Genomic DNA, 288,358 nt, shown 5'->3' with positions numbered 1-288,358 from the left:
TTGGGGGTGAGGGGCAGGGGTGGTGGGGAGAATTCCCACCACCCCTGCCCCTCACCCCCAATGAAACATGAGTGCATAGCCTTAACTTAAACCTAACCCATCCAGCAAGAACAAGCCACGTTCAGCTGGGACAATTTTCATCTGAACCAAGTTTGCCCCATTCTTGCTGACGGTGTTTGGTTAAAATTGAGGCTTATATTTCACTAATTAAGCACCATCTCTTGAGTCACAGTCTCACTGTTCCCAAATGTGGAATCGCGAATCATTCCCGCAGAATGCAAAAGGATAGTAATTTTTTTTTGTTTTCAAGTTTGCCAAGTGAGCTTTTGAAATCATATTTTCACGATCTACTTTATGCAGAGAACGTAGGGCAGGTTGGGTGCATCATAAACTATGGTGATGTTTTAATTTTTGAGGGGCATAAGAAAATACAAAAGCTGTACCGTCAATTATGATTTCATAAAGTAGCCATAATCCTTATAGTTCACAGTGCCTCAGCTAAATGGGAAAAAAAAGCACATAAAAAATTCTTTAATAACACTTTAACAAGCAAATCCGTGCATTTATGTGCCTGTAATTTAGCTTTCAGGAATTTAACCTACCTTACTAAATCTTGTATGAGAATAATTTGTGGCCTAGGGTTGCCTTATTGACAGTCAGCGTAAAGCACTGACATCCCTGAACTGTTTAATTATTGAAATGAACTGTAACAGTACACTTGATTGTTGCTGAGGTCACTTAATAGCGGTGGAAGTAGAGAGGCATGCGGCTGCTCTGAGTGCCCCTGCACTGCCTCAGGCATTGTCTCAAACCCACACACTTTTTCTCAGCCGACTGCAGCAGATAGGTAGCCTGATATGGGCATCAATTTACTGTACTTTTAAGAGGCCTGACAGTGCTGTCTCGGTTTAAGCTCAGCCAAGATTGTTCTGGTGACCACCGTGACACTGTGATTCCCATGCCCCTTTGCATTCCATTCAAAGATCCCAAGCAGTTTTTTTTTTCTTTCCCTACGTGCTGTCCAGGATGTAGACAAATGAATTCCACTGACCTATGCGGAGGCGTAGCTTTGGAATAAAGATCTCTCCTGTCCGCACTCTTTCATTAGCTCCTTCCCTGGAGCCATTTGCATGTAGTAATACATACAGTAGACGCTAAGACTAATTATCAAATTACATTCTGCAAGAATAGAACGCCACCCCATTATACACTTCAACGACATTTCAGCCTTTTAGTGCCTAGCACTTTACATCCTGGCATATCTAAGTTCTGATTCCAAGCTATTTTGCTGTACTCCTGATTGCAAACAAAAAGTGCACAAAGTTCCATTCTTTAAATAGAAAGTTGACCTTTGGCCTCTCAGAAGTCTGCTGTTTCATTATTTTTTTTTCTGTGTTTTTTTGGCTCAGCGCAGAGACCTGTTCACCAAAGCCTGTGGATTACAGGAAATAATGACCTATATGTGCACAGTTGTTCAAAGGAAATTAGTCCAGGCTGATTTTTATTATTCTCCGTAGCCCCACATTCTCCAGTGTAATCACTCACGCTGCAGTATAATTTACTTTTACATCATAGGAAATGTGTAACTTTCTGCCTATATTCTCCCATGACCAATCATGTCCTGCTCCTTGGCTAAACTAACCCTGATGTGGAATGCAAAGCCTTGCTAATACGAGCCAGCCTAGAAACAGAGCAACTAATCTGTTTGCAAATTAGGACCAGCAATTTTGGCAGTTTTTCCCAGGTATTCCTTGTTTACAATTTAGTCTTAGTTGTAATCATCTGTGAGTTACTGCAGAGACCATTAACCCTTTCACCACTAAACATGAATTGTGGCTTCTAAGCACCACCAGCATATGTAATAACAATTGATCCTGTTTAGCAAAAGTCCTGTTTGATACGTGGGAGCTATGGTATTCCTTGCACAATAGAATGAATCTTAACGTTGCAGTTTGTCAAATTTGTGTGCAACTGTCATATTAAAATGCTATTTCAACTCCTCTGTTTTATTGCCTTCTAATACCTCAAACATTATCTTACCTGAGTCTGTGTGAAAACTATACTAGCCATATTTGCAGCTTGTTCTAATATTTGTAAATTTATTATTTTTCCAAAACAGCACTACTGTTTTAACATTTTTGTATTTATTCTGTGGCTAATAAGACTAACACTTCAGAACTAACATAGGCTTGGTGTCCCGCCCAGGAGTGCAGCGGAATGGCAACTTAGCCTACTGAGTGATGACAGTGTTGGCCCTACCTTAAATAATTCAGCATCATTCTGTATATGCTATAGAGAAGTGTCCACCCAGAGCGTCCAGCAGAACACTGGGGAGACGCCTTGGCAGAAGCAGTGTCAGCACTGGATATATTGAGCCACGTTTTGAGCTAGAAAACTGACCTTTGGTCTCTAAAATTCTTTGTTACTCTACAAATCCTGCTACCTGCATCGTACCTTCACGGGCCTGCAAATGCACTAGAGACAATTTGCTATTTTCAGCCTTTCGCAAAGCACCGCTAAAGTGACTGGGGTTCACTTACAACATTATTTTTTTAATGCTCAGCATGCATGTGATGCTATGGACTGCATTTTTTCATTCCTAATTGCCCAGACAACTGAATAGTTTGCTCTGCCAAGGGCATTTAAGAGTGAACTACATCAGTGTGAAAATGTGTAGGCCAGGCCAGGTTCTCTTCCCTGAATGACATTAATAAATCAGCTGCCTTTCTAACCACAATTCAGTTTTCATAATCATTTTACCTGCGACTAGCCCACAAAGTGCCAGGATTATTGAATTCCGTTGCACAGTTTGCCAGGTTGTGATTTACTTGCTATTCCAACAAAACCAGTCCATGACCTCCACGGGAAAATTTGCCAGCCGGCAATATGATGTCAGGTTGTATTAGCATAGAGTTAGTGATGCTACAGCACATGACTATCAAAAGCTCCTCTCTGCTGAAGCCGCAAGGCTGTGGTAGCTTCAGTATTACGGAACTCCCGCTGCCCTTTGGGCCATTCCTGGTGGAGGAAGTTGAGTCTGACTCAATCTCAACCAAGATCAGATCCTTGACGTCGGTCTGAAGGCATTATTAGTTCCTGGTGACACGGAGAGCTACAAGCTCATGAACTCACGAACTGAAGCAGAAATAACTTAACCATTTCACCGCCAAAATTATATTTCCTGGGCGTTATCCTTTAGTTGCATGTTATCCTTTCCTTTTGTGTGCTATTAACGAAGTATCTCTTCAGCACAGCATCTTATGCATATCTCGTCTTCTGTGTATATTTTACACGCTCCCTTTCACCATCTAGAATAAGAGTATTAGCATGAGCACGATGGCCTAATGAGTGTGCACAGTGGCACAATTGACAGGAAAGAACATTAAAGAAAGGTATTCTGAATTGACATAGGAAGAACGTTAAAAATGATCGCAAATAAAGGGGCAAATTTTTCCATTCCGCCTGCCACAAGATCTGTAATGGGCAAAGGGGGCAGACCATGGAAAGGTCCGTTGACATCGGGGGCCCCGGAGAGATGGATTTTCCAGTTTCAGGGCGAGAAAATCCTGCCCAAAATCTTTTTTTTTAAAATATCCATAGCATTTCTGAAGCTTAGCCGTTTTACATTTAGAAATCAGTAAAACGTAAATGTTAAGTGTGGCATTTGGTGACCAAGGAAACAAATGGAGCATGAAGGCCGACAATATTTAAGTCTTCGCTCCGAATGTTTTACCATCATCTACTTTAGTGTGTCAATTTCATTGACCGTCACTTCCAACTTCTCAGCATATTGATATCCATGATGTTTCGCGGCTGCCTATTTCAGTTTTGTTGAACAAATATTGATTTTCTCCAAAATTGATAATTGAATGTCAGATTAATTTAATATTATCAATGCTTGATACCTTTTCTGGGGGGAGGGGGCGTTTGATTTAATTGGATTTGGAACTGCTGTAAATCTGGAAAGTAAAATGATGACAGTGATGCACAAGACTGCCAGACTGGAGGGTAGGGGGTAGGGGTATTGAGGGGCAGATTGAGGGGAGGGGGGGTTGGGTGGTGCTCCTTGGACCACCAGAGAAATGGAAAGCTCTCATTGATACATCTCAGAACAGTGGGGAATTAGGTTCCATGGATAGATATTCCACTCAGGCCACCACGTAAGTAAACGTCTCGTTTACTTATACTAAATAAGATACTAAATAACAAAGTGTGATTCAAGCAAAAACCTTGAAGAAACTAAAAACTGCTTATTGCTCCTTCCTAGCTGCTACTTCACAGTATGGAGGTATCAAATTTTATCTTGCCTCCAGATAAGAGGAGCACTTGGGGAAAAATATTTAAAAAAGGAACAGTAAAGTGATCCCTCCACATGAAGCACTGTTTTGTGTTCTTAAAAGGAATCTGCACATGCGTGCATACATTGTCTGGATTTTGACAAATAAATCCAAATTAGAATGACTAGGATACGAAAAGTCACCTGGAGTCCTCAATCTCTCACATGAGATTTACGATTGAGCATAGTTCGCAATCCGAGTTCATCAGTTTTTATTTGATATGGTGGGGGAGCTGGATTAAGATTGAGAGACTAGGAAACACCAGCATTCAGAGGGACCTGGGTGTCCTAGTACATGAATTACAGAGAGTGAACATGCAAGTAATTTCAAAGGCAAATGATATATTTGCTCTTGATACAAAACATTTGGAATATAAATGTAAAAACGCCTTTTTGCGGTTATGCAGAGAATTGGTGAGACAACGCTTAGAGTGGCCTGTGTGGTCTCGGTCTCCTCCTCAAGGAAATATGGGGTGGGGGGGGGTGGATTTTACAGTCCCTATTACTGTCAGGACCCTCCAAAGTCAATGGAGTTTTGAACTGCTCACTGCATTTTCTGCACTCGCCACCACCCCCACCCAGCCGCAACATGGCCATAAAATTTCACTTATTATTCCCCTGGAGGAAACACAATGAAGTTTCCATTCAGGACTTTGAGCAAAGGGAGAGTGGGTAGCTTTTTAGACAAGTTTTATCTTTTTCCAACTCCCCATTGGAAAGACTGAAGACTTTGCCTTCAATTCCAGCCACATACCATTCCCTTACCACTGAATTTTGTGTCTTCTGAGATGAGTATTTCTTCATAATGTTCTTCACAGTCATTGCATCCCTGAGCTGAATTTGAGATTTTCTCATTCTTTCCATCGTAAAGCTACATTCTATCTTTGCAAATCACTCTCTCTGATGACTATTTCAGATTTACTGCCTATTACGCCCTCACCTTCTTTAAAAACCTCCTGGAAAATGCCACTTCAAACAAAATTTTGGCACCATTCCAAATCTCTTTTTCTCATACCCTGGCATTTGTTTTCCGCACACCCACACAGCCAGAGGTTGTGCTTGCCAATGTTCAACCACAATAAGCAGCGCCACCAAGCACAGATTGTCATTTATTTGAGGTTTGTAAGTTCTTGCTGTGCCCATATTGGCTGCTGCGATTGATTGCAAAGTGTTTTTGGGTCATCCTAAGTGGGTGACACCCACTACATTGAAGGAAAAAAAGTTGAATCAAACACAATTCGTATATCAGTCCCAACATGATAATTCGTATTTCAACAATGGCAAACATCGTAAGATTGTAAAATTAATCATATAAATCATATAATCCCCACAATGCAGAAGGAAGCCATAGAGCCTGCACCACCTACAATCCCACTCAAGCTCTACCCCATAACCTCATGTATTTATATTCTTAATCCCCTTGACACAAATTCTGCATTTCCAATCAACCTAACCTGCACACCTGAGGAACGTGGGAGGAAACCAGGACATCTGGAAGAAACCCACGCAGACACAGGGAGAATGTGCAAACTCCGCACAGAAAATGATCCACGGCTGGAATTGAACCCAGGTCTCTGTCGCAACAGTGCTAACCACTGTGTAAAATCCTGGGCATTATGGATAGTGTTCATTTGAATACTGGCAACGTGAGGAAGCAGAATTGTGTTGGGGGTGATCCAAGCATCCTAATTTTGATCAGTTTGCTCAACGGAAGGTAAATCCTGGAGAATTACTTCCACTAACATCTCTATTGTATATTTATCTCCACTATTATGCATCTGATAATGTTTTGTTTGCCGGATGATAAATATTTTAAACACAACTCCACAGGAATCATAGGTTAGTGCCATAATGAGGACATTAGTGTAGGCACAGTGAGCTGATGAACTTTAGAATGTCAAATACCATATGGAACAATGTTGATTTAGTGAATCAGGTCTTGGATTTGTTTTGCATACTTAATTTTGACACATATGAAATTAGCCTATATGATTTGACAGAATTGATACTCAGCTTTTGAAGAAAATTTCATTTACCTTGCAATCAATTTTGACTAACACATATTCTATTGTACAACGTGTAACCATGGTATCACTACCATCAGCAATTGATTGCAATCTTTGTTTCAAAATAAAAATTCAGCTCCAACTGGAGTTCCGGTTGAATAGAAAAAAAAATGACAGCGCAGACATAAAGAGATATTTAGTAAAAATGTAGCTTTTAAAACAAAATGCATCAATTGATTGACAGCACAATTCAGTATATGTTTGCATTAGCAACACATAGATGTCTTGAATAACATTGGGAGCAGATCAGGGGCAGACTGCTTCCCCAGAAACCTGGCACTACTGCTTCCTGAACTAATATTTAGGCACTGCTAAAGAAACAAGATGGTATTGTCAAGCAAGTTATTTGTTTCTGATGTTTCTGAATGAAATTATTTTACTGAGTCAGTGTTTGTTGCAGATTACAGTTAGTTTTTTCATCGTTTCAGGGAGGTTGTGTTCAATGCCGTGCCACTGTCCTTCGCAGTGCTGGAGAGCAGAAATAATCACCTTGACCTTGACAGTCACCGGGGCTAACTTCTGAAGCACTGCTCACTCTTTTCCTGCCACAGAATAGGAATTCCCCACTTTTTCTTTGACCAAACAACGCAACCAGTCCACCTCGACGAAAACAAAATGTCTCACCGTCATAAAGGCACTCTCCAGCTATTCTCGTACCACCATTCTTCACACACACTCTTGTTTTCCTTACTCCTTCATCTATTCTTGGCAGCATAATTCTGCCTTTTTTGCCAGCATCCTCTTAGGAAAGCTCTCAGGAAGATTGTGACATAAGGGCAATGTCACAGAGCTAGTAATCCACAAGGCCCAGGCTGTTTAAGCTCCCAGTTGCAGTTCAGTAAAGGAAACACAAGTCCTGCAAGTTCATGAACAATCTTTATTTTCAGATTCAACTCCATATACACATCTCCAACACCCAGTACCACCTCTAACCCCTTTATATATCCCAGTGAGTCTATTAAACAATCAACATGCAAATTAGGTTTAAAGCGGGAGGTGGATGTTAACCCATTCCTAACACAGGCTAATACCCTGGGGACATGGTTTCGAATCCCACAATGCCAATTGGATCAATAAAGGGGTTGATTCACTGACCTCCTCAGAGAGCCAGTGGGAATCCCGATGCCTCGCTGAATGGGACATCAGCCAAAAGTTGGAACTCCTGATGGGTTTAAGAGCTGTCGGTCTTCACCTGACCCGCTCCACTGTCCCCGAACGGGTTTCGGCCCAGAGCGGGCAGCAACCTGATAATTATGCAGATCAATGTGTGAGCCAGACTGATGGGGTTCTGCAATATAGCCCTGAGATGTGAATGTGCGGAGTGCCTGGAAGACTTTTAATCTGTTCCCACTTGTTGCTGATTGAGGGAATTCCCATCAAATCAGCCACCGCTGGAGATGGATAATCCACATGACATGGGGGCCGGGCTAGCCTATTGGAATAGGCAGGGCGCCTTGTGAGCACCGCTGCCAGCTGCAGCACGATTCTCTCCTGTTTTCCCAGTGGCGGGAACACTTTGGCCGGAATGTTATGGCCGTTTACACCCGAGGGGTTTTCTGGTCCTGCTGCAGTGAATGCAGGTTTGGCTGGAGGCCAAATTCTGCATCCTTGCTTGCAGTGGCCGCGGAGAGTGAACAGCCGGTAAGATCACGCCCTGAATCTCAGAATCCTGACAAAGGATTTTTACAGAGAGGCACATGATTCTATCCTTTGAGAAAATAACATTTTTACTCTGCCATCCTGCCTTCCCTCTCTCCCCCACGTGACAGGTCAAAATGAACATCAAAACAACATCAGAAGAGAACTTTTATTTGTGTAAGATTTTTGTTTAAAAGGTGACGCTATTTTGTCTACAAATTAACTCCAGAATCTTGGCTTTTTCTCAAGAAAATATGCAAGAATATATGTAAATTATATGTACCCATGGTGGGTTCATTTGAAAAAAACAGAGCCAACTGCCACTATGTTAAATATGTTATATACTGGTATTTAGTTGCAGCTTTTATTACCTGTAGCTGAAAGTTTGAAAGTTTTAAAAGCTTAAGCATACTATAAAACTGTTACATCTATCAAATAGCACTCTCTTGTGTTCTTTCCATTTTATTAATAACACAGTAGCTCAAGTCAGTAACTCCTGTCCTCTATGTAATCCAGCATATAGCAAGAGTTCTCTCATTATAACCATAATTCTGCCACTACATGAGGTACTAGTAAAATCGAGGTTATAAATTACCAGCATTTGATTAAACACTCCACCCTCATTATAAATATTTCCGGTAGATGCAGAATAACAGACATCTGAAAGTCTGTTACAAGTTTGTAACACTTTTGGGGGGAATTCAGATTATGTCAAGTTCCAAACAGGTGAAGGAATAGATAATGGACCAATTGTTTTGCTCAATGCCAGAACTTAATGTGCAAGAAAGTGGACGAAACCGAAATGTGGGGTGTGCCAATGCAGAAACCGCAACATCCACATCAGGGTGAAGCCCAAGTCAAATTTGGAACTGGGGCCTATCTCCACATATAATCACGAGCCACAAGTTGCAGTCAGATATCTGAAAGCAGAGCCAATGACAGCAACCTCTAGGCAAGGTGGCACAGTGGTTAGCACTGCTGCCTCACAGCGCCTGGGACCCACGTTTGATTCCCGGCTTGGGTCACTGTCCATGTGGAATTTGCATATTCTCCCTGTGTCTATTTGGGTTTCCTTTGAGTGCTCTGGCTTCCTCCCACAGTCCAAAGATGCGCTGCTTAGGTGGATTGGCCATGTTAAATTGCCTCTTTGTGTCAGGGGGACTAGCTAGGGTAAATGCATGGGGTTATGGGGATAGGGCCTGGGTGGGATTGTGATTGATGCAGACTCAATGGGCCGAATGGCCTCCTTCTGTATTGTAAGCTTCTATGATCTTCATCTGGCTTGTGACACCAAAACCCACTATAAGTTTGTCTGATTGACAAAAGAGGAACAAAAATGTACTATGAATTTGGACCTTTATTTAAGGAAACCTCCAATGACCCATTTTGGGACTGCAGGTTAAATAAATCACAGGATTCATGAGAATCATAGAATCCCTATGGTGCAGAAGGGTCCATCTGACAGTGCATCTCATCCATGCCTTTTCCCTCACACATTTACCATGGCTAATCCAGCTAACCAACTCATCTTGGGACACCAAGGGGCAATTTAGCATGGCCAATCCATCTAAACTGCACATCTTGGGACACCAAGGGGCAATTTAGCATGGCCAATCCATCTAAACTGCACATCTTGGGACACCAAGGGGCAATTTAGCATGGTAAAAAGTCTGACAACACCAGGTTTTAGTCCAACCGATTTATTTGATTCCATCTAAGCGGCACATCTTTGGACAGTGGGAGGAAACCGAAGCATCCAGAGGAAATCCACGCAGGCATGGGGAGAACATGCAAACTCCATGCAGATAGTCACCCAAGGCCAGAATTGATCCTGGGCCTCTGACCCTGTGGGGCAGCAGTGCTAATCTCTGTGCTTCAGAGTTTGTACAGTCCCAGCAATGCTTGGTTGCTGGATCCTGTTTTGCATCAGGCAGACAGCCTGGGGGTAATTCTCCCATTATACTTTTTTAGCGCGGTGGGACAGAAGGCTCTCGTGGAGGTCTTTTCACAGGATCCCTGCTGGACGCCACGGCCTCCATGCGTCTCTAAGCACTGGATTTCCACCGCAATCATCTTCACACCTGAAATCAGCGTGTAACTGCCTAATATATGCAGACCCTAATTTCCATATATTTTGAAATCTCATTAGCAAGCCCAGGACGGAAATCTCCGGGCCTGCTAGCCTCCCCCCACCCAGCACCCCCCACCCCCACCACCCCACCAGGAGTGGTTCACTCCAGTGGGGTTTACTATAGTTCCCCACTTGTGGGGGGAGCTGGGGGCCCGACCTTGCTGGGGCGCCCATAGAAGGTCGGGTGCCGTGGGGGGGTGCTTCCTGGGCATTACCACCTTGGCAGTGCCAGCCTGTGTCCCCGGTACTGCCCAAGGGGCAAAGTGCCAATGCCCAATGCAGAAGGCATCTTGGTACTGCCTATCGAGCATCGGACAGTATCAAGGGGGTGAGGCCCAACGGGCGGTGAGGCCAGATGGGAGTGGGGTCTCAGGGGAGGGGGTGGGATGGGTGTGTGATCTATGGGGATGGGAGAGACCCACTGCCTCTCTGCACTTTGGGCTGAGTGACAGAGAGGGAGGCCTTCGGGGTTAGGGTGCAGCCTGCTTTGAGGGGGAGGGGGTTCAGAGCTGCGCAGGGGGGTGGTCAAGACTGCGGGTGGGGGCTTCATGGCTGCGGGCGGGGAGGGATATTCAGTGATCGAGGGCAGGTGGTTGTGGTAGTGGGTGGGTGGGGGGTGTAGGGGGGCGGTTTGAGGCTGGCCCGGGATTGTTTGGGAGGCCAGCGATCGGGCCATGAGGGAGTCACAGGGCCAGCATTGCGGGGTCACGAGCCTGGCCATCAATCGAAATGGCCAATGATCCAGAGACCGACAGACAGGGGCCAATGCACATGTGCCCTCTTGGCACTGACAGATCGGCGCATGCGCATTGGCCCGCTCAGCGATATGCTGCTGGCTTCTTGGGCGGGAATGGGCCCCGCACTCTTGTTTCTGGAGTGATTCACACTCATACACTCAGCAGTGCAGAGTGCGGGAGATTCATTTGGAAACTCCTGCTGAAAAAACCAGCGTGATTTACTCCAGATTTTATGTGAATTCAACACTAAGAATTTTTCTGGGAGAATTGCACCCCCCCTCCGCCCCTCTGAATTCAATTTTAGATGAGGGTCAGGAAATAATATCCAACTTTGGGCTCTGTTTCACTTACTTCGTGCCTGAAAAATGTGCACGTTGATGGCCATTTTTTTCTCCGACTCACTCCAGGCACCAATTGTCTGCGGCATAAGACTTAGATTTCACTGCAACCAAGTCTCAAGTTCCAATCAATATTGGATCGACTCCATCGGCATGACATTTCCCAGCAGCCACGCTTTCAGCATTGCCAAATAATGGTGATACTTTAGCCACCAAGTTCAGCCAAATTGGGAGCAGTTGCATGCCGTAGAAACACCAGTGCAGGGCCTGGATTCAAAGAAAACACCATTGGTTTACAAGGGGCAAGCAAAGGCAATGCTCAACTCATCTGTCAGGGCTGGATAAAGGCCTCAGAGACCAAACCATCATGTTCCATCCCTCTTCATCACTCTAGACTATGAAATCATCTATTGTTTAGCAGATCATTAGCGTGCTCTCAACCTTCTATTGATTTGTGCTATTTGCAATAGTGCTGGTTCAACAGGTTTCACATGAATTTCAGAACAATTGGTGCTGTATTTTCATTCTATTTTGAAAATAAGTGGTAATTGCTCTTAGCGTTCATCCAGAAGTATGATATTACGATGGAAGCTAATCAGGGAGAGCACTGTAGCAATGTGTTGCCATTTTATTATGCGTAAGGACGGTAAGACTACATATAAGTGACAGGTGAAGTGGTGATAAATTTTAGACTTTTGGGTAATGTCGCTGCTTTAGGACAATCCTGTATTTATGAAGGAAAAATGTTTAGCAAATATTTTTATCGTATAGGTAACTGGGTTGGGGTGCAGGGCTGAGGAGGATGGAAGTTACAGAATGACAGTAGATCACAAAAGTTGCAGATATGGATCCCTGTGACATGAATAAGATTTCCAAAGAAGTCATATTGACTCGAAACATGAACTCTGTTTCTCTCTCCACAGATACTGGCAGATCTTCTGGGCTTTTCCAGAACATTTTGTTTTCCCTTTAGATTTCCAGCATCTGCAGTATTTAGTTTTCATATTAAGATAAGATTTCAAACTGTTGCTTGAAAAGATCCCTTCCCAAAACCCAAAGATGGGATCATTATCATAGTCAACATTATTAGCCCATGGCTGGAAAGGGGCAACAGAGGCAACCATCTGAATAAATTGTTGAAGAATTTGAAAAACATCTTACTGACGGTGAGATCCAGAAGCCTGTAATGGCCAAATATGCAAATGAAAACCATTCTGAAGTGTTTGCCTTGGGTGTATTTATCTTTGCTTTTAACACTCTCATGGTGTTTAGAAGGTCCAAAACAGATATGTCGGATGGAATTCCCAAGGTGTAATGAGGGAAGTAGAGAGGGTTTTAAACTCAAGAGTGGGACAAGGGATCACTTTTTAAAAATTCATTGGACGTGGGTGACACTGGCTGGGCCAGCATTTATTGCTCTCCTGAATTGCCCTTCAGGGGGCAGTTAAGAGTCAACCACATTGCTGTGGATCTGGGGTCACATATAGAGCAGGTCAGATAAAGATTGCAGATTTCCTTCCCTAAAGGACATTAGTGAACCAGATGGGTTTTTACAATAATTGACAAAGGTTTCATGGTCATCATCTGGCTTTTACTTCCAGATTTTTATTGACTTAATCATCTGCAGTAGTGAGGTTTGAACCCAGTCCCATGAGCATCACTCTAGGTCTTTGGATTACTAGCACAGTGACAATACCACTATGCAACTGCCTCTCCCAAAAATTTGGGAAGATGTTATAAACCAAGGAGTATAGCCAAGGCAAGAGAGTAAGATACTAATATGGGAAATGATAAACAGGCTGTGTCAGGAAGAAACAAAGAGTACAAATCTAAGAATAAATCAGCTGATAGGGCTAGACATTACAAAAATAATAAAAAGACAAAACTAAAGGCTCTGTATCTGAAAGCATGTAGTATCCAAAATAAAACAGATTAACTGAGAGCGTAAATAAAAATAAATAAATATGATCTGATAGCGATTATAAAGACATGGCTACAGGATGACATAGATTGGAACCTGAATATTGCCGGGGGACATGACATTTAGGAAGGAAAGTTAGGAAAAGATGGAGGGATGGTTCTGTTAATTAATGATGATATTAGCACACTAGAGGAGGATGACCCAAGTCAGGAGATCAGCAAGTAGAAGCAGATTCAGTTGAGGTGAGAAATGATAAAGGCAAGAAGTCACTTGTGGGAATGGTGTACAGGCTCTTAATTATAACTCCAGGGTAGGACAGAGTATAAAGAAAGAGGTAATGAGATCTTGCCGGAAAGATAAGGTGAAAATCATGGGGCATGAAATTCCCGCTCACTCTGACCACAGGGGCAGGCAAGGCTTTAGGCAAGAAGCCAACCTTTTCCCCAATTGAGTCCCACAAGTGTTCAATTATTGGCAACTGAATGGCCATTTCCTGCCCAGCTTTAATATTTAGGAAGGCAAAAAGATTGACCTTGAGCAGGCGAAGGCCAAAAATTCACAAACCTTGATCTACGACGGGAAGTTGGTGGTGGAGAAAACAAGACTCTAAACAAACAAATATTCAGAATATATCCTTTGTGTTGAATAAAATTCAACTAATCTTGGAATTTACAAAACAACTTCTCAACCCTACTTTCATTTCTTTCACCATTTTGTATGGTGCACATTCCCAGATTCCAGCTTATGTGTCACAGCACTCTGAGACAGCCGTTAACTCTTGTGTTTCTAACAAGCTCACCTGGCTATTACTGCAAGGGTCAAATCACTCCCAAACTCCACCCAAGCTGAGTTCCTGCATGCCTAGTACTCAAGCATAAAACAAAGCACTTAAATCTTGCAAGGAAAGCAATTCTGAATATTTATTTTAGCTCTGCCATTTCTGCTGATGCAGCCCAAACTTGCGACAGTCAGATGCTGCAAGTTAACCTCACAGAGTTATGAACACAAGGTTGCCTCTGCAGGGAAGGTGGGGTGACAGCATGATTCTGATAACTGCTTAGATTAAACTAAAATCCACGTATTGTAATTTATACAAAGGAGTTCAGATAAAGTTTAAAATTAGACAGCCACTGTGAAAAGTTCAGAACTTCAACATGTTGAACCGTGTTGTGAACTTAGAAGCTAAATCTCTGAAGTGGTTTCTCAAACTTACGTTCCACGGTTATTCTGCTCTACACATCTCTTTATAAGCTACAACATTAAAAACGGCAAAATCATTTCCAATTGAATCATATTGCAGAGAGCCTTGTTACCCCTAACCCTGCGCCATCTCTGCTCCCTGCATACATACTCTCTCTTCACAAGGCTTTCTGACCATTCAGCCAGGGGAGAGATGAGGAACATAAACGTGTTCCAAACCTTTAGACAAGATAGGATTTAATGATACAACAGTTGGTGTGGACGTTAAAGGGTTAATCCAAATTGTATGTGCGGACTGGACAGCTGCACTGTAAAACTGAAACTTCTGTATCGACATACATACACGGATATACACATGCAGTGTTCCAGGTTTAGAATCCTTTTGTGGCTTTAAAATGGCAGATTTTCTCATAGTTTACCTAATAGCAGAACTTGGCAGCAGACACAGCCTTGTAATCCTCAGCAAGGGAGCTAGTGGGTGGATTTCAGCTGTAAACCCTACTATAAACCGAGCTGCTTTCCAATGTTATTTATTTTCCGGAACGCTGGGAATCATACGCCGACAAAGCGGACAATTTTCAACAAAAACTTTTGCAACTTTCTGAAGATCTTCAAAAAAAAATCTAGAGCTGCAAAGTACTCTTGGTGCCTCTGTGACTGACAGAGAGACTGCAAAGCACTGCCCCCCTTCCCCCCCACCCCCGACACATGCGCCCCACACCCCCCGCACACAAAACCTTCTCAAAACAATGGTCCCACATAATCTTTATTTTGCCAAGCAAAATCATGTGTAGCAGCTTCTAAAATGAAAAAAAGTCATTTGAAATCCACTGTGGTCCAAACTTTCCCAGCGACCATTCCTGAAGTGGTCACCTGCCAATCATTCACAGTTGGCTCTGATCTTTTGGTGGAGTGTCCAGCTGACTTGCCAAGACCAGAAATGCTGATTTCTGGACAAAACGGAGCGGAGACTCTGGGAAATGGGGCACATGTTTTAGCAGCTGGAGGGATAGGACAAATTGGTAACGTAAGATTAAAAAGCCCCCCTGCTCCTTGATGATCCATGTGTGTGTATGCGCGAGTGTGGGTGGGAGGGTTGAACTGTGGATAAGCTCCAAGTTTGATTTTCTTCAACATGCCAAGTTTTGAATGAACCTAGATTAGGGTAATAAATATGGAAGGGGTTAGTGGAGCTAAAGCTTCCATTCTCATCAAATTTTTTAAAAATTTTATTTTGCTGATGATGTTGTGTGTTTCGAGAAAAATTGTCCATGGAGGATAACGGTAATTACAGCCAAGACTCATGCCTGGGTCAGGGCATGTGATGCATGAACATTTGAAGGCTTGGAACCCTTCCACTTTTTTTAAAACACAGCTATTCAGACTGAAGTATATTCTGAAAAATTGATTATTTCAAGCACCGTTGTCTTTATAAGAAAATGTGTTTGAAAATCTGTTCTTGTTAGGATCAGAAGAGCCTCATGTCATTCTTGTGATAGTCAGGTGACACGCCAGGGTTGTCTTGGTAGGTTACAACACCACTTCCATCGTAATTGTTGCGAAACCTAATGGAAAGTTTGCCAAGCACTTTCTCATGAAATGTGCCTTTTTGATCCAAACCCTTAAATACACATAGGCCAGGAATTTCCCTAGAAACTGTTCCCTTTCTGCTTCACTTTAATTTAATCAGAAGTGCGGTGTAAAAGGGTCCCTTCTGCACTTACGATGAAATTACGGTGTAGGGTGGGAGCAGATCCAGGGAAATTCCACTGCTCATTAATGCAAATACGTGAAATCCATGGGGTGGAATTTTCCAACCTCACTGTGCCCAAGACAGACCACGTCAATCCTGGAAAGTAGCGTGTAGGCCTGAACATCGGTTTCGCACCCCACACCAGGTTTGCAATCATCCGGTCCCTTTCTGTTGTCCCAAACTGGATTGTACCTGGAACGGGCAGCAGAGTGGTACAGTGGTTAGCACTGCTCTCTCACAGTGCCAGGGACCCTGGTTTCGATTCCCAGCTGGGGTCAGTGTCTGTGTGGAGTCCACACATTCTCCCCATGTCTGTGTGGGTTTCCTCCTGGTGCTCCATTTCCTTCCACAGTCGGAAAAACATGCTGATTAGGTGCATTGGCCATGCTAAATTCTCCCAGGCACTGGAGTGTGGCGACTAGGGGATTTTCACAATAACTTCACTGCAGTGTTAACGAAAGCCTACTTGTGACACTAATAAATAACTTTAAACTTTTAAGGTTGATTGGCATGAAATTGACTGGATCTCATTAGCAAGTTTGACAGACCGTCATCCCCACTCCCAGAATGTTACCACTTCTCAGGCGAGAAGTCATGTCGGCGTAAATCACTACTAGTCCCTTGAAGTGTAGTTCATGTGTCTTGGATTGCGAGGGCGAGCGAGGAGGTGAGTACCCAGGATGTAAAAGGGTAAGTCAGGCACAGCCACGGTGCAAGCGGGGTGAGGGGCTTCAAGAGTACAGTGGCTTTCAGTGGGGGGGCCTTGGCTGGGCTGGTGGTCCTCATGTTGGTGGTTGTCACTGGGCTGGAGTTCATGTGGTGAGTATTCTGTCTGCCTGCCGAAACAACTTTGAGGGATGAGATCGAGTTCAAGTCCCACTAATGTCGCACTGGGGATAGGAAAACATGCCACCCATGATGGGGAGTGGGGGGGGGGCGATGTCCTTGGGGGTGGGTGTCAGGGGGAACCCATTGGGAGGTCCCCATTGCCCCGGTGTTGACAATCCATGTTGGGGATGGGGATGGGGAAACATACCGCCATCAATGGGAGGCGGCAGGGCGTTCCCAATGTCCTTGGGGAGAGGGCAGGGATCTTGCTTGTGAGATTGAAGCCCCTTTTCAAGGAGGTGCCCGATCGCTTTGCAGCTGAGCTCACCAACGTGTTTAGGCCCTGCCCCTCCTAGAAGTGGCACAAAATTCACAACTCTCCCAAAAAGTGTGGGGTAATTATGATCGGGACTACGCCAAAAAGACCAGCACAGGTTGCTCCAGTTTTCTTGCCATTATGACAGCCATTTTTTGGGAACATTCCACCCATGGTCTCTTTATTATATTCAAACTTGATATCTGAGTCCCAAAACTGAAATTTGTAATTTCAATTCAATTATAGTCCTCAGGTTTGGTTAAATTAGCTGCATAAGGTTGACCCAAAGATAAGGCTTGAACTCAATATCCACACTGGCTGTCCTTGTTTAGTATGGTGGGAGTCCCACATTAACCGACAAATATGAATAAAGCGTCTGACTGCCTGCTCTGCTAATTCCAGACAGAAGGATCTTAAAGACTGAGGACTATCAAAATTATAGAGTGAAGACACAGGTTGTCCTGTCTCAGGAGAGTGAAGGGTGGAAGATGAAGTGATAGAGGTTTCAGAGAAAGGACAAAGCTAAGTTTTTACGTTTATTCCAAAGTGGGAAAAAATGTACATTTGAATATGCAACTGAATACACTTCTAATCCAATCAAACTGGTATGCACCTTGGGATTGTAATGTACTTTTGAACATATACATTTATGATATGTATTTAGTGATCGATGAATAATTCCAGGTTTTCATTTCTCGTCACATTTTGCATCCCTTTTGGAATGCTCAGCCTTGCAATCCTCCATCAGTCAGCAGGACGTCAACCTGGTCCATTGACCTTCATTACAAATATCAATGCTACTTCATGACTGGTGGACAGTGGCTTTGATCCAAGATATACCATCAGTTGTCTGCCATCTCATCAAAACCTCTGGAAGCCATCCCATCCATACGTAACCCAGCCCTGGGCATTTTGTTTCGCCATCAGTTGAGGCACAGTGGTCATAAGAATGTAAGAACATAAGAACTAGGAGCAGGAGTAGGCCATCTGGCCCCTCGAGCTTGCTCTGTCATTCAATAAGATCATGGCTGATCTTTTCATGGACTTACCTGCCCGCTCACCATAACCCTTAATTTCCTTTACTATTCAAAAATGTATCTATCTTTGCCTTAAAAACATTCAATGAGGTAGCCTCAACTGCTTCACTGGGCAGGGAATTTCACAGATTCACAACCCTTTGTATGAAGAAGTTCCTCCTCAACTCAGTTCTAAATCTGCTTCCCCTTATTTTGAGGCCATGCCCCCTAGTTCTAGTTTCACCAAAACAACTTCCCTGCTTCTATCTTATCTACTCCCTTCATAATGTTATATGTTTCTCTAAGATTTCTTCTCATTCTTCTGAATGCCAGTGAATACAGCCCCAGTCTACTCAGTCTCTCCTCATAAGCCAACCCTCTCAACTCCAGAATCAACCTAGTGAATCTCCTCTGCACCCCCTCCAGTGCCAGTATATCCTTTCTCGGGTAAGGAGACCAAAACTGTACACAGTACTCCAGGTGTGGCCTCACCAACATCTTCTCACGTTTACCTCCAAATCAGACGGTTGTGGGCCCAAGTCCCTCTCCAATCACTTGGGACTGGGATTCTGCTTCGGGGACACAACTGATTGTGAGGCCCTGAACTGCCACCTCGGTGGGAAATAATCATCCACTGATAGTTTGACTGGGGTGAAAACAAGTTCTGTGCACAATTAATGGCAGCTGGTGGGTGAGTCTCAAAGTTATCTTTCAGGGAGTACTTAGTAGCAGTGAAAGGTAAGAATTAAGGCGACCTCTCAGCCACTCACTTTTAACAAAAATAATGAAAAAGCACAAAAAGCAGCCACACTGTGGGGTGGTGGGAGAAGGATGGAGGGAGTGGAATGGAAAAGTTGGAGAAACTTGATTTGTTCTCATTGGAATGACGGATGTTGAGGGGGTGACCTGAAAGAAGTCTACAAGATTATGAGGGGTATGCACAGAGTGGATAGTCAGAAGCTTTTTCCTCGGGTGGAAGAGTCAATTAATAGGGAGCATAGGTTTAAAATGTGAGGGGCAAGGTTTAAAGGAGGTGTATGAGGCAAGTGTTTTGCACAGGGAGTGTGGATATCTGGAACTCGCTGCTGGGGGAGGTAATGGAAGCAGATACAATAGTGACTTTTAAGGGGTGTCCTGACAAATATAGAAATAGGATGGTAATAGAGGGATAGGGTTCCCAGAAGGGTAGGAGGTTTTAGTTCAGATGGGCAGCATGGTCGATGCAGACTTGGAGGGTCGAAGGGCTTGTTCCTGTGCTGTAATTTTCTTTGTTCTTTGTTGTTCTTTATGGGGCTGCATCCTGCCCTAGGCAGGCAGGAAGGGCCTGTCGGCTTGCTTGAATAGTTGATACTTTTATATGCTGCTGTGGGCCTGGCTCGAGGCAGTTGATCTGTCGTCACATGGCTGCCACATTAGGAATCCAGAGGTGATTGGAAAACTTCAGTCAGCCTCCTTAACTTACCTCCAATTAGATTCTTAACAGGTCTAATTGGCCTCTTGTCTGTGAGGCAGGCAGCCCAGCCAGTCCCAAACCTGCCTGGATCAAAATGGCTGATGACGGGAATGCAGTTGGGGAATGGGTAAGGCAGCCTGTTCCGGTATTTTTGGGCCCTGCCCACCTCCATATCAAGATGGTCAGAAAATCTTGACCTTGAACTCAGAATCTGGGCTAACAGCACTAAGGGAGTTCAGCACTGTTGGAGATACCACCTTCTGGGTGTGACATCAAACTGATGCCGTGTTTGTTCTCTGAGGTAGATGTAAAAGCTCTCATGGCAGTGGTTTTAACAGTGGGAGATTTAGACTCAGTGTGCTGGTCAGAAGATACACCTCAACTACATCAGTAAACAGATCAAAGAACAAAGAAAATTACAGCATAGGAACAGGTCCTTCAGCCCTCCAATCCTGCACGGCTCATGCTGCCTACCTGAACTAAAACCCCCCTACCTTTCCAGGGATCATATCTCTCTATTCCCATCCTATTTGTCAAGATGCCCCTTAAAAGTCACCATCATATCTGCTTCCATGACTCCCTCAGCAGCGAGTTCCGGGCACCTACCCACCTCCCCCACCCCCACCCCATACAAAAAACTTGCCTCCCTCCATCCTTCTGAAGACCATTGAGGCCTCTCAGGGAGGCCTAAGACAACATAGGTCAAAGAAAATTACAAGATAACAGGGAAAGACACAAATGGAGGGTGCCTGTGAGGCCTGGATGTGAGAAGTCAATAAGATGAGGGTGAGAGTGAGTGTTGACCATTCAGATTGGGGAAGTAAGCTTCCTTGTGTAGAATGAGTGGAGCCCCAAAGCGTGTTGCTCTGAGGTGTGCTGCTCTACTGGGGCTCGGTAAAGGAAAGCATTTTTACAACTCACCTTTGCCATCCTCCTGAGGCCTTGGATCCTTTGGCGGCCCTCTCCCAGGTTAGAGGGAGCACATGCCTGTTGCTCCCTTAATAAATTAAAAGCAAAATATTGCAGATGCTAGAGATCTGAAATTAAAAACAGGAAGTGCTGGAAAAACTCAGCCAGATTGACAGAATTAGCAGAGAGAGAAAAAAAGTGGCCAGGATTTCACCAACACGTTGCACCCATTTTTGGGCATGATGCGATTGTAAAGTGGGGCGTAAAGCGATTAGTGCAATAGGCGCCAGTTTTCACGACGGGCGCCATTTTACAAGCGTTGGATTCCTGATGCAGTCAGCCTCAGGCTGGAAATGGGAGTGAGGCAGGTTAATGTATTTAAATTTATTTTAATGCTGTTTTACACCTGCTTAGCGAGCCCAGTGCTGCACTGGGCTGCACCCCCACAGTTCCCCCCCCTTCTTTTTTTGATCTTGCCAGGAAATGTTCACACCGACAGGGAATAGACATGCTCCCCATGAACGGAGAGCAATCAACTTGGCCTCGCCGATGGAACTGAAGACCATTGAGGCCTCCCGGGGAGGCCTAGGACAAGGAGAGGAGTGTTCCTTGGGCAGTGCCAGACTGGCAGTGCCATCCTGGCAGCAGGGCAATGCCAGTCTGGCAAGTGGGCAATGCCTACCAGGCAGTGCCGGGGGCGGGACTAATGGGGGATAGAGTGGAGGCAGGGCCAGTGGGGTAGAAGCCAATGGAGGGAGATGGGGCTAATAGAGGGATGGACCAGCGGGGGAAGGGCCAGTGGGGGCCTGATGGGGTGAAGGAGCCCACTTCCACTCTGCAGCGATTTGTGGAGAGGGGTGGCAGCGGGGCCACAATTGGTGGAATGGCAGCGGGGTGGAGGGGGGGAGCTATATCTCAGGCTGTGGGCCTCCACAATTGCAAAGGTGGTGAGCTGCTTCAGACTGCCTGCACGACCAGGACCTGACAGCTCTCTCTTTGTCTGTCAGACCCCTATTGGGTTTAGCTAATGCGCATGTGCAGCGCCAGGATCCTGCACATGCGCACTACCTCCCTCTGTAAGTTTTCAGGTGCATTAAGTCCCACCCACAGGCTTCTGCAGCGAGCAAGAGGCTTGCTCAGAATTTTGCAGCCAGAGTGCGTATGGAGGGGCCTAAATATGCACCCAAAAGACGGATCTGAAACTCTCCCAGTTTCAAATCTGCCCAGCATTTAGACAAAATATGGTAAAAAGTTAACATTTTGAGCCCAATGTAACTCTTCTTTGGAACTGCTGCCAACTTCCTCAGAGACCCACTAATTCATTCTGCTGAATTGGAGAGTTAGTCCTCTTCCTTGGAAAACATTACCTCACCGCAGTTCCCCAGATCCCACAACAAGATTTCCTGGAAAGAGAAAGCAACCTGGGGAACAGCCTTCTCATCTCTGTTCCTATATCAGAAGATCAAGTGTGAGGTGAACCTTTGTAACCCATAGGGTCCCTTTAATTACAAGCCCTCTCTTTGACAGAATAGAACATGCCTTCTCACCCACACTCCCTAATTGGTCAGGGAACCCAGAAGTGGGATGCTAATGTTATGGCTCAGTTAATGGGCCTTGTTCCATTCACCATACCATTTTAGAATCATAGATCATACAGCGTAGAAGAGGCCCTTCAGCTCATTGAATCTTCATCAACACCTGAACTCCCACCAAGTCCCATCTGCCAGCACTTGGCCCAAAGCCCTGAATGTTATGATGTGCCAAGTGCTCATCCAGATACCTTTAAAAGGATGTGAGGCAACCAGCCTCCACCACCATCCCAGGCAGTGCATTCCAGACATCACCACCCTCCGGGTAAAAAAGTCTATCTTCACATCCCCCCGCTAAATCTCTTGCCGCTCACCTTGAACCTATGTCCCCTTGTGACTGACCCTTCAGCTAAGGGGAACAGCTGCTCCTTATCCACTCTCTCCATATCTCTCATAATCTTGTGCAGCTCGATCAATAGGTTTCTGACCTGCAATTGTTCCCACATTTTGGCCAGGGGCTGAGGTTGGAAATGTAACAAACTATGGGCGAAATTCTACCATCCTGCCTACCATAGAAATCATAGCGGGAGGGACACGGACCATGCAAAGGTCCGTTGATCTCGGTCGAGATTTTCCGGTCTTGGGGCAAGTGCCAAACCATATTTCACAACCATTTCATCATCTATAAAGTGATTTGCGCACACTGAGATTTTGATAGGTACTATATAATTGCAAGTGTTTGCTTTCATATGAGGCTCATCATCGACCAGCATTGCTTAAAAATTAAACATTTATTTATTAGTCACAAATAAGGTTTACATTAACACTGCAATGAAGATACTGTAGTCCCTAGTCCCTAGTCGCCACAGTCTGGCGTCTGCTCGGGTCAATGCACCTAACCAACACGTCTTCCAGAGTGCCACGAATGGATAAAATGCCACACTTACTGTGAGACATCTGACTTTGAGTCAGGGGCAGGCTTGAAACTTAAGGCTCAATAATCTTCTGTTTGTGAGTTCAGTAATTTCTCAAATGTTTCAGCAATTGGGCTGCTTCCCAAATCCTGTTTAATGTTGTATGTAATCATCATTATGATGAAGATCAAATCTATGCCTTTTCACTCACACCATCTTTAATCCAGAATGGAGCACTAGTTGTATATGACAGATGGTTAAGTGGATGTGGCACATAACTGTTAAAAGGATGATTGTCATGCACAGTGTGAGACAGTTAGTATGTATGGCAGGGATGTTGTCTATGGGGCTTTCAGATTGTTGAATGGTATTGAACCTTACAAAGGTTTGGAACGAGACGTATGCAGGTTTGCGCTCTGCATAAGCAAATCCAGAGAGCTATTTCAGGCACATCGAAAGACGCCTGGAGAACATTGAATATATATTTAAATACCTATTACAGCTCTGTCAAAATTGATTTTTTTTTTCATCATCTGGCCATCCATAAAATATAGATTATAAATATAATGTAGATATAATCTGAGTGCTGAATGAAAATTTATCTCTGCCTGCATTTGTTATGAGTTCATTTCAACGCACCTTGCCACTGGATGGCTGTTGAAATGTATAATCATGGTGATGCTTATTGAGGTGCAATACATATTCAAAGAGTGTAAGCTCCTTATAGTAAAATATCCCTTCAAGAGCTGCAGAGGTGATTGATAGTGATAACATTTCCAAAAATAAAGGTCAGGAGCACCATTGCACACTAAGTGTGTTTGTGTAGCACCATTACAATTATATTTGCTTGCTCTTATCTACACTTTCACTGCTAATATAAACCAAATAACTATTTTTTAACTATTAATCCTGCTTTAACCATTGATGCAGGCAATCATTGTGACTTCTGTGTATTTAAATATTCTCTGCCCCTCCTCTCATTTTGCCAATATATATACATATATATATTTTGCTCCTGTCTACACCCCTGAGCTCCATGTCATTTTACCAGAGAGTCTTGTTAGTGCTCTGCCAACATTGTTCAACAATCAGCCTGACTGATTCTACCTCCACAATATTCAACAGCGCCTCTCTAAATCCCTGGCTATGATTGGGACATTGCCGCGTGGTACATTGATAAATCTCTTCTGCAACCCCACCTGAAATGCTATTGCTTAACAAAAGGAAACAGGGCAAATTCAAGCCTACTGCCTGCACCCTAGTCCTGAACTCCAATTCCCTTCTCTCAGCTGTGTAGGGACTGCTGCTGGTTAACTCTTTCCTGTCTGAGGCAATACATGTCATGGAGACCTAGAGTCCAGATTCCCATGCTATTTCCCTCCTTTTGGGCACTCCTTCAACCACAGTCCTGGACCAGCTGGTGAAAGTGCCAGTGGGCCTAGGGTAGCCCCGGACAGAACCCAAATTTTGTCCGTGGAAAGATGGTGCCAAGAAGCAGGCACTTTCTCCTTCTAATCCATCACTTACACAATTATTTGAGCAATGTGTCTTACAAAGCTATTCACCATTGGAATTCTTCTACCTCTTAATTTCATCTCCCTGCAATACCATTTAATTTGGTTGGATTGCAGTGGGGTATCCTTTAGCAGGAATCCTTTTGTGAGCCCATCAGTGATGCTTGACCTGGGAAAACAAATAGGGTTATGGCAAGTTCAGGTTGGGGTGGATGCAATAATGTTCTGCTGGTACCCCACTGCAAAGAACTAATTTCAACCAGTTCAGTCACTTGCTCATTCGTCTCCTGGACTTCAAGTTTCGAACACTTGACCTAAAACCTCCTACAATATACAGGCTTTCAAAAGTCCATGCGCTGCATTTTAATTCTAGTTTCCCTGCTGCTTTCATACAGGACATTGTGCACACTGAGCCTGATTTTACACCTTGTGTTTTAAAACAGCAGACAAAATATAAAATTAAACTGGACTATAGTTGTTTTTGGTGGTAATGTTGACTTTTAACCATCTAATTTGGGTGTAATGCCTGCTGACTTGGTCATCAACAATTTAATTAACTCCAAAAAAATCTTTTTTGAAACTTTGAAAAACGTTGAAAATATATGTGCGTGTGACACTGAATGCTGTCATACCCTATCTAGTCAACTATATTATTGCAGTAAAGACACCTTTTCCCATTTTCTGTACTGTTGTGGAGGTCTAATTTCCATCTCATCATAATACAAAGGCAGTCAATTTCAAGCTCGCACAGAGAGAACAAATGGTATTTCCCTTTGGTGAAAATAAATGCAGTGTCACAAGTTGACTTTCTCTTCACTTTTAAAGCATGCAGCTTGGAACACATGGTTTTCTTTTCAGAAAATTAGTAAAAATTACCATTTTTAAGCTGGCAGAATTTCCCCATTTAACACTGAAACATCCAGCCCTGACAAATTTCCTCGCATTTCCCCAATCCGCACAGCCATTTGTTCTACCCTACATGCTGAAGCAATTGTGTGTTGCATTTGTAAAACACAGAGGAATATGTCATACGTACAACACATGGCGATGAGTTTAGAAATTAGGGCTTCAAGAAACAGGAAGGTGGGAACTAGAAAGGAAGTCAAGCAGATTTTTTACATCGAATAGGCAATAATGCTGTGAAGTCAATTACAAGAGGAAGCCATTGAAACAGACCTATTTGGTTGCAATTAGATGCATTTTGAGGGAGAAGAATTTGGTGCAGAGTGAGGAAAAAATCTGCTCTATCGAATGGGCTTGTTGAGCCCTGATATGGTGGTATGGTGGCACAGTGGTTAGCACTGTTGCCTCACAGCACCAGGGACCCGGGCTCAATTCCTGACTTGGGTCACTGTATTTTTGGAGTTCACATATTGTCTGCATGGATTTCCTGGAATGTTCTGTTCCCTCCCACAGTCAGAAAGACATGCTGGTTAGGTGCATTGACCACGCTAAATTCTCCCCCAGTGTATCCGAACAGGCGCCAGAGTAAGTTCATTGCCGTGTTAATGTAAGGCTACTTGTGACAATATAAATAAATTGGTCGCATTCTGCCTCTTAAACAAAACCCTGACTTGTGCTGATCTTTATTGCACTTAATATAAGTTATGAAATTAGGATTTCTCATCTTCTCCAATCTACTTGCAAATAATTCTTGTTCCAAGAGTAAAACAACCTGCAGGAAAAGTGTTAAAAGAAACAAAGTCTTTCTCCAAAGAGAGAACATTGTGAGGGTTAAGTTAGAGCTGAGTCGTAGTTTGTTAGCATCAGGAATTTGCCCACATCAAGTTTCCACGATCATTGTATTATTTGAAAGGTTTGGGCTATATGTCTCAATTGCTTTAATTACCATATATTACTATGGTTGGAGACTAGAATTATTCCCTTCCTAGTTGGATAGAGATGATGATAAACATTTGTACGTGAACTAGAAAGAGCCTTTGATTCTTTGATTGAATTAGTTATAACATGCAGCGCAACCTTGTTATTACAAACACTGTTATTTCAGACCTTTTATTATAGCAAAGTATTTCCCTCCTCAATGCACAGGACCTGATTAGGGTAGCCAACCCTCCAGGATTGTTCCAGAGCCTCCAGGAGTTAAAGATTAATGTCATGGATCCTGCTGCAGACAAACCAGGAGAAAATCATATGGTCATTTGGAAGAATTGTGTCTGTGTGTTTTTTTTAATATTTTCTTTGAACACTGTTCATAATTAGTTATAAAATAGTACAGATTAGTGCAAAAAAGGCTGGTATGGAGGAGAGTGCTCATGTGGTATGGGCGGCACGGTGGCACATTGGCAAGCACTGCTGCCTCACAGTGCCAGAGACCCGGGTTCATTCCTGGCCTTGGCTGACTGTATGGAGTTTACATGTTCTTCCCCTGTCTGTGTGAGCTTCCTTCAGATGCTCCAGTTTCCTTCCATTGTGCAAGGATGTGCAGGTTAGGTGGATTGGCCATGCTAAATTGCCCCTTAATGTCCCAAGATGTACCCCAAGGTTAAGGGGATTAGTGGGGTAAATATGTGGGTTTGCAGGGATAGTCTGCAGACACATTGGGTCGAATGGCCTTTTCTGCAATTCTAGGCCACAGTATAACCTCACAGTCTACCAATGTTGACAACCCTAGACCTGATGCAGCCAGAATGAGGAGCTCAAACATAGATCATTTGAAACCCTTGGTAAAACAAATTGCATGCGCATGTCCATCAAACAATAGTGATTAAATCTTTTCATTTTGGAATTTGACATACCCACTCCAGGGGCAGAATTTAACCCAGTTGGCAAAAGCTCCATGTCATCTCCAGTTCGGCAGTTAAGTGGCCCGAGGTGAGCTTTCCCTGGGATCAAAGGGCCTGGGCACAGAATTCCTCTGAGAGTTGCCAGCAAATCAGAAACCAGCAATATCTCATTGTTGCCAAGGCCCAGGATGAGCAATGTCATCTGCCAGCTAAGCACCCACCCTGTGCCCGGGGTCAATGAGTGACCCAGGTCACAGATGAGTGAGGGTAAAGTAGGTGTCATGGCTGGGTGATTGCTGGACAGGGTATTTCAGGGTGGTCGGAAGAAAGGAGATGGCTTTCACTGGAAGCTTCCTCCATGAAGGTATGTTGGCCTTTATAGACCATAGAACATAGAACATTACAGCACAGAACAGGCCCTTCGGCCCACGATGTTGCGCCGACCAGTTAAAAAACAATGACCCTCTAACCTAAACCAAACCCTTTCCATCCATAAACCTATCCACGGATCTCTTAAACGCCCCCAAACTAGGTGCATTTACAACTGCAGCAGGCAAGGCATTCCAATCCCTCACCACCCTCTGGGTAAAGAACCTACCCCTGACATCCGTCCTATAACTACCACCCCTTAATTTAAAGCTATGCCCCCTCGTGCTAGCTTTCTCCATCCGAGGAAAAAGGCTATCACTGTCCACCCTATCTAAACCTCTAATCATCTTATATGTTTCAATAAAGTCCCCTTGTAGCCGCCTTCTTTCTAACGAAAACAACCTCAAATCCCTCAGTGTCTCCTCATAGGACCTCCCCTCCATATCAGGCAACATCCTGGTAAACCTCCTCTGCACCCTCTCCAAAGCCTCCACATCCTTCCTATAATGTGGGGACCAGAACTGCACACAATACTCCAACTGCGGCCGCACCAGAGTTTTGTACAGTTGCAACATGACGCTGCGGCTCCTAAATTCAACCCCCCTACCAATAAATGCCAAGACACCGTATGCCTTCCTAACAACCCTATCTACTTGATTCCCAACTTTCAGGGATCTATGTACACATACACCTAGATCCCTCTGTTCATCCGCACTATTCAGAGTCCTACCGTTAGCCCTATACTCTACACATCCGTTATTCCTGCCAAAGTGAATTACCTCACACTTTTCCGCATTAAACTCCATCCTCCACCTCTCGGCCCAGCTCTGCAACTTGTCCAAGTCTCCCTGTAGACTAAGACACCCTTCCTCACTATCTACCACACCTCCGACTTTGGTGTCATCAGCACATTTACTAATCCACCCAACTATATCCTCATCCAGATCATTTATAAAAATTACAAACAGCAGTGGCCCCAAAAACAGATCCCTGAGGCACACCACTCGTAACTGAACTCCATGTCGAGTACTTACCATCAACCACCACCCTCTGTCTCCTATCCGCCAGCCAATTCCTAATCCAATTTCCTAAATCACCCTCAATCCCATACATCTGCAATTTCTGCAGAAGCCTTCCATGGTGAACCTTATCAAACGCCTTACTAAAGTCCATATATACCACGTCAACTGCCTTACCCCCATCCACCTCTTTAGTCACTTTCTCAAAAAACTCAATAAGGCTAGTATGGCACGACCTACCCTCCACAAAACCATGCTGACTATCTCTAATCAATTCATTACTCTCCAAATAACTATAAATCCTATCCCTAATAATTTTTTCTAAAACCTTGCCCACAACAGAAGTAAGACTCACCGGTCTATAATTCCCGGGGAAGTCTCTGTTCCCCTTCTTAAATAATGGGACAACATTCGCTAACCTCCAATCTTCTGTCACTATACCGGTGACCAACGACGACCTGAAGATCAGAGCCAGAGGCTCTGCAATCGCCTCCCTTGCCTCCCAGAGAATCCTAGGGTAAATCCCGTCCGGCCCAGGGGACTTATCTATTTTCAAACCCTCAAGAATATCTATCACATCCTCCTTATCAACTGCAATACTGTCCAGTTTACAACCCTGTAACCCAGTGTTCTCCACAGCTACATTTATGTCCCCCTGAGTGAACACCGAAGAAAAATATTGGTTCAATGCCTCTCCAATCTCTTCCGGTTCCACACATAAATTCCCACTGCTGCCTCTAACTGGCCCTAATCTTGCCCTAACCAACCTTTTGTTCTTAACACATCTATAGAACGCCTTAGGATTCTCCTTAATCCTAATAGCCAAAGTCTTCTCATGTCCTCTTTTAGCCCTTCTTAACTCTCTCTTTAACTCCCTCCTAGCCAATCTAAAGCTTTATAGTGAGAGGATTTAAGTATAGGGATAGGAATATTTTATCACAACTGCATAGGTTGTTGGTGAAGCTGGAGTATTGTGTGCAGTTTTGATGTCCTTATCTGAGGAAGGATATCTTCACTATGGAGGGAGTACAGTGAAGGTTTACCAGGCTGATTTCTGGGATGGCAGGTCTATCATATGAGGATCGTTTAGAATTACATGCACTGGAGTTTAGAAGAGTGAGACGGGATCTCATAGAAAAATAAAATTCTAACAGGGTTAGACAGGGTAGATTCAGAAAGAATGTTCCCAATGGTGGGGTAATCGAGAACTAGGGGTTATAGTCTGAGGATAAGGGGTAAACCCAGAGGGTGATGAATGTGTGGAATTTATTACCACAGAATGTAGTTGAGGCCTAAACATTGCCTGGTTTCAAGAAGAAATTAGTTCCTGGGTCTAAAGGCATCAAGGGATATGGGAGGAAGGGGGATCAGTATATTGAATTCGATGATTAGCCATGCTCAAGATGAATGGCAGAGTAGGCTCAAAGGGCTGAATGGCCTCCTGCTGCTTCTGGTTTCCATGTTTCTATGAAATTGGGTCCCTTGATCAAGTACTGAGCATCCCCCTGGGGCCTGCAGCAAACTCAGTAGTGTTTGCTTCTCAGACTTCCCAAGCACTGAATGCCCCATCCACAGCTGGGTGAAAATCACTGATAGCAGAGTAGAGTTCTGAAGTAGATATTAATTGTCTCGTTAAGGACAATCCTTTAAGAATCCCCTTTAAGGACCTCAATTGGAGTTGGGGCAGGAAGGCCATCCATGAATCTTTCCACCCTGGATTTAGTAGGGGAAAAGGTGGGAAGGAAGTGGATGCCCCACCCAGCATTCTCTAGCCTGATTAAATGCCTCTCTGTCTGCAAATGCACCTTAGGAAAGAGCATTAAATTCTCTCTCTCCACCAAAAACTTGTGTCATTCCAGAGGCTGGCCCCACAAACACCGGAAATGTCTGAGTAGCTCACACAAGCCAACATTTTCAATACTAGGGAGAAGAGGTACCCATAGGGGCAGGAATCGGCCATTCAGCCTATCAAGCCTGCTCTGCCATTCAATACAACCATAGCTAGCCATCAATGTCTTTTTGCCATACTATCGCCATGGCCTTTTAAGTCATTGGTATTTAGTAATCTGTCAATCTGCTTTAAACATGCTCAGTGACTAAGCTTCCACAGCTCTCTGGGGTACAGAATTCTGATGATTCAAAACCCTCTGGGTTTATAAAACTTTCACATTTTGGTCCTAAGTGGCTTTTCCCTTGTTTAGAAATTGTGTCCGCTGTTCTTGACCTCCCCCCCGCCCTCCAACCCCGCCTCAGCCAGCTGAAACATCTTATCTGTCTATCCCTTTAAGTATATTGTTGGTTTAATTAAGATTACCTCTCATGTTTCAAAATTCTAGAGAATACAGGCCCTGTTTCAACTATCTCTCTTCACAGCACAGTCCTGGGAATAAGTCTGGTAAACTTTCATTGCACTCCCTCCAATGGGAATATTTTCTTAAAGGAGAATCTCGAGAGTAAAGGCTGGATTTTTTTTTGCAGTCACGCCTGAAATCAAGTGGGATTGTGGGCAGTGAGGCCTCCCATTGTCTCATGTCCCTTTCCCCTGCCACAGTCGCTGCTCATCTTCCCACTGACCTAAGGAATCAGTGATAAAGCCCCATCATTGATAGTTTGGAGAAGGAGGTCCAGAAGGTTCTTCCTCCTCTATTTTAACCTGAACACCTACCTGTGTGAAGTTTTGTCTTGGTCAAAGTCTGAAGAAGATTCATTCAAACTTCTTTGATGTGCTGCTTCTGCCTCTTGCACCCATTGTGCTGGCACTTCTGGTCTTGCTTTCACTGGAGCACTGCCAGTCAGCCTCATTGCACCAGTATTGCCTGCCATGTATCTGGCAATAGGGAATGTTGGGGTCAGAGTCAAAGAGGTGGGGAAAAGTTCAGTCTGACCACTGTGCCACCTTAAAGAGAATCTAGCTTGTGTGGCTGCAGGCGATTGATTATAACATTGGAGCATCACAGCTGATTCCTGTCCTTTCACTTGCTGCCAAGTCACACAAAGATTACTGCACAATTTACTGAACAGTGATCAAGCTATCCTCCCATCTTCATCTAAAGGTCTGCCATCCATATCCTAACTTTCACTTAGTCTCATTCTTTCATTATTCCTGTACTTGCAGACTGATAATGACTCCTGATGCAGCAAGGTTTATTTTTAATTTCCCATCTTTGTTTTCAAATCATTTTATCATACACGGAACATTACAGCACAGTGCAGGCCCTTCGGCCCTCGATGTTGCCCCGACCTGTGAAAACTAACCTAAAGCCCATCTAATCTACACTATTCCATTTATAGTTTTTCCTTTACCTCTGCAGCTTCTTCCTGACCCACAGCCCTCCTAGATCACCGTGTTTCCCTAATTCTAACCTCTCGCACATCTCCCATTTTCATCCCTCCACAATTGGGAGTCACGCTTTTAATTTCTTAGGCCCTTAGGTTCAGGAATTCCCTCTCAAAATCTTTCTCCTCTCTCTCTTTCTTTCTTTAAGACAGTCCTTGAAATGTTCTGTTTTGAGCTAGCTTTTGTCCACCCGTCCTAACATCTCTGTAAGCGGCTCAGTGTCAAATTCTGTTTGATAACACTTCTGTCAAATGCCATGGGACATTTTATACTATTTAAGGCACTATATAAATGCAAGTTGGTGTTGTTGGCAATGTTTCAGCCTGTATGATTAATTTCCATCCTGGGCATTATCATTGCCAAGTGAACCACTGGGGAAAACACTCGAGTTTAACCATTTACTGTGGATGGTATTTCCCTGTATTCTAATGATATACCTAAGGGAATGTCCACGGCAGTGCATGAATGCTTCTGCAAATGCTGTTTGCTTCTGAGATAGTGGAAACTATCTCTGGAGCTCTGGAACTTTCACAAGAAGTTAACATTAAAAGGCACATTCACATTTTGATGGGGCGGCACAGTGGTTAGCACTGCTGCCTCACAGTGCCAGAGGGCCAGGTTTGATTCCTGGCTTGGGTCACTGTCTGCATGGGTTTCCTCCGGGCGCTCTGGTTTCCTCGCACTGTCCGAAAGATGCGCTGGTTAGGTGCATTGGCCATACTAAGTTCTCCCGCAGTGTACCTAAACAGACATCAGAGTGTGGCGACCGGAGGATTTTCACAATAACTTCATTGCAGTATTAATATAAGTCTACTTGTGAGACTAATAAATAAACTTAAACTGTGCCTTAAATCATTCACCAGTAACTAGCGATTAACAATATTAAATTCATTGAAAAGTCCACACAGCAAGCAAGCAATGTGTTGCCTACAGCAGATCAAAAAATGGCACCGCAGGTCATTCTATGAACTGAAGTTGCCTGAAAATCTTTGATTTGTTTTATTATTGTCACATGAATTAGTATACAGTGAAAAGTATTGTTTCTTGCATGCTATACAGACAAAGTACACCATTCATTGAGAAGAAAAGGAGAGAATGCAGAATGTAGTGCTACAGTCATAGCTAGGATATAGAGAAAGATCAACTTAGTGCGAGGTAGATCCATTCAAAAGTCTGATGGCAGCAGAGAAGAATCTGTTCTTGAGTGGGTTGATACATGATATCAGACTTTTGTATCTTTTTCCCAGCAGAAGAAGGTGGAAGAGAGAAGTGCGAGGTGATTCATTTGGGCAGGACAAATTTGAGTGCAGATTACAGGGTCATCGGCAGGGTTCTGAGGAATGTGGAAGAACAGTGAGATCTTGGGGTTCATATCCACAGATCTCTGAAGGTTGCCACTCAAGTGGATAAAGCTGTGAAGAAGGCCTATAGTGTGATAGCATTTATTATCCGAGGGTTTGAGTTTAAGAGGGTGGGGTTATGCTACAACTGTACAGAATCTTGGTGAGACTGCATTTGGAATATTGTGTGCAGTTCTGGTCACCTCACTATAAGCAGGATGTAGAAGCATTAGCGAGAGTACAGAGGAGATTTACCAGAATGTTGCCTGGTTTGAAGGGTAGGTCTTATGAGGAAAGTTTGAGGGAGCTATGGGTTTTCTCTTTAGAGTGGAGGACGATGAGAAGCGACTTAATAGAGGTTTATAAGATGATGAGGGAGATAGATATAGTTCAGAGACTATTTCCTCAGGTGGATGTAGCTGTTACTAGAGGCATAACTATAAAATTCATGATAGGAGACATAGGAGGGATGTCCAAGGTAGGTTCTTTACTCAGAGAGTGGTTGGGGTATGGAATGGATTGCCTGGTGTGATAATGGAGTCGGACACTTGAAAGTTCTTAAAGTGGTTATTGGATGGGCACATGGAGCACAGCAGAATGATAGGGCGTGGGATAGCTTGATTTTGGTTTCGGACTGTACTGTGTTGTACTGTACTATGTTCTAGAGAATGCCTGGGGTGCTTGGGGTCCTTAATTATGTTGGCTGCTTTTCCGAGGCAGTGTAGACAGGGTCAACGGATGGGAGGCTGGTTTGCGAGATGAACTAGGCTTCATTCACGGCCCTTTGTAGTTTCTTGCGCTCTTGGGCAGAACAGGAGCTCTCAGTGTTGAAACCCCTTTAAGTTCAAACTGTTGACATTAAAAATAACACAAAAGACAGTTCAAAATATTTAACCATGAGTTCAGATGGAATTGATAGATCCTGCGCAGTTCACTTTGGTGGTTTATTGCAATACCCAAATCCCTTGATTGTAGCCTTGCAGCTCACTCAGAAGTATGTCTTATCCTCCAACTACCCAGCAGAGTCACCCAGTCCTGCACACGTCTTTGTCACAGGGTGACCGTTTAACAAAAATGATCGGTGACAGGTTTAAAACCTTTCTGCTAACTGCAGTGTTCTCCCGTCAAAAATGAAATGTAAATATCAATTTTTTTAAAATGCAAATATTTACTTAACAGAGGATAAGTGCAGGGTTTGTATTCAAAATGCTAATGTGCAGAATGAAAAAAAAGAGTCGTCACTTCTTTCGCAGTGTGTCATGCACTCTGTGGTTTTTTTTTAAATTACATGTTGTCTTGGACAATGTTTGTTCTCCCGTTTTTCCTGCTCTCCACACAACAGTTACTATGTAATTTGAAGTCATATACTTGCTGAAAAATATAGGGATAAATGGAGTGCTCTGCCGGCTGAATATATACTGTGTATAATTGTGTTGCGGGAAAATGATTATCAAAAGGATATTGCACAGTTCAGTGAAGTTCACTCGAATAAATTGGTAGTGTGCTAGAATGAGGGGGAGCGGATGAAAGTTATACCCTTCTTTGTTTACAATGGACGGCGATACAACAAATCTTGATAGATTAACTTTGATTACGCACAGATTTTCAGAATTTAAGCCCAATCCTTTCCAAATTGTTCTTTAGTTCCACAGACCCATTGCCGCAAACTTAATTTGCCTCTTCCTATTAACTAAGAATATCAACATTGGAGCCCAAACATCACCTTAAACCTCAATATTTTGCTAAATTAATGATGGTGCTCTGTGATTCCTTGACTGATAAGCAATAGGAGAAAATAAGAAAATTATAAGCAGATTTGAATGGCTCGATAAATTCATAATTAAGCTGTGGACTGAAAAACGGTATCGAGGATTCTTGAATCATAAATCTTATGCTACTATCACCCATTTGAGCCTAAATATCAAACACGCTTTATAGTATCAACTGCAACAATAGAAGGTATTGGTTTCAAAATTATTCATCATCTAAAGGGTGACTGTCTTTGTGGAAAAACTACAGAGCGCAAACTGCAATGTTATAAATCACACTGAAGCCTATAATCAGACTACAAAAATACCACAACACATGATATCATTGCACTGAATAGTCTCCTGCTCTTCTTCCTTACAATGAAGATCATCCCCCTTAAGGCTAGATTTGTGGACTGGAACTACCCGTTGTCATTTAAGATCAAGTCCTGTCTCATAAGGGACCCAATTAGGTAAAAACAATTATGAAACCGTAGTATTAAAAAGCTAAATACAGCAGGTGGTGGAAATCTGCAATAAAAACAGAAAATGTGGGGAATACCCACCAGGTCTGACAGTATCTGTGGAGAGAATAGAGCCAGTTGAGGGGATTGAGCTATGAGGAGAGGCTGAATAAACTAGGCTTGTACTCGTTAGAGTTTAGAAGAATGAGGGGAGATCTCATTGAGACGTATAAGATGATGAATGGGATGGATAGGATAGAGGTGGAGAGACTCTTCCCGCTCAAAAAAGACAGTAGGACTAGGGGGCACAGCCTCAAGATAAAGGGGAGGCGGTTTAGAACGGAGTTGAGGAGGAACTTCTTCACTCAAAGGGTGGTGAATCTCTGGAATTCTCTGCCCGTTGAAGTGGTGGAGGCTGCCTCGCTAAATATTTTTAAGAAGCGGGTTGATGGGTTTTTGATAAGAGAAGGGATTAAGGGTTATGGGGAGAGGGCGGGAAAGTGGAACTGAGCCACGACAGATCAGCCATGATCTTATTGAATGGCGGGGCAGGCTCGAAGGGCTAGATGGCCTACTCCTGCTCCTATTTCTTATGTTCTTATGTTCTTATGTTCAACGTTTCGAGGCAGACTCGAAGGCCAGGATTTTACGACCTTGCCTTGGGCAAGACTCATAAAATCCCACCCGAGGTCAATGGAGAATTCTGTTCTGCAAGCCTTGCCCGTCCCAATTCTGGAGCAGGCGTGTCAGCAAAATTCCGGCCGAAATGTTGGCTGACCTGCTGAGATTCTCCAATATTTTCTGTTTTTGTTTCAGATTGCAGCATTCGCAGTATTTTGCCTTTAAATACCCACCAAGTCTGACAGCAGTTGTGGTGAATGAAACAACATTAACATTTCAGGTTGATGACCATGATGTTTTGGAGCTAATGTTTTTGTCTCTCTCTTTTGTTTGAACGATGTTGCTTTTTTTTTAAAGATCTATTGGCATATGTTTTAAATATGACAGCACTAAGCTTTCTTCTGTGACAAATTTTACCTAAAATCAGTGTGATTGCAAAATACCCACTTTGTGTTCCACCTAATTAAAATTTATAAACAGAAGGAATTGCTCTACCCAAATACCTTGTCGCAAGTGACCGATTCATTCTGCCCTAAATCGTTCCATTGCTGCCAGACACACTTTTCTTCCTAAACAGCAGGATAATCATGATCAACTTTTTGCTTAGTCACAATCAGTGATGCTAGACAATGAACCCCAAGATCATAGAATCCCTATAGTGCAGAAGGAAGCCATTGGGCCATCGAGTCTGCACCAATCACAAGCCCTTTTCCCCTAACCCTGCATATTTATCCTGCTAATCCCCTGACACTTGGGTCAATTTAGCATGGCCAATCAACCTAACTTGCACATCTTTGGACTGTGGGAGGGAACTGGAGCACCCGGAGGAAACCTCCCGCAGACAAGGGGAGAACGTGCAAACTCCATACAGACAGTCATCCAAGCCAGGAATTGAACCCAGGTCCCTGGTGCTGTGAGGCAGCAGTGCTAATCAATGTGCACCTATGCTACCCCTGCATGGTGTCAGTGCACAGGTGTCAGGATTGTGCAGTGACACGAATTTAATTCGCCCCCAGAATGCTTTGTGCCATTATCATCCAAAGCTCCATCTAACTGCGAACAGCAAAAACCCATCCAGTGAAGGTGGGCTGTCATGTGAGGTTATCGTTGAAACTTAGGCCATCTGATTGACCCATTGTTGTTCGACAATTAGGGATACCGCATTTATATTTGAGGTGAATTTGAGGTAGCATTCATCAATCGAGGAATTGAGTTTAGGAGTTGGGAGATAATGCTGCAGCTGTATAAGACCCTGGTCAGACCCCACTTGGAGTACTGTGCTTAGTTCTGGTCACCTCATTACAGAAAGGGTGTGAAAGCCATTGAAAGGGTGCAGGGGAGATTTACAAGGATGTTGCCTGGACTGGGTGGCATGCCTTATGAGGATAGGTTGAGAGAGCTTGGTCTATTCTCCTTGGAGAGACGAAGGATGAGGGGTGACCTGATAGAGGTGTGTAAGATGATGAGAGGTATTGATCGAGTGGATTCTCAGAGGCTTTTTCCCAGGGCTGAAAGAGGACACAGGTTTAGGGTGCTGGGGAGTAGGTACAGAGGAGAAATCAGTGGTAAGTTTTTCACTCAGAGGGTGATGGGTACGTGGAATTGGCTGCCAGCAGTGAAGGCGGATTCAATAGGGTCTTTTAAGAGACTTTTGGCTAAGTACATGGAACTTAGTGAGTCAGAGGGTTATAGGTATGTCTGGTAGGTAGGGACATGTTCGGCGCAACTTGTGGGCTGAAGGGCCTGTTTATGCTGTAGTTTTTCTATGTTTCTATGTGAGTTGTAATGCAATCAGTAGTAAGGATTTCACTCCAACTGATAATGAAGATGAAATTTAAATTATATTATTTTTATTAGGCACAAAACTTAATTGGCATCAACAATGTAGGTTTTATGTTGTGTAACTTTCCTATTGTTGCTAGGCTCTGCGATTGGCGGCTATTATAGTTTTCTCGAGGTTTTGTTCTGGGAAAGATTGCATTATAGTGAGTTGACTAAACTGTTGAACTAAATATAATCTGGTTTCACTTCTACTCTGGTGTTTTTTTTTCACCCCCCACCCCCTGCCGCTCCTCACCATTACCATCCCATGCCTAACTCTTAACACAGTTGCCTTCAAAGTTTTTTGTGATACATAATGAAACTTTGTTGAAATGTTTGCTTGTGGAACTAACATAAAGTGTCTGCTTGTGCAAAGTGTCCAGTCGTTGTGTCCAGGTGACGAATACTGAAAGTTTATACTTTGCAACCACCCTGCCCACACTGCAATGTAAGGCCGTGACCGTGGTTAATATTTCCAGCTCTAGATTTTGAGCAAAATCACGGTGAATACAGTTGACAAAAACCATATAATTTTTGAGAGGATTATTGGGGGGGGGGGGGGATTCAGGAGAATCCCCACTGCCTGGTGGGTGTGGGTGAAGCGGGGGATTCATTCATGCCAGTGCGACTGACTGGTGTAAATGTCCTGTCATGATCAGCTGGAAATTGAATTGCTCTTTGTACGCAGGGTAGGTGCGTGAATACTGTTGTGATTCACTCCAGGGCAGCCCTCTGTATTAACCCAAAGGGATCTCATTCTGGTCAGAGCATCCTGACTCAAATCGAATGTGATTTCTACGGGGGACTAACTCACATTCCAATCATTATTCTGTAAATTGAGCTTGTGTCTTTATATGCCCTGTTTGTGACTAGAACTCCCACTCACCTGACAAAGGGGCAGCCAGCGCACTGAAAGCTAGTAGCTTTTGCTACCAAATAAACCTTTTGGACTTTAACCTGGTGTTGTGAGACTTCTTACTGTGTTTACCCCAGTCTAATGCCAGCATCTCTACATCATGACTAACAACATAAACAGAGTTCGCAAGGCATCAAACTCTGTGCATTTACATGCATCCCAAACATACCATTTTTCCGACTGACTACAGTAGGTACTGTGATGAAAGCCGAACCAAATAAAAATTGATCCTAATTGGGAACAAATCACATCCATTCAGAATAACTGAAACGGGTTGAAATGGTCGCTACGAGAGGACACAGATTTAAGGTGCGGGGAGGAAAGTACAGAAGTGATGTTAGGGGTAAGTTTTTCACTCAGATGGTGGTGAGTGAGTGGAATCGGCTGCCGTCAGTGGTGGTGGAGGCGAACTCGCTGGGGTCTTTTAAAAGACTTCTGGATGAGTATAAGGGGTTTTATGGGATTGGGGGTTATAGATAGGTGTTGATGTGATCGGTGCAACTCGTGGGCCGAAGGGCCTGTTTGTGCTGTAGTGTTCTATGTTCTATGTTCTAATTGATTTTCCCTCCCCCAGAATTTCTAACTAAAATATGAAAAATATTAATTCTCAGGTATGCAACATAATTAGAAATAAAATACAACTCTATTTCTCAACATAAGAGCTTTCAAAGCCATTCCCATGGGCTGGATGTCATTCTGTGATGTCAGAAGACAGTGAGGTGGTTCACATCTCCAAGATGAGAAAAGATATTCCATTGTGAGTTTGTGCTATTCCAGTTCCTATCAGTTGTCTGTTTTGGACATGGAAGTAAGGCCCTATGACAAATTAATTTGCCACAGTTTGCCTCAAAGGTTCCCACTTCCTACAGCTAGACACTGGGGGGTTTCCTTTGAGTGTATTTTTATGTGATGTCCTACATGGTTATTACTTTTTAGATAAAGATTTGGGCCATTTCGAAAATGACAACCTGCATTCAAATCAGAACTTTTGACCCAAACAATCAGACTTCACAATCAGAAAAAATTATCAGACCAAGACAAGCAAGGAAGTATTAGGCCAGCAGAGCTCATTTTACAGAGGAAGGGGAATTTAAGGAGGAAATTCCAGACCTCAGGACAGAGTCAATGGAAGGTTTGGGTAACAGTGAAGAGAAAGAAATCAAGAATAAATAAGAGGCTATAATTTGAGGAACACAGAACTCTTGGAGGATTGTAGGCCTGGAGGAGGTTAACTCCGAAAGTCTAAATCTTGGCCATGAGATATCTACTTAATTCAGGAATTAGATGTCTGCAGAAGGGATGTAACTTTAAAGGGCTTCTTGAAAATTGAAGGACTTATCCTATCATTAAATGCATTATCTATCCAGAGACCAAAAGCCGGATTCTCCAACCTCACCCACAGTTGGAATTCTTCGGTCCTGCTACAGTGAACAGGGATTTGGCAGAGCACCAAAATTTTCCATTCCCACTGGCAGTGGCCAAGAGCAGGTCATGGACTGTTGAAGAATTCCAGCCCAAATATCTGCCCAAATGACGAGGAAGCTTGTATGTAAAAATTATAATGTTGAAACACTTCAGGGACACTTAAATTGCCTAGCTGTTCAGAACATGGCAGTGAAGAATTAACACCAGCAAAGTTTCGCTGTTAGAGAAATTAGGGAACACAACCTTTAGAGTTTACTCATCACTCTCTGCACCATTAGAGGGAAGCAGTTTCTATGTTAAAGCCTGACAGAATATGGAAGCAGCGCTTATTGAATAGAAATGGTGCAACACCATAGGTTTCAAGGTTTATTTATCAAGCAATGATCAATCACATTCATGGCAGGAAATGCAAATGTTATTAAAAAATAGGCAACACCATCAATTAATGGAATTACAATATGAGATTTGACTTTATTGACAGAACAATTCTGCCACCAATTTTCACATCTTTTGCCCACATATTCCCCCCAACACTGACACAGGTCACAAAAGCTGACATCAAGGTGTAACTTAAACGTCGAGTCATAGGTATATCTTCAGTGGATATGTCATTGCCACTATTTGATATTGGATAGGCTGATCAGATAGTTATTCCATACCTCCACCAGTTATCCCTTCAGTTTACATGTGTGCAATACAGCAATTGATGCAATGGACTCTGAAGTCAAACATCAGCCTGGGCCACAATCGTTAATACGGGCACAAATTGTGCCGAGAACAGTACATGTTTTGAGAAATGTTTCCATCCACTTCCCCCAGATTTTCCACTCAAACTCCCTTGTGTGTTGCCAAATGCAGAATCTGTAAGAACCAGCTTATCCAGGCAGTGGGTGGGATTTTCCGTCCGCCCCTGTGGTACGTTTTGAGGCAGTGGAGGTAGTCCGCCATTGGTTGATGACGGGATCTTCCAGTCCTGCTGCTGTCAACGGGTCTTCCCATTGTTTGCACCCTCCTCCGCCAGGGAGCTCACGGTGTGGGGTCATCGTTGGTGGGACTGGAAGATTTTCCCAGGAATTACCAGAAAATTTCAGTCAATGCTTTCAAAAGTGGTCCATATTTTCTTAAAAAAATGGTTTTAAAATATATTTTAGAGTGCTAATGTGGTAATGTCTAATAATACAGCAAAGAAAATCACCAAAGCTCCATAGACAGCACCTTGCATACCCAGAACCACTACTCTCTAGAAGGACGAGGGCTGCAGACACATTGAAACACCAACAGCTAGGCAGTCCCCTCTGTAGTATCTTGCAAAGATACTATATAGATACTATAATGAATGAATGGTTTATGAGGATAACCACTATTTACAGAGAGTGATATAACAGCTACTTCCACGACTTCAGACTCCCAACTAACAAGGCAAACCCACAGTCAGCTCAAGGCTTTGTATGCTTGAGAGTGATTGGATGAATGGGTCACATGAGTCTCCGAGAGCTTACCTCTTAAAGGAGCACGCTACCAGAATTACCAAGCCACACTCCATTCTGATTTGGAAAGATGTGCAAAGGTGTGCGGGTTAGGTTGATTGGCCATGCTAAATTGACCCGGGTATCAGGGGGATTATCACGGTAAATGTTGGTTACGGGAATAGGGCCTGGATGGGCTCAATGGGCCGAATGGCCTGTAGGGATCTGTGATTCTATGATTCTATATTGCCATTCCTTCACTGTCACTGGATCAAAATCCTGGAACTGCCTCCTTAACAGCACTGTGGATGCACCAACACCACACAGACTGTAGCAGTTCAAGAAGGCAGCTCACCATTGCCCTAGAGGCGGGTGATAAAAGCTGGCTTAGCCAGTGACAGCCACATCCCATGGATTAATTTTGTAAAAAAAGATCACTAACAATAGTGTTTAAAATCAGATCTCCATATGAGTAACCTGGTTTTAAATAACTGAATGCAATTTTAAGAGATGTAGGAGATTATTTCCCACTTCGACTGAGGTAAGATTGAAGTGGGAAATAATCTTGGTAAATTTCTAAAAAAAAATCATTCAACATCTTTCAGAACATACTTATTAGCCTCCTTGCACTCAAAGGTTTCCAGAACTTCCAAAAGTTCTTTAGTTTATTTTATTGTTGGCACAAGTGGGCTTACGTGAACTCTGCAATGAAGTTACCGTGAAAATCCCTTAGTTGTCACACTCTGGTGTCTGTTTAGGTACATTGAGGGAGGATTTAGCATGGTCAGTGCAACTAACCAGCACATCTTTCGGTCTGTGGGAGGAAATACACGCAGTTGCAGGGAGAACTTGCAGGCTCCACGCAGATAATGACCCAAGTTGGAAATTGAACCTGAGTCCTTGGCGCTGTGAGGCAGCAGTGTTAACCATCATGCCATCATGCTGCCCCTAGTTCTGCAAATGAGCACAGAATCAGCGGAAATGGTGACTCAAAGTGTGGCAAGTTTTGTGGGCAGGGCCTGACTGTAACTGGATATCTTTGAAAGCTGAGCAGAAGATTATGGAAACTTGGGTTGTGTTAAATGGAATTTGCATTTAACAATCTGTGGTCTTTTATGCTGGTTGTGCTGAGACTGGAGGCTGGGGGAGGCAGGTTGGAGAGGTGTATAGGGGGGTGTGGGGTGGGGGCTGGAGGGGGTGTGGAGGGGGATGTGGAGGGTGATGTGGTGGTGGAAGAGGAGGATGGTTTCAATCAAGGGAAACTGAAACAATTATGTAGAAATCCCAGACCTGCGCATTTATTACTGCAAAAGTTAACTTGGTTACATCCAACGCAATCAATATTTGCATTTCTCTGTGTTAAGATGCAACTTTACAGTCAGAAATAAACAGGCAAGTGAAAGTGTATATTTCTAAGAATAAAGTTCTATATTAAATAAAAATGAGGCTGAACACTAAAAGTGAATCTGTACCTCTAAGTACCTCTGTTCCTTTACCCAACACATTTTTATCTAGGCCTCCTCATTCTTCCCACCAAAATGTACAGAATGTACCCATCTCTCACTTATCAATATTGAATTTCATTTGCCCACTGATCATGCATTTTACATGTTTAATGATGTCTTCCCGCATTTTATTGCAGTCCTCTGCTTTTGATTATTACATCTCCCCCACCTGCCCCCTCACAAGTTGGTGTCACGTGGAAATCTTGAAATGGCATTTCCAATTCCCTAGTCCAAGTGGTTTACATAAATGGTGAACAATAGTGGTCCTAGTACCAATCCTTACAGAACACAATTCCCACTATTTGTCAATCCAAGTACCTTTAAGCCAAGGCCCAGAATATATCAGGGAAGAATAAACAGGAGAATTCTTGGCTCTGCAAACCTGATCTTTAAAAATGGCAGCTATCAGTTCTAATTTTTGTCCCGGGAAGTGTTCCCCCTAGAACAAGTGTGGAGGCTGCCGGGTGCACAGGTGATGTGGGCCAAAGGCCTTTAACTCCATGCTCTGGCATTTTGGTGAAATTCATTGATTTAAATCATTAAAACAAAAAGCAGCCCTCCAGTTCTGATTCCTCACCTCCCACACTCCCCATGGCCTATCCATGCTAACATATGCCATCATATGCCATCCCCATGGCCCCTCATACCCCCATGATAAGCCGTGCCTCTCCAAATGATGCTCACACCCCCCATGTCAACCCATGCTCTTCTACCTGTTCCTCATGATGCCTCATGCATGCATGCCAAGCCATGCCCCTCTTCCCTCTATATGGCCACTCATAAACCCTATGGCACCCTTTTCCCCTACACAAAATAAATGCAAGGTGATGCATTTTGGTAGATTGAACCAGGGCAGGACTTATTTGTTTAATGATAGGGCGTTGGGGAGAGTTACAGAACAAAGAGACCTAGGGGTATATATTCATAGCTCCTTGAAAGTGGAGTCACCAGTGGACAGAGTGGTGAAGAAGACATTCGACATGTTTTGTTTCATTGGTCAGAACATTGAATACAGGAGTTGGGACGCCTTGTTGAAGTTTACAAGACATTGGTAAGGCCACACTTGGAAAGCTGTGTACAGTTCTGGTCACCTTATTATAGAAAGGATATTATTAAACTAGAAAGAGTGCAGGAAAGATTTACTAGGATGCTACCAGGAATTGATGGTTTGAGTTATAAGGAGAGGCTGGATAGACTGAGACTTTTTTTCTCTGGAGCGTAGAAGCCTGAGGAGTGATCTTATAGAGGTCTATAAAATAAAGAGTGGCACAGGTCAGCTAGATAGTCAATATCTTTTCCCAAGGTAGGGGAATATAAAACTAGAGGACATAGGTTTAAAGTGAGAGGGGAGAGATACAAAAGGGTCCAGAGGGGTAATTCTTTCACACAACATGGTGGTGAATATCTAGAACAAGCTGCCAGGGGTAATAGAGGTCGTAGAGGTAGCTGCCAGAGGTAGAGGTGGTTACAATTTTGTCTTTTAAAAAGCATTTAGACAGTTACAGGGGTAAGATGGGTATAGAGGGATATGGGCAACTGGGATTAGCTTAGGGGTTTAAAAAAAAGTGTGGCATGGACAAGTTGGGCCAAACGGCCTGTTTCCGTGCTGTAGGATTCTATGACTATGATTCCATGACATTCCCATGGCCCTTTATAACCTCTATGCTAATTCAGTGCCAACACTCTTTTCCCTTACCCCTTCCACGCCAACTGATCCAGTATCCATTATAGGCAAACCTTAGACCCATGCTGTCATAAATTATGATGTCACTAATTTAAGCAAAAAGCCACAATAATTAAGGAAATTTTCCTTCAATACATGGAAATTTCTTTAACTGATCTCTTGTGAAAACCAACATTTTTATTCTACAACCACTTGGAGCTGTCAATGAAACTGTTCATTTCGTAGGCGCCCAACTGTAATGTTAATTTGTAAATTCAGTCTTTGCAGCACAAATCCTAGAATGATAAATCCTCAGGCTTATATCAACAGGCACAGTAAAATAAGAGGTGCTGATTCCTTTTTAACTTCACACATTAAAAAAAAGCACAAAAGATGGCAGAGTGGCACTTTAGTTGGAATGTTGTCTCACAGTGCCAGGGACCCGGTTCAACTCTGGCCTTGGGTCATTGTCTGTGTGAAGCTTGCACATTCTCTCCATGTCTGTGTGGATTTCCTTCAGCTGCTCTGGTTTCCTCCTACAGTCCAAAGATGTACAGATTCGATGGATCGGTCATACGAAATTACCCTTTAATGCCCCAAGGTGTGTAGGTTAGGCGGATTAGCGGGGTAAATACACGTGGTTATATGGACAGGACAGGTGGGTGGGCCTGGTTAAGATGCTCTGTTGGAGAGTCGGTGGAGACTTGATGGCCCGAATGGCCTCCTTCTGCACTGTAGGGATTCTATGACTCCCATGAATGGTAGTTTTAGGTGTTTAGAATTTGCAGGGTTGCCTTTAAAGAACTTACCAGTTCACTGTTGGGAGTCTCTTAAAAAATGTGCTGTATTTCTAGGGATCTTTCAAAAAGAGTAAACCAAATTCATCCTGACTGAATATATAAATACAATGGCTGGGATTTTACCAAAAAAAAGATGAAGTACCCAACGGGTGTGAGAACAGGAGTATTCCACCCTAGGTTTTTTGAGCATACTCACCAGAGCGGTTCTCTGACACTGAGCATTGCAGAGTGCATCAGGGTTATTCACCCTGGTAAGCAGGGGCAGGGCCTATTCCCACCCTGAGAGGCTAACAGCGTAGCATTGAGTAGGCCACTGGGTATGAGCGGAGATCAGTGCATGTGTGCTGGCCTTGCTCCCACCCCGGATAGACCCTCCCACCATCCCGATGACCAAGTTCGATTACCCTCCCCAACCCCAATGGCCAATCCCAATCGCCCTCATTCCCTCCCACCCCACCGATCCTGATTGCAAAGTGGTAGCGGGTTTCTTGTTCCCACCCCACAACAATCACCCCCTCCCCAATAGGCCCCTGCCTATTGCATCCTGCAGAAGAAACAGAATGGGACAATGTTGTGTGGAACTTGGCTGCATTTCTTACATAATAGCAGTAACTATGACATTTCAAAAGTACATCATTGACCATAAAGTGCCTTAGAACACCCTGAGGTGAAATGCATGATGCAAAATTATTGCCTTTCAAGTCGTTCCTCTTTATTTTCCAGCCAGAAGTTGTGACAAATCCATTAGGAACAACAACCTTCGCTTATTTCTTTTCCCCTTCCCTGTTACAGGGTGTCGAGTCCGGTTTTAGCAGCATCACAAGTACTGCTGCTGATGACCTCCCGAGACTTGTTCTCAACGAGAGCTTAGACAGGTATAAGTTTGCACGCAAACCTTGAGCCAGCCCCGGCCTGCTTTAAAGCAAGCAGATTGGCGCTGCCAAAAGAATGATCTGTGCTGCTATTTACATTGAATCCACAGTCGGGAAGCTCAGATAAAAACTAAAATAGAGAGAAAAGTCACAGCCCAAGCTGCACACAAGACCAGATGCAGAACATATGCCAATGTAGCAGCGTCAGTAGATACAGATGTGGCTGGGCTGGCATTTGCATTGTGTGGAAATAGCAAAAACAGCTGCGAGATACTGAAGCATTTTGTTTTACATTGCCTCTACTCCAGTGTAAAGCTAGTAATGAACCCAGGACTCCAGGGAGAATGCACTGTATCAGATTTACAGCAGAATAGCTGATTTGTTAGGGTTTCCACTGGAAATTTTAGAATCTATTCCATTTCTGGGTTTAACCCAGAACAAAGTCTCCTCTGTGGGCTGAGGTGCTCATAAATAATGCAAAGCATTCAGCAGTATCCCTGGCTTAATGAGTGAGGGCACGTACCCAGAGAGGGACACCTCTGGCCAAAAAGGGCCAAGAAGATGGAATCTCATCAGGTAACAATGACCAATAAAAGTTTTTTTCAAACTTTCTGCCCATCGAGAGGAAAACGCCTGCGCTTAAAAAAAAAGTTCAAAGACCAAAAGCATTTCGTGCAGAAGTGTGGTAATCGTAGCTGGAATGTTGCTCAAGAACATAACTGACCCCAAGGTGTTGCCAGATTTCCACACTTTAAATAAAAAATATGAGAATGACCACGATATGTGAGGGGCCTGACAGAGGCTGCAGATTACATTACTTCCTCCCACATCACTTCTCTGGAGCCAGCAGCGAACAGATGTGTCACATGAACGAGACCACGAGGTCAGCAGCACCCTGCCATGGACTACACCAAATTTACAAATGAGCCGTGCGTATTATATAGAACAAACTATCCCATTCCAAAAATAACCGAAGTTAAGTGGAATGGCGCAGGGGCGCTAATTGGATATGACAGAAAAATATCCCCCAAATTCCTTTTTTGAGTTAGGTGCCAAATCCAATAAGTGTGGAAGAAAGCTCTCACAGAGAGAGAGAGAGAGAGCACTTAAAAAAAATTGAACACACATTCTGTTCCAAACCACAACTTCCACTTGGATAAATGATGCTCATGTGGGGCCTGAATGACTCGGTTGTGCTGGAACCCAGGACTACACCCATATACTTCCCAACAGCTGGTCATAGCAACGAGTTGAGGTCAGCCCACACTACGGGCACAGAACAAGCCTCCTCCTCTTTTTAAAACCGCCATCTCCTATTACATTGTCCCCGTACAGGCAGTCTAAAAATTATTAAATAAAAAACACTTTCACATTTCCTCAAACATACCTCAAGCTTGTCATCAGCTTTAGCCTTTTTGCAGTTGTGCTTTAAATCAACATTTTAAGAAGTTTTTAATCCCCTGAGTACGAAATTTCCTTTGCAAGCGTATGATATGCATTCTATCACACAACATCTGCAAAAATTATATACTTTGTCACATTTGACTGCTGAGCTAGAATTAACTGAAGAGAACCATGGTATAGCTTGATATCTTCAAGTTATTGATGGAAGTATTTTACTGAAACCTTGTCTTAGGTGTTCTAACTGAATGAAAAAAAAGACTTCACTCTTTTTCAGTGTACACATAATAGGGAATGATCAAAACTTTGTTTGAACCTTTTTAGAGACATGTTACACTTATTATAAATTCTCTGTAAATCACACCTACATGGATATTTTAGACCTGTTCTAAATAGACAGCAGTGTCCAAATTGCCTCCTCCTGTGCTGTAACCCTTCTATTATTCTATTCCACAATCCCATAAGCTAGTGAAATGTTATGTTCATTTTATCTAACTAAATGCTAACTAGAAAATATGGTATGATCTGCTATTGCATATTCTTCACAGCACCAGCCATTAGTGAGCCCCCTGCCTTCAGTGGCAGTACTCTGAAGGCAAATGAGGGCATTTCTCAGCCCTGGCAGCAGTATGCCCAAAGCAGTAATAGAAACGCTACCATCAACAACACCAAATGCAATTTTCCTCATTGTGAGAGGGCTGAGTAAAGCCCACCCATCCATAGCAGTTCTCTCATTGCTGACCCATGGGGATCTTATCTACCTTTTGGGAAGCTGTGTCAAATAGGAAATGGGATTGCAAATATCCATTGCTCTGGTGCTGCAGAATATTACCAAGAAGGATTCTGTGGCATCGCAGCCTAGGAGATTGCTTCCTGTGGTTGCTGTGTAACAGTTTAAATATAACAATGCAGATTGAATTTTAAGATGCCTCTGATGCACTTTGAAGACAATTAAAGCACTTGAAGTTCAGTACAATGGATGTTATATGCATACACTTCAATGTTCAGCACTTCATTTTCTCTTTATCTACAGGTAGCAACAACAGCACATCTTCAGTCAGATGTTTCATGTACAAGAACAGGTCAGAAGGCTGGAAATTCTGTGCTGAGTACCTGAATCCCCAAAGTCTGCTTGACATCTAGAAAGTATGAGTCAGGAGTGTGATGGAGCACTCTCCGCTTGCCTGGATGAATGCAATTCCAGCAACACTCAAGAAGCTCAGCACCCTGCAGGATGTAACAGCCTACTTGATCGGTACAGTCCCACCCTCCAGCATCGGCACATGGTGGCAGCAGTGTGTACCAAATGCAGGACGCACTGCAGGAGCTCACTGAGCCGCTTTCCAAACCCACAACCCATGCAAACCAGAAGGACAAGGAGAGCAGACTCTTGGGAACACCACCGACCTGCACGTTCCCCTCATGCCCTCTTGCCTTAGTGCTGTATCACTATTTCTTCACTGTTATTGGGAACTCTCTTCTTATCAGCACTGTGGGTGTACCTACACCCATATGGACTACAGCAGCTCAAGAAAGCTGGCTAAGCATCAGCTTCTGGCTTTTTCCAGAGATGCTCACAAAACATCACACTGTGTGGCTAGAGCGAGGCATGGACTGTTACTGTGAAAGGGTGATGCCCCCAGTGAAGGAGGACTGACTAACTACATTGATTGAAGGCTACATATAAAATGATCAAGTAGAATTCAGGTGCCACATCTGTACAGGTTGTCATAAGAACTCAGATTAAAGAAGGTTAATTAGAGACTGGGGAGTTGGGGAGTGGTGACACATTGAAGACCTTTGGAGAAAAAAGTGATAGAATAAGTAAGTGGGAAAGATGCACCAATCATAACAAGGATTTCTGGAGGAAGAAGAAACAAGACAAGATGCAAGGTCTGGGTCTTGGGCCAAGGAGACCCAGTCATTTTAGGAGCTGTATTTGGAATGGAGAAGCACATAGAGGAGATGAATCCGATGACTGACAGAACGAGGGTAGAAACTGCAGAATATTGTGTGCCCATGGATAAAATAGAAATAAGCTTGAGGCGATAGGGGAAGAGAGAGGGAGTGTGGCAGAAGGGTGGGGTACTGAGTACGTAATCACATGTGCAGGCGGAGAAATCAAATAGCTTCTCACAAACCAAGAATAGACTTTAATACACCTAGAGGCAGGTGTGGCAGTCATTGTGCTGTGCAGGAGGATGCAAGGTGGGGATTGCCTCTCTCCCTGATTAAGCCAAGCACAGGAAGACTTGCAGATGCCAATTGGATTACATAATAGGGAGACCAACAAGCAAACCCTAATGGATTGTTTGTTGCCTTTTGGTGGGATATAGGTATCTTGTTCAAAATCACTCAGTGCCTAATTAATGGAGCCAGCAACAAGAAGCAGGCACCTCTATGAGCCAGTCTCCCTGTTCTTTCTTCCAACCTCACCTCCAACTGCCCTCTACCTCCCTCACTGGCGACTCTCTTTCCACAGGACTTCCATCCTGCTGGCACTTGCCTTTCTTCAGGGGCACCAGGATGAGCCGTGACAAAAGCCCGATTGTATTACCAGCAGCAGCCACTGCACCCGGTGGCACTGTTGGGGGTGGGCTGTCCATCCCTCTAGGAAAGTGCAGCATTTAAATGCCCCCTGTGGAGCTGGCAGAGATCCTGCTGCCAATTAGGGACTCAATTCCTTCAGTGTTCCTGGATCGGCAGGAGGGTGCTACCTGCTTTGTTGTCACGTGTTGCCCACTAAAACCCCTCCCCCAAACCTGTCACCCTCCTTAAGTTCTGCCCCTAGTGTTAGAGGTGAAGAAAGAGTATCAGTGGCAAGAGGGAGGTTGAACAAGGTGGTTTGGGATACTGAAGAGAGGTTTGGAGTTGTCAAGGCCCTTGAATAGTTGGAGGATTTCACTCGCGAGCACAAGTCAGTGGACAGCCAGGTTGCTTACACCTGTGTTCTGGGAAAATCAACAATGAGAATTTAGAAATTTTCCAATAAGATCACCTTAAAACAGAGCACTATTGGGCTGTTGGCACAGCCTATAGAGCATATTTGGGGACAATTTACATGCGGTCCTTTTTATTCATTCTCTAACAAATGCCCAGAACCTTATTTGCCTTGCCGTTGTGACATCTCTCCAACTTACCCCATTGGAAATCATTCACCCCTTTCCACTGTGTGAAACAACTGAAAATGAAACTAAATTCAAATCACAAATCACATCAGAGTAGAATCGGAGAGGGTTGGAATTTTACATGCTGGATATGCATTTGACTTAATTTTTTTGCCCATAGACCAGAGCGGTTAGCCACCCGTACAGAATCAAACTGTATCAAACGTTCTTAAGTAAACAGGCAGGAAGTGAATAAAATATCTGTGAAAAATAGTTCCGCTATTTTCCATAGCTACAATGCAAAAATCTGCAAACAAGTTTTTTTTCTCTCTCTCAAAGCAAAATAATTAGGAAAGGAGAGTCTTGCATTCTTTCTGTGTTTGTCATGAGCTGTGAAAGCAGAATTTTTACAGCTGTCAAGCCAAACCAAACTGATTTCATGTTCCTCATGTTGACTAAGCAGATGGACAGTTCCTTTTATAGGTTTTTACTTACCTTTTACTGACACTCTGTTGCTCAGTTTATGAATAATCCTCAGGAGTTGTGACTGATGAAATAAAATATGATGCTTGGCAAAGCAAAGAGCCAACACTGGGAAACATAGCCTGATTTGTCATGAAGCCTTAACTCTCCCATTAGAATTACATCACCAAATGGGATTGGTCAGGGGTGGAAAAAAAACACATTTCTCCAGTTTTTGGAATACTTTGAGCAGGGGAATGTAAGGGAGCAGAAATTCATTTGGTTTGGTCTTGTGTAATGGCGAAGGAAGTTGTGCTTCCTGTAAGTGACGTGACATGGAATATTTAAGTTATTGTCATCTTCAGCCAAGACATAGTTACCGTTTTGCAGAATTGACTCAAAAGTTGAGTGGCACTGATGCGGTCAGAAGCTTAAATCTTCTGTTTAACTGAAAATGTGTCACCGCAGGAATAATGCCACATTTAATTCACCTTAGATGTGTGAAAAGTGGCTTGGAGAAGTTCCTAAGAGTATATTGTTGAAAAGTAGTGCAGTGACTGATTCTGCAGAGACTCTGAACCGTTTATAAAATGGAGGTTAAAGTTTATTTATTAGTCACAAATAGGCTTACATTAACACTGTAGTGAAGTTACTATGGAAATCCGCCACACTGCAGCGCCTGTTCAGGTACACTGAGGGAGAATTTAGCATGGCCAATGCACCTAATCAGCATATCTTTCGAGCTGTGGGAAGAAACTGGAGTATCTAGAGGAAACGCGGCAGACACGAGGAGAACATACAGACTCCACACAGACAATGACACAAGCTGGGAATCGAACCCAGATCCCTGGCATTGTGAGACAGTGGTGCTAACCACTGTGCCACCAAATATATTTCACATTGATTTTTCTCTTCCTGCGTCACAAGTTGTTCTTCATCCCACAGAGCAGTCTGACAACATCCTCTCAGCCCCCACCAATGTTGCTAGGAGACACACTGGAGAGTGGCCCAGCTTAACTATCACTGGACCAGTCTTCCTCCATTTCTCTGTTCCCTTTCCCCATCTTGGGTAAGCATCTTCTGTTCCGTGTCAGAGTTGGGTTGGTGCTGTAATTTCTTCTTCCCTTCCACCAGGTCCTCACATTTTAATGTCTCATGACAAAACTGAACCTTCATTAGTGGATTCCTCCCACCATTATACCCGCCTGTCAATATTAGGGAGGGCTTGAACTCTCAGCTTTCTGATCCAAAAGCAGAAGTGCTGCTAATTGAGCCAAACATCTGTTTAAATTTTTCTTGGATTATCCACCCATTTATGTAACCCTTTACAAAACATTCTGTTTAAACCTTCTGCTCATGATGAAAGCTTACTGGCTTTTGCATTTATTCTTGATAGCTTTTTTTTTACAAACTAAAGCATTATCAAGAGTAGACAAAGGGAATACTGGACAATATTCTTCCACACTTATAGTAATATTTGATCATAGATCTGAGGTGTTGCAGTTTGTAATTTAAGGACTCATGTTGTCTCCCAACTGGTGTAAAGTTCACATTAACGTCAGGCTTGTGGGAATCTCGCTTTGAGATGTGATTGTGTTTGATGGTTCAAGGTCAATCCATGAATGTTAACAGGAATAAGGGCTGGGATTTTCCACTCCCACGAGGTGGAGGGGGTGGGGGGAATAAATACTGTGGGGAGCTATGATGCCAGTTTTCTGTTGACGGGAAATCGTCCACTCCAGCCTTCAATGGTGGGTCGCATTTCCCACTGAGCTGAGACAGAAAGGCCATTTGAATGCATTAGAATATCATAAACACTCATTAACAAGGAAGCTGATTGGATTAATTCCCCAACACTGGATCAAAAAGGTCACATCAGCGACTATTTAGACGGCGTGCATCATTGCTGGATATAAGTGACATGCGCCTGTCAAACTGCTCGTGACCTCAAGGTAAGTTACATTGCGCTGCGCCCACACTTCCATAGACACCATGCCAGGCTTCAGCCCATTTCGGCGCAGCACGGTGGCACAGTGGTTAGCACTGCTGCTTCATGGCATCAGGGACCCTGGTTCGATTCCAGCTTCAGGTGACTCTCTGTGTGGCGTGTACACATTCTCCCCGTGTCTGCGTGGGTTTCCTCCCGGTGCTCCGGTTTCCTCCCACAGTCCAAAGATATGCAGGTTAGGTGGATTGGCCATGCTAAATTTCCCCTTAGTGTCCTAAAGTGTGTCGGTTAGATGGATTAGTCATGGTGACTGCATGGAATTATGGGGATAGGGCAAGAAGGAGAACCTGTGTAAAATACTCTGTCAGAAAGTCAGTGCAGACTTGATGGGCCTAATAGCCTCCTTCTGCACTGTAGGGATTAATCAAACATGGGTTGCTATCAGAGGCAAGGCTCCATAAATCAGACTAGCAGGAAGACTGGGCTTGTATCTAATGTGCTACAGGTCAAAGATTTGACTGGGGGTGGGGAGGGGGAGACAAGATAGAGCTGAGGGAAGGAGCTGGAGGGCCAAAGAGAGATTGAGCAGGGTGGGGAGGGGCAGAAGCAAAACGAGGGAAGGATCCTGAGAACAAAGGTTTGGCTGGAGGGGGTGAAGACAAGATAGAGATAAAAGAAAGGGTTGTAAGACAAAGGTTTGATGTGGGGAGGAAAGACTGGGGAATATTAAACACAGACATGAGGCAGGGGCTGCTGGAGCACTAGAGTTGTGATGGGGAGATGGTGGTGTAGACAGTTGGCAAAGGACTCTTGTGTCATATAGTCACGGGAATCAAGGACAGCAATCCCAAGGGAGCACCAGGCATAATGGCAAGACAGCTGACTAAAGAAACACTTAAGTAGTGATTTGAGCTTGAAAAGACTGTCCTTGTTCCAGTCTAGAGAGAGGAGGGCATGTCGGTCAACTGTCAGTGGTGTCTAATATGCTGTGTAGAGGGTGTGGCCAATACCTCACACACGGCAGTCTGAGAAGTTTCTGACGTAGTACTTGGCTGCACATAGCACAACCACAGTCACAGATACATCTGCAGCTTGTAGATTTGGAACAGTTGATAGATGGATACTTTATGGTCTCATAGGGAGGGTCTTTATAGGTCACTGTTCAACAGTAGTGTGAAAGGGTTATGGCTACATGGAGCATAGGAATATGCACTCAAATGATACAGGAAAATCAACGGCTATAAAATTAGGATCCAGAATTACGGGGGGAGTACTGAGAGTAATACGAGGGAGGGAATGTTATGCTCTTCCAGGACACTGGGAGGGATTTCTACAATCAATCAGGAAAGGTCAAAGCTGGTCCGGTAATAAAACCTGAGGACCACCATCTTGAAAGCTGAAGCAATGGAGAGCAGTGGAAAAGAAAACTGAAAACAATGCTTCTGGGGAGGGCTATTCCAATTACAGAGAGGAGTGCCTCACAGTACTGGGGAGCTGATTAAACAGGCACCAATCTGAGTTCTGTCTTCCCAACTGTACAGCTGAGACATGATACGAGCATTACTCACAGCAGAGGCAATGTTAAGCCGTGAGTGTAGAAACGCAATCACGCGAGATTAATTCAGTTAGTTCCAATTATTGATCTCTGTGCACTAAACCCTTGCAATGATCAAGGCTACTTCCCCCTATGTGATATTGACTCCAAAAACAAGTGGGCACCTGGGAATGCAGGAGAAACCTTTTGGAAACTACCTCAGAACCTCATAGTTGCCAGGATCAGAGAAGGGAATCCCAGGCCTCCCAATTGAATCTCCTGCCTTCACTGAACTTCTGCTCTCATGTATATTGCAAATGATCTAGTCGCTGAGTCCACTGAATGAATAAAGTGCAAACTGGAATACATGCAGGCCATCCAATCTCCTGGCCAAGTCCATCTCACAGCAGGGAGGTCTGCTGAGATGAGGCAAGATGATGGGTGGAGTGAGGGGACCACACCTTGGGGTGCTAAGGTGGCATAGTGGTCAGCACTGCTGTCTCACAGCACCAGGGACCCAGGTTCGATTCCCAGCTTGAGTCACTGATTATGTGGAGATGGCATGTTCTCCCCGTGTCTGCGTGGATTTCCTCTGGGTACTCCGATTTCCTCCCATAGACCAAAGATGTGCAGGTTAGGTGGATTGGACAAGTTAAATTGCCTCTTAGTATTGGGGGCCTAGCTAGGGTAAATGCCTGGGGTTATGGGGATAGGGCCTGGGTGGGATTGTGGTTGGTGTAAACTCAATAGGCAGAATGGCCTCCTTCTGCACTGTAGGATTCTATGATTCTATAAGCCTCCATCTTACACAGTCAAGAATGAATATCATTTGTAGCCGCAATGCATGTCAACAAGATGAGTCATACGAGCACTTTTTATGGCGAGGACAACACATCACTGATATTGGGGAAGAGCTGAGGAGGGACACACATTGTAATGAGATGGCTTCATACAACATGGACTGTTGGCACTTGATGTGAGATCAGCGATAAGTGGGAGGAGGAAACATGATGTGTACCTTGATTGGCCACAACACAATTCCGCATACAGAGGGAGCAGAATGCACGAGAAGATTTAGAATGGATGCAACGGTACTTATGTAAGTGGAAAGTATATTCATGCGGCACATACCCTGTCATCATTCTGCTCCTGCTAGTTCTGTATCTTCCTCATTCTGCTGCTGTGTCTCGGTGCCACTCCGACATCCACATCCGCAGGTGGAGGCAGCCTGCTAACATCTACTCCCTGTTGTCTGCAGTGACTTTAGCTGGCATTCTCCGAGGGTCAAGACTTGGAAACTCCAAGATGGCTTTGGGTCTCCTGCCGTGCTGTGCTTACCAGATTGTGATCCTAAGCCTGCTCTAGATCTAGATCCCACGGAGTCTGTTCAATGATGAAGGGTGTGGGTGACGGCATCTTCATTTGTCACATCCTCAGGATCCTCATCCAAGTTGTGAAGGGGGCTGGAGACGAGGGGCTGGCTCTTGATGTCCCTCGAGCACTTTGTGGAAGTGCATATGATAGAGGGTAGAGGTAATTAGACCATGGCATTAAAATACAAGACATCACATTGTGCTTACGGTCTTGACGAACGATGAACTGAAGGATGCACAGTCGTCACTTTGGTGCACCAATGATTTCACTGATGCTATTGGCATAGTCCCTGTCCTCTCCAGCCAGATGAAGAGTATGCTCCCCATACTGGGTGAGGGCCCTGATCTCTGCCATGTCCCCAATGCTCTGAAACCTTTCTCTTTGGTTATGGATGAGCTTGGCCTATGTGAAGAGAGATGGATAGAGTTTGAGCACGAGGCATATCAAGGCAGATGATGAAGATGGTTGTGTGTGTGCATGCTGAGGGGAACTATGTTCAGAATGAGTATGCATGCTACACAGGATTTGAGGTGAGATGGAGGTGCCAAGGTGTGCGCTGGAGTTAGTGATTTTATCCCTTGCTATGGCAGTTTGTGAGATCTCTGTGGAACTTAATCCTGTGAATGTGTGAGGTGCTTGTGAGAGTGTGAGCTGAGAATCATGAGAAGGTTGACTTATCCTGGCTATGCAAATGAGATCATTCATGCGTTTTCTGCACTGTGTTGCTGTTCTCCTCTGGGTGGATTTGATGTTCACTACAACAAACTTCTCCTCTCAAGACTGGTTGGTACTTTTGTGGACCTTCTTGGGCCATGACAATAATACCCCTGTCAATATCAGTAAAACAGATAGTCATCAACTTCAGGAAATGTAGTAGAGGGCATGCTACTGTCTATATCAATGATGATGAATTGGAAATGGTCAAGAACTTCAGATTTCTATGTGCCCAGAACACTAACAATCTGTCCTAGACCCTCCGCTGATTCTAGTTAAGAAAGCCCACCAATGCCTCTACTTTCTCAGGAGGCTAAGGAAATTTGGCATGTCGGCATCAATTTTTACAAATGCACCATAGAAAGCATCCTTTCCAGATATATCACAGCTTGGTGTGGCTCCTGCTCTGACCAAGACCGCAAGAAACTACAAAGGGTGGTGAATGAAGTCCAGTCTATCAAACAAACCAACCTCCCATCCGTTGACTCCATCTCCACTTCCCACTGCCCCGGAATGCAGCCAGCATAATCAAGGACCCCATGCACCCGGACATACTCTCTTCCATCTTCTTCCATCAAGAGAAAGAGACAAAAGTTTGAGATCATGTACCAGACGACTAACGAATAGTTACTTTCCTGCTACCATCACTCTCTTGAATGAGCCTACCTTATATTAAGTTGATCTTCCTCTGCACCATAGCTATGATTGTATGACTATATTCTGCATCCTCCCCTTTCCTTCTCCCCCATGTGCTCTATGCTTTGTCTGTACGCAGGAAACAATACTTTTTACTATATTCCAATACATGTAGCAAAAACAATCAAATCAAAGCAAATCATGACATGGATACAGAACTTCTCCACAAGCCTCAACTGCACCAAGCAGGCTGATGTTCCAGCAAAGCATTGGTGAACTTGTAGCTGCATGCTTCTCTTCGTGGGTCATTTCTGTCTTGCAGTAGTCTTGTGCTTCAGCCATTGAAAGATGTATGTGTGGGCACAGTTTAAATATGGCAACAGGTGTGATAACACATTCATGTCACAGTGGGGAACATGAATAAAAAACTGCCCACCATCTCTATCGCATGTTGATGAATATGTAATCAGATGGGAGGCGGACAGTCGGGTGCACAATCCTCTGACTGCAGCCAACAGAGATAAGGCTGCCATCCCTACGCACCACTGCATTTAGTCTGCGAAGAGAAAAATTCCATCCACATACATCACAATGAGTTTGTTGGTCTTTGGTCTGCTGTAACTTGACTCTGGCTCTACTCATGATTGGCAACCATAACCAGTCATGCAACATGAGTGCAGATAGAGTTTACCACGTGGACCTTGTTAGCGGCACCAAACTGCACTCCTATTGCCATTGGCCATTCTGATATGCCAGCTAATGGCCAGTTGCTGTTTCTGATAGGCGTTCCTCCAATTCTTAAAAAACAAATCACTGGTACACGCAAAATACGTGCACAGCTGGCAACAACTACAGTCATAGACATATCTAGCAAAAAATGGGGAAACGTTATTCAAGAACAGAATTTCTCTGCGAGACTTTGAAGAATCTTTGAAGTGGAGGCTGAGGGGAGACCAGATAGAAGTCTACAAAATTATGAGAGGCATAGACAGGGTGGATAATCACAGGCTTTTCCCAGGGTGGAAGTGTCAATTACAAGGGGGCACAGGTTCAAGGTGAGAGGAGAAAAGCTTAAGGGAGATTGGCGGAGGAGGTTTCTCACACAGAGGGTGACGGGTGCCTGGAATGCGCTGCCAGAGGAGGTGGTGGAAGCAGGCACATTACCAACATTTAAGAAGCATTTGAATGAGTACATAAATAGGGAGGGAATAGAGGGATATGGACCGAGTATGGGCAGAACGTTTTTTTTAGTTTAGTCAGGGTATCATGATCGACTTAGGCTTGGAGGGCTAAATGGCTTGTTCCTGTGCTGTACTTTTCTTTAATCTTATAAATGAGCCAGCACTCTGACAGAATCGAGACCCATACAGCTTTTACCCCATAGTTATGGTTTCTGATCCACTGTCTAACCAGAGGAACTGGTTTTGATGCTGATATGAAGTTTGCTGTCAGGCTCGATCCACACACACGGTGTGAGATTAATTCCAGGTCATGGAAATTTGTATTATAATTAAATTAGTTTGGACCTTGCATGGAGAATCCAATAAGAAAGAGTTGTGATAAAGCAGTGGGGAGTGTGTATTTTTAAAATAGATTACACTACTTGCTTAACTAAAGTAATCTCATATAATGATTTACTCTGTTTACACAAAGAACGATTTATTTTCCCAACACTTTAGCTTGAGAGCTCCCGTGTAAGTAGGGGCACACCTAGGAGGAGGATGTAAAAAGCTTATTTGAAGCTAATCTCAAGCTTGCTTATAAATATTTATTTACTAAATAAATGTGGTTGTGGTTCCCATGTTCATGCATGCTTAGGCTTTGTAAACTTCCATGGCCCTTTTTAGTTAATCTAACAATTTATAGTTAATCTAACAATTATTGCCAAGAGAGAGGAAGAGCCATTTACTTTCTGTAGGGGTAAAAAGAAGCCACACCTATACACTAATAAAACCCAACTTGATTACTTAATTTATTTTACTTTACTCACAAGCATAGCTCGCAATTACACATATGCCCCTTTTTTTGTTAATGGATTCTGCAAATTGATATGATGTTTAATGTATATAATGGATTCAGCTGATGTAAATGTGCACTTAAAAATTATATATTTTTTACTGTTCACTAATATTATTTACATTACAAACATTCTCCTCTCCAACACTGCATTCTGGGTTAAGTCAGAGTCTCTTGTTCAATAGGACAGTATTGATAATCATTATTCACTTGCCTGGCGTCCTTTCTCCTTCTGAAAAACTTCTAGTAGACGGTGAGAAGATTGGGCTCGTCTGATGAAGACAATGGTGAGTGACATTAATGTCGCCAGTGTATGGTTGTGTGAGTGTTGGAAGTTATAACAAATATAATTCCACTAAGATTCACATTCCTTTGCAGTGCCATATGATTTTAAAAAGTTCTACCCACAGCATGAAAGTCAGCATAGTGACACCCTTAAATATTCAATACTCTGGTAAAGACTGTATAATTATCTCCTTGCCTATATCTGTACCAATGTGCTTTTTGTCACAAACTCTCTTAAAAAGCTGTTAAAACAACTCCTGATATAACACACATTATTTGTGGCTCCCTGATGCAGCGAATCTGACTAAACCTGGGCAAAATTCTCATCATGTATGATTGAGGTCCAGGGAACCATCCTGCGCGAAAGGCACCCCAACATGCTTGTATTTTCCCTGTTATCTATGAAGAGGACCATGGAGTGTAAGAAGAAAAATTTAAGCAGGAATTGGTTCAGTTTTGCTCCCGGATTTTTTTTTCTTTAAAACAGTTCAGGAAACAGAACTGCTTTAAGCAGCCTTGTTTAAAAATTGGAAGGAATCTTTGAGATGGAAACATGCTCGCTTCCTTCATGGGTCGGGGAAAACAAAACAACAAAGCTAATTACAAAATGATCATAGGCTCACTAATAAGTCATCAACATGCATCCCTTGCTGGGAGTGTGAATGCAGCTTGATAGTAGGAAAGGCAAAGTTAATGAAAATTTTCATCGAACATGCATAATCTGGGCAAGATTTGCACCTGTGCAGCTGTTAGAGATAAAATGAGCTGCACGCTGTACCCTTGCTTGAATCTCTGCAGCAGTTCAGACAGTTGTAAATGCCTTGAGTAGAAACACTGAGTACTGTTAATGGATAGGTTTATTTTAAACCATGCCATCTGCTATCAATCACAGAGAAGTATGGGAACAAGTTGGCTGTGCTCCCTTCTGTGAAGCTGATAGAGATAGGGCTCCAGCACACTGGAACATTTAATCCCCAGGAGAATAAAACATCAAACTTACTCACCAGCCTCACTAACAATAATAAAAAATGCCTTCTCCTAAAGGTGACATTCCTAATTTACGATTATTTGTGTCTATAAAGTGTATTCTTTGGCACTTGGCTCGTTCATACTGTCTCACTATAAGAACATTACTTCAGTGCTGCTTTCAGCAAATTGAAATTCTTTTTTGTCTCTCCTGTTTCCTACACTCTCCAGCACTCAATAAGTTAATTAATTAGCCATGGGAAGCTACTTTTCTACAGTATACATGGTAAATTGAGTTGTGTTTATGCAATGACTTTCAGAAACTGTATTTATTGGGAAATATCCATGAAAGCTATCTGAGTTGAGCCTAAAAACCTCTTTAATATGGGCTTCTGTTCAAAGGCAGCGAACAGGCACAGCAATATAGGAAACACAGGTACACTGCTAGTCAGGGACATTAGCTCTTAGAAACAGCTTATTGCTTCTTTTGCTGCTTATTCCCTTTTGTAATAACAGTAATCATTGAAGTGACCATATGCTTATGGATCATTTTTAACCAATTGGCTACATAAAACAATAGGAAAAGATTTCTTCAAAGAGGATGACTCTTTGGTTGGAAAAAAAAATTCTGCTGGTGAGGGGATGAATTAATTTATTAATGATCTAAACCATGCAATTTTGCACCAGTTTAACAGGAACAACACTTGCTAGGGCAAGGATACTTTCACAACCTGTTAAGTGAAATCTAAAGTATTCCCTTTGAAACTAAGAATAGATACATCCTTGGGAAAAATTCATTTATGGAAATGAAAGGCTCTAATATGTTATAGAAGCCAATACAGTCACCCTGCAAAAAATGTTCGGTTACCTCAGATGATCCTATACAAGTATGCAGACAACATTGGTATCTTATTTTCTTTCTTGCACTCTCAATGGTAACTGGCAAGTAAAAAAATATTTTAGCAGCAGGGAAGAAGCAGTTCTTGAGTCAGTTGTACGTGACCTCTGACTACATGGTTTTGTGACTTGTTGCTATCATCATTTGTATAAATGAAATGGAAAATCAGTAGAAGTAGATCATTTCACCCATACCTGTCCTTTCTCACTGTCAATAACTGAAGCAAATATGGTTTCCTTGTTATTTCTTTATATCGGTAGATACTGGCACGACATGCAAATGTGGCGGAATAGCTATCACATTTCTACTTTTATCATGTTTTAAAATTTTGTCCTAATAGCTCTCTCCAGGGCCTGCAAGTGTCAGTTGGGACTGTCAGAGAGTTGTGTGTTCAAGACCACTCATGGACTGAATACATACTCTGAGCTGATACATCAGTACAGTACTGCAGAGAGTGCTGTGTTGTCAGTGTGTCCACATTTCAACAAGATGTTAGGCCCATCTTTCAGCCCAGGTCAACACAAAACCTCCCGTGGCAGGAATTTAAGAAACAAGCAGAATGCTTCTCTTTGTGTCCTGGCCAACACTCATCCCTCATCGATAGCGCCCAAACCGATTAAATGAACACTCATGTCACTGTTGTTTGTAGAATCTTGCCAGATGCAAATCAGTTGTCATTTTTGCCATCATATCAATGATGGAAAGTTACTTCGGAAAATCTGAATTTACCCTCTCTAACTCTGTTAGAATTGTGTAAGTTTCTACGAGATCCCCTCGCACACTTATAAACTCCAGTGAATATAATCCTAACCTACGTTGTCTCTCCTCATATGACAGACCTACCATCCCAAGAGTAAACCTCAAACTGCACTCCCTCTATAGCAAGGACATTCTTCCTTAGATAAGGATACCAAAACTGCACACAATGGGCCCGATTTTACCAGTACATCCTGCCCGTTTTCAGGCGGAAAACTTGGCAAAGTCCGGAGTGAAACATCTCTGCATCTTCCTCACAGCTCACTTTCCCACCCAACTTTGTATCATCTGTAAATTTGGAGATAATAATCCAATTTCCTCTTCCAAATCATTAACATAAAATGCAAACAGTTTCTTCAATTATGGTTCCAGAATAGGAGAAATTTCAGAGTGCCTATTATGAGATTGATATATATATATAAAATTTCATCCCTCCCTTCGTTGATCATGTGATGAAATTGGTGTCATGGCAGCCAGGAGCCATTCTCTCCATGTATGTCTGCGGACAACACAAAGGTTGGTGGATTTGCGGATAGCAATGAGGACCATCAGAGGATACAACAGGATACTGATCAGATGGAGACTTGGGCAGAGAGATGGCAGATGGAGTTTAAGCCGGACAAATGTGAGGTAATGCATTTTGGAAAGTCTAATACAGATAGGAAATATACAGTAAATGGCAGAACCCTTAGGATTATTGATAGGCAAAGGAATCTGGGTGTACAGATACACAGGTCACTGAAAGTGGCAGTGCAGGTGGAGAAGGTAGTCAAAAGGGCATATGGCATGCTTGCCTTCATCGGCTGGGGTATTGAGTTTAAAAATTGGCAAATCATGTTGCCGCTTTATAGAACCTTAGTTAGGTCGCACTTGGAATATTGTGTTCAATTCTGGTCGCCACACTACCAGAAGGATGTGGAGGCTTTGGAGAATGTACAGAAAAGATTTACCAGGATATTGCCTGGTATGGAGGGCATCAGTTATGAAGAAAGGTTGAAGAAACGTAGTTTGTTCTCATTGAAGCCACGGAGGTTGAGGAGAGATCTGATAGAAGTCTACAAGATTATGAGAGGCATGGACAACGTGGATAGTCAGAAGCTTTTTCTCAAGGTAGAAGAGTTAATTACTAGGGGGCATAGGTTTAAGGTGCGAGGGGCAAGGTTTAAAAAAGATGTACGAGGCAGATTTTTTACACAGAGAGCGGTGGGTGCCTAGAACTCTTTGCCAGGGGAGGTAGTGGAAGCGGAAATGGTAGTGACTTCTAAGGGGCATCTTGACAAGTACATGAATGAGATGGGAATAGAGGGATATGATCCCTGAAAGCATAGGGGGTTTTAGTTAAGTCAGGCAGCATGGTTGGTGCAGGCTTGGGGGGCCGTAGGGCTGTAATTTTCTTTGTTCTTTTTATGTTTCTAACAATAAAATTTATCATTGGATTCCAAAGCCTCAAATTACTGTCTAAGTTCCCGAACATTAATCCTAGTGCTCTTTCTATATGTCACCCATTATTATTATTATTCATTTTGCATCTGAAACTGTTAGCTGATGTGTAAATTAAAAACAATAATTCACATATCTTGAGTACCGTATTAATGGAGTTAATTAAAAGAAAGTCCTAAGGCTTTACAGGGAACCACGTGAACTAAACACCTCACCACTGACTTTGGCTGGAATTCTCTGGTCATTCACGCACCACCTCTACTGCAAGTGAGGACAGAGAATTTGGCGCTCAGCCAAATCTCCATTTAGTGCAGCAGGACTGGAGAATCCAGGCCGCAGGTGAGATCAGAGAATCCAGTCCACTGACTTCCAGAGGTTTTCTCACTCATGTGAAATGCTCATCAACATTTGCTCACGTTTATGTTACCTCTGAGCTTTGGATCGTTCACAAACCAAACCATAAGCTACAATTTGCTGCCAAAAATGAATCTATCGCAATATTTGCATTTAGAAAGGAGCCTGATCATTTAAAGTTTCTTTCTCCAACACAAGACTTTACTTGGCAAAAGACTGAATACTCTTTGTGATGTGGTGCACTCGAGGGAATGGTGCTGGACATCAACAAGAAAAATACTGACACAGTCACGCTAACATTATTGCTCAGTGCCTTCACTGCTAGCCAACTAGCAATTCTCACCCTTCTTTTAAATTGCTTTTATTTCCTCTTCCTCCTTGTGATTCAGTTTGTGCTGAATCTCAATGAACATTTAACAGTCTCCAAGCAAATAGTATCTGAGCGTTCTATCAGCCTGAGCAGTTTGGAGAGTCAGTTGGAACAAAAAAACTATACAGTACAGTAACTCTCATTAAAATCTGCAGAGTCCAGGAGAACATGTGGTTATGGAGAAGGTTGTACAATTGACACTTGCCGAGGCATGTCGGCACGTCCTCATTTCCAAGAAGTAAAACTAACAGCAGTGACCACTGACCATCTATTGGTTGCTGTGTTCTGATGTGGAAAGAGGTTACAGTAGCTTGCCCAGCTTGGTGGTTCTTGGTGTTTTCCTGGTTCTAAGAACAGCATGCTGGGATTTCAGCAAATGTGTGCCCAGCAAAAACTATGATTACTTTGAGCCATTTTCTGAATTTTGCTTTTATTCTTGCTCAAATATCAGAATGCTGCATCAGACCTTTGACTGGAAATCAATTGTCCATCTGTCAATCTATCTATCAGAAGTTACCTTAGTTGTGCTAGTTTAAGTATAGCATAAAGGGCTGGATCGAGCAGGGCACCTCATGGCACGGCCATTTAATTTGAATTTGTTCAGCATCATTCAGCTCCAAAATGCTTTTTTTTCCTTTAATGGAATATTAGAGGAGGCAGTGGCTTAGTGAAATTGTTGCTAGAGAAGTCATCCAGAGACCCGGGTTCAAATCCCATCACAGCAGATAGTGAAATTTGAAGTCAATAAAAATCTGAAATTAAAAGGTTAATAATGACTACAAAACCTTTGTTGATCATCTTAAAAACCCACCTGGTTCACTAATGTCCTTTAGGGAAAGGAAACCTGTCGTCTTTACCTTGTCTGGCCTATATGTGACTCCAGAGCCAAAGCAATGTGGTTGACTCTTAAATGTCTTCGGCAATGGGCAATAAATGCTGGCCCAGCCAGTGACGCCCACATCCCATGAATGAATAAAAATAAAGGTAGTGTTATTGGCAAGGCCCACATTCATTAGCCCTCCCTATTTGCTTTTGTACTGATTGCCTTGCTTGGCCATTTCAGAGGGTGGTTAAGAGTCAACTACATGACTGTGTAGCTGGAATCACATGTACGCCAGACCAGACCAGGTAAAGATTTCCTTCCCTAAAAGAGATTAGTGAACCAGATTGGTTTTAGGACAATCACAGTTTTATGATCACCTTTACACTTTTGAGTATTAAACAAACTAACAGTCCCTTAAAGGGTGAAAATAGTTTCAGAGCTCTGATGAAGGATCATCCAGACTCGAAAGATTGGCTTTACTCTCTCTCACAGGCGCTGCCAGACCTGCTGAGAATTACCAGCATTTTCTGTTCTTGTTGTGGCTTAAACGGTTACATTTCTGTCCCAGGGAGATCGATTGGTATGGTATTAACAATTATCACAATAAAAAGGTACTTGTGCTGTCAATTGCCTGACTTATCATTCTCCAGCAAGGGTAATGGATAATTAATGTGTGAATCAACATGTTCTTAAAAATAACCAGGAGGTTTAGGGAGAGGTGCTGTTTGCAGAGAGCAAACAGCAGGGTGGCATAAATCCAAACAAGTTTTGGAGACTTGCAACTTGCTCTTAATCTCCTGAACTTGCAGGCCAATTAGTACATTAATAAGTGTATGCGTCATCAACATGTTGTTATTTTTCTAGCAAGATCTGGTCCAGTGCTTTACAGAACAATGTTTTGGAGGGGGTTTGGTGAGGTTGGTGGGTCGTGATGAGCACTCAAAGTGTGATGATACAAGAAATTAGCTGAGTTGGGATTGTAATGAACTTAAACTGTCCTCGGGTTCTTTTCCCATCAATCCTCACTGCCAAGTATAGTGTAGCTCATGTCAGAGTGATTCATCTTTCCACTGTTCTGCTTATTCTGACAGTATCAGATAAACTTGGTCATGCATCTCTGTTCGTATGGGCTGCATCTAAATTTAAACCGTTCCAATTATTGGCGTGGTTTTAGAGCTTTAGGTTTATTTATTTTTGCCATGACCAGTTTGGAAACATTAAACTCTTCAAAATAAAAACAAATTATTTGAAGCTTTCTGTTGCCTGCCTTTCAGAGGGAAGACCAAATCAACTTATTTATAAATTAGCTATTGGTCTTGTTTTGTATTAGCCCCTTCTGTACAAACAGAATCATGGGGAGAGTTGTGTCAGCTCACATGAGGCAGGGGACAGGGACAAGTCATGGTAGATGGGCTCCTTGACCACTCATGCATTTTGGAGATTTTACCAACGGGAAGGGCCAGCCAGCTTCAGTCAGATTTCCTGTCACAAAGAAGTGGGAAGAAAATTTAAACGTTCTAACAATACCCTAGCAATGGCCATTGTACAAGGTCTTTGACATTCTGCCAATGGTGGATACCCCCCTCCACCCCATCAGGTGGGGAGACCACCAGGCTGAATACAGCCAGATTCTCAGCAACAAGCCGGGGAAGTTCTTTGTTGTTCCAAGATGAGTCTGCAAGCAAGGAGCACCAAGTGGTTTCCCTTCCATCAATGTAATTTTTAGGCTTTGTTTTCATTATCTTTGTCCTCCAGTAAGCTGCTGCCTTTCCCGGCAGTGATCATGGCTCCTGGTTGTGCTGCTTAGGCTCCGGAGCTGGGCAGCTTTCTGAGTGAGAGGTGGACGTCTTGGACAGCAAGGTGGCACTCTGCTGCCTCACAGCTCCATGGACCTGGGTTTGCTTCCAGCCTTGGGTCATTGTCTCTGTGTCTGCGTGTGTTTACTCCGAGTGTTCCGGTTCCCTCACACAGTCCAAAGATGTGCAGGTTAGGTGGATTGGCCATGATATATGTGTTGGGTTACAGGGATAGGATAGGACAGGGTTGGGGGAAGCGTTGCATTGTGGTTCTGGATCAGATGCTCTTTCAGTGAGTCGGTGCAGATTTGATGGGCTGAATGGTCTCCTTCTGCACTCTACGGTTCGACGTAAGTTGATTTAATATTCCTTGTTGTAACTGGGCTACTATTACAGTGGAGATGCATTCTCTGCTGATGTTTCATTGCCAGGAGAAAAAAAAACACACCATCCAAAAACCTCTGCTCTGTGTCACGCGAATGTCACCAGTTTATTTTCTCTGAAGAGTTTCTTGAGGTCAATGGAACAGGAATCTATAAATCGGTTTTATAGGGCTTTAGATAAGAATATTTCTTACAGTTAAAAACAGTGAATGTTTTGGCACTGGGAATGGAAAGGGCTGTGAAGGAGCCAGTCTTACTATTTCACTTCTTCATCACAGTTAGGGAGGGAAGGTGGGGGAATGATGAAAACAGTTTTCCAGCTGTACCGTACTGTACTGAAGCAGACAATCGTGTGAAGGTTATCATGAAACACTGAAAAAAAAATCAGAAAATAAACTTTGCATCAAAGGATCCTTGAAGAATAAAAGTGGTATTAGGATTGTTAATGTAATTCATAAACTTGGCATTATGTACACTATTGTCTCCCTATCGTGTAACAGAATTTTAACATTTTGTACCATTTGAAGTAGTCTGAATTCATCCATTGTTTCCATCATTAGTGATTAATTGAGGAATATAAAATGAGAAAAACAATATTAATAAACTGTCATTATTTCACAATTTTTAACAATTGCAATTAAGTGCTTATTGAATTTGAGACACAAACAGATCAACCATCAACATATTAAATGGTGGAGCAGACTCGGAGGCCTGAATGGCCTACTTCTGCTCCTATTTCATACGTTCATATGAAGGATCTTCATGCCCTCTGGGCAATAAATTCCCCACTGCTGTCCATCAATCCTGACCTGTGTTGGAATTATTGACCCCAAATATCTTTTGAAATGCAAAGCCTCTGGTTATCTGCCTTTCACTGGGTTTTCATGCCTCGATTCGTTTCCCCCCCCCCCCCCCCCCCCGAGTCTCCTGCCAGTTCTGCCACCTCCCCAACCATTAGAGACATCCTCCTTTAAGATTAGATCCCTTACATGATTATTGGAAAGGCACAATCAAGTCCTTACTGGCATCCTGCTAGATTTATGGCTACAAACCAAAGGAACGCCCATGCATTTTCAATCACGAAACTGTGCTGGATTACATTATAGTCACAATATGTGCTGCCCAGCTTCACAACAGGAGATAACAGGGAGAGCAGAATCACAGGCCTGATCCAATGCTGATGACTACCCACAATAACTAGTGTAATTGTGTGTATTTTCTTGAGAAACAACTACCTGTCCCCAGTAGCAATGCTATGTGTGCATCTGAAGCGAAGCACAGTTATCAACATATTGCAGAGATTGAAGCCCACACTATGTTAACAGCTCATAATTTCTATGCCACTGAAACTTTTCTCCGTGGTCACAAGCAAGAGACTTCCAGGCCAAATTAAGTTGAGCCCTTGGTCAGGACACGGTGGTCTTCACTGGAACCCTTACCACCCCATTCTAGTTCTGATTCTGCCTGCTGGCATTTGTCTCCCTGATCCTGCTGAGGCCCTCATTAAAAATGCTAATTAGGATCTGTTGTGGTGTTTGAGTTCAAGTTGTGAGTAGAAGTTGTCAAGGCATACCCCCATTTGTGCCAGGTTTAACCGCTGGCAGTTGTTAACAAAATGGCCCAGGAAAATATACTTTTCTTTGATGAGTCTGTTAAATGGAATTATCCTCCTCAACGCAAAAAGTAAATTTGGATTGCCGTTGACCAAGGCTCCCACAGGAGCACTTCTCCACTATTGATCAAATAAGCATTTAGGATATTCAAATAGTGCCTCAGGTTACCTGAACCATGCTGCCAGTTATCATGGGCCAGATTTTCAATTGCTGATGGGAGTCAGGAAAGGGTGTGGGCACAACTTGAACCTCTCTTTCCCAGTGGGCACCTCTGAATCCCGATGCCCCTTAGACACACTCTAATTTTCTATATGATGCCCGGATGGGGGTATTGCTGCGAACGCACTTACTTCCAATTAAATGCCTGTTAAACTCCTTGCAGAACATTTAAATGAGCTAGGGAGGGTGTGAATTCAATTTTTAATGCAGAAAGTGGCCATCTCAAACCCTCTGGTGCACGTGAGCACATGGCTTATACAAGCAGCTCCTAACAAAGTTCAGCCCCACTAGTTGGGCAGCCTCCAGCCTAATTGAGGCATTTCCATTTCAAGAACACATCACATTGCAGATGCGACACAGATTCAGGATCTCAAACTTATCAATCCCAACCCTGAAATGAAAATCAAGAACCATGTGTTTCCCTTATGTTTATAAACGTACGATAATTAGTCATTGACAGTGGATCATCAAGATAAGAATTGTAAGGAGAAATAACATCACCTCTGTTGAAAAGAAGTACCCTAAACAGTGCAGAAACAGGGATATAATTTAGTTAGTTATAGAATCCTTCCAGTGCATAAGGAGGCCATTCAGCCCATTGAGTCTGCACCGAACACAATCCCACTCAGGTCCTATTTCGGTAACTCCACATATTATCTTGCTAATGCCCAGGACACAAGGGTCAATTTAGCTTGACCAATCAACCTGACCTGTACATTTTTGGACTGTGGGAGGAAACCTACGCAGACACATGGAGAATGTGCAAGCTCCATACAGACAGTCGCTCGAGGCCAGAATTGAACCCGGGTCCCCGTTTCTGTGAGGCAGCAGTGCTAACCATTGATCCACAGTGCCGCCCGTTAGTTCTTAACCTGAGCTGTTGAACATTTGTCTTGTATTGATTTCAGCGAGGTGCTCGTGGGAGTGGGGGAAGGTAAGCAGCACTTGGTGGATGCACATCAATGGTACACACGTTGCTGTAGTGGATTGTGAAAAAAGTATCAGGTGAGTAGTTTAACTTGCAGCTGACGGATGTGAATACGCCAGGCTGCTTTGCATCGACACAAGCTTAGGATCATGTATGCCAGCCCATTCTGACAACTGTTCTCCCAAAATGTTGTTGATGAGGTATCCTCACACGTGATGTTAGTTATGAAGGCATCAATGTAAATCATTGCATGCTCGGCAGTCTGTGTTGTGATGTTGTAGCTTGTAGGAATTTGTAATGGTCAGCTTACCCACTTTTGAGGAAAATGGATTAGGGGACATCTGATTTTAGGTCTTCTGCATCTTTGATGACACTTTACTTGATGTGGCTAAGCCGTCTGGTTCTGATATCCTTGCTTGCACTGAACTGGTACCCAGGAATATGGGCTCAATGGCTGGAATCGTTCTCAAGGTGGATTTCTTGCAGGGTGATTATGTCCACATTCCTGTCAGAGAGTTATTTTGTGATTGGCTTATGTTTTTCTTTTCTCCAGCATAGACCTTTAATGTTGAGCTGTTGTGGTTGGTCCTGTTTCTTGTCTTCATTGGCTCTGAGAGAATCCATTTTCAAATTTTTTTTTTAATTTCTTGGACTAGGGCAATAACTGCTGGCCTTGCCACATGCTGTGAAAGAATGAATAAAGAAAAAGGGCCGTAATCCACTGGAGATCAAAGTTATGCATCTACAAGGAATTGTTGCAAGTGCCTCTTGACAGGGCTGTCCACAATGTCGTTCACCATTTTCACTATTTCGTATCCCATGGATCCCATATTGCTGAAGGATAAATATCCATGTGAATTGTACACAAGTTGGGATCAAATTCAGGGAGGCTGCTGCAGCAACATTAGTTGACACTTACTGTACTTCAGACCTCTGACTTCCTCTACTCCTTCATGTAATCCATGCTGCTTAAATGTTGGACACAGATTAATTTAGAGCAAATGGACTTTCTCACACTAGTTTCCCATGAAACCAAATGAAAAAATGCACCATACACACGGTTCAGCCTTCTGTGTTCAAACAGGTCCACTGAACAGTCCACTTTCTCACACTTCAAGCACAGGATGTGAATGACAGTGGGTGTACATACCTCTTGCCAGTATAATGTTTTCCTCCCTATTTCCAAAGAGTCATTTGTCTTTCTTTACAAATATGAATTACAACAGCAGTCAGATGACAGAAACCATACTAGGTAGACAAATAATGGAAATAACTTAACTGAAAAATTGTGTCAGATGTAAGTGTGACAAATGTAAGTATTATAAGAAGTCCATTTTACTTACAGCAACTGTGCACATATGCAAAATGTTTAACGTATTGCCAACATATTTCCTATGATGTTGCTCATTCTAAGTTGGATGATAAGCTGAAATGTGAAGTTGTTAAATGGGTGGGAACTAGGTTGCATTAGATGTAATGTAAGAGTGGTTTAGGGTCTGGAATGCACCCCCTGAGAGTGTGGTGGAGTCAGGTTCAATTGAGGCATTCAAGAGGGAATTAAATGATTATTTGAAAAGAAACAATTTGCAGGGATATGGGAGGAGATCAGGAGAGTAGCACGAGGTGAAATGTTCATTCAGAAACATGGTGCAGACACGGGGATCAAACAGCCTTCTTCTATACCGTAACAGTTCTCTGGTTCTGTGGATTTATTATTACTGATACCTCAAACATGGACTCAATAGTTTTCTTCTATATGACAGTGTACTGTTATGTGCCCTCAGTTAAGAACTCAGTTGCATGACGTTGAACTGCCCATTCGGTCTTTGCCACGTAGTGGAATCCTAGAATCACAGAATCTTACAGTGCAGAAGGAGGCCATTCAACCCATCAAGTCTGCACTGACTACACTCCCATTCAGGCCCTATTCCCATAACCCCATGTATTTGTCCTAGCTAGACCCACTGACACTAAGGGGCAATTTAGCATGGCCAATAAACCTAGCCCACACATCTTTGGACTGTGGGACGAAATCAGAGCACTCGGAGGAAACCCACGCAGATATGGGAAGAATGTGTAAACTGCACACAGACAGCCACCCAAGGCAGGAATTGAATCCAGGTCCCTGTGCTAACCACTGTGCCACTGTGCCACCCCTCGGCATGAATAAAGAACTGATTCATCTACCCGCTTTCCAGTATCAAACAAAATGCAACTTAAGAGTTTCCAAGGTTACAACTGTCTTACTGTTCTAAACATAATGAGGAGTTCAACACTCATTCAGTGCGAGAAAATATATGTGGGCGGACACTCGTGAGAAAACAATGGGACTTACCTGTGATGACTATGGACACTCATTGTTTAGGCTTCTGCCTGAAGATTGACCAGCTAGATGAGGCAGGGAGGCCACCTATGACTATGGAACTAAATCCCATTGTTCATACCTTCAGTAGCAGACAGGTGAATATTTGGCATCAAAGATCCTTCTCAACAATATATCCATGGAGCTTTTGCTGCAGTTTGGATTGAATCACACTTCAGTTAAGAGGCCAAAAAGGCATCTTCTTCTGAGAGTTTTGCAACTGCAGTCTTGACCCAGCAGCTGTAAGTTAGCTGTGTTGCAGGTAACTGGCTTCTGATTGATGCCTCTCCTTTAATGTCACGACCAACTCTGAAAGATCTCCGTCTTGAAAAAAAAACTACAGAGACCAACCTGTGAAGTGCGCCAGCTTGTTCTGTCACCATGATCCCCTGCATCTAATTAAAATCAACAAACTTAACAGATTCATACACTCAAGATTCAGAAAATAAAATCAGGAGGGCCATCCAGTTAAGTAGATAAGCTGCTTTTCACATGTTGTGTTATATTCAGCTTATTCGTATAGTATTGGTGTGCCGCAAACCCTGGTCTCTGTTTCCATTCCGTAATGGGATTCTGCATTAGGCTTTGTTTTAAATAGCCTTCTCACACATGTTAGATGATGAAAAGCAGGTTCTTGCTCTGCAAAGTCCTATGGGAAATTTCAGCCTCAAAAGGTTAAATCACACTGAAGTTGAATTAGCATTGTCCGTTTGAATTGTGTTCAAGAACATACAAAGCTCAGTGAAAATGGTTGTTTTGGCTGACAGAACCTGACTGCGGCCTGTTTGAGGTCGAAAAATCTTAACCCTTCAGTGAACTGAACCTATAGACCATTTGTTAGAATCTCCTATTGTAGTAAAGGACAGCCCATTGTTGTGTGCTGTCGTCTGAATTGAAAACACTTCCATTGTGCATTGAACCTCTCAGACTGGATCTGATTTCACCCTGGGAAATGCAGAATTTCCTGAAAATTGTTTCTAATACTGGCAAAAAATTGAAACATTTGTCACAAAATGAATTAAGACAATTTAATTCTTTGCAATTATTTTTGCTCGCCATTTGTCACTTTCAGGATGGGATCTCTTTAAGAGGATGTCTATTTGCCAAAATACATAGGTAATTCAAGTTGGGAAGTTGGATATCTAAACATTTACCCAAGAACTGGATGAGGTGCTAATTATCAATGCTTCTTTATAATTCTCACAATTTTTGTCAATTTATCCCAAGGTGACAAAAATTGGTCCTACATTCTCTTCCCACTTGGCATCACCATGTGTAGCACACGTGTTGGGAAGGAATGTGCCGTAGTGGATGAGAATAGGTGCTTATTCCGCATCCACCTCAGAGTGAAAGCTTATGCACAAGACAGGACAAGTGCACATTGTCAGGAAGGGAAAGAATATAAAATTTCACTTTATGCTCCTTCTCTGGGTTCCCCTTTGTCCTTGTGACTCTACCACACACGTATTTCAAGCTGACAGATGATACATTCCAGTTTTCTCTGAACAGTACGTTCCAATTGATTTTAGGCAGAATGCTGTTTCATTTGAGCAGGTATTAATCTAATAGTCTTTTCAAATAGACCCGAACAAAACTTTGTCTGTGCATCCTGCCTTGTAAGAACTTGAAATGTCTCCTTGGTCATGCTTATACTTGTGAGTGCTTTTTTTTTGTACTTGTATTATAATAGAATCATAGAATCCTTACAGTGCAGTAGGAGACCATCCAGCCCATTAAACCTGCATTGATAGCAATCCCACCCAGGCCCTATCCTCAGACCCCACCCCGCCCCCCCAAGACTAAGGATACTTTTAGCATAGCTGATCAACCTAACCTGCACATCTTTGAAGTGTGGGAGGAAACCAGAGCAGATACCCAGAGGAAACCTGTGCAGACTTGGGGAAAATATGCAAACTCCACACAATCACCCGAGATTGGAATTGAACCCGGGACCCTGGTGCTGTGAGGCAGCAGTGCCAACCACTGTGCCACCATGTCATCCTATTAGGCTGATATGTAAGTATTTGGATTGATTTCACCCCATAATCAATTCAGTTTCAAATAATTTTGATTTCCATTGTCACTTCCATAAATTTCAAATCACAGCATTATAAAGGTTAACACAGATAAGGAGGATATTACAGTTTTTTGATGAAGTAACAGAGAGGGGCAATGAGGGTAATACAATTAACGTGGGTACATTGACTTCCAAGGGAGAGGCATTTGATAAAATGTCACATGACAAACCGACTTCACCCCCCCCCGAGTGAATCTGAAGCCATTGAATTAAAATATGAATACATATTTAACTCAATGCCTGGAAGCAAAGTAGTGATGAATAGTTGTTACTCAGACAGGAGGAGGCATAAAATAGGGTACCCCAGTTGTCAGTGCTGTCTTATTTTAATGACCTGCACTTGGATGCACAAAGCACGATTTCAAATTTGCAGATGGTACAAATCTCAAAATTGTGAATGGTGAAGAGGATGATGATAGACTTCAAGAGAGCATAGATAGACCAGTGGAATGGGCAGATGAGATAAAATGTCATGCAGCCCCATGAATGAATGAATAAAATTTTGCCATCGTCTAACATGAGATATGCTTCTCATAGGAATGAAAAATGGTTACAGCACAGAAGATGATCATTTCCCTGTCACTTCTGGCTCTCTGCAAGACTAACTTATCGAATTTCACCCTCCTAGAATATCCCCATGAGCCTGCAAAGTTTCTCCCTTCAGATATATATCCAATTCTCTTTTGTAGGTCTTGATTGAATCTATCTCCACCATATCCTCCAGCAGAACATATCAGAGCCAAGCATTAACTTCTTTAAAATGTTTTCCCAGTGTCGTCGTTCCTTTGTCTGCCACCAACTTAAGTTGGTGTCCTCTGATTTGTAGCCCTTCCACCAACAGGAACAGTTTCTCCCTGTTCACGCTGTCTCGACCCTTCATAATTTTGAATACTTCTATCAAATCTCCTCTCTACCATCATTTTTCTAAGGTGAGCAGCCCCAGCTTTTCAAATCTCTCCATGTGAATCAAGACCCTCAATCTCTGGAACCATTTTAATAAACCTTGATTGCACCCTCTCTAAATCCTGCATATCCTTCCTAATGCACATGCCCACAATTGGATGCAATGAAGCTGAGTCACCACGTTAAAGGAGCCCATTGTCACCTATTTTCTTTTGTACTCTGCACATCTTTTAGGAAACCCATTATCCCATATGGTCTTCTCAATCTTTTTGCAGAATCATGGAATCTCTACAGTGGAGAAGGAAACCATTCAGTCCATCGAGTCTGCACTGACACTCTGAGGAGCATCGTACCCAGGTCTACTCCCTCACCCTACTCCCATAACCCCATGCATTTTACCATCACTAATCCAACTAACCTACGTCACTTTAGACACTAAGAGGCGATTTATCATGGCCAATCCATCTAACCTGCACATCTTTTGGACTGTGGGAGGAAACCAGAGCACCCAAAAGAAATCCACACAGAGAATGTGCAAACTCCACACAGTTACCCAAGGCTGGAATTGAACCTTGCTCCTTGGTGCCATTAACAGTGATGCTAACCACTGTGCCACCTTCAAAGATTTTTGTGCATTTAACCGATCTCTCAGTTCCTGCACCATGTTTAAAACTGCACACTTTATTTTATATTGCCTTTCCTCATTCTTCCTACCAAAATGAATCACTTCACACTTCTCTGCATTAGATTTGCAATGTGCAGCTCATCGATTTCCTGGAAATCAGGCAGGACAGTCAGAAATGAAAGGCCTGCAGCAGCACTTTAGCCGTGAAGGATATTATCATCAGGCTTTACAGCATTTGGCAACATGTGTGCAGAGCCTAACAGTAGAAAGAGCATTAAACCTGAGAGCCTTTTAAGGTTCAAAACCCACAAGCAACTGCCATAAAATTATCTTTCAAGCCAGCTTTCCCTGATTGCCAGCCATGGAACCTTTTCTGTTGTCACTTCCTGACATGTTAGTAGATGAGGGGATGAACTGATTGTGCTCTGACAGACTGAGACAAAAATGGCTACACGAACCTTCATTGTTTCATCAGCCCCAGTTTGCATAAAAATATCTGAGCTTCCCGCCTGTTTCTGATTGCAGCCTTAACCACCACGCTGAAAATCCACCCAAAAATCCAGATATACAGCAACCCTGCAGCAAGTCTCTTTCATTCTATCATCCTATATGAATTCTATCATTTATATATTTTTATTTCCAGTTACCAAGTGCAAGTGGAGTGGTAGCACAACAAAGGTCATCCCCAGCATATTCCTAATTTTAGCACTGCATCAGTGATGGAAGACAAACCAGAGGGGAAGTCACGGCTGGCTTACCTTGTGAACTTACTTTGTGACTAGCAGTATTACAGAGTGCAAGGAACAGGTCAGTGACTGGACTCATAGCTGAAAGGGCAGCACAGTGGTTAGCACTGCTGCTTCACAGCTGCAGTGACATGAGTTCGAATCCCAGTTTGGATCACTCTCTGTGCAGAGTCTGCACCTTCTCTGTGTGTCTGCATGGGTTTCCTCCTGGTGCCCCAGTTTCCTCCCACCATCTGAAAGATGTTCTGTTTAATTGCATTGACCATGCTAAATTCTCCACCAGTGTAACCAAACAGGTGCCAGAGTGTGGCGACGAGGGGATTGTCACAGTAACTTCATTGCCGTGTTAATGTAAGCATACATGTGATACTAATAAATAAAAGACATGCTTTTTGTTGCAGAGTTAGGAAATGGATGGAGAACAAATAAAAATCTTACAAACATTGTGTCTGAATTTGAAATTAAAATTCCAGCTCCTCCTTGGATCTTTTCCGCTGCCAAGTGGGGGTAACTAACACTTCTCTGCGTTCAGTTTCATTCTGAGGACTTTTGTTGAGAAATTGCATTATAAACTGAGGTACAACAGAATGGACAGATATGTGCAGATTGAACTTAATATAGAGAAGTGTGAGGTGATGCATTTTGTCAGAAAGGACAGAGAGGGGCAATAATGGCTTAATGGTACAGCTCTAAAGAGTGTACAGGGACAAAGGGACCTGGGGGTTTATGAGCATTGATCCTTGAAGATGACAGGACATATCAAAAGAATTTTTAGCAAAGAATTCCTAATCTTGGGGTTCATAAAACAGAAGTGGGGAAATTATGCTGAATATAATCTGATTAGGCCACTGAGAGGGTATTGCATCCAGCTCTGGTCACCGTACTTCAGGAAGGACGAGGTTACAGGGGAGATTCACCAGAATAGTTCCAGGGATTATATTTGCAAGGTTAGGTTGGAGAAGTTGGGCTTCTTCTCCTTGCATCAAAGAAGGTTGAGGATAGATTTGATTGAGGTCTGCAAGACTCTGATAGGCTTAGATAGTAGAAACCATAAAATCCCTACAGTGCGGAAGGGGCTGCAGAAGAGAATCACCAGGATGCTGCTGGAATGGCACATTTTAAGTTGTGAAGAACGGTTAGGTAAGCTTGGGTTGTTTTCATTGGAGCAGAGAAGACTGAGGGGTGACCTGATCAAGGTAGACAAGATTGAGGGACATGGACCGAGTGGATAAGAAGCTGCTGTTCCCTTTAGTTGAAAGTTCTGTCACAAGGGGGAGGGGATGTGAGGAAAACCTTTTTTTTTAACTCAGAGGATGGTAGAGCCGGATTGCCTCAATCCTTTAAAAAGTATCTGGATGAGCACTTGACACATTAGAACATTCAAAGTGTTGGCAGATGGGATCAGCTGGGAGTTCAGGTGTTCTAATGTGTTGGTATGGGCTCAATTGGATGAAGGGCCTCTTCTGCACTGCATGATTTTATGATGTGGTAATAACAGAACTGGCTCAAAGGAGGAGAAAATTAAGTACTAAATATTGTTCCACACAAGGTGTTCTGGAAAGTTCAAGAAAGAAAGGAGTGGTAGCAGTATTGATTAAGGGCAACATTGTAAGGAAAACATTACAATGCTGAGTAGTAACATGTCCCTGAGGGATAGGTACCATTAAACTGTTTGGTGTGTTCTATAGGCCACCCACTCGTGGGAAATCTGTAGAGGAATAAATCTGCAAAGGTCCATTGATCTTGGGCAGAATTGGGCCAAGTATGGCCGGAAAATCCCTCCTGACACTTGTTGGCCCAAACCTGGTTAAAAGGGAACCAGAAGATGCAGTATACCTGGTTTTCTGAAAATCATTCAAAAGGATGTTGCACAAAAAGTTAATAGGCAAGATAAGGTCACTTGGGGTTGGAGGTAATATATTAGCATGGATAGAGGATTGGTTAACAGATAGAAACAGAGAATATGCATAAATGGGGCTTTGTCCAATTTATAGTCAGTTACTAGTGGATTGCTGCAGGATCAGTGCTGGAGCCTCAGTTACTTACTATCTATATCAATGGCTTAAATGGAGAGACAGAGGGTAAGGTTTATAGGTTTGCTGATGATACCAAGCTATATGGAAAGGTAAACTGTGCAGAGAAGCTGCAAAGAGATATAGACAGGTTAACCGAGCGGGCGTCACAATGGCAGACTGAGTGTAATATAGAAAAGTGTGAAGTTATTCACTTTGGTTGGAACAATAAAAAAAACAGGTTATTTTTCAAAAGGTGAGAAGCTTGTAGGTGTTGCTGTTCAAAGAGACATGGGTGCGTTCGTGCAAAGAACACAAAAAGTTAGCATACAGCTGCAGCAAACAATTAAGAAGGTAAATGGCATATTGGCCTTTATTGCAAGCGGGGGGGGATGCAGAGTACAAGAATAAAGAAGGTTTGCTACAGTTGTACAGGATGTTACTGAGAAGTCATCCAGCGTACAGTGTGCAATATTGGTCTCCATTTTTAAGAAAGGATGTACTTGCATTGGATTTAATACAATGTTCATTGAATTGGTCCCTGAGATGGACAGATTGTCCTTTGAAAAGGGGCTGAGTAAATTGGGCTTACACTGTCTGGAGTTTAGAAGAGTGAGAGACAATAAATTCTGAAGGGACTTGATAGGGTGGATGCTGAGAGATTGTTTTGACTGAATGGGAAATCTAAAACTTGGGGCCACAGTGCCAGGATAGGAGGCAGGTCATTTAAGTCTGAGGCAAAAAGAAGTTACTTTGCTCAAAGGGTTGTGAATCTTTGGAACACTTTGCCCCAGGGAATTGTGAATGCTGCTTTGATGACTACGTTCAAGGCTGGGATAGACAGACACTTGATCCTTTAGTAAATTAAGGGACATGGGGAGTGGCAGGAAAATGGAATTGAAGTGCTAGCTCAGTCATAATCATACTGAATGACAGAGCAGGCTCAGTAGGCCACGTGATCCACTCCTGCTCCCATTTCTTGTGCCCTTGTGTTCTTGTCTGCCTTCACATCTTCCCTGTCCAGAATTCTTAAAGCATAATGCTGGTATGAACCAAGGATGGAGGTTTTGGCGAGGAGCCACGTGTCATAGGGGTTGCGTGCTTTGTGGTGTTCTGACATTAAAGTACAGTCAACAAGTCATGTTATCATCAGCTCACGATTAGATTCCACATCAAGTTTTCAACAAAGTGAACATGTGAAACAACCCAATGAGGTCTGGGAGTGCAACCGGATTAATAATAAGCAATCAGAGTACTTTAACACACCATGAAGGGAGATCAATATAAGTGGTCAGCATATTTCCTATAGTGCATGCTGATCCCCCCTGCTTTGCCTGATTTCATTGAACTTCCTCTAGAGTTGGCTTTGAGTGGGATGTTGTTTCTTGCACTGATCTCCTTCTACTGTCCTTGGGAAATTCTCATTGGGATTTTCATTTCCATCTGCTGTCTAACGTGGATGGCTCTGTGGCAGTGGTTAGCACTGCTGTCTCACAGTGCTAGGGACCTGGGTTCAATTCCCAGCTTTGTTCACTGTCAGTGCAGAGTCTGCGCGTTCTCCCCGTGTCTACATGGGTTTCCATCAGGTGCTCCAGTTTCTTCCCACAGTCCAAAGATGTATGGGTTTGGTTGACTGGCATGCTACATTTCGCCTTAGTATCAGAGGAACTAGCAGGGTAAATATGTGGTGTTACGGGGATAGGGCCTGGGTGGGACTGCTGTCGGTGCAGACTTGATGGATGAATGGCCTCCTTCTGCAGTATAGGGATTCTATGATTTGATAATTCTAGCATGTCCAACAGCACTTGTACTGCTGCCTTTAAAGAAAATGGGGACTATTAGTCCTTGTGAAGGATTAAGCAGACTCATTATGAGGAAACTTCGATTTCTGATCTGAGTTCATTTGTTTTCATTTATTATTGTCACATGCATTAGCATACAGTGAAAAATATTGTTTCTTGCAGCTATCCAGGCAAAGCATACCATTCATAGAGAAGGAAAGGAGAGGGTGCAGAAGGTAGTGTTATAATCATAGTCAGGATGTAGAGAAAAATCAACTTAATGCGAGGTAGGTCCATTCAAAGGTTTGATGGCAGTAGGAAAGAAACTGTTTTTGAGTTGTTTGGTACATGATGTCAGACTTTTGTATCATTTTCCTGATGAAAGAAGGTGGAAAAGAGTATGTCCAGTGTGCATGGGGTTCTTAATTATGCTGGCTGCTTTTCCAAGGCAGCTGGAATGTAGACAGAGGCAATGGGTGGAAGGCTGTTTGAGTGATGGATTGGGCTTCAGTCACGACCCTTCGTAGTTTCTTGTGGTCTTGGACAAAGCAAGAGTCATACAAGCTGTGATACTACCAGAAAGAATGCTTTCTATGGTGCATTTGTGAAAGTTGGTGAGAGTTGTAGCGAACATGCATAATTTCTTAGTCTCCTGAGAAAGTAAAGACATTAGTGGGCTTTCTTAACTATAGCGTCCACATGGAAGGCCCAGGGCAGGTAGTTGGTGATCTGGACATCTAAAAGCCTGAAGCTCATTTACACTTCATCCCCATTGATGTAGACAAGGGCATGCCCTCCACTGTGCTTCCTGAAGTCAATGACTATCTTCTTTGTTTTGTTGACATTGAGGGAGAGATTATTGTCTTCGCAGCAGTTCACCAGATTCTCTCTATTTCTTCCCTGCACTGTGTCTCATCATTATTTGAGACCCGACCCACAGTGGTGCTGTCATCAGCAAAATTGAAAATCGAGTTGGACGGGAATTTGGCCACACAATCAAAGGTGTATAATGAGTAGAGTAAGAGGCTGAGGACACAGGGCACCGTTGAGGAGGAGGTGCTGTTATCTATACTTATTGACTGTGGTCTGCGGGTTAGGAAGTCTAGGATCCAGTTGCAGAGGCAGGAACTGTGCCACAAGCTACAAAATTTGGAGATGAGTCTCATAGGAATAATGTTGTTAAAGGCTGAGCTTCAGTTTATTCATAGGAGTCTGACACAGGTTTCTTTGTTATCTAGGTGTTCCAGGGTTGCATGCAGGGCCAGGGAGATGGCGTCTGCTGTGGATCTTTTGCGACAATGGGTGAACTGTAGTGAATCCTGGCTGGAACTGATTTGTGTCATGACTAACGTTTTGAAGCACTTCAGTTTTGAATTATTTCTGCCTCTTGATGCTGCTGCAAGCCTTTAAATCTCAGTTGCATGCTTGCTCTATATCTAAGCTGAATTTTCATGAAAGATTTTGCTCAAACCTGGAATTCTTCTGCACTATTCAAATTAGATGGCTGTTGGAAACCATGCCAGGAACAACACATTGCATATCATCATACCAAATTCTGGTCAGAATTGCACACCCCAAGCTGAAAATCATGCCCAATGGGTGGAAAATCTCAGACTTTGGGCTGATTTTTCTTATTTTTCTGCAGATTGTTTCAACAGGAAGGGAAGAATGGGGTGGGATCTGTGGCCCCAAGGATGATTTCCCTCACTGTATTTTTGGTCACATGGGTAAAAAAAGAGTTCAGGGCTGAGTCCCGCCCCAACAATTTGGGTTTTCAGATGATCAGGGAACATTTCTAAGGGGCGCTCCAATTTTTAAAAGTAAAAATGGATCAACAGCCCGCCCACCTCAGAATTTTCTTCACTCCAGTACCACAGACACATCCCCCTTCACCCCCATTGACAAGGAACTCTTGTCCTTAAGGGAGGTGATGAGCTAGTGATATTATTGCTAGACTATTAATCCAGAAACTCAGCTCATATTCTGGGGACCCAGGTTTGAATTCTGCCACTGCAGATGTTGGAATTTGAATTCAATGAAAAATATCTGGAATTAAGAATCTAATGATGGCCATGAAACCATTGTGAATTGTCGGAAAAAAAACATCTGGTTCATTAATGTCCTTTAGGGAAGCAAGACTTCCATCATTACCTGGTCTGGCCTACATATGGCTCCAAAGCCACGCCAATGTGTTTGACTCTCAACTGTTCTCTGAACAAGGGCAGCTAGGGATGGGCAATAAGTTCTGGCCTTGCCAGTGGAAAGCCACGGAAGTATCCCCCTCAACCCATGGAACAAACCTCTGGCACTGCAGTGTGAGAGGGCAGTGCCCAGGCAGTGCCAAGAGGCACTGCATAGATACTGCCCAACTTCTCTCTCCTGGGAGCTGTACTCAGCTGTGTGCCTCTGGTGGGTTCAGTTGATGAGGTGTACATTGTCTTGATTCATATCGGAGTGTGGACACGCTGATGCAAATAGACATTTTAACATGGGGAGACTATCAGGTGTGAAGGCCTGATAATGTTAGGTAAATATACACAAATGAGGATCGCAACGTTAAAGGTCGGGATTCCCGTTATACAATTGGCGGTGGACCGGGACAATCGATAGGCAAATCTCGTCGGCGTAAAAGTGATTTGTTTTAACTCCTGCTGGATTTTCCAGCAGCACACCAGTTCCCAACCCCTGAGAACATGAGCAGAACCACACACCCCCACCCCCTCCACCCCCTCCACCCTCCCCCATATAATTTTGCTGATGCCCACCTATTTAATGTCAGCAGCTGCGATGAACCTGGCACTTTCCAAATGAATGGGCCTTGTACTTGTGTTCAAATCCTTCTGAAATCCTGCCCCTTACTTTCTCTCTAGCTTAGCCAAACCCCACGAACCTCAGAGATTTCTGCACTCTTCCAATTCTGGCCCCTTGTGCACCTTAGGTTTTCATTGCTCCACCATTGATCAGCTGTGCCTTCAGTTTCTTGGGAACTCTCCCCCTAAACCTCTCCATTCCTCTACCTCCCCCTCCTTCTTTAAAATGCTCCTTAAAAGCAACCTCTTTGACCAAGCTACTGGTCACCTATCCTGATATTTCTAAGCAGTGCAGTGTCAAATTCCATTGGATGATGCTCCTGTGAAATGCCTTGGAAAACTTCTGCAGCATTAAGGGTGCTACATGAATGCAAGTTGTTGTTTTGCACTTTGCTGGTCCTGATTGATAAGGCAGAGTTGGCACATGGGGCTTTTGCCATAAAGGTGACCTAAAGGTTCGCCTATTCGCCTTGTATGTCATATTCTGTTAGAATTGCTGTATCTAGGTTAACCTCTCAGCGAAACATTGCACGATACCTGAGTTTTCAGCAGTGCTGCGAAATTAAATGATTTTTAATAAACGGCATTGAAAATTCTGCTAACGAGGCAGTGCCACATCCTCATGCCATGTGTCATTCTCTGACCGTAACCCGCAATGTCCCACCCAGAGTCAGCAAGTCATTTCCTGCACTATCAGAATAAGATTTGTTTCATGTTATTTTTCTTTGAAAAGGAGGAAGGTGACAAAAAGCTTCCTGCTTGTCATCTTGCTTCTTGCTGATAAGTGTGACACTTGAAGACATTACAATGAAGCAGAGTTAGTTAATCTTTCTGCAGTTAGGAATATTTTAACCTTCAGAACAAACTCCATTTTCCACCATGGTAAATAAGTCCGGAGTATATTTCACTGTGCAACGTCCAGTTACCTAACAACCGAACCAAAGGTTTATTCAATTGTAAATGCAAACAAATCTGGAACTGAAAGAAAGAACTTCCATTTATATCGCGTCTTTCGCAACCTCGGGATGTCCCAAAAATGGTTTAACTCAATTAAGTGCTTTCTGATGTGCAGTCCTTGTTGTATTGTAGGCAAAATGACAGCCAATTTGTACACGGTAAGGTCCCAGAAACAACAATGTGACAATGACCAGATAATCTGATTTTTTTGGTGATGTTGCTTGAGGGATAAATATTGAGCAGAACAGTAGGAGGCTGCTTTTCTTCAAAAATAGTGCCATGGAATCCTTTGTTTCCACGTGAGTGAACAGGCTGGCCCTTGGGTTCAAAGTTTCATCCAAAAGGTGACATCTCCTTCAGCACTGCACTGAAATGTCAGCCTAGATTATATGCTTAAGTCTCTGTAGTGAGGCTCAAGCCCATGACCTTCTGACTCAGAGGCGATAGTGCTACAATTAAGCAACAACAGACAAAAATTGGTATCTGTAAAAGTAGCCATGATGCTGTTGAATTCTCATGAAAACACCACTTGTTGAGTAGTTTCCACCTAAGGCAAGGAAATCTGCTATACTAACCCTTATGAGGCCTTGTGATTCCAATCCCACACCATCCTGGTTGACTTCTAACTGCCCTCTGAAGAAGTTTCACATTCCGCTTGGTTATACTGAGGATGAAAGATCAATGTATGGTCGTAACAAAGTCCACATTCCGAACATTAGTATTTTTCATAGTTATTCCCTTTCCCCTTCTTTTAGCATGTCTAATGGAAGGATACATTGATTGTATTTTGATTGACAATAAACTACCTTTGCTTACATTAGAGACAAAGTATATGTAATATCCCACAAAGTCCCATTTTTTCTCCATCTCTGCTTTATCATATTCCAGAATTGTGAAAAAATAACATCCTGAATAAACTGTTCCAGGTTTACTGGAGGTGATGTGTTGCATTATTGCAGCAATGCTTTATTACGAACTTCACCAAAGTTTATGAAATCCTGTGTGAAGTTCAGTTCTGAAAAGGGCAGTTTGTATTCTGTTGCTAGGAAATATTAATACCTTTGAAATTCTGCCAAGATGCATCCGGGAAGAGTTGCTAACTTCATTGCTTTGTTTTTGAGGCTATTACAATTGTCTTCAATTTGCACTTTAAAAATGAAATGGAGGTTTATATTTAAAAAAAATGTTACTCATTTTCCTTCAATAGTACCTTTAGTGAATAGCTCAGGACACTCTGCAATCTCAGATATTCTTTGCAGTTGGATTTTTCAAAGCGTTGCCTTGTTCTGGTAAGTTGTTCTTTGGTGGCATTTTCTCAGGTTTGTAGATGGGAAGATGTTCCATGTATTTTAATTGTGCTTAATGGGATGCAGGTGGTGGACATTAATTTGGGATTCATTTGGGTTCCTGTAATTAGGAACAGGCTGGAACTGGGGTTTGGGTTTAGGAGGTCAATGCTTGTAATGTGAATAAATGCTTATAAAAGTGTGTAAAGATTGGCTCCAGTCCTATCCTTCACCACCGGGATTTCTGGAAAGTAACAGCAGAGACAGAGAGAGAACTTTGCTCTGGGGCATCCTATGCATTGGGCTATAAAGTAAGCAGTACTGAATTCAGGGCCAAAACCCTACGAAAGAACAAGAACAAGGAAAGAAGGTCACCTTGATTGACTCCTAACCACCTTCTGAAGAGGTTTCACATGCCATTTGGTTATACTGAGGATGAAAAATCAATGTATGATAGCAACAAATCTCCCGATGGCTGTCAATACAATTAGCCAATGCACAGGAACAGGTCCCTGACTCCTTTTCTATGTATAGTGTTGCATAAGATGATCAAGAAAAGGATTGTCAAGGTAAAAAGTATTGATTATAGTTACAAAGCAATCATATCAACTGTAACATTTTCATTTTTACTTGGAGCTGCAATTGAAAACGGTTTTTGAAAAATCTTGCAAAGGCTCGCAATGCTCTACGCCACTGCCCATCACGGGATATATTTGACACTAGCCAACAGGGCTGTTGTGCAGCAGAGTTTTTTGAAGGAGGTTGTACTGTACTTCGATCTTCCAGGAACTGAGCTTGCCTGGAGCTTCACTTTGGAAAAAAACATTTTAGAATCTACATCAATCTGCAGCAAGGAATCGTGATTAAACAGGACTTACTGGCTTCCTGCATTATAGTCTAAATCTCACAATCTATTCTTTTGAGATTCTGGCTGTTTGTACTTATACTGTTCAAAACCTGGGAGAATTTTTATTGCAATTGACTGAACTGCTAGACATTTCAGGAACTGGAGCAAAAATCAATGCTGAAAGGTTATTTATTTATGTGGCAAATAGTAATTGATCCAGAGACCAGGTAATATTTTAATATATTGACTCTGTAGTAAGCAGCTATTTACTGTTTAAAAATAAACATACTTAGACTGAATGGGAGATAATGCATGGCTGGCAGTCATTTGCTTGGCAATAATTTAATTCTGTATTTCTGAAGGCATCATAAACTTTGAGGGCGAAGCTTGAACAATTTGTAAATGACAACAATGCCGTGATTGACTTTAAAAGAGAAAATGCTGGAAGCATTCAGCAGGTCAGACGGCATCAGTGCAGAGAGAGAGAGAGGTAGAGAGAGACAGGTTTCAGAGCAGGAAAAGCAGTGCAATAATTGTGTTGATGGAGGAACGACAGAAATATGGCACTATGTGGGCAGGGTAAGAAGTCTCACAACACCAGGTTAGAGTCCAACCAGTTTATTTGATAGTAACCTCACAGCTATTGCAGAAAGCTTTTTGATTACTATCAAATAAACTGGTTGGACTCTAACCTGGTGTTATGAGACTTCTTACTGTGTTTATCCCAGTGCAACGCCAGCATCTCCACAACATGACTATGTGGGCAGCACAGTGGTTAACACTGTTGCCTCACAGTGCCAGGGTTCCGGTTTCAATTGCAGCCTTGAGTGACTGTGTGGAGTTTGCACATTCTCCCCATGTCCTTGTGGGTTTCTTCCGGGTGCTCCGGTTTCCTCCCTCAGTCCAGAGATGTGTGAGTTAGGTGGATTGGCCAGATTAAATTGTCCTTTAGTGTCTCGAGATGTGTAGGTTAAAGGGATTAGTGAGGTAAATACTTGGGGTTAGGAGGATAGGGCCTGGGCGGGATGATCTGTTGGAGAGTGAGTGCAGACTCAGTGGGCCAAATGGCCTCTTTCTGCACCGTAGGGATTCTTTGATCCTTCAAATGAACTTTACTGGAGTATGCAGGTTTGCTGAGAAAATAACATAAAAATAACTATATTAGATTTTATGTCAATGTTAGACAGTAATATTATGGCTCTCAAGGAAAAATGGAATTTTTTTTCAGATGTAGTTCTCCCAGTATTTGTGCCTTTCAGTGGGTAATAGGATATTCTTTGAGAGCACTGGTTGAACAATGGATTAGAGCACTGTCCTGTTGGTTATGTGATTTTTCTGCTTTTCAGGAGCTGTCGGGGCCCTGGGTGAAATGTATTTTAGTCTCTCAACCAAGTTCCCTTCAGATGAAAATCTCCAGCACAGAAGGGTAAATTGCTATTCTTTTGCAGAAAGATCACAATTATGCTTGTTTGGGAAAGTTCTGCTGCCACCAGGGTGCTGTTCTAGTTGACACTGAAGCACTCTAATAGAACTGTGTGGAAGAACCGTTGCCCTACATGTAAAAGCCCAATAAAGTAGCAATGTCTTTGTCACCATGAAACCTGGCTCCACTTTTCATCAATAAATCAAGCCTATGTACTCTGACTCAACATCAACATGAATCAAACACAAAGCAGGGCCATTTCTTATCTCAGTCAATTAAAAATAGGAACCCTTCTGGCTCAAACTGCTCCTGATCCTTTTCCTCTAAAGCATGAGTTTGTGTGTGGAATTCCCCTCCCTCCACCACTGCCGCAAGAGAAAAACTTATTGGAACAGGTCACCTGGCCAAATGACAATGTTCCAGTTTTCCAATGTGAATTTGATTGCCGAATCGAGATTACAGCACTTGCTCTTAACCTAAATGACGCATAAACTATCCTGTGCTGACCTGACTGTGCTTGCTGCTGGCATTCAGTGCAAACTCTTTCACTGCAGTTCAAAAAGGCCACAGTGGAAAGAAAACCTAAGGATCTGCTCAAAATCTCTGTCAACAGAAAGGAGCAGAACGAAAAAAAGGTCCAAAAGCGAAATTCTAAATCGTCAGCAGAAAAAAAAGCAGAACACAAGTGCCTTACCTAAAATAAATGTAAGAATGATTCGCCCTGAGTCAACTGTTATTGGCTGCGGTGAATGATCCTGCCTGTTCTTTCAATCTGTGTTTTAATTAGTGCTTTGGGCCTTGTTTCAGCGCAGCCCTGGATCATTCACTATACACCGATTAGAATTCTGAACACAGAAGGCTCATCACAAACACAGAAGGAGGAATTTTATGGAAGCTGCAAGAGTGGGAAAGGTGGTATGTGGGGTGGCTAAATGAGGTGGGGTGCAAAATTTTGAATTCCCGATGGTTTGTGATGCATCAGGTTTGTTAAAAATCACGCAGGTCCCTATTTGTAATATATTTACATGCCATGAATACTCATTGGGTGGTATTTTCTATCATCCCCCGGCATGTTTTGCAGCTGGGAAAGGAGCTCAATATTACCTAGAGGGCTCTTTCGTTCTGCCGCTGTCAGTGGGATTTCCTGTTGTTTGCACCCGACGCTATAGGAGAATTCATAGTTGGGGGGTTGGGGGGAGGTGGTGCTCACCATCAACAGGATCAGAAGATCCGGCCAGTGGCAATGACTGGAAATTCCCGCCCATCAACCTGGAAGGGTTTTCAATAAAGCCTTACCCTCTGGATAAAGTCAGGGGAGAAAGAGAAGCTTGTGGTACTCAGTTCACGATTGTTTAAAGATGGCGTGTTTCCAGAGGTACAGTGAAGGGGAAGGAAAGTGGAAGGGGATGGAGTTTGGACGCATGGAGATGTGGTGTTCCAATGAGGAATTGGGCTCCGGGATGGTTCAACTCAGGGATTGAAAGATGGAAGAAGGGCTTAAAGCATTGTTTATATCCCTGGGAGAGTCTTGATAATCAGCGTGAGGGTACTGGGTGGCAGAGGGAGAAGTGATCACAAAGAGGGACAAAAACAGAGAATGCTAGAAAATCTCAGCAGGTCTAACAGCATCTGTGGGGAGAGGATAGGGCCGATATTTTGACTGTAGATGACCCTTCATCAGAGCAGAACAGTCAAAGGGGGAATTGTATTTAGCCAGAGGTAGATCCCAATTCAGAGTCAGATGTTAGATGGTCTTATTGGTTGGCACAGCAAACAAAGCATGGAGGAGGATAATAAGGGTCAGGGTCAGCGTGAGCATTGGGGATGGTCACAGGTGTAGAGAGGAATGTGCAGTGAAATTGTAATTGGGCCCACAGTAACATTACAGAGGGCAGGGAAATGGTTATGTTGCGTGGATTAAGGGTGATGGGTGCAAGCATGAAGGTGACAGGTAGGGACAGAGTAGAAGGTATTGAGTCAGGTGTGAAATGAACATTGTCTCTGGCTCACTGAAAATGCACTCTTAGTTGCAAGAAACAAATCAAAGTGACGGGAGGGTATTTCTGTGTAGATGGAGCTCATGCTGTACATACTGGCTAATTAAAGGGACTCTCTAATCATTAGTTAAATGGATGAGAACCATGGATAAATGTGCACCGATGTCTGCCCTCTTCACATAGTGTAATTACTGCCATGACCATCAGTCTCATTCACCCAACGTTCCTGAAGCCGCGGGAACAGGAGGAGAGAATGCAAAGGAGAACTGTTGCTGTTGAACAACGGAGGTTGCAAGGCCAACAGCAGACAACACCGGAGGGGATGATGTATCCTCTGGAGCACTGGCTGCTTCATTCCCAGAGATCTCTGGGCTCTTCCCATGACTATGGCTTGTAATGACCTACAAGGGAGAGCTAAAAGAATCATATTAAGAATGATCACAGTTTGAGCACTTCACATTTTATCACTACCATCCCATGTGCCCATGCAGAATTGTTGTTGCTTCCTCTTTACACCTGGCCGGTCCAGACTTACCATCTACAACTGACCAGACTCCCTCTTTCCTAAAGACCTCCATGCGAGGAGCCTCAGGTCTAGAATTCTCCCTCCTCTGGTGTGTCACCCCTTGAGAGAATCATGATCTGTTTAACTAACATGACAAAGTGCAGAATATGTCAATTGACACTGAACCCTCTTGTCTGCGTGCATCCCAATCATGCACATGGGCCTGTCATTCACACATTGCATCAAAGCATACTACCGGAATCTTTGGCCTCAATTGCCATGTGACATTAAGCCAAGGCATTTATTCTTCTGACATAGCTAACCACTCGCACATTTTTAAAAATTCATTTAATGGATGTGGGTGTTTCTCGCTAGCATTTATTGCCCATTCCTAGTTGCTGTTTTTGAACCACTGCAGTCCTTGAGGTATAGGTACAGTGCTGTTAGGGAGGGGATTCTAAGATTTTGACTCAGTACTAGTGAAGGAATAGCAATGAATGGGATGCTCCCCAAAAAATTCTAATGGTCGAAAAAACTGGAGTAAATCCTGCTGGTTTTTTGAGCAGGACTTTCAAAATGTATCTCCCACACTCTGTGCACTGCAGAGTGCACTAACATGAATATCATTAAAAATGTGGGGGGGCTTCCTATTCTCGCTGGAGAAGCCTACAGCATAACACTGAATGAGCTACTGCGCATGCACCAAGCTGTCATAGCAGTGATCAGCACATGTGCAGTAGCCGGCCTCCCAATCACTGGCCAGCTTGATTTGATTGCTGGCCAGCACAACAGCCCTGCATCGCAGCCCCACCGGTACCGCCCCACAGCCTGATCGTTGTCCCCCAGATGTGTCCGAGTCAGCCTCAATCCACCCACACCCCAGCCCGCCTTGATCTCCAGCAGCCCCCCCCCCCACCCTGGCAGCCTCAATCTGCCCCCCTACTCCCACCCTAGTCCCAACACTCCCCGCCGCAGCCCTGACCACCCCGGCAGGCTGCCCCCATCCCTTCACTACCCCAATATACAGCCTGATTGCTGGCCTCCCTTCCTCTGTCACCTATGAGTGCAGAGTGGCAGCGGGATCCCCCCACCCCCAAAAGCCCTTGTCCATATAGCCCCTGCATCCTATCAGGCCCTGCCCCTTTGGCACTGCCCAATGCTGGGTGGGTAGTGTCAAGATGCCCTCTTGTGCATTGTCACTTTGCCCCTTTGGCAGTGCCAGGGGGCCAGGTTGGCACTGCTAAGCTGGCAGTGCCAAGAGGCAGCTCTCTACTTTACCCCTGACCTCTTGAGGAGCCTCCATGGAATCCCTTCACTCCAGAGGTGTTGGGCTGCCAGCTCCCCACAAGTGGGGAGCTAGTGTAAACACTGCTGAAGTGAACCACTCCTGGAGGGGTGGCGGGTGGGAGAGACTCTAGCTGGCCTGGAGACTACAATCCCAAGCCCGCTGATAGGATGAAAACCTTCATTTTAATCATTTATTTAGTTCCACGTCAATTTCTGGTGAGGTGCAGACGATGTCAGAAATATGGCGACTGGAGACTCGCAGAGGGTGTGGCGCCCAGCGGGGAGCCTGCTAAATGGCCTCAACTTGAATCTCCCAGCCTACTGCACTGCTAAAGCTGGGAGAGCCACCCTCAATACATTTCCAAGTCAGTATGGTGAGTGACTTGGAGGGGAGTCTCCAGGTGATGGTGTTCCCAAGCATCTGCTACTCGTCCTAGATAGTAATAGTCATGGGTTTAAAAGGTGCTGCCTAAGGAAACTTGGTGAGTTCCTGCAATGAATCTTGTACCTGGTACACATCCTGTCTCTATCTGTTGATGGTGAAGGATTTCAGTATTTGTGGAAGGTGTATCAATCAAGCAAGCTGCTTTGTTGTGGATGGTGTTGAACTTCTTGAGAGTTGTTTGGGCTGCACTCAATCCAGGCGAGCGGAGAGTTTTCCATAACACTCCTGACTTGTGCCTTGGGGAATCAGGCTTTGTGGAGTCAGGAGGAGAGTTACTTACTGCAGGATTCCTAGCTTTTGACCTGTATTGCTAGCCACAGTATTTATATGGTTAGTCCAGTTCAGTTATACACTGTCATTATGCATTGTCACTGGCCACACAAAATGCAACACTAGCACTGACCCTTGCAGATTGGAACAGTCCATTGACCCATTTGTTGCACTGGACCCCGATTCGGTGGGAAATCCCACAGTTGCTCATGTCCTGTGCCACCTCTGTCTCAGCTACCTTGGGTCTGGCAAAAAGGTTTTCTAACATCATCTTCAAGAAGGAGCACCTTCTGTCTTTCCCTGTAGGAGAAGGAGCAGGGAAGCATCACTGAATCGTGGAGCTGGCCTGAATCAGTGGTCACACGCCTCTCCAAAGAATGTGGCACTCTCAAGCAGGAGCGCTTCCTGATTGTAATGCACAGCCCCCCTTGTTTGAAGAGGTATCTCCTTAATAGGTCACATGCAGAAGCAGCATTGTCAGTTGACAATGGGTTTCGATGTAAAGTCTCCCTTTCCACCAAACTGCATGTGTTTCACATGTACGCTACTGACATTTTCAATTTTAATTATCATCTCATTTGAAATGGCAATAAGAGAGGAAGCACAAGAGGCGCACAAGTTCCAGCAATACTGTTGACAATATCCAAGCCAGAATGTCTAAAACACTTGAATGGGAAATGTGGAGATTTTATATCTGTATAGAACCAATCTTTTCCAATCTGTGAGATTAAACACGCCCTGTTCGGTTTGTGTGTGTCGCACAACAGTTGTATTTATGTTCCCCTCAAATTTAATAAATAAAGGTTATTTTATTTTACACACTCTGACTCTTGTCGTGACCCACTTTGTTCTTTGCTGACCTTCCTGTGTTCTGACTTTAGTTCTGAAGAGTGGGACAGTGAACCATGGGTTTGACCTGTGATTTAAATAAATGCACAAGTGTTTCGCTGTGCTGAATGAATGGGAGGTGAGTTTGATCGAAGATGAGGTGGCCTTTTATAATCCCCAAAGCGTGCGAGGCAAAGCTTGGCTCTACCATTTGAGTTGAGGTATATGAAATGAGTGACGTTTTCTGTCAAAGGGCACGTTGGTTTGGCACGTTGCTGATGTGATGATGTAACAACTAAACAGATAAGTGCTGGGCAGCTGCAAGGATACCACTTGGTTCAATGGACCATCTTTCCATTGTGCCTAATAAAAGATGACAAATCTAATTCAATTGTTTTTTTTAAAAAGTTATTTCCTTTGATGCTCCTGTGAATTTCTGTCACTTCTTGTATTTGTAAACCATGAATGAAGCACTCTAAAACGGTGGCATTTTCCCAATTGACATACAGTGTGAAATTCTATTATTTTGGTTCTGTGTCAATGCATCCAGGTCATCTGACACATTCCTACACTGTACATGAAAATGAGATTGAAATATACATTGATGACAGATGCAGTTTTAACAGGAAGTAGTCAACTCTGCCGTCCTGAAAATAACATCAACTTGCATTCGTATAATGCCTTTTAGTGTAAAAATGTTCCCAAGGTGTTTTACAGATAGTCTTTGGAAAACAGATGCTAGGAAAGATCACTGGTAAGATGGGAGCTGAGAGGCGACCTGATAGAAATCTACAAAATTATGAGCGGCATCAAAGGATAGGTAATCAGAGGCTTTTTGCCAGGATGGAAGGCTCGACTATAAGAGGGCACAGGTTTAAGGTGAGAGGTGGTAAGTTCAGGGGAGACATGCGGGGAAAGTTTTTCACACAGAGGGTGGTGGAACGCACCGCTAGTGGAGGTGATGGAAGCAGGCACATCAGCAAAGCTCGCAATGTATTTTGATAGACGAGTGAATAGGAGGCAAACAGAGGGATAGAAACCACATAACGGTGCAGGCTTGGTGAGCGGAAGGGCCGGCTACTGTGCTGTATTGTCTTTAATTCTTCCTTTTAGAAGAAAAAGGTGAGCAAAAATCTTAGTTAAGGTGATGGATTTTGAGGAGGTTTTAAAAATTGAAAGAGAAAGAGTCAGGTGGCTGATTGGTTTTGCCCCCCATACAGAAAGATTTGAATCTAATTGTGTCTTTCGTCTAATGTCATGGTGATTTTGGAATCAAGGGCATTGGTGGAGAGATAGAACTGAGTGGCCAGGACCTCCTGACACGAGGTGAGCTTTGACATCAGGATCATACAGTTGTGGTCAACAGGACTGTTGCAATGATCATCCCAGCAACAGCCAAGTAAGAGGCTGTCCCCTGGGGTCTCCACACTGATGTCCCACTCAGGATGTTGGCACCTGTACAGCATTGGCAATGCCACTGGGAGAGGTGACCAATGCTGGGGAAATAGGGGCTTCCTTGCTGGGAATTAGCATTGTTTTTTTCTCTTCCGTGGTCAGCTAAGCAGGTCACAGTGTTCAGAAGGAAAAATATCTCTCGCGGCAACATCTGGACTGTAGGAGTGGCCAGTGCTGCTGGGGGTCTTATTTCCTTGTCCATGATGCCACTCAATGCATGCTTCCTGCCTGAGCCTCCTCCCCACCCCTGACACCCCCTCATCCCCTCTGCCACCATGCCCTCCCAGAACCACTGAGAGGCCACTTTCATTCATTTGATGGCCTGCCCTAAATGGGATGGTGGGGTTGTTGGTTTTGTGGGGGGATGTAGGAGGTGGCAGGGTGAAGGGGGTGGAGGCAGTATGGGGGATAGGGAGAGAGATAGCATGGAGGTCAATCTATCAAGAACAAAATGCTGGGGGTCAATTAGTTTTTGATTATTTAAGTTTGCTGCTTGTTTCCAATAAAATCTCATCCAGTGTCAAGAAGCAAGCCAATTGTTTTACTAATAATGGTTTCCTGATTATATCGAGTAAGGTACATTTGTTCAATAGGAACTGCTATTCACAGCACACAATATTTATCTGTGTAAATCTACTCTAAAAAGCTGTAAAGTGCACCAAATAAAACATCATGATGCAACAATTTCTGGGAAGGCAGCCCCGCTCCCCCCAGAATAATTACAGTCTAGAATAATAAATTATATTGTATAAATGATATCCAATTTTAAAACTGCAACCAGATAAAATGCAAGAAGGTTAGGGAAAGGCTATTGGAAGGAATGAAAAAGAAGGCTACATCAAAACAACATGAGTTGCTAAAATAAGAAGTGGCTAACAAATTGGCATCATGACAATTGCTAGTTGAGCCACCTCATTAGGAAGTTCTGTTGGGATGGAGCGTTCACCATCTAGGAGGTCATTTTAAACCCCCAGGATGAGCAAGAGAAGGGTGATGGGAGGGGTGTTAACAATTTGAAATGGGAAACAAAAAGGCCTCAACCTGCCTCCAAGGAGCACCTTTAATGGAGAAGGTGACTAACCCCGTCTCCAAAAGTGGGGCCTTAATTTTAGTGAGGTTATGTGGCTGAAAGCATTATTTTTCAGCTGTGGGACTGATTTGCCAGAAATACCCAGCGGCCTCTGGCAAGCAGGAAAGACTGGATGCAACAGATAAGTGCCTTTGCAACACTGCTTGTGGATATCTAAGTGTGCTTCCCTGACTGCCGCACATTACATTCCCCAACCTAACTGTCTCCAGGCAATTGTAGGACTGCAATCAGAATCCTACAATCTATCTCTGACACCATGGTCCCCCACCACTTCAATCTCTCTGCAGCCTAATATTCACTCCACAACCCCAATCTATCCTATGCCATTCCCTCCCTACCCCGATTGCTGAGGCCTCCCCACTCTAGTCTATTCAGATTTTCTATCCAGGGGTATCACATGCCAAAGAACATCCCTTACCTTGCCCACTATCCCCCAATGTCTTCTCACTTCCTCTCTGTTCTCCTCCTTCCCACATGATTTGGCACGTCCATGCCCACTACAACTCTCATCAACTTATACACTTACAGCATAGAGAGAATTGTTTCTGGTTGTATTTTCACTTGGTATGGTTCCTGCACTGTCCAATACCAGAAGAAATTACAAAGAGTCATTAATGAAGCCTAGTCCATCAAGCAAACCAGCCTTCCATCCAATGTAGACTCAGCCTACACTTCCTGCTGCCTTGAAAAATCCAGCATAATCAAGGACCCCATGCACCCCGCACATTCTCTCTTCCACCTTCTCCATTGGGAAAAGGGTACAAAAGTCTGAAATCATGTACCAACTGATGCAAAAACAGCTTCTTCCCTGCTGCCATCAGATATTTGAATGGATCCACCTTGCACTTAGTTGATCTTTGTTTACACTCTAGCTGTGTCTGTAACACTACACTGCACTCTCTTGTTTCCTTCTCTATGAACAGAATGCTTTATCTGTATTGTGCACAAGAAACAATACTTTTCACTCTATACAAATAAATGTGACAATAATAAATCAAATCAAATTAATGACCAGCAGCCTGCCTTTCCATTCAGCCTGCTGCCAAATGCGAGCCAGCATCTGAAAATTTAAAACATATCCTGCCAGTAAATTGAGCGAGACCTCCAGCAAGTAGGTTTTCCAACTGCAGCATTTCTGTCTCTCCCAATCTCCCCATTAACATCGGAGCTTTTGAGTCTCAGTTTTGAAAAGTAATCACTTTTTATATGTATAACAAGTAGTTGAATTTATATGGTAAAGCTGATATTCTACAGGTTTTGTTCCTGATACTAGTTCCTACTCATTCTAGTTCCCAGTTATTAGCTCCTAGTTTCTAATACACTAAAATTATGTTCTCCAATGTTGATCCAACATGCAAGCACTTCTTTGAGTGTACTGTCATTGTTGTCTGTCTATGTTGCCTGGAAGGCTAGAACCTCCACTGCCTAATATCTATTGAGTATTGTGGAATGCCTCAGCTTCTGTGTCTGTCTCTTTCCAATTATCACCACTGTTCTCTGTGTAAATCTTTAAAATTTCTGAGAAGAAAAGGGAGCTATCTTATCCTGAGATCAGGACCATTTACCTGATCCAGAAGGATTTGGTCTGAAGTCTACCTTTGATCTCCTAATCTACTTCTTCCTTAGGAGACACAGATTAGACATGAAACATTGGCCGAAATTTTACCGGCACACTCCAATGTTAGGGCTGGCGAGGCTCGCAGAACGGCATTCTCTGTTGGCCTTGGGGAGATCTTAAAAGCCTTGGGAGGGTGAGGCAGTAAAATCCCAGTAATTCACTCTTGTTTCTCTCGCCAAGGATACAGCCAAACCAGTTGAGCTTTCCCAGCACATTTGGATCTTCTGAAGACCAATATGGCTCAACTTGCTCAATATTCTTTCCTTCACTGGGTGCCAAGTGAACTGAAAAGAATGACCATTCCCTGCATTGGGTCTCCTTGTCCTTCTCTGTCCTTTCCCTATCAGGGACAGATGGAGGTGCATACAAGATGGATAGGCAACTGACAAAAACAGCAAAGTTGTGCATTAAGAATATGGGGTAGAAATTCCATGTGGGGTAAAATCGGCAACAAGAACACAAATTGCACAACAGAATTTTTGCCAGTTCCAAGAAATTTGTTTCTCAGGTTTCTGCTCACACTGCTTTACATATTGCTGAATGTAAAAGCTGCCATGAACGAGTAGGATAGCATTTAGAAGCATATTAAAAAAGTTCCTCGATATATTTAAAAGTATGCTCTTAATCCACTTCAAAATGGATTTGTCACAAATAACAAACATTGGATGCAACTTGGGCTTAAAATTCAATGATATTTTGTATTAGTTCCTTTGCTTTTGGGTAAACTGTGTTAGAAAAAAACAGTGCAACCTAATGGAAACTCCAGCATAATTTGTTCAATGTGCATAAAAATATACACATCCTATTTAGAGATTTATTCTAGGCTGACAGCACAGTAATCTACTATAAGAGGTGCAGTATTTCAAATGAGCCCCATGGCAACATCAAAGAGAAGGAGAGTTCCGCTCGGTGCCCTGGTCAACACTTATCCTCAGCCAGTATCGCTAAAACAGATAACCACATCATAATCTCACTACCCTTTGTACGATCTTGCTGCGTGCAAATTGAATCCAGCATTTCTCTTCAATACAACTGTGAGCAAATGTTTGCAAAGCATGTGCGATGTCCTGGTGCTGTGATAAGTGCTATATGAATACAAGTTCTGATTTCTGATATAAGGTGGAAAATTCAATTCCTGTTCATGTTGTGGACGTCATATTAAATATGAGAAACAGAGTCTTTTTCAAAAGAAAATTTCAAGATCGGAATAGGTGTCTTGGACCGATCAAAGCTTGTGTTCTTCGCTTATCCATTCACACAATCCAAGTGTGTTTTGAATGCTTTCATTTTTTTTCAAATTTTTAATACCCTGCCCGTTGGATTAGTCTTAACATTTATTGCCATTCAAGTGAAGTATTTGCTTCTGATATGTTTTAAATCATTTTTCATTCATTTCCACTTATACAGTCTCGTTGAACTCCTCTTGCTTACTTTGAAGTAGCAATTACCTTATCTGTGCCATTAAAATGCTATGTACTTCAATGAGATTCCCCTCCCCCGCGAGTGCCTTCTTATTGACTGTAAAGCTTAAGCTTCTCTAATCTTTCTTCTAGTTTGTCCTCCTTACACTTGGGATAAGTCTTGTTGTCCCTCTCTGTGTCATGTTCAATGCTCGCATAGCTTTTAGTGATGTGGTGATCAAAACTGAATACAGTAATCTTAGTGTGATCTGATTAGTGTGTATGAAGGCTTTAATATAGATTTGTATTCTCCTTTCACACTACCCGAGTCTCCTATTTTCTTTTCTAGTTCCTTCACTGGAATGTCAGGACATTAAAAATGGCATAGCTATTATTACTCCAATATTCCCTTTGAAATCTCCTAACTTTAAATTTTATTCAATACAATATTATAATGAATTTTCAGTTTGACCAATGTGCTATAATATTTAAATTTATCAGTTTTAAATATAATACACTAATTGTCTGCCTAATTGCATACTAAATCTAAATCCTCCATTGCAACCAATCTCCTTTTTCTACTCTTGATATAAAGTTGACTTTCCTCATTGATAGTTGAATGCTTCAGGATGAGAAGCTGGTCGCATAGTAATTGTGCCACAACCTGCTGCAACATTAGAAAATGTTCACAGCCTTCTTACTTGATATGATGCAGCAGTTACATCTGAAATGTCTACTGTGTCAGCCGATGAGTAATGTTATGACCGCAGCTGATGTTAACGCTGAACTAGTCAGATCTGAGGCTGAAGAGAAGAATTCTTCACCGTTCACGCCGGCGGGATTCTCTGGTCCCGCTGGCAATGCACCCTTTCCATGGGTTTTGTGGCAATGTGGGGTGACATCGATGGGAAATCCCATTAAGAGTTGTGAGACCCCCACCAGCCAGCAAATAGCGCACCACCCCCTGTTGCCAAGAAACACGTGGCTGAGAAGCCAGAAAATTTTCCCCTCTGAAATCCATCTCTTCTGATCATAATTTTCTTTCTGTGTCTTGTCAAACCAAGAGGGAAAAGCTACTGAACAGAAAAGCACAAGACTCCAGTGATAACATTTAAAATTTAAAGTATTAAAGTGTTTATTATCAGAGGGAAAAAAAGATAAACCTAAACACAAGATAAAAGGTATACAGTTAGAAAAATCTTACAAAATAAACCCCCAAATCAAAAGTACATAATAAAACTATGCATTCAGGAAATATTATCCAAACTGAGAAATAGATTTCATTTTACATAAAAATAAAATCCACGACTTTGCATAACTAATCTACGCTGATGTGATTTTTCCAAAGGGAGATTCAACACACATTGTTTCTCAGAAGAAATATCCTCCAGGTCACTAAGTTGCTTTTCTTCAATTTAAAGAGGTTCACTGGTTTTCAGCACATTCCAAAACAGAAGTTTCCAAATATTAAAACCCTTTTGTGTCCATATTTTATCCCTATTTTGGCTCAATAACATTTGAAAATGCCTGCTCTGGGTTATTCATGCATATCCTGTAAAATATAAATGTTTTTTGATAACTTCGAGGCACCTTTGAAATGCAACAATTAAACATCAATTTTAATACATCCACAAACGCAAATTTCAAATCTACTCTGTTGACTTATACATTAAAATTATAAGGTCTCATTACAGAATGCAAGAAGATAATACCTTTAATCTTTCATCCCTTAGCAATCCAACAACCTCTCCTTTGACTAATGCTGAACACACACACACACACACACACACACACACACACACACACACACACACACACACACACACACACACACACACACACACACACACACACACACACACACACACACACACACACACTACAGCTTTATCTTTACCTACACAGAATATATACTCAAACACCAAAGTATGAAAATATACACATTTCATTACAGTTGAAAATGGAGCATGCCTGCCATTAGGACTGACTAAACTAGAAAATAGCCATGTAATCCCAATGACTTTGCTGTTTAATAGATCACCATCCTATTATAGAAATGTATCACTGCTCCTTCACCATCTTGAGATCAAAATCCTGACACGTTCTATATAACTGACTGCACCGGTTCAAGGAAGTGAGTCATCTTCACCTTCTCAAGGACCATTAGGGATGGGAAATAAATGTTAGCCTTACCACTGATCCCAAGATTGCATATGAAAGATGAACGTTGTGCAAATAACAGCAACCAACAAAATATGAACTAATCTGCTTGGTGATGCACTAGGATACATTATCTATGATTTTAATCTTTGATAATGTTACGTTTGTTGGGAGGTAATAAAAAAAAGGGCAGAATTGATGTTGCTTTGGGTTAGGCATTTAACTTTTACCTTTTGGACGTGGCCTGGTCTGTTTCTTTGTTGATTAGCTGGAAGTGAAATGTCAATCCAGTTGATTACAGACATGGGAAACATTACAGCACAAAATTCAGATCATTTTTCTGCTAATTGATCCTAAATTGGTGAAGTCACTTGAAGCTTAAGGATAATTATTGAGCTGGAGGAGGTGTTTGTGCAAAGTTAGGCTTACGCGCATTGTCAGTCCACAAGATAGTGGGGCTTCAGTCTGTATCTATTCACATATAACTGTCTAGGATTACTCAATATCGGTACACTGTGTGAGTGCCTGAATGGAAGGAGTTTCCTTCCCCATTCTAAAACATAGAACATAGAATACTACAGCACAAACAGGCCCTTCGGCCAACAGTTTGCGCTGATCATATCCCTACCTACTAGGCCTATCTATAACCCTCAATCCCATTAAATCCCATGTACTCATCCAGAAGTCTCTTAAAAGGCCCCAACGAGTTCGCCTCCACCACCACCGATGGCAGCCAATTCCACTCACCCACCACCCTCTGAGTGAAAAACTTACCCCTGACATCTCCTCTGTAGCTACTCCCCAGCACCTTAAACCTGTGTCCTCTTGTAGCAACCATTTCAGCCCTGGGAAAATTCTGCATGAAGAGAATAACAAAACTCAAACAAAAACATTTATTTTAATCCCCAACTATTTATCAGATGTAATTTGAGCTCTGTTATACCTTTGTGGTCAAAGTTGGAACTGGAATCCTGAAACATTGGCCCCTTTTAGCTTACTTTTGCCAAATAGAAGCTGGCCTTAATAAAGAAATAAGTATGGACAGAAAAAAGAACATTCATAAATCAATGCATAACTCACTGTCTTATAGGAATTTATAGAATAAAAGTTCTGCAAACACTAACAGTCAATGGTGACCATAATGTTGAATAAAATGGAGAAATGGAGCTTAAAGATGTCACCTATATCTTAGGATTTCTGTACATATATATTACTCGTTTGTCTGTTACTCTGCTGAACATATTCAACAGTTTAAAATTAAATCTTATAAATGCACAAGAGAAATTTAGATATCCAAAGACGCAGAAGCAGATATTTGATTGATTTAATGGTCATTGTATCACATTGAAAGATGTATATAAAACAACGGGCATACAACTCAGTCTGAAACAATGATACCAAATAATCTAGAATGAAGTGGTTTGCAATAATAATAGATTTAAGGTACACTATTTTCCTGTAACATCCTGTTATATATGTTTACTTCAATTCTGAAACTGATACAATAATCAGATCCACCTCCATTCACCTTGATACCCATCAACAAATAAAAACATCCCACGTCCACCATTCAAATGGTCTTTCTTTCCTAATTCCTCCTTTGTTCTTCCTGCTCTTTTCCTTCTTGCAACTTACCCCTTCTCTGGGAATTAAGTAGGACTGTTAAAATGTAAGTAAGTGATTTTAAAATTTCATATCAACAGGAACCCCAGTGGCTATAATGCTAAGTGACATTTCAGCACCCCCACGGTCATAATTGAGGTTTAGCTGCTCTTTAACTTGATAATTACTGCCTATTAATGTTCATGTGCTTTCTTATGCCTAGGGTCTTGTGGTTCACTGCAACTCTTTTAAGTTCGTTGCCCTCCTCTCCTAAAAAGATCCTTTTAAATGTCTCAGTTTATATTTTTAGCTGTGTTCAGGTCCTCTATAAGACCCGTAAAATGACAATCAAATAAGTGTGTACTAAATTTGTAGTGTTGTTAGCATTAATTTCTCGAGCTTGAAAGAATCAAGAATAGGGCAAAAATCAGTCTAACAATTTCCCTTGGCGAAAATATGACATAAATTATACCCAACATCGTAACTAATTAGACTTTGCCTCCAAACAGAGCCAAAACAGACATTGACCCTTGTAAGACAAGTTATTGAGAGATACAAGTCTCAGTGTGACAACTATCTTCTCACTGGACTAAGGACATTGCAATGGATCCTAATTGACAGAATGCTAACCTATATCTGAGTATTTCTAATTCAGAATTCTTCCCTTTGATTTTTTTCCTTCCTTCAAAAAATACTTTATTTCTTCCCAGCGGACTTTATTTTCAGGCTTATATCTCTGCTGTTATTTGCTTAATCACAGAGCAACAATTACAGCAATGACTTTTCTCATTATACCTCTTTTAAAGGAATATTTTTTACAAGATACCATTATATTAATGCAGTTACACTGCATTTAAGATGGCTGCAATGTAAGTTAGCACATTCTTCTTATAGAGAGCGACTTTGTCTGTCCAGCATCCAGATGCAATGTGCTATCCAGCAGTTACTTCTCAACATTTAGTGAGATTGATGCGATTAAATGCTTTCTCCTAATATTAAATGCATGTCAATGTTTTAAAAGTAACCTAGACATAGAAATTCAAAATGAAATAGAGAAATGCCAGATGACACATGCAAACATAATTCCTATCTTAAAAATAAACAATCCAGGGAACTATATACCAGTTAGCGTAATGTCCAAAGATGTGCAGGTTAGGTGGATTGGCCATGCTAAATTGCCCCTGAGTGTCAGGGGGACTAGCTAGGATAAATGCATGGGGTTATGGGTATATGGCTTGGGTGGGATTGTGGTCGGTGCAGACTCAATGGGCTGAATGGGTCTCTTTCTGCACTGTAGGATTCTATGATTCTATGAATTCCAACGGCAGGAAAAATACTTTGTGAAAGTTCAGACTACAAAACACCTAGAGCCAGAGAATATAATGAGGAGGAGTCAATGTGGATTTCTGAAAGGAAGGTGGTGTTTGACTGACTTCCTGAATTCTTTAAAGAGGCAACACAGCAGACAGGGCAGTGCAGTGGATGTGATAAAGATGGGCTTTCTTTTCAAACTTAGGTGCCATGGATGAGACACATGCCAAAGCTCAGGGTATCAAGTGTCAGGTAGCAGACAAAGGGACGGAGTGGAGAAACATTTTTCATATTGTTGAAAAAGGAAGGACTATTACTTACGGGGCGAAAAACTGCAGCAGGCGACGGTGCAGAGGGACCTCGGGGTCCTTGTGCATGAGTCGCAAAAACCCAGCTTGCAGGTGCAGCAGGTGGTCAGGAAGGCGAATGGGATGCTGGCCTTCATAGCGAGGGGGATTGAATATAAAAGTAGGGAGGTCTTGCTGCAGCTGTATAGGGCATTGGTGAGGCCGCAGCTGGAGTACTGTGTGCAGTTTTGGGCGCCGCACCTGCGCAAAGATATTTTGGCCTTGGAGGGAGTGCAGAGGAGGTTTACTAGGCTGATACCGGAGTTGAGGGGGTTGAGCTATGAGGAGAGGCTGAATAAACTGGGCTTGTACTCATTAGAGTTTAGAAGAATGAGGGGAGATCTCATTGAGACGCATAAGATGATGAATGGGATGGATAGGATAGAGGTGGAGAGACTCTTCCCGCTCAAAAAAGACAGTAGGACTAGGGGGCACAGCCTCAAGATAAAAGGAGGGCGGTTTAGAACGGAGTTGAGGAGGAACTTCTTCACTCAAAGGGTGGTGAATCTCTGGAATTCTCTGCCCGTTGAAGTGGTGGAGGCTGCCTCGCTAAATATTTTTAAGACGCGGGTTGATGGGTTTTTGATAAGAGAGGGGATTAAGGGTTATGGGGAGAAAGCGGGAAAGTGGAACTGAGCAGCGACAGATCAGCCATGATCTTATTGAATGGCGGGGCAGGCTCGAAGGGCTAGATGGCCTACTCCTGCTCCTATTTCTTATGTTCTCATGTTATGTAAAAGCAGCTAATGGTGTGCTATTGTTCACCAGTTTTTTTTTAATAAATGATTTCGACTTTAGGAATTAGAAATTTTCAGATGATAACCATTGAGGGGTTAAGAATACAGGACTTTAAAAGTGGAAAGATAAATGGTAAAAGCAATTCAATATGTCAAAATAACTGTAATGCCTTTTGATTGGAAGAATAAGAAGATCACAATTCCTTATAAGGCAAAAAAACCCAGAATGGAGTAGAAGAACAAAAGTATCACTAAAAGTGGCAAAGCAAGGTGATAAGGTCATAAGAGTGCAAGCAGTACTAGCTTTCATTTCCATATTAATAGAATATAAAAGAAGGAAGGGCAACTGCATTTTTATAGGGCCTTGGTTAGATTACATTCGAACTAATGATGCTGATGATGCTTTTAATGTAGTGCACATGGATTTCCAAAGGACATTTAATTTAGCACTACACAACAGGCTTTGTAAGTAAAGTTAGAGCTCATAGAATGAAAGGACAATAGCAATCTGGACATGAAATTGACTGAAGGACAGGAAACAGAATAGTGGTGATTCAATTTTTTTTCAGACAGGAGAAAGGTTTGTAGTGGAGTTCCCCAAAGGTCGGGGGGGGGGGGCCTGCTCTTCCTGATACATATTAATGATCTAGGCTGGTGTACAAGGAACAACATCAAAGTTTGCAGATGATACAAAACTTAGAAGCAATGTGATCTGTGAGGAGGATAATGCAGAATTTCAAAAGGACATAGAGAAGTTGGTGGAACGGACGGACAAGTGCAGATGAAAGTTTAATGCAGAGAAATGTGAAGTGATTCATTTTGGTAGGAAGAAATTGTAGACATAATGCGAAATAAAGGGGACAACACTATGGTCAGAATTTTACACTTCCCCGCCACTCTCATCCCAAGCAGTTGCTGAAACTGAGAGAGAGCATAAAATTGCAAGGATGAGATTCTTCACCCCCCCCGCGCCCCTGCCAACCCTGGTATCCCACCAGTCCTGGCCTGGTGATTATTTTACTCTGGGGCAGACAGGCTCTCAAAGAGGAAACGCGCCCTTGTCCTAACCAAGACTCTTAATTGGCCACTTAGTGACCACAAGGCCTTTTCCCACCCAAGCTCAATCTTTGGGCTGGTGGACAGATGTGGGGGGGAGACCAAAACTGAACTAAGTTCAATCTTGGGCAGGAAGGGAGCTGGGAGCGTCCCCATCAGAAGCCCCCCTTCTGACTGGGACTACCTTCCCGTTTGGGCCTAGTGACCTCTGGACACCTCTGACCATCCAACATATCCTCTGAGACCCTGATTGCACCCCTCTTGTGACCATCCCTGCAGGCCTTGGCTTTGCCTAGCACACCTCCCCCTACCTTGACTGCTGCTACATGTACCTACCTTTTCTCTGGGCTTCAGCACTGAGCACCAGGAAGCCAGGTACATTGTCTCTTCTAGCCACTTCAACACCGTTCCTGGAATCTGATTGGCCAGCAGTTCTGCAAGGCGGGAATTCCTCTCAGTGATGGACAGATGTTGCACCTTCTGCCAGTCAGCTCAACCACCCCCCTTCCCCCAACACCCTGAAAATTCTGACCTAAAGTGGATGTAAGAGCAGAGAATTATTGAAGGCCATGATACATGGTGAGAGAGTGCCAAATAAAGCATTCAAGGTTTTATTCATAGGGGCATCGCGTACAAGAGCAAGGAAGTTATTATCGGAAGGATGTGGAAGCATTGGAGAGGTTGCAGAGGAGATTTACCAGGATGTTGCCTGGTATGGTGGAAAGTCTTATGAGGAAAGGCTGAGGGACTTGAGGCTGTTTTCGCTAGAGAGAAGAAGGTTAAGAGGTCACTTAATCGGGGCATATAAGATTACCAGAGGATTAGATAGGATGGACAGTGAGAGCCTTTTTCCTAGGATGGAGATGGCTAGCATGAGGGGACATAGCTTTAGAAATCATCATAGAAATCATAGAAACCCTACAGTACAGAAAGAGCCTATTCGGCCTCTCAAGTTCATACCGACCAAAAATTGAAAGGTGATAGATATAGGACAGATGTCAGAGGTAGGCTCTTTACTCAGAGAGTAGTGAGGGCGTGGAATGCCCTGCCTGCAACAGTAGTGGATTCGCCAACATTATGGGCATTTAAATGGTCGTATGGATGATATTGGAATAGTGCAGGTTAGATGAGTTTTAGATTGGTTTCACAGGTCAGCACAACATCGAGGGCTGAAGGCCCTGTACTGCACTGCAATGTTCTACGTTACGTTGAACTTGTAAAGGACACTAGTTTGATCTCAAATGTGTCCAGTTCTGTGAGCTGCACTTGAAGAAAAATGTGAAGGTATTGGAGAGAATGAAGAAAAGATTTACAAGAATGGTTCCAGGGGTGAGGAATTCCAGTTATGAAGATAGATTGGAGAAGTATGGATTGCTTTCCTTGGAGGAGAAAAGGGTGAGAGGAAACTCTTTCAAGATATTCAAAATCATGAGGGGCCTGGACAGAGTAGAGAGGAAGAAAATGTTCCCACTGCTGCAGGAATCGGGAATGAGAGGGCACCGATTCAATTGAAACATTCAAAAAGGAATTAGGCTATCACTTGAAAAAAGAAGATTCAGAGTTATGGGGACAAAACAGGAGAATTGCACCAATTGCTCACTCAGAGATTTGGTGCAGCCACAGTGGGCTGAGTGGCCACCTTCTGTATTGTAACAATTCTGTGATGGTACATTCAGTTATGTTCTCCAGACTACAGAAGTACTTTGGAGCAGCGAGAAAGAATTACTGAGGCTGTTACCATTACTGAGGATTTCAATTCAGGATGAATGAGCAGGTTGTGAAGGGAACAGATTCAGAGGAGACATGATGGAAATTTTTAATATGAAGAAGAGATTCAAAGGGATGTGTAAAAGTCCTTGTCCACCAGTTTAGGTAAAAAACAACATGTTTATTAACAGGTTAAAAACTATACTGAGGCTTGCAGTCTCAAGGCTACAGTTAGTTCCTGAGAAGGTTCTGGAACAGAAACCCTCTCCAGGGTGAACCCCCATCCTGCTCCCTGATTGGTTTCCTGGGTCATATGACCCCTACTCTGCTGATGGAACCTTAAAGAGACAATCACCACAGTATGATGTGTATAAACTGTTAACATTTGTGAAGGGCAAATCTCACACTAGGGGAATAATGATAGTTACTCAAGTAAAGAATTTGGGAAGAATATCTTTATGCAAAAAGTGGTGAAATTGTTGAACTCAATGCCACAGGGAGTAGCTCAGACAGCATGAAAAGTTGAAGGCAAGGTTTGGCGCTTATCTAAGGGAGAAGGGAATAGAAGGGTATGAGGGCCGGGAGGGGATTAGTTCTTTGAGCAGAGGGAGACACATATGGCAGAGCCCATCTGGGAAGAATGGTCATTTTCTTTTCCTACATTCTAGATAACTTTAATACAGGAACTTGTGCAATGTATATTATTCAGTATCCCATCAGTCATTGGTGTTTCCTTGTGCATCAGTCACTGAAAAGTAAGAGTGCAGGCAGTAAAGAAGGCAAATGCTATGTTGGCCTTCGTGGCGAGAGGATTTGAGTATAGGGATAAGGATGTTTTGCTGCAATTGCATAGAGCATCAGTAAGGCCACACCTGGAGTATTGTGTGCAGTTTTAGTGCCTTACTACAGTTACCAGGCTAACAGATTTATCGTTCACCCTTTTCTTTCTCCTTTCTTTCTTAGTGATGTTACTTTTGCTATCTTCCAATCTGCAGGAACCATTCCAGAACATATAGATTTTTTGGAAGATGACTGCACGCCTCGCTCTACAGCCATCTTTTTCAACACTCTGGGATGGTGATCATCAAATCCTTATCACCCTTATCAACTTATCACCTTTCAGTCCTTTTAATTTCTCCAGTGTTTCTTTACTGACACTAATTTCTTTCATTTCCTCATTCTTGCTCATTTCCAGTATTTCTGGGAGGTTTTTTTTGTAACTTTGTCCATGAAGGCAGACACAGTGGCTGGAATTCTCTGGCTGTGCACATCCCCCATGAATTAAAACAGATCTGCTTTAATGTCTTAAATGCTTGCCCCTGCCTGTCTAGTATAGCTTCGCAGTCTACCACAGCCAACTTGCCACTCATAACTTTGTAGTTTAGTTTTAGACTAAACTGCACCCCTTTCAAACTTAATGTAAAGCTCTATCATAAAATTGCTTGTTTTTGGGTGCTTACGGTTCAGATTTTTATCTTTGATCACCAAATTTACTTAAGTAGTGGCAGATTTGTTTGACCTGAAAGAACAGGTGTTCCATTGTGAAGAGTTATGTTTGACTCAGTGGTGTGAAGTGTTTACATCATCCTGGTTGTTCACAACTTATTCGTCACATCTGTATTCCAGTGTTCAATGATACACTGTATGAAATATCATTGAATTTGTTTGGGAATCCTCCACATCAAAGGATTAACAAAAAGTGTTGATTTAAAACATGGGGGGTTTCAAAATAGGACTCTTGTTATTTTTAATGCTGTTAGATCAGAATGCGGGTATAAATGCCATTCCCTCCTTGAGCAACAACATCGAGGAGGCTTGTGCAAGAACAACATAAGGTATTTTGCAGAATCATAACTGGAACTTTTTCGTGATTCATCTGAGGTTCAAGTTCAATCGGAAGCGTGTTTTTGCAAGAAGTGATTGTCCCTTTATGGACTTTGTGATGTTCTGCAAAATATACATAATATGCTAATCACCATTTTTCTAATTATTACTCTTCATATTACTGCTATTCATTTTGAAAGAATTATCAGTTGCCGTAGTCCATAAATCTCTTAGCTGTACAGCCATATCTGTCTTTTTGGAAAGCATGTTGCGACAACATGAGACTATAAATGCAGTAAATAGATTATTAAAATGTGTTAATTTTTAGCCTCTTAGATACGCATCTCTATTGGGACAGTGTTCAAAGGTCCTGATTCAAATTACAGACAGCAAGGTCTCCTCTCACAGAAGTCTCTACGAAAGAATTGAGAGAGGCAGCTTTAAAGGAGTAATTCTCTGATCTATAGCTTCAGGTCGGGAATGTCTATTCAAAGGAAATACTGGTTGGAGTCGGGAGCACAATATTGTTGTCTTGAATCTCAAACCAAACTTTCTGTGAGCCAGGCTTCCTACTGGGAACACACTTGAAATTAATTCTAAAAAAAAACCCCCAAAACTGTAAAATTCTTCTAGCCTGCTTCAACCATGTGATTAAGTTCTCATTTGCCAAAAGCGTGTATAGGCAGCTATGTGAATTTGACTGAAGCCTGTTAGAAATAGATAAACATTGTCTAAATACATTTCATATAAGATCTTCAACAGACATTGGATACATTCTCATCCGTTCAAGCTGCATTTGAACTGAAAGCTTTGAGATAAAGCAGTTTTGCTCTAAATCTGCTGAAGTGCCCTCAGTGATATTCCGGATGCTCATGTATTTTCAATAGATATCCATAGTCCATATATACAGCGCTTTCCAAATAGTGTTCTGGAAATGCTTCTCTTGACCCAGGATATCAGACATGCCAGTGTTAAAGCCTTTAAAGGCAGGCAGGCACAAGTTTAATAAATTAACTGGAAGGAAGTACATCAACGTGTTAAAATATAATAAGACTACACTTAAATAATTTATCCAAAGAAAATTATTGCAAAATAAATGTCAGCAAAAGGCCTGGCTGATCACCTAACATCAGGAAGCACAAAAGACAATATCAGATATTGCATGGTACAAATGCAGCGTAACGCAATACAGGACATGGCATCAAAGTAACATGTACCAAAAAGCGTCGACTGGGTTTTACAGGCACTGTTCACCATTTAAGCCAGTTTATGTACAGGCATTTAAGTATTGAAGTCATTCATCTTCAAAAGCTACATATAGCATAAGCAGTATTCAAAGGGTTACCTAAAAGTACAGAATCCTGAGGGATTCCTTACAGTTTTTGAGCAAACCATATGGGAAGCTGAAGACAAATTGGAAATTTGGCAGGATTTGCTCCTGTCTCATTGGATCTAACAGCATTCTATAGGGCAATCTCTGAATCCTATAGCAGCGTAGCAAAAGGTTTTTTTTTCATCTGTTCGGGCCAAAACATTTACCCTTTCGGAGAAGTTAATTATATCTAAGAATAAGGGAAGATAATTAATAATAGATTACGGTTTATGATTAAATATTTGTAAAGGTCTTCAGTCCTATCATCAGCACTTGTAAGTACGTTCTGGCAGCAGCTGCACTATAGCAGTCAGTAGGAAGATCAAGTTTAAGTCTCGTTGATTCCCTGGGGCTTTACAGGCTTATCAGAGGCTTTATTCCTATTTGTCATTGATCTGAATCTTGAAATTTTGATGCGACCTTCACAGCCCGTTATTTTAGAATGAGTGCAACTTGAGGAAGCAAACTTATCCGATAATTTCTAGAAAACGATGGAATCTTTAATTTTTTTTAACATTTCAAATTAGAACAGATATGGTCTGTTTTGTGTTTATAAACAATTGGTGCCAGTTCAAAATACATGTGTATACATTTGGGGTAGCTGCAAAATTACTCACGTCCCTGGAATTTTGCATGACAAATTGAGTCTATGCTTCATCTATGATAAGTGTAGCTATAACCTACTTTCTGAGCATTCTTAACATACTCTTCTATAATTACTTTATTTTGGCATTCCCCCTTTCCTGGTTAGACAATGAAAACAGTGTGAGATTTTTTAAATGGTGCAAAGTCTCGGTTGAACAGGAACACTTCACAATGACTGATGAGTGTTTAATGTGATTTGAAGGATATTATTTTGTGTCCCATGATGGGAGGGGGGGAAGGAGGGAGAGCGGGGAAGAATATGTGTTTTTGTAAAGGTATACAATTGATTAGCTTCATGCAAATACCAAATCTATTCAAATTGTTTGCATTCAATGGATGAGGGAATAGGATTTTTTTTCATCATTTGTGGCGCCTTCTTCCATTTCCAAAGTTAATGTCAAACAGGTGTAAGTATTCTGTTTCCTTCTAGTCGTTCTTTGGTGATTCCAGTTATTTGAATGTGATAGTTTAGGTATCCATTCTAGAAGTTAAATGCTTGTTTTAAATTGGAACCGTAGGTGGGATTTTCCGGCTGCGGTCACCCCCAAAACTGGAAAATCCCACCTCAAGTCAGGGGATCTTTGCATGGTCTGTGTCCTGCCCGCTCTGATTCCCACGGTAGGCAGGACAGGAAGATTCCACACCACGTCTTTTGATGGGCCTTGCCTGGGATTCTCCGGTCTCGTTCATCCTATCCCGGCTGCCATTAAGGATGGCAAATTTGGCGCTCAGCCAAAACTCCACTCACTGCAGCGGGACTGAAGAATTCCAGCCGCAGGTGAGGTCAGAGAATTCTAGCCCTTTTAAAATTTCATAATTCAGACAAAAAGGACAACCTTTTCTTTTACAAAGCTACTGTAATTATGTAAATATGATACAAAATGGCCAACAGTGTTTTGCCACATACTAAGTTAGCTCTCTACACCCCTGAGACCTATAGCCCAGACTGACAGTGTGAAAGTCTCTATTTGCTCTCTCTGTCAGGCCTATAAAAGTTCCAAAAGAAATGCATGTTTGGAATAGACTCAACTTAGCGAGTGTTGGGCACAGTATGAATGCACAGTAAAAAGATACCCACATTTAGCACTGATCTCTCCTAAATTAGCACAGGGACACCCTGTGTAGGAGGTATTCTCCTGAGATTGGTTTAGGATTTGCCACTGAGCAAAGTAAAAGAGAAATGAGAAAATCTAACTTAAACCTAGCCTACACATTCTTAATATCAAAACGGAGTGCCAAAAGCAGGAAAATTATTGCCTCACATCGCGTGATTAACAAAACAAATTGTGCAAGCCAATTAAATCTAGGAGGAATATAATTATTTTACGGTCCTTGAATTCAACTGTCGATTTAACTTGGGGGGAATGAGCATCAAACTGAAAGTATATCAGGATCCACATACAATATTCTGTATATTATTCTGTTTCTGGGTAATATTCTAGTCAGTTTGCAGCTTGTTTATTTAAGCAATTAGGTTCTGACTGTTCAGTCTGATTATGAAAGGTAGGGCAACATTGAAAACCAGCTGACTAAACTCCAGCTTTCTGAGAAAGTTCAAAGGTTGTAACATATCAGTCTTCTTGGTAAGCACTGCTGCCTCACAGCACCAAGGACCCAGGTTTGATTCCCGACTTGTAACACTGTCTGTGTAGCATTTGCACATTCACCCCGTCTCTACGTGGATTTCCTCCGAGTGCTCCAGTTTCCTTCCACAGTCTAAAAGACGTGCTGGTTAGGTATGTTGGCCATGCTCAATTATCCCTCAGTGTACCCAAACAGGTGCAGGGGTGTGATGACTGGGGTATTTTCACAGTAACTTAATTGCAGTGTAATGTAAGCCTACTTGTGACAATAATAAATGAACTTTAAACTTTTCAAAATTCCACCAGTGACAAATCATTATCATCTTGGCAACCTTTTTCTCATCTTCGTCTTTTCATTTCCATTGAACAATATTGTATCTTCTCAGTAATCTCACTATCTAGAACAAGGGCAGCAGATACCTGGGAACACCACCCACCAAGAAGTTCTCCTCTGAGTCACTCACCATCCTGATTTGGAAATACATTGATGTTTCTGCACTGTGGCTGGGTCAAAATCTTGGAACTCCCTCTGTAACAGCACTGGGGGTATGCCTGCACCTCAGGGACTGCAGCTTACCACCACCTTCTCAAGGGAAACTGAGAGTGGGCAAAAAATGCTGGCCTAGACAGAGATGCCTACATCTCATAAATGAATTTAAAAAAACAGATGAATCTAGAAAGATTCTACATCTGATCCTTTTCCATCTGTGTTGAGTTAGTCTCAATGAAGGCATGCACAGCATCCCATCCAAGTTCAACAACTTCAGTCAGCACCATTGGAGAAATTCAACAGGTTTGCATCTATCAAGAGTATAAGAGTGAGATAGAGTACAGAAAGAGTACAGGAATGAGATAGAGAATCTGGTGAACTGGTGCAACAACAATAATCTCTCCCTCAATGTCAACAAAACGAAGGAGATTGTCATCAACTTCAGGATGAACATGCCCCTGTCTACATTAATGGGCATGAGATAGAAAGGGTTGAGAACTTCAAGTTTTTAGACGTCCAGATCACCGACAACCTGTCCTGCTCCCCTCCATGGCAACTCTGTAAAGAAAGCTCACCAATGCCTCTACTTTCTCAGAAATTTGGCATGTCAGCTATGATTCTCACCAACTTTTACAGATGCACCAGACAAAGCATTCTTTCTGATTGTATCACTGCTTGGTATGGCTCCTGCTCTGCCCAAGAGTGCAAGGAAATACAAAAGGTCATGAATGTAGTCCAATGCATCACGCAAGCCAGCCTCCCATCCTTGACTCTGTCAACACTTCCCGCTGACTTGGCAAAGCAGCCAGTATAATTAAGGACCCCACGCATCCCGGACATTCTCTCTTCCACCTTCTTCTTTCAGGAAAAAGATACAAAAGTCTGAGGTCACGTACCAGCCGACTCAAGAACAGCTTCTTCCCTGCTGTTGTCAATCTTTTGAATGGACTTACCTTGCATTAAGTTGATCTTTCTCTACATCGTAGCTATGACTGTGATACTACATTCTGCACTCTCTCATTTCCTTCTCTATAAACGGTTTTGTCTGCAGAGCGCGCAAGAAACAATGCTTTGCACTATGTTAATACATGTGACAATAACAAATCAAATCAAATCAAAATCTGATGTCCCTGTGGAGGGTGGATACATGTGGCAGCAGGTGAGAATAAGATTGGGTTCGGCTGTGATAACTTTCAAAGCCAGATGGTCCCCTGTCCCTTATTATCACACATGTAACAGTAAGCTACGAGATGGCCAGTAGCATCTAATAGAGCCATATCTAAGAAGTGAGACTGAAACAATTTGTGTTAATGGACACTGTTGATGTCATCATCACAGGGAACTGGCTTGGAGCAGTTTGAGGAGAGCTTAATTAACATCAGTGGAGATATGGTCATTATCCCAAGGTGTTCCGGCAATCTTTTGGTTTCAGATATGTATGTTAATTCAGCTCAGTCACACTGTCAGGATCACTATCTCTTCAAGCTTGTTCCCTGATGGTGTCATCGACAGTCCCCATTTAAAGAGAAAAAAATCTTAAGTCAAGCAAAATACCAAGAGCAACATTCTCTCACTACGTTTTAAAGGGTTACTTATGTCCTGATTCTATGTCTCAGTTTTAACTGCGGCTCAAATCCTATTGATAGGGGAGGTCTGGAGCTTGCGAGCCATTGGGTTCCTGTGATTCACATGAGACATCAAGGCAGAGAAGAGAAGAGCTCATTAGCTGTCATTGCCTTTCCTATTAATGACAGATCAATGGACAATTGCTAGCACAAAAATATTATTTATGATTATTAATAATGCACTTAGCCTGATTTCATATTCCCCATCCAGCTATCAACATTAATAGAATATTAACAGGCCTACATTGCTAACCTTTTATTTTCAATTTATTTTCAAATTCCTGCTTCGCTTCAGCTTGTAGCAACTTTCAACAGCAAAATCTTTTCATAATTTGACCATCAGTAAATCACTGCATCGTTGCTGTGATTTCTCCACACACTATCTACCCACAGAGCAAAATGTCCCAGGCGTTGGTACCTTGTATCTTACCACTCTTCAGTAGAGAATAAAGGATGATGAGGAGTGCTGACCACGTACAAGTTTTAACTTGACTCTGTCATTTAAAAAGAAATGCATACAAGCCAATAAATCATAATGCAATGTTAATAGTAGAATGACTTCTTCACATTGAGCACAGTCCTTCTCTCGCACTTTGGCATCTACTTTTTTATACCTGTCATTCTTCCTTCAAAACAGTGATGTGAAAAAAAGCAATAAATTCACTTCCAAGAGGATGCTGAGGTACTAAAGCTGCAGTTCCAGCACTACACCATGGCTGTTGTAGAATTTCTGATAGCTATCTGTTAATACTTATTGTAGCCTAAACATTTCATTCACTAAGGGCTTTGACAGGAGATGCATTTCCATTGTCAGTGTCAATCCATTCCAAGTTCCATTACGGAATCATGGGATTGAACATAACTGACAGCACAGGATGCTACCAATTATGGATCAAGGGATAGCATCTATCTATGCTTTTTGATGTGATTTATCAACAGAGGACTGACTGTGCTTTTGTATTTAGACTGTGTTGGATCAGTACTGCCTATAAAGTGGCATGTAGCTTCGAGTGACATTGACAGACTCACGTAATCAATTCGGCGTGACTGCAAAGTGCTTGCAAGCGGCTGTCACTGCTGACTGACAGCACAATCAAGAAATGCAAACTCTCACTACAAGAAAACTGATAGAAATCAAGGAAATACTCAAAATCTGAATATTTATAACTGCCGATCTGACATTAACCATATCTACATGTTATTTTTTTTAATTCCTCCGATCCTACACACTGTCCCCATTTCCCTCATTCGTGAATTACCCCCTGGTTGCTCTGAGGGTTAGTGAGTTGTGTTTTTCTGCATGACTTAAAGGCCACTACTGCCATGTGTGCACTGGGAGCAGGTGCAGCTCCCACAGGGCAAATGGCCTATGACCAGAATTTCCTCCCTGAGAAGGCAAGATGCTTTCACTGCTACATGGGAGCCCACCTAGCATTCTGGTTTAGGATTGCTGAAAACATTTCCAGTGTAGCAGGATAGCTCAAGCACTGGGGTTGCACCAAAATGTATACTGATGACCACAGAGTACTTCAATTTTATTACGTTCAAAACAGTCTATCAAAATTCCTCCTTGATAATTAAATAGCCAACATGCAATGTACCCAGGATTGCTCAGACATTTCAAAATACCTGTGTGTTGACAGGTAAATTTTAATTTAAATTGAAACATTGATGCCAACTGACCAATCACTAATCTGTTAGCCCCATCATCTAGATTCGAACGCAGAAGTCCAATGCATCAATTAAATTCTCAACTAAAAATCTCAGCGTAGAATGTAAACGCACAATTATGATCCAAGGTTTATTTCCTCCTGTATTTTCCCTCGGCAGCATTCTGTTCCACAGGATGTCTTTCAGGTAAATATTTAGACATTGATGTCTATAGCTGCGGTTTAATAATGTATGCATCGCAGCAGTAGAAACATTACAGGCAATACTAACAAAATTCTCCATAAAAGTTTTATTAAAAAAAAAGCATGTGTTCGACTGCATTCCTCAATGTTTAAGGAAGTTCAGATCATCTGAGAATAAATGCCGCAATTTAAAACCTAACCTTGTCACTTCTCAGGCACAGCAGAATCTGAGGGGGCTGGAAGTGCACTAAGACAGTCTGAAATACATCCGAATTCCAACTTGGTGTTCAGTAACATATGTGAAGACACAAGTCATTCCCAAACAAATGCCTTTCTGAAGATCTGTTTGAATATTTGAATAATTGAAAAGAGCTTCCTAATATATGATTGTTTTAGACATTGTTAGGTAGCCGTTGCAAATTCCTCTCATTCTTACAGATAGATATAGATAATTCTGTATGCTTGTGTCCTTTAAATGTAGGGACATAATTTATAAACCAGTGCAATTTGTTGAAACTGTGATGATTACACACACACACACACACACACACACACACACACACACACACACACACACACACACACACACACACACACACACACACACACACACACACACGTGAATGTTAGTTGCAGTTAGCATGTAAATTTATTACCAAAATTTTAATTTATATAACTCACAGAGGCCAGTTAACTATCAATATTCATGAGCCTATCCACCATATGCAAGACAAAACTCAGGAGTATAATGCTATATTCTCTGCTGATCTAAATGTCTGCAGCTCCAACAACATTCAAGAAGCTTGACAAAGGACAAAGCAGCCCACTTGATTGGCATTCCATCCACCAATGTTGAACATTCACTGACTCCGCCACAGATACATAGTGGCAACAATGTGAACAATCTACAAAATGCACCATAGCAACACACCAAGGCTCCTTCGAAAGGACCTTCCTAAGCTGCAACCTCTACTACCATAATAGATATGATGCATGGGAACACCATCACTTGCCAGATCCCCTCCAAGGCACTCATCATTCTGACTTGGAACTATATTGCTGTTCTTCTCTGTCTCTGGGTCAAAAACCTGGACTATGCCTCCCTAAGAGCACTGTGAGGGTACCTACATCACATGGGCTACAGTGGTTCAAGAAGGCAGCTCAGCACCACTTCTCAAAGGCAATTAGGGGTGAACAAAAATGATGTCCTCACCAATGATGCCCACATCCTTTGAAAGAATAAAAAAAACTTTTGAAAGAAATAAAAACAACGGAAGATAGTGCCACTTTCACAGAGATAAACCCAGTTTGATTAGGCAACATTGCTGATAAAGAAATATTAACTGCATATATAATCACAAGTTTTGTAAGGTTTTTCCAGGTGTTGAAAACTTACCAATTGCACAGTTGCCTTGTTAAATAATACATTAATGGCGCAAAGATCAGAACTGAACTTTTCAAAACCTAGCTTTTTTATCTGTCCTTCATTAGGTGCTATAAATGTTTAATTTATGTTAATGTTTAAAGCAGACCAGTTATTTTGATATCTATTAAAAAGGTGACTGGAGCCTTAGCAAGGAATCTTCAGCATGCTCTGAGAGAACCTCAAATTTCATGCATTGGTTTCAGTGGAAGTTTACACAACAAAAGATGTCACATCTGCTGCATTATAATCATAGAATCCCTACAGTACAGAAAGAGGCCATTCAGCCTATTGACTCTGCACTGGCCACAATCCCATCCAGGCCCTACCCCCATACCCCACCACTAATCCCTCTAACCTACACATCTCAGGACACTAAGGGCAATTTTAGCATGGTCAATCAACCTAACCCACACATCTTTGGACTGTGGGAGGAAACCAGAGTACCCAAAGGAAACCCATGCAGACAAAAGGAGAATGTGCAAACTTTACACAGACAGTGACCCAAGCCGGGAATTGAACCCAGGTCCCTGGAGTTATGAAGCAGCAGTGCTAACCACTGTGCTACCATGCCGCCCTGGATGAACTGTTCCAGTACAGTTGATGTGCTATATTTCATTCACCTTTTGTTTCTTTTTAGTGTAGATATAATAACTGATATGATGGTAACACCGTGTCGTGACATTTCTTTATTTACAGTATCATGGTAAAATGTGGCTAAAATTGTTAGGCTATTGTGTTCAATGAGAGGGGGGGAATGAGGTGACTGATGTAGTTGGTGACATGTGAGCCAGCAATGATCTTTGACACTGCAGTGGAGCTGAAAGGGACATTGCTTAACTTCCCAGCTCCACATTCATCTAAAGGTTTTCCAATAACTTATCTTCAGAACCATTGGTTAGGCCACATAGCGACCATGATTTCCTGAAGCAACTGACTCAGTCCTAGCTGCATTCAGGGTAGCTAATATTGCAAAGCCACCCTCAAATAGGCATTAGGCCATCTATTTGCATATTCAAAGAGTCTAATGCCTATTTCAAGTGCCAACCCTGAAGGCCACTTTTTCTCCTTTTATTGTTATGGCAAGTGGTTTGTGTCTAATGTGGAATGCTCATGTGCTCTCTGCCACCAATATTGGATGTGTTGGTGTCTGTTTTACACCTGTTAAGTTGGGTTGGCACTGAGAACTTTCAAGGCCCGAGTTACAAAAAGTATGTCATATCACATCTGCTGCAGGATGAATCTTTTGGCAACCAAAATAGCAACATTAAAGATAAGTTGTCTGAGTAAGTTGATTTTATTCCTTCCAAAAATTGAGGATTCCCTGAAAAAGTGCGGGTGCCTATTTTGAATCAGAAATTTGAACTTTTTCAACTGTATGTGTTAATTTCTCTTTCTTCTATTGGAAGGCCCAATAATTACTCAAAACCAGTTTCTCAAATGATGCTATCCCGTTCAAGCAAAATTCTTTAAAACAACTCAAATAAATAGTAGGTTACAGTTGGTGTTAATTTGTTATAATGGATTAGTTCTGATGCAACAAGTGATACAAGAAGTTCATGTAATAAGCTATAAACAGCCGTGGTCTAAAATTCACTAAGTTTTTCAGTTTCAATGCAACTCAAAGGGGAACATAATCCTTCTAGAGTGAAGATCTGATATTGTCATTTCCTGCTTGCCCTTCCTATTTGAAAAACAAATCAAACCTGACAATAACAGGTCTCCACTATAATGTATTAGCCTTCCAAAAGCATTACAGTTAAATTCTCTATATTTTATCGGCAACTAACATGCTTTTTAAAATGCATTCTCTCACAGACAGAGATGAAAGAGAACAGAGACATCTGTTTCCTTCAATTGCTGCCCATAATCAGTACTTTTTTTGAAAAGGAACATGCCTTGTTTCTTATTCCCTAAGTATATGGTCAATTTGAATCATCAGCAGCAAGCTTTTGTGGGTTTAAATAAAGAAGGTTGTTTATTAATGTGTTCATTCCAAACATTGTAGGTTATGTCACTCACTCAGTACATACACAAACATGCAGAATAAAAAAAAGTGAAAGAAGATAATGCACTTTTACAAGTTATAAACAAAAGGGATAGTTTATACATCATGTGATTGACTTGTATTAGTTGAAGCCTGGTGAAGAAGAGATTATCTTCTACATTTGAATTGTAGCAAGGTGAATTCAATAGCTGAAGCCATAAGTCAAAGTTTGTCGGAGAAGTCTCTTGAAGAGGTGGACTTTCAACAGGTCATCAAATTAGTTGCTTACAGTCTTATTACCTGGAGGTTGTTTTTCTGGACTGGTTGTCTTTTAAAGTAGAGTAGGCTTGGGAACTTATGATGTTACTGTCTCCAGTTTTAAGGCACCAATGTTGCCAACTTTGCTGCTACTGCTGTTTCTTACAGTGTTGTTTGCAGACTGACTAGTTTCTCCCTGTTACCTCAAGTAAATAAGATTGGTTATCTGAAGACAGTTTTGATCAGGTGACCACATGATCAATATCTCACTCTCAGAATGATTTGAAGTTCAAAGCCATTGATACACAAGGAATGGGACAATTCACATCTTCTTGTGATGAATTGGTTTCCCCATAGCGCTCTGTGTTAAGTCTCAAGCAAAGAGACAATGCATCTGTAAATTCATTCATTTTGAGCTCTGGTGAGTCCACAAGCAATGGGAGGTGTGAATGCCACAAGTGCTTTTGCAAATGTATTCATTTGGTAGTGCAGAACTGGAGCATCGTTGAGAAAAAAACGCATGCCATTGAAGCTTTATGTCTTTCATTCATTGGGAAAAATTCTCAAGAATACCAAATGTAAAGGGAGTAATAATTTATAGCTTGTGAGAAGAGAGTTTTGATTGGTTGACAAGATGGTGCTGATTGTTGAAGTGTTGCCAAGGAGAATTCACCAGTTGACTCATGAATGACAGTTAACTGCCAAGATTTGTTTGAATTCAAACCAGGTAAATTGATGTTGATCGACCTGGTCCACTCTTCATGATAATACATCTACCAATCAGAGTCCACTTGCCAACTAATCAGCATTTTCTTCTCAAACATGCAGTATCAATTGTTGTTCTCTTTACATTTGGTATTCTTGTGAATTCTCCTGATCAGTACAAGACAAAAATCTTCAACATCATGACTTTTTTCAGTAATACTGACACATTTTGTCTTAATACATCCATTCAAGAGGTGCACCCCATCCATAGTCATTTAATTGGGAACTTTCTGGAGATTTTAAACTTAAGTTATTAAGTTTATTGATTAGTGTAACAAGTAAGCTTACATTAACACTACGCTGAAGTTACTGTGAAAATCCCTTAGTCGCTATACTCCGGCGTCTGTTCGAGTACACTGAGGGAGAGTTTAGCATGGCCAGTGCACCTAACAAGCACGTCTTTCAGACTGTGGGAGGAAACCAGAGAGCCTGGAGGAAACCATACAGACATAGGAAGAATGTGCAGTCTCCACATAGATAGTGACCCAAGCTGGGATTCGAACCTGGGTCCCTGGTGCTGTGAGGCAGCAATACTAACCATTGTGCCACCGTGCCGCCCCATTTGAGGTAGTTCTGAGTCTATGCAGAAATTAAATTTGGTAGCCTTTTAATGTCTATATTTAAGGTAAAGACAGTACCAAACAATTTTGTAGCAGATACAGTCCATGTTTAAAGATATGGGTAGGACAAGATTAATGGGGCATGTCAATACCATTCATAATAAAATGTGCAGAATTTTGGATTGGTGCTATTATAGCATTGGAATTAAGATAACAATTCAAAAAAATAAGGTTTGGGAGGCTTGTAAATCAGGAATGAGTTATTGAATTCATTGGCATGCTTTGCCTGTTAAATAATAAGAAACAACTCGTATTTAAATTAACTCCATTGCATAACTTATCAGTGCTGATGGTAGGATCGCAACTGATGCAATGATCTGCCAAGTAAAACTAAGGAATTAAAAATAAAATGAATTTAAAATTAAGAGTGTTGCATGTTAGCATAAAAGAATGGCATTTGCAAATTCCTACCAAGTTGCAGGCTAAGCGTCTTTCTCAGCTCACTCACAGTGTGTTGAAAAACATGACAGGCTCACTGTGACTTTGGTTGTCGGTCCCCTAAGTGAAGAAATAGAGTTGGGCCATAATAAACCGGGCACTGCAGCCGCCCGGTATTGGCCAGGATTTTGTGGTCAGTGGCAAAGTTAAAAATAGCGGGCGTGACCAGACTGGCCATTCTCACCACACTCCCACTGCAGTGAGGTTGGAGAATTTCACTGCTGCGGGATGGGAAAATCCCCAATGGCGTGAACAGTCGTAATATTCTGGTCAACGTACCTGCCTTTGTCATTGGTTGCAACATGGGCCTCTGGCAATGTGAGTGAGGAGGCCTAATATCGAGGTGCAATCCTGGCATAGTCACACCCTCTTTGACATCATGAGCTGAAGACACACTTCATGACGTCTATCTTCAGTTCAGGTTAATGTTTGCAATGAATTCCATTTGTTTCTTTGATCTACTTTTTAACCGCAGCTTCCCCCAACTGGACACGACCCAAAACCCAGCTCACTCCCCTGCCCCCAATGGACATTGGACATTCCTGTCACTGGGATATTCTTAGATCACAGATCATAGATCATAGAACCCGACAGTGCAGAAAGAGGCCCTTTGGCCCATCGACTCTGCACCGAACACAATCCCACCCAGGCCCCACGCCCATATCCCTACATATTATACCCACTAATCCCGGCTACCCTGGACACTAAGGGGCAATTTCTTAGCATGGCCAATCAACCTAACCCACACATCTTTGGACTGTGGGAGGAAACCGGATCACCCGGAGGAAACCCACGCAGACACGAGCAGAACATGCAAACTCCACACAGACAGTGACCCGAGCCAAGAATCAAACCCAGGACCCTGGAGCTGTGAAGCAGCAGTGCTAACCACTGTGCTGCCATGCCGCCCTGCTTCTCTGCTTCCCATTCCTCCCACCCCAGAGCATCCAATGTCCTCACCTATCCTGGCACCTCCAGCACCTTTCAAGACAAATAACAAATAATATATATTAATTATATCCTGTTATTCAAATCACAACAAAATGAAGAAACTGCACTGCTTTAAAAGTAGGGAAATGTTTTGTAGTAATTGAGTACAATTTGCAACACCCACAAAAGCCCAGGGATTATTGTTGGTGATATTAGCAAGTGAACTCTCAAAATCACAATAGCAAGTTTTGGATCTGGTACCTTGAACATCCTAAGGCATTTCACAGCGGAATAGTCAGAAATAAGGAACGTTGACCTGATGTGAAGGTGAAGCTGAAGGGATGAAAGAGGTGTTTTCTGAAAGATTCCAAAGGAGGAGTCGGAAGGCAAAGGGGTGAAGCAGTTTAGAAAGTGAATCCCAGAACATCCTGGGGTTTGGACAGCTGAATGCACGGCCAGGGAGTCAACGGACAGTCTGAGGGAAAGGTGAAACTGACAGAGGTAGGGAACTGAGGCCCACAATGGGATTTAAATCTGGGGGGTGGAGTTAATAGTTTGTCATAGTGGGGCACCAGGGACCAATGTAGGTCAGCAAAGTAATATAGATCAGTGGAACTTGGCGTAGGATAGATGGGATTTTCAACACATTGAAGTTTACAGATGGGGTGGAGACTGGTAAGGATAGTATTTGAATAGTTGGAGGTGACTGAGGATTTTTGCAGCAGATGGGCCAAGGCAGACTCATGTTGTTGTAACATTCCTCTATCTGCTATTCTAACACCAGTGTTAACCTGTTTATTTCAAATTAGCTGACAGACGAACGCCATGCAAATGTGTTAAGTGTGTTAAGTCTATGTAATATCTCTAATAATAATTTTTAGGCTGTTGTTTTTAATAAGTTGCTTGAAAAAAAAATGTTATTTTGTAATTATAATTTGGTAAGATTGATCAATTTGAATAATTATGAAATAGACTTTGTTCTTTCAAGGCACACCTCTTAGAATTCAGGGAAAAGTTTTAGTAGCCAGTAAGTGGTTCGAATGTGGGGCTTGTTAAAGATTAGTTGAGGTGAATGATATAAAGATATTTTTGGGAAAGCTAGATAATGACGAGGAAAAAGATTGAAAGCTTATACTGATAGAGTCCGAGTAAGAAGATTGGGAGGAATTTGTATGAAGCATAAACACTGGCATAGACCAGTTGGGCTGCATGGTCTGTCACTATGCTCTGCAATCTCCGTAATGTATGTAAGTATGGGGTCATGATGATCATACTTTTTTGTAAAGACTATTCTGCCTGGGGTTGCTTGACAGTGACACAGCTGACTCTCATGACTGTGTCATGAAAACACTGATCAACACTGAAGTATTAAACTTTAAACAGTCTGAAGCAGGGGTAAATTGCTAATACACCGGCATATATTGAGATTTCCGCAGCGCGCACTTTGACAGAAGGTGGGCTTACAAAGCAGGCTGTGGTGTCTGTCGCAGTGTAGTGAACCGGTAGTCACTGCTTGTTTAAAATGTGCTGTTTGACACCACTTTCTGATCCTGCTGGAACAATGATTTGGGTACAATAAATAGATTCCAATGATAGTCTTCCAGTGATTTTTCTTTGATAAGGTAGATTATTGAATGAGCCATTTCATGCTTTTGTTTTACAGCTGAAATTCATAAGAATGTTTGAGAGTGAGGATATGTCATTAGCTCCTAAAAATCTTTTTGGTCGACCTCAACACCACCAAAACTTGTTCTATCCGTCACCCATCACCCTTTCCCCATTATCCAAAGGTATGCAGGTTAGCTGGATTGTCTATGTTAAATTGTCACTTAGTTTCCCAAGATTTGTAGGTTGCGGGGGGGAACTAGTGGAGTAAATGCATGGGGATACAGAGATAGGGTCTGAGTAAGATGCTCCGTCAGAGAGTCGGTGCAGACTCGATGGACCAAATGGCCTTCATCTGCACTGTAGGGATTCTATGATTACCCTATGTTTGCTGACCTACACTGGCTGCATGTTAAGAAACACCACAATTTTACAATTCTCATGTTTTATTTTCAAACGTCTGCATGACCACAGCCTCTTTATCTCAGTCATCTCCATCAACCCTCTGAGAGATTTGTCCTCCCTAGGCTTCTTAGCAGCCTAATTTTAATAGTTCCACTATCGATGGCTCTGTCCTCAAATGCATAAGGCCTCCTGTTTGCTGCGTGTGATCTCCTCCTGTCTCCAGAATTAAGGATGGCATGACCGGTTCTGCTTCACTAACAGTTGGTAACAGCGAACTTTGTCAGGTTCAACAGAATTGTATCTCCTGTCTGCTTTTGGACGCTCCCATTGACTCCGATTAATTATTTGATTGAAGAAATAAATACGACCTGACTTGCGGCTCATCTGCTTCTCCCAGCAAGATGTTAAGGGCTCCTTCTCGGCCTTGTTGAGTTCCCTCCCTATACTTCTCCATCTCTCGATCTCACTTTCCCCCTTTAAGACACTCCTTGAAACTTAGCTCATAGAATCCATAGAATCCTTATGGTCCAGAAGGAAGTCATTTGGCCCATCAAATCTGCACCAGCCACAATCCCACCCAGGCCCTAACCCCACAATCCAATACACTTAGCCAAGCTAGTCCCACTGACTCTAAGGGTCAAATAAGTTACACGATCTGTAGCCCCTACCACTTGCCTGGGCTTGCAAAATCTCACTAACTGCCCTGGCTTGAGATAATTCATATCACTTGTATCCGTACTTAACCCTCTCTCACCTCGCATTGTCTGTACCTTTAAAGAATTGATTATCTATTAAGACTTGCATTCCAACATGCCCTGATTGTGAGTCCAATCGTCCACTCACCTGATGAAGGAGCAGTGCTCCAAAAGCTCGTGTTACCAAATTAAATCTGTTGGACTTTAATCTGGTGTTGTTAGACTTCATACTGTGTTTACCCTAGTCCAACAGCAGCATCTCCACATCTAAGGGTCAATTTAGCATGGCCAACCAACCTACCCCCCACTCTTTGGATTGTGGGATGAAACCAGAGCAGCCAGAGGAAACCCACACAGACATGAGGAAAATGTACAAGCTCCACACAGACAATGCCCCAAGCCAGGAATCAAACTCAGGTTCCTGGCGCTGTGCGGCAACAGTGCTAAGCACTGTGCCACTGTGTTACCCATAACATTCATAGAATCCCTACAGCACAATGGAGGCTATTCAGCCCATCGAGGCTGTACCAACAATAATCCTACCAGGCCCTCTTCCCCTAACCCTCATTTACCCTGTTAATTCCCCTGAATCTAGGATCAATTTAGCATGGCCACACAACATAATTTGCACATCTTTCAACTGTGGGAGGAAACCGGAGCACCCAGAGGAAACCCACACAGACACTGGGAATAAGTGCAAAGTCCACACAGATAGTGACCTGAGGCTGGAATTGAATATGGGTCCCTGCTGCTGTGAGGCAACAGTACGCCACCGTGCCAAACTTACCTCTTTGACCAAGCTCTTGGTCACCTGCTTTAATGTTTCCTCATGTGGCTTAATGTCATATTTTGTTTTATGTTGCTCCTGTGAAGTGTCTTGTGATGTTTTATTACATTAAAGACACTGCGTAAAGACAGGTCATTGCTGATGTTATATCCCTCAGTTGTTTTACACATCAAAATTACATCTAATTGCTTCTTGCCTGTTGTGTAGCCTTTTCAATCGGTTTCTCTTGTAATTTATTTTGCAAGCCTACTGCTCTTTGAGTAAAAACAGTTTAATCCTTCTTCTCTTCTTCTAACTTCTTACTTTTAATTTAGTCATTTTGTATTTGAAACTTTTCCTGGGTCAGTTCTGTCAATTCCTTTCATAATATTCAAAACTTCATCCAGTTCAACTCCAAGTCTTTTCCTCTCCAAAGAAAACAAGTCCAATTTCTTTAACCATCCCGAATAATTTGCATTCCCAACATTAAAAACCATCTTTATTATTTGCATCCATACCTTCACTAAACTTCAACTGCTTCACAAAAACCGGGGAAATAAAATGCATTGGAAAAACAGGTGAGAAGCACCTTTAGTGTCTGAACGTCATTCACAATTACAAGCTGTAAAATCTTTATAAAGTATAGTATGTATTTCCATGGTAGGAATAAGAACTGTATTTAACACAGGTGTCATAAGTTATTTTTATTCATCTTTTATTTGTTTTTGTAAGGCAAAAAAAACATTGCCATTGGATGACGCCACTTAGTTGTTGTAACATAACAATGTGTGGGCATATGGAAAAGATTTTCATAGTTACCTGTCCTCAGGAGGGTGACAGCAAGTTGCTCAGTACTTGGGAATATATCATAATGCATTAACACTCCCATATAGTAGTGTCATGGTCTAGATCTGCAACAAATTATGTAAGAAACATCTTGATGTCCAAGTACAAAATTGGTCTAAACTTAGAGAAAAAAAAGGAAAAAACTACATCTGACGTAAAAACAAAATAAAAACTGAAGATGCTAAAAATGTTCCAAAGATCAGTCGGCATTTGAAGTGAAGCTTTACATTTGGAATGACACCCTTCAACAGAACATAACAGTCAGGCTAGACAAGGTTGCTGGTTGAAAAATTCAAAAGAGAGGTAGTGTTAAAAACAGGTAGAGACTGAGCCCTAAAATATTTGCTACTTATCTAGTCAAAAATCAAGCTTCCTAATCATCAATATTTAACCGATATATCTCACACTTTAGACACGAGTATTTTCTGATTTCCATTTTAGAAATAATAACAATGAAGCTTTTAAAAACAGAGGCATCATTTGCAAAGTATTGTCTCTGCAAAGTCAAAACACAGTTCCTGTTCATGAGAATTGATATATTTACTTTTTATTTAGAAAAATCTATTGCTTGGTAAAATCTTAGAAAGCCTGAAGGTTAGATTGCTGTGTAAAGACATTGCCAGCTCAGGGCACTGCAGAATGTTCTGCATGAGGGCTTTGCCCTTTTATTATTTTGCTATGGAACTGCCAAGTGGGTGTTGTCATAATTGGCTTCACTGAGGGTTTTGGTTACATTAAACCAGAAATACTCAACAGTTGTTGACTTTACAAAATAAACCATTCAAATAAAGTGTACACAAGTTTATTTACATAGATGTTTCCAGTCATTAATACGAGAGAGACTCCTATGTTTGCAGAACGCCACCAACCCAAGCCAAGAACCATTCAGCCTATCCTTGTATTATTCAAATTTATTAAACAATATTTCACATGTGTTTGAAATAATGTCAAGTTCAGGACTCCTGTGGAATTGCCTTAGCTCTGGAACTGTTATGCTACTTCAGCGTTAATCATTCTTGGCTAAGGTCCACTTCCTGTAAGAAACTGAAACAGCTTTGGAATGTCATCTCCTCGAAAGAAAACAGTGAGCATCCAAGAGGAAGCTCTCCTCCGCTCTTGAATCCCAGATACTAAAACATATGGATAGCTGGAATATGTCAAACATGAGTGAAGGAAAAGGACACACTTTTCCCACATACAAATAAACATAAAATTCTGGCTTTTTAAATGGATTCCATGAACTTTAACACTTAATTTGCTTTTTATTTTTACTGTGTGTTAAACCCATGATGCAGGGTAGTAGGAATGCAGTAAATGTGATATATAGTAAGAAGGCTGCGAAAAGCATGCAGCATCGGACCTTATTCCCTGGATCGTCCCCAGATTGGCCATGGTGGACTATTGGTCTGTGGTATGTGGACAATATGATTGCATATGGATACATGGATGTATCTCACACGGACAACATATTGCCATTTACAATGACGTGCTTGCAGTTTGTTTAATCTTGGAACAAAACACTTCATTGCTGCCCTGGAGCTCACTTGTTTGAATGCTGGTCTGCATTTTATTGGATGTTCTGTTTCTCACTATCTGAGTATGCATTTACATCAGTGCAAAGCTTTCAAAATCTGCCTTTGCATCAGTGTGCTGGTAGTGTGACTATGTGTGTGTGACTGTCCATCTTTGTAGTCTTCCCTGTACTCAGTAACATAACATTTTACTGACTTCCATGAAGTGTTAGATTAATAAGAATGAAAAAGTCCAGTGGACAATTAAGGACTTGATCACCATGGTAACCATGAAAATAAACCTGATGATTCCAATTGTCACATAACAAACTTCATTATAAAACAAAGACAGAAAATGCTGGAAATCAGCGCATTTAAAGTTTATTTATTGGTGTCACAGGAAGGCTTACGTTAACACTGCAATGAAGTTACCCTGAAAATCCTCTAGTCACCACACTCCAGCACCTGTTTGGGTACACTGAGGGAGAATTTAGCACGGCCAATGGACCTAACCAGCACGTCTTTCGGACAGTGGGAGGAAACCAGAGCAAACCCACACAGACGTGGGGAGGACATACAGATTCTACACAGACAGTGACCTAAGCTGGGAATTGAACCTGGGTCCTTGGTGCTGTGAGGCAACAGTGCTAACCACTGTGTCACCATGTCACCCCATTTGACAGCAGCTGTATTTTTCTCTCCACAGAAGCTATCTGTCCTGCTGAATGTTTCCAGCATTTTCTGTTTTTATTTCCCACTTCCAGCATCCATTTTTCTTCTGTACTGTTGGAAGATGGGTGTGTCTTCAAACAATAGAGGGTTTATTTGTAGTTCCCTCTTCACCAATCTCCTGACCCTCACCTGACAAATAAGGCGTTCCCCCCTATCCTGTTCTCAACCCAACATATCTTCAGGGTCAGATTGCTTCCCTAGGCCCTTTTCCCATCAGGGGTAAGCCAAGACAACTAGGGAGGCAATAGCGCAGTGGTTTTATTGCTAGACTGTCAATCCAGAAACTCAGCTAATGTTCCCAAAGGACCCTGGTTCGAAACCCACCACGGTAGATGGTGGAATTTGCATTCAGTTAAAAATTATCTGGAACTAAGAATCTACTGATAACCACTGTGAACTCTTCGGCAAAAAACCCATCTGGTTCACTAATGCCTTTGGCGAAGGAAATCTGCCGTCCTTACCTAGTCTGGTCTACATGTGACTCCAGAGCTTTGGTGATGTGGTTGATTCTCAACTGTTCTTGGGCAAGTAGGGATGGGCATAGAACATAGAACATAGAACATAGAACACTACAGCACAAACAGGCCCTTCGGCCCACAAGTTGCGCCGACCACATCACCTACCAACCTACAGACCTATCTATAACCCTCAATCTCATTAAACCCCATATACTCATCCAGAAGTCTTTTAAAAGACCCCAGCGAGTTCGCCTCCACCACCACTGACGGCAGCCGATTCCATTCACTCACCACCCTCTGAGTGAAAAACTTACCCCTAACATCACTTCTGAACCTCCCTCCCCGCACCTTAAATCTGTGTCCTCTCGTAGCGACCATTTCAAACCGGGGAAATAGCCTCTGAGAGTCCACCCTATCTATTCCTCTCAACATTTTGTAAACTTCTATCAGGTCGCCTCTCAACCTTCGTCTCTCCAGGGAAAAGAGTCCCAGCTCCCTCAACCTAACTTCATAAGGCATGCCTCCCAGTCCAGGCAACATCCTTGTAAATCTCCTCTGCACCCTTTCAATAGCTTCTACATCTTTCCTATAGTGAGGCGACCAGAACTGCGCACAATACTCCAAATGAGGCCTGACAAGGGTCTTATAAAGTTCCAGCATTACCTCCCGACTCCTAAACTCAATCCCTCGATTAATGAAGGCCAGTACACCATACGCCTTCTTGACCACCTCCTCCACCTGCGAGACCGATTTAAGAGTCCTGTGGACCCGGACCCCAAGATCCTTCTGCTCCTCAACACTACTCAGACTTCTGCCCTTAATAGTGTACTCGTTCATCCCGTTGGTTCTGCCAAAATGGACGACAACACATTTATCCGCGTTGAAGTCCATCTGCCACTTCTCCGCCCAGTCCTGCATCCTATCTATGTCCTGCTGCAACTTTTGCCATCCTTCCAGATCATCCACAACACCACCGACCTTCGTGTCATCAGCGAACTTACTTACCCATCCCTCCACTTCCTCATCCAGGTCATTTATGAAAATGACAAACAACAAGGGTCCCAGAACAGATCCTTGAGGCACTCCGCTGGTGACTGACCTCCATTCAGAAAAAGCCCCATCCACAACCACTCTCTGCCTTCTGCAGGCAAGCCAGTTCTGGATCCACAAGGCCAAAGGCCCTTGGATCCCATGCCCTCTCACCTTCTCAAGAAGTCTTGCATGGGGGACCTTATCAAACGCCTTGCTGAAGTCCATGTACACTACGTCCACGGCACTTCCTTCGTCAATGTGTTCAGTCACATTATCGAAGAACTCAACTAGGCTTGTAATAAATGCTGGCCAGCCAGCAATGCCCACGTCCCACAAATTAATAAAAAAAAAGCCTTGACATGACCTTAATAAAGCAGAAATTTGATCATCATAGAAACAACGCTTGTTAACCAAAAACTCAATTCAGAAACAACAGCCTGAAGGCCACCAGCTGTGAAGAGTCTGACATGACCTAGCCTGTGCCCCCAGTTCTCTTACACTTATCCTACCCCTCGCAGCCCCACTTTGACGTGAGGCAGCCAAGTGAAAGCTCTAAACTCTGCATGCATTAAGTGTCCTTCCTATATAACTGCATTCAACAGAAGAAGAAAATAAGGCAGGAGATGCACTTTTTTTTTGGTTTATTTATTAATGTCATAAGTAGGCTTACATTAACACTGTCATGAAGTTTCAGTGAAAACCCCCTCGTTGCCACACTCTGGCACCTGTTCAGATGCATTGAGGGAGAATTTAGCATGTCCACCTAACCAGCACATCTTTCCAACTGTGCGGGGAAACCAGAGCACCTGGAGGAAACCCACTCAGACACGAGGAGAATGTGCAGACTCTGCACAGACAGTGACCCAAGCCAGGAATCGAACCCGGGTCCCTAGTACCGTGAGGCAGCAGTGCTAACCACCGTGCCCGCTTCATTACATTTAAATCCAATTTGTAGGTGTGAATTTACAAAATGTTTGTGTTCTTCTGCTGTGAACGCCACAGCCCACCTTTGCCCAGAAGGGGGTTTATGGTTCGTAAATTTGTAATTTAGAATTTGTAAATTTACACCAGAGGAATGGAAATCTTGATTCCTGAGTCTCTGTCACTTTTGCCCACACTGTTCTCAGGAACTGAATGGTCCCTGAGTACTGCGCTGTAATGTTCTATGTTTTATTATTGGAATAGTTTAGGATAGAGGGTCAATAGATTGGTTCCACTGGTCGGTGCAACATCGAGGGCCGAAGGGCCTGTACTGCGCTGTAATGTTCTATGTTCTATGTACAGGGCAGGCAAAAATATTCCTTAATGTTTCCAGTTTGAATCTCTTGAATAAGCATTCTAGCTGCTGAAGTAAAGGGCAAAATAAATTTGAAAATGTAAATGAAATTAGATGAGCAATGGTGTTTAGCTTCACAGAAAGAAAGACTTGCATTTACATTGCATCTTTCAGACCTCATCTCAAAGCATGTCACAGTTATCAAAATACTTTTAAAGGGTAGCCACTGTTGTAATGTAGGAGCTGCCAATTTGCTCACAGCAAGATCCCACGAACAGCAATGTGATAATGAGCATTTAACCAGTTGTGGTAATATTGGCTGAATGAAAAATCTTGGTCGGGGCATCAGACGAAACATCTGGACTCTTTGAACTGATGCCATGGGATCCGTTACATTCTCCTGAGAGATCAGATGGACCTTGGTTTAACATCACATCAGAAAGACAGCACAGCAGACAGTGCGGCAGTCATTCAGTGCTGTACTCCAGTGTCAATCTAGATTTCCTGCTCAAAGGACAGATTTAGGCTGAAGCTGGTAGTTCAAGTCAGGAAATTCCCTGAAATTCTCTGAAATTTCCTGAAATTCCCTGACTTGTCAGACAAATCTTGGTCTGAATCTGGCAAAAATAGAATCTGTCAGAAATGGGGCAGAGACTTTTGCATCTGGGTCCCACCAGAGATGTCCGGACTCCACGAAAATCTAGCCCTAAGTCTCTGGATTGGGACTTGAGCCCAAAACTTTGTGACTCAGAATAGCACTGAACCACAGTGGGGTCAGCCAGAAGAAAATTCTCCTTTCTCCCATTTACTACAATTTTCTCAATTTTGTTCTAAATTTCGAAACCTTGACAAGTGATGTGAACAATTGGCTGAGGCTCCCCATTCCAACATTGCATCTGTTCGCGTTCCCATGGCACAGGACCAGTTTCTGAAGAAAATTCACTTCTAAGGAGAAAATGAACAGCGTTTGATGGCTCTATTAGCAAAGTAAAGAGCAACAAGACATTGGACTCTGCAGAATTCAATGCACTCCCCTTTAGTGGTGGGAGACATTTGTTCAAATAGGAGGGAGACCCTGCAATCTTCCCACCTCCCCCCGATTAAACCTGCCTCCAATTGAGACCCTTAAGAAAGCAATTAAAGACCAAGTAAGGGCTTAATCCTGTGGTTGCAGTCATTAACCTGGCAGTGGATGGGGGCTTTCCATGTGGAGTGTATGTTGAGCAAAATCATGCAAGCTGTGGTGACCAGGGAATCTAAAACAATTATTTTGTCTTCAGAAATGACAACCCTTCCCCTGCAACACTGCCCCCATCCCCCATCCCTCTCACTGGAGATGTCCGAACTCCGTTTTTAAAGTTTAAAGTTTATTCATTAATGTCCACAACTAGGCTTATATTAACACTGCAGTGAAGTTATTGTGAAAATCCCCTAGTTGCTGCACTCTGGTTTGGGTACACTAAGGGCGAATTTTTAGCATGGCCAATGCATCTTACTGGCACGTCTTTTCGAATGTGGGGGGAACTGGAGCACCTGGAGAAAACCCATGCAGACATGGGGAGAACATGCAAACTCCACACAGACAGTGACCAAGCCAGGAATTGAACCCAGGTCCCTGGCGCTGTGAGGCAGCAGTGTCAACCACTGTGCTGGCTGTGCCACCCATCACTCACCTGTGGCCTGGGAATCCGGCAATGATCTTAGGCCTTCGGTGGGTGTCATACCGGCAGCAATGACTGCCTTGATTCCCTGTGTTGCCTCTGATTGGTTGGTACCTCTTGGCAGGCACAGCATCCTCCCTTGGGCTTTTTGATCCCTGCGGAAGGCCCATTGCTGCCTAGTAAAGTGCCTGAGTGGTACTTATTGCAGTGGTAAGCCAGGGTTCTCACTGGCTCTCCAGCTGGCATACAAGACCAATGTTACTTCCATCATTCCCAGTGTGATATCTTGACCCAATATTCTTCACAATGTCCCTTTCCAGCACAGTGGCATCGTGGTGAGCACTGCTGTTCCATAGCGCCAGGACCTGGGTTCAATTCCCGACTTGGGTCATTGTCTGTAAGGAGTTTGCACATTCTCTGTGTCTGCGTGGGTTTCCTCCGGGTGCTCCGGTTTCCTCCCACATTCTGAAAGGTGTGCTGGTGAGGTGCATTGACCCGAACAGGCACCAGAGTGTGGTGACTATGGAAATTTCACAGTAACTTCATTGCAGTGTTAATATAAATCTTACTTGTGAATAATAAATAAATTTTAATTTTTCCCCACAACTGAAGCCTTAATTAATTTTCCTTTTTTACAATAGTGGCTTAACTATATTGCCACCTTAGAGGTTCATGAGGCTCAGAAAGGGAGGTAGTGGCATTGCAGTAATGTCACTGGACATGCCAGTTAGATGCATTGGCCATGCTAAAAATTCTCCCTTAGTGTACCCAAACCAGAGTGCGGCAACTAGGGAATTTTCACAATAACTTCATTGCAGTGTTAATATAAGCCTAGTTGTGACATTAATGAATAAACTTTAAACTTTATTCGGACATCTCCGGTGAGAGGGGTGGGGGACGGGGGGCGGTGTTGCAGGGGAAGGGTTGTCATTTCTAAAGACAAAATAATTTTCTTAGTTGACTAGATTCCCTGGTCACCACAGCTTGTATGATTTTGCGCAACATACATCAGAGACCCCAGGCAAATGTTCTGGGAACTCAAGTTCAAATCCCACCACAGCAGATAGTGAAATTTGAATTCAATGTGTATCTGGAATTAAAAGTCGAATGATGACCGTTGTTGATCACTTAAAACCCCTTCTGGTTCACTAATGTCCTTTAGGGAAGGAAATCCGTCATCCTTACCTGACCTAAATGTGACTCCAGAGCCATGCAATGTGGTTGACTCTTAAATATTTGATTTCTTATTGTCACATGTGAAAGGTATTGTTTCTTGTGCACTATACAGGCAAAACATACCGTTCATAGAGAAGGAAACAAGAGAATGCAGAATGTAGTGTTACCGTCACAGCGAGGGTGTAGCGTTTATAAGAATTAGAATGAAGTTTGAGGAGCATAGAACGAGAGTAAAAGATAAAATTTGAAGGTATGCTGGGCACAGCTTGCAAGAAGTCACCTCGCTCAGGTGCCATCTCGGGAATCCCTCAAGAACTACCCTAAAGGATGGGAAATAAATGCCAGCCCACTCATCAACGCCCATGTCCCATGAATTGAAATCTTCAGAGTGTTTCTTTCCACATGACTCAGGCCTGAATTCATCTTCAGTGATTTCACTTCTTGGGAATTTGGAGGTTCATGAGGCTATGAAGGTGTTTTTAAGCACAAGTCATTTTAGTGGCGAGCTAATTTAAACAGAGAAAAGCTATTGGGAATTTTGTCCCTGAAATCTTTGACCATGTTCTACATTGACTTTCTTTTTTCCAGTCAGGAACGCAGTCTTTGTCCAAATACATCATTAATCTGGATGCAGATATTCTGTATCAACACACAATCCATATTGTTCTAGCTAGTATAGAGAGCTAGGGATAAATCTGGATGTGGACGTACAGACAGATGGTAACAAGCTCTTCGCTGTGCAGAGAGTACAAAACAAGCTCCCCAATCCCTTTGATAGCTTCAAAAGGCAGACGGATTAATTTATAAATATATTGTAGCCAGAAGCTGAAAAATTAAATTGTTACATGGGTGAAGTAGAGGCAGCACTGCAAAATTATGTTAACTTGCTTTTGGTTATTAAGTACATGATTTTTCCTATTCAGCAGGACATTGGCTCACACTTCAACTTTTGTACATCTCACATTGAACACTGAGATCCGCATATCTTTCCAAGGTTTATCTGACTGGTTCTGGCATGCTGGTGAGATGGCGACTTCAGGATATTGAGTTCATGTTCCAGACAGTGGGAGTTCTATGAAGGCACCATTATGGTTACATCCATCGTCATTATCAATTAAGGCTAAAAGCGTATTTCATTTTATTCCTTGTTATATTTACTCACATGTGCCAATTATGCGTTCTGGGGAGAATTATGCTCCATGGATTCATGGCAACTAGTTTCAGGCTGTCCAAAATTAATTTCAGTTCAATGATTTAAGACATAGCAAAGAGAATTTGCATCCAGCCATCAGAGCTGGAATCCAACATTAGCTCCCTAAGGTGCAAAATACAATTCTCATGACTTACTATATAATCCAGTCCTGTGCAACATGCCAATTGATCAGTTTCAAGATACCTGAAAAAAAATCTGTCTTTTGTCTTCCATGAATGTTGCTTAGTCAGGACCAACCTGGGAAGCTTGCAGGATAAACACAAAAGCAGCCTGAGATGATTTGTTCTCCATCTTTGTGAGGAAACATTGGCAGCTGTCCTGAATCATTGAGCTAGGATTGAGAATGTATGTGAAGGCTTATCAGGTTAGACCCTGCGTCAACACAACAGAAAGTCACCCTTTGTATACTATCTTGCAGCTAACAGCAAAGATATCTACTTACTGTTTCCACCATTTATTCTGGAGCTACAAGGGCATTATCAACAACATCTTCATGCTTAAAGTTCAGCATGCCGTATCAATAGAGATTGGAATGTAACTACCTCCACAATTACTGATCAATCACAGTATGCCAATGGTACTGATCACTGCAGATTGAAACCTGTCTCTGTCATATAAGGGTCTGGCACATAAAAGGTTGGGGGACTGAATGTAGCACCATCCACACACTGGTGTAAGAGACATGTGACTGGCACCCAGAAGTCTATTGAGTCTTGGACAGAGTTGTGTGCATTGCCGAGACAACCCCCAGCTTGCATCCTTAACTGTATATTCACAAATAGTTCTAAGAATCAATAAAGATTTACAATTAACCTACCTATGATTGTGAAATCTTCTTCACACCTATCAAACTGTAACCAACACCCATCTACAATCTCCGGATGATGTTATCCAAAGGAAGGTTTAACATCTGTGTAAAAATAATTCAACGTATCATCGGTGTTTTTTTTCCCACTGGTATGATGGTTGCAGAATCAGTCATCATTCACTTCACTCCCTAACTAATACCCTCAACTGTAAGGTTACTTCAGTATTAGCTAATATTTCATGGTCCCATTTTAAATCTGTGTTCTCCCTCACTCTCTTTCTTTCGTGTCTCTGCTTTACAGTTTTCAGGTTACTGATATTTTATCCACCTTCTGGTGCCTATTTTCATTTCTCCACTCTACACGTGAAGGGGGAACAAATTATTAACTGGACACCATCCATTATCTTTCTGAAATTGTGACCCTACTTTGACCAGAGACCAGGCGTAAAGTATGTTTATCACCCGATGAAGGAGCAACACTCTGAAAGTTTGTGATTCCAAATAAAGCTGTTGGACTTTAACCTGGTGTTGGGAGACTTCTTACTGTGCCCTCCCCAGTCCTTCGCCAGCATTTCCATACTAAGTTTATCATGTGGACAGACTTCTAGATGTTTAATACCATGAGAGCTCAGGTTTAGACTTACCTGAATTTATTCCATCCAGAATGGTTAATTCAAAACCCTTTGCCCTTATCCTTGACACTGAAAACATGCTGCTTTATGGGGCGGTACAGTCGCACAGTGGTTAGCACCGCTGCCTCACAGCACTGGAGACCAAGGTTCAATTCGATTTCAGGATGTGGGTGGAAACTCACAGTCCAAAAGACGCGCTGGTTAGGTGTATTAGCCATGCTAAATTCTCCCTCAGTGTACCTGAACTGGTGCTGGAGTGTGGCGACTAGGGGAATTTCACAGTAACTTCATTGCAGTGTCAATGTAAGCCTCCTTGTGACAAATAAATAAACTTTAACCTTACCTTGCAGGACATTGTGAAACCATGCATAAAAATGGGAAGGTAGCATGGTAAGATAGGCACAATGGGAAAGAATAGAGACACACAAAAGAAAAAACTCTCAACTGACAAAGTATTTGCAAACAAGTAAACAAACTCTGAGTGTCCCCATCTTGATATGGGTTCCCTATACTTTCAACAGAAATATGCCCTATTCTGTCCCTTGAATCACTTGGCTTTTCATGTGTAGTTGAAGTCCTTTCACTGAGGTTTGCAGACAGTTTGTTATCTAATATCACAAGCTTTTGGCCAGATGAAGATGTTTGGAACAAAGAATATTGCAGAAATGAAAATCCATTTTATGCAACTGACATAACTCACCAAGAGCATGCATTTCTCGAAATGATAAGATATGTCAGAAGCAAGAAATAAACGGCATTGGCCATGGTATGTCAAACTTCAACAGAAATTCAGTGAATAAGACCAGCCTGTAGCTAGATTTTAAGATGCACCCTTGTTTTGAATGGCAATAGAAGTTCTGTCAAGAGTCAGAAAAAGTTCCATCTGTTTCTTTGCTAGGGTATTAAATATATAAATTTAACTTTTTACTTTCTTCAGTCTCTTCACGACTCACTCAGTTTAGAGCATACCTTATGGCCGGCAACTGAGATATAAACCAAATCAAATTCAGAAGCTAGGATTGTAAAAAAAGGGTTTTTTAAAAATTGTTAGTTCGTTAATAGTAGTTAGTTGTCAACAGTGCTGTCCAATTTGAAGTATTAAAATAATATTTCTCCAGCCTAGGTCAGGAGTGGCATGTATGCAGAAAGATATAGGAAGGGGGAACAGAAAGAATATCAAATGTTGTGAAAATTAATTCGTATTATTGTGCCATTGGTGGCTTATAGCATTATGTCTGGCATAAGGATCTAGATAGGCTGGGCGAATGGGCCAGGAAATGGCAGATGGAATTTAATGTTGGCAAGTGCGAGGTGGTCCACTTTGGTAGGAATAATGGTAGGAAGGATTATTACTTACGTGGAGAAAAACTGCAGCAGGCGACAGTGCAGAGGGACCTCGGGGTCCTTGCGCATGAGTCGCAAAAACCCAGCTTGCAGGTGCAGCAGGTGGTCAGGAAGGCGAATGGGATGCTGGCCTTCATCGTGAGGGGGATTGAATATAAAAGTAGGGAGGTCTTGCTGCAGCTGTATAGGGCATTGGTGAGGCCGCAGCTGGAGTACTGTGTGCAGTTTTGGGCGCCGTACTTACGCAAGGATATTTTGGCCTTGGAGGGAGTGCAGAGGAGGTTTACTAGGCTGATGCCGGAGTTGAGGGGGTTGAGCTATGAGGAGAGGCTGAATAAACTAGGCTTGTACTCGTTAGAGTTTAGAAGAATGAGGGGAGATCTCATTGAGACGTATAAGATGATGAATGGGATGGATAGGATAGAGGTGGAGAGACTCTTCCCGCTCAGAAAGGATAGCAGGACTAGGGGGCACAGCCTCAAGATAAAGGGGGGGCGGATTAGAACAGAGTTGAGGAGGAACTTCTTCACTCAAAGGATGGTGAATCTCTGGAATTCTCTGCCCGTTGAAGTGGTGGAGGCTGCCTCACTAAATATTTTTAAGATGCGGGTTGATGGGTTTTTGATAAGAGAAGGGATTAAGGGTTATGGGGAGAGGGCGGGAATGTGGAACTGAGCCACGACAGATCAGCCATGATCTTATTGAATGGCGGGGCAGGCTCGAAGGGCTAGATGGCCTACTCCTGTTCCTATTTCTTATGTTCTTATGTTCTTATTGTCTGATCCTGCCGTGGTGAGAACGGTGGGGAAATCTTGGCTACCCAGCCAAAAGTCAATTGACTTTGGGGGGACTGGATGGTCCTGGTGGAGGGTGGGGCTGGAAAATCCTGCCCTATCTTTTTAGTGCATGTTATGGCCCATCAGACAGTCATTGTGCATCAGTTGACAATATGCGCTATGCCCTTGTGACGCTTAGTGATATTTTTGAAAGAGTGTTATTGCCCTGCAGTGTCACCTGGGTAGAACATGCTGGCCCTTATTTTACAAGAAAAGGCAGAGTCTTCTCTCTGTGTATCATTTGGAATTTATTTTACCAACATAAACCCATATTTATGGTTGAGGAAAAAAATAATCGTTTGGATGCCAGCAAATTTTATATTTTTGCCTACCGTTGGGATAGCCCAGAAAATCTCACAGTTGTGTTAGATTTTGGGAGTTAACTGCAAATCAAGCAGAGTCCCAGTGGGAATTTTAACAATCTTGCAGTTATCATTGAATTGGTAAGGAAAACCAACCTTGAAAAATGAACAAAATTGGGTCTTGTACAAGAGGCTGCTGTGAAATTACTACCAGAGAATGAAGAGTTTAATGCAATCCCTATCTTTTTGAACAGGGTGCAGCCTGTTACAAAAAAAAACCTTCTGAGAGTAGCATGAGGACAAGGGCATAAATTATCTTCAATCTCAATCCATTTTAGAATGAAGTTAAAAACTTAACGCATGTCTTTGATCAAATATCGAAGCAGCCTGCTGTTGCTGAGAGTTGAAAACTGCAGTTTACAGGTCATATTAATCATAATTAAATCAGTTAAACAAACTAATTGGTCATCATTGTCTCACCCTTGAGTTCCAGCTAAGAGAAAGCCACATGCTGACAAGGCAACTCCCCCAGAAAATGTAATTTTATAAAAATAGCTCGCACTGTATCTAGCCTGCATATTCACTGGTGCATTTAACTGTGCAGTAACAGCACCAGATGAATGATCAGGAGTATGCTGCCCTTATGCAATCAGTTTTTGCAGGTCAGTGCCATTTACCCACTAGGAGAGCTTGTAGCATCCGCGTACAGTCTGAACTACTGACTGTTAGAGCGTGACAACGAGGGTTGGGATTAGGTCATATTGTCTCAGGGAGAGGGACAAAATTCACTCCCAGGTCCTGCAAAATACCATCCATTCAAATCGCCCAACCGCAAACATTGAGCTGTCCAGGCACAGCACACACTAAAATGGTACATCATTTTCTTAATTACCGAAGATGTACTGGCAAAAGACTTTGGGCTGAATTTAATACAGACCGTGTGGTGGGAAACATGATGGGAAAGGTTAATCATGGGAGAGGCCTTCTGTCATTTTCTCAGTGGGGACGACCCACCCCCACCCCCATTCCCACGTTCGGTGGGAGAACAGAAAGGACTAATGCGGAATTATTAGTGCCTATCAACGGAATGTCAATTAGATTCATTAATGAACTAATTGACACCCATCATCCTTGAGCCCACTGCAATTTAGTGGTGCCTCGGGGATTAAATGGGTGTGACATGTCTTTTCTATACTCTCGGAAGGTCTATCCTGGCAGCCTATATTGAGATGGAGAAGGTGGGTGTGGGGGCTCTCTCTCTCTCCCCCAAGTACTCAGTGCCTGCTCATAGGACCCAGCACCAGGCAGTACGATTGCCACAGAGGTTTCCAATTCCCCTTACCACGGACCTCCTCCGACCCTGCGTGCACCCCTTACGATCCCTATCCCACCCTGACTTACCATCAGCCCAGGGTTTCCAAAATGCTCCTGTGCCTTCTGATGGCACAGCAGCCACTACTGTCACTAGCGCTATTCAATGAGAAGATGTCCATCTCATAATGGCTGGCAGCTCTCAATGGGCAAGACTTCTGCCGCCAAGAACCTCAGTCATGAAGAAGGCCTGGCAATGCCCACCCAAGTGCCTTAAAAAGACTTGGAACTGAGGTTGGGGAGGGGTGGTGCTCCCCACCGGTTCTCCAACACAGTCTTGGTCTTTCTAACTGAGTCAAAGAACCCTTTTACGGAAGGACATCAAATCTTTCTTTTATATACAAACCCTGTGAATAGAATCCAACCACTCAGAAAGGTAAACAGTTGGCATAGTGAATGGAAATAAAATCATCAAAGTGCAATCGTTAAAAAAAGTTCACATTCAAACTCAGTTATTTGTCCAGTTTCTGCCAGAACACATACTATCCATCGAACAATGTAACCTGCACCGCATCTGGATTGCATTTTCAGATGTAAGCCCCATGGGTCATTTTTTGCAAATAGCTTATGCTCTGTTTACAAAGTGGGCACGGACTCTACACGCTGCTTTGTTTACATGGACGCCGATCGGCACTCAAATCTTAACAAAAATTGATAGGAGTAGAATTGTCGTTTTCTTCTTATTTGCTGCAAATGAGCTCAATTGTCTGCCATCTGTTCCCCTCAAAGGTTCATCTTCACAGTGCCCAGTGAGACTTTCTACAATGAACATTTGGCAGAGTCTGTGTCAGTCTCCACGTTTCAAAACTTATTTTCTGTTGGCCCGAACAGTTTTTAATTATTTCTTTTTCCCTGGCAAGCTATATATACCTGCTACTAATTGTCCAGTTGTTAGCAATCATATCCTGCTATCAATGAGCAAAAATGTGATGTGGCCTCTGTCTTCCACCGTTCCAAATACAAAGAGCACTGACATGGTTAACAATAGATCAGCCCACTTGGCAGCATTCATAGGCTGCAGGTCAGTACTGTTAATCTCCAGAGCAAGGGAAATACAGTCACTTGGATACCAGCTAATAACTTGAATAATGCAGAAGACATTTGTTCAAGCAAATTGAAGATTCGATTCAGCGTATCTGAGCAGTTTTCCAGGATTTGTACATAACAGGGGAATTTTCCTGTCCCGCCTGCTACGATTCCCAGAGAGGGGGAGGCAGGTGGGCCATGCAAAAATCCGTGATCTCGGGTGTGATTTTCTTGTTTTGGGGTGAGCAAGGCTGGAAAATTCAGCCCAATGTTTTAGGAACCTTCCAAATACCTGACTAGAACATTTGGAAAGTAAAATTTGATTTTGATTTGACTTAACTTATTATCGTCACATGTATGACTATGCAGTGAAAAGTATTGTTCTTGCACTCTATACAGACAAGGCATACAGTTCATACAGAAGGAAAGCAGTCATAGCCAGGGTGTAGAGAAAGATCAACTTAATGTGAGGTATGACTATTCAAAAGTCTGATGGCAGCAGGGAAGAAACTGTTCTTGAGTCCATTTGTACGTGACCTCAGACTCCTGTAATGTGCAACTAGGGAAGACTAATAAAACTGGGTTTGATTTATTGCTTTACCATCCTCATCCTTGACTTCACTCCAACTCTCTCTCATAATTTTGAAAGTTGCTTATTATATAAACAGGTCGAGTGCCAATCTACCTATTCCCCAGACCTTTCCTGGTGCTGGGTGTTCATCCAGTTCCAGGAGACAGGCAAATTGCAGCATAAGAAACAGGGCAGTGCAAAATGAACAGCACATCCCATTAAACCAATTCCTTCCGTAGCCTGTGTACAATCTGTCCTGACCAAGGCCTCTCACATAATGAATTCCTAATTTCAGATAAATTATTCCAAAGATAAATGGCTGAATTGCAACCAAGTGCAATCCAGAGAGAAGTGGAAAACTTAATGAAACACTCATCATGGACAATTCTTGTTCAGCTCTTAACAGCTGACTAGAGACAATATTGTTGCAGGGCTGAAACGTGAACCCTCTCGGCCAAAGTAGGATAAGGGAAACTCTTTAAAGGGAAAAAAAATGATAAATTAAATGTTACATGTCCCTAAAAAAAATGGAAACATATGAACTGGAATTGAATGAATTAAGAACAGGCTGTTCTTCACTGTTCTGGAAAATGGTTTGGCTTCAAATCTCTCTTAGATTGCAATCTCCTTTTCACCTTCTGGCACTTTCCATTCCCCAGGACGCCTTTCCCGGTACCTAGAATATACGGCATAGGTCAGCTCTCTTCCAGTTGCTTGCCATTTTAACACATGATCCTGCTCCCATGCCCACATGTCTGTCCTTGGCTTGCTGCAATGTTCCAGTGAAGCTCAATGCAAACTGGAGGAACAGCATCTCATCTTCTGGCTTAGCATTTTACAGCCTCCTGGTCTCAACATTGAATTCAACAACCTCAGGTGAATTCCTCTATCCCACCTCGACACCTTTGTTTTCATTCCATCTTATTTAATTTTTACTGTTCTCTACCTTTTTTTTCTTTATCGTCTTTCTTCATTTTACTTTCCCCCAAATTTTTCCCCCTACTTTATCCCCCTTCCCTTACCTTTTCTCCTCCTTTGCTTCCTCTTTTCTAAATCTTACCTCTGTCTCACCCATTTTCCTCCCTCCCCACCCCCTCCCCAACATCTTCATTTTAGTTTCTCTGCCGTTTGACCATTCACACACTTTATTCTCTCTGTGGACAGCTATTAGCAGTATTTTCCCCTGGTTCCTGTAGCTATGACTCATCTTTCATTCCCTCGCCCTGCAGTACAAATATCTACTTTCTATGCCTATTAGCTTTGACAAAGAGTCATCTGGACTTGAAACATCAGCTCTTTTCTCTCCTTACAGATGCTGCCAGACCTGCTGGGATTTTGCAGCATCTTCTCTTTTGGTTTCAGATTCCAGTTTCGCAGTAATTTGCTTTTACCCAGGGCATAGGTCAGCATTTTGTTGCATATTTCCAACATCAAGGAAGTTTCTTAAAAAAACTCTCAAAATGTCCAATCAAACATATCAAAGCTGCCATGGGCAATGATGTGAAGGTGAAATGGCTATGTAACTGGTTATATAACTAGAAAAATGAAAATTGGTGTAACCTAGCACCCAGACTGCAATATACTTTGAGACTAGAGTAGAGTGCCTTGCTACTATGTGCTTTGACCTGTTGTGGGATAGAGCTGAGGTGCGGAACAAGCACTGTCCTTTCAGTGAGATCTGCATCTTCTCTTGACAACAGATCTTTTTTCTTGTCATTTTTGCTTTCAATTCACCATCCCTCAAAACAAACACAAAATCACAAACAAGTATGAGATGACAATACTAGAGTTCCCATTTCATTCTGATACAGTTTTCCTTGGAGAGCAATTCAGCATGAAGTAGCTTGCAATAAAGACACTATAAAAGAACATAGAACATAGAACATTACAGCGCAGAACAGGCCCACGATGTTGCGCCGACCAGTTACAAAACAATGACCCACTAACCTAAACCAATCCCTTTTCGTCCATAAACCTATCCACGGATCTCTTAAACGCCCCCAAACTAGGCGCATTTACAACTGCAGCAGGCAGGGCATTCCAATCCCTCACCACCCTCTGGGTAAAGAACCTACCCCTGACATCCGTCCTATAACTACCCCCTCTTAATTTAAAGCCATGAAGGCATAGTTTCTGCAGTAAATGCTATTGTGATTCTCCAGAAGTATAATTGCTTTGTTCATTTAGACCGAGTTAGTAATAATAGAAACTCCACAGTGCAGAAGGAGGCCATTGGGCCCAGCGAGTCTGCACCGATAACTATCCCACCCAAGCCCTATCTCCGTAACCCCACATATTTACACTGCTAATCCCTCTAACCTACACATCGCGAGACATCGAGGGGTAATTTAACATGGCTAATGCACCTAACCCACACATCTTTGGAGGAAATCGGAACACCTGGAGGAAACGCATACAGACATGGGGAGAATGCGCAAACTCCACTCAGACGGTGACCCAAGCCAGGAATTTAACTCAATCCCTGGAGTTGTGAGACAGCAGTGCTAACCACTATGCCACCATGCCGCCCTTAGTGACATGCCCTTAGAAACACTTGCTTCTGACTGCGTATTAGTGATGGGGAAATGCTAATTTGTCGGATATTGCCAGGCAGACTTTTCCACAATTGAAGCAACTGGTTAAAAACTGACAATAAGAAGTGAATTACATAATAGAACAGATGAGAAGGCACTCAGTAGAGTGCATACCTCTGCTATGCTGTATTAACTCAACATTATTACCATTAAGCAGTTCTTCCTTAAGGCTTTTCACAGCCTGGTTGATGCTCTGTAACTGCAAAGCTGATTTAAAAATATTTTTATTAAGAGCTTTCATCTCACTGAGGATGCTTCAGGCCAAGCCACATCCAATGACCTGCCCTGAAAAGCCTTCTCACGCTTTAACAGGTATTACAAATTGCACCACAGCAACCGAGACAATCCACAACATTCAAAAACAATCAACAACGTTCTAAATAAAACAACCCACAACTTTCTAAATATTAGTCAAGTTGCTCTATCTCCAAATGTTAAAACATCTGATTTTCAAGGTGTGTGGGAAAGGTTGGAGACATTCTTTTTGGATTTAGAATTGTTGCTAGGCAATATATCAATGAACATCAAAGCAAGCTTTTGATATTTACATACCTGTTCCCTTATGCAAACTCCTACCATTGGATAACTTGGAGACAATCCAAGAAAAATTAAGTTGTTTAAGCATTCCAGTGAGTGCAAACAAAAGATTAAATTAATTCTGAAATATTGCATTCCATACATTTATAAGTTATTCCTCTATTTTATGTTTGGGTTTTGGTAAAACCTGCTACTTATGCTAGCCTATGAGTGACTCCACTACCTTTAGTTGATATAAAGACTTGCATAAAGGTGGAAATTATATACTAAGGATGGGATTGACCAAGCAACCTGCACGCCACCACGATACCCAAGGAAGAGGCACGCCATCAGCAGGACCAGAAGATCCCACTGGCATGAATGGCCAGAAAGTTCCAGCCCAAAAGGGTGGCATGGCAGCACAGTAGTTAGCATTGTTGCTTCACAGCACCAGGGACCCAGGTTCAATTCTGGCCTTGGATCATTGTCTGTGTGAATTTAGCACATTCTCCCCATGTCTACATGGGTTTCCTTCAGGTGCTCTGGTTTCTTCCCGCAGTGCAAAGATGTGCGGGTGAGATAGATTGGCCATGTAAATTGTCCCTTAGTGTCAGGGGGATTAGCAGAGTAAATACATGAGGTTAAGGAGATATGGCCTACGTGGGATTATGCAGGGTCATTGGGCCAGATTTATTATAGAATGATAGGAATTCTATGATTCTATAATAAATGTTACAAAACATTAATGTTTAGATTCAGCATTGCTAGTATCACATTTGTAGGCCTTTAAAAAGTTTCATTCATCAGCAGTTCTTACTGAGAATTGGTAAATTAACTGATTCCCTTTCCCAACATAAATGAGTCTTTTTGACATAAATGGGTATTTTTCTGATTGGCAGTCAGTGACTAGTGGGGTTCCGCAGGGGTCTGTGCTAGGACCCCAACTGTTCACATTGTATATTAATGATTTGGAAGAGGGAACTGAATGTGTTATCTCCAAATTTGCAGATGATACAAAGTTAAATGGGAGGATGAGCTGTGAGGAGGATGCAGAGATGCTTCGGAGTGATTTGGACAGGCTGTGTGTGGGCATGTGCATGGCAGATGCAGTATAATGTGGATGAATGTGAGGTTATCCACTTTGGTAACAACAATAATAAGACGGATTAATATTTGAACGGGTGTAAATTGAGAGAGGTGGATACTCAACAAGACCTTGGAGTCCTCGTGCATCAGTTGCTGAAAGTAAGTGTGCAGATACAGCAGGCAGTAAAGAAGCCAAATGCCCTGCATAGGGAGACAATTTAAGTATAGGGATAGGGATGTTTTGCTGCAATTGTACTGGGCATTGGTGAGGCCACATCTGGAGCATTGTGTGCAGTTTTGATGTCCTTATCTGAGGAAGGATGTCCTTGCTATAGAGGGAGTACAGCGAAGATTTACCAGGCTGATCCCTGGGATGGCAGATTTGTCACATGAGGAGAGATAATGTTGGTTAGGATTATCTTCATTGGAGTTTAGAAGAATGAGAGGGATCTCATAGAAACTTATAAAATTTTAACAGGGTTAGACAGGGTAGATCCAGAAGAAGTGTTCCCAATGGTGGGGGAGTCCAGAATTAGGGTCATAGTTTGAGGATAAGGGGTAAGCCTTTTAGAACTGAAATGAGGAGAAATTTCTTCACCAAAGGGTGGTGAATGTGTGGAATTCACTACCATAGAATGTAGTTGAGGCCGAAATGTTGTCTGATTTCAAGAAGAAATTATATATAGCTCTTGGGATCAATGGAGATGAAGAGAAGGGGGGATCAGGATATTGAATTTGATAATCAGCCATGATAAAAATGAATGGCATAGTTGGTTCAAAGGGCCAAATGGCCTTTCCTGCTTCTAGTTTCTGTGTTTCCATCTGAGAGAAATATCTTGCATTGATCTTTTTGTTAGTTCATGGGTGTGGACGTCACCAACAAGGCAGGCATTCATTGTCCATCTCTAATTCACCTCTTATAGGAATACGTTGGTGAGCCACTTCCTTCAATCACTGCAGTCCATGTAACGTGGGTACAACTGCAGGGCTGCTAAGTAGGGAATTCTTGAACTGCCATTCAGTATAATGGCATTATCAAAATCCATTCTCATCATACTACTTGATTCAAAGCAATTTTTTTGCTCATGTAGCTAGAGTTATGCACACTTCTTTTGCACTGTTTCTCTTAATTTAATCCCTGAAATGTTCCTGACCATGGAAGAACATTGAACCAAGGATTATCTCCTCCATTGGTTTGTGTGTTATGGAAGCAATGTCAGTTTGGCTCAGTTGATACCAGTCGAGCCTCAAAACTGCAGGTTGTCAGTTCAAGTCCCAGAACAAGATCAGAGTGCATCATCTTGGTAAAGGTTTCAGTGGAGAATTGCATAGGAAGAAGTTCCATCTTTTCACTCAACGGTTAAACCAAGGCCCTGTCTTTGTTTTGAATGTTGTCACAGCATCTGTTACGGACACCTGAACAAGAACAGGGAGTTCTGTGTCTATTGTAGCCAACATTTCTCTTTCAGCCAAAACTACTAAAAACAGATTAACTGGTCTTCATCTCGTCTTTTGTTTGTGGGATCTTCCTTCACCATGTGGAATTGGCTGCTGTGTTTGCCCAAATAGCAATGACTGCATCTCAAAACTTTGTCATTGGAAATGATAGTTTCTATTGTATAATCATTTTTCAGATCCTCTCCGCAGGGCTGTGTTCAGATCCTTGCCATAGGTAAAAATTATCTCACGAAAGGTATATTGACCTCGAAAAGACTAAAGGGCACATTCATCTGGGCTTTAAGCAATAAACTTGATTTACCTCAACTTGTTTTCTGTTACAATCGTAGTCCCCGGCACAGTGGCATAGTGGTTACCACTGATGCTTCACAGAGCCAAGAATCCGGGTTCAATTTCAGCCTTGGGTCACTGTCTGTGTGAAGTTTGCACATTCTCCCCATGTCCATGTGGGTTTCCTCCAGGTGCTCTGGTTTCCTCCCACAGTCCAAAGATGTATGGGTTAAGTTGATTGGTAATGTTAAATTGACCCTAGTGTCAACTTAGGGTCAATTGACACTAGAGTCAATTGACACTAAAAGAGAAAAGGTTGGAAAATCTCAGCAGGTCTGGCAGCATCTGTAAGGCGAGAAAAGAGCTGACATTTTGAGTTCAGATGGTCACCTGCCAGATGGTCACCATTATAATAATGGTTTCAGATTCCAGCATCCGCAGTCATTTGCGGACAATCCATGGATTAGCAGGGTAAATACGTGGGGTTATAGGGGCCTGGGTGGCATTGCGGTCAGTGCAGACCCAATGGGCCGAATAGCCTCCTTCTGCACTGTAGAGATTCTATGATTTTTTTAGGGCTATTCAGATAAATCCCCACAACTTCAGCCAGAATTAATCAGGCTGAAGGACACATTATTGGATCAACTGATTCTAAACAGCCTTCGTCCAAAGGAAAGGAATTAGTCAAGATTATTACCTTCTTCTTGATAGCATTATTCCCAACTAGTTTCTAACTAGATTGTAATTTTCCCAAATATTACAAAAGTCTGGGGGTGATACTTCTCAGCAAGTATTTCCCACCATCAAGGAATGGGAGTCATGTTCATGAATCATTGATACAGAAGGCTGAGACAATTTAAGTTTTAAGTACTCACAATTTTTTTATAATAAGAATGTATGCAATTTGATGCTTATACAAAAAGCATAATTTGCAGCACTAGATAAACCCCGCAAAGGAAAGATAAGCAGTTCTAATTTCTATAAGAGAACCCAAGCTTCAGACTTTACTTGTTACAGTTATAAGATTTTTTAAAGTATGGATATTCATTAGATAGTAAAGCATGATTATTTTGATCCCTGAGTGTGTGGCGCTCGTTAGGTTCAGAATGGATCTGAAGCTAATCTAAACAGTCTAACGAATATGACATTGTTCGAGATTGGGTTAAATATTTTAAATTAATTTTGTGGCTGTATAATTACTAGTTATGTAGAAGATGTTAATTTCATCAATTACAGACCACTCATAATTAATATCCCATATTTGGTAACAGGATCACCTATTATAATATGGGAGACCATTCTATTTTGAAATTATTCCTGAAAACTAAATCATATGTGGCAGTCACATTGGCCAATTTTGTTTAGTCAAGTTCCAGCAAGATAATAGAACTTGAGGATTAGTTCTGACGAAGGGTCATCCTGACTCAAAACGTCAGCACTATTCTCTCTCCACAGATGCTGTCAGACCTGTTGAGTTTCTCCAGCATTTTCTGTTTTTATTTCAGTTTTCCAGCATCCTCAGTATTTTGCCTTATTTTAGTATTATATTATCAGATTGCAGTTTTAATTACCAGGGCAAGTATTATATGCTTACGTGTTTGTGTAACAAAATACAATTTTCTAGGTTTGAGTATCACTTATCAGTGAATTCACATTGTTGCGAAGAGAATTTAACTTGCAGTTTTGCAAGCTAGTTTTGACTTCAGCCAAAATATGTTTTATCGTGAGATTGCCCACCTTTTAACCTAACATTCCTGTGTCAGTTCCATATCATTTATTATTATATGACCCTTACTCCTTCACATGTATTCCCTTGAGTTTGGAAAATTAAAGTGTTTAAATGATAATGACACTTAATAGGGTATAACTACAGAAAAACATACTTAATCTGCAGAGGGGAAACTCAGATCAAAGACAGAATATTAAAATTAGAGCTAGGACTGTTACAAATGAAATCAGGGAACATTATTTTTCTTTCAGATAAAGATGAGTGGGAATCTTTAACTCAAGTGTTTTTGGATGTTAAGCCAATATAACATTTTCATGACTGGGATCAATAGGTAAGACTGTAAAGTGATATGCCATAAAGGCGGTGAAATCATGTTGCGTGATCTAATAGAATGGTCAAACAGACGTAAGGGGCTTAGTGGCCTACTGCTGTTTCTATTCTTTACGGCAGAGTGGTTAGCACTACTGCTTCATAGCGCCAGGACCCTGGGGTCAATTCCAGCCTTGGGTCACTGTTTGTGTGGAGTTTCCACATTCTCCCTGTGTCTGCCTGGGCTTCTTCCGGGTGCTCTGGTTTCCTCCCTCAGTCCAAAGATGTGTGGGTTAGATTGATTGACCATGCCAAATTGCCCCTTAGTGCCAGGGAGATTAGTAGGATAAATATGTGGGATTATGCAAATAGGGCCTGGGTGGAATTGTGATTGGGGCAGAATTGGTGGGCCAAGGGGCCTCCTTCTGCACTGTAGATATTCTACGTCCTGGCATGCAATTTAAATTATTTCTCTAAACAATATTAGAGTTCAACTGATTAAATGAAAACAAGTAAAATAAACAATTATATCAACCACATCACAGCTTGCAAGATGGGGAAAACAATGTGGGGGGGGGGGGGGGGTGGAAATTAAGGCAGTGACTTTGTAACTTAGTAAAAGAAAAATACCTGATTCTAGAACGTATACTGTGCCTTATGATCAGAAAACACTAATGTTCATGTCAGATAGATTAGCTATTGTTTCTGTTAAAATAGCAGGTGGAGGAAATTGGGGCAAATAGTTTATCATCTGTGTCACAATGAAGTATGGCACAGTGTCTAAAATCTAGCATTGCGTTAGGATCAGACATGTTAGCCTTGCCCATCACAAGTCTGAGCAAAAACAAAGATTACCACTTATTAGATCATTATTAATGATGTGGAGTTGCCAGTGTTGGACTGGGAGACAGTAAGTAGTCTCACAACACCAGGTTAAAGTCCAATAGGTTTATTTGGTAGCACAAGCCTTTGGAGCGCTGCCCCTTCATCAGGTAATGAAGGTCATTACTAGATCATTATTAAAGATTACATTGCTTACCATTGTCAATCCTTTACTTATGGTATAACTGTAGCTCAATGCTACCAGAATTGTCATCTTCGTTTTTCAATTTCCTAAATATATTACTCTTATATGTGCCTTTAAATGCACAATCTGAGTAGAACAGCTACGATGTGATAATACATGTTCCTTCATAGAAAAATGTCGAAGATCATTAAATTTCTATTACATACTGCATACTTTTGGTTGAAGAAATCATGAGAGAAGTTTGCACACGAGGTCATATCCTCGCTATGCACACACAAAGGCTTTCAAATTAGCATGATCTGCAGCCAATTAAAGTGGTTGGCTTTACAGTATGCATTTTATATTGTTTAGTTAATCTCTGAGATTCCTTCTAGTGTACTTTTTTCGCTCATAAAGGCCTCCTGTGAAATATACTGATCCACTTGTAAGATTCCCAGTTGAGGCACTGCCGAGTTAAGCTAGTCATGGCTCTGCTGACTTCATGAATGGGCACTGCCATTCACAACCCACGCTTTCCAGAGAGAATCTGACTTTTCATCCACAATGTCACTCAAATGGAACGCAAATGATGATCATTGAAGGGAATGTTCAGCATAAATTTTTCATTCACCAGCAACTACAGTCTCAAAACAAAAATCAAATGAACCAGACCAAGGTCAGTGTATAAATGTTGTAATCAGTTTTAAATGTTGTCCAATAGAAGTACTGCAAAGTATCTTAGGATGCCTTCCTACGTTAAAAGTGCTTTTTAACTGCAAGTAGATTTTTGTTACACTTAAGCTTGAGTTAATTAAATTAAGTACATGAAGGAAAGTTGTGAATCATAGTGGACAATGTTATGTCAAAGTGTTTTCTGTGCACATAATGGGTAAGTTACCTTATACCACATTAAGTAAGCTGACTGGATATCCCAGTTTAAATAGAATATCCTTTTTGCTCACCATGTGTTCTAGTATCAGGGTGCCTCTGCATCCTGCTGTGCAGATGGAGAGTTTGTGTATCCTTAGATTTTACTGTCCTGATGTTATTATGTCCATACGCGTTGATAATGTGGTGTCCGGGCATCTTGGCAGTCCAATCAGCAGATGTTCTAATGTCATCATGGGTAAATATTTTAATTTTTTTGGCCCAAAGTTTTGCAGAGTATTCTCAATTCCACATACCTCCAGAAATGGTAGGTGCAATGTGGATGTGGGAGATGAGCCTGATTTCCAATTTTTGCCACTAGGAGAAAGGAGGCGGGATGTGGTTCACACATGAGGGAAACCTGAACACAGCAGGATGATTAGAATACAATGCTAAGTTCAAATACAGCCCATTCTGGCTGATGCAAGGACAATTGCAAAGGCTTTCTCTTGTGGCATTTGCCACCACCATTTCTGTTTTTTATTTAGCAGGATATGGAGGAGTGTCAGCAGTGTCACTATGTTCCATATGAATTTCCCGAAGTAATTTATGAGGCCTCGGAAAGACTTCAAATCTGTTGTGTTCCTTGGATTTGGAGCCCCTTTTATGACCTGCACCTTCTGGTTGGCAGGGTGTATTCTATCCTTGTCGACTGTGTACCCAAGATACATTACTTCAATTACCTGGATCACACATTTTTCCCTCTTTAGCCTGACACCAGCCTCAGAGAAACACTGTAACACTTCCCCACAGTCTCCAAATGTCCCTTTACAGTAGCTCTTGAGATTAAAATGTCATCCAAATAGACTGCACTCCTTGAAGGATATTCTCCGTCACCCTTTGAAAAATGGCACAAGCCAGAGACACTCATACAGTCCTTTCTGAATATTTATAGTGATGGAATTCCTGGATGACACTTCAAACTCCAGTTGGAGTTAGGCATAGTTCATTTCCAATTTGGAAAATATGTGATCCCTCAGCCAGTTTTGCATACAAGTCTTCTGTGCACTTCATAGGATATCTCTCTAACCAAGAGGCTCTGTTGACTGTTAGCTTATAACCCCAGAGACAGACTGAGTTGTCAGGTTTTACAGGCTCAGCCCATTCGTCAAATTTTATTGGACATACAATGCCAAGTTCCTCTAGACATTCCAATCCAGCCTCTATTTTGGCACACAGGGCATAGGGGACCAGTCGTGCCTTGATGTATTTAGGTTGGGCCTCTGGGTCGACATAGATCTCGGCTCTGGCACGTTTAACCTTGATTGTCAGACTTTTTACTACGTTTAACCTTCCCAAGGCCTTCTTGAAACACTTCAGGGTATTTCCAAATGACTTAGTATAGATTGCTGGTACTCATTTTAAAGACCTGTTGCCTATCCAGTCCCTTACCAAAAGGCTGGTCCTGGTTCTTGCACCACTATTAGTGGGAGTCAAACTGTCTGTTGCCCATGTGTAACTGGGGTTACAGTGGCCCAAATAATACATGAGAACTTCCCGATGTATATGGCCAATTTAGCCTTGATATCTCGCAGACTTACAGGCAAGCTGCCCACTCTGAGTTTTCTAATGATAAATAATGCGGAACCTGTGTCTACCTTGATGTCTAGGCGATGGCCATTTACCTGGGGTTTAATCTTGATTGGTGCCACCCTGGGTTCAGTGACGCAATTTAGGTGCATCAATTCCTCAGCCTGGTGCTGATTTATTTGCAAAGCTCTGTCTTGATGTGGTTCGCCTTTCAGCCTGGGCGATACGTGTTTTGCCTGTTTCGGTATCTTTGTTTGAGCCAGACCCTTTGACTACAAGTACAGCATGGGTGTGCTTGCTCCTCGCTATATTGTGGAGAAACTTCCCATTCAGTTCTGGAATCTCATGGCCTCCTTATCCAATTGCCCTTCCTTGGCAATAAATGGGAGGTACGAATGTTATCCACTGGGGGCTTGGTTCTGTGGTGTGGGGACCAGCCAAGGCTGAATACCGTACTGTCCATGGGCCCATTTCATCACATTTTTGCGAGAAAGGGCTAGTTCTATGGCTCTCTTAAAGTCCAGAGTTGACACAGTCAATGGCTTCCTTTGTGTCGCTATATTGTTTATCCCACATACTAAGTGGCCCCTTAACATTTCTGGAAATGCTGACCCATATACAGTGTTCTGCCAATTTCTGCAGTTTCATCAAGAGTTCAGTAATTGGTTCCCCAAAAAGTGTATTTGCCTTGCTAAAATTTGTAGCGCTGCAACATAACAGACAATTTCGGGTCATAAATGTTGGCTACCATATCTATCTGTTCATTAAAGGATTTTGAATCCGGGGTTGCGAGGTAGTTAAACTCTTTATCATGCCTGAAAGTTGGGGCCCCATAAGTAATCAAAAAGATTACTTTTTGCTGGTCATCCTCTTGTATCCCGTTTGCCTGGAAGAGGTATTTCATTCAATACAAAAACTGAAGATGCTGGAAAATCTCAGCAGGCCTGACAGCATCTGTGGGGAGAGAATAGAGCCAATGTTTTGAGGCTGGATGACCCTTCATTAGATCTAAGAGCAAAGAAAATCACAACAGACTTATTCTATGCGGGTGAGGAGGGCTGTAATTAGATAAAGGGAAAGTAAATGAAGATGAAGAAGGCTGAGAAAGGTGATAAAAGTGTCCGTTAAATGATCAGCATGTCTGAATGGCAGAACAGAGGTTGAGGCAGCCGATGGAGATTGGGAGTGGAGAAGTGGAAAAATGGAAGTGAGAAAATGAGAAGTATCTCATTAATTTGATGTATGGGGGCCAATCCTCCACACCTACGTGTTAATTTTCTTAACAGCGACACTTTCACTATCTCCCTGTTATGGTCTTACAGGGATCGTTGAGAGGCAAGTTTATCCAAAAGTTTCCCTGTACCTCATCGCCAATGTAATAACTCAGGAAGTCTGACTGGAAAGGGAAAAGGAACAGTATTTGTTGTTAAACACAAAATAAATCCATTCTTGTCTGTTCTCTTTAGAACAGAGCTGAGGAGGAACTTCTTCTCTCAGAGGATGGTGAATCTCTGGAATTCTCTGCCCATTGAAATAGTGGAGGCTACCTCGTTAAATATGTTTAAGTCACGGGTAGATAGACTTCTGATAGACACGGGAATTAAGGATTATGAGGAGCAGGCAGGAAAGTGGAACTGATCCACTTCAGATCAGCCATGATCTTGTTGAATGGCAGGGCAGACTCAAAGGGCTAGATGGCCTACTCCTGCTCCTATTTCTTATGTTCTTAAGTGTCTTGGCAGGACAAGGTCACTAACTCAGAAGTCCGGGAATGTGTTAGTTCCAGCAACATACATTCATTGTTAAACCAACAACATCTATGTTTGCTCGGCCGCATTTGTTTGGATAATGGCCATATACCCATAGACCTTCAGAATGGCAAACTGGCTACTGCGTCATGAATTCCTGGGCATCAATACCTCTGCAACAAGGACATCTGTTGTTTAGGTATGAAAATGACAGGCATTGATCTGACCCCTGGGAGATGACTGCTGAAAGCCTTAACCTCCGGAGGCTGAATGTTTGGAGGGGGACTGGAAGGCATGTGCAGAAACGAAAAGCTCACCTGACCAAGAAGATGCCCCAGAGAAAAGAGCAGACAGGAAGTTCTACACTTTCTCAGCCCACTGTCTTCCTTTGCAGCAAACATGATAGAGACCGTCATGCCAGAGTGGCGATCCCGAGCCATACCAGGCAATGCGTAACACAGAGTTCATTAGTAAGGCCCAAACCATTGTCTTGTGACAGAGGCTGCCACAGGAATTATACAGAATCACTTTGAATTGAGAGCACAGAAATAGGCCAATTGACCCAATTGCTCTGTGTCAATATTTATACTCCACGCAACCTTCATCTAATCCTATCAGTATATTCTTACATTCCTCTCGCCCTCATGCACTTATCTAACTTATCCTTAAACGCTTAGTGCTAGTAGGTGGTAGCTAAAGCTGGATTGCCAGGGTGATTTGATTCAGACCATGGTAATAAACTTAGAGAAGATTTTGAGGGTTCTAGGATGGTTCTGTCTTCATGCTTTTATTCATAAGAACATAAGAACATGAGAAATAGGAGCAGGAGTAGGCCATCTAGCCCTTCGAGCCTGCCCCACCATTCAATAAGATCATGGCTGATCTGTCGTGGCTCAGTTCCACATTCCCACCCTCTCCCCATAACCCTTAATCCCCTCGCTTATCAAAAACCCATCAACCCGCGTCTTAAAAATATTTAGCGAGGCAGCCTCCACCACTTCAACGGGCAGAGAATTCCAGAGATTCACCACCCTTTGAGTGAAGAAGTTCCTCCTCAACTCCGTTCTAAACCGCCCCCCCTTTATCTTGAGGCTGTGCCCCCTAGTCCTACTGTCCTTTCTGAGCAGGAAGAGCCTCTCCACCTCGATCCTATCCATCCCATTTATCATCTTATACATCTCAATGAGATCTCCCCTCATTCTTCTAAACTCTAACGATTACAAGCCTAGTTTATTCAGCCTCTCCTCATAGCTCAACCCCCTCAACTCCGGTATCAGCCTAGTAAACCTACTCTGCACTCCCTCCAAGGCCAAAATATCCTTGCGTAAGTGCGGCGACCAAAACTGCACATAGTAGTCCAGCTGCGGCCTCACCAATGCCCTATACAGCTGCAGCAAGACCTCCCTACTTTTATATTCAATCCCCCTCGCTATGAAGGCCAGCATCCCATTCGCCTTCCTGACCACCTGCTGCACCTGCAGGCTGGGTTTTTGCGACTCATGCGCAAGGACCCCGAGGTCCCTCTGCACCGTCGCCTGCTGCAGTTTTTCGCCACGTAAGTAATAGTCCTTCCTACCATTATTCCTACCAAAGTGGACAACCTCGCACTTGCCAACATTAAATTCCATTTGTCAGTACCTGGCCCATTCGCCCAGCCTAACTAGATCCTTCTGCAGACTCTCCACACCCTCCGCGCAATTTGCCATTCCACCAATCTTAGTGTCATCAGCAAATTTCGACACCATACACTTGGTTCCCTCCTCCAGATCATCTATATAAATGGTAAATAGCTGAGGCCCCAGCACCAACCCCTGGGGCACTCCACTAGTCACCAACCGCCAATCTGAATAGCACCCATTAACCCCCACTCTCTGCCTCCTATTTGACAACCAATCCTCTATCCACGCTAACACCCTACCCCCAACTCCATGCCCCCTTACCTTCTGCAATAACCTCTTGTGAGGTACCTTGTCAAACGCCTTCTGAAAATCAAGAAAGACCACATCCACCGGCTCTCCTCTATCCACCGCCCTGGACACATCCTCATAGAACTCCAATAAATTTGTCAGACACGACTTCCCCTTAACGAAACCGTGCTGCGTCTGCTCTATCAAGCAATTCCCCTCAAGATGCCTTGCTATTTCCTCCTTGATGACGGATTCTAACATTTTACCTACAACAGACGTTAAACTAACCGGCCTATAATTCCCCGCCTTTTGCCTGCCACCCTTCTTAAACAACGGCGTAACATTAGCCGTTTTCCAATCTTCCGGCACTTCCCCGGAATCCAGCGACATTTGGAAAATAACCACCAAGGCATCCACTATCACCTCCGCCATTTCTTTCAGAACCCTCGGATGCATTCCATCCAGTCCTGGGGACTTGTCCACAATCAGTCCTTCCAGTCTGTCGAGCACCGCCTCACTAGTAACAATAATGTCATTGAGACCCTCCAGTCCTACCACCTTTCCATCGCTAACACCTGGCAAATTATTCACGTCCTCCTCCGTGAAGACCGAAACAAAAATGTTATTCAAGACCTCAGCCATATCCCCATCCCCTACCACTAAGTCCCCCCTCTCATCCTCTAAGGGTCCAACGTTCATGGCATGAGACTCATCTCTTGCTGAATTATCTTGGTTCAGATTCTTAATTATCAGTTCTAAAACTAAAGATTATTGTATTACTCTGCCAATTATCTTCAATCTGTGTCCTCTTGTTACCAACCCATCACCAGAGAAGATGGTTTCTCCCTATTTCCTCTATCAAAACTCCTCATAATTTTGAACACTGTGATTATATTTCCCCTTAACCTTCTCTAGTCTAGGGAAAACAATCTCAGCTTCTCTCGTCTCTCCATATAGGTGATGTGTGTACCATGTAAAAGATACCCAGCAACAACTTACCAAGGCTCCTTCAGCAGCGCCTTCTAAAGCCATGAGCACTACTATCTACTGCAGCAGGAACATTTCCAAGACACACCAATCCTGACTTGGAACTACGTCGTTGTTACTCCGTTGACGCTGGGTCCAAATCCTGGAACTTCTTTCCTAACAGCTCTGCCAGTGTACATAAACTAAGATGGACAACAGCGGTACAAGAGATAGCTCACTTTATCAAGGATAATTAGGATTGAACAATAAGGCTGACCTTGCCAGTGTTGCTCACATTCCAGGATGAATAAGAAAGTCTATTATCCTGGGTACCATTCTGGATATCCCATCTATATCCCAAACCTTGACCTCACTTCTAGAGCACGGTGTCTGAATTTGGGTACAGTACTTCAGCTGAGGTCATTGACCAGAATTTTACCATCCCACTCACCATGGAATCAGAGTGGGCGAGGACACTGGAAATGCCCGTTGACCTTGAATGGGGTTTTCCGATTTCGGGACAAGTGAGGCCACGAAATCCCGTCCGGTATATTGAAAGATATCTTGATGCTGAGGCCTACATTTCATGACGACAACTACAACTGTAGTATAAACTTAATTTACGGCTGCCAAGAAAAATGAGTAAAAGAGGGGATGAGATGGCTGAGTGCTGCAGAGGTGGGCTGTGTCATATGGATCAAAAACACTCAGATGTCCATTTCAGTGCAAACGCTGGCCTTTCCCAAACAATTCTCAGAGGAATTATATAGAATGGAATTTGTAAATTGATACAGTTTACCATCATCTCAGGTATCCATTCCCTGATTGAGTTGGGGATGTCATTCCTTAACATGAGTCCTATGCCTCGTGTTGTAACATGTCATACTCCTGCCTGCTATTCTGCAACACATTTATTCTAAATGCACCAACCTGCTAATAATTTCATTTTCTGGTTGAATATTTCTAAATTAAATTAATCAAATGAATGTGTTAAGTGCACTGATTGCTCTTAACACCTCAGTCTGTACTTCTGTGAAGGGCATTTCTGATGATCTGGTTGTAAAACGTGGTGACAGATGTGACAGTCTGTTAGGAACATGCAGATCATCCGATGACTATTCACAACCCTTAAAGGTTATTGACTTTTTAGGGAATCTTTACAGATCTGAAAGAAGCGATATGGTAATGCCAGATGCCAAACTGTTAAAATAATTTGCAGGAAATTATTCCGTAACAACCACATTTTAATGTTCAAATGGCACTTCATAAACTTTTTGTGATCTATGTAAAGCCTGCTTTGAAATCTATAGCACAAAGATGATTTAATCTATAATTAGTGGCAAATTAAAATGTTGCAACTTAATAACTTGGCAGAATTTCGGAACAAATGATCAAAGAGGATTTGAAACGTGCTGTCTCTAGTAAAAATAAGGCAGTAAAAGCTGGCGTCGTCCAGGTTTTTCTCTTGTTGTTCAAGTCATCGTTTAAATGATTGTTTCGTCTCCTAATCTCCCAAACACGATATCGTAAGAAAGAGGAACAGCATTTTTCTTTCAGTATTCTTCCTCAGAGAAATTTTTGCACAAATCGAATCTGCCTAGCTGTGTTCCATTGCCTATTCCCGGTCACGCTCACCCCAACACCAGAAAATCCCGCATGAGTTCAAAGGACTTTTGTATGGTTCCCCCCGCTCCCCCCGAACCCATTACAATTCCCATGGCAGCCAGACAGGAAAATTCTGGTCTATTTTCCTACTTTTTTCCAAAGTTGCCTATGAGGTGGCCTCAAAGAGTTCTATGAGAATAGCTGGTGATGACTCACCTTCAATTGCTTCCCCTGTCTGTGCAACATTATTTTGTGACTGGGATGGATAACTTACTGCTTATAGTCTATAGATATAGCCGCAGCCCGCACTGAATCTGTCGAGAGGATCCACAAGCATTCTACAAAGCATTTAAATTGACTGCAGGCCCACAAACATTCCAGTTCTTGTCAAACATTCATGTGCTGTATCTACTGCTGTTTAGGGAACATGTTCCAGTCAGGTCAATCCCAAATCTCTTTTTCAGGTGCATTGCAAAAGGAAACTTGACTTAATTAATAACAGGGTCCTGCAATGGGAGAAATAAAACCAATTGCATTGTGAGTGTTCAACATTAAAATGTGTTTTAAATGGCCAAGCTGTAAATAACAGTGACTTTTCAAATCGCTGTTCCACATGAGTTAATATATTATTGATGTGCATCAGACTGAACTGATATTATTATCTACTGGCATAGAATGCACTTACATCTCACATGTGAACAAATGAAGATTAGAATTTTACTGATAAGCGTTCTGGTAGTGAACTAGAATATTAGCTTGTACCTGTGATGTGCGCATGTCAACCCCTCCTAGTAATGGTCACTGATTTGAGATGCTTTCTCACAAGATGGGAGGAACATTTAGATGCACACCACCACAAAGTTTCTGAGGCCAACTCATCAAAGCCCAAATGAAGAACAAAGAGACATTAACTAGTCCCACCTAGACTCAGTAGTGCATGCTCAACTCAATTCAGAACATGAGCGCATAATTGTAACTGAGATCTCAATGTGGCATTGAGGGAATGTGGCATCATTTGGGGTGCTATTATTGAGTAAAATGTTAAAGTGAGGCTTGGTCTGCCATGTCAGATGGACGTAAGACATCTGACAGCATTATTGGAGGAAGAAGAAGGGAGTTCTGGTAGTGTCCTAGCCAGCATTTATCCCCTTACCAACACCACCAGAAACTGATTGACTGGTCATTTATTGCATGGTCCTTTTGGTGGGCCTTACAGTGTGGAAATTGGCTGTTGCACTTGACTCCAAAACAAGTGATGACACTTGCATGCAACACAATAGTTTTGAACATCCTTAGGACATGATCAATGGTATACAAATGCAAGTTATTTCTTTAACTGCCAGCCCAATGCATCAGGCAATAGAACATGGCTAACAAATTTTAAGTTAAACTTGGAAAATGTACACCATTCAAGTTACTGTACAACTCAAAACCTAACTTGGAGCACAGCAGTTTAAAGAAAGATTAACATTTGTATAGCACCTTTCATTGTCTCAGGATGTCCCAAAATGCTTTTGAGCTAATGACATATTTATGAAGTACATTCAATGTCTTAATGAAACAGTTGATAATAGTATCTGAATTGTTTACTGCCTATTGAATTTGCATGCAAGGTGACCAATGCATAATGCTTTCACTGGTGAGAACAATATCAGGTGTTCTGATATGCCTTTAAGAGATAGCAGCATAACATCACTAGAAGGGAAATGTGCCATGTGATCCAGTCTCAGTTTCACTTTGGCTTATGAGCAAAGGACATGGCAGCCACAGCTCTGCTGCTGATAGCTTCAAGATTCCTATCCATGTGTATGTATATTCTGCACTCTCTCCTTTCTTCCTCCCTGAAGTACTCTCTGAACAGTATGTTTTGTCTGTATAACATGCAAGAAATAATACTTTACACTATATCCCAATACATGTGACAATAATAAATCAAATCAAATATGTTCTCAAGAACCTAGGTTAAATCAATGAAGCCACAATGTGTTTACACAATCCCTTCTGAGTGGCGGTGCCTTTACATCAGTTTAAAAACATGACATTGGGCAGCCTGGCCATTCACAAGCCCAATTTTACCAGCTTCTCGAATCTATAATGACACAATTGAGGAAAGTATTTGGCTAATATTGCAAAATATTAGCCATCTTTCACATTTTCTTTTATTTTGTGCTTTTTTTCCTATTCCAAAACACAAAATGTACCTTTCTTCAAAAATGTTAAATGTTTTGTTTACATGACTATCGTTTCACAAATCACTTGCTTAAAAAATACTTCTTTTAGATATTAGATACCAACTAGAAACTCAACAGTGCAGAAGGAGGCCATTTAGCCTATTAAGTCTGCACCAACAACAATCCCACCCAGGCCCTATCCCTGTAACACCACACATTTACCCTGTTAATCCCTCTAACCTACACATCCTGGGACACTAAGGAGCAATTTAGCGTGACCAATCAATGTAACCCACACAGCTTTGCACTGTGGGAGGAAAGCAGAGCACCCACAGGAAATCCATGCACACACAGGGAGAATGTGCAAACTTCACGTAGACAGCAACCCAAGCAAGGAACCGAAGCTAGGTCCCTGGAGCTATGAGGCAACACTACTAACCTCTGTGCCACCATGTTGCCCCGTACAACTTATTTGGATAAAAAAAATCCTGATTATTTGTTGTATAAAGAGATGTCTCTCACGCTTCTTTTTAAGATTTGAAAGATCAAATTTTCCCTCATCACTTTCATTCCTATAATGTTTTTGCTCTGATCTATTCATAGGCCACAATCTAATCTAGATTAGAAAAAAATGTTCATTAACATTTATAAATAAATAAACTAGGTAACTAATGTCCAAGTATCAAATTTTCTTGGAAGTATCCAGGATAAAGTTGGGAGTGGGTAAAGGGGTGGATAAAATGTAAACATTAGAGATCTATTTTCCCTGGATCTTTGACTGATTCCCGAGGCCTCTTGTCTCTTTAGATCTGGTGGAAATAGATTATAAAATTTACAAGTAGAGGTGACCTCCCATTCCAAAGTTCCGAATCATATGTCACCTGAACTAATATAGTTTACATCTACTAAAATGCATCACAGTTTGCTTCGTTTGAAAATCAATTCAAATTTCAGATGTAATTATTCCAGGTAAAATTAATATTGAACATTCACATCTTCCGAAATGATTAAATAGTGCTCTACCTTTCACACAGTCTTGCTTTGTTGGAACAAATTTGCGGTTTGTCCCAAAGTCCTTCACAGCTGATTAATTATTTTGAAGCGTAGTCACTGAAATGCAGACACATGTGCAGGCAATTGCCACGTAGCAATGTCCCACAAACTAAAACAGGATTGATGACCAGCTTTCCTCTTTTGTGAGTGTAAACTGTTAGCCAGGACTTGAGAACAACGTTAGACAAATCCTCTGTTCTTTAAAAGAGGGCCACCCGAAAAGATAAAGCAGGACCCCACATTAACTTAAACATAGACAGAAAGTGCTGGAAATACTGAACATCTTTGGCATCACCTGTGCAAAGAGAAACAATGCTGAAATTTTACCAACCTTCTGGCTGGAGTCGTTTGTTTTAAGGAAAGCAAGCGACCACTCAATGCCAGTGGCACACTCAGAGGCCCGGCAACTCTGGACCTGCGCACTAAAGGTGGACACGAATGAGGCAAGTCAGCAACTGCAGGGACAACTCAACATGGAGACATCCACGCTGGGCTACTCAGAAATTAACAAAATCTAAGTTGCTCTTGAGAAGGTGGTGGTGAGTCATCTCCTTGACTCACTGCAGTGTATATGCTGCGGCATGAATCTCACTGAATTTGATTCAGATGCAATTGCAGCAATTCACCAAAGATCCTTAAACAGCATCTTCCAAACCCATGACCACTTCCATCTAGAAGGACAAGAGCAGCAGATACATGGGAACACAACTACCTGCAAGTTCCCCTCCAAGCCACTCACTGTCCTGACTTGGAAATAAAGCACCTTTCCTTCACAGTCGCTGGGTCGAAATCCTGGAATTCCCTCCCTAATAGCACTATGGTCAACCTACAGCACATGGACTGCAGCAATTCAAGAAGGCAGCTCACCACCGCCTTCTCAAGGGCAACTGGGGAAGGGCAATAAATGTTGGACAGCTAGCGGCGTCCATGTTCCAAAAATGAATAAAAAGAAATTCTGCTTGCGGTCGAGTCATTGTGCATGAAGCCTTCAGACTGCATGGCTACACGGCCAACTGCAGGGGAGCTGCCTACATTGAGATGGTGACTTCCATACCTAGTGGGGGTCTGCTTCACTGGACAAAATGCCAGCAAGGTGGCAAAATTGTTGCTAATCAGGGCCCCAACTGTCTTAAAGCTTAAGTTTATTTATTAGTATCACAAGTAGGCTTACATTAATGAAGTTGCTATGATAATCCACTAGTCTGGCACTTATTCAGGTGCACAGAGGGAGAATCTTAATTGGTTACCTCCATTTGTGGAAGCAGGCAGATGCTCTCGTTCCCAGCCCAGCCCTGGGAATCTTTACTGGCAGTGGGAATATATCAGGGAGCAATCCTATGTGGATCTCTTCTATTTTCCTGGCCCTCTACCTCCAAGCCCACCACAACCACAGGGCCAGGAAAATTTTATCTCAAACAGCACATCAGCATGTCTACACAACAGTGTTGAAGTGATTAGACAAACAGCGGACAAACTACAAGTTAAAAGCTCTCATTGTTTCCAGTGGGAGGGAAAGCTAACCTCTTGATCTTTGACTGAGATGTAAATAAAGATAAAATAATGCAAGCTTTAAATCACATAAATCAGATATAAACAGACTTTAAATCTGCAAAGACTATTTGTCTTTGAATGTTTGCACAGACACATGTGGAGGACACCATTGAACAATCTAAACATGACATTCTCAGCCAAGTATAAGCTGTGATAGCCAATCACAGTGCCAATATGGAGGTCACTGCAACTGCATTGCAAATGAGCAACACTTTCATATCACAATTGAACACTGAGCTTCAGAAATAGCGAACAGCTCGTACACAAACTTTTCTCATGTGTTAAATTCAATATGTAACACTGCTGCTGTTGTCATTCTTCTTTTTATTGTTAAATTCAATTTAATTACCAGCACTTTGATAAACGTACTTTCAATCTGTCTGCAACCCAACTTAATGTTCCACTCCAGCCACATTAAGAGACCATTCCAAGAAAACACCAACTCTTTGCAACGCACTTCATTTCTCCACATCCCTGGTACAATTTGCTCCACTTAAATGATACTTTGATGAAGTGAAGAGATGCTGAAATTCATTTTGAACCATTTTCTGACTGCATAAATACTGTGCTTGATGCCGTAGAGTTGTAAATTCATGTGAAGTATCTTTTTTTCCGCTCATGATTGAGTATAGTTCTCGGTTTGTAGCCAATATGGCAAACCAGAAACAATAACAATATGAAACAGTTTACATTTGGAAGCTATTCAGCTTCAGTATGTAAAAAAAAATTGTGCAATAGAATCATTTGACTAATATTTAACTGTGAATTCCTGACAAGCAAATACAGTTCTTTGAGGCAAACAAGCTGTTCCCTTATCAGGGCTTGACTATATCACAAACAACATATTTCAAGGATATGTCGAGAATATTCAGCAAATGAAAATGTTAAAATGCAAATAATTAATGTTGTAAGTATAACACAAATTTAGCAGTTAGTTGGCCACGTTACTCTGAGCCGCTGGAAAGGTTGGTGCTGCTGTTGCCTAGTTCTCCAGTTCTAATCTCCAACTTCTTCGACAACTAATTATCTCCACAACAGAAAATCTGTCCTTCCTTCGCAGATAGATGATACCTTTCACATTGATCCCTTTAAATTTTTAAATATGAAAACCTTTGTGTCTAAGTTGATGCATTGCCAGCCCCACAATGTGCACCAACATATTAAATGGCCAGTTTCTTGTCTTATCTGTATCGGTAGAAGAAGCACTGAAGTGAGAGCAATTACTTGCCCCTTAACGACTGTCCAGACATTGGAGAGTCTGTCACCCTAAGTTTGTCATCTACTTACAATTGGCTAAAAATGACACACAGAGGAACTGAGTGAAGACTTTCCATCCAACAGATGGTTTCAATCTTTTCTCTTTTCAGCGGCTGACTGTCCTTCCACTTATTTGGAGCCGTTTGCTTTCAGATTTCTCATTTTAGCAATTTATTTTCCCCTTTCCATCCTTATGAGTTATACTCAAACTGTGATATCTTTATGGGACAGAAATAAATAGTATGTGACATATTGTTCAAAGTTTCCAATTGAAAACTGATTTATTCAGACCACGCACCTGAGGACGGAGCAGAGCTCTGAAAGCTCATGCTGCCAAATAAACTTGTTGGACTTTAACTTGGTGTTGTGAGATTTCTTACAAATGGCTACAAGAGGGTGCAATCGCATTCCTCCCTCTTTAATGAAAAAGTTCAAATGCTGTACAATTATATTTCTTGTATATAATTTATTTACAAACCCAATTTAACCACCGGTTTCCTATTCGTAAGATGATACTTCTTTCTTGATCCAGGCTTCTAAAACTTGGGAAAGGACCTTGAATCATTTTGGCCTGAGTGTGAGAAGACGTTTTCTCCAATGAAGACTGATTTTGATCTTGACCTTTAATTGAACTTTCCACTTTGTCAGATGTCATTGGACATATCTGTCTGATTCTGACTCAGATCTGAACTGGTTTCAGACGCACCTTGTGTTGAAGTAATTATTTGTACTCCTTTATTTGTCTCTCAATTATCCAAATCATTAGATTCGTTGGCTGGAATTTTACCGGCACGTCCACCCTGATTATACTACCAGGTGAGGCTCGGAGAATGGCATTCTCTGTTAGCCTCGGCAGGTCATACGTACCTCGGGCGAATGTGCCAGTAAAATTCCACCCGTTTGATTCTTCCACCTCCTTTTTTCTTCATGAACCTCTGAAGGAAAAACATGATCTATATGTACAAACCTAATATTTTCACTTGTCAAACATCTTGAACAAATATGTGCAAGGACAACATATTTTCATGACTCTTCCTGGTAATCACTTCAACCACTTATGATGATGTTCTTTCATCTTAACCTTCTGGTTCAACTTCAGACTTCTTTCTCTCGCTGTAACCTTAGCATGACTCCCTTTCTGCCTGGTTTGATTCTCTTTGACTGATTGTACTAAATGTTGTTTCAGCAATGAAAACCTTGTTTGGCTGATTTCTATGAAATAATTCAGGAATATGAGTCGTGTTATGATACATAGAAAAAGAAATTGGCAGTTTGTGATTCAATGACATTCTTCTAATTTGTATATAGCATTTTCTTAAGACTATGCTTAATAATTTGTACTGTGCTCTCGTTCGCTCCATTTGAAGTAGGGTGATATGGTGAACTTATGGATTTTAACCTGTGGATTTTCATACATTTTACAAATCCTTCCAAACAGAACTAAGGTCCGTTGCCAGACACAGTTTCCTTCTGCAAACTCATAAACAGCAAATAAACTACACAAAACATAGAAACATAGCAGATAAGAGCAGGAGGAGACCATTCTGGGATGTCAGAAGTTGCAGCGAGACATGGATAGGATGCAAGACTGGGCAGGGAAGTGGCAGATGGACTTCAACGCGGATAAATGTGTAGTGGTCTATTTTGGCAGGTCTAATGGGATGAAGGAGTACAATATCAAGGGTGTATCCTCAACTCTTAGCAGTGTTGAGGAGCAGAAGGACCTTGGGGTCTGGGTCCATAGGACTCTTAAATCGGCCTCGCAGGTGGAGGATGTGGTCAAGAAGGTGTATGGTGTGCTAGCCTTCATTAATCGAGGGATTGAGTTTAGGAGTCGGGAGGTAATGCTGCAATTTATAAGACTCTTGTCAGACCCCACTTGGAGCATTGTGCGCAGTTCTGGTCACCTCACTACAAGAAGGATGTGGAAGCTATTGAGAGGGTGCAGAGGAGATTTACAAGGATGTTGCCTGGATTGGGAGGCATGCCTTATGAAGATAGGTTGAGGGAGTTGGTCTCTTCTCCCTGGAGAGACGAAGATTGAGAGGCGACCTGATAGAGGTTTATAAAATGTTGAGAGGTATAGATAGGGTGGATTCTCAGAGGCTATTTCCCAGGGCTGAAATGGTTGCTACAAGAGGACACAGGTTTAAGGTGCTGGGGAGCAGGTACAGAGGAGATGTCAGGGGTAGGTTTTTCACTCAGAGGGTGGTGAGTGAGTGGAATCGGCTGCTGTCGGTGGTGGTAGAGGCGAACTCCCTGGGGTCTTTTAAGAGACTTCTGGATGAGTACATGGGATTTGATGGGATTGAGAGTTATAGATAGGCCTGGTAGGTATGGATATGATCGGCGCAACTTGTGGGCCAAAGGGCCTGTTTGTGCTGTAGTGTTTTATGTTCTATGTGCTATTCAGCCCTGCAAGCCTGCTCCACCATTTGTCATGATCACAACTGATTATCCAACTCAATAGCTTAATCCTGCTTTTTCCCCATAAGACATAGGAGCAGAATTTAGGCCACTCGGCCCACCGAGTCTGCTCTCATTCAATCATGGCTGATATTTTTCTCATTCCCATTCTCTTGCCTTTTCCCCATAACTCCTGATCCTTTTATTAATCAAGAACCTATCTATCTCTATCTTAAAGACACTCAATGACCTGGCCTCCACAACCTTCTGTGGCAAAGAGTTCCACATATAACCTTTGATCCTTTTCACCCCAAATGCAATATCTAGCTGCCTCTTGAATATATTCAATGTTTTGGTAATTAATTCCACAGGCTCACCACTCTTTGGCCAAGAAATATCTCCTCATCTCTGTCCCATATGGTCTACCCGATGCTCAGACTGTAACCCCTGGTTCTGGCCACCCCCACTATCGGGAACATCCTCCCTCCATCTACTCTGTCCAGTCCTATTGGAATTTTATAAGTGTCTTTGAGATCCCCCTTCATTTGTCTGAACTCCGGTGAAAACAATCTTAACGAGTCAATCTCTCCTCATACGTCTGTCCCGCCATACCCAGAATCAGCCTGGTAAACCTTCGCTGCACTCCCTCAAGAGCAAGAACACCCTTCCTCAGTAAAGGAGACGACAGTTGCACACAGTATTCTAGGTGTGGCCTCACCAAGGCCCTGTATGATTGCAAAACACATCCTTGCTCCTGCACTCTAAACCTCTCGCAATTTGTTGCTTGTTGATCAGTTCATTGGGAACCCCTCAATCCACTTTGAATGGCTATCTATCATAATGAATAGCTCTTACCATTCAGAATGAATGTGCAACTTCCGCTACACTCTTGCATGGTTGCAAATTTACCAGTGATGGCTTGACATGTTGTATACTGTTTCACCATGTCATCTATATCATTATCTAACCCTGGCCACCAAAGATAGCTTCTCACTAGTCTCTTTGTCAAAGTTATTCCTAAGTATTGATCATGAAGATCACACAGCATCTGCAATCTGTACTTTTCAGGAATTAGGACTCTGGCTCCCCACAGAACACAACTTTAATCGCAGACAACTCATTCTTATGCATAGAAATTGGCCTGATTTTTAAATCCAGTATCCATGTTGACAACCCTTTGTGATATAGTTGTATACTCTTGACAATACAGAGCCCTACTTATTCTATCAGTTATCTAATGTGACTGACAACCAATTTACATGTGAAAAGAAAAATACATCAATGTTAAGCACTACCTCTAGGAAGACGATAATCTAGACATTGCATTGGCATTACCATGATCATCCAATCACCTGTACTTAGCATTATGCTAATATGCAGACAAAATGAAAGCTCACGTCTGCATTTGGGCTGCAGATGAAGTGTGCACAGGAGACTCTGGAATCAACAGCAGCTTATGATCAGTTTCGATCATGGAAGTGTGACCATGCCAGCATCCATGAAACCAAAATGATGGTGAACTCCATACATGCACCACCCTCTGGGTGAAGAAATTTCTCCTCACCTCATTCTGAAGGGTTTACCCCTTATTGTAAAACGATGACCCTTAGTTACGGACTCCCCCACTATTAAGAACATTCTTTCTGAATCTACTCTGTCTAACCCTGTTACAATTTTATGAAATTCTATGAGATCCCCTTTCACTTCTCTCTGTATAAAGCTATGTTTCACATTCTGGCTGATAATTTCACTTACTGGCACTGACAGTGTGTGAGGCAGATAGAATTAGTTTCTTCTCACCACAATGAAGTACATGAGAGATGACAGTGCCTACTCTTTGTGGAAAGGCATCGCATGCTAGTTTAATCTTTATGGTGACATCAAAACGTATGTGCATTGCACCATCTACCAATTTACTTCTACACAACAGGAATGCTTTGTCACACTCACTTGTCCAATTCCATGGAACACTCTTCCTCAGGGGTCATTCAATGGATGCAACGAGGTTGTCAAAGTTGGCATGAATTTACTGCAGTAAGTCATTAGGCCCTAAAAAGATCTAAACTCAGAGATATGTCACATTTCTTATTGCTTGAACCTTATTTTTGAGAGGGTGTAACCCATTTTTTTCTATCCTGTGACCCAAATACTCCATAGAGTTGCTATGGAAGAAGTACAGCGAAGGTTTACCAGACTGATTCCTGGGATGGCAAGTCCATCAAATGAGGAGAGACTAAGTCAGTTAGGATTACATTCACTGGAGTTTAGGAGGGTGAGAGGGGATCTCATCTCTCTAATAGGGGTAGACAGTGTAAATTCAGAAAGAATGTTCCCAATGGTGGGGGAGTCCAGAACTAGGGATCATAGTTTGAGAATAAGGGGTAAACCTTTTAGAATTCAGCTGAGGAGAAAGTTTTTCACCCAGAGGGTGGTGCATGTGTGGAATTCACTACCACAGAACGGAGTTGAGGCCAAAACATTGCCTGATTTCAAGAAGACATTCAATATAGTTCTTGGGGCTAAAGGATCAAGGGATATGGTGGAAAGGGGTGATCAGAATATTGAATTCAATGACCAGCAATGATCAAAATGAATGGCAGAGCAGGCTCAAAGGGCTGGATGGCCCACTCCTGCTTCTAGTTTCTATGATTCTATGAGTTTTGAAAAAAATCACATTTCTTCATCTTCGCCCAAATTCCAAACATTGGAATACTATTTTCATCATTGGGTCTGCCTGCTTGGAGCTGTATTAAGTATGTCATCAAAATAGCACACTATACTCCCTGAATTCCGAGCAAAATTTAGTTCATCACCCCTTGGAAAATTCCGAGGGCTAAAGAAACATCAAATGGCAGTCTATGGAACTGAAATAAACCCACATGTGTATTAATAGTCAAATATGACTTAGACTCATCGTCTAACTCAAGTTGCAGATAGGCATTTGTTGGGTCTAATTTTGAAAAAAATCTGGCCTCCTGACAACATAGTGAACAGATCCTCCCCGTTAGGCAAAGTATCATTTGGATTATTCCAGTATCTGATTTACAGTTGTGTTATCCCAACATATTTTTACACTACTGTCTGACTTTGTTATTACCACAATGGGAGTAGCCCAATCACTCTTTTCTCTTTCAAACAAAATCTCAGTCTCAAACCTTTTCATTCCCTGCTCCACTTTCTCCTTTAGAGCATAAGGTTCATTTATTTGCAGCAGTTTTATTTCAGTTTTCCCATATTGGCAATTTTTCCCCCTTTTCGCCCTTGTAAATTATATCCTAAACCAGGGTAGAAACTCTGCAGGGAAAAAAGCATAGGAGAATGTTTAAACCATACTTCAAAAGCATATCGGCAATGAAACAACAATGTATTTAATTTTGTCATGGTACTTTTATTTGAAAACTGAATACCTCAATTTGGATTACTGTTTACCTTTAAAATAGTGAGATTCATTTCTTTGTTGTTTAGAAACTGTTATTTTGATTCAAAGGTGTTCTTTATTCAAAATTTAACACAAATGTAGAACTCAACTCTGGTGTGTTCAATTCTAGTCAATAAAGCTGCAACCTCCACTTCATAAAAGGAAACCACTTTTTACTCAAAATTACAAGGCACTCTGCTCACTGAATAACAGATTTGCCCTAACATTTTATTCACTTCTTGGGGATACCAAGTTTGATATCCCTGAAGCTTTTACGTTGTTTTACTTCTTGTTTGGCATGCAATTGAATACTTTTTCCATGCCTTGCTACTGTCTGCACAAGTAATAATATTTGTACAATTTATAAAGCAGATGATTACATGTGCTTTGACTGTAAACCTGATAACATGCACAAAACAAGCAATATAAAATGGCACTGACTTCACAGGAACTTACAACTCCACTGATACAGTTCACAAAACTGCATGCAATAACTGTTAATAGTGTTAAAATTCCTGTATCAAGTAATTTAATGGAAGTATAAACTTACCAGGTATTCACTTAATTGAAGTGAACTAATCTAAAATGACAAGCTTGTGCACAGCATTCTTCATGCCGACAGTATTTATTTATGCCTTCCAGTAAAGGCTGCAATAAAGTTTTAAATCCAAGAAAGAAAATAGATAACAGAAGAGTTTTCTATTCAATGATAACCACTTTCTGGCTGGAATTTAAATGGCATTTTGAGTTTAAACATTTCCAGTTGCGGTTATTTGTGCCTGAGAGCATTGTCAAAGATGAGAAATAAAACTTTTTTTATCCTGGGGGAAAAAACAAGCAAAAAATTCCCATGTGAAAGCAATGCTATTTCTGTGACATGTACACGCAGTATTCGTGCATGAAGTGAACCCATATATCTGGACGTGTTTTAAACAACGTAGCCTATTCATTCGATTTATGTACAGCAAAACAGCCTTTCAGAATTGGATAAAATAATTTCCAAATCACAGACAAACTGTCGATTATGTCCCTGTCCACTTTTTAAGGTAGATTTTTATCGCTTAAGGCCGACCCTTTTCTTGGGCTCAGGTCTTCTGAGCTGTTTTGGAAGGTTATTATGGATTTGGGTTTTAAACAAGAGAGAAATGGAAGAGAATGGAATGCTTTCTGTAAGGCTGCGGTGAAATGCTTTTGGATCGTTTCCCAGCAGAACAGTAGGGTTGCAATACTCGAAGATTACTATATTGTGATTTACCACTTAGCTGGTGACTTCATAGGAAATTTATTATTTACTATAAATGCTTGGATTTAGCTGTGTGGTTTGTGATATACTCTAGCTTTGCATTTGTTTGAAATTTTCAAAGGTGATAAAGAATATATATACTGGTGGTTAACATAATGTAAAAGTAAAATAGTTCTTCAGGTTTTCTCTTTTTTATGTAATGTGAGTATATATCAGATGTTCCGAATGGAATTTTCTCGCATTAAACTACTTGCCAGAAAGTTGCACTTGCTGATCTAGCATTAGCAGTGAATTAATATTAATTATGTAATGGTCGTGGTATATAAGTTATTTCTGGTTTGTTTTTTCTCATTCCATGATCTTGGGTTCTTGTGATCTTATTAAATAGCACTGCTGATTTAGTGTAACCTCTGGCCAAATCAATCATCTGCAATTATTAAATGAAAACAAATGTATTTGCTCGTTGTTAGATGGTGCAAATACAATAACAACGGGCTTCAGGAAGAATAAGAGCAGTAAATAATTCAAAATGTGATGACAAGAGCACATAACAAAATCACTTAGTGGTCACTTGTTGTTGGTGTAGCTAGGTAAATTAATTTCCAAATCCCACCTCTTCCTGCAGTAGTTTCTTAAGCACAACTCCTGATGTAGTTTGAATTTAATGGGTGCTTTGGAGTTTGCGCTACCTTTAACTTTCTACAGGTTAGTATATTATCAAAATAAAGCATTCCAACAGATCTTCTGGACTGTGACTATAATTTTGACTGTTTACATGATAAAATGGAGGGTGGGGGGTAGAAATCATTCGATCTTAAAAGCAGCGATTCAAAGATAAGTTTCGCTGTGAAGTTCGCAGAAATGAATGCGGTTTTGGATTTACTTTAGAAGAAATGTTCACTTATTCGGCCCTGGATGTGGGCGGTAACATGATGCAAATGTCATGAACGTTAAATAAAAGAAATCAATTTTCCAAATATTCTTGGAGAGGAGCCTTCTTTTCTGTACATTACACCAGTTAAAAATGAACAATGTAGTGCAGGACAAGCGAGTGATTTTCCCTCGGAGGATGTCTACTTATTACTGGTGTCAGCCTGACCAGTCTGTTTCCAAGCTCATCACAAGACATTTCTTCTTTGTTTTTTTCGGTCACCACTGAACATTTTCTATATTTAGATCTTAATGATCAAAAGTGAATTCTTTCTCTTTGTGCCACCCTCTTTCGCTCCACAGAGAAGCTCTGTGAATGAGAATATTCACATTTTTTTTCAAGTATCTGGGATTCATCTGGACGTAATTACTTAACATGAATGATACTTGGCCCTAGATTACTATTCCCTTTAACTGGGAATTAACTCCTTCAAATCTCCTGGAAGTTCAATATTTTTCTATTTGTTTCATTTTGACTCCAAGGAATAAACCTAGAAAAGGGATTAATCTGAGATGTTCAGCATATATTAAAAATCACACACTTTCAGTTATTTGGTATAAAAAGTTAAATAAAACTGCCAAAGTTTCTAGCTGCTTTTAAAATAAAATCTAGAAGATGAGAACCATAATTAATCAGGTAGATATATCATTTGGTATGAAGTACATTATTTACTCTATATAAAAATACATTTTTTGTACGGAGCTAACCCTGTCTTCTACAGAGCATAGCATTGATTTAGTTATGCAAAACATAGTTCAGTATTAGAAAAACTGCCTTATGGTCATTAACACTGTATGATAAAGTACAAATGTAATTGATGTGTGTGTTTAAATAAATTAGGAAAGTTATTCTGATTATTAAAAGAGTTACACTCACAGCAAGTTACTACCACTACTGCTGGTTATTAATCACATGCTTAAGAGAGTCTTGGTTTCTGGATATTTGTGCAAGGTTCTGGTTTAACTATGGCTCTGATCTTCAAGGTTTATTTTTTTTTATTTGTGCATGGAATTAAACATTCCCTTCTGGCATCCAACACTGAAGTAGTGCAAAGAAAAATCACTGAAATCATGTTCCCTTCCAGCATACAGGTTCTGCAAGCAATTAATCAAAAAAAAGATTGCACACATGATACAGTGACACAAATGACAAATGATGCAAAAAGAAACTCATGTAATTTTGGTGCAGTTTACACAAATTTGCATATTATTACTCCTTTTCAGCATAACTCTAAACCTGAGAAGGCTTTTAAAAAATCCTGGTAGTAGTTTCTCAGAGCCCCTACCATTGCATTTAATAAAAATTGTGTAATTATTTGATTTCAGGGCAATTAAAGTTCCTACCTTATGAATAAACAAGCAATTCATGCTATAATTGGTGTCATTTCTCAAGGAGCTGGTGAGGTAGTTGCATCTTGAGCAAGTTCCTTTAAAAGAGTAATAATTCAGGAAAGAAAGTTCACTTTCTCTCCCCCTTTGTAAGTTTTTTTACACTTGCACTTTGTACATGTATTTATACATAACCCTGAATTTGTTACAAGTGATTTTGTGGCACATGTTTTCTACTGTTGAATAAAACAGTGGCTCTAACACGCTTGTTGATTATCACATCTTGAAACAAACCGGTCTGCACTTTCCGACGGATGTTGGTAGTTTTGTATAATGCTTACACCAAGGAAAGCAAAGGGGAGGAAAATGTGCAGCAGAAATACTAGCACTCCACCCCCCTCTCCTCCCCCAGGCCACCCCCGCACCCCCACCCCCGCCAAAACCCACATAATAATTCACAGCATTCATCTGTACCTTGAATCCTATGACATTTTTTTTCCCCCATTTTATGTTTTTTTGTCAATTCCTTTTGGTAAAAGGAAGTTGTGGGACGTGACAAAATACAGCTCCGACAATCAATTTATTTTATTTTTTTAAGAAAAGGACGGTAACCTTGTCAGACAATACATGATGGAATTTGAGAAAGTATGAAAAACAAAATGTTCTGTCAGAATCTTTCTGAGTAATTCCTTCCATGTAGGAGAGACAGCTTCTCTTAACTGGTTGATGTTTCCCTGCTGTTTTGTGTTAGCAAGAACATCTGTCATAGAAGCGAGGAAGAAACCTGTGGAAACTATATTTTTTAAGAATCGGTTTATCCACTGCAACAACCACACTTTCCCATTTAGTCATTAGCTTGGTTCAAAATGGAGCTGTCGCAGCCACAAAGATTTCTTTTTGGTTAGAAGGATGCGGGGACATGAGTTACAACACAAGCTATTGTTTGCACATTACATCATTATAAGCCGTTCATTTATTTTTGAGTTATCATTTGAACCCCTAATTACCCTAACAGTTACCCTTTCTGTTATACTATAGGCACAAAGTCAGTCTTATCAAATTTAACAGTATGTGAAAGTGTAAAACACATTCATTATGGGACAGTGCTGCAAATCAAAATGTTGAGCAATCATAACCGAGAGACATAGGAATTATTATTCCCTGAAACTTTAAAGTTTTTAAGTTAATTTATTAATGTCACATGTAAGCTTACGTTCATACTGCAGTGAAGTTACTGTGACAACCCCCTTGTCGTCACGCTCCAGTGCCTGTTCAGACAGACTGAGGGAAGATTTAGCATGACCTATGCACCTAACCAGCACGTCTGTGGGAGGAAACTGGAAGAACCCACGCAGACAGGGGGAAAACGTGTAGTCTCCGCACAGACAGTGACCCAAGCTAAGAATTGAACCCTGGTCCCTGGCGCTGTGAGGTACGTGTTCTGCACGTGTAGTTAGGATACCTGAGCTACAATCAGAATTGCTCAAAGCAAGCATTTACCAGGTTTGCCCGGCGAAGGAGAGAAAAGGACTGGAAATTATTATTCCTCTTGTCACCTAGATGCATCCCCGAATGCATAAACCAAGGTGCTGCAATCATTCCATCTGTGTCAATGTCTACAGCTGCAGAATGCTGACATTCTGAGGCACAGGAACTGGTTCACCAGTTCTACAGACAACAAAAGTAACATGTTAGATAGAATTAGCAGTTCAGAAACAACATTATGCTCCATAACTGGATAGGAGAAGAAATGAAGCCATATTTGCCAAAATTATGCTTTGATTAGGAGAAATGATGAAGTTGGGGTTGGCCAATACCAGAACATTGCAAAGTAACCACCAACATCATCAAGTGGGCAAATCTCCAAAATCAAGAGCTTTAGAGCAACAACTAGCAATAGCGGAAAGTGCACTTGGGTCATGAGAACAAGTAACAAGTAAGGATATTCAGTGGAGTGTTGACAACTGTGCTATTGCCTTGAATACATTACTCTAATAGAATGAGTATAGTATCCATGCTTTTTATTTTTTTTTCATTGAGATCTCTCCTGTCCATATAGAATCCAGGTCAATTCTTTATCCCCACCACTTCACCATTTACATCGACCACTTGGTGACAATATCCAGAGCATGGGATCAGCTGGCACAAAAGGCCATCTTTACCTCACTGCCTCCAGCATTGATCCAAAGGGCTGCTGTTACATTCTCCAGCTGCCTATCCAACATCAATACTAGTATGGACCAAACATTTATTACAGTTTAATGGCTTGCAGCCAAAGTAATCCTTTCGCACCATTTCTCTGGGGTTTCTGCCGATTTTCTGCCTAAATCATGGCAAGAGATCAGGGAAACCCCTGCTGAAATCCTATTTCCTGGAATTAACTTGTATTCAAATAATCTTAAGATACATGTTACAGAAAGAAGACATGTTTTACAGCACTGGGATATGAGACACTCGAACGGGCCCAGCTTCTGCCAAGTACAAGATATATTAAATTAGGTCAAATTCATGTCTTCTCGAATGCAGTGAAAACTAGGCACTTTGAAGCTATTTTTCTGGATAATTTGATGGGCACTCTTCTCTATTCCATTGTTGATTTGTTTAAATCAAATGTAGTCCTGATAGAGTGGCATGATAGAGCAACAGTCGCCATGGAAGCAAAAAGCAAGGATGTCCGTCCTGATACATGAGTAATGGGCGCCACTTGAAACTTTAATAAGTTGTCCAATTGCATCTTTAAGTACTGAGGTACTATAATAACACTAGGAACAGGGTGGTCAACTATTCAGCTTCCCAAACTTGTTCTGCTATTCTATTCTACCCTGGCTAATCTGTGAGTAGGATTCCACCACCCCCCCTTCCCCCACCATCCCACCAGCCGGCGAGACCTTCTGATCCTGTCAAAGTTAGTAGGAATTTAAATGGATTGCTAAATCTGCTGTGGGAAAACCTGTCACAGCAGACCTGGAAAGTCTCGCCGTGCATTTTAACATAGAACATAGAACATTACAGCGCAGAGCAGGCCCTTCGGCCCACGATGTTGCGCCGACCAGTTAAAAAACAATGACCCTCTAACCTAAACCAATCCCTTTCCATCCATAAACCTATCCACGGATCTCTTAAACGCCCCCAAACTAGGCGCATTTACAACTGCAGCAGGCAGGGCATTCCAATCCATCACCACCCTCTGGGTAAAGAACCTACCCCTGACATCCGTCCTATAACTTCCCCCCCTTAATTTAAAGCTATGCCCCCTCGTGCTAGCTTTCTCCATCCGAGGAAAAAGGCTATCACTTGAACTCCATTTACTTACCTTTGAGTAATATCCCTTGAAACCCTCGCCAAATTCTTTCTGCCGTTTACGCCAGCAGGATATTGCTGTCCTGCCAATGGCACACCCCACCCCCCTCCATCCCTCGGTTACCCAGCAGTGAAAAGTCCATCCAACAGGTAACCCTTTTGACAACTGTGGGACCATAAGGTCTTGCCGCCATCAAGCATGTGACTCCTCCCGTCGCCATGAAGGAGGGGGAGGAAAATGCCACCCCTCCACTCGATAAAAGATTTCTGATCTCAATCTTAAAACTTTCAAGTTTATTATCTTTTACCTACATCCAGAGTCTTTTAGATGTACAAATCTGATATTTCTACTGTTCTTTGTATTTTTCCTGACTTCATTCCTGAATGATCTAGCTCTTATTTTAAGGATGTCCCCATTTATCTAGATTTCCACACAAGAAGAAATAGCTTCTCAGTGTCCATCGGATCATTTTATTCTGTCAGTCACTCTAATTAGATAACCCTCACCTTTCCAAATTAAAGGGAATGCAGTCCAATTTTATGCAACCTGATTATAAGAATACAGAATAACTTCCCTATTGTCGTTATCTTTGGTTAAAATTCCTTCCAAGTTTTGCTCCATTTGTCTGTGTAATTTGCAGATTTTAGCCAGACCTGTGACAAGGGAACTATCACCAGCTACTACTGTCAGTCATCATGGCAGTTGGATGGACAGAGATGTATACTGGAGTCAAATTGAACAGTAAAGTGGACTCAAGCAGCTGAATGGCCTACTACTGTACCTGTGTTCCCAATATGATTGTCCTCAGTATCTCTGGCTGGTGAGTACTAAATCAGTTAAGGTTCCAGCTCCTGATTACCACATGTCAGCAATGCTGTCCTAGTCAAAGAACCAGCGAACAAACGCTATCTAAACCGACATGTGAAAAGTGACAACTTGGGTGAGGCCAGCTGAAATCCATTAAACTGTATTCCAGTACACCTGCTTGCTTTCAAGAGTAGAAGGGCTAAATTGGAGGAAGGAAAATGCACCTAAGACCATAACATATAAGAGAAGAATTAGGCCATTTGGACCTGCTATGTCATTTGATCCAGACAGATATGTTTCTTAACCCCATTCTCCCGGCTTTTCCCCATAACCTTTGATCCCCTTACCAATCAAGAACCTATCAATCTCTGTCTTAAATACATTCAATGACCTGGCCTCCGCAGATTCATCACCCGCTGACTGAAGAAATTCCTCCTCATCTCAGTTGTAAAGGGTCGTCCCTTCAATCTGCACCAACTTGTAACTAAATTTTGGAAATCTATTTGACCGTTTCAACCTTACATAGTTACCTTGAGGTTACATAGAGACTTGTTTTTAATGCATAACCTCAGCTAGTTTACAGTATTGAGGAAAATTAATTGCGTGTTCAATGAGGGTGGACTATAAAGAAGATGGAGTTGCAGACTGGCATGAACTAAATGAAGAACTCTCGAGAGGTTAATTTTATGAGGAGAATATACCCAGGAACTTCATATTTTACAAGTCTACAAAAAGTAATTTGAAACATTTAAATTGAAGCGCAAAAACGATGCTGTTGGATAATAATATGCATGTGATTAATGCACATTTATTTTTTCTTTCAGTATTTTAGTTGATCTGTTAACCCATTAACTTCAACACTGAAACATCCCTCGGTGAAATTTCGAGGCTTCATTTTCTAGGAAGTTAGAAAGAATTTAAATATAGGTAAACTTGCTTTTTGTTTTGTTTCAAAAGTCTCATGGGTGTTTCAGGGGTGGCACAGTAGCACAGTGGTTAGCACTGCTGCCTCATAGTGCCAAGGACCCAGATTCAATCCCTGGTTTGGGTCACTGTCTGTGTGAAGTTTGCACATTCTCCCTGTGTCTGTGTGGGTTTCCTCCAGGTGCTCCAGTTTCCTTCCACAATCCAAAGATGAGCAGGTTAGGTGAATTGACCATGGTAAATTTTCCCTCAATGTACTCAGACAGGTGCCGGAGTGTGGTGACTAGGGGATTTTCACAACAACTTCACTGCAGTGTTAATGTAAGCCTACTTGTGACTAATAACTAAATTTAAATTTTTAGGAGATGCATCTCCTCAGGGCATACCATTCACTGCTGCAGAGCCTGCATCACTGATGTCACCTCTTATCTGAATGATGAGCCTGAGCAGGGAAAGGAATCATGATTCGTACGCTCATCCAATTTTTAAATTTTTTTTCACTTATTTGTGGGACATGGGCATTGTTGGCTACACCAGCATTTGTTGCCCATCCCTAGTTGCCCTTGAGAAGGTGGTGAGCTGCCTTCTTGAAACGCTGCAGTCCACGTGCTGTGAGTTGACCCACAATGCCATAAGGGAGAGAATTACAGGATTTTGACTCAGCAACTGCAAAAGAACGCAATATATTTCCAAGTCAGGATAGTGACTTGGAGGGGAACTTGCAGGTAGTTATCGTGTACCTGTTGCCCTTGTCCATCCTGGTGGAAATGGTCATGGATTTGAAAGATGCTATCTAAGAATCTTTGGTGAACTTTTGCAATGCATCTAATAGACATGCATCCTGCTGCTCTTGAGCGTCGGTAGAGGGGGAGTATATGTTTGTTGATGTGGTGCCAATCAAGGAGGCTGCATTGTCCTGGATGGGGTCAGGGCATTAGTTGATACACAAACTTGTATAAGTTTTTAAATTACTAATGCCATCAAAAGTTGCTTTACTTCATTTTTAAATGGATTTGATTGGGGTTCAGGCAAAAATTACAGTCTTAAAATCAAGTCTAAAGCATCCAAAACAATTACAATTGTCAATGTTAATGACATAACTGGGAAAAAGTGTTCTTGAGGTTTTGAGCTTGGTCGTATGAAGGAGATTGGGCAAGAGTCCATGTTTGGAATTTTTAAGCATACAGAAGTCTTTGGTGTAATGATTCCATTTGTTTGTTCCATTGCTCCAGGTGGACTCAATATGTGATGAAATGCCTTTGCTGTGGCTCACTGCAACTATTTCTCATTATTTAAAATATCTCACTGAAACAATTAAGACACATCACCAGTTGAAACAATGGATAATGTAACAAGTGTTGAAAATATTCTATAGTTAGGAGAACAGATAAGCATCTCTGCAGCCACAGGCATGAATCCAGGACAATATGTTATCTCCCTGCTTTCTGAGTCAAGGATGTCATTGAATGGCTGCAGAGCACTCTGAGAGGAGAACAACAAATAGCCATATGGTACATATTAGGAGCAACACAAATGAAAAGAGGGTTGAGGTCATGCAGGCAAACTTAAAGGAATTAAGAAGGAGACTTGTAAGCAGAATCTCAAAGATAGTAATCTCCAGGCCATTCCTGGTGTCACGCATTGGCAAATATGTAAGTAAGAAGGTAGAGAATACATGGCCGGAGGGATGCTATGGGATGAAGAGTTGTAAACTCCTGGAATATCAGTGCCAGTTCTGGCTGAGGTGGGGCTGATACAGGCTGGTTGGATTGCACCTCAACAGAGTCCACACCAATGTCCTGTTGAGTGATTTGCTTGAGCTGTTGGGAGTGTTTAAATTAACTTGACAGAGAATGAGACCTTCAACTTTGTTGGCAAATCTGTTGTGTGGCACTTTATCAAACGTCTTTCAAAAATCCATGTACAGAACATTGACCACATTACCCTCATCAATCCTTCCTGTTACCTGACCAAAAAACTCAATCGAGTTAATGAAACATTATTTGCTTTTCAAAAACTGCGCTGGATTTCCTTAATTAATCCAAACTTACCCAAGTGACTTGTTAATTGAGTCACAGATTATTTTTCCTCCTACAATGTTCCCATCTCCAAAAGATTTAGAACCAGAGAACACTGAGCTAAGTTGAATGGCAAAGAAAAAACAGCAACATGAGGAAAACATTTCTTATGCTTTGAGTGGTTAGGATCAGGAACGTGTTACCTGAGGGTGAAGTGTAGACAGATAGAGGTGGGTAAGCAACTGAGGAGAAAACAAATTGCAGGGCAATGGGAAAAGGGTGTGGGAGTGAAACCAGCCAGCATGGACATGACGGATCAAAATCTGTGCTGTAACAATTCCCCGAATCTCTGATTCTAAACAGCAAAATAAATTGTTTTGTCAAAGTTGGGGGAGATGAAAAAGTGGTCCAACATCAAAGTTTGGGTGAGAAAAATCATTCACTTTTTAATAAGCCCACCTCCCCCCACTCAACAACAATGATATTGAGAATGCACAGCTGGAATAGTGCATGCTGAGAACCTGAGGGCAGCTGTATCAGATAGGAGGCTTTGATTTCATTAGATAGTGATTAGATGAAAATGAACCTATTACATAGAAATAAAAGAAAATATAGGAGAAGAAAATAACTTGCAGGCCATCTGTACCAGAAGTGAGGAAGTTTTAATTGCCTACTCTCTCAAATATCTCTACAATTCATCCATAAATCAATCCATAATGTCTGTCTTTCTGGGCTGCTTATTCTGAACATTTACCATTCTCTGCAAACAAAAGGTATCTAACCTCCCTCTGCTCCTTGTACACCCAAGCCCATGAGCCCCCCACTATCCCCGGACCCAGTCTTTGTGGCAGCCTCAAACATCTATTTATTCATGATCTCAACATCTGATTAACACTGAAGTTTAAAGGAACAAGATGAAAAGCTGATGATAAATCATCCACTTCATTCACAACTGACTATGTTCTACTCATATGAGCTGGTATGGGGTTAATGCCAGTGTGAGGGTAACAAACAATAATGGTTTTGCTTTATTAAAAAAAAGCCGGGTAAGCATAACAGGAAAATAAATTCAATATTGGAGTCCAAGAAAAAAATCAAGACCTGTTGTTTGGCTGATGTCAAGACAGCTTCTTCACGCTATCATATTGAGTAGTTCCTTCAAGCCATTTCCACCAATAATGTCATCAGCATTCAATGTTTTGTTCAAAGGTATTCAAACAAAAACAAGCAAAAGAATCTTATGGTCGAATTCATTTTTTTTGTATTGGAGTATTTTTGAGAATGCGATGTGATGCCAAGATACCTTTCAAATTTGGCACAGACTCTGGTGAGCATTGTTGACTATGAATCCGTTGCACCACGGTAACGGTAGCTAGCATTGAAGTGCTACATCCTTCATTGTGTGTGTGGTCCAGCAATTGTTTTATTTAAGACATACTCAAATTACGCTGTTGCCCTTTCTTTGTGCGGCGGTGAGTGCAGTGTGAACCACTGTGAAAGAAAGCAAATTGTTGTTTATTTACTGACGGGTAAAAGGGTAGACACTGTCTACTTGTAGAGACACTGATGACTGAGAGCGACAGAAATATAAAATGGAGCTTATTTTTCCTGTGACTCTGCTGGCCCTTGTGCAGTACATTTCCATACAGTCACTGCTTTCATATGGTCAAAAAATAATCAACAAATTCCACAAAAGCAAGACCAAATGGCATAGACATCTGCAAAGCTTGTCATTTTGCCACAACATGCTACAAGATGGAATGTATTGAGGATACCTGTTAACAACAAATGTGTCTTGAAGAAGGAATTTTGTAGACTAAATGCTGCATTGATTTGAGTAAAAATTGGTTGAAGCGTTTCAGGTGGAATTTTACAGATCGGATCAGAATCACAGTGATGAAATCAAAAGGACACAATCTGCCTTTTCCTGCCTCGCACTATCTTCCCATTGCAATTATGTACCAGCCAGCCAACTAGCGGCTTACTGCTGGAAGTGCTGATTAACTGGTGGGTGAGGGTGGGGTGGCCTGTGGTGGCAGGGGACAGAAGGAGGGTAAGAGTTCTCCACTTAAAAGGCAGCTGCCAGCAGTTCTGTTGACACTCTGAAGGGCTGTTTCTGTCATGCTGTTGCTCAGGCTTAGGCAGCAGAGCAGGAAAAGAAGAGCCACGGTGATACAGTGGTTAGCACGGCTGCCTCACAGCATCAGGGACCTAGGTTTGATTCCCAGCTTGGATGACTGTCTTCATGTCAGGGGGATTAGTAGGGTAAGTACATGGGGTTATGGGGATAGGCCCTGGGGGGGATCATTGTTAGTGCAGGCTTGATGGGCCGAATAGTCTCCTTCTGCACTGTAAGGATTCTATGACTTCTATGAATATGTTTGGCCTTAGTGTGCCACCTCTGTGGCAGCTGCTATCACAGCCATGACCCCCCTCCCCCTTCCAACCAGATAGTGAAAGTAATCTAACAATTGAAAGTCCCAGGATCACACTTCCCTCCCCAGTGCCCTCCTTCCCCCACCCCCCCCAAATCAGATTAGTTACCCTTCCTCATAGCATTGGCAGCCAGGAGCAATGCAAGAAACAAAATGCTGGATGGCAAATGGAGTATAATGTGGAAAAATGCGAATTTGTTCATTTTGGAAAAGGGAACAAGAGAACATAATATTAATTAAATAAAGAAAAACTGCAGAAAGCTGCAACACAAAGGGACTTGGGGGCAGTTGTGCATGAAACGCATAAAGCTGGCACATAGGTGTAGCGGGTAATCAGGAAGGCTAATGGAATGTTGGCCCTTATTTCAAGGGGAGTTTGAGTATAAGAGAAAGGAAGTCACTCTGCAAGATACTGGTGAGGCCACATCTGGAGTGCTATGAGCTGTTTTGGTCCACTTATTTAAGAACATAACATTACTTCATTGGAGATAGCTTGGAGAAGTTTCACTAGGATGATCCCCGATATGGAGGAATTATCTTATGAGCTATGATTAAACAGGTTGGGACTCTACTCATTGGAATTTAGAAGAATGAGGGGTGATCTCATTGAAATATGTTGGATTCTTAAGGGGCTTGACAGGGTAAATGCTCAGAGAACGTTTCCTTTCATGGGAGAGTCCAGAACTAGAGGTCGCCAATTTGAGGCTGAGATGAGGAGAAATTTCTTCTCTCAGAGGGTTGAGAGTTTTTGGAACTCCTTGCCAAAGAGTTATGGGGGCAGAATCTTTGTATATATTTAAAATTGAAGAAGATAATTTTTTGATCAGAAATGGGATCGAGGGCATTGAAGTGGTGGAGGCTGCCTCGCTAAATATTTTTAAGACGCGGGTTGATGGGTTTTTGGTAAGAGAGGGGATTAAGGGTTATGGGGAGAGGGCGGGAATGTGGAACTGAGCCACGACAGATCAGCCATGATCTTATTGAATGGCGGGGCAGGCTCAAAGGGCTAGATGGCCTACTCCTGCTCCTATTTCTTATGTTCTTATGTTACGGAAATGGGCAGGAAAGTAGATGTTAAGAATGTCAGATCAGCCATGGTCCTTCCCATTGAATGGTGGAGCAGGCTCGAGGGGCCGAACAACCTACTCCTGTTCCTATTTCTTATGATCTTATTGCAGTTTTGTTGTTGTAGTTAAAGCCTTATCAATTACATTATTAAGGCTTGTTAATATCAGTTGCATGCATTTATAAGGTTAGGAGAAGCAGGTGATGGAATTTAATTTTCCTTGAGCACAGATAAACAGGGAATATGCCATGAGGGCTGGGGTGCATCATCTTCCCCACTCAGCTCCCCCAACCCCAAGCGTAATGACACTTTGGCTTAATTAGTTAAGTTTCCTTTTAATATTATGTTTTACTTACAGTGTCCCACCAGTGGCTGTCAATCCCTGTCATTTTTCATTTAATTTATTGATTACTGTTTTATTAAAAAAATATAAATAGGGGATAGCTGGGACACCGGGATGCATGTGGATTGCTGTGAGACTGAACAAGCAATTCAGTCTCAATAAAGAAAAGCTCTATGTCTTGGTTTCTGCTTCACCAACCAGCAAAGGTCTTGTGAACAGTGATTCCACATACATTCCTCTCCAGGCTGTGACTGAATGATGGGAGGCAGTCCTACCACATAATGGGATGAGGAGACCTCCATGCCAGCCCAGGCTAGCTTAAGTGGATATCTTAGAGGAGATCTGTTGCCATGGAGGAGCTGGCTACAGTTTTGCCATCCTATCTTTTCCACCCACCCGCCCCCCGCAAAGCCATGCAGGATTCCCAGGCTCTTTGAGTGTGTATTCTGACAATGCACAAATCACTCATCCATTAATATGGCACCCATTTGTCAAGCATATCACATGAATAACTTCTCATAAAAATGTGCCCAGATTGACAGTTGGGTTTCGTAATCACCCTTGCAGAATAGATATTGTTAGCACTGCTGTCTCACAGCATCAAGGACCTAGGTTCAGTCCTAGCCTTGAGTGACCATGTGGAGTTTGCACATTCTCCCTGCATCTGCATGGGTTTCCTCTGGGTGCTCCGGTTTCCTCCCATAGTCCAAAGATGTGCAGATTAGATGGATTGGCCATGGTAAATTGCCCCTTAGTTTCCCAAGATGTCAAGGTTAGATGGATTAGCTATGGTAATTGAGTGGGGTTATAGGGATAGGACGGGGTGGTAGGCCTGGGTAAGATGCTGTGTTAGAAGGTCAGTGCAGACCCAATGGGCCAAATGGCATCTTTCTGCATTGTGGGGATTCTATGATTCTATAATTGTTGCCACTTGTCAGCCTAGGCCTGGATGTGGTCCAGGCCTTGTTCCATTTGGGCATTGGCTGCTTCAATATCTGAGAAGACACGAATGGTTTTGAACACTGTGCAATCATCAACAACTTCTGGCCTCATGATGGAAGGAAGATCATTGATGAAGCAGCCAAAAATCAGTGGGCCGAGGATACTAACCTGAGGAAGACCTGCAGTGATGTCCTGGACCTGAGATGCTCGACCTCCAACAACCACAGCCATCTTCCTTTATGTCAGATATGACCCCATCCAGAGGAAGGTTTTCCTCCTGATTCCCATTGACTCCAGTTTTGCTATGGCTCCTTGATGTCATATTTGGCCATGTTAAATTCCCCCCAGAGATGTGTGAGTTAGCTGGATTAGCCATGGTAAATGCACAAAGTTGAGGGCAGGGTAGGCCAAGGTAAAATGCTCTATTGGAGAGTTGGTGCAGATTTGATATACCAAATCTCCTCCTTCTACATTGTTGGGATTCCATGGTATAGATGCCCAACCCTTCCAATCAATTCTGCCTTTGACATCTTGTCAATGTTTATTTGAATCTGATCCTAATGTGGCAGACATTTTCAATTTCCAAGTACAAGTACAATAGAGCGTACATCTTGGACATTCCTTCCTTGTAGACCACAGAGTGAGTGACTTCCAATGAGGATCTTTCATGCAAATATTTATGGGGCCTGTTTCTCCTGGCCCTACAAAATAACTGCAGCCCACTGTCGACCACTGAATAATTCTTCTCCCTGCACCCCAACTCCTTTGGCCCTTTTAGTACTGACCTGTCATTTGGATTGCCCCGGAACTGTCAAAATTCTTGCCCTCTTCTTTAACACTGCCTTTTCCTGTCACTAAACTCTGTGCAGCACACTGAGTGTACTCGAATGAGGTTTGAAACTAAGAACAGTATGGAACTCTCACTGAATGTTTTGTGGACAATTGTCAAATCTGATTTTAAAATGTCTATAGTCATGCCCCCTTCATTCCCTTCTTCATTGTCTCCAACATTTATTTTCCCTGTCCTTGTTTAAAATCTGAATATTAATAAGGTGACACTTGAAAAGATGAATTAGCTACATTTTTTAAACCAGTGTTTTAAATTAGCACCATACCATGAATACATTTTGAAAATTAGATTTACAAAATTTGTATTGAATTAAGTTTAAAAACTAAGCCTTATTAACAGCCAAATGCTCCAAGGAAGTCAGACACAATTTTAGGAAAGCAAGGTTTGTGTGAACTTGCATCCTTATTACTTTTGTTGGTATGTTTCGCTTTGAAAAGGAAATTTATAAAGTGAACAACTTGCTATACACCAAATTCAAGAAGGAAATGAACAACAAGCCAACTAGAGTTGTTTCTATGATTTTATGTTGGAAACATTGGAGAAAAGACCAGCATTTATATTTCTGAAATATCCCAATAACACTTTGCAATGATTCACGTTAAAATGAGTTAAGGTTTTTTCACAAGTAAGCCTACATCAATACTACAATGAAGTTACTGTGAAAATCCCCTAGTTGCATACTGAGGGAGAATTTAGCATGGCCAACACACCTAACCAGCACACCTTTTGGAATGTAGGAGGAAACCAGAGTACCGGGAGAAAACTCACGCAGCCAGAGGGAAAATGCGCAGACCCCTCAAAGACAGTGACCCAAGCTGGGAATTGAACCCAGGTCTCTGGCACTGTGAGGCAGCTGTGTGAACCACTATGCCACCCAGTTAATGATGTTACTGTTATGTAGAAAGACATTCTATACAACATAAGATCTCACACTCAATTAGATGAATGATCAATTAACCTTGTTTCGGTAGCATTAAAAGAGGAATGTTGGCATACTCATTTAAAACCTTTACCTTAATGAGATTTGACATTAAGACAAGATAAATTAGAATGTTAGTGATCCATTATTAATTTTCCCTACATATTTGTAGTGAAGATGTATTCTTGAAAGGAATCAATACTGTTCCTTTCATTGCTACTTTCAAAGTTATTTAACTTTTTGACATAGGGGTTAATGACAGGAAAACACTTTTTGTACATTTAGAGTAGGAACCTCTGCTTTGCTCCCAGTTTCTGATTTTGTGATTCGAAGGCCTGAAAAATTGATGTTTATAGGAAGCGCACAAAACCAGTGTCAATCTCTGCCACAAAAGAGTAAAGTATCTTCCAATCTAATCATTAAGTAATGTCCTCTTACATAGAAAGTAGCGTAGGAACAAGTGAATTGTTGGGCTCTATGGCTTTAAAAGATTGTCCTCTTTATGAAAAGAGCTTCTACAGACCAGCCCTTGCTACAAGTAGATGAGCAGCTTCAATACACATAGATTGATTTAAATCAGTTTAATTAAGGTAAGTTCTGTTTTTTCATTTATGGGAATTAAGTTTATGGTCCATACTTTAATAGACCCTGTCAGATCATGAAAGAATCTCACCCAGCGCAATGATTCCATCTCATCCATTAAACTACAGATATATGGACATTATATGAAATAATCCACTGGTCCAAAGAAAAGATTCATTTTAACAGATTATTTTTATTACATCCACATTCTGGGCTTTAAAAAATTTATCCTGTACATATACCACATTCCATTTTAGACAAAGTAACTAAATAAATAACAAGGTAGCTTTCAGCTGAATAATTTGATCTTTGTATAATATTCCACATAAATATTTTAGTTAATTACAGAAGTATCTTGTAAGACAATACTAAAACAGCATCATTAATTTATCATTGCAGTCCCAGCTGATAATACTTTGCATATATTTCAATCAGTATAAAAAGTTTAGTATGCAAACTTAAAAAAAATGCAGGGGATTAAAATGCTTTCAACTGTGGCAATGTTGAGACTAAGGCTCATTCAGGATTCTAAGAAGCACACATTATAATGGCATTACCTGATGCACCTGAGATCCTACCACACTCTATCAGTCAATAATGTACTTAAAACATGTTTTGATTTTTGATTATGGGATTAAAGAAGTTTTGCATTGGGCAATTTGTCTTTCCATAACACATGCTCACGTGTGCTATTGCTCATTAAGAATCTCGACTGTATATGTGAGGTGCAATGCCTGAGGCAAAAGCCAGTGATAATAAAGGAAATCCTCCTATTAGAGGAATACTGCAAAATAATGCACATTCTGATTAAAGATGTGTCTCCATATTTTAAGAATTATCTCAACAAAATATGCTTTTGAATGCCTTCTCCTCTGAAAAAAATAAGGTTGCATTTCCTGTCAATGTCGTGCATACTCTAAGCATGTTCAGTTTGAGTGCATTGTTCCCTGACTCTCACCAATTTTTAGAGATGCACCATGAAAAGTATCTTTCCCAGATGTGTCACAACTCAGTATGGCTCCTGCTCTGACCAAGACCACAAGAAATTACAAAGGGCAGTGAATGTAGCCCAGTCCGTCACTCAAACTAGCCTCCCATTCATTGACTCCTTTGATGCTTCCCGCTACATCAGAAAAGCAGCCAGCATAATCAAGGGCTCTACATACCCTGGATGCACTACCTTCCACCTTCTTCCTTCAGGAAAAAGATAAAAATCTGAGAACATGTACCAACCAACTCAAAAACAGCTTCTTCCTGCTATCATCAGACTTTTGAATAGACCTATCATATATTAAGTTGATCTTTCTCTACACCCTATCTGTAACTGCAAGATTATATTCTGCACCTTCTCCTTTCCTTCTCCCCTGTGTACTCGATGAAAGGTATGTTTTGTTTGTGAAGCACACAAGAAACAATACTTTTCACTGTATCCCAATTCATGTGACAATAATATATCAAATCAAATCACTTGGAGTAACAGAGTAGTCAGTGGCCAGGGCCAAAGATGGTGCAGCTCAAATCAGCATGACTGGGCAGAGACATCCTTTTAACTTGCACTCAGAATAGATTAGTGAAACTGTATGAATTTGTAATCGTCCAAAACCAGTTTGAAAAAAAACTAAATGCAGACTATGATGGACCTTTGTGCTGTGCACACCTCCCACTTGAAGACAATCTCAGAGCAGTCAAGGCAGATCTCCATCTCAGAAAACTTACAGTTACTTTTGCACATCCTCTACAGGGAAGAAGCCTCAGAGTGGCAAACAAAATTATAGCCGTCGCGAGTAGATCAGAAGCCGCCCCATCCCAATGACCAGAAGCTGCAGGTAGGCTGCACGCCAACCAACTGCCCATTCACCCATCCAGCATCAAAAACTGGGTGAATGACTTCAGGGTCCAAATAAGATCCAATCAGCAATGTGTGTCCTTCAACTAACATCACTGGATAGTATGCATACACGGATAAGTGCACATGCACAGACAGGTGTCCACCTCGCTTTGGTAGGAAAAACAGTGGAAAAACAATAAGTTGTCATTTGTTGCTAAAGAATGTATAGATAGTCGTATTTCAAAGAATGCCTGGGGACTTGCATATCATTTAAAGCTATTTTAATCAAACTCAAGTTTTAGTCAAGAGCCAGCACAAAGGTGAGTTGTACTGTAAATACACAAATTATCTGCTCTGACAAAATGCCAGGCAGTAGAATCAGTGAGACTTCTTACTGTGCTTACCCCAGTCCAACGGCAGCATCTCCACAGCAACGCAATAGAATGTCAGAGAGCATTCTGTACCTGCCACACTGACCTACCCACAATTTGCAGAGTCAGCCTGATGCTAATATTACTGCTAAGATCCAAATATAACAGATAAGGTCCTGCCAGAAGTTCTTCTGCTATTTCAGAAGTTATTATTTCTACGAGCAGGGAAGTGTATGCTGCTGCGGAACTTAGAGTGCCAGCACAGCAAGACCCCATGTCATAGCATTACTCAATGAGTTCATCCTCAAGAATATCAAGGAGGTTTGTAGGAAGGCTGCAGGCCTCCTCACTCAGTGAGGAACAGTAGATGTGCTTCACTACAATGAAACCTTTAGACGTGACTATTTAAATGCCCTAATGGCTGACCTCACGCAGTCAATCCTCCAGAGGTCATCAAAACCACTGCTGTTTAATGCCTACTCAAGTCCTGATCACCCTTCACTAACCTGTTTTCACTAACCTACATTGGCTCCCAGTTGGGAAATGTCTAATTTTTAAAATTCTCATCCCTTGTTTTCAAATCCCTCCATGGCCTCGTGCTTCCCGATCTCTCTAAGCTCTGCTAGTCCAAGATATCTGCGCTCCTCTAATTTTGGAATCTTGATCATTTCCAAATTTAATCATTCCATCATTGGTGGATGTACCTTCAGTTACCTAAACACTAAGCTCTGCCATTCTGTCTCTGCACATTTTTGATCATCTGACCCAATAAGTTTCTTATGTGATTCAGTCTCATACATTGTTTTATAATGCTCCTGTAAAGTGTGTTGGGACACTTAATTATAAAAAAGATGCTGTCTAAATATAATCTGTTTTTGAGAGGGTATCTCATAGAAACTTACAAAATTCTCATGTGATTAGACAGGGTAGATTCAGAAAGAACGTTTCTGATGATGGGGGAGTCGGAATTAGGGTTCATAGTTTGAGGATAAGGGGTCAACCTTTTAGGATTGAGATGAGGAGAAATTTCTTCACCCAAGGCATTGGTGAATTTGCGGAATTCACTGCCACAGAAAGTAGTTGAGGCCAGAACAGGGAACAAAGAAAAGTATACCCTTCGGCCCTCCACCCCTGCACTGACCATGCTGCCCGACTGAACTAAAACCCCCAAAAATAAAGAAAATTGCAGCACAGGAACAGGCCCTAAACAGGCCCAATGTTGAGTGATTTCAAGAAGAAATTAGATATAGCTCTTGGAGTTAAAACAACCAAGTGATATAAGGGGATGGCAGGATCAGAGTATTGCATTTGATGATCAGCCATGATCATAATAAATGGCGGAGCAGGATTGCAGGGCCAAATGGCCTACTCTTGCTTCTTATTTTCTATATATGTTTCCATGGAAACAAATGTAATCAATCATGGCAGTGGTGGGTACCACTTGATCCCTCAGGTGTCACTCAGTGCTAGTTGGAGTGCTGGCTTGGTGAACAATTTTAAAATAAAAGCATCATGGCAGCTGGCTGAAAGTTGGCCTTTACTTTTACAACTTGGGGCTGTTGGTCAGAAATGAGTTGATCATTGAGAGAGTGGAACCTGTTCCTGGTGAAACTGATCCAAGAAAAATGTGTGGCCAAGTTAATGGAACTTGTGAACCATTGGACATTGAAGAATCATGTTACATCGTAAGGTTGTAGTTGATGGTTATGCTGCCACCAGCTATCTCTATGGATACAGCTGAACTGATATGCTTTACGTGCATAGTTAAAGAAGGAATGCAACCTAACAAAGCAGGTGTTTTCCAAGTAGAATGGTGTACTTTTGCAGTGTCATGTAGATAAATACATGTTACAACCACAGTGTGACAGTAGTGGAGAGGGCAAATGTTGAATTCAGTTACATGAAAAACAATCAAATGAACTACACTACAATAAAAGCAAAGTACCACAGATGCTGGAGATATGAAATGAAAACTGAAAGTGCTGGAAAAACTCAATAGGTCTGGCAGCATCTGTGGAGAGAGAAGAACAGAGCTAAGGTTTCAAGAAAAATGTAACTGTTCTTTGGAACTGAAAAAAGGTAGAACTGTGATGGGTTTCACGGTGTTGAAAGTGGGGGTGGGTCTGATGAGCTGAAAGGGACAGTCAGGGATAGGTTAAAAGGCAGGAATGCTTGAATATCAAAGACATCATGAAACAAGAAGCAAAGGGAATGCCTGTCACACTCTTGATATGAGCCTTGTAGTTGATAAAGGGGCATTGAGAAACCAATCTTTATAGCATACCCAACCTGTGACCTGCTCTAGGGGCAATCTTATTACTGAAGTGGTTCATAATGATCCCACTTTCAACCTCCCCGGAAGCATATCAATGATGGTGTATTTAGCAATGATGGTGTCATTGAAGATTTTGGAAGATTGTTGTCCTTTTTGTTGAAAATGGTCATTATCAGACATTTATGTATTCTGAACGTTCGCTGCCATTTCTCAAAGATTGAATGCTGTCCAGTTGCTGTTATGGATACATTACTTCATTAAAATCAAAGTAATATACTGCAATTGCTGGAAATCTGATATGTTCATTCTGTTTCTCTCTCCAGAGATGCTGACAAACCTACTGAGTTTTCCAGCATTTTCTTTTATTTATTTATTGTGAATGCATTGCTTCATTATTAGTTGTGAATGGAGCCCATCACTGTATCATCGTCAACAAATAATCTCCTTCCCAACGTCATGATCGAGTTTGAATGATAGATGAAGTAGATGAAGATACCCGGGCTGAGGATGCTGTCGTGAATTGATATTCTAGAGCTGTAACAATTGGTGTGTAACAACAATGAGCATCTTACTTTGTAATGACATAAGTCGCAGGAAATGATTCCCCTCGATTCCTCTTGGTCAGTTTTCCTGGGGACTCCAGTGCTCCAACACATAACAGGGCGGGGCAGCACGGTGGCACAGTGACATTCAAGGTAGTGGAATTCGACCTATTATAATCAACACTGGGTTTCAATGCGGTCTGTTGCTACTCAAGACAGAAAACAACAAAGGCAGCAGGAAGGAAAACATCAGTTTAATAAGAACAGATCAACATAAGAACTAGGTGGCACGGTGGTACTGTGGTAAGCATTGCTGCCTCACAGCACCAGGGACCTGGGTTTGATTCCCAGCTTAGATCACTGCGTGGAGTTTGAACATTCTCCCCGTGTCTGCGTGGGTTTCCTCTGGATGCTCTGGTTTCCTCCACAGTCCAAAGATGTGCAGGTTAGATAGGTGTACAGCATGGAAACAGGCCCTTCGGCCCAACTTGTTCATAATGCCCTTTTTTTAAAACCCCTAAACTAATCCGAATTGCCTGCATTTGTCCCATATCTGTCTATATCCATTGTACCCATGTAACAATCAAAATGCTCTTTAAAAGGTAAAATTGTACCCGCCTTTACAATTACCTCTGGCAGCTTGTTCCAGACACTCACCACCCTCTGCGTGGAAAAGATTGCCCCTGTCAACACTTTGGTATCTCTCTCTTCTCACCTTAAACCTATGCCCTCTAGTTTTAGACTCCGCCACCTTTGGGAAAAGATACTGACTTTGTCTATGCCCCTCATTATTTGAAAGACCTCTATAGGTCACCCCTTAGCCTCCTACGCTCCAGAGAAAAAAAATCCCAGTCTATTCAGGCTCTCCTTATAACTCAATTCATCAAATCCCGGTAGCGTCCTAGTAAATCTTTTCTGCACTCCTTCTAGTTCAATAATATCTTTTCTATAATAGGGTGACCAAAATTGTGCACAGTTTTCCAAGGGTGGCCTTACCAATGTCCTGTACAATTTCAACAAGATGCCCCAACTCCTGTATTCAATGTTCTGACCGATGAAATCAAGCATGTCAAATGCCCCTTCACCACTCTGTCCACCTGTGACTCCACTTTCAAGGAGCTTTGAACATGTACCCCTAGATCTTTTTGCTCTGTAACTCCCCCCATCGCCTTACCATTAGCAGACTAAGCCCTGCCCTGGTTCAATCTACCAAAACACGTTACCTCGCATTTGTCTAAATTAAACTCCATCTGCCATTCATCAACCCACTGGCCTAATTGATCAAGATCCCACTGCAATTGGAGATAGCCTTCCTCACTGTTCATCGTGCCACCAATCTTGATGTCATCTGCAAACTTACTAACCATGCCCCTTATATTCTCATTCAAATCATTATTATAATAACAAATAACAGTGGGCCCAGCACTGATTCCTGAGGCACAGGCCTCCAGTTTGAAAAACAACTCTTTACACCCACCCTCTGGTTTCTGTCAAGAAGCCAATTTTGTATCCATTTATATACCTCACCCTGGACACCATGAAATTTAATTTTATGCAACAACCTACCATGCGGCACCTTGTCAAAGATGGGTTGGCCAAGCTAAATTGCCCCTTAGTGTCAGGGGGACTAGCTAGAGTAAATGCATGGAGTTATGAAGATAGGACCTTGAAGGCGGGGGGAGGTGGGATTGTGGTCCATGCCAACCCAATAGGCCAGATGACCTCCTTCTGCATTGTGGAATTCTATGATTCTATGACAATAACTCCATTGCCAGTGACTACAGATCACAAATAAGTTATGGGCCAGTGTAAATTATGTTCAGCATAGAATCACAGAATTGCAATCCAAACTCACTTTAATGATAAAAGTACCACATAACTTAAAATATTGTCAGGTTTATGTTAAAATGGATTTTGCCATGTAGCTTTTTTCCGCTGAATAGAGTTAATGCAACAGAAATCTAATCCCTGCAGATATTGCCTAATCAACATCTAATAACTAAGCTGCATGAAACAGAATTGAATAATTTTTGTTGAATAATAAAGCAAACCCCATTATTAATAGTCATGCAAATAATACTAATTGGAGAAAATATAACAATCTCACACAAAGTATTCTTGCATTGTTAAAGTTGCATTCAGGCCCAGGAATCAATGTGACTTTTGACATGGTTGTGTCAACCATGGCTCAGCTGGTAGATTTTGCCTTTGAGTCAGGAAGCTGTGCATTCAGCTCCCACAACAGAGCTCGAGCTCAAAAATCAATCCCACTGTAGTGCAGTACTCAGGAAGTGCAGCACTGTCAGAGGTGCTACTTTTTAAATGATACATGAAAACCAGGCTCCGTATACACTCTCGGGTGAACGTGGTAGGTCCCACGGCACTATTTTGAAGAGCAGCAGGGGAGTTATTCTATGTCCTGGCCAATATTTATCCTCAATTAATGTCACCAAAACCAGATTATCCCTGGTCATTATCATATTGCTGTTTTTGGGAGCTTGTTGTGCATATACGGGCTACTGCGTTTCCTGCATCGCAACAGTGACAGCATTTCAAAAAGTATTTTATTAGATGTGAAGTGGTTTGAGCTTTCTGGTAGTCAACAAGGCACTCTATAAATGCAAGTCTTTTTCTCTCATCATCTATCTGACAGGGTCGGCATGGTGACATAACGGTTACCACTGCTGCCTCACAGCACTAGAGACCGGAGTTCGAATCCGGCCTAGGGAGTGTGTGTGTGGAGTTCACACATTCTCCTATTGTCTGCATGGATTTTCCTCCAGATGCTCCGATTTCCTCCCACAATCCAAAAGTGTGTAGGTTAGGTGGATTGAGCATGTTAAATTACCCCTTAATATAAAAAAGTGGATTAGCCATGCTAAATGCATGGGCTTATGGGTATAGGCAGAGGGGAGGGATATTCTTTTGAAGGGTTGGCATTGACTCAATGGGCCAAATTACCTATTTCTGCATTGGAGGGACTCCAAGTCGCTATAATATTTCTCTTGGATGCTCAAGAGTGCAAGAGATAAATTTGTACACCAAGGTGGAAGTGAACATAGAAAGCAAATAAAAGGGCTGTGATGCTTGAATACTTCTCCGAGGTCCCAGTCCTCCAAAAATCAATTGATTTCAATCTGTGCTGTTTATGTATTTCAGTCAGTTCCAGCTGTGAAGTTGGTTCATCAAAAGCCAACCTGGACCTCAAGAATTCTACCTCAGTACCCAATACATTAACCATAAATTTAATTTGAGGAATTTTCAACTCCAAGGGTGGAGTTTTCCCGTCCTGCCCCCAGTGGGAATCTTAGCGGGCAGGGGGATGGGGGGGTGTGGGGCGATCATGTCAAGGTCTGTTGACCTTGAGCAGGATTTTCCGATCTTGGAGTGAGCATGTCCGGAAAACCCTGCCCCCAATTTTACATCATTGAGTAGAGCTATCCTGGTGATCCAAAATAAGGACCATGTAATATTTTCACTTCTGTGGGTCTCCTGCTATATTGCCATCGTCACGAATCTTAATCATAAGTAGAAGGGGTGCACGGTGTTACAGTGGGGCAGCACAGTGGTACAGTGAGGCAGCACAATGGTACAGTGGGGCAGCACGATGGTACAGTGGGGCAGCACAGTGGTACAGTGAGGCAGCACAGTGGTACAGTGGGGCAGCACGATGGTACAGTGGGGCAGCACGGTGATACAGTGGGGTCCCAGGTGCAATTCCGGCCTCGGATCACTTTCTGTTTAGAGTTTGCACTTTCTCCCCGTGTCTGCGTGGGTTTCCTCCGTGTGTTCTGGTTTCCTCCCATGGTCCAAAGACATGCAGGTTAGGATGATTGGCCGTGCTAAGCTAACCCTTAGTGTCAGGGGGACTAGATAGGGTAAATGCATGGGGTTATGGGAAGAGGACCTGTGTGGGATTGTGGTTGGTACAGTCTTGATGGGCGAATGGCCTTTTTCTGTACTGTAGGGATTCTGAGGTGCATCAGTTCTTCTCCATGCAATTAAATGTAAAACTTGTTTATACAGGCAAACTCACGTTACATGAGTTCTGGTAACAACATTGTCATTCTTTGCAATGCCAGGTTTGATTTTGTCCAGATTCGACAATGTTTCTGTCAGAATGGTCAAATCTAAAACCCCCGACGGTCCGTCAAATCAAGATCTGCTCCACTCTTTTCTTCCAGCAATGCAATTCAGAACAAAAATCTAGCAAAACGGTTTTCATCTTCAAAACCGGCATACGGCACAGTGAAACATAAGATGTGAAGGGATATATTCATCATTCAGTTTAACAATCAGATTTCACTGTCTTTTATAATTTCCAAAATGGTCTTCATGCTGTGTTTCAAACTCGGGTGCATTGCTTCAAGTTGCTTTCAATGAATGATGCATTGAAATCTTCAGAATTCGGGACAGCTGTCGTTAGATTTACAATGTTCCAGTAACCCAATCGCTGGTATTCCAGCATAGCCATGGAAATAGGTTTTCCAGGAAGTGTCTCCAGGGTCTAGCTCCACTACTAAAATAAATATAATGATCACAATAGAAGTGCCAAGGTACATCTTTCATACATTCTTGCAGTACCTTATGTCTGTTTAAGTGCTCTCAGTCCTTCCATTCCTCATATCCTGCCTATCCATAATTCAGCGGACACAGTTTCATTGCACCTCCATTCTGGCTGTACTGACTCGTTTCAAAACCTGCACAGATCCTCACAACTCATTCTGTCCCTTGCTCACATGTACTGTCATCATACGCACTTTGGTGACATTTATATATTGAAAGCCCTTGTCCAGAGGACATAATTAACCCATCTTCATTTTTCTTGCATGCAACAGTAGCCAAATGACAAGCGTAGGAGGAGGTCGTGCCACTTTGCAATCTCTCGGCCTTACAGAAAATATTGCCATTGCTTTCATAAGACACAGAAATGGAAAATATCCAGACTTGGCAGAACAATGTTGGCGTTTTTCATTCCTATTCTCTTTCTACTAAACAATTTCAGTCTTGTATTCATACATTCAGACGTTAAAAATGATAATCCAGTGTGATATTGAGCTGCTACTGATTAGCATGTTCTTACTTTCACAATGACATCTTAACCATGATCCTCCTCTCTGTACAACAACTCAGTTCGTTGTGGTTGTTGGAGGTCAGTCATCTCAGCTCCAGGACATCACCTCAGGAGTTCCTCAGGTTAGTGTCCGAGGCGCAACCATCTTCATTAATGGTCTTTCTTTCCATCGTAAGGTCAGAAGTGGGAACAACTCTTCAGATACTGAAGCAGTCTATGCATCAACTCTGGACAATATCAGACTTGGGCTGACAAGTGGAAACAACATTTGTGCCACACCAGTGCCATGCAATGACCATCTCCAACAAGAGAGAATCTAACCACCACCCCTTGACATTCAGTAGCATTGCTATTGCTGAGTCCCCCAATATCAACACCCTGGGGGTTAACATTGATCATAAATGGAAGTAGACTAGCCATATCAATACTGTGGCTACAAGAGCAGGTCAGAGGCTGGGAATCCTGTGATGAGTAACTCACATCCTGACTCCCCAAAGTCTGTCACAATCTACAAGGCACAAGTCAGGAGCGTGGCTCTATTTGCCTGAATGAATGCACTCCATCAACACTGAAGAAGTTTGCCACCATCCAAGACAAAGCAGCCCACTTGATTAGCATCCCATCTACAAATATTCACAGCCTTGTCCACCACACACAGTATCAACAGTGTGTATCAGTTACAATATGTAGTGCAGGAATTCACCAAGATCCTTAGATAGCAACTTCCGAACCCACAATCACTACCATCCAGAGGGACAAGAGCAGCAGAAACATGGGAACATCACCACCTGGAAGTTCCCCTCCAAGTCACTCACCCATCCTGACTTGGAAATATATCACTGTTCCTTTACCGTCACTGGATCAAGAAGCATGGACAGCACTGTGGGTGTATCTACACCATATAAACTGCAGCAGTTCAGGGTGACAGTTCACTACCACTTTCTCAAGGGCAATTGAGAATGGGCAATAAATGCTGGCCTAGTCGGCAAGGCCCACATCCCTTGAATGGATAAAAAAAAGTTGCTACAGCCAGACAAGTTGCTGGGGAGTCTTGCAGATAATGCATTTTGACTTATTCTTATTTATTCACATAGGATGATGATTTGTGTGTTGATAATTGGTGAATTTGTGGTCAATACACTGGTGAACTCACCAGTGAGCAGGTGGAGGTGGCAAGAAAGGCAAGAAAAACAGTTCACCAGAAGGCAAGTATTCATCTTAACTCTGCTGAAGAAGACAAATAGGTGGAAATCAAAGGCCTAGCTTTAATAGAAGTATAATTTCTGTGTACGAGCGATTAGCGGATATACTGGACTGCTTGCCAATGCTTTCTGAGATAGCATCTGCCAACTTGTAAGGATTTCTCAAATTATTTAGTTGCCAGGGTCCCAAATGACCATAGGCTGCTCTCCAGAGGATCATCATACCTCAGGTAAGGAGCAAGGTTGAGGATGTGGGCCTTCATGAATAAACTCAGCGGTTGATGAATTGAACCCACACATCATTCTGCATCAATAACCAGCTGTCCCACCAACGAAAGTAAATCAATCTCCAGTTCTCAAATGTGGCATTAATATTGTTCAGTCAACCATAGCATGTGTGGTCATCTCAATCACTGTGGCAGCTGAACCCCACCCATTATCCCGCAGCAATCTGTGATGCCAGCAATGGAATCAATGTGATGCTCATACTGTGGCCTTGAAGGTTTTGGGGTCAGCCCTATCCTCCACTTCAGACAACTGGGGAGAACAAATGGAAAGGAGTTGCACTTGGATTGCGAATGTCTCAAATCTGGTTACTCACTGATCCATAAGCTGCTGAACTACAGCTTGGTAGCAGGTCCATATCTCAAGATGGCAATTTTAAATTTTTGCAATCACCTTACCAATGCCTTCCCTGCCAGAAAGCCAGTTAGACTTTACCAACAAACACTGAGCAACAGCAGTCTGAAAATGATCTCTTTTGTGACCCCAGCTATGTGCAAGATGCATGACATCTTGAATGCAACATCGAAGATTTCCCAATTCAATGTTGGGTAATGCCTTTTAGCTATACTTGGGTAGGTAAAGCAGCATAATAAAGGCAACAGGAGGCTAACATCATCATGGGACATTCTTTCTGAGCCCTGTTGCACTAAGCAGTCCAGGAAACATAACTGTTGTTTGTGGATTCCAATGGTTTGCTTAATGAGGGCTCTTGTTCAACCTGTGGATCTGATTGTTGCAGAGTTCTTCAATTAAATGAGGATTACTAAGATGAGTGGCAAGCAAAATGTGTAAGAAATAGCCCATGTCTCTAAGCAACCAACCTTTAATTTATACAAGGCAAACAGTGGGGGTGATAATCAATGTGATATAATCACAGCAGCCATCAAAGAAGGTGGCAGAGACCTGCATGATACGTTGTTGGGCAATGTACAGAAGTTTCATGCTGCTAAGAAGAGAAAAGAGATGACCTTGCAACTCATGACGTTAGTTCTACGGAGCAATATTGTGCAATTAATGATCCTCTGGACACGAGAAGGGACGGACAATGTAGGGGTTGAACTATGACTGGGGAGAGCAAGGGGTGCGGTGAAAGCGGAAGTTGTAAATCCGGGATAGATGGAACAGAGAGGGGTTTTGAGTCCAGAAAGGGTGACCTCGAGGGAGGCAAAGAGACCAATCTTGAATGGGTTCGGATGAAGTGTGATTCTGGGGGGATGGGACCACTGAAATCCTGGATTTTTGGCAGGGTGACAATGGTCAGATCACAGGATTTGAAGGAGTATTGGAGGCCGGAGCCGGGAGTTGGAGACTTTGAGGGAGGTCAAAAACTTTGTAGGGAAGGCTGGGGTTAACAGAAAGAGGAAGGGTGAGGGTGAGGAGGAGCGTTTGTCAGGCAGATAGATAGGATCCAAAAGCTAACTGAAAAGACAATTGCCTCAAGGACATAGTGATCCTGGCCTGTGTTTATCTGTCCATTTCCTGAGAATTGGGAAACATAGCTCCACAATGTTAAATTTGGAGTGTTGTTAATGATGAAAATGCCAACCCACCACCTTGGAGCTATGTGGTGACCAATGCATTTTCCCACCTCTGTTCGAACCAGAAATAGGGAGGCTGGAGGAAGACTTGGATGGAGATTTAGGTTTTTTAACATTTTACCCTCCCACCTGACCCAATCCCCCTTGTTTTTTGACGTTAAAATCTCCACTTTATTCTGTCAATACTTTAAATAATGACATCGATCTTTTTCACTTTATCACATTCTTTTTAAAGAAACATTAATGAACGATGGCCTATTCTCAATACCAGATAAGTTTTGTTTATTGTCCACTAAAAACACTTTCTGAATCAATTTGACGTTGACACGAATATACTGTTTATTATCATTATCACAGTTATGTGACAACTGCCTCCTTTGTGTGAAAGTAATTTAACATTATTTAAATCAATTATATTAGTCATCTCACCATTTGTGAACCTGTGTTTCTGTGCAGACATTTCGAGAAAGAAGGAAATGAATACATAACCATACCTGTTAAGTTGACTATTATAATTTAATGATCTTCTTATCCTTAATGGATGTAAAGTATTATCCTTGTACGTGGTTAGCAACAGCTACCTCAATGACTCTGGAGGCAGCTCTGGTCAAGAAGAGAAATCAAGGAGGCTATTATTGATCTCAAATTGCTACATTACCAGGAAGACCAATTTAGCTCTGCTGATCCTCCGCTCGGAAAACAAAGTGGTGAGATTTGTTTTGCTAATACTGATGTGCAGTATCGGTGAATCTTGCTGTACAAGTTTTAAACTCCAAAGCTGGACCTGCAAGACTATTCACCTGCCTTAACTTTCTTTATCATAGGGCTCCAAAAACAATGAACATAAGATATGTCTTTAGTTATTTTCTGCAGTAATGGCCTACATTGACTTCCCACGAGAAACAGTCCAATTTTTAAATTCTTATCTTTGGTTTCGAATCCTTCCACACTCTCACCTCTCTCCCTACTTCTGTAATCTATACCAGTCCTGCACCTCCCCAAGCTCTCTATGCTCACGCAATACTGATCTCATATGCATCTCTGGTTTCACTGGTCCACATCTGGCAACTATGCTTTCAGTTGTCTTAGCCCCTAAGCTCTGGAATCCCCTCCCAAGCCCCCTCTGCCTCTCTGTCTGCCTTTAAGACACTCTGTAGAATCCAAATCTTTGGCTAAACTTTTGACCACCTGTACTAATATGTCCTAATTCTGGCTTGGTAATGCAATTTGTTTGCTGGACCGCTGTGGAGCTCATTGGGCTGTTTATATGATATTTGCAATATCATATTTGGGACCAGTCAAATGGACTATAATGTTTTGATTTCAACAACAACTTGTATTGTATCTTTAACAAAGAAAACCATCCGAAGGTGCTTTGCAAGTGTATAATTAGACAAGAATTGATAGCTCAGTCAAAAAGGCAAGTTTTAAAAGCAGAGAGAGAGGTGAATTGCTTTCAGGGAAGAATTCCAAAACATACAGTCCGGACAGTATGTTGGCAATGGGAGGCATGATGGCACAGTTGTTAGCACTGTGTGTTAACAACGAAGTGAGTGGGCGAGGGTCTGGCAGATGGAATACAACATTGGTAAATGCGAGGTCGTCCATTTTGGTAAGAATAACAGCAAAATGGACTATTATTTAAATGGTAAAAAATTGCAGCCTGCTGCTGTGCAAAGGGGCCTGGGTGCCCTTGTGCAAGAATGACAAAGAATTGGTTTTCAGGTGCAGCAGGTAATTAAGAAGGCAAATGGAATTTTGTCGTTCATTGCTAGACGGATGGAGTTTAAAAACATTGAGATTATGTTGCAACTGTATAAGGTACTGGCAAGGCCAAACCTGGAGTACTGTGTACAGTTTTGGTCTCCTTACTTGAGAACGGATATACTGGCATTGGAGGGGATGCAGAGGAAATTCACTAGGTTGATTCTGGAGTTGAGAGGGGTAGCTTATGAGGAGAGACTGAGTAGACTGGGGCTATAGTCATTGGAATTCAGAAGAATGAGGGGAGATGTTATAGAAACATATAAGATTATGAAGGGAATAAATGAGATAGAAGCAGGGAAATTGTTTCCACTGACAGGTGAAACTAGAACTAGGAGGCATGGCCTCAAAATAAGGGGAAGCAGATTTAGGACTGAGTTAAGAAGGAACTTCTTCACACAAAGGGTTGTGAATCTGTTGAATTCCCTGCCCAGTGAAGCAGTTGGTGCTCCCTCATTGAATGTTTTTAAGGCAAAGATAGATAAATTTTTGAACATTAAAGGAATTAAGGGTTATGATGAGCGGGCAGGTAAGTGGAGCTGAGTCCACGAAAAGATCAGCCATGATCTTATTGAACGGCAGAGCAGGCTCGAGGGGTCAGATGGCCCATTCCTGCTCCTAGTTCTTATGTTCTTATGTTTTCACAGCATCAGGAACCTGGGTTCAATTCCCAGCTTGGGTCATTGTCTGAGCGGAGGCTGCATGTTCTCCGGTGTCTGCGTGAGATTCCTCCAGTTGCTCCGTTTTCCTATCACAGTCCAAAAGATGTGCTGGTTAGTTGCATTTGTCATGCTAAATTCTCCCTCAATGTACCCGAACAAGTGCCAGAGTGTGGCGACTAGGAAATTTTCACAGTAACTTCATTGCAGTGTTAATGTAAGCCTACTTGTGACACTAATAAATGAACTTAAACTTAGAATCCATTGAGTTCTGATCATTCTTTGATTTGACATCTTGAGAGAGAATAATATACTTCTATATAATTTGACCCTGAATTAATACACTTTTTCTGGCAACCTGTTTCAGATATGTATTGTCCTATTGGTGTAGGAGACATTTCACTAATTTAGTTCAAGGTTTAGGAATCTTGAAATGTCCTTAAATTCTCTGTCCTACATGTCCTGCTTACATCTTCCTTATCCATATTTTCTATTAGCTCTGTATCACTTCTCCCGCCAAATCTTCTGTTTATTTGTTCGTGTCGTTGTTGTAGCCTAACTCCTCCTTCATGATTTAGTTCCCTACGGCCAAGAATAATTTTTGTTATACTTGGACTAGGTTTTGAAGGAAGTGACCAAAACTGGATAACTTACTCAAGCTTATTTGCTTGTTCTGATTTATAATTCAATGTTCTCCAAATGTTGTCTCTTTTCAATAGGTTAGATTTCTTTCATTCAAAAGTGCTACATATTGGCTTGACACAGTTAGGACAAATAGTTCCTTTGCTACTCGCTAATGAACAGTCGTTCATGTCACAAATGCTACTCTTTTCTTTTCCTCTATGCCGTATCTTTATATTAAAATCTATCAACCTCTCAGCCCAACTGCTTAATTGGTATAAATCTCTCTCTGAATAGATCAATCTTCTTTCTAATCATTACCTGCCCAAAATAGCTTTTATGTCATTACTACTCTTCCAAAACGTTCACAAGTAGTGTCAACAGCCTTCCAGGCAGAGCATGTTCCATGTATCATTATCTTCTGGTTTCTGTTGCAAAGCCAATTTTTAACCTAATTGGATAATCTATAGTCTAAAATATTGAACCTTAACTTTTTTTCACACCTTCACAGGAGGAACATTGTCAAAAAAATCATGAAAATCTTTGTAAACTATATAATGTATGGCCTTATCAATGATACGTTTGAAAGACCAAAGACTTTCAGTAAATAAAATGAAACCATGTTAACTTCTAAATTCATATTACCTGCTCTTTAGATGTGTGTGTGTTTTCTTGAGAAGTTTTGAGTAGAATTCTCTCGAGCAGTTTCCTACTGTAGGTGTTAGACTAACTGGCTTGTAACAGACTCCTTTGCATTTTTTTTCATTGAAAATTGGAGTCATTGATTTTTTTATACATTTCATGGATTACCCTTCCACGTTAATGAGCTACTCCAATATAAGTTAGAGCATTGCTAATCTTCTCTTTCACTTCAGAAAGAGGTTAGAAAAAAATGAGAAGGTAATAAGGGACAATGAAATGAAAATATCGAAGAGCATAAGAGAAAATGTTAAATTATACTCTAGGCACCTAAGCAAAAAGGAGATCTAAAATGAGTGTACTGCTGTTTATTTATTTATTTTTATTAATGTCACAAGTAAGTTTACATTAACACTGTAATGAAGTTACTGTGAAAGTCCCCTAATTGTCACACTCCAGTGTCTATTTGGGTACACTGAGGGAGAATTTAGTGTGGCCAATGCACCAAACCAGCACATCTTTTGAACTGTGGGAGAAAACCAGAGCACTTGGAGGAAACCCATGTAGACACAGGGAGAATGTGCAAACTCCACAAAGACAGCGACCCAAAGTGGGAATCAAACCCAGGTCCCTGGTGCTGTGAAGCAGCAGTGCTAACAATTGCACCATCGTGCTGTGCTATGGGATGAACAAGATAAATTCACTGGCATCAGTACTGAAATGGGAGGGATACTGAATATGCTACATACTGACTTTAGGTCAGTTTTGACTAAAATGAAATAACTACAATAGAAGTCAAAATGGAGTTGTAACTGCAAAGAGTTATAATTGCTACCTTCAAAATGGGCGATAGGACCTGGGGAACTATAGACCAATCAGCTTAATGTCAGATATCAGAATCTTAGCTTACAGATCGAGTGGCAAAACATAAAGAGGTGAAAATTAAAATAAAAAGTGCTTAAATTTCTAAAAGGAAGATCATGTTTAACAAGCCTTAGTTAAATCTTTGAAGAAACAATAGAAAACATAGACAAATGAAATGCAGGAATTGCATGAACTTTCTGTCAATCGATACTGCATGACAGAAGTGTGGAGTCAGAATCCAGGAAGGGCAGCAAAGGGAGACATGACGCAAACATTAGGCAGAATAGAATAAAGGGATGTGGGATCAGGTTGGGGAGAGAATGTTTGAGTGGAATGATGCTGATGTGGCGTATAAACATTAGCATAGGTCTGACGGCCTGTCTCTATGCGACAGATGCTATGGCCAAAACCTGACCACCTCACTCGCCCCAGGATTGTAGTAAGTGGGTTCGCAGAATGAAAATCTCCACTGGCCTTGGGTGGGATTTAACAACCTCGACCAAGCGAGGCTGTAAAATCCTGCCCCACGTGATTGAACCAAATTTCCAGGAAAATTCTTGGATGTAATCAGTAAAACCCTGGCGCACCTCAAATACTAAATTCCAAGTAGTCCTTCAGGTATATGCACACCACATAGTTTTCTAACTTTTACATGAGCTAGAGATTTCTTGACCACATTGATGACACCTGATATTTGTCTACAGATAGCTGTTGGCCAGAATTCTCCAGCTCATCTGGCCCTGCCATTGTAGGTTTTTCAGCGGTATTAAATGGGAAATCCCATTGATGGCAGCAGGACTAGAAGATCGCATTGCCAGCACGTGGCACATCACCTCTGCCATGAGAAACACATGGTAGGGAGGCCAGAGAATCCAACCCTTTTTTTTCATTCCGCAGTATGTGGCAACCTTTTCATTCCATTGTCTTTTGCTGTTGAGGTGATCTGACTACTTTAGCACATAACAACAAAAGACAACATTGACGACAAAGATGTTTTTCCTGTAAAAATGGTCAGAAGAAATTCAGACCAGGACCTTGAGTCAAGGAGTGCTCTTCGAAAGACCACACCATCATTGAGTGAGGTCGATCTGGCTATTGGAAATGGGTTTTTCACCTATGCTAAGGGTTTACATCTTTTAAAATTGGTAATAGCTGAAAAGTGAAAACCAAAAGAAAAAAACACTGCAGATCAATGAATATGGAGGACCAGTCCCTGCTGCCATCAGACTTTTGAATGGACCTAAGTTGGTCTTTCTCTACATCCTAACTATGACGGTAACACTACATTCCACACTCTCTCCTTTCCCTCTCTATGAACAGCATGCTTTGTCTGTATAGTGGGCAAGAAACAATACTTTTCACTGTATACTAATACATGTGGCAATAATAAATCAAATCAAATCAAATTTCAATTTATGTAAAGGGTCAAAGAAACCGATGGCATTTGTGTTCATTCAATCTGACATTTATTCCAAGTCAACATTCTCAGGCCAATTTACCTGAGAAGTGAGCTTGCTGCTCTTGGCAAAGTGGTAATGGCAGTGATGAGGCCAATGATTGATTCAGTGTGGTCTTCATATTGCAAATGAAATAATGTCTTAAGCTGTCAGAAATGGCCTGTATCTACTGTCAAAAAAGTCAAACTTAACAATGAACAGAAGTGTAATCCTTACAAGTCCAGTATATATTCATTTGCCAGTTTTGCTTTAGTAAATTCAGCACATATTCAGAATTGAATCTTACCTCTACAATGTTGATTTCACTTGAATAAATGCAACTTAAAGACTGACTTTTAATTTGTTATAATTTCCATTTGCTAATACAACAGGCTGAATATTATTTTGTACATTTTGACCAGTATGAATGCAGTAATTCTACTTTTACTACTAATTGAAGAACAGGTGAGATGTAATCTCGACTGCCAATTCACCATTGGCTGTTTCCCACCTGGCGATAAAAGTGAAAATTACCCCCTTCAGTTGCTATAAATAAACTTTATTTATTTAGCTAATTTTTATTAAATAGCTCCTGAGCTACGCAAGTTGGGCGAGTGGGGGGTGGGGGGGCGGGGAGGGGGGCCCTCGGGGTTAAGAGTGGATGGGGATTCCCTGGCCTGCCCACAATGTGTTTCTTGTGGTTGGAGATGCCAGCGGCAGAATCTTCTGGTCCCCACACTGTCAATGAGATTTCCCATTGACTGCACCCCATACCACTGGGAAACCTTGTTGGCATTGGTGCGCCATTGCTAGAACCAGAAGATCCCACCAGCATGAACAGGCAGAGAATTTTGGTCATTGCTAAATAATGGAAGCCAAGAAAAGGAATATTTCTGAACAATATTGAGTCATAGGATCATAGAATTCCTACAATGCAGAAAGAGGCCATTTGACTCATCGAGCCTGCACCAACAACAATTCCATCCAGGCCCCATCTCCATAACCCCAACTACTTCCCTGCTCATACCTCTGATATTTTAGGGGCAATTTATCATGGCCAATCCACATAACCTGCACATCTTGTGAAGTGTGGGAGGAAACCGAAGCCTGGAGGAAATCTGCACAGACGAAGGAAGAACATGCAAACTCCACACAGGCAGGTACCCAAGGCCAGAATTGAACCTAGGTCCTAACAATATTAGAAAGTTAGAAGCATTGGTTTAGTATGATTTAGTATAATGACAAAGGTTTGACTGAGGAAAGGACTGGGAACCTATATTCTTTGATATAATATTTCATGATGTGGAGATCAGCACTCACCTGATGAAGGAGCAGCACTCCGAAAGCTCGTGATTTCAATAAATCTGTTGAACTTTAACCTGCTGTTGTGAGATTTCTTAATATTTTCTGAGAAATAAGGGACAGAGATAAGGAATAACAAGATGTGACTGCAACATTTATCAATGATACAAGTGAATAACAGTGCTACAGGTTTTGACACACATTAGAGGCCACCAAATACTGCTTTTTAAAGTTAAAAGTTGAAGTTCATTTACTAGTCACAAGTAAGGCTCACATTAACAATGAAGTTACTGTGAAATTCCCCCAGTGGCCGCAGTCCAGCGCCTGTTCAGGTCAGTGCACCTAACCAGCATCTTTCAGAATGTGGGAGGAAAGTGGAGCACCCGGAGGAAACCCATGCAGACATGGGGAGAATGTGCAAACCCCACACACTCAGTGACCCAAACTGGGAATTGAACCCAGTCCTGATGCTGTGAAGTAGCAGTGCCAACCATTATGCTACTGTGCCGCCCTGTTTTTGAGGTAGGGGGTGGGGATCTGCAGATGTTTTGGAACAATATGTAAAAACAATAAGGCAATCACACTGAATGGATTAAACTATTCCAAGATAGACTGGGATGAGGTCAATGCAGTGAACATTGTTTAGAATTCATACAATAAATTAGTATGTTGTAGTCCAACAATGGAAAATACATTGCTTGATTTAGATTTGTGTAATGAAGTGGAACAATTAGCTAATTTGAAAATAGAATAGCAGTTGGGAGAGAATCCTCAAAAACATAATTAGGTCCATTGTGAAAACAGAAAAGGAAAATGATGGATCAATTAAACGAGTACTGAACTGGGAAAAAGTGAATAAAAACAGAAAATGCCGGATAATCTCAATGGGTCTGGCTGCATCTGTGAAGAGAGAAACAGAGTTACCATCTAGAGTCCATTAACATCTGTTTCTCTCTCCTCATATGCTGCCAGATTTGCTGGACTTGTCCAGCCTATTCTGTTTTTATTTCAGATTTCCAGCATCTGCAGTATTCTACTTTTATTTTCTGGAAAATAATGAAGTTGAAAGCATATGAGTTTTAGTCAACTCAAGGCTGAGCATAGCCAATCAATTTTGGGTGGGAAGTCAGTAGAATGTTGACCAACATACAAAGCTAAAGAAGAACATAAAAAACATAAGAAATAGGAGCAGGAGTAGGCCATCTAGCCATTCGAGCCTGCCCCGCCATTCAATAAGATCATGGCTGATCTGAAGTGGTTCAGTTCCACTTTCCCGCTTTCTCCCTATAACCCTTAATTCCCTTGTCTGTCAAAAACCTATCTACCCATGACTTAAACATATTTAGTGAGGTAGCCTCCACCACTTCAACGGGCAGAGAATTCCAGAGATTCACCACCCTTTGAGTGAAGAAGTTCCTCCTCAACTCCGTTCTAACCTGCCCCCCCCTTATCTCGAGGCTGTGCCCTCTAGTCCTGCTGTCCTTTTTGAGCGGGAAGAATCTCTCAAAAACATCATTAGTAAGAGAGAAAACATAGGGCAAAATCTAGTGACCTCCCTATGGCATTTAATCAGATGTGAGCGTGAAGATCACCACTATCTTCCCAGCTCCCCTCGCCTTTGGATAGCCTTCCTGCCCCATCACTAATTGAGGCCTTTAAGTGCAGAATTTATGCCTCTGCCCCCCCAACCTTCCCCTACAGCCTCTCTCCCACCACCACTCACCTATGACCTGGGATCCAGTGATGATCCCACGCTCCGTATAGTTGTTATACCGGCAGCACCCACTGCCTGCCGTTGGTGCTGCCACTCAACAGAGTTGCCAGCTTCTGATAGGTCATCAACACTCTGAGGGTGGGACCTTGAACCCTGGGGTCGATGATCTCAGGGGATGGTCTGCTGCTGGCCTGTCAAGTGTTTGGGTGAAACAAGATGCAGCAGATTTTCTCAAAAAGAGGTGATATCGGGCTATTCTCGGCTTTCCAGCCAACAGTTGAGATCTTCGTCACCTCGACAAGATCCAACACATCATCAAATTTTGTGCTGTTCTAGTTACAGCACTGCTGTTTTTTCATAAAATTATTGAATGATACAGTGCAGGAGACCATTTGGCTCATCATATATGTGCCAGTTCTTTGAAACGGCTTTCCAATTAGGACCATTGCTTTGTCATACCTCCATAATTCTGCTTCTCTTTTCCTTTCAAGTATTTATGCAATTTCCTTTTGGAAGTTTATTTATTGAATCAGCTTCCACAGTCTCTCAGGCAGTGCATTCCAGATCTGAAGAACACTGTGTGTAAAAACAAAAATCATCTCGCCTTTGGCTCTGTTGACGTATTTTGTCAATGTCGGCTTCTGAGAAGCAAGCAAAACATTCAACGGCTGGAGCTGCATATTATGTTTCCTTTAGTCACTGAAAGTGGCAATGAAGGTGGAGAAGGTAGTCAAGAAAGCATACAGCATGCTTGCCTTCATCGGCCAGAGCATTGAGTTTAAAAATTGGCAAGTCATATTGCAGCTTTATACAACCTTAGTTAGGCCGCACTTGGAATATAGTGTTCCACACTACCAGAAGATGTGGAGGCTTTGGACATATAACAGGAAATAGTTACCAGGATGTTGCCTGGTGTGGAGGGCATTAGCTATGAAGAGAAGTTGAAGAAACCTGGTTTGTTCTCGCTGGAATGACAGAGGTTGAGGGGCGACTTGATAGAAGTCTACAAGATTTTGAGAGGCATGGACAGAGTGGAGAGTTAGAAACTTTATCCCAGATTGGAAGAGTCAATTACTAGGGGGCACAGGGTTAAGGTATGAGGGGCAAGGTTTAAAGGAGATGTACAAGGCAGATTTTTTACACAGAGGATGGTGGGTGCCTGGAACTTGCTGTCGGGGGGAATGAGTGGAAGCGGATATGGTAGTGGCTTTTAAGGGGCGCCTTGACAAATACGTGAACAGGATGGGAATAGAAGGATATGGTCCTCAGAAGGGTAGGGGGTTTTAGTTAAGTCAGGCAGCTTGATTGGTGCAGGCTTAGAAGACTGAAGGGCCTGTTCCTGCACTGCAATTTTCTTTGTTCTTTGTCCTTTGGTTCTTTTCTTACTGCTTGAGACAAGATGCCCTCAAAAGAGATTGGTAAACTCAAATTTCTGTGATTTATTCATGAAGAATAAGTCAAACATGTACAATATCAGAGAGTCTCGGATAACATGTCTTACCTGGATGACTACCTGACTACAGACTACCTATCATGTTATACAGTACATCATTTCCTCTGTGGCGATGTACATAGATTCTACTTAGAGTTGTACCATAACAAAGTGTCAAGAAGAGTCATGTGGTCAATGTTTATTGTCAATGATCTGAGGAGAAGAATCATAGAATCCCTACAGTGCAAAAGGTGGGCATTAAGTCTGCACCAACTCTCTGACAGAGCATCCTAACCAGACCCACAGCTGCCCTATCCCTGGGACCCCAAATGTTTACCTGACTAATCCCCCTAACCTATACATCTTTAGATATTAAGGGGGAATTTAGAATGGCCAATCCACCTCACCTGCACATTATATTTGACTGTGGGAGGAAACCAGAGCATCCGGAGGAAACCCACGTAGACAAGAGGAGAACATACAAGCTCCTCACGGCCAGTCACTTGAAGCTGGAATTGAACCTGGGTCCCTGGTGCTGTGATACAACAGTGCTAACCACTGTGCCACCCGTGAGGGAAGGGAAAATTGAACTTTGAAGCCTTGGAATGGAGTGTTTGTTAAGGATTTTGTAAGGTAGTTATGGGAATGAGATGGGTCAAGTGGGGGTGCTATTTTTAAGTAAGCTACAAGGGTCAAGGAGACAAAGTTTCAAACTAGTGAAAACTACAGATATGGCTGATAGCAAAAGATCCTTTTTTATATAGCGATGAAAACTTGCAGATAGACCAGTGGAGGGATAAGGCATAGGATTATTGAATAATAATTAAGTGTAGCATATGTGGCAGGGAGGGTGAAAACTGTAGGATCATTCTAGATGGTTGAATTGAGATGAACCAAATTGCCTTCCTCATCAGTAATTATCTTGTGATGAGAAATTATAGTCATAAGGAGAACCTTGCAATGCTGGCTATATTTGCATCGAAGCGGAGAAAACCAGTAGAAGATTTAATAAAGGTTTTTAACATTATGAAGGGCTTTGATACAGTGAATCAGGAAAGATATTTTCTCTGGTTGGAGAGTCAGTGACAGAAGGTCTTTAATATAAAACAATTATGAAAAGAATGAAGGGAGAAGTTAGGAGAATTTGCTTGCCCAGAAAGTTGCTAAATTAGAGAATGCTTTGCCACAGAGAGCAGCTGAGGCACAGAATGTTGTGCCATTTCACGGAAAAAACAGCAGAAGATGAAATGCAATGGCGAAAATAAAGAAGTGGGATTTGTTTGGTTCACTGCTGTACAGACCTTGTTCAATTGAACGAAGAATCCCGTGATATAAATTCACCCTTGGCTCTGAGGGACTGCCTAAGGAGGAGGAGGTCATTTAGGCCTAGAATTTCATCCGCGTGTCAAGTGTACAAGCAGGAGAATTTTCAGCTCCGTCCACCCATCTTCTAAAAACGCCTGATTGAACATCAGATCTTTGGTCCAGGGGAGCAGGCAGCAGGAGTCGGGGTGGTCAACCCTGGAAGCAGTCAGGGATCTGAGGCAGGCCCAGGCTGCTTGGGCAGGTTTGGGGGCAGGAAAGATGCACACCCTCAGAAAGGCCTGTTTGAGAGGTTTATCATCCACGATGTTCTTTGGAGGAGACATTGCTGATTTTTCAGGTGAGTGGGAACTCTGTAAACCTTAGCAGACACGGGAACAGATTGCTCATCATGTGTTTTCCCCAGGAAAACCATGTCATTGTTGCTGCCTATTTGCAGTGTATTGAAGCACTATGTTTCTGTACATTTCTTTCTGAATGGAGGTCTGTGACAAGTGCCATTCCTCAGGGATCAGTGCTGGGACCTTTACTGTTTATAATATATATAAATGATTTGGAAGAAAATGTAACTGGTTTAATTAGTAAGTTTGCAGATGACACAAAGGTTGGTGGATTTGCAGGCAGCGATGAGGACCATCAGAGGATATAGCAGAATATAGATCAGTTGGAGACTTGGATGGAGAGATGACAGATGGACTTTAATCCAGACAAATGTGACGTGATGCATTTTGGAAGGTCTAATGCTGATAGAAATATACAGTAAATGGCAGAACCCTTAAGAGTATTGATAGTCAAAGGGATCTGGGTGTACAGGTACTCAGGTCACTAAAAGTGGCAACGCAGGTGGGGAAGGTAATCAAGAAGGCATACGGCATGCTTGCCTTCACTGGCCAGGGCATTGAGTTTAAAAATTGGCAAGTCATGTTGCACATTTATAGAACCTTAGTAAGGCCGCACTTGGAATATAGTGTTCAATTCTGGTCTCCACATTACCAAAAGGATGTGTGGGCTTTGGAGAGAGTACAGAAAATATTTATCAGGATGTTGCCTGGTATTAGCTATGAGGAGAGGTTGGAGAAACTTGGTTTGTTCTCACTGGAACAATGAAGGTTGAGGAGTGACCTGATTGAAGTCTACAAAATTATGAGGCATGGACAGGGTGAATAGTCAGAAGCTTTTTCGCAGGGTGGAAGAGTCAATTACTGGGGCCACATGTTTAAGGTGCGAGGAGCAAGGTTTAAGAACATAAGAACATAAGAAATAGGAGCAGGAGTAGGCCATCTAGCCCTTCGAGCCTGCCCCGCCATTCAATAAGATCATGGCTGATCTGTCATGACTAAGTTCACATTTAAAGGCGGATTTTTCACACAGAGGGTGGTGGGTGCCTGAAACCTGCTGCTGGGGGAGTGAGTGGAAGCGGATATGGTAGTGGCTTTTAAGGGGCATCTTGACAAATATGTCTTGTAATGTTTCAGCCCAACTGGGCTCTTCCCTTCTTCAGAGATGCCAGTCTCTCCATGACCTGATGACCTCCTTCCCCGTTCACACTAAAGTTCCAGGGCTCCCAATTCATTGGTGGTGAGGATTGCCAGGTTAAGCATCCCACCACCAGTGGTAGATCTCTCTGGATTGTTATGGCTAGGCTTCTCCTATAAATGAGTGTGGATCTCAACTGAGTACTCAACTCTGCACTTCCAGCACCATACCATACTGTCCCCCACCTCCTTCACCCTTACAATGCTTGTGGACATTCTCAACCCCTTTGGACACCCGTTCCTTTGATGCACCCAGAGTTTCAGATCTTCTCTCCAGCCCTGAGACGCATGGGCAAAGATGTGTTCTGGAACTTTGACTTCCTGATTCCCACACACTTGATTTCAACAATGGCAGGGCACCTTTCCTCAGTCACCCACACTGGACAATGCCCGCTCAGAACTCAACCTTGCTGAATGCAAAAGATCATTGAACCTCTTTGGCACTGGATCCAGTGTGTTTGACCTGGTCATGTTCGTTAACCTCAGCTCCCATCTCTGCCCAGGCTTTCTCTGTGAGATGAGGTGGATTCCTCCTTCCATTTCTCAGCAGAAGTTTGTCCTTTCTGGCAGACACTTGTCAGAGAAAAGGGAGTTTGCTGCCTACCTGAACATCTCTCCCATCTGATGTGCATCTGGCTGTTTTGCTGTCTTCAGCAGCCTCTAAGAGCCACCTTTAAACTTTGACTATTGCCATTGGACCCAGCACCTGCTGTACGCTGACCCTGAAGGCCTATTGCAGATCTGATTCCTGCTGGCCACCATTTAAGTGTAGTATTCCAATTTTTGATTGATCACAGGTGGGATTGGAAAATGTGACTGCTTCCAGACCTGTCCACAGTGCAAGAATATTGCACTTAAAATTGAGAATCATTGAATACCTACAATGTAGAAGGGGGCCATTTGACCCATCGAGCCCCCACCAACAACAATCCCACCCAAGCCTATCTCTGCAAACCCACATATTTACCCTACCAATCCCCCTGACACTAAGGGGAAATTTAGTGTAGCCAATCCACCTAACCCACACATGAGGAAACCCACATAGACATGAGGAGAAAACTCCACACAGACAATGACCCGAGGTCAGAATTGAACTTGGGTCACTGGTGCTCTGGGGCAGCACTGCTAACTGCTGTGCCACCATGCCATCCCCTTATCGGCCCTTATATTTTTAGTGACAGAATATCACACCGAGGAGATGTGGGGGAAGGGACTGATCCACTGCCCTGCACTTTTCTAATCAGTACCATCACATTCTGGTGAAGATGTCCAGAAGAAGAGATCGGCACTGTACCCTGCTGGCTGAGAACTTCCAATTGGAACAAACAAGAAGGCCTGGATTCAAATTGTAGCTGCCGTGAACATGGTGAGAAATCATCAGTGCTCAATAACACAGGGCAGGAAATGATTCAATGACCTGCTGCCTTCTGGCAAGGTGATTGGCTCATCCATCAGAGCGTTCTGATCTTTTTTAAAGTCAATTTTACAGTGTCAATTTCATTGAGTTGCTCTGCTGCTGCTTCCGACCGATGGGAAGCCTCGTGGGTCCGATTTCTTTTTCAAAAGCCCACCAGAAAACCAAAGCCGCCCAAAAGACCAACAGCAGCACAGCAACTGCCAGTAAAGTGTTCTTTCTTGAAAAATGGTAAGTGATAACCCTCCAATGTGTGTGTCTCTCTGAGATAGAGGTTGGGGGAAGTTGAGTGTGGAATGGGTTTTGGGGGGATGTTGTGGGAGAGATTAGACTGGAGGTTAGAGGGGAGTTGAAGGGGAGGTTTGAGTGCAACTTAGGGGAGGTTGGGCCGAGGTTGAAATGGGGGACTAGGGAACATTGGGGATAGGTTGGTGTGGAAGTTTGGGTTAGGTGGGGGGGGAGGATCGAGTGCTGGTTGGGATTTTACATGCCTTCATCTTGTAGCCTGTCATGTCTTGCAGACCTTGCCATAGCCGGCGAAGGTCGGTATGGCTGGCCTAGGGCTCTAGTTTGGTCTGGTACTGTCTTTTGGCATCTTTGATGGATCTCCTTAGATCACACCTGGCTTTCTTGTATAGGTCAGGGTCACCTGATTTGAACACCTCAGTCTGGACTTCAGCAAGCAGTGGCTATTCCTGTTCATCCACAGTTTCCGGTTGGGAAACGCACGGATTTGAATCTTCGGCACACAGTCTTCTACGCTCTTACTAATAAGGACTGAGGAATTCAGTGTTCTCATTGGCACAGTGTTATAAATAGCCAATGGGATATTCCTCTGTCAAACTAACAAAATTGCTCAACGCTGTCAAAGTAAAATGTGTACTTTCTGGTCTGTTTAATTAGTGGGATCATTCACAGTGCACACACAAACTAATATTGTGTTCCATCATTGCTGTAGGTGGTATTAACAAACCATTCTGCATATATATTGGATGATATTTGTAACCAGATTTCAACAATGAGCATCACCATTTTCCTGGAACTGTTCTGTGATTGTGAATTCATCAGTGAATCCTGAATGGGGAAAAATATCATCCATGACTGAGGGAGAGGGTTAAAGTGGGGGTCTGGGGGTTGGAATAAGGGGCCCAGAAACAGGAACAACAGCATGGCTCCTGATTTCTCTCTCGTCTCTGAATGCAGGGGATGCATACCCTTTTCAGAAGGGTTACATTGTTGCCTCAGTGGTTTGCTGGAGTGGTGTCCACCAGCAGCCAACGCTATCAGCTCTACCTGAAGGCCTAGCCAGATCTGTGGTGGTAACCTCTGTTCACCTGTAGCAGGAGTTTCCCCTGCAACCTTATTTTCTTCCACCTCCACAGCCCCACCATTAGAGTCCTTGTCTGCTGCATATGTGCCAGTGACCATTGTAACCCATGCAGAAATGTAGAGGCCACAGTCAGAACGACATCCCAATCGTTGCTTGCATAGTAAAACTGTCCACCATCCTCTTATTGCTATGTAGACCAAGGAGTGAGGAACCTGCCTGAAGAAGCTCTCCATCGTAGCAAAATTCAACAGGTTTTGTGGCATGGGGTTATATATTGTACATTCGAGTTTCCAGTACATACCCTGATCTAGAATTAGTCCTTATTCTGAAGGTAATGCAATAAACAAGATAGTAACTGTTTCAATGTATCAGCTAAATTTTAGTTTGGTCTTGTTGACTACATGTCAAATGTCCATTACTGCTCTCATAATGAAGTAAGTACTGACGTTTTATGGAAAGCTCGAACATATCTTTATTCATTCCTCAACTAGCAACACTAAAACATGTCATTATCACATTGCTGTTTGCAAAACAAGATGGCACAGTGGTTAGCACTGCTGCCTCACAGTGCCAGGGATGTGCGTTCGATTCCATCGGTGGGTAACTGTCTGGAGTATACACATTCTCCCCAGGTTTGCGTTGGTTTCCTCCAGGTGCTCCAGTTTCCTCCCAAGTCCAAAGATGTGCAAGTTAGCTAGACTAGCCATATTAAATTGCCCCTTAATGTGCCAAGATGTGTAGCTTAGGGACTAACTGATTTAAGATGTTTCTTTTGATAAATTGATGGCCAATTTTCTTACATTAAAGAGGAGACATACTTATCTGGCAGGGGTGAAACCACCATCCCCTGATAAGGGTGTGCTGCTCGGCCTTTTGGCTAAGTCAAGCGTCAGATCAAATCCAAGATCAGAAGCAATGCCTTATTTTGTTAACTTGGATCCTGTTGCCCCTCTTGTGGGGACTATGAATTGGATTCAATTTGAATTTGGTCTTTGGAGCAACTAAGAAGATGGATTCTGGTCCACCCAGTCCTCTCTGCACATTGGCTTTGTAACTTCAAGATTGGAGGAACTCTAAGACTGGAGGGAAAATACATTAAAAAATAAAAAATTCAAAACATATTTAATTGTCTATCAAGCATTTTGGAAGTTCTTCCTTGGATATTCTATGTCTTATTCACCAGGTCATATCTGTAAAAGAATTAGCCTCATTTCTGTAACATACAATGACAGCAAAACTTAACTGGTGAGAGTGAGTCATTGAGAGAGTAAAGTTGGCACAGAGTCTATGATTCAGGTGCCAGTATAAATATAAATTAATTAAAAACTGTAAGGAACAGTGTGTTCGGAAATCTTAGAACTTCATGAGCACATTTAAGCCAGGTCTGGAAATCAGTCTTGGTTGTTTGGGATTCATCCACCTGTGACTATCTTTAGGGAAAAAAGATACAGCTCTTATCAGCATGATTTATGCAACCTTCTTGGTGACCTTTATATGTGCTTGAGGGGCCATGAGTTTTAATCAAGCTGTAACGCCCGTTTGAAAACAATCTTCATTGTCCTTCAGTGTAAGTACAATAGCTACCTTAATTCCTAGTCTAGAGGCCACATCTTTCAAGGGAAAAATGACCTGGTTGACATATTTGCATAAGGTGTTGAGTGTTTGCCTCCTAATTAAATCCAAAGAAAATCATAAGCTCCCTACAGCGCAAAAGGTGGTCATTCGGCCCATCGAGTCTGCACTGACTCTCCGACAGTAAATCTTACCCAGGCTCTATTCCCATTGTCTCACATATTTATCAGGTTTCCTCTGGGTGCTCCAGTTTCCTCACATAGACCAAAAGACATGCTGGTCATGCTAAATTCTCCCTCAGTGTACCCGAACAGGAGCCAGAGTGTGGCGACTAGGGGATTTTCACAGAAACGTCATTGTGCTGTTAGTGTTAGCCACTTGTGACACTAATAAATAAACTTAAACTTATCCTACATATCTTGGGACACTAAGGTACAATTTAGTATAGCCAATCAACCCAACTTGCACATCTTTGGACTGATGGGACGTTTCTATTATCCTTAAGGTTGGCTAAGCACAATTAGTCATCAGTCATCTGATGAGAAAACAAAGTACTACTTGGAAGCAAGTTAACATTTCTTGATGGAGTCACAGGGGACAGGGAGGGGAAGAATGGATTTCATCCAGGTCATATTGTTTGAATCATACCTCCTATACAGATCTCCCAGTTATATAACACATACAATATAAATACTTCTGTTTATTAGCTCCTATCGACGTCATGTGAAAGGACTCCATTTAGCAATCTTAAAGTGGCATTAACTGACCAATTACCGAGAGTGTTTAACCTGGCAGGATAAAAATCTTATTCTAAGAGACATTCTGCAAAGGGACAAAGTAGTATAATAGATAATTGAAGTATAAAAAATGAATAAAATCTCATGTAACACATCCTAAAATACATTGTTGTCCGTTGAAACCTTGACAATTGACATACTGCTCACATTGGCTGTATCTCTAGTCGGTACTGCAAAAAATGAACATAAAATTATCTAAGGTCAACTCTGTAAGATTTTATGCTTTTTTAATAAACAAGATAACCCATAATATGTTTCCATTTAATCTAGTTCATTTTCTCAATTGGCAGCCTTGATAACCTTCACCTTCTATGTTTTTATCAATTTGTTTTCATTGCCTTTGTTTTAACATGGCTCTTGTTCAAAGTTTAGGTAATTTGAGGTAAATGAGTCTGCTTTTTATAGCAGTATTCTGTGCCTTCCTGTTAAACTGGCAGATAAAGCTTTGTTCTGAATTTTAGATCGACTGAGCTGCAATCTTGACACCATCGGAACCAGTGATCTGATAACCTGTGTTTGGTAATCCAAGACAAAAACCACACCTGCTCTTGTAGGTCCCGGTGTGGTTACATATACCTCAAATTCTAAAAGTGTACAGTGTCACTAAAGGCGAAGGAGTGACGTAAATCTGTTTGTCTGGATGCCACATGATAACGCTGGTAGTTTTACAGCAAAGTTGCATGGGAACTGAGTTAGGTCTGAATATTTTTGTTTGTGTAATGCAACATTTATCTATAGGCTTATGCGTTTGTGCTGAATATATGTGAATGTTTGTTTCTGCTACGCATGCATGGATTTATGTTTACATATATTGTGAATGTCTGCATTTAATTTGGAGTTGAGTATATAATTATATACCTTTCAATGTGCTGTGTGTAAGCTTAAGCTTACTCACTGTATCCACATATTTGTATTTGCATATATTTTGATTTTGATGCTGTATAATTCATATTACACACATGCATATTTTAATGCAGGTGCTGTCTAGTTTATAGATTTGCGTTTGCTGTGCACACATATATGTTTGAGTTGTAAAGCAAAAGGAGAGAGAGAGAGGAGAGAGAGAGAGTATAAAAGAGCCCCATGTACAGACAGTCTGACGCCAGATGGCTTCTTCTAATAAATATTCAACCTTAACTCGGTTCCCATGTAACTTTGTTGTAAAGCTGCCAGCACACCCACACGGATCTAGGCCAGCAAAATGATTACAGTAGTACAAACAAAAAAGTGCAATAGAGGAAACAGGCAGACAAGGTTCTGTATACAGAGAGATACGGCAGGGATATGTGCCGATGAACCTTCACTCGACAGTGGGAAAGTAAGAAAAGGGTGGAAGTTTGAGGCAAGCCAAAACGTACGAGTGGACTACAGCTGGAAAAATCACTAACAAGCTAAATTCCCGCCAAAAAAAGGGCATCTCGAACTACGATAATCAAAATAGTTTTTTTTGAGAAACCTGTCATTTTCAGTAATCAATTTATCTTAATTAAGGCAGTCAACAGCTTCTAATAGGAAGGCTGGGGTATTTTTCTTTGTGATGCGTGGTGCATCAAAGACTGCTGGTTTTCTTGCCAAACCAATCTTCCTTCCTGCCTCATTTCAAACCCAGGTGACTGCAGGCAGCTGAACAGACACTTTCCCAGAAGCTCATATTGACCTGGCTTCAGCCTTTTTTTTCCCCTGTGTGTGTGTTTTTTTTGTATTTTTTTTTGCCTCAGGAAACCCAGGGATATTCATGGCACTGAGGCAAATAATCTGGAATTAAAACTAAATTCTTCTGCCTTATCCTAGCAACAGCCCCATCACCATCTGTTCATGCGAAGGGCAGCCATTATCTGCTGTATTCTTTGTGCTTACTCCATCACCTGTGAGAGAAGGCATGGCCCCCCATTCTGACTCTTTTGTCCCTTAAATGAAATTTAAAACAGTTGTCTGCAATATATTTCACAAACCTGAGCAACAAACGGCTTAAATCAACTCCTTCCACTTGAGTGAAGAAGACATTTTAAGTTTTTTTTGCATTCAACAATGCATGCTCAGTCCCATTAGAGCAGTGGTATTATCTCCCAGTTTGCACTGCCTGTGAGAAAGGCAGACCTCTCCCACTTTTTGTTCCCTCTGATAACAGACCTGGCTGCTGTCAGGGCTTATCATGTTCAAACATCTACTAAGCGTTGCAAAACTAAGTTAAGCAAAGTAAAAACTGACTGATCAGGAAGTGATTACTTCCTTCAGGATTAGACCCTTATTTACACACTGCAGTCTAACTTAAAACAATTTTACCTTGTTTACTGTAAACACTCACTTGCACTTCTCAGATAATCTCACATAAAATGTACACACTTCTAAAAAATATATTCCAAATTATGCAGTAAAGAACTGACAATTGTATGAACTACAAAATGATAATACATACATAAATTCAAAATCTTACAGCAGGCAGTGTTTAGTTACAATAAAGTGATTTAACCCTTCACTAGCTTTACATATCTATCCTTCATCTCTTCAAACTATTCTGTATCCCTTCATTTTTTTTATCCCTTCATATTTATGAGGAGATTGTGTCTAAGAAATAGTTAACATTCAGAACACAGTTATTCTCAAGTGAAGAACTGGCAGAGTGTGACATTTGTGAAGTCAAAATTAGATTGGAAACAGGCTTAAAACTATTTTAAATCTAATCCGTGTGATTTTTTTTATATGGATTTTTACAATTGAGTGAAATTCTTTTTAGTGACTAAACTTTGCAGAAATAGGAAAAAAAATTGTTACATTATGGCCTGTACGTCTTGATGTGTGGATGTCAAAATTAAAGGTCTGTTATTCCATTCTTTAAAGTGTACATTCAATCACAAAAACACATACACACAATTGTACTTATTCACTGTACATATGTACGTACAGCACACACACATGCAACATAAGCATTCTCATACATTCAGATATTTAACAATACACATATGGAATATAGACATAATCCAAAATATTCTTGCATTCACATAAACACTACAAGAGACGCACATACATGTGGCATAGATACTCGCATATAGTACATACATTATATTGTGTTCACATCAATTTAAAACACATTGATTTGATAAATAAACACAGCACACAGGCATTCAGATTAAATGTTGGAATTCATCCTTAAATTTTCATTCAACGTTTAATGCATCTTGAACCTTACTCCTATTCTCTACAGATAAGTAATTTATTCCTTTAAGGGGTATTAAGCTGTATGTATTCTGCAGCTTATCTTGAAATGTCAATGTGGGCAATTGTGAATTGACAGGAGTGCCTGACCTGCTCTGAATGTTGTGCCAGAAAGTAGGAAACGCCTCTGCAGTTTTAAAACTTTCACTAATTAACATTGTACAAATGATTTCCTGTAAAATGCCAGCCCTGCTTTATTATAACAAGGTTACAGAAACTTAAGAGTCTGCACAACATTTGCAGAGGTCTGTGTATAAACTAAAGGAAAACTATATAATAAAAAGGGGGAAACAATAACCTAGTTATATACATAAAGCTACAATGAACAAATGCTTTGTGCTTCTGTCTGGTCTCTTGTTCTGTTATGCAATAGTAAGTGATCACTGAAAATCTAATGATTTAACTGGTTAGCAAGGGGCATTAATTCCCATTAGTTTGCTTAAGAATAGTCCGTCTGTTCAAAGTATTATATCTAGCCTTTAGCGATTCATGGGAAGTAATACCGGCTGAGATTTGAAAGTGGCAGGAAAGAAGCCTGTTTCACAAGCTATTAACTCATTTAAGTTTTCAAAGAGTTAATTCAAATGTTTCATTTTAAATGGAATACGATAGCTACTGTATTATGGATTTACAAAATAAGGGAAAGTGAATCAAACACCGTGCACACAACCACACTTGTCCATGTGCCAGTGTTCACCGTACATGTGCTGGAAGTGATGCCACACAAGGAGATTTATGCAGTGTTCTCTGAGTTTGCTGAATGGTTCATTAGCCTTTCCATTGCACGGAGCATCGGGAGGTTTCCAACTTTCCACATCCCTAATTATCACCTTGGCTATTTCAGAGCCAAAGAGGCTCTGAGAGAGTGTTAAGATATTCTGATAAGCTGCCTCTGCAAGTGAACAAGAATGAACTACAAATACAGTTTAAGTTTGAAATTAATACAAAGGGACAATTCTTCCTTTGCTTTCAATGAATGTAGACAGGAGAGTACAACTTATTCAACAGTCCGTTTAACATGTCCAACTCACAGCTAACAGGGTGGAAGCAAAGTGTGTGAATGGATTTGATAGAGAATGAGGTTACTTTACTAACAGTGGCTGAAAAAATATGGCCCAGTTTTATTTAGAAGAAACATTGCATTTGCTGCAGCTACTTAATATCCAGAACCGAGAAATGACTGTGTGAACTTTTGTTTTCAATACCTGGGCTATATCCATCGGGAAGCCAGATTATCCACTCACTACAGAAACTTCCCTGTTTTCATCCCATTGATTTCACAGGTGGGTGATCCATTCGACCAGACTATACACTGGAATGAAGTACGATTTTATGCAATGTGTGCTTAATGGATTCATTTTCTGGTTCTTCTATTTCTTGTCCAAAGCATTACCCATTTATTTTAAATGGATTAACACCACCATCAAGCTAAGTTTGATTAAATTATATACCATAAGCTCCAGCGTCATTCAATTTACAATGGTTCTTAAAGGGGTCTTGTCACCAGAAATTCATTTGAAAAATCTTACAGCTTTTATAAAAAGAATTGGCTATTTGTGTCTTTTTAGTTTCTTTTAAATATTAAATTCAGTATGCTATTTATGGTCAAGAGATTTGTTGCCACTTTTGGGGCACTGCTTAATTTACCTCTCACCTTAGCCTCTCCACCATTGAATGTCTTATCTCCACCTCCAAACTCAATTATTTTGACACACTCCCTTCTGACCTCCCTTGGAACATGAGCATTTATATGTAACCAATCAACTTGAGATCAGTGAGCTTGTAAAGAGGCTCTTGCCCAGAGTTTGCATTTTTACTTATATTGTCAGTTATTACAATTCTTGGTTAGATGGATGTTGTCAATCACTGTCCTCTTCCAGTGTTTCACTGTGAATGATCATGCGATATGGCACGATGGGCCTCTGGCATTTCCCTTGATTTTGTGCTGAAGGCATAGCCTTTGAACAGTGCAACGGCCGCAGCGGTACCACAGCAGAGAGGCTGGTACAACATCAGAAGAGCCATTAGGGAGCTTAAAGGTGGTCAGCACTCCCAGAGATTTAATTTTATTCATTCCTGGGACATGGACGTCCTTGGCTGGCTGGCCATCCCTAGTTGCCCGAGGGGAGTTGAAGTCAACCACATTGCTGCGGCTCTGGAGCTGCATGTAGGCCAGACTGGGAAGGACAGCAGATTTCCTTCCCTAAAGGACATTAGTGAACGAGATGGGATTTTCCGACAATCGACAATGATTTCATGGTCATCAGTAGAATCTTAATTCCAGAATTTTTTTTATTGAATTCAAATTCCACCACCTGCCATGGTGAGATTTGAACATGGTCCTCAGAACGTTAGCTGATTTTCTGGATTAATAGTATAGCAATAACACTACTAGGCTATCACCTCCCCCCTCTCACAATATTGCCTAGTACCAGTAATGCTCTGGGCAAATATTAGAAATGACCATCTTCTTCTCCTGGGGAACTTAATGGGGGATCTTTCACACTGTCCTACCAAAACCTATCTGGCAGCACCAGAAAGCATTGGTAAATAAGGTAGATGGTCAACAGCACCACATGCATTCAGATGGTATTGTTTCAGATTCCAACACCCACAGTATTTTGCTTTTACCCGTGTGCATGCTACAGACAGAGAGATAGGGTTAGTAATCTCAGTCTGACTAGGTGGAGGGAGATTCTTATCTTGGCAGTGAACCAGCTATAGAGTCACACGACTGAATTATACCTCAATGTCCAATGCAATCCTATCCAATTTTCAGTGGAATTGTGGAGAATTTGGTCAGTATTCCAGCTGAGGCCTATTTTTGATTTGTGTGATCCGCAGCTCATTTTGTTTTACTAGCTGGTGTCGTTGGTGACGGTATTGGACCTCTCTTTAAAATTTTGAATCACAGCAAACACCTTTATTTAAACAGCTGGATAATGGGGTGAAATTGCATATAAATGGAGATACAAAACATGTAGGCCGGGATTCTCCCAGAGGTGTTGAAATCGTGTGAGAACTTGAGGAATTCAAGCTGCTTTTTTCAGTGGGAGTTCAGAGACGGATCTCTCTCACTCTAGGCACTGCAGAGGCCGTCAACGTGAATATCATTAAATTTCAGGGGGCCGGGCCTACTCCCGCTGAAGAGGCTGAAATTAGCACGCTGAGTGGGCTACTGCACATGTGCCGATCTGTCAGTGCCGAGATCAGCACATGCACAGTAGCTTCACATGGAGAGTCTCCCAATTGCTGGCCAGCCCTGTGACCCCAGCAACGCCAGCCCTCTGCCCCTCCCTCCCCCAACAAGGCCCCCAATCATTGAGTTGGAATTTAATGCGGAGAAGTGTGAGGTAATTCACTTTGGCAGGAATAACAGATGTGTCGAGTATAGGGCTAACGGGAGGACTTTGAATAGTGTGGATGAACAGAGGGATCTAGGTGTATGTGTACATAGACCCCTGAAAGTTGGGAATCAAGTGGATAGGGTTGTTAAGAAGGCATACGGTGTCTTGGCGTTTATTGGTAGGGGGATTGAATTTAGGAGTCGCAGCGTCATGTTGCAACTGTACACAACTCTGGTGCGGCCGCACTTGGAGTACTGTGTGCAGTTCTGGTCCCCACATTACAGGAAGGATGTGGAGGCTTTGGAGAGGGTGCAGAGGAGGTTTACCAGGATGTTGCCTGGTATGGAGGGGAGGTCCTATGAGGAGAGACTGAGGGATTTGGGGTTGTCTTCGCTGGAAAGAAGGCGGCTAAGAGGGGATCTTATTGAAACATATAAGATGATTAGAGGTTTAGATAGGGTTGACAGTGATAGCCTTTTTCCTCGGATGGAGAAAGCTAGCACGAGGGGGCATGGCTTTAAATTAAGGGGGGGTAGTTATAGGACGGATGTCAGGGGTAGGTTCTTTACCCAGAGGGTGGTGAGGGATTGGAATGCCCTGCCTGCTGCGGTTGTAAATGCGCCTAGTTTGGGGGCGTTTAAGAGATCCGTGGATAGGTTTATGGACGAAAAGGGATTGGTTTAGGTTAGTGGGTCATTGTTTTTTAACTGGTCGGCGCAACATCGTGGGCCGAAGGGCCTGTTCTGCGCTGTAATGTTCTATGTTCTATGTTCTATTCCCAGCCTCAGCCTTGACCCTCCTCTTCCTGGCCCTCCCCAGTCTCCAGCCCCCCCAACAGCTATACACCTGCACTCCCAAACCCCCCTGCAGTGCCGACCCTCACCCCCCGGTCTGCCCCGATCGTTGGCCTCCCTCCTTTCCTTACCGATCCCTACGCAGAATGGCAGTAGTACCCCCCCACACCTACAATCAGCCCCAAGGCTCTGCTCCCTAGGCCCTGCTCCCAAAATGCCTTTGGGAGGAAAGGCTGGCACTGCCAGGGTGCCAAGGCCTAGAGGGCACCCCACCCTCTCCATGCCCAACTCTCTGGGGAAGGCCCTGATTGCCCCCGCTTCACTCCAGCGGGGTCGGGCCTCTAGCTCCTTGAAAGTGGGGAACTACTGTAAACCCCACTGGAGTGAAATACTCCTTGCTGCGTGGGAATGGCTTGCGGGCCAGGACACTTCAGTCTCGAGTCTGCCAATAGGATTTAAAATGTTTGGTAATCAATGTGCCTCCTCACTGATTTCTGGCACGGAGTGGGTGCCTCCGGAAATCCGGCACTGGGAGATGGTAGTGGACTGGAACATCCAGCGTGGATCCTGCGCATAAGGCGCAACTGGAATTTCCCAACACACTGTGCTAAAAAATGAGCAAGCAGGATGAGAGAATTGCCCCCACAGCATTGCATCAGTTACCTGTTATATGCTTTGGCCAATATTTAGTTCCATTAATTTCAGTAGAACAGTTGTAAACAGTTGGTAAATGCAAATCTGCTGACTTAGCAACTTCGCCAATGTCTAACTTCATCCCATTTACTTCCTTTGAAACAGTCAGCTATGAGGCAGTCACACTCTAAAAAGGCCACTTAGGGTTAGCACGTAGGACATGGGTAGAAATCACCTCTTTAAGTTAATCAGGGTGACACACCCACATGGGGAAGCATACTACCTGTATCACTTTGGTGTCATTCTGCAGTGCAATGTATATGATTGAACAAAATGCATCTGATCATAACTTCTGTTCGACATGTCCACCATTCTGAAGTAAAGCAAGTTAACAATTCATATCAATTCTTATCCTCACCCATATACTTGCAGTCTGCTTTCTGAAGGATAAAAGAATTGATACACAGTAGACTTAACTATATTGTTGTGGCCAAAATGAGATAATATGTTCATGCCATCAGGTTGTGTCATCACACAAGAAGATATAAGGATGGTGTGTGTTGGCTGTCTTAAAACTGTAAGGCTCAGATTGAAGGGACTGATGTCACTGAATATATCTAAAGTAGACTTGTAACTGGGTTAGAGTCAGACAGCTTAGCTCTCATTGTGACATTTGCAATTTTTAGTAATCTGGGATCTTCTAAAAGTAAATACACTGATTTAATGAGACATATTTCCCTGCTGCTCCGCACTGCGAAACCTCTCATTTAGAGTTACTTCTGATTAGACAAGCACAGGTGAGAAATGAAGATGGTGACATTGATGACTGGGAGACAGTCGCTGGTGGCCATGACTTCTGGAGGCTGATTGTTCAGAAGTGCATTTGAAGAAGACCCCAGAAAAAAAAAACCCAGATGTCCAAGAACAGGGTCTGGAGAAAACAGAGCCCAGGGAATCATACATCTTCTCCACCCATTGTCTTCCAAGAGCAAATGTGACGGAGATTGCCACAAAATCAGGACAACAAAATTCAACTATTCATTGTGATAATTTTATTTAGTTATATTTTTGCCAATAAAAGATGTAGGGAAAGATGCTGTGGCATCCCAACCATGTATTTCTTGCGGGCAGGAGGTGGCGTGTTGTTTGCTAGTGACGGGATTCTCCGGTTCCACCACTGTCAATGGGAATTCCCATTGTGTCACCCCATGCCCATGGGAAACCTGCAGACGGGGGTGTGCTGCTGGAGAATTCCAGCTGTAATTTTTGAAGCTGTTGATACCTTCCATATTGCTGATTAATGATATATTTCAATGAAAGCAGCAACAATTGTGGTATGATCATTCCAAGTTCTCTGAGGTAATTACTAATGAACACTGGTATTTATTACCCAATTTTAATCTTCATTTTCAGTGCTGCAGAAGAGAAACCACAGAAGAGCAAAATCTGTTATCTTGAATCTTTTCTGGTTACAAAAATATGTAAAGTTCCATGTTGATAAGAACAGGTTTTGTACATTGAGTAATTATTTGAAGGAATGAATTGACCTTTTGATTGATTGGGTGGAGGTGGAGGGACTTATCTGTTGATCTTACCTTCCTACCCCCATTAAAACTATCAATATCAATTGTTCCCTTTTCTTAGATAATGCCTCTCACTTTTTTAAAACTGCCACCATCACAGCCCATTCCTCGCTCCTGAAAGATTCAGTCTTAAGGTAAATTCTTTCCTTCCCTCTCCTTGCAAACTTCTTGTGATGTTATCCTTCAGGTCCAAACCAATCTCCTCGCAATAGCCCAGTTAAATCCTTCCAACATACTCCCCCAGTCACACAGCACAAGAATGACCCCATCCACATCATAAAACAATGTTCAATGCATCTGTGACCATTGTGAATTATTCCTCAACCTTTCTGCAGCCATTCCATCCTGCTCCACTGCCCTTTTTCTGTTATGTAGTTCAGTGGGTTTGGCATTCCATTAAGTTTCAGAAGTACTTTGCATCTAAGTCTGTGTTCAGACATGCAGCGCGTTGAATCATATGTGCCTACAATTAATTACTGATATACCTATAATTTGTGATGATTCATTTAATAATAGCAGAGTTTTTGCTAGTGTTAATGTCAAGTAGGCTTGGAAATTAATATGAACAATTATTTATTACTTTTGTAATGGTGAGGTTAAATGTTTAAATAGGTAGTTGAACTATTAAAATAGAAGGGAGAAAAAATTGGTAGGAATGTGTTCGGATTGTATGCAATAATAGTGAATTTCAGTCAATAATGCTAATATTAAGAAACGTAAAGACCCTATAGATCGAATGATTTCCGCGATAGACCCATATATACATTGATAAGCCTGGCAAAATTGGTTAACGTAATCAAATCATAGCAAGAAAGACACATTTCTACAGATTTCATTTCTGCATCTATACATCTTGTATGTGCTGAACTTCAGAAATAAGAATATATATTAAAATCTTAGACTTCAAACAAAACTCCTATTAAAGAAAGCATGCCTATCTCTAATTCATAAAACATCTTTCACATTCTGAAGATACTTCCAAGTGCTTCATGGCCAATGAGTTATTTTTAAAGCATGGTCAATGTTATATGACCAAATAGATTTGTACACAGTAAGGTTTCACAAAGCACATGAAAGTGCCACTTCCTCCCGTGATAATTGAATTGTTTGTTGGGAGGGCTGTTGGTCAGAATGCTGAGAGAACGCTCCTATTCTTTTCTCAAGTAACGCAATGGTGTCTTTTCTATCAACCTGAACAGGTAAATCAGTGCTCGATTTAATGTCTTATCTTAAAAGCAGTACCTCAAGCAAATGAAAGATTAGGTGTGTTCTAAGATTGCTGCGTGTGGTTTATATTATAGTTCATAAGACGTGGCAAAACATTTTTATAACAATGAAATTCATTTTGAATCACTGGTTCAGTTTCTTAACCAATTAACTAGCCACTTGCCTTGATGCAGATCTCTTTGTAAGCCATGTGGCTGCCAAGGGTTGAATTCACTTTCTAGTCATTCTGCACTGTCACTGATTGATAGAAAAAAATTAATAATTTTATTCCTTTAGGAGTACTTGCATTTTACATTAGCTACGTTCACTATCCTCAGCATAAATGTAATATCATTAAATGGCAGTCGAAACAGAGGCTTTGACAATATTTTAAAACCAAAAAAATTATGAGCACAGAGTTAAAATCCCTAACTAAAAAGCACATGTAGCTGAAGCTTGACAAATGTATGATTAATTTGGTAGGAACTGTTGGACTTAAGTCAGGATTGTATTTGGACTGGGAGTTCTACATACTCCAATCTGCCAATTCATAAATCTTCATCCTGCAATTCATTTAATTATTAATTCCACAATTGCAATCTAAGCAGAAAAAAACTGAAAACATTTACCAAAAAACATACTTGACAGGATGTGGATAAGATTTTAAAATATGCTGTGATCCCAAGGTTAAATCTAGCAGGCGGTTCATGAGGATTAGCAGCAAAACTAGTCGCTTGGACAACGTACGTTTGCTATGGTCTGAAATTCTATCCACTGAAATATAGTTTGGTGCGCTGTCTGCTCAAGATCAGTTTAGGGACATATTCCTTTGAAACCAACTGTATGTATAATATATGCATGCAGCATCCAGCAAGGAAACATGACATTATTGTAGCTGCATGATATTTGATGTGCCTTGTTAATGGGGATACAAAAGTCTTAAATTTGTGAATAAATTGTATTTTTTTTTAAATTTCTACTTTATTTGTATTAATGATTTGGAGTTTCCACAGCACATTGTAAAAATAATATTTTCAGATAATAATGTAGCTTTTGCACACTCCTTTTCATTTAGTTCAGTGGTATATTTTTCCAAGTCCTTTTAGACTTGTAATTTAGTTAGAGCTGAAATTAAGCAGTAACATTTACATAGCTGAAGAATTTAAAACATAATTTCTTTTGTCATTTGCACAGCAATTTTACTCCTGAATGCGTTGTTTTAGGCAGGAATTAATAAAAATCGTATGCGCTTCAGGTGCCGGTTAGTTCATTCTTTCACACACCAAGCCTGGAGCCCTGAATGCTCCTTTCTTATCATCAGTTAATAATTCTTTCTCATTGAAGCAAATTAGGAACTTGACTGTGTTAAGAGAGTCCAGAGCTCTGCTAGAGGCAACTGTGGAGCTGGGGCTAAATGGCATAAATTCCTCCCTGAGCAAGACGCATGAAGCACAACATTGTGTCCACCACAAAAGCAGCTCTGTATTTTTTTTTGTCCTTTCTAATTTAATTAGCCCAAGAGGTAGCGCATTAATTGCCAAGAATTCTTCTGATGCAAAGCTGTCCCCAAAGCAGAAGGGGAAAAATAACCTGCGTGCTATCCTGGCATGCCAGCAATGAACTCTGTTTGAAAGGGGGTCATTTTTATGTTACAAGTGGCTTTGTAAGTACCAGGATGATTACAGACTTGAAAACCTTCTAGTTTTTTATCTTTCATTTGGTCACACTTAAATCAGTGTTCTACAAAGGACAATGTAACCCTTTGGTTTCAAGCTCAGGACTCTTCCTGGAAAAAGACTTCATTAGTTGGGACTGGCAGTAATTGACACTACCTAACCCATCCAATTTAATGCACACATTACTAATTTTAAAGTCAAATTATTAACAGGATGACCTTCGCACAACTTGAATGACAACATCACACATTGACTTTAGTCCAAACATTAATTTTCAAGATAGTCCCATCATTTGGTTTTTACATTTATAATCTTTTTTCTTAATTTATCTCAGAGTTGGTATTTGGTGTCTTTATTTGCTTGCAGTAGTTACTCAGTTCCATATAGGTTCCTTCAGGTAATGACAAAAGGAATTTGTGGGAGACTTGACATTTCTGCTCATGTAGTTGAATATCCAAAGCATCAAAGATAATAGAATGTACCTCTCAATGCCTCTCTGCCGTGTAAAATGGGCTGAAGTTTTATTTATCAGTGTCACAAGTAGGCTTACATTAACACTGCACTGAAGTTACTGTAAAAATCACCCAGTCACCACACTCTGGCGCTTGTTCAGATACACCGAGGGAGAATTTAGCATGGCCAACGCACCTAACCAGCACATATTTTGGACTGCGGGAGGAAACTGGAGCACTTGGAGGAAACCCACACTGACATGGGGAGAACATGCAGACTCAGCACAGACAGTGACCTGAGCCAGGACTGGATCCCGGGTCCCTGGCGCTGTAAGGCAGTAGTGCCACCATAGCTTTAGTGTTAGTTTAAGAATGCATCTCAGAAAGGCCAGAAAACAAAAGCAACTAAAGCCAAAAGACATGTATTCCTCAAACCTCAGAGTACAAACGATTCATGACATTGAACAAAAATATATTTATACTATTAACACTACATTGATTATTTCCAAGCTGATGTTCCCCATTTCTGTGTGAAGCTAACTAAAATTTAAGTATGGCTCTCTCTGCCTCTTGGCATTGCCAAGGTCTCACACATGGACAATGGTCACTTGGACAAGGTACTGCCAGACAATCAATGTTGAAGAAGCTACATGCCAACAAGAAGGCAAAGGCTTCAGGAGAAAGGGACAACAATTTTGTGGCCAAAATTTGTAAGAGCAATTTAGCTTGGGTAAGTGTGAATGGATTGCAGATGCACTGATTCTAAACTGTATGTTGGGTGGCTATTTAAAAGATCTAGCACAGGGTGATTAAAAAAGAGAGAAGATATTTGGAACTTACAAATCAAGCCCTTGATCAGATAACAGGATTTCTTAATGACTCAATAATTCTGCAGTTGTTACTGTAAATGTAATCTCCCAGTAACAAAATACAGAATATAGCCTGGATTGTCTGTTGAACCATCTTCCACTCACCAGTGTGATATGTCGTAGCCCCAAAAGATGATGATTAAGGATCTCTTGTTCTGTTAAACGAGCGTAAAAATAGGCCTCAGGCCCTTCCATAGCCACCTCAGGACTGTCAGTTTAAGATGGCAATCTTTCCTTAAAACTTGAAAATGAACACCAAAAAATATGTTTAAACGTGAAGAGACTCCTCTATTGCTTATAGCGATGCAGGATACCAAGCACATACATAAATCCAAAGCGTCTTCCAACTCCATGGCATCAATGATGGAGAACATGGGGGCCGCGATTCTTGCACAGTGGGCTGGGCGATTCTCGTGTTGGCCAATTTGCAGTGCTCATGCCCTGCTTGCATCTCCCAGCACCGGATTTTCAGCAGCATCTGCTGTGCGCCAGAAATGGGCGGGAAGGGGCAAAGACTATTTACATGGTCATTTTAATATAATTTAAATATAATTAGCGGGCCCGAGACTGAAGTCTCCGGGGCCACTAGCATCTCCCACCCTGCCAGAGTATTTCGCTCCAGTGGGGATTACAGTAGCTCCCGACTTTCAGAGAGCTAACGGCCCAAACCCGCTTGAGTGAAGGGGGAACAATCAGGGCCCCCCACTTTGGTAGAGAAAAATCTAAACTCTATTTTTTAATAAATTAGCAGTAACATATATTAAAAAACAGACACCAGGAAATTCACTCTGGAGCCAAAATCCAACCCTGGGGTTCCAGTGACAGTTAAAAAGTGTTCCAACTCCACAAGATTTATGTCCACACTAACTCCTTGATTAGATAACTGGCTTGTAATCACTCCCATCTATCCATTAGCCTCTTTTTTGAAACATTGTCATAAATTGGATATTAAAACTACAGCATTCAAATCTAATAATGATGTTAAGATATCTCAGGGTTATCACAATCTTCATGACATTGTCCATAAATGAAATACAAATGTTAGCCAGTTTTTAAAAGCATCAAATGAGGCAGCATGTGAAACAGGTCAACGTATTATCAGCACACTGCCCATAATTTCCATTCATGGTATATTATCAGGGGAAAGGTGGACAACGTGCTCTCGCACTGGATGAAAGTAAAATCGCCATTTGTTCTTTACTTTGTATTTTCCATCACTGTTGCAGAGAACTTGCAGAAGCCTGGATGCGTGTTGCCCCCTCACTGCCTTTGACGTGAAGAAGTATTAAGTACATCAACTTAAACAAGAAGCAGTGGGCGAAACACTAAACATTGCAAGATACCTTCAGTAACAATTCTTTACTGGCAACAAGCTGACATACAGTTCCTTCTGAAAATCGGCTGTTTCTGTTGTCCCTTTACATGGCAATTTCTTTCTTTTTATTTTGTTTAAATTCGTCATCCATCCATGCACAATAAGCAGCAAATCTAACGGTGACAAACTCACGGTTCCATTTTACTGAGGTGGCTTCTTCTCACTTAGTGGGATGTGTAACTAGTTGTGTGTTAAAAGTCTACAAAATACAATTGTATGATTAAAATTACCCTTAGTTGTACTCTTGGAGAGCCTCGGTTTTAACTTTTAAACAGGATTTTAGATATTCTTTCGAAGTAAGACTATTTTTACTTTAATTTTAATGTTTCAGACGCTAACTTTTTTATACTTAGCCCCGCACCACCATCAATGTTACTTTAGAGAAATGGAACAAAACTCCTTGGCATCATTCTGCTATTTATTGGCTAGAGGTTTTCGAATATGACAGCTGTAATAATAATCTTTACTGGTATTCCTCAGCTATCTACTCAGTGTCACTATATCCTGGATTTGTTCTGCTGACGTGCCGGTTATTTTAAAGGGAATCTCACATCTCTGAACTCTGGGAGAGGGTTTTCTATAGACATTTGATACCTTTCTGCTTGTTCGACCAAGATCTGTTGATTAGATTTCAACACCCCTGTCAATTTCTCTCCTCTGCCAGTGCAGTAACTGAAATTGGCAATATTGATATTTACATAGCTATCGCTCTACCCTGCATTTCTAGTCTATTTCAAACTATTCCATTCTTCTGCAACAGACAGCAGAGACTGTCATCTGGGTATTTACTCACCGGCTGTGCTACTCTCAAATCTCAGCTGGCGACTTAAGCAAAATTAATGTTTCAGGTCGATGACCCTTTGTCATTTCCGATGTTCGGGGCTAAATCAGGCCTCACTTAAAGAAGTACTTGCATTTATATAGCAACACCCACAGCACTGGGACACGCCAAAATTGTTTCTAAACCAATGCACAATATTCTGACAATTGAAGAATAGTGGCTAGAATTCCCTGACTTGCCACGTCTCGCCGCTGCTGCCAACAAGAGCGGAGAATTTGATGCTCAACTAAATCTCCGATCACTGCAGCAGGACTGGAGAATCCCAGCTATGGGAGAGGTCAGAGAACCCATCCATGGCACCTTGTTATTTCAACTGTCAGACTTACCTGCTGTGATGCCTGAAGGATTAACTCACACTGAAATACCTATTTGTACTCACCTGTCTTGCCACTTGGTCTCCAGTTTCATCACATTACATTTTTGACTTTAAGTATTTTTTTAAACACAGGTGTTAGCTCATCTTAACTCCCCAAGTACTTTGATATTGTGCTCTATTTTGTAGCCTCGCAACGCATGTAACTTCAATGTGTCTTCTGGTACGGGTTTTAAATACTACTCCAAACGAGAGCCTATCACTTCAATTTTCCTCTTCAATCCCCTTTCCCTCACTGGCTATTACGTATCCTTTCTCTTCTCTGTGACTGAGTGGTCCACCCGCATAAACTTTAATTCTTTCATTCTCATTGTCTTTCTACTCTTGTACTGCCATCCCTATTCCCAATAAACTGCTGATTGTCCAACTACCCTTCCTGGCTCTTATATTGTTAATTTATGAACAATACTGTCCCCATTGCCTTCAAATCTGCTGTCATCACCTCTGTCCTTAAATACTTAATTCTTCTCACTTCCATCCATGCAAATCATACTTAATTTCAACCTTGCTTTCCTCTCCAAAATCCTTAAACGTGCTAACACCTTTCCCATTCTTTCTCATCTTTCCCAGGACTTTGTGTTTGAACCCCTTCAGTCATGTTTCCTTCCCTGTTAAAGTTAGCAAAGTCTTTAGTAACATCCTTTGTAATTGTGATAAAGGTAATCTAGCTTTCCTTGTACTCTTCAACTCTTCATAGACTTTGAGCACAAAGTTCTGCTCAAACACCTCACCACCATCATTCAACTGGATGGGACCACATTAATTTGGTCTTATTTGTATCTATTCTGTCACAGCCAAAGGATCATCTGCAATGGTTTCTCCTTTCATTCCTATACAATTAATTACGTCTGATCTCTCCCAAGTGTCTATCCTCAACCCCCTCCTTTTTCTCATTTACAGATTGTGCATTGGTGACATCTGAGACCATAACATTAGTTTCCATATGTGCACCGATGATGCCCAACTCTACAGCATCCACCACCTTAAACATTCACTCCCTCCACCACCAATGCACTGTTGCAATAGTATGTACCATCTATAAGATGCACTGTAGCAAGGCTCCTTTGGCAGCACCTTCCAAATTCACAACCTCTACCACCCAGAAAAAGCAGTTTCATAGAAACAGTCCCGACAAGTTCCCCTCAAGGCTGCATACCATCCTGACCTGGAAGTATATTGCCATTCCTTCGGTGTTGCTGGGTCAAAATCCTGGAACTCCCTCTCTGACAGCACTGTGAGTGTACCTGCACCAAATGGACTGCAGCAGTTCAAGAACGCATTTCACCACTACCTGCTCAAGCACAACTAGCAATGGGCAATAAATGCTAGTCTAGCCTATTCACATCCCATGAACAAATATGAAAATAGCATACATCTGGTTTCACCAACCTGAGCCAAATTAACATTATTAAACTTCCGCACAAAACTCTGAATCATGACTTCCATCAATATTAATGCAGACGTAAATACAGAAATAAAATTAATGCTTAAATCTGAATCATCTTACCTCAGAAAAGTATTTGAAGAGGCCGTCCACACAACTGGCATGCCTTTGGAAATCAATATGGTTAGAAAAAAAATCAGCTAATGGGTAAAAGAACCATCTGGTATAAGGCTAAGTCATGCACACCTGATCTATATGAAGAAAGCTGATCTCAGCTGGGGTGCAGGAGAATGTTATAATTCGCTGGCTGTCCCTGGGCTAGGCAGGAGGAAAATCAACCCGGCTAGAAAATTAGAGAAAATTGAGGGGAAAAGAGAAGGGAATGAACAAGGTTTGCATTCATATAACAATGTTTGAAACAGACTGTGCGAAACAAGCAATCACCAACGTCAATGTGATAACGACCAGATAATCTGCTCCAGCGATGTTTCATCAGATGGAATCACTGGCAAGCGAAATATACAGACAAGAGCAAAGGTCACAGGTTTGGTGTTCCCACTTGAGGGAATTCCGTCTCATCTGAGATGAAAAATTAAAATGAGAGGCAACTGGAAGCTCAGGTCATGCTGACAGAGTGAACAGAGTTCTTGGAATCATAGAATCTTTACAGCGCAGAAAGAGGCCATTCAACCCATCGAGCCTGCACCAACAACAATCCCACCCAGGCCCTATCCCGTAATGTCATGTATTTACCCTGCTAATCTCCCTGACACTAAGGGGTAATTATAGCATGGCTAAGCCACCTAACCTGTACACCTTTGACTGTGGGAGAAAACCGGAAACCCACTTGCTTCCACAAAGTAATCACTCAGATCGCATTCCTGATGCTCAGTGTGGGGATGATCAAATTGTGAGCAATGAATATAGCATCCTGAATTGAAAAAAATGTACAATTATGAGGGGGCTTGACACAGCAGCCAGTGAGAAGTTTTTTTTCCCTTGGTTGAGAAATCTCAGACACGGGGAAACAGATTTAGAATAAGAGATTGATCATTTCGGATAAGGAAATAAGGAAATTTCTTCACTCAGAGGGTTGCGCATCTTTGGAATTCTTTAACCCAGAGGATTGCGGACGCTCCATTATTCAAAGCTGGGAAAATTTTAATCACACAAAGAACCAAGGGATGGTCGAGAAAGTAGATGCTGAGATAGAAGATCAGTTGCAACCATATTGAATGATGGATCAGGCTTGGGGTAGTGCGTGGTTCATTTCTGCTCCCATTTCCTATCTTCTGATGGAACCAGGTAAGGGTTGTCCCATTCAGCTGGAGAGACCTGGAGAAAGGACCATGTGTTTAACCATGTCAAAAGCTGCTGATAAGTCGGTCACAGAGGATGGTCATTTGTGACTTGAATTCGGTTTGCTTTGTCCCTGAGGCAGGGGCAGAAGCCTGACTGAAGAAACTCAAACATGAAGTTGCAGGAAAGATGGGGCTCAGATTTATCTTTCAGGAATAGGTTAGCACACTCTTGGATTTGCAATATACTGAATATTGTCATCCAGCTCCAGCCTTAAGCAGTGTGAATTAATGATGCAGAACTGCATCGGGGCGAATGTATAAAGTAGGAGCAAATAAACAGTAAGTTCCGATAGTCATTATACTTTTCATTTGTACTATTACTGTGGAAAAAAAAAATAAGGTTCAGAAGGGAGTATCACACCGCGAACTTAATGGGACAGCATGACCCAGTATAATATATTTTATTGGAGTCAAAATAAATTGTGATAGGCCACTGGCCCAAAGAAGGACCCTGCTGTGATGTGAGATCTTGTTTTATTTTTTGCAGAATCATTTTGCTTCTAAGACCCAAGCCATAAGCTGCAGAGCTGTAAAATATTTAGTCAGTGTGTAATGATAGTGGAATGACTTTGATCGTTTCAAATTGGTAAGATGCAGTAAACAGCGAAGAAAGTCGAGCACGCTTCAGTGGAACAGAACCTATTCAGAATTTGCTGGCAAAATTAAAGAGAACAACACCATTTTATTCCAGCTTGTGGGGACTGCGACCTAGCTCCAGCCTCACCGGAGAAAATACAAACAGAACCTAACGTCAGAGGAAAACTTAGGCTGACTTGCCTGTTCAACTGCTGACTAATGTGCCACTCCTCTTCTCACTGGCATTTTCCATTTTTTCCCCGCATTTCCAATTTTCAATTTTCTCCCTAATATTTGGTTCACTAGTGCTTCCCTCATACCTGCTACAGAATTCTTCAAAAAGCATGCATCTCCTCAGAGAGAGAGAGAGAGAAAAAGGAGAAAGATAATATTAAGCGTTAAGAAATAAAACATTAAACATTTCAGTTGTGTCTTAAACGTAGAATCCCTACAGTGCAGAATGAGGCCATTCGGCCCATTGAGTTTGCACCGACAACAATCCCGCCCAGGCCCCAAAATCCCACATATTTACCCCACTGTCCCTCTAATCTACGCATTCCAGAACACTAAAGGGCAATTTTAGCACGGCCAATGCATTTAACCAGCATGTCTTTGGAAGGAAACCGGAGCACCCAGAGGAAACCCACACAGACATGGGGAGAATGCGCAAACTCCACACAGACAGTGACCCAAGCCGGGAATCAAACTCATGCCCCTGGAGCTGTGAGGCAGCCGTGCTAACCATTCTGTGACCGTGCCACCTTGAGAGGCATGATCAGGAGGCATTATCATTGTGAAGCAAGATTTATCAAAATTTTACCCTGTAAACTTGGCAGATGCCCGACTCAACCTTATGTAAAACTGCACAGGAAGATGCCAGGCTTACATCCCAATGTCAGGCCAAAGTGGAGCAATAGTAGGGTGGGCAGGCACATGTGGCATTCGCTGGTGTGCCCTCCGACAATTAAACATGCAATTAAGGTCATTGAAACATCAGCTAAGCAAAATGTTATGGTGCCCATACAATTTCATGTTTGGCGCATGAACAAAATGGGTAGGTGAGCAATCCATTTTTTTCATGGTGTCATCTAAGGGTGAGATAAAATGGGTCCAGAGCATTGCCATTGTGGTGAGGAGTTTAGGAGATAATATTGATTATTGTTTTGTTGATGGTTAATAGTTTTACCTCTGTTTAGAGCTTCAGTCTTTGCTTTGCTAGCCTTTTTTTCAGGACTCATTTGTGTCTCCATGGTTCCTGGAGGATCTATACTGTGAGAACCTTCCCAGTCACCAGACAGCTTCCTCTGGTAATGCGGATTATCAACCCCACTGGTGAGATCTCCTCTGAGTCGGTTTAGTTTCACAAGTGAGGCTAGAATCGTATCAATTAATTCAGGGCCACAACTTATTGGAAATTTTTGACCTGATTTGACTTAATTTGATTTATTATTGTCACATGTATTAACAAACAGTGAGAAGTATTGTTTCTTGCGTTTCTTGCGTGCTACACAGACAAAACATTGAGAAGGAAACTAGAGAGTGCAGAATGTAGTATTACAGTCATACCTAGGGTGTAGAGAAAAATTAACTTAATGCAAGTTAAGCCCATTCAAAAGTCTGACAGCAGCAGAGAAAAAGCTGTTCTTGAGTCGGTTGGTATGTGACCTCAGACTTTTGTATCTTTTTCCCGACGGAAGAAGTTGGAAGAGAGAATGTCCGGGATGCATGGGGTCCTTAATTATGTTGGCTGCTTTGCCAAGGCAGCGGGAAGTGTAGACAGAGTCAATGGACAGGAGGCTGGTTTGCGTGATGGATTGGGCTACATTCATGACCTTTTGTAGCCCCTTGTGGTCTTGGGCAGAACAGGAGCCATACCAAGCTGTGATACAACCAGTAAGAATGATGCGTCTGTAAAAGTTGGTGAGAGTTGTAGCTGACATGCCAAATTTCCTTAGTCTTCTGAGAACGTAGAGGCATTGGTGGGCTTTCTTAATTATAGTGTCAGCATGGGACGACCAGGACACGTTGTTGGTGACCTGAACACTTAAAAACTTGAAGCTCTCGATCCTTTCTACTTCATCATCACATTCCATAAGGTACAATACTTTGTACTGCTTGTGTTTAGTCATCAGTTGTCATCAAATATGTTGACATCAAATGAAATTTTCAAAAACAGGAACTAAGTGAATTGCACAGTTAGTACCTTAAAATTGGGGAAGGCAGAACACCATCAAAAGTGCTAACTGGGTACATTCAGTTAAATTTTTGAGTTCTGCCTTCTCTCCCCAATTTGGGGAAGGGAAGAATCATACAAAGCTATGAGTGAGCAGCTGGAGAGAATAAAATCTTATGCTTGACAACGTACATTGGAATAATTGGTCTTTTTGTCACTGTTGGGTGTGGGTGAGGATGAAAAGGCTACGAAACAATTTACAATTGTATGAGGAAAGGGTGACCAAAAATTGGTGAAAGATGTGGGCGTGATTCTCTGGTTGTTCATGGCCGCAGAATTCTCCGGTCCGACCGGCAGCGTACCCCACCCATGGGTTTCCCACCTGCACGTGGTGTAAACAATGAGAATTCCCATTGACAGTGGCGGGATCAGGGAATCCCACTGCTAGCAAACAACCCACCGGTGGGCAAAACGCAGCTGGGAGGCTGGAAAATCTCATCCGTGGTTCTGAAGGATGCTCTCAAAGAGGAGTAGGGAGCTCCAGAAGTAAAAACATTTAGGGAGGGAATTTCAGAACATGGGGTTGAGACATTTAAAGGTATCAGAACTAGTAGTAAGATATGGGGAAGCAATGGCCTCGTGGTATTGTCACTAGCCTATTAATCCAGGAATTCAGCTAATGTTCCAGGGACCCGTGTTCAAATCCCATCACAGCAGGTGGTGGAATTTAAAAGAAAAAAAACCACCTGGAATTAAGAATTTATTGATGATCATGGGTGGAATTTTACTGGCACATTCACCAGAGTTTTGTACAATCCCGTCCAACCCCAATGGTGAATGCCGTTCTCCGAGCTTCACCCACCGCCGGAATTGGGGCAGGCAAGCTGGTAAAATTCTGGCCCATGAAACCATTGTCGATTGTCTGAAAAACCCATTTGGTTCACTAATGTCATTTAGGGAAGGAAATCTGCTGTCCTTCCCTGGTCTGACCTACATGTGACTCCAGAGCCATAGCAATGTGGTTGACTCTCAAATGGCCTCCAAGGGCAACTAGGGATGGGCAATAAATGCTGGCCAGCCAGAGATACCCATGTCACACGAATGAATTGAAAAAAATAAAGTAATGGTTAATGCCAGGATTCCAGTGCCAAAGGAATCTGGTGAGGCGGGAAGGGAGTTGTTTACATTACAAGAAAAAGTTACAGAGATCTGGTGGGATGTAACTACAATAACGATCATTTTTCAGCTTATTGTGTTGAATGAGTTGGAGCTGATAAAGTAAATCAGTAAAAATTAAATAAAGATAGGATGCAAATTGGAGTTTTGAATGGGTGAATTTTCCAGAGGCCTGAGAGTGGGAAACTGGCCAAGAAGCTATCATGAAACCCGGAGATTTAAAACATAACTATAATTCTATAGAAATACTTTGTTATGTGTTACATGGATGGAAGTATAAAGCAACAAAAGAACATGGGCAAAACTGTGGAAAATGGAGTTCAGTGTGGGGGAAATATGATCCATGTATGGATCCAACAAGGACAAAATCAAAATATTTTCTTTCTGGCACAAGACTAAGAACAATGAAGGAGAAACGGAGTTTTGATGTCCAAATACATGAATCATAACAAAGACTATTGGAACACTGGCCTTTATCTCAAATGAACTTGAATGCTGAAATGATGATGTGACAAAGGCGAAACACTGCAGATGCTGGAATCTGAAACAAAAACAGAAAATGCTGGAAAATCTCACCAGGTCTGATGGCGTTTCTGGAGAGAGAATAAAGCCAACATTTTGAGTCTGGATGACCCTTCATCAGAGTGATGTGATGCTCTGATTGTAGAAAGCTTTGGTCAGACACTGCTTGAAGTACTGCAATCAGTTTTTGGCACTGTCCAACCATATATATTGTGTATATATATATTGGCTTTGAAGGACTTAGAGCACCAAGTCACCAGATGATACCAGGTTTTGAAGGGTCACTTTATGAGGATGGATTTCATAAGTATGGACTTATTTTTCTTTGAGTTTGCATGGTTGAGATGTGATTTAATTAATGTGTTTAAAACAATAACATTACACAATAGGTTGGCAATTTAATTTGGTCAGGAACCCAAAAAAGGTGACAAAATCATACCATTGGACATTCAGCAGTAAAATCAGGAAGCATTTCTTTACATAAAGGATTGTGGAATCTGGAAATCTCTATTCCTGAATCTATGGATGCTGGGGCAATTGAAAATTTCAAAACTGAGATTAAGAGATTTAATTTGTCAAATCATATAAATTAAAGGCAGCTAAATGGATTTGAAGTTTCGGTTAAACATGGTACAACTGAAGGGCAGAACATGATTGAATGCAAATTAACTCCTTCTGTTCCTACAGGGCAAGATACCCCAACAGATATTAAGCAAAGTGTGATGGTAAATCCACTGATACTCACAGATTGCATTTGCTTCAGAGCCAGAGAAGACAAAACATCTCTCTTATAATATTACTTTAACACTGTGTGGCAGCCGTATTTTTGGGAGTGCACCAATGAACAGCGAGTACTCACTAAAACTTCAGGAGTAGCAATATTCAATCATAAATTGCAGCTTATGACACTCTTGTGGAAAAGGTATTACAGTATTTTAGCACATGGTAGTACCCTTAGGGTACAGCTGCTTGAATTGTTGAGCCACAGAAACAATTCTGTTCACCTTTAAGTCTCCCTTCGTAGAATGTATTACTTTTTGTTTGCTTAGCTACTAGAATATTCAAAATTTGTGGCTCAAGCACTTGGATCGAAATTGTGAAGCAAAGAGAACAAACATTAAAGGTGATGGAATGCTAAGCTGCCAGAGAGCTGGAGGTTATATGACCAGAGGGGATTATTTGGCCATTGATTTCATTGCTTTTTATGGAATCTTGCTATGCATGAATTGATTGCTGTATTTCCCCACAAAATAACAATGACAGTACTTTAAAAAATTATTTATTGGCTTTGAAAAGTTTTGCACTCACTGTTCTTTCATTAATATCTATTGTATATTCTCTCTCTTTATAATTTACTATCAATGACAGAATCTTCAGCTGTCTTCTCCCCACAGCTGGTAACCTACTTGCTTAATCCTCTCTCTCTCTCCCCCCGCCCTCACTCTTCCCAGGTTTATAAGTCTCCTGACAAATTGCCTCATCCTTCAACATCTTACCTAACTCTTCCCATTCTCTTACTCAGGTCCAACCTTCATTTGTGAAGATACCTTGGACCAGTCTCCCATCCACTGACTCTGTCTACAGTTCCTGCTGCCTCAGAAAAGCAGCCAGCATAAGCAAGGAGCCCACGTACACCGGTCATACTCTGTTCCACCTTCTTCCAGCTGGAAAACGATACAAAAGCCTGAGGTCACATAGCAATCGACTCAAGAACAGCTCTTTCCCTGCAGCTGTCAGACATTTGAAAGGAGTTACCTTGTATTAAGCTGATCTTTCTCTACACCCTAGCTATGGACTGTAACACTATATTCTGCACTCTCTCCTTTCCGTGTCTATGAATGGTATGCTTTGTCCATAATGCATGCAAGAAACAATACTTTTGACTGTATACTAATACATGTGACAATAATAAATCAAATCAAATCAAAAATCAAAGCTACTTTACAAGATTAAAGACATTGTATAATTGCATGTTGCAACTGGTTGTCAATTTTATCATCTTTTTCAATTTTTTTATTTCCGTTGTTTTACGTCCATGTGCAATTAAAATTGTTTCAAGAGCTCCAATCTGGCACATGTTAAATCTCATTTACATTGTCTAGATTATATAGCAGAGGTATTGCTGACTGGAACATGTTCTGTCTGAGTTCTTAACATCACACAACTAGCACTTTGAAATGTACTACCATTTACAAAGCTCTGCTTCCAATTCATTTCATTGGGGAAACAGGCCCAATTAATACTGAGATTCCTGGCGGTCGGTGGCAGTTGAAAATTGCTACAAAGACTCCAGAGAGTCTATACTATAATATCCAACTTAAATAATTGAAGACCAGCAATGATGTTTTTTTAACTCTTAGATTTCCCATGTTCTTTCTCAGTTTTCAAACTCACTCTGCAATAATATAACTTTTAATTCATAATTGAGGTGGATAACTTTTGTCGATAGCATCTCTGGCTACCCTAGTTTTCAAACACAATAATCGACTTCCCTGCAAAGGTCATTGAATATTCCAGTCAGAAAGTTGGCCCACTGCAGTGGCCAGAACACAGCCAGTGAGAGGAGCTGGCATCTTGGAGGCAGGCCAAGGCACTTTAGGACACTGGCCTGTTGCTGATGGAGCAAACTGGCCACACTTGCAGCCATATGCTGCCCTGTGGAGGGCTTTTCCCTCCACGGAAATGGTTATGGCAAACAAAGCCATTGTTGTTCTCAAAGATTAAAAATGCTGAGAGGTTGGCTTCACTTTGGAGCCCCTATTTCTTCCTTACCTGCATCAACAGGAGACAGTTACTGTATACAAGGCTGGAGAGCTTCCTCTTGGCTGCCTTTTGAGGGGAGGCTGCCTACATCCTTAATTGGACAGCAAGTGAGTCCTTTGGCCTCAAATTGACTAATCCAACAAAAGTCACATTGGCCATGTCCTTGCACAGTCAGGATTCAATGTCCGTGTTCCTTATCAAATGTTGGAAATCCTAATGAAACTTCAATATTGATAAGTCTAATCCTTGATAATAACACCTCCTTTCTATTAAAAATTTTGGCTCACCATTGAATAGAATACAGAAACTATCAGTTAACCATAGAATCATAGAGCAATACAGCATGGAAATAGGCCCTTTGGCCCAACAGGTCCATACCGACCTTGGTGCCCTCCCAGCTAGTCTCAATGTCAGGGTCACAACTCCAAGACAAAATTCCCATCCATTGAGGTTTTGCAATCTCTCTGTTATTGTGTTCCTACTGAATACAGATTTGATCTTCGACACATTGTCACATGATGACAGCCATCTACCTCTACAGAACAAAGAGGAACAAAGAACAGTACAGCATAGGGACAAGTTGTTTGGCCTTCCACGTCTGCGCAGATCACGTTGTCCTATCTAGACCAAACACTTATATCCCCCTGCTCCCCATTTGTTCATGTGCCTATCAAAATAAGTCTTAAATGTGGTTAACCTAATTGTCTCAACCACCTCACTTGGCAATGCATTCCAGGCTCCAACCACCCTCTGTGTAAAAAACTTACCTTGCACATCTCCAATGAATCTTTCCCACCCTTATCTTGAACTTGAGTCCCCTTATAATTGTCATTTTTGCCCTGGGAAAAGCTTTCAACTGTTCACCCTATCTATACCTCTCATAATACAAACAAAACAAAGAACAAAAACAGCCCGGGAAACAGGCCCTTCGGCCCAACGAGCCCGCGCCGCCATCTCAACACCACCAGTCTCCCTCTCCACCCACGACCCTTGTCTAATGTTTTATGGCCATCCAGATTGAGGGAAACTGATTTAGGGACAATTTATTACTGCCAATCAGCCTAACAGCACATCTTTGGGGTGTGGGAGGAAACTGGAGCACCCGGACAAAACCCACACAAGCACGGGGAGAATGCGCAAACTCCCACAGACACCGGCCCAAATCCATGTTTATAGACTTCTATCAGGTCACCCCTCAGCCTCTGTCTTTCCAGGGAAAACAATCCCAGTTTATTCAATCTCTCCTCATATCTAATACCTTCCAATATCTTGGTAAACCTTTTCTGTACTCTCTCCGAAGCTTCCATGTCCTTCTGGTGGTTTGGTGAACAGAATTGGACGCAGAATTCCAAATGTGGCCAAACCGACATTTTATACAACCGTAATATAATTTGCCCGGTATGATGAAGGCAATCATGCCATATGCTTTCTTCACCACCTTTTCCACCTGACATTTTTAAGGATCTCTGGACCTGTATTCCCAGATCCCTCTCTGTGTGCCCATGCTCCTGGTGGTTCTGCCATTTATTTTATAGCTCCCACATGAATTGGATCTTCTAAAATGTAACACTTCATATTTGCCCGGATTAAATTCCACCTGCCATTTCTCTGCCATTTTTCCAGCCTATCCGTATCCTGCTATATTCTCTGACAATTTTTATCACTATCCACAACTCCACCAATCTTAGTACCATTGCTGATCAGACCAGCTATATTTTCTTCCAAGTCATTTATATTTATTATAAACAGCAGAGGCCCCAACACTGATCCCTATGCAACGCCACTAGTTACAGGCCTCCATTCAGAAAAACACCCTTCCATTGCTTCCCTCTGTCTTCTCCAGCCATCTAGCTAGTTCACCCCTGATCCCGTGAGATTTAATTTTCTGTACCAGACTGCCATGAGAGACCTTGTTGAATGCTTTACTAAAGTCCATGTAGACAACATCCACAGCACTTCCCTCATCAATCATTTTTGTCACCTCCTCAAAAAACTCAACTAAATTAATGAAACATGACCTCCCTCACACAAAATCATGCTGTCTGTCGCTAACAAGATCATTCAGTTCCAAATATGTTTAGATTCTATTGCTAAAAATCTTCTCCAACTATTTCACTATTACTGACGTCAAGCTCACTGGCCTATAATTACCCAGGTTATCCTTGCTACCCTTCTTAAATAGTGCATGTTATCGTTATATTGTTGCATATGCTGCATTGAAACATCTGAGAGCGTGACTTTTCCCTCTTCTACTACCTAATTGTAATATCAGGTCTGTGCACTTTGTGTTCCTGCCACACTGGAGGACATTACAGTCACGTAAGTGCCTTTGCTAGTGCTTCCCTGTAACTAATTATTAGGTGTGCATACTAATTACCAATTTCTCCCAACCATCGCCTGCAGCTTTTCCCATGTAGGGGAGCTGACATCCTGGCTAAGACCAACATTCAGAGGCAATAGAATGTAGGGAGATACAGCCAAATCTCATAATCCATAATACAGATCACCAGTACATTAGTTGGATTCTCTTCAATTGTGGAATGTAGTTTGAGATGATAAAATATATCACTTACACTGTGTAGAGGTCAGTGTTTACTAGTTATAATACATTGAAGGAACAATACAGAAAGCTGGATGGGTCCATTCCTGCTTGAGCGTGCATTTTGCATTAAATTTAAAATTAAATCAATAAATCAGAGTCATATGTCTTGTTTTCAGAAATACTGGTAGATTCCCAGTAGAGTTACAAAGGGAATATGTTGGAATGACTTGAGATATTTAGCCCCAATAATTCCACACACTATCCCCCAAAAGAATTGCCATTTCTTACCCTCTTCCATAAAACCTTGGGATGGAAACCATCTGGCCCTGCCAGTTTGTCATTTTTCAGTGCCATTATTTTCTTAATTATTGTCATTTTGCTTATGTCAGTTTTGTCAAGTTTCTGATAGGTTTTTTTTGGATTTCTAGAATGTTGTCCTCTTCTGCAATTGCTGCACATATGCTAGATAATCCATGTGTGGTTTTCAGAATTGTCTAGAATGTATTTGTCCTCCTCTATCAGTTGAAGATTTGTGAATTTCTTTTGTTATTTCTGGCTGAAAAAGAAATGGGAGGTTTCAATCTCTTAACTTTTTTAGGCAAATATAGTATTAACCCTTTCTATTATGTACTACAATTTGTACCTCTTGGACAGTTAGACAACGTCTGTTAATATAGAATCTGTAGTTATTTCTGTTGGCTTTTAGGATGTAATTTTAAACTAAACTGGAAGCTGCTAGGATCTGATTTACCCCATCTTCCTTCCCCAGGCTCAGTTACTCCAAGCTGCAAGACTATGCCCACCCACCACCACCTCCTACCACCCTCACCCCCTTCAATGTAGACAGAAATTTAACCACCATGCCAGCTCCATCCTATTAGGATTTCTGTTCCTTCAACTCCCAGAACTAGTACCCTCTACCAGTGCTCACAAACCCCACTGCTGTACCACTACCCTGAGCACCCCCCTACTACTCCTAGAGATCAAGCACAACATTAAAACCCAGGCCATGAGTAATTCCCTTCTAAATGTGTCGAGTGTTCCCTGACAGAGAATCTCAAAATCATGAATGGAATTGACAGAGTTAATAAGGATAAACTGTTTCCAAAGACAGAAGGGTCAGTAACCAACTGTCACGGATTTGGGAAGATTGGCAAAAAAATTCTGAGGTAGCAATAAGAAACATTATTTTTTACAGTAAGTTGTTATCAATTGGAATGCACTGCCTGAAAGCATGATGAGAAGTCCCCACAACATCAGATTAAAGTCCAATAGGTTTATTTGGAATCAAGCTTTCGGAACACTGCTCTTTCATCAGGTGAGTGGAGAGGTAGCTTTCACAAACACGGCATATATAGACAGAGGCACAATTGCAAGATAATGGTTGGAATGCAAGTCTTTTCAGGTAATCAAGTCTTTACAGGTACAGACAGTGTGAGTGGAGAGAGGGATAATCACAGATTCATTTCCACATAAAAGCATGATGAAAGCGGATTCACTGATAAGCAATCAAAAGAAAATCGGGATAAACAATTGAAAGAAGCTCAGAGGGAAGAGCAGGGAAGTAGGACTAGATTGAACATAGACCTTACATGAAAGGTAAAGAGCTGAATGGCCTTCACTTCGGCAGCATCATTTCTCAATGTTATGATCCCAAAATCCCTTTCCCAGTACTCCCAGAACCCAAGAATGGCCTGAAGCAAAAACAAAAAACACTGAAAAATCTCAGCAGGTCCGACAGATTGGAGAGAGAATAGCGCCAACCTTTCAAGTCAGGAAGACCAGAGCTGGCCTGAAGTATCACTGAACACTATACCCCACCGTGGTACCTTGGGTTCCTTTTCAAATTTTGAAGATCCCAATGATACTTTAATATTGATAAGTCTCATCCTTGCACAACAACATCTCCTTTCTAATAAGAATTCTGACTCAACAGTAGCAATTCCACAAGCTATGAGTCAGCACACAATAAACAACTATCACAGCTCCATTGCATTTCAGACACCACAGCTCAGGTTTTAACCTAGCCCTCCTAGTGGGAGCAGGGTCAATCGGTCATCAAAATGAGCAGTGTTGGGTTTGCATTGGGTTCCTGCCATGCTCCTCTTGCTGCCAATTATATTCAGTTCAAAAAAGGTGTGGGATGACTTTACATTCAAAAGTCAAAGCGCCGTTAGCCAGACCTAGCAAAAGTCAGCAGAGTGGCTGAAGGTGGCCAAGGTAAGTATTTTTATTAATCTTCTGAGGATTCCTTGTGGATCAGGAGGAGCAAGATGGGCCCATACAAAGCAGACCTCTGCTCACATACCCTCAGTCCTCTCTGTACTCAAGTACCCACGTTTCCTTTCAATGACTCCATTCCTGGCACCAGATTTCTTTTGTCAGTGACCATTCCTATGGATGCCCAGGGGCACTGGGTCTCCTCCTGAATCCCCACTCCTGTTCACCTGCCTTGGCATCTGTCACCAGTATCGGACAAAGCACAATTTAACCAGGTGTTAATAAGGCTGAGGAGTCATAGTAGCCCGTGTCTCACAATCAAACCTGTCACCGGGCGATGCCCAGCTGGCCAGCTGTCTCAAATATAACTCGAGTTAAAATCAGCGTTCATATTTCAAAGTGTCAAAATATTAGAGGAATAAAACCAGTTATTTCCTGCTCTTTTTTTCCTGACCTTGACAACCCATTCTCCATGGGCAGGAGCTGGGGATTTAACAGCAGCTGCCAAACCACAGAAATTACTCTTAACAATTAGCCACTAATTAACCTTACAATATGCCTGTTTAAGTTACTTCCACCTCCCCCCACATCCCTCCCCCTCCAACTCCTAGGGAATACCTAAGCCACTGACTTAAAGGAAAACACCAGCCTTATCTTTATAGCGACTAACATCGTCGACTGTACTCTAAACATCTCCACATGCATCCCTTGGGACTTCAGTTATTAAACTGTAGCAAAATGACATTGAGCAAGAGATAAATTTGCCTTACATTTAACAGAACTACGTTGTTTGTAGTTCTATTAAACATAGGTTTACCAGGCTAATTCCGGAGATGGCGGGACTGATGTATGAGAAGAGATTGACAAGGTTAGGATTGCTTTCAGACAAATAAGGGGGGATCTGATAGAGACTTACACAATTCTAACAAGACTAGACAGGGTAGATGCAGGGAGGATATTCCCAATGGTGAGGGAGTCCAGAACCAACGGTCATAGTTTGAGGATTCAGGGTAGACCATTTAGGACGGAGGTGAGGAGCTATTTCCTCACACAAAGAATAGTGAGCCTGTGGAATTCATTTCCACAAGAAGTAGTTGGATATATTCAAGAGGCAGCTGAACATAGCACTTGGGGAATATGAGATCAAAGGTTATGGCGAGAAAGCAAGATTAGGCTGTTGGGTTGGATGATCAACCATGATCATAATGAATTGTGGAACAGGCTCACAGGGCCAAATGGCCTCCTCCTACCCTTATCTTCTACATTTCCATGGTTCTATATTTGAGAGAATAAAATATTTCGGCGCACCATTGTCAACATTCAGAGAGGTTTCAGTCTGCTTCCGCTCGGAGAGTCTGGCACACAGCTTCAGCTGAGACAATGCAGCAAGATGCACAGCAGATGCTGTCATTAAAGTAGCAGAAACCATTGCACTGATACTCTTAAGGAAATGCGCAGAAGGTGAAATAGCTTCACTTTGAGGAAGTTGGGTCAACGTTGGTGGTTTGATCTTTCAACACAACATTCAGTCCTACGAAAGGTTGAACTCTGAAATCTTAACTATCTTTCCCAGGCTAATTTTTCATTGATCTGTCGCAATATTTTCATTTCCTTTATTTCACTTGAGATATTTAGCATTCATGTTTTTTTTCTTTTCTCACTTCAATTATTTGCTTTTAACAACCCTGATGCAATTAAATTTTGTCACCTATTGAGCCTGTGCAAGCGCCTTGAAGCTAAAGCTCAGAAAAGTACCTGGTGAAATTATTTATTATGCTAACAACATCTCTTTAGACATCAATACAATTCAACAGGGTAGGTTCTTTTGTGAAATATACTTCATTTTTAAACCCAGAAGGTATTTATAGTAAACCTTTCGCATGTGGGAAGTAAGGCCTCATAACTATAATGACTCAAACCTATATGAAACTTTGTGCACTCTTATTAGGAAAAGTTTTCTGCAATCTGAACAAGATACCCTATAAATTAATATCCAAAATTACTGCAGTTCAAGTTATATGAGTTAGGAGTACAGGAGCAAAGTGGTTTTGTAACTGGATCAGTAACCCTGTAAATTGGATTGTATGGCCACTCGCTGTAATGGTTTCAACAGGTCGCCTAAAATACAAGGCAACGGCAAGCCCACCACCTTCCTATCCACTTTCTAACTGTCCCACCCCTGGCTTAATACAGTACGTGGGTGAGCATTGAAATCACAGCCCACCCAATATCTTACAAAAACTAATTTAGGCCCATGTTCACAAGGCAATTGACCCAAATAATACACTGTCCATGCAATTAATCTGTTGACATGGGCTGGTGAGCAGAAGTGGACTAGCTGTTTGTAATGATCCTATCAAGGCCAGTTTTCCATCACCGTCACCCTTTATTTACAATGTGCACAAAATGCCACTCAGGGGCTACAGTATATAGGCCAACCCCAGCCTTTCGACTGCTGGCCTGAGTGGAGCTAGCTGGTTTTAAACCTGCACTGTTCCTTCCCTATTGCTCAATACATACAATCCTACAGTGCAGAAGGTGGCCATTTGGCCCATTGAGTCTGCACCAACCACAATCCCAACCAGGCCCTATCCCCATAACTCCTTGCATTTACCCTAGCTCGTCCCCCTGACACTGAGGGCCAATTTAGCATGGCCAATCTACCTAACCCACATATCTTTGGACTGTGGGAGCAAACTGGAGCACCCAGAAGAAGCCCTTGCAGACATGTGGAGAATGTGCAAACTCCACTCAGGCAGTGATCCAAGCTGGGAACTGAACCCAGGTCCCTGACGCTGTGATGCAGCAGTGCTAACCACTGTACCAGCGTGCCTATCTGAGGAGATAATGAGGGGATCTCATATTCTATGAAGGAGATTTATTGATGGTCCCCCACGGCCATCATAACATCCCTCCCTCATCAAGTCTGTTTCTTCTCCAACATCCCCTTCACAAGAGGGCCTTTTTCACCCCTTTGTGATCAGCCTGGGGTTGATTGGAGGCAGGGTTGGATCAAGGGGTGTGAAATAGATTGGAGACATTCAGTTCCAAAGGAAGCTTTGTTAAACCACTGATGCTGGTACTTCCTGAGGTCTTGCTTTAGTTGGGGTGCCGGTCTGTTCTGCTTCCATCTTGGAATCTCATCACCCGGAGGGACAGGCATAGGGTTGACTTCTATTTCTGCCTCAATGCTGCCAATATTCATCCCCTTGGCTGGTAATGAGGCTTTCACTGGCATGGACTCCCTACCCCTGTGATGGTCCAGGTGTTCCCTGACAATTTCAAAGAACAAAGAACAAAAACAGCCCGGGAAACAGGGCCTTCGGCCCAACGAGCCCGTGCCGCCATTTTAACATTACCAGTCCTCTCTCCACCCATGACCCTTATCTATGATTATGGCATTCTACATTGAGGGAAACTAATTTAGGGACAATTTATTCTCCAATCAGCCCAATAGCACATCTTTGGGGTGTGGGAGGAAACTGGAGCATCCGGAGAAAACCCACGCAAGCATGGGGAGAATGCGCAAACTCCCACAGACACTGGCCCAAATCCATGTGTCTGCGCAGCAAACAGTGATAGTCACTGAGCTGTCGTGTTGCCCAACATCCAGTTTAAGCACACACTAACGACATGAAGCACTAGGCTACTCTCGAACATCCAAGAGCAGCCCTAGTACGACCCATCGCTTGTATGCCCCTCGTTGGACAACAAGGCGGACTGACTTAAAACCTGTGGATTAAAAGAGAAAAACATTTTGCCCTGTACTTGGACCTTATAAGATATGGGCTAGGTTTTTTTCCCAATATGATCCTGAGGATCCAAATGAGGCCATCCCAAACTTCCTCATGTGGACTGAGTTTCCGGTTTTGAACATACTTTCTGTCCTTCTGCAGAATCATAGTTCTTATTCTCTTGTTGGGACTCTACCCTCCCCGCCAGGTTTGGGAACAATAGGTTTAATGTTGAGTGAAGCTTCCATCCCATGAACAGTTCCACTGGGATGATTCCTATCATTGTGTGAGGGATAATCCTGTAGTCAAATAAAAATTGTGCCAGTTTGGTTTCTATGGACACTGCAAGACAATACCCAGGGTGGTTCAGTTTCATTTTTAAAACATCAGCTGGCATTGATTTCAGCTCACTCCCTCAGACAGAGTGTGGGTAGGGCAGAAAAAAGGGGGTAGTAAATTTTATTGGCTGACCTATTGGCAAATCACTGATCAAAGAAGTTAGCCATACAGCCTTGGCTTTAGAGCACGCTGGGCAAAGACATATAAACATAGAAAATAGGAGCAGGAGTAGGCCATTCAGCCCTTCGAGCCTGCTCCATTATGATTTTGGCTGCTTATCAAATTCAATATCCTGATCCCGTTTTCCCTCCCTGACCCTGGATCCCATTAGCCCCAAGAGCTACATCTAATTTCTTCTTGAAATCACAAATGATACCCAGAACTGTTAGCTTTCAAACAAGGCAAACTCAAATGTAGGGCTGGAATCTGATTAGATTTCCTCCTTTTGCCTTACTCATAAGAACATAAGAGCATAAGAAATAGGAGCAGGAGTAGGCCATCTAGCCCTTCAAGCCTGCCCCGCCATTCAATAAGATCATGGCTGATCTGTCGTGGCTCAGTTCCACCTTCCCGCCCTCTCCCCATAACCCTTAATCCCCTCTCTTATCAAAAACCCATCAACCCGCGTCTTAAAAATATTTAGCGAGGTAGCCTCCACCACTTCAACGGGCAGAGAATTCCAGAGATTCACTACCCTTTGAGTGAAGAAGTTCCTCCTCAACTCCGTTCTAAACCGCCCCCCCCTTTATCTTGAGGCTGTGCCCCCTATCCTTTCTGAGCAGGAAGAGCCTCTCCACCTCTATCCTATCCATCCTATTCATCATCTAATACGTCTCAATGAGATCTCCCCTCATTCTTCTAAACTCTAACGAGTACAAGCCTAGTTTATTCAGCCTCTCCTCATAGCTCAACCCCCTCAACTCCGGCATCAGCCTAGTAAACCTCCTCTGCACTCCCTCCAAGGCCAAAATATCCTTGCGTAAGTACGGCGCCCAAAACTGCACACAGTACTCCAGCTGCGGCCTCACCAATGCCCTATACAGCTGCAGCAAGACCTCCCTACTTTTATATTCAATCCCCCTCGCTACACATAACATGAGTATATATGGAAGAATAGGAAGTTGAGTGTGGAATCTTCTTCCCAACAAAAGTTCTGATACAGCCAAACCATTCTGGTGTGTGTGGAATGGTAGCTTAATAGTGCTGAGTTGATATCATTCTTTTTCAACAAATCTTTTACCATTCTTACCCTATTTCAGCCTTTCCATTTACTTGTGGGTATCTGGGTGAAGTCGTTACATGAGCCAAGCATAGCCTTTTGTAAATTTCTTGAACCATTTGATTACGATGGACCATTATCTGATATGATAAGATCTGGAAAAAAAAGTGTGGCAAAAATTTACCAAGTGAATTAACCAATTCTTCTAAAGTTATCCCATGCAGATGTTTAACTTCAACCCACCAGAGGTAATAGCCAACAACTATGAGGAATGCCTTCCCTTTGAGTTTAAAAAGGTCTTTTCCAAAACATTACCATGGTCAGTTATGATTATTTTCACTAAAGAATGAGGGGGATTGCATTGAAACCTATATGGACTGGACATGCTAGATGCAGGAAAGATGTTCCCAATGGTGGACAGTCCAGCACCCTGGGTCATAATCTAACGATACATCATACACTATTCAGGATTGGGGTGGCATGGTGGCACAGTTGTTAGCATTATTGCCTCACAACGCTAGGAACCCGGATTCAATTCCGGCCTCGGGTCACTGTTTGTGTGGACTGTGCACTTTTTCCCCATGTCTGCATGGCTTTCCTCCAGGTGCTCCGGTTTCCTCCCGCAGTCCAAAAATATGCGGGTTAGGCCGTGCTAAATTAGCCTGAGTAGCAGGGTAAATATGCAGGGTTACAGGAATAGGGCGTGGTTGGGATTGTGGTGGGTGCAAATTCAATGGACCGAATGGCCTCCTTTTGCACTATGTATTGTATGATTCTGAGATTAAACAAAATTTCTTCGCCCAGAGAGAATTCGCTACCGCAGAAAGCAGTTGTGGCCAAAACATTGTGTGTAGGATTTTCCGGTCACTCTTACCCCAAGGTCAAAAAATTCCACCCAAGATCAATAGATCTTTGCGTGGTCCACGTTCCGCCCGCTAAAAGTCCCATGGCGGGTGGGATAGTAAAATTCTACCCTATATGTTTTCAAAGAGGAGTTAATTGATCAATTGATTCAACCCTTGGATTGGAGGGGATCAAAATCTGACAAACACAAAAGCAGAGGAAGAATGTGCTAAAATCAAAGAACAGTGCTAAAATCAAAGAATGATGCAAAGATGGATGGCCAGAAAATCATCCAAACAATCCTATTCTTAAACAATACTTCAAACAACAAAAATATTTCAGTGGATCACTGACTAATTTATAATGAAACATTAGTCGTACTATGGCTGATCATCCAAATAAATAGCCCTAGGAATCTCAAATGGGGCAGGAAGGATCCTGGGAGGAAGGCGGGTCAAGCTATTTAGTTGGGTGATCAGCCATGATCATAATGAATGATGGCGCAGACCTGTAGGGCCAAATGGTCTACGCCTGCTCCTATTTCCTATGTTTTTATGAACGGAAATGAGGATACAATCAGCGGTTCTGTTTGCTCTTGACAATGCACTGCACAGGTAATAAAGTTTGAAATCATTTTCTCAGGTGAATTTGAGATTCCTGGACACCAGGCAGAATTTTACACTCTCAAATGACACAATAATGCCCAGGTGTGCCTGTTAAGCGCAGTGAGGGGTTTCAGTATGACCAACCTTTCATTATAAATTAGTAAACGAGATAGTGAGATATCTTTATTGCTTGAAGTATTGTTTACAAATAGGATTGTGTGGAAGATATTCTGGCCATCCATCTTTACGTCATTCTTTGATTTCAGCAGATTCTTCCTCTGCTTTTGTGTTTGTCAAATTTTGTTCATGCTCGATGCCATTGCTGGTGAGAATTTTGTAGTCAACAAGACATGTGATTCTACATCCTCGATGAAATTTATATGCTCCTGTTCAGCATTCTCAACAGGAATGTGTGACAATGAATTTGTTGTTGTTTGTTGTTTGCCAGGTCATATTCATCTATTAGTTTCTTGCTTGATGCAAGCTGCGTCCATGGCCTTATGGCTTCTTCGCCTGCTGCTCATGGGAAATCTTCTGTATCATTTTCTCCAGGTTTTCACATGACACTTAGGTGATGATGCTCCTAGTTCGGAGTACTAATCTCAGCCTTCCCAATTCACGTGAATAGTTTGGGGAATTCTTTCCTGAAACCTGTTGATTTTTCTGGGCTTCCTAATAAATCAGTTTTGTAGGTAAGGTGTACATCTGTGCACACTTTTCAACTTAACAAGAAACACTCTTGGTTGCCAATTATGTACAAAGTTTTTGTGATGCCTCTTCATTTATACTGGAGTTTGGCAGTCAACTACCCCATGACCTTAAGTTAAATGCCTCCAGGACTGAGGCTGGAGAAACTCTTATTTCCACCACCATTCTGCATCTGAAAGGATCGAGTGTCTAATTTGAAACTTCTTGTATGTCCATTGACCATAATATCTGCACTCCAACACCTCCTATTTGATCCTGTAATTTCTCCTAAGAATGGTAATTCATTATCTTTTTCTTCTTCAACTTGTTGGATGGTAAATGATTTTAATTTTTATATTAGGACCTTCCTGCTCCAACATACTGGTCAGAATTCTCCAGCTGTTCACACTCCACTACCGCTGCCAGCAAGAATACAAGGCTATGTTCTCTGCACCTTACTATCCTCTTTATATACCTTTGACTGTGTGGCCAAATTCCCCTTCAACTCAATTTTCAAGGTTGCTGATGACACCACCGTCGCCAGTTGGACCTCAAACAATGATGAGACAGAGTACAGGAAAAAGATAAAGAATCTGGTCAACTGGTGCAATGACAATAATCTCTCCCTCATTGTCAACAAGATGAAGGAAATAGTCATCAGCTTCAGGAAGCATGGTGAAGGACATGCATCTGTCCAAATCAATGGGAATAAGGTAGAAATGGTTGAGAGCTTCAAGTTTTTAGGTGCCCAGATCACCAACAATCTGCTTTGGTCCCTCCATGTAGATGCTATAGAGAGCCCACCAACGCCTCTACTTTCTCAGAAGGGTAAGGAAATTTGACATATCCAATATGATTCTCACCAACTTCTAAAGATGCACCATAGAAAACATTCTTTCTAGTTATATCACAGCTTGGTATGACTCCTGCTGTGCCCAAGACTGCAAGGAACTAGAAAGGGTTGTGAACAAAGCCCAGCCATTATACAGACCAGCCTCCCACCCATTGACACTGTCTACATTTCCTGCTGCTTTGAAAAAGCAGCAACATAATTAAGGACCCCACGCATCCCCGATGCTCTCTTTCACCTTCTTCGGGAAAAAGATACAAACATCTGAGAACATATACTAACAGACTCAAGAACAGTTTCTTCCCTGCTGCCATCGGACTTTTGAACAGACCTACCTCGCATTAAGTTGAACATTCTCTACACCCTATCTATGACTGCAACACTACATTCTGCACTCTCTCCTTCCCTTCTTTACGAACGGTATGTTTTGTCTGAATAGTGTGCAAGAAACAATAGTTTTCGCTTTATACTAATACATGCAACAAAAGTAAATCAAATCAAATTAAAAGAACGGAGAATTTGGTCAAATCTCCATTCAGAGCAGTGGGACCGGAACATCTAGCTGCGGGCAAGGTTGGACAATCCAACCAACTGATTTAAAATCTCTTCCCGCAGGGATAATATCCTGCATTATTGATGGGGTATTCTTTGCATTGACACAGCCTTTTCTGGGCATAAAAAGAACATAATAGCAATGGCTTTTATGCCTTCTTCATTTTTCCTTGTTTTGTCTTAGGTGTGCTGTTACTTCTATTTGCTACAAACTGCCCAGTATCAATTATTTGTTTCCATGAGATTTCCTTTCTGCCTCAAACAAAAAATTCAATTTTGTTTTCTGATTTCTAACTGCCCTGCTGTATAAGTCTGTACAGACTTCTATAGTGTCAAATCTTCCTTTGACTGCAAAAGGTCAGATAAAGTCTCTTCTAAGACTCCTACTACAATGTGATCCCAAATTAATTTGTCTTTCAGGGCTTCCTATTCACAATTCTCATCCAATCAATCTAAATCCTTAATAAAGGAACCTACACTCTTTCCCTGTATGTTTATTGAGTTTTGCTTGCACAATTGATTATAGGGTTCCTTCATTGACTAAAATAAATATAAATGGCTTTGATAACTTCTTCATAAGGCACTATGGCTGGAATTCTACCATTCTGCCTGCCACGGGAATCGAAGCGGGCGAAGGGCAGACCATGGAAAGGTCCATTGACCTTGGGAGGGATTTTATTGTTTTGGGACGAGCGAGACTGTAAAATCCCACCCAATGTCTTTGTTTCTGCACTGTCACATCATTATATCATCTGTACTACTACCTACGACATTGAGTAAGATTCTAACCTGTTCCTTGCTCATCTTCTCTGCTAGTCCTAAAGCTTCTCAGTAGCTGGGAAACCTGAAATGCCTCTTCTGCCGCTTCTTGGCTTATTCCAAACCTTCTACCTGGTTGAAGGGTTCCAGTAAATGTAGGATTTTCTCTATGGCTTCACTTCAAGGTAACTTTTCCTGGAGTTCCATTGAAGATTTTCCCATGCTATCCTTGTCCTGCATTCATTTCTCTCACTACTTCTTGCAATTGCTGGGCTCTTCACTTGTTTTTTCATCGTATTTGCCATTGTCACTATCTGTTATCATCATTGTGGTTCTTAGATGGGGTTGTTCATTGTCTGCCTTTACAGAAATTGCTAGAGGCAAGGCTGTCGGTAAACTCTACCTTTTATTTAACATAATGCTAAATATGAACAATGAACTTGGCACGAAATTCTACATAGAGCTATCTCTCTTCATGCCCTGTTGTCATGTTATCTTGCATCACAGATAATGTACACTATATATTTAAACTTAACTTACCTTTTATACGGCATTAAGCCCCTTTATAATCTTGAATGTTTCAATGATATCACCTCTCATTCTTTTATATTCCAGTGACTATAAACCAATTTATTCTGTCTCTCATCACAATAAAGCCCTCTAACCCCAGGGACAAATCTAGTGAACACTTGCTGCACTAGGGTACTACGTCCGATGCCATATAACCTTCCTCAAAAGTGAAGTCCAAAATTTCACACAGTATTCTGGATGTGGTCTTACCAAATTCCCATGTAATTATAGAAAGATTTTATCCTTATACCCCAATCCCCTTGCAATAAAGGCCAACATGCCATTTGCCTTCATAATCGCTTGCAGTACTGGCACGCTAATTTTTTGTATTCTTTGCGATATACACCCAAGTCTCTCTGAACATCAACATTTACAAATTTTATACCTTTTAAAAATATTCTGCTTTTCTATTCACACTCCCTCACAATTCCACATCATACTACATCTGCCACCTAAATAAAATCTTACAATAACAAACACAATCTCATAACAACAAGCTCTGAAATTTGTAGTCCCACACTAAAGACTGTATAACCACTTGTAGATGTCAATAAAACTGTGCAATAGCAGGCATCCTACTATGATAACGGATGGTCATTAAATCAGTCAAGCAGTAGTAATCCAGTTGGATGCCTTTAGGCTTCTGTCAACCAATAGAGTAAAATAGCAAGCAGTCATTTATTTTTTACAGACCGGATAGCAAGGAGTCATTTATTTTTTACAGACCAGATATTTATTCAAAGATTTAAAGAGCTGGACTTTTAAATGCCTTGATACTTGACTGTTCCCGTTTGCTCTTCCCTTTGACAGATGCTCCTGACAGATTATTTTGATGGGCACATGGACAGGTATATGCACTTTTTACACACACTTGTGCTGCTGATTTTAATAACTCCAAAGAGCACCTCACCTTCCCAAATGTCTCCAACAGACAGATCCAAAAGGATGCTTTACCAATGTAATGTCTCCAGCAGATAGATCCAAAAGGATGCTTTACCAATGCTTTACCAGGGTACCAATGGGGTATCCTGGCTGTCTAGATGAATCCACGAAGTTCAGACCAGCTCTTATCTGGTCTAATCTGTACACTCTGCATTTCACAATCCTGGCCTACCAAGATACCACTTCAATGGAGGCAGCTGTTGATCTAAATGGCCACTTGCCTCCATAAAGCATGTATACATAAACCACATTTGCACATTCGCCCAGCAAAAAAAGAAGTGCCATGATCTGGGGGGTGCAGGGACAACTTACGATTTCAGCCACACTCACCATTTTTGCCATGATGGTGAGGGTTTCTGGGTTCAAGTGTTTCCACATTATGAAAGATGAAAGGAGCATACATGAAGGAGTGTGTGCGTAGTCCAGTTCGGATCAGTGGAGAGTGTTGTATCTATAGGCTATTCCAATTCCCATTCTCTTCACCTTTAGCTTTCCATTGTTATTCCTGGAATAGGTTGTTAGTCTGTCACCAGAGTTTATAACTTAAGGGACATCACTCCACACAAAGCATGGTTGACCAGGGAGTCTCTTGCAATCTTGCCATCTGCCACTGGTGTTTTGGAACGATGTTTAGCTGAGTTATGAATGCACCTTCCTTGGCCACCAAATCGTGGGGTGGAACTCTAACTCAAAACTTCTGGCTCAGTGACAGGAATGCAATCTATTGTGTCACAAGACTTATCCATAATCAATGCTTAATTTAATTAGGTAATGGTCAGTGTAAGCATACATTTAACAAAGGAAGCTCAAATCATTTTCGGAATTTTCAATTTCCGGCATGGGACACTGTCTGTGTGGAGTTTGCAAATTCTCTCTGTGTCTGCGTCGGTTTCTTCCCACACTCCAAAGATGTGTATGTTTGGTTGATTGGCCATGCTAAATTGTCCCTTAGTATCAAGGATTAGTAGGGTAAATAAATGGGGTTATGGAGATAGGGCCTGGGTGGGATTATAGTTGGAGCAGACTCAATGGGCCAAATGGCCTCCTTCTGTACTGCAAGGATTCTATGATCACCCATGATCTTATTGAATGGCAGAGTGGGCCCTAGGGACTGAATGGCCTACTCCCTGTTCCTATGTTCCTAGTGGCACCACTAGAATACCTACAGTGGACTCCAAATGTGTAACAACTTTTGCAACTTTATAAGACCCTTGTCAGACCCCACTTGGCGTACTGTGCGCAGTTCTGGTTGCCTCACTACAGGAAGGATGTGGAAGCTATTGAGAGGGTGCAGAGGAGATTTACAAAGATGTTGCCTGGATTGGGAGGCATGCCTTGTGCAGATAGGTTGAGGGAGCTAGGTCTCTTCTCCCTGGAGAGACGAAGGTTGAGAGGTGACCTGATAGAGGTTTATAAAATGTTGAGAGGAATAGATAGGGTGGATTCTTGGAGGCTATTTCCCAGGGCTGAAATGGTCACTATGAGAGGACACAGGTTTAAGGTGCTGGGAAGCAAGTACAGAGGAGATGTTAGGGGTAAGTTTTTCACTCAGAGGGTGGTGAGTGAGTGGAATCGGCTGCCGTCGGTGGTGGTAGAGACGAACTCACTAGGGTCTTTTAAAAGACTTCTGGATGAGTATATGGGATCTAATGGGATTGGGAGTTACAGATAGTTCTTTGGCTTGGTAGGTATAGATGTGATCGGTGCAACTTGTGGGCCGAAGGGCCTGTTTGTGCTGTAGTGTTCTATGTTCTATGTTCCATGTAACAAATGCTGCAGTCCCAAAAGTACAATGGAGTTGGGGGAGGAGTGGGGGGGTTTCTCACCAAGCTACAAAAAAATTAAACCAGGCAAGGTGTTTTTGAGTTATGAGACTGAATATTTTTTTTCAATTTTGCCAGATTAATTTAAATCAGTGACAGATGAATCCAAAACAAGTCAGAAAGAATTTCCCGCACTCTAACTTTTTTTGTGTGTGTTTGAAACGTTTTGGAAAATCCAGTTGGATGCTTGGCTACAGACATAGAACATGAGGATTTGAGTGCAATGAAATGTCTTGTGTGTTTCTAGTTAAAATCATGCGATTCTGTTCAGGGGCCATGTTTTCCCGTGCTGCCCTCCAAGAAAACCAATGGCAAAACAAACTTGTCAAGAGTCAAATGTAACAACCTCTGTGAACTCCAGCTGTATACATTAGAAAGAACAACACAGACTGGAGTCTCTTTCAGGGACATAACACATCTCAAAGTTCAGATGACGATTTATGTCTCATGTGTTTTCCTATATGCACTATTCCATCACATGAATGCTCACCAAAACACAAAGCTGCTCCCAAAGGAGGGTGATGCTACTCGGACTGAGGAGGTACTGGCCATCTGATTTGCAACTTTTGGAGGTGGGCTCATCTCCTTTCAAGGCACAGGGGCCTTGACAAAAGCTAGTTAACTGTTTGGTAGACGTTTTATTCTATCAAAGTTCTTGAAATGATCATTGGCTTTCTGACCAGTAGATAGGGCCATTAAATTCAGCTTTTAGCTGTTAACAACAGTGATATGCCTGTACCACTCTGTAACATAGTCACATCAGTCACTTTTGTTGTTAAATATAAATTAACAATAATTTTGATCTCTCTTATCAATGCAAGGTTATGAGGAAAATATTTCATTCTAACTGGAGTGAAGGCAAAAAAGTGTATCATTTACCTGAAAAAATATAAAAAGCACTAATTAAAAATCCCAACCAAACAAGCGTGAATTCCACTGTCAGAAATTTATTGGACCATTTAGTGTGTGCTTTGATGCCAGGTATAGTGTGTTATTGTCAGGTGTGGTTCCTGTAAATCATAATCCAAAATATATTGGTAATTGTTACTGCTCCAGAATTTCTACTTAATATTAAAACAACTTTCATTTAACCCTACCCATTTACCCTGCTAGTCCCTCTAACACTAAGACACAATTCAGCATTGCCAATCAGCTTAACACACACATCTTTGGACTGTGAGAGGAAACCAGAGCACTAGGATTAAAATCTCAATCAGGACAATTAATGGGTGAATTTTATTTCAATCGACAAATTTACTGTATTTTAGTTCACATGTTTGTTAATTAATCATATTTGAAGTTGACTTTAGTGTCTTTAATTAGCTTACATTGATACTTGGGCATATTCTCTGCATAAATTTGATTCCAATTTAATCCTAAAAAATGGAGGATAATTATTTTTCAGTTTTACAATGTTTGATCTATTTTCATTAATTAAACAATCTTTTGAGACATTTTTCAAAATGTTACTTATCCAAAAGAATTCAAAGAAAGTTAGGAACTAGATTTTTGATTCAAGATAATCCATCAACAGCACGGTGGCACAGTGTTTAGCATTGCTGCCTCACAGTGCCAGTGACCTGGTTCAATTCCGGCCTCAAGTCAGTGTCTGTGAAGTTGCGCATTCTCCCCTTGTCTCCATGGGTTTCCTCCGGGTGTTCCAGTTTCCTCCCACAGCCCAAAGAAGTGCATGTTAGGTTGATTGTCTATGTTAAATTATCCCTTAATGTTATTGGGTGGGGTTACGGGAATAAGACCTGTGTGGGATTACAGTCGGTGCAGACTTGATGGGCAGAATGGCCTCCTTCTGCACTGTAGAAAGTCTATGAACCAAGAATTCCATGATTCTATCTTCTACATCCATTAAAAAACAAGAATCCTAAGGATTAAAGATGACAATTGTTGCAGAGTACTTTGAACAATGGTTTTGCAGGGTACAGGTAGGAGAAGTTAGCCTACATAAAGCATTTGCCAAACATGGACGTTTAACTATTAGAATGTTTAAACATAAAGAATAAGTACAGGTGACGCCATTGGGCCCAGAGGATTTTGGGAGTCAGAAAATTCAGGGGTGCCTAATTGAAGCTCAAAGATGAAATTTGTTCCAGTTAAATGACTATCTCTCCTGATGATGCAAACTCATTCCCTAAACACATGCATTTAAAAATAATTGTGAAAAATTTGTGCTAATCTTTTGGCATGGCACAAATTAGACTTTATTTTTTGAAAAGGAACAACTGCAATTATAGAAACATTGAATCCTTATGGTGCAGAAGGAGGCCATTCGGCCCATCAAGTCTCACTGACTCTTGCCCTAGGCTTACCCCATAACTTCATGCATTTACCCCATGTAATCCCCTAACTGAGATATCTTGGGACATTAAGGTGTAATTTAGTATGACCAATCAACCTAACCTGCACATCTTTGGACTGTGGGAGAAACTAGAGCAGCCAGAGGAAACCCATGCAGACACGATGAGAATGTGCAAACTCCACACAGACAGTCACACAAGGCCGAAAATGAATCCGGGTCCCTGGTGCTGTGAGGCAGCAGTGCTAACCACTGTGCCACTTGAATTGGGATTCTGCTTGTAAGAATAGGGACTTTGCAAGTGGTGATGAGAACTAGGAACCTTGTTCCTGGGCATGGTTCAACATCACGTAGAAGCCTACTGATCACTTGTTCACCAACTATGTGAAAAGGAATTGACTGCTTGTAACAGATAACCCATCCACAGGACAGTAATGTGCAGATCTATGAACATAGCTATGATAACAACAATGACAACAATTCAAAGTTTTCAAATGAAATCTTCATGACCTCTCCACAGAATATTGCACATGATGGTAAAGCCCAGTTCTATCATCAGCTAATATATGTTGGTGCAAATACCACCAAATAACAATCAGGGGGAGTAACATTAGTTAATTGTCCCCCTCAGAGTCCAAGATTCCTAATACCATTTGGGATCTTCAGGGTCAGAATGATTCGATTTAATACTGGGATTTGACTTTGCCAACCCAATCTACTGGGCAGTTTCCAGCTTCTGTTTTCCTATAAAAACATGCATCACTGTCATCTGTTTTTGTTTTCCTAATGGAAGGGATATTGTTTTTGTGCAGTTACAAAAACTTGGAGGCAGTTTCATCAAATTGTTTCTTCATATGAAACTAATCCACTCTTATGTAGTACAATCACAAACCTGGCCCAATAAAAGGTGTAAAGCAGTGCCATCCGGGTGAAATATGAGCTACTTTCAGTTTTAAATTGATTAGTCAGGAAGATCAAAGTGACCACATCAAGGATCTCCTACTGAAGGAACCAAATAAAATCTTAATAACCTCAGTAAGTAGTCCATATAACTTGGCACAGTATACACATAAGAATGTGCAAACGTGTCTATACACAAGAGGTATATGCATCACGTACACAGGGCTCACAATTGACTTCTTTATAGATTACAATAACACGTTAAGATTCCCTACCGTTCGCATCTTCTAGCATCTGTTTCTCTGCACTTAAGACTGTTGCTTTGTAGCAGCAATCTCAGGGAAATGTTTCTGGCTGTTAGCCTGCAAGGCAAAATAGATGAGAGACACTGTCAGACACAGTTAAAGTAGGGACCTGACAATAATTGTTTGCAAGTTAATTTCAAACAGTGATATAAGTTTTAATTCACCATATTTGTCCAGCCAAATTCCTACTCAATTTGCAAGACCATGTCTTCCTCTGTATTCCACTCATGCAGAAAGTAGCAGAGGTATGCTTGATTTAAAGATTGCATGGAAGTCTTCGCAAGTATATTGATTGACATTAGGCATTATACAACAAACCATTAAGCACAAATCCATATTATTACAAGGTAGAAGAGGTAATAACTTGAACATGCACATAATTTGCCCACTGGCTCACTGACTACTCTAGTTAACATTTATCTGAATGGAGGAATCCAGCACTATGATTTTCAACTGTAAAGGATTGAATTTTCATTTTAATGCAATTATGAGTCCATATCCAGGCAAATCAAGCAGTCGCACTTCTTCAGTGCCATGACTGAAAAGATAGCCTGTCGCATGTTTGTCATCAGTTATACATCCAGGAGAATTGGAAAACAGAAATGTCTAAGAAATACAGAGTTTTTTTTAAGATTTCCAATGAAGTATTTCTATCATTATTTTTCTGTTTTTCTTTGAAATGGCACTAACCTTTTATTTCGCTGCTTTGAAGGCAGGAAAGGAGGGAGAGGTGTTGTCTGGGGTAGGTCAACAGCTCTATTATAATTGGAAATCAGCACCATGCCGTTTTAGGCTGTTGGCATTAATTTAACACCACAGGGTTAAGCAATTATGGCACTACGCCACCATTTTTAATGTTTTTGTTTTCTTTCCCTAAATTTCTTCATTTTCCTGACGGTATTGACTCACATTCGAATTCTATAAGAAATAGTAGATCCTTAGAACTTTAACTGCGGGGGCATCCTTCACGTCGGAGCTGAAACATGGGGTACAATCTTAACTTTGGGACACAGAACACATCGGCCTGAGGCAGAGGGGGCCATGAATTGAGGCTTGGCTAACTGAAAACTTAAAAACTTAAAGCAAAAGGACTTCTGTTTGTGAAGGGTATTAAGGATTGTAGAATAAAAATCTGTGGGGTGGGGGGGGGAGAGCGGAATCAATGGAGTTAAGTTACAGATGTGTTTTGGTTTAGTTGAATACCTGAACAGAACTGAAAGGGATAAATGGTCTATTAAAATTCGGCCTATTGACTGTCATGTAAAAATTACCTTTTCTGGATCACTTTGTCTATATCAAATTCGAAACCGTGTTAATGAGAAAATGCTTTGAACCATTCCAATCTAAAAAAATCAATGGACATCATCGTTGGACACTGATTTGCATATTGAAAGTGACCTACTGTCTGAAACAGGCAGTTGCTAATTGGATATGCAGCAGGTGAGCCTGTACCGGCTGTATCACCCTTCAGGCGCCAAACCAATTGTGTGGCAATTACAATCAGGGTAACACCAGCCACAACATGTTAAAATAGAATGTTTTTTCCAACTCATTCACAGCACGAGCATATCATTGGCAAAGCGATCACTTATTGACCCATGGTTACACTCCCATTACTTTTCCTCATTCCCCTCATACAGATCATTGAAGGCAAAGCGTGTCATTAATATTTAAATTGGCTTCACACCGGCAAAACGCAGCTGGGAAGACAACTTTCGATGTGGGATCAGTTCTTGTCTGGTGCAAAAATCTCACGTGTTGTCTCCCCAGTTCGCTGCGCCCATCGACTGGCGCAGGAGACTGGAAAGATTGCGTCCCACATTTCCAAGTAAACTTGATGCTGCTCTTCTTTCTTGCCTCTCTCTTTCTGTTTCCATTCGCGAATTTTAAGTTTCCATTTCTCAAATTCCATTTCCAATTCCGACTGCTCCAATTTTAATTCTTCTGCTGCTAAGTTATCTGTTTCAGTGTGCTCAATTTCCACCTCCAGATGTTTCAGCACCCATTTTGTAATTGGGGTTTTACTGGCTTTCAGCTGGAGTTGTACCTCTAAGTGCCGAGCTGAACCTTTTTCAATTCTTCCGAATAATCCTGCTCTATGAAAGCATTAAAAATGATTGTGGACATTTTAGCACTTTTGCGTTACAGACGCAAGAAAGTCTTATTTAGTTTTTAAATTGTTTTTGAAGGAACAATTTATTTTCCCCACTCTAATTCTTTCATCCTCTTGTGGGACTATTTCCAGGTACAAGCCCTCAATTTTGTTCGGACCAGGTGAGAAAGTGTGGACTTACTCCCCTCTATTCAATCTCCTCAATTGGTCATAACAAAGGTTTATATTTCTTTTTCATGAGGATTGCTTTGTAAAATCAGAATGTACTTTACTACTTCAGCTGTGAATGATAAGCAGCCAAGAAAACAAAATTTTCCTGAGTCAAAGATGGAGCAAATTTATGAATCATTGAACCCAGGAAAAATAATAGAAATACATCAAGCATACAGGGAGGTAGTGGTATAGTGGCATTGTCATCGGATTAGTAATCCAGTGACCCAGGGCAATGCTCTGGAGACCCGGATCCAACCATGGCAGATGGCAAAATTTGAATTAAATAAATATCTGGAATTAAAAGTCTAATGATGATTATGAAACGATTGTTGTAATAACCCATCTGGTTCACTAATGTCCTTTAGGGAAGGAAATTTGTTGTCCTTACCTGGTCTGGCCTACATGTGACTCTGGATCCAAGAAATGTGGTTGACTCTTAAACACCATCAGGAATGGGCAATAAATGCTGACCTAGCCAGCGACACCCACATCCCATTAAATAATTTTTTAAAACTCAATTCTCATGCAATGATTTGGGCTGTAGACACACGAGAGATTTGAGAAGTTAGAGTCCATGAACTAAGGAATATATGGTCAAGTCCTTTGACTGTCCTTGAGGCGTAGATTTTTAAACATTGCAACTGTATTAGGTTAACTGGTTTCTTGGATGTGGTCCATTATAGAAGTTCTTAGAATTATTACAAGACTTTGGTTCACTGGTAGACTTCTAGTAAAGCTGGCATTCAGAGCTGGGTAATGAACTTGTTCCAAAAGAGAGAGAGAGAGTTCAGCTTTCAGCCTGTTTCTTCTGTTAGAAACTTTCTTGCAATTTCTCTTTGCTTTGGCTAGAATCTGACCTGTTATACATATATTCCCATGGGGATTTGGGTGGGTCTGGCTGTGACAGCCATTATTTTAACATCCAGCAGTTTGCATTTTAATACAAAAGGCAAAATACTGCAGACAGAATCCTACAGTGCAGAAGGAGGCCATTCGGCCCATCGAGGCTGAACCGACCATAACCCCCCCCCAGGCTCTATCCCCACAGTCCCATGCATTTACCCTAGCTACTGCCCCTGACACTAAGGGGCAATTTAGCATGGCCATTCAATCTAATCCATACATCTTTGGGCAATGGGAGGAAACTGGATGCTGGAATCTGAAACAAAAACAGAAAATGCTGGAAAAACTCAGCAGGCCTGACAACATTTGTGGAGAGAGAATAAAGCCAACATTTTGAATTAGAATGACACTTCATCAAATTTTAATGTCTCTCTTTCTTAGATAGTGTTTCCCTGGGTCTCTGAATTATAGGCAATGTTCCACTGTCTTCACACTCTCCTGAGAATGACTCATACACTTTTTCACCTTCACTTTGAAAAATGGCCTTGCACTTTTTAAGTAATTTGTTCCATCCTGTTTGAAGTTGCAAAATTTCTAGTCAGATGAAAGTAGAAAACCATAATTTCAGGAAATAGGGCATAGCCTCACTATGCTATCAATAGCAACCATAGGACCATATTGTTTGGTTCTACCAAATGTGCGGCCTACGTATCTGGCTTCTTTCAGGCACTGAATTTGATACACAAAGTAACCCAATTACTAGGTAAGCACAATATCTTTTTGGATTGACAGCAACATCCTGTTAATGGAAATACCAAAAAAATGAAATATCTACGCAAGTGGTATTTCCAATGACAGAATGCTGCCATCAATCCAAAAAGATGTCATGCCTACCACATAATTGAACAATGTGGTTTACTGGGTGACTGCACATTGTCTATCTCAACTGTGCTTTCACCAGTAAGGTCTTCACTCTGAGGTCTAAAAGCTTTAATGTTAAACTTAATTTCTCAATGATCCATAGCTTTCCTGGTACAATTGCACTAAAAGATGTTGAAATCAGGGTTTGTTCGAACAAATTGGTGAGTAGTTTGCACTTATGAGCCATTGTAAATAATTGGATAACCACAAACTAGACAAAAGTCAGTTTCTCATGCTTTAAGCAGGAGGCAAATAGACCTCAATGATGCAAGAGTCTTCAATGAAGCCTTTGTACAGCAGAGGCGGTCCATTTAATCAGGAAATAATGGCAACCATTCAGGGATCTAAAGAGGAGCCTCGCCATCATTAAAAATATATTAATTGTGGAGTTAAAAATAATTATGATGAACTTCAATATATTTGATTTCTTTACTTAAACAATGAGTGCAAAGGACATTGTTGGGAGGAAGGCAAGGAGCCCAACTGAGTGCGGTCATCAGACAAAATCATTTACTTTGGGGCCAGTAATACTCTAGGGACCACCAATATATTACAGTGAGACACAAGACAAGCAGACCTGAGCTAAGGTTGCTAGCTAACATCTCACTCTCTAACGTAGCAGCAGGCCACTACATTTGCAAACTCGCTCTGCAGTCATCCAAATAATGTTAATTTTTAATGCTAGCCAAGAGACAACCATTCCATCAGCTTTCTAAGAATATTGAGACAATTCAAACTCTGCTTTGAAGAGGCTACAGTTTTTCTGTTGCAAGCAAAAAGTCAAAACAATGTGTTATCAGCACAGCTATGTGAGCTGTTGAATTCAGAAAGAGCATTACAGTCGGATGGCCACAATCAAAGGTCATCAGTAAAAATAATCAAATGTCACTAAATATAAGGGAAAGTAAAGCAATTCATAGCCCCAGTTAAAAAGAAAACAACTTAACTCAGAAGTTATTTCTAATGGTAGACCGCAACTACATCCTAGTGCTACTACAACAACTGGCATTTATATACAAGCTTTTAATATAGAACATAGAACATAGAACACTACAGCACAAACAGGCTCTTTGGCCCACAAGTTGCGCCGATCATATCCCTACCTACCAGGCCTATCTATAACCCTCAATCCAATTAAATCCCATGTACTCATCCAGAAGTCTCTTAAAAGACCCCAACGAGTTCACCTCCACTACCACCGACGGCAGCCGATTCCACTCACTCACCACCCTCTGAGTAATATCCCAAAGAACTTCAGAGGTTCATTATAAAATAATGCAAAAGTATTATTTAAAAAAAGAGATAAAAGATATTCATGTTCATCAAAAATATTTTTAACTCCGAATCAATTAATTACTTCTTAATGACAGCAAGGTTTCTCTTTAAGTCCCTGAACAGTTGCCATGGTGGCAGAGTGGTCAGCACTGCTGCCTCACAATGCCAGGGACCTGGGTTCAATTGTGGGTTTAGGTCACTGTGTGGAGTCTGCGCATTCTCCCATGTCTGTGTGAGTTTCCTCAGGGTGCTCTGGTTTTCTCTCACAGTCCGAAAGATGTGCTGGTTAGGTGCATTGGCCATGCTAAATTCTCCCTCATCGCACATGGCACTGGAGCAAGGAAACTTCTTGCAAGCTCTGCCCAGCATACACTCTAATTTTATCTTTTACTGTCGTTTTATGCTTCTAAAATTTTATTCCAACTCTTTTAAACACTCTAACAATGCTTCCTTGCTACCATCAAACTTCTGAATGGACCTACCTCGTATTATGCTGGACTTTCTCAACCTACTAGCTATGACTGTAACACTACACTCTGCGTTCTCTCTTTTCCTTCTCTGTGTACTGTATGCTTCGTCTGTATAGTGTGCAAGGAACAATACTTTTCACTGCATACTAATACATGTGGCAATAATAAATCAAATACAATCAAATCAAAGAACAAGCACCGGAGTGTGGCAACTAGGGGATTTTCACAGTACATTAATTGCAGTGTTAATGTAAGCCTACTTGTGACACGAGTAAATAAACTTTAAATTTTAAATTACCTCCTGATTAAATGAACTGCCTTTGTTGTACAGAGGCTTCAGAGGATTAGTGAAAGAGGTAGATTTTAAGAAGAAAGCAAAGTAGAGAGGCAGAGAGTTGTAGAGATGGTGAGTGACTTGGAAAGATATTCCAGGTGGTGGTTTTCACATGTGTCTGCTACCCTTGTCCTTCTAGATAGTAACAGTGGTGGGTTTGGAAGGTGCTATCTAAGGAGGCTTGGTGAGTTTCTGCAGTGCATCCTGTAGATGGTACACACTAATTACTGCCATTGTGCAGCAGTGGTGAAGGGAGTGAATGTTTGTGGATGGGTGCCAATCAAGTGGCCTGGATAGTGTCAAGCTTCTTGAATGTTATTGAAGCCGCACTCAGGTAAGCAGAGAGTATTCCATCACATTTCTGACTTGAGCTTTGCAGATGGTGAACAGGCTTTGGGGAATCAGGAGGTGAGTGAATGCAACTTCTGACCTGTTCTTGTAATCACAATATTTATATAGCTAGCCCAGTTCAGTTTCTGGTCAATGGTAACCCCCTGGATGCTGATTGCAGGGAAATAAGTAAATTATATGTCAAGGGGCAATGGTTCGATTCTGTCTTTTTGAAGACAGTCAATGCTTGGCACTTGTATGGCACAAATGTTAATAGCCACTTGTCAGCCCAAGCCTGGATATTGTCCAGGTCTTGCTGCATTTGGACATGTATTTCAGTATTTGTGGAGCACTGAAGGGTGCTGAACATTGTGCAGTCATCAGCAAACATGCCCATTTAGAACACAGAACATAGAACAGTACAGCACAGTACAGGCCCTTCGACCCTCGATGTTGTGTCGAGCTATGTCCGAACCCAAGATCAAGTGATCCCACTCCCTATCATTCTGGTGTGCTCCACGTGCCTATCCAATAACTGCTTGAAAGTTCCTAAAGTGTCCGACTCCACTATCACAGCAGGCAGTGCATTCCACACCTCAAGCACTCTCTGAGTAAAGAACCCACCTTGGACATCCCTCTTATATCACCCATCGTGAACCTTAAAGTTATGCCCCCTAGCAACAGCAACATCCACCTGAGGAAATAGTCTAACGTTAGACTAATAGACGAGTGTTAGGGTGGAAGGAAAGTCATTAATGAAGCAGCTGAAGATGGTTGGGCCTAGGACACTACCCTGTGGAATTCCTGCAGTGATTTCCTGGACTTGAGATGATTGACAATCACAACCAACTTTCTTTTTTCTAGGTATGACTCCAACCAGCAGAGATTTTTCCCCCCTGATTCCCATTGGCTCCAGTTTTGTTAACGACTTTGTACTAGTCATTCCTACTGACACTGCACCTGTGGCAGGCAGTTTGGTGAGAATGATGTCAAGTATGTTTTTAACCTCTTGTTGGTTCCTTCACCACCTGCTGCAGACCCAATCTCGCAGTTATGTCCCTTAGGACGTGGGCAGTTCGGTCTGTGGTGACACTATCGAGCCACTAGATATTGAAGTTCCCCAGTGCTGGCTTCAGTGCTTCATCCGAATGGTGTTCAACAAGGAAGATACTGTTTTGTGGGTGGGGGGTGGGAACAGTAATTGGCAATCAGCATGAGTTTTTCTTGCCCATGTTTGACCTGATGCCATGAGGTTTCCTGAAGTCCAGAATCAATGTTGAAGATCCCTTCCAACTGTATACTGCAGTGCCATCACCTCAGCTAGATCTATCCTGCGATGGGACAGGACAGACCCAGGACTGGTGATTGTGGTTCATGGGATGTTATTTGTAAGACATGATTCCATGATTATGACTATGTCTGGCTGTTGCTTTACTGGTCTGTGAAGCAGCTGTCCCAACTTAGGCAATAGCCCCCAGGAGTCAGTATGGAGAACTTTGCGGGAGTGACAAGGTCTGTGTTTGCCATTTCTGGTGCCTAGGTCAATGTTGCATTGTCCATCTGGCTTCATTCCCATTTTTAGACTTCTTTTGGAGTAGGTGGGAAGGATGTTTCGATTGGTGAGGTGAGTGGGAATGTGGATAGTTGGGTAGGTGAGGGAGTGGATAGCGTGGGTAGGGAAGTAAGTGGATAGATGTACAAGTGGGTAGATGGGTATGGTGGGTCAGTTGATAGATGGGTAGTCAACTAAGTGGGTAGGAGTGTGAAGGGCTAGTCAGGGCATTGGGATTGTCAGGTCAGCAGAAGTGATGGGCAGATGGTAGTCAGGTCTGGTTGGATTGATAGTCAGGTCGTTTTGGGTAGTTGTGCCAGGGCAGTAGTTAGGTGTGGTTGGGATCATCAGCTGTTCTGGCAGTAGTTGTGTTGTGTCGAGTCTGAGCAGGATCATAGTTGGTGAGCAGTTGGGTCTGGTCAGCAAGTTACTCAGTTGGTAGTTGACAGCTGGCGTGTTGGGTCTGGCCTACGGAAGTCAGTGTCTGGGGGTAGCCAGATTTGGTCCAGGGTGGTGGGGGTGGGGGGCAGCCAAGTCAGGGACTCATTGGGAGTTCAGGGGAGGAGTCATGGGGTATGGGGGGGGGGGGGGGGGGGGGGGGGCGGGGGGAGGAGGTGGTGAGGCCAAATAGTCTGGGGGGAGAATTAAGGGTCATGGCTGGTAATATCTTCATTTTACAATCTCTGGCATTCCAGAGACCAGGAAATCTGGCCCACTATTTTGTGCAAGACCTCGGTTAGAGTTCAGATGGAATACTGAGTTTTGTTTCTGTCTCCCCACATGGAGGCTTGGAAAGAATGCAGAGGTGAGCTACAAAAATGACAATAGGTGATGGGAGATGATACCTTTCCCAAAGTGGCTGGAGTGCAGATTCCCAGCCTATGCAATAAAAGCTGATGTGTTGATTTTTTTAAAAAGTAAGAGCTGGCTCTATCTCTGGCTATTCCAGACATCACCATTCCAGTGCTTATGCCATTAATCAGGACCAGAGTGGCTGCCTGGACTAGTTTTGATTACTTAAAGGATCAGGGAGAATATTTCCATATTTTCTTTCCCTGATTGACCTGGATTTTATTTGCTTTCTTGCTTCCTGAGGGCATGGTTTCTGGGTGGGTTGACAAGTGTGTGTGTGTCTGTCATGATGGACAAGAGATGGGCTGTATGGTTCAGTACATTTATGCCTTTTTGCCATTTTTATATGTTTATACTTAAAACACATTAGGAACAAGAATCTGAAATTCAGAGTAGACAATAGTTGGAACACACTACTTCCCAAAGGCTAAATATTAAATCATATAAGATAGGAGATAGGAGACAGTGGTGTAGCAGTATTATCACTGGACAGGCTTTCCAGGGTCCCAGCATAATGCTCCGTGGACCCAGGTTTGAATCCCACCATGGAAGATGGTGAAATTTGAATTCAATAGAAATCTGGAATTGAAAGTCTAACGATGAAACAATTGTTGTAAAAACCCATCTGGTTCACTAATGTCCTTCTAGGGAAGGAAATCTGCCACCCTTACCCATTCTGGCCTACATGTGACCCCAGACCCACAGCAATGTGGTTGACTATTAAATGTTTCAGAGATGGGTAATAAATGCAGATTGAGACAGTGATGCCCACATTCCATGAATGAATAAAAAAAATTACTTTAAAAGCTCAGGATTAAATAATTGTACATAAATAGCTGAGGCCATGTTTCTGAGGTTTACAATATCATCCAAATCTCTTAATTGACTTTGGACTTCTTCCGACCTACTTATATTTTGCCCAAGGGTACTACAGGTTTAATACAGCAGAACAAACGGTCTCTGAAAGAATTTCCAACAGAACTTTACCTCATTCACCAAATTTTCCTTGCCCGGTTTATACTGGAGATTCAATGAAACAACAGTGTTACCAAATAATCCATTCTGAAACATTGGCAGTTGCATAGATCATATCTGGTAAGGCTCCTCTCATCTGACCTCAATACATTTTGCTTGTTTCACCTCACAGAACTGTATAATACCAACTTTAATATGATAAAGGCTACGGTTTGGTGCTTCTACAGTCAGGCACAAAGTTCATGTTAGTTTAGAGCTCACATTTTCTGGTTAAGTGGCTCTGTTTGCTGTAGCCTATCTCCCTCTGCTCTCCCTCCGTGAAAACCAAGGCTGATTTTGTTGAGTAATTCTTTGTTCACATCACAGAAGGAGTCACGCATCAATCAAATCCAAAGCTGACTTGTCGAACTTGTTTCAGTGGCATATTTTTATATTACATGAATTTTCACTCATGGCAAAAAAGCATATATAACACAATCTATTGAGACATGACTAGATTAATGACAAAACTGAATATGTTCCAGCAAGCAACATGACAATATGGCAAGGCAGTGACATATGTTGATACGTTGTTTTTCATTTTTAAGAATGATTCAGTAAACCTGCATGATCAGGCCTGTGACATCAAAAGCATTCACAATTACCTGCTTCCATTTCTATTAAGTGATATCAATATTGAGATTGGCTTCTTTGCAGTTTTTTTTTAAAGTAGTCACAATATTTTTGTTTACTTTAGAGACACTGTGAATAACTTGTTCCTGGTTTTGTGACTTCCTTTCGTTCTTGCTGTAAAATACGATGGCGACATAAACTCAGTCAGATACGGGGAGAACGTGCAGACTCCGCACAGGCAGTGACCCAAGATGGAAATCGAATCCAGGTCGCTGGAGCTGCGAGGCAGCAGTGCTAACCACTGTGCCACCAAGCATGCAGTTGTACAAACCTGTACTTCAGATATAAAGAATGTTCTCATTTATTCCAGAGTGGAAATAAGGCACAGAGATCTGATTAACTTACAAGCCGTAACAAAACTTTTCAGTTTGATCATTGTAACCAGTCCCATATATATCAAAATCTTTTAAAGTTTGACCCAAGCCGGGAATTGAACCCTGGTGCCTGGCACAGTGAGGCATTAGTGCTAACCACTGTGCCGCCGTGCCACCCCTGCTGCCAGTTCTACCAACCGCCAATCTGTTAAGTGAGTATAGGTGGGTATCAGTTGAAATTCACCCCAAATTCCTCTCCTAATTTCTTACAATTTCTGAGCCTTTCGCATTGAACTTAGCCAAAGTACCTGTTTGCATTGCATGGTTAAAATCTTCACAGTGGATTTTTTAACTGTAAAAACAGAAACATCTTGAATTCTTATTTTGTCCTTCATGTCAAAGAATTTCCCAAGCTATTTTGAAGAGTTGTAATCAGACAAAAATAGTCATTGACCGAAAGAAGGAGATATTAGGAGGTGGCCAAAGGCCTGGTCAAAGTGTCAGATTTTAAGGAAGGTTGAACAGGGAGCTATTGAGAGACAGAGAGGCTTACAAGGCGAATTTCACATTGTGGGGTCTAGACGGCTGAAGGCAAGGCCGCCAATGGAACTCATAAAAGACAAGACTCGACAGAATGAAGATTCTGTGAAGGTCAGCTTATCAAGCTGGAGAAAGTTGAATGGAGACAGATTGTGAGGTGATTTAAACACAAGGATGAGAATATTAAATTAGAAATGTAAATGACAGGGAAGCCAATGTAGGCCGGTAAGGTAATAAAAGTTGAAAATGCTGGTCATACTCAGGCAGCACCTGTGGAGACAAAAACAGAGTCAACATTTCAGGGCAATCATCTTTCGCTGAAGCTCGGTAGCATTTTGCTTTTATATTCGGTCAGTAAGGCGATAGGTAAATTGGGCAAGATTGGATATGGATATCTGCTTTTTGAATGAATTGAAGGTTAGAGAATGTTGAGGATAGAAAGCTGGCCAGGAGGGCAGTGAAGAAGCTGAGTCAGGGATTGATAAAGGCACAAATAGGTGGTTTAATAATAGGTAGCAGAGGTGAAGGGGGATAATGGCTTCCTCTGTAAGAGGTGGACACAGGTTTAAGTTAACTGAGAAAAGAATGGAGGAGAAATGTAGAGACATATTTTTATGCAACGCGCAATGATGATCTGAAATCAGTGTCCGAAAGTGCAGTCAAAACAGTTTCAGGAGCTCACAAAAAGGAATTAGATGTCTATTTAAAACAGAAAAATTTGCAGGGCTGTGGTGGGGGAGCAGAGAAAATGGATAGTTCTTTCAAAAACCCAGCAACAGCACAATGGACCGAATGGCCCCTTCTGTTCTGCAGGATCTGTTATGATGGTAGAAGCTGTTTGTCTATGCGTTGGAGAGTATGTGGAATCAGGCTTATTTTGTGCATGCAGAAATTTTGAAAATGCTTCCATACAAGCATCAGAATATCATGTATTGCTGTGCGAGAACATGTTGGAAGTATTTAACATTTCGCATTGCCTCCAAATTGGCCCTGATATGAACTGTGACCCTGAACTGCTGCTGCAGTTGTAACAGTCAAGTCCTCAAACTGACTTTATTTTGAATCAGACAAAACTGTAGCTCAGAAACATTGACATCTGCATCGTCACCTGGAATTCAGCAAACATCAATCACTATGACCTCCAATTTGAATTAAACGCTAAACATGACCAAGGTTTTAAATTAGGATTTGGAAAGCTCCGAGAGATCTCAAATTTTGAAGCATTTCTCAGTCCTCGTCAAATATCCCCATTTAGGCTCCATTTGTGACGCAGTCTGTTTAAATATACATTTCTCATAAGTGGAATAAACACAGCTGCAGTTTATGCTTGGTTATGAAAGTATAATTTTTAAAAGAGCTCTTTGCTTTTTATTTACTGCCAGCCTTCCCACTTGTTTAAGACTGGATTTGGGACAATGATTGAATCTCTTCAGTCAGGAGTTGAATATTTTGATACAGTTGGGAGTTGAAACAAAAATTAGCACAGGCTGAGATTGGGACCAAGTAAATGGAAATGGTTTCTGCGTAGATCAGATCAACCTTGACTACAAAGAAATAATAGCAATGCAAATAGCAAGTAAGAGTGAACTTTGCAATGCATTAGCAATATTAAGGAAGTGCTGATAAACAGAGGTTTTCTTTGCTCTCTTCATCAATCGTTACATTTCTACTTGTTTAAGAATGCATTTGTATTTAGAGTCATTCTGTGTTTCAGTACTTTGACCTCTGCTTTCCAATAGTCAGTTTGCTTACTGCAAATATTTTTGTCTATCTTCTTCCAGTCTCTAAATTGAGTGAAATTCTATCATTGTTTGCAACCAATGACCTCCCCGCCGTGTCCTCACCAATTTATTTTAGCTCAAATTGAAAGAAGTAGCCCTGTCAAAATATTACCTGCGTGCATAAGTTTTCAAGGACAAATATTGACTTATATATAAAATTAAGTCCAACGTCTTAATCATACAAAGCACTATTTAGACTACACCTGAAATACAGTTTTGGTACCCTTATCTAAGGAAAGATATACTGACATTGGAGGCAGTCCAGAGAAGGTTCACCAATGAAGAAAGGTTAAGTAGGCTGGGCCTGTACTTATTGGAGTTAAGGAAGCAAGACCAGTGAGAACTCAAGGGCTGAAATTTGTCATGAAGGAAAATGGGGAGGTCCTTCTGCCTGGGCCAAAAGCAGTAGCCAAACCTGCTTAGGTTGCTGGTGGGCCCCTAAGTGGCATGTTGCCACAGGCAGCAATTAGGGGCCCAGCAGCTCAGCAGTGCCACCAGTAGGGGTGGCCATTGCTGATACTACAACACCCAGGAAAGGGCCTCTCGATGGCAAATAACTTTCAAAGACAGGTCGGTGTTTTTTTTAATTATTTATTCAAACATTATGGGCTTTATTGGAAGAAATAAAGGAAGCAGCCAGACCCTAGCAATTGGAGATTCCAGGGTGGGAGGTTTTCGTAGGTCACCGCCAGCCACATTGCTTTGAGGGTGGCCATTATCGCCAAAGGATCATTATGCGGCCCATGCGCCATCCATCAAGCAGGTCTTCTAGCTCCAGGTCATCACCAAAGGGTTGGAAAAATATAGTACATAGTCTCCAATAAACATCCAGAAGGATAAACCGTTCTTTGTTTGGCTTATTTCAATGTGTCACATCATTAAATTGATAAAGAGTTTGTGAAATGTGATATCTAATCATTACAAACAGACAATAATCTCTCCCTCGATGTTAACAAAACAAAGGAGATTGTCATCGACTTTAGGAAGTGTAATGGAGAACATGCCCCATCTACATCAATGGGAACGAAGTAGAAATGTTCAAGAGCTTCAGGTTTTTAGAAGTTCAGATCGCCAACAACCTCCGCTGGTCGCCCCATGCTGACACTGTAGTTAAGAAAGCCCACCAATGCCTCTACTTTCTCAGAAGACTAAGGAAATTTGGCATGTCTGCTACGACTCTCACTAACTTTTACAGATGCACCATAGAAAGTATTCTTTCCGGTTGTATCACAGCTTGGTATGGCTCCTGCTCTGCCCAAGACCACAAGGGACTACAAAAGGTCATGAATGTAGCCCAATCCATCACGCAAACCAGTCTCCCATCCATTTACTTTGTCTACACTTTCTGCAGCCTTGGAAAAGCAGCCAGCATAATTAAGGACCCCACACACCCTGGGCATTCTTTCTTCCATCTTCTTCCATCAGGAAAACGATACAAAGGCCTGAGGTCACGTACCAACTGACTCAAGAACATCTTCTTCCTTGCTGCCATCAGACTTTTGAATGGGACGACCTTCGACCTTGCATTAAGTTCTTCTTTCTCTACACCCTACAATGACTGTATCACTACATCTGCACTCTCTTGTTTCCTTCTCTATGAATGTTATGCTGTGTCTGTATAGTGTACAAGAAACAATACTTTTCACTATATGCCAACATTTGTGACAATAATAAAGCAAATCAAATTAAATCATGGTCTCAGTAAGAATTCATCTCAGGAGATTTATTTGTGCTACCACACTAAAGGAACTAGCAGCTATTGGCAACTTAAGACCAAAATATTTAAAATTACATCATTTATTTACATTCATAAATTGAATGTTCAGATTATTTTTGCACTCCAGTAAGATGTCCTTGAATCCAATTTCCTAACTGACTGTCCTACACTTACTTAAACTGCATTTTGTGAGATTTATAAAAGTGTGTGATCAATCTAGATAGCAATAGCATCAATGAGGTGCCTTTGAATGAGAATCACAATTTCAATATAATGTATTGTAAATCAAACAACAAGAATAGAAAAATATGCAATGTTCAGAAATTTTATTTTACACATTTGCAAAAAATATTTTCATGGAATTAGTGTAACTGTGTGTTTTGAAAAATGCAAGGAAGCATTCACTGTACAAATGATTAACTTAAGAAAGTATTCCGATACTCATCAGCATTTGCACAGAGATGCTCTCAAGCCTCCTTGTGGTCAGATCAATATAAAGGCTTTCTTGGCGCACCCAGGAAGTTTCAGGGGCTGATCCTTGATCCTATGGTACAGTCAGTTTGAATTGCAACAGAAAATGACACTTGAACTTGCATCTTATGATTTGTTGCAGAGCTGCTGAATAGAGTACATATAGACTTTCATGAAAATATCCAGATAAGTGATGGGAAGGGGGAGAAACTGACAAGTAAAGAAAATGATTAACTGCAGAAGCACATTTTCCTTTCTCCAATCCATTAAATGAAAAGCTCAGATGCCCCCATTCTTTTGCCATATGGGACAGGGAGAGAATAAGGATGGTTTCAAAGTGCAGCTGGAGCAGATTTTTTTTAATTCATTCGTGGGATATGGGCATCACTGGTTGGCCAGCATTTATTGCCCATCCCTAGTTGCCCTTGGAAGGCAATTAAGTGTCAACTGCGGCTCTGGAGTCACATGTAGACCAGACCAGGTAAGGACAGCAGATTTCCTTCCCTAAAGGACATTAGTGAGCCAAATGGGTTTTTATAACAATCGACAATGGTTTTGTGGTCACCAGTAAATCCTTAATTCCAGATATTTTTATTGAATTCTAATTCCACCAACTGTCATGGTGGGATTTGAACCTGGGTCCCCAGAACATCAGCTAAGTTTTTGGATTAATAATCTAGTAATAATACCATTAGGCCATTGCCTCCCTGCATTTACAATGAAGATTTACAATGAAGAACATCATGTTTCAAACATAGACTCACTACTTTTACAACAGCGCCAAGGAATATTTTATTTTTGTGTGGCAAGGAAGAGTAGGTTCATGAGGCTAGCTGCCAAAATGACTCAGGCCTCAAGGAGCTGCAAGGAAGATCATCATGTTCTGTGCACGGAGCACCAACATGTGCTCAAGTTTAAATTCAGCCCTATTGATAATGAACAGTTTAGCCCATGGGAAAAAGAGAACCTTTAAAATTAAAGCAAATTGTTTCCAGCGCCTAGGTTGAAGCCAGGTGGTCCATCTGGTTTTATTCCTTGTTGACTTTTCTGTAGCAGTTTGGTTCAACTGTGTGGCTTGTTAGGCCATTTCAGGGGGCAGATAGGAGTCAACCACATTCGTTGTGGGTCTAGAATCACATGTCAACCAGACAGGGAAAGAGATGGTAAGCTTTCTTCCCTGAAGGATATTAGCAAACAAGTTTTTACAACAATCTGATAGCTTCACTGCTATCAAGACTAGGTTCTCATTAGTACCAGATCTATTAATTATTAGACTTTAAACAGTCACTTGGGAGTGCAGAATTGAATGTTGCTGAAGATTTTCATCTTGCACCCATCAGGACAAATGCGAGAATCACAAATTTCAAATGGTCTCAATAATTAACATTACAGGAGAAAAGGATGCTGATTGGTTTGAAAGTCAAATCCATTTGGTCAAGGCATTACTATTGAGAAAGTAACATGAAAATGCAGCCCACCCCCCACAGCCTCTCTTCCCCCATTCCCCCCTTCCCCCTCCCCCTCCTCCCCACCGCACCACCCCCCCCCCCCCCACCCCACCCCACCCACCCCCCAGCTCTGGAGTAATTAAAAATACACAAAGTTTGAATGTATTCTTTTTCTTTGTAAATAATAGGGCTTTGTATATGAATGTATGCCTTTTCTAAAAGCATAAATGAACCACATCCTGACCTTGACTAATTATCTTAAAACATAGTTGTTTATGCACTTAGATTGTTCAGCATGTGCTGAATGAATTTAAATTCCACAAGTTGCTTTGGTCGATTTTGATCTCATGTCCCAAGACCTTTTAGGTTGAACCTCTGGATCACCAGTCCAATCACATTAACGTAACAACTGGGGAGGCAGTGGTGAGACGGTATTGTCCCTGGACAAGTAATCTAGAGACCCAGGGTGATACTCTAGGGACCTCGGTTCAAATCCCTCCATGCAGACAGCGAACTTTGAATTGAATAAAAATCTGGAATTAAATGTATGATGACCATGAAAGCATTGTCCATTGTCATAAGGACTCATCTGTTTCTGGTATTGACTGTACTTCAGACAGAGATAGGTACATTCTTGAGTGGTAAGGGGATCAAAAGTTATGGAGAAAAGGTGGGAGAATGGGTTTGAGAAACTTATCAGACATGATTGAACAGTGGAGCAAACTTGATAGGCCAAATGGCCTAATTCTGCTCCGATATCTTATGGTCTTATGGTTCACTAATATCGTTTAGGAAAGGAAATATGCTGTCCTTACCCGGCCTGGGCTACATATGACTCCAGAGCCACAGCA

This window comes from Carcharhinus amblyrhynchos, chromosome 11 (genome assembly GCF_965287045.1).
Source record: "Carcharhinus amblyrhynchos chromosome 11, sCarAmb.v2.hapA, whole genome shotgun sequence".
In the NCBI taxonomy this organism is placed as follows: Eukaryota; Metazoa; Chordata; class Chondrichthyes; order Carcharhiniformes; family Carcharhinidae; genus Carcharhinus; species Carcharhinus amblyrhynchos.
Note: the sequence above shows the minus strand (reverse complement) of the source record.